Source organism: Anguilla rostrata, chromosome 6 (genome assembly GCF_018555375.3).
Source record: "Anguilla rostrata isolate EN2019 chromosome 6, ASM1855537v3, whole genome shotgun sequence".
In the NCBI taxonomy this organism is placed as follows: Eukaryota; Metazoa; Chordata; class Actinopteri; order Anguilliformes; family Anguillidae; genus Anguilla; species Anguilla rostrata.
In genome coordinates this window covers 12672015-12918275 of record NC_057938.1, presented here as the reverse complement: position 1 = coordinate 12918275, position 246261 = coordinate 12672015, and the positions used below count along the sequence as shown (strand labels likewise).

At 41.3% G+C, this 246261-nt stretch overlaps 13 protein-coding genes and 2 long non-coding RNA genes across 44 annotated transcripts; 2 read left to right on the top strand and 13 right to left on the bottom strand.

The window, feature by feature from the left end:
* Window positions 1-10541: 10541 nt before the first annotated feature.
* Window positions 10542-32832, bottom strand: LOC135256554 (leptin receptor-like). Of its 3 annotated transcripts, none has more exons than XM_064338435.1 (19): window positions 32691-32832; window positions 29544-29699; window positions 27952-28206; window positions 26989-27112; window positions 26333-26532; window positions 25358-25503; window positions 24203-24347; window positions 20423-20710; window positions 19986-20079; window positions 19415-19617; window positions 19064-19209; window positions 18425-18578; window positions 16958-17040; window positions 16577-16793; window positions 15417-15620; window positions 14455-14538; window positions 14214-14319; window positions 13238-13313; window positions 10542-12055 (listed from the first exon to the last, which is right to left on the bottom strand). In XM_064338435.1, exons 2-19 carry the CDS (start codon window positions 29623-29625, stop codon window positions 11360-11362), a joined length of 3303 nt encoding a protein of 1100 aa, XP_064194505.1. In that variant the 5' UTR covers window positions 29626-29699; window positions 32691-32832; the 3' UTR covers window positions 10542-11359. The 3 variants fall into 3 exon arrangements, with proteins under 3 accessions (XP_064194505.1, XP_064194506.1, XP_064194507.1); XM_064338436.1 differs by having other exon boundaries at window positions 14214-14316; XM_064338437.1 differs by having other exon boundaries at window positions 27964-28206.
* Window positions 32833-39923: 7091 nt separating this feature from the next.
* LOC135256553 (leptin receptor gene-related protein) lies at window positions 39924-44402 on the bottom strand. Its single transcript, XM_064338434.1, has 4 exons — window positions 44250-44402; window positions 42393-42468; window positions 42126-42312; window positions 39924-41673 (listed from the first exon to the last, which is right to left on the bottom strand). The coding sequence occupies exons 1-4, from the start codon at window positions 44263-44265 to the stop codon at window positions 41557-41559; spliced, it is 396 nt and encodes a 131-aa protein (XP_064194504.1). The 5' UTR covers window positions 44266-44402; the 3' UTR covers window positions 39924-41556.
* Window positions 44403-45498: 1096 nt separating this feature from the next.
* LOC135256552 (auxilin-like) lies at window positions 45499-69741 on the bottom strand. Of its 4 annotated transcripts, XM_064338431.1 has the most exons (19): window positions 69177-69741; window positions 65103-65238; window positions 61903-62038; window positions 59093-59142; window positions 58781-58929; window positions 57520-57642; window positions 57114-57250; window positions 56731-56925; window positions 56047-56164; window positions 55708-55787; window positions 54842-55035; window positions 54024-54407; window positions 53849-53911; window positions 53170-53265; window positions 52587-52706; window positions 51881-52159; window positions 51456-51604; window positions 50096-50272; window positions 45499-49454 (listed from the first exon to the last, which is right to left on the bottom strand). In XM_064338431.1, the coding sequence occupies exons 2-19, from the start codon at window positions 65113-65115 to the stop codon at window positions 49353-49355; spliced, it is 2565 nt and encodes an 854-aa protein (XP_064194501.1). In that variant the 5' UTR covers window positions 65116-65238; window positions 69177-69741; the 3' UTR covers window positions 45499-49352. The 4 variants fall into 4 exon arrangements, with proteins under 4 accessions (XP_064194501.1, XP_064194500.1, XP_064194502.1 ...); XM_064338430.1 differs by lacking the exon at window positions 69177-69741 and having other exon boundaries at window positions 65103-65451; XM_064338432.1 differs by lacking the exons at window positions 61903-62038; window positions 65103-65238; window positions 69177-69741 and adding an exon at window positions 60837-60965.
* A 4848-nt stretch (window positions 69742-74589) lies between these two features.
* LOC135256550 (uncharacterized) lies at window positions 74590-76962 on the top strand. The gene is made up of 3 exons (XR_010330453.1): window positions 74590-74961; window positions 75569-75775; window positions 76450-76962. It is a non-coding gene; the product is annotated as an uncharacterized LOC135256550 (long non-coding RNA).
* Window positions 76751-79549, bottom strand: LOC135256551 (uncharacterized). The gene is made up of 2 exons (XR_010330454.1): window positions 78961-79549; window positions 76751-77635 (listed from the first exon to the last, which is right to left on the bottom strand). It is a non-coding gene; the product is annotated as an uncharacterized LOC135256551 (long non-coding RNA).
* A 1398-nt stretch (window positions 79550-80947) lies between these two features.
* LOC135256558 (tyrosine-protein kinase JAK1-like) lies at window positions 80948-105471 on the top strand. 2 transcript variants are annotated; one of them, XM_064338445.1, is made up of 24 exons: window positions 80948-81156; window positions 89047-89252; window positions 89459-89582; window positions 90929-91076; window positions 91439-91602; window positions 91865-92204; window positions 92771-92950; window positions 94939-95096; window positions 95235-95349; window positions 96133-96331; window positions 97691-97797; window positions 97933-98079; window positions 98213-98300; window positions 98718-98845; window positions 98960-99095; window positions 99447-99598; window positions 99984-100134; window positions 100505-100599; window positions 100834-101026; window positions 101183-101307; window positions 101777-101949; window positions 102625-102742; window positions 103217-103327; window positions 103931-105471. In XM_064338445.1, the coding sequence occupies exons 1-24, from the start codon at window positions 81137-81139 to the stop codon at window positions 104033-104035; spliced, it is 3483 nt and encodes a 1160-aa protein (XP_064194515.1). In that variant the 5' UTR covers window positions 80948-81136; the 3' UTR covers window positions 104036-105471. The 2 variants fall into 2 exon arrangements, with proteins under 2 accessions (XP_064194515.1, XP_064194516.1); XM_064338446.1 differs by having other exon boundaries at window positions 80948-81160.
* Window positions 105302-129488, bottom strand: LOC135256564 (ribonucleoprotein PTB-binding 2-like). 10 transcript variants are annotated; one of them, XR_010330460.1, is made up of 17 exons: window positions 129002-129458; window positions 124482-124548; window positions 119396-119865; window positions 115380-115571; window positions 113655-113775; window positions 113023-113105; window positions 112406-112504; window positions 111655-111766; window positions 111202-111479; window positions 110659-110770; window positions 110098-110216; window positions 109870-109972; window positions 109497-109612; window positions 109193-109390; window positions 108010-108203; window positions 107396-107687; window positions 105302-107214 (listed from the first exon to the last, which is right to left on the bottom strand). XR_010330460.1 is itself a non-coding variant. In XM_064338460.1 (15 exons), the coding sequence occupies exons 1-15, from the start codon at window positions 129248-129250 to the stop codon at window positions 108075-108077; spliced, it is 2448 nt and encodes an 815-aa protein (XP_064194530.1). In that variant the 5' UTR covers window positions 129251-129460; the 3' UTR covers window positions 105302-108074. The 10 variants fall into 10 exon arrangements, 2 of the variants coding, with proteins under 2 accessions (XP_064194530.1, XP_064194532.1); XR_010330465.1 differs by adding an exon at window positions 125475-125542 and having other exon boundaries at window positions 105302-107687; window positions 129002-129123; XR_010330461.1 differs by having other exon boundaries at window positions 105302-107687; window positions 111658-111766; window positions 129002-129463.
* Window positions 129489-130355: 867 nt separating this feature from the next.
* LOC135256570 (cilia- and flagella-associated protein 57-like) lies at window positions 130356-135798 on the bottom strand. 2 transcript variants are annotated; one of them, XM_064338470.1, is made up of 7 exons: window positions 134276-135798; window positions 133760-134052; window positions 132735-132881; window positions 132522-132615; window positions 132255-132436; window positions 130913-131169; window positions 130356-130475 (listed from the first exon to the last, which is right to left on the bottom strand). In XM_064338470.1, the coding sequence occupies exons 1-7, from the start codon at window positions 134370-134372 to the stop codon at window positions 130448-130450; spliced, it is 1098 nt and encodes a 365-aa protein (XP_064194540.1). In that variant the 5' UTR covers window positions 134373-135798; the 3' UTR covers window positions 130356-130447. The 2 variants fall into 2 exon arrangements, with proteins under 2 accessions (XP_064194540.1, XP_064194541.1); XM_064338471.1 differs by having other exon boundaries at window positions 131103-131169.
* A 414-nt stretch (window positions 135799-136212) lies between these two features.
* Window positions 136213-196596, bottom strand: LOC135256561 (inactive tyrosine-protein kinase transmembrane receptor ROR1-like). Of its 8 annotated transcripts, XM_064338453.1 has the most exons (14): window positions 195773-196593; window positions 162358-162423; window positions 158787-159074; window positions 158509-158545; window positions 152510-152637; window positions 151803-152120; window positions 150704-150949; window positions 150114-150325; window positions 138536-138632; window positions 138240-138273; window positions 137615-137703; window positions 137169-137259; window positions 136843-136961; window positions 136220-136633 (listed from the first exon to the last, which is right to left on the bottom strand). In XM_064338453.1, exons 1-14 carry the CDS (start codon window positions 195870-195872, stop codon window positions 136467-136469), a joined length of 1992 nt encoding a protein of 663 aa, XP_064194523.1. In that variant the 5' UTR covers window positions 195873-196593; the 3' UTR covers window positions 136220-136466. The 8 variants fall into 8 exon arrangements, 7 of the variants coding, with proteins under 7 accessions (XP_064194525.1, XP_064194523.1, XP_064194520.1 ...); XM_064338455.1 differs by lacking the exon at window positions 136843-136961 and having other exon boundaries at window positions 136213-136633; window positions 195773-196594; XR_010330458.1 differs by lacking the exons at window positions 136220-136633; window positions 136843-136961 and having other exon boundaries at window positions 137199-137259; window positions 138164-138273; window positions 195773-196596.
* LOC135256562 (toll-like receptor 12) lies at window positions 146167-149169 on the bottom strand. The gene has a single exon (XM_064338457.1). The coding sequence runs from the start codon at window positions 149167-149169 to the stop codon at window positions 146368-146370; it is 2802 nt and encodes a 933-aa protein (XP_064194527.1). The 3' UTR covers window positions 146167-146367.
* A 1388-nt stretch (window positions 196597-197984) lies between the features above and the next one.
* LOC135256565 (phosphoglucomutase-1-like) lies at window positions 197985-222360 on the bottom strand. 4 transcript variants are annotated; one of them, XM_064338464.1, is made up of 12 exons: window positions 222256-222338; window positions 221939-222008; window positions 204257-204419; window positions 203941-204087; window positions 203577-203702; window positions 202102-202292; window positions 201544-201698; window positions 200540-200655; window positions 199764-199899; window positions 199303-199486; window positions 198537-198671; window positions 197985-198183 (listed from the first exon to the last, which is right to left on the bottom strand). In XM_064338464.1, exons 2-12 carry the CDS (start codon window positions 222002-222004, stop codon window positions 198094-198096), a joined length of 1509 nt encoding a protein of 502 aa, XP_064194534.1. In that variant the 5' UTR covers window positions 222005-222008; window positions 222256-222338; the 3' UTR covers window positions 197985-198093. The 4 variants fall into 4 exon arrangements, with proteins under 4 accessions (XP_064194534.1, XP_064194536.1, XP_064194535.1 ...); XM_064338466.1 differs by lacking the exon at window positions 221939-222008 and having other exon boundaries at window positions 222274-222360; XM_064338465.1 differs by lacking the exon at window positions 221939-222008 and having other exon boundaries at window positions 222256-222351.
* On the bottom strand, window positions 213424-214967 carry LOC135256572 (forkhead box protein D3-like). The gene has a single exon (XM_064338478.1). It carries the CDS (start codon window positions 214631-214633, stop codon window positions 213557-213559), a length of 1077 nt encoding a protein of 358 aa, XP_064194548.1. The 5' UTR covers window positions 214634-214967; the 3' UTR covers window positions 213424-213556.
* A 6367-nt stretch (window positions 222361-228727) lies between the features above and the next one.
* LOC135256574 (androgen-induced gene 1 protein) lies at window positions 228728-236066 on the bottom strand. Of its 4 annotated transcripts, none has more exons than XM_064338484.1 (8): window positions 235929-236066; window positions 235116-235178; window positions 232772-232843; window positions 231381-231512; window positions 230665-230766; window positions 230141-230256; window positions 229485-229636; window positions 228728-229022 (listed from the first exon to the last, which is right to left on the bottom strand). In XM_064338484.1, exons 3-8 carry the CDS (start codon window positions 232811-232813, stop codon window positions 228961-228963), a joined length of 606 nt encoding a protein of 201 aa, XP_064194554.1. In that variant the 5' UTR covers window positions 232814-232843; window positions 235116-235178; window positions 235929-236066; the 3' UTR covers window positions 228728-228960. The 4 variants fall into 4 exon arrangements, with proteins under 4 accessions (XP_064194554.1, XP_064194553.1, XP_064194551.1 ...); XM_064338483.1 differs by adding an exon at window positions 233130-233174 and having other exon boundaries at window positions 235116-235975; XM_064338481.1 differs by lacking the exons at window positions 235116-235178; window positions 235929-236066 and adding an exon at window positions 233130-233477.
* Window positions 236067-236117: 51 nt separating this feature from the next.
* Window positions 236118-241355, bottom strand: LOC135256566 (angiopoietin-related protein 3-like). Its single transcript, XM_064338467.1, has 7 exons — window positions 240772-241355; window positions 240289-240399; window positions 239974-240088; window positions 239207-239320; window positions 238648-238743; window positions 237711-237974; window positions 236118-237123 (listed from the first exon to the last, which is right to left on the bottom strand). Exons 1-7 carry the CDS (start codon window positions 241279-241281, stop codon window positions 236939-236941), a joined length of 1395 nt encoding a protein of 464 aa, XP_064194537.1. The 5' UTR covers window positions 241282-241355; the 3' UTR covers window positions 236118-236938.
* A 2247-nt stretch (window positions 241356-243602) lies between these two features.
* Window positions 243603-245806, bottom strand: LOC135256569 (zona pellucida sperm-binding protein 4-like). Its single transcript, XM_064338469.1, has 9 exons — window positions 245552-245806; window positions 245272-245459; window positions 245105-245202; window positions 244870-245027; window positions 244530-244719; window positions 244315-244462; window positions 244042-244117; window positions 243832-243954; window positions 243603-243747 (listed from the first exon to the last, which is right to left on the bottom strand). The coding sequence occupies exons 1-9, from the start codon at window positions 245784-245786 to the stop codon at window positions 243629-243631; spliced, it is 1335 nt and encodes a 444-aa protein (XP_064194539.1). The 5' UTR covers window positions 245787-245806; the 3' UTR covers window positions 243603-243628.
* Between the last annotated feature and the right edge of the window lie 455 nt (window positions 245807-246261).

Genomic DNA, 246261 nt, shown 5'->3' with positions numbered 1-246261 from the left:
ACTATGCCGTATGTCACACACGGCATGACGCAATCCTGGAAATGTGGCTCCTCCTCAAACCTAGCATGGTTGGGCTGTGTGAACTGTCCAATTGGGCGCTGGTATTCATTGGACGAAGTCAGTGAAGTGCCTCATGCTGAAGGGCCAGAGAGCCTCTACTAGGCAGGACAAACAGAAAGCTTTGCACATCGCTGCCAAGTCAGTAAACTGGGAGCAGTTTTCAAGCATGGACAGCTTTGAAGCTAGTCAGGTTTACAAAAACTTAAGGTGGTGAGTGGTAGGCACCACCCTCGCCTACACTGCCAGTCATAGTGCTATGCTTTTATATTCATATCAATTATTTAAACACCGGATGCATTTGGGACATGTTCTGACAGCAAATGCCATCACTGTCACCAGAGCAAAGTGTTCCGGGGAAAACTTATCTGCCAGACATATTAATTAACAAATCTCCTTGTGACAAGGATGTGACAGGTTGCAAGTTCCTTTTCAACATTGGCCTTTCCTGACATGTGATGCAATTATAGTCTGACTTGTTTACAGAGACCTGTTTCTGAGTACAGGGATGAGATATCTAGAAGTTACTTTCTGCAAGAAGGAGAACCAGAGATTAGGAACATGCTGTACTGTATGAGCATATGAGAAGGAAAAAGGGGGGGGAAACAGACATTAAATCTTAGGTTTTTTGTTAGAATTTTGTATTTGCAACTCTCTTGGGGGGAAGGAGTGAAGCAGTCACACTGTGAAATACATTGGCAAGGAGTTCACTGCATTTTTCCCAGAAGCCTCAGTATTTATTGATGGGCCCAGGCTGAATGATAGACACACTGCTAACAAGAGGCAGTTGGCTGTCCGGTTTTGTTATTAATTACAGTAACGGGGGCTAATCTGATCAATGAATGAACATAAAGAACATTTTGGAAGTTTCAGCTGACGATTCTGGCCATGGCAGCCACTTAACAGAAGAGGTAGCCCCAACTATGAACAAAACATGAAATAATTTTAAAAAGGGCTGTGTGTTATCTCTGTCTGTGTTCAACCATCGTTCCCTCAAGAAAACCTCCGAACTAAAAGGTCCTCTTGAGTGTCTTGGTGTTTTTCCCCACTGTTAAATAGGGTTTAGAAGTGACAATCTGTTTGAACAATCAAGGGTACAGTAATACAGGAGAATATGTGATACATGCAATATTCCCAGAAATCAATTGGAGAGCATATTGCTGATTGGATGGGAGTGCATTTAATTCCTCCAGTGTGTATCCAGTCATCTACCAAAATCAAAGTGAGTTCAAATGACAAAGATAGATACTAATAAACTGTTGATCTCAGTGGTGCCATATTCAAAATTACAAATGGCAAAAAGGGTCTAGGCATTTGCTGGGGGCTGCTGGCTATGGATTTCATTTAAAAATATTATGCTTATTGCTTTTTGAAAGAAGAGTACTATAGTCACCATTCAGAAACATTAATAACAACCAAAACTGAAAGATTCTAGAATGTTTTGAATGAAAATGATAGCTTGTGACAGCATTGAGATATTCACAACTAGGCCAAGCTATCATCTATTGGTGCTTTTTTAAAACTTCACTTTTAGTCTTTTGGAGAGTCAGGCCCAGGCTTTAATAATTTTGCTATTTTGCTGTTTGATAATTGTCCTGAAAAGTGTGTTTATACTTTGAAAATGCTACAAAAATAGAACTGAAGTGAAGATTAAGCTCATGAGTTATTTTCTTCCTAAAAATAAGATGGCATATAATAAATTTTTTTTTTTTTTTTTTTTTTTTACATGTGTGAAAGATATTTTGAACATCATTGCATAACAGGTTTTTGGAAACTGAAATAAAAAAAAACTAAGGCTAAAAGTAACCTCTCAACAGAAATGAAATTACAACATAACAGTGTTGTGTTACACTAACAGTCTGCAAACATGGACAAGCAACTGATTTACTGGAGTTAAACAGGTATACAGGTTTTCTTGCTTAATAGCAAAGCAATGACATATCAGGCTAATACAAATGCTGGACATTGGATTTTAACTCCCATCTTTAAATCACATTGAATTACCATATTCTGAATATACTACAATTTTGTGAATATGTTGTTCGCCAGTGTGTAGGTATATGGAACAGCTGAGTTTAAATTGATTCGGAAACAGGGTGTATGGGTTCATTTTTAAAGATTCTGGCTGCTCTTTATTATGTACATGTGGGGGCCTTGTACATTGGCTGAGAGCATCTTTAATTCTGGGCTGGAATTATTGTGCTGATCTTTATGCATAACAAATTACCTTCCGCAACAGTGAAGACACATTGATTTATGGTTTGTTTGGTTGGTTGATTGATTGATCAATATACCAGCAGACTTGGGTGGAGCTTACCAACCCATTTCTTAAAAGCAATATTCAAAGATGAATACTTTCAATTTAATTATTGATTTTAAATGATGGTTTGAATGGAATTTCCTCAAACAGACGGCAAAAATGAGCAACGTTGTCAGTTACTGTGTAATGTGAAGTGCTTTGCATGGGAACATTTTATCATTTCAGACAAGTCAGTAATTGGCAGAACGCAGGTGGCTCCATCCCATCAGGGACAGGGTGGGTTTAAGTGAGCTAGTGTTACTCAGGTAACTGCATTAGCTCCGCATACCGTGTGCCAGGTGCCAGGAGGCAACAAAGAATAAAAGAGACCTCTCTGATTGGTCCTCATTCACTCCTATTGGACTGTGTGGGCTGTAGGGGGTAGCAGTCACTGGCCTGCAGTTGAGCGCTTTGGGGGATGTGCTCGATTCAGTCAGCTCTGCATGCATGGTCTGCAGTTGGCACAATGGTGACTTGAAATGGAATGCGCAATTGGTGATTCCTAAAGAGGGAGAACTTTCTAAAACTGTACTTGTTAGCTTACTGTACCTTGTTTGAGCTGAAGACTGTAACTGGGTGCAGTTGAATTTTAATTCAATTGGTTGAACTAGCAACAATGAATGCACCTAAAAAAATTAAAATACACAAGTTCAAGTCAGCATCTACCATTTGGTACCACTTATCTATATAATATGTTCAATATAAGGTAAATTCTAAAACAACTTATGCAAAGGCATCATTCAGCCATACAAATGAATGAATGAATGAATGAATAGCGTTCAGTCTCCATCACTCTCAGTGACCATCAGCCTTTTTGACCCATAGGCCATTAATACTGTCCCCTACAACCGGCGTGAACTTGAGCGGTATCTCTATATTTCTTATTATTATAAGTTCATCCCATGCCAGTCTGATATTTTTATCATTTTTATTCCCTCTTTAACCTCTCTCCCACTGATCTAATTTCTTATCCCACTAATTGCCATCTCCCGGGGTGTCATTACCGAACCATTTCACCATCATAAATTGGGCATTCATATGTTGACGTCTGCTAAATGTGTATAATCCATCATCGCAGCCAGCTTTACTAAACTGTGGCCGGGTGTAATGGAATTTCTGAGAAGGCTTGTCCCGCACTTAGATACAATCAATCAACCGGCTTGTTGTTGCACAATTGCGGCCGGATTAATAGGATTGTGCCTGTCATGTGGATGCCACCTGTGACCTCTGTGTTATTTAAACAGGACGGAGGGGGTGGGCGATAATGCAATGTACACAAAAAGGCTCAGCGCTGTCTGTGCTGGGGTCACATGACTAGCACCTCTAAAGTGGCTGGGGCAGGGATGTGTAGGACCTTGCATTGGAGATCCGAGTCTTAATTGTTTTCCTGATTTAGCATGTGTGAACAAATATTGCAGTTACATTTACAGTGAATGGTTTGTGTGTACATGTGCATATGTGTGTATGAATGCATGTTTGCATGTGCATATGTACGTACATTTATGAACAAGCTTGTGTTTGTTTGCATGTGGGTGTATACCTGTGTGTGAGTGTGTGTCCGCGTGCATTCTCAGCTCAGTCTCCTCTCTCCTCTTTGTTTGCTGAAGAGTCTTTTTTTTTTGACAGCTTAACAACAATGAGAGCCAGGCAGTCTGCTCACATTTTAAAGTATGGTGGAGTGGCAGTGAAAATGAGAGCAGATCGATGGGCCATTTGAAAGGCTCCTAGAGTGGTCTTACTAAAATAAAAGCTGGGATGAGGCTTCAGATGGAAGCGTTCAGAAATGGGATCTGTAAAGCCATTTACCCAATGTGTGCTTCACACCTCCAATCAAACACATTCAACATAAAAGCTCTGAGGTAACTAATGAAATTGAGGTTCAATATGGTTCAACAGTTTCCACTGGCTTCCAAAAATCTGATAGTAAATTGGATAAGTGGGTTTACCTTTTTTGATGGGATAGAGTGAGGACAGGAAGGCTTCTGTAGTCGATCTCTCACTCTGGCATGTCCTGTACCTCAGGGGACATTCCATTTCAAGCTCTGTCTAAAAAAAAAAAAAAAAAAAACATTTAAAAAGGGCCATACCAACTCTGTATCCATGCTAATGTAATCTCTCTTCTTCCATAACATGTTCAGGCAACATAGCAAGGTGGTGTATGCATGATAGATTGTGCTCTGAGTGTGAAGGACATATAATGATACATATTTGAGCTTGGTTTAGGCCGTTTTTTCCTCTGCTGCTTTTGCTACTTTGTTGTTGTTTTTTTCTCATACTGGTAGCTGCAATCTGGCTGCATGTAGGATGATATAGAGTCAATGCTCCCTGGACTCTTTAGGTAATAAAGAGGGGGTTTAAAAGTCATGAATGAAATCAACATTTGACCTCAGCTTTTGACTTTACAAGCATGGTTTGGCTGATTGCTGAACTGTGAAGAAAAAACTCTGATTTAATTGTAAATGAAAGTAAAGAACAAATGTTGATGGAATCAGGCCAGAGCCTATTGCACATTTGCTTAGATCAGCTCTTCGCTGGCATTAGGGACCTTGGATAGCTGGCAAATGTATTCCTGTGAGAGGACCCTTATGGACAGAGGTAATTTTTTCTTAAAAAAAACTGTCCATTTAAAATGACTTAACACAATTTTGTAATTTGGAGTAACAGCAAGGTATAGTAGAAGTGCAAACGTGTGGCAGAAAAACTACCACTCATATTTGATTAATTTTTTTAACCCACTTCACTGAATAAATTTGCTCTCTTGCCACCATGATGCCCCTTACTACAAACAGGAAGAATTATGACCAGAGTGCATGCACATCACTGATGCTGTCACTAATGTTTTACTACAAATACCACACAACACACTACAGTAGGGCAAGTGAAGCACATACGGTAAAAACACACTGGTGATCTGACGGCATTTGGTTAGTAGCATGGGGGTGTCGATGTACTGGTAATCTCAACAGACTGCCCCAGCCTACCTGCCATGGTGTCTCAGTCACAGTTGGCTTATGACTCATGCAAACTCATACTGACCAAGCCTGCACACACAGCGAGTTCCTCTGCCAAACGAACTGCTCGAAACATTTCTCCTTGGAGCAAGTTCAGAGCTTAAAACTCTTTGGCATAAATATTCAGTTGTATAAACAGATGAGGTGTCAACAGTAAGTTATGATGTTAATTGGGACAAGGGTTTTTGCCCAACAAGGAATGGAATTATTTGTATGAACAATAAATCTGGCCTTTCCGTCTGTTAATATTGAATTGGAAAAGAAAATAGAGTAGGAAAACTAGCTCATGGGTGGTAAATGTCCACCTTATCAAATTTAATTTTGCATGACCATCTATCACAGATGAAATGCCTGAGAGCACATTGCAAAAGAGCAATAGCAAAAAAAAGGCCATTTATACCCTGACTGAATAATAAAGTATAAACAAGCTGCATGCAGGAGTTGAGCCAAGAATGAAGTAGAGAAACAGCCCACCAGGTGGCTGTCCCCTAAAATTTGCCCCTTGTGTGGGCTGACAGCATGGTTATTAGTGCATTGTTTCTTACAATCACATTCTGTTTCAGTTGTGAGTCATCGTTCCTGTTCCTCTGCTGCTCCCCATGCTTATCATGTGCAGTAATCGGTCACTCTGCATAAGAGCGTCTCCCAAATGAATAGGTGATAATGCAGAGTTTACAATAACGTGTAGAGTTTGCTTGAATAATACAATGACCCTCAAACTGCCTACAGACTAAAGGTCTCTGCATCCAAGACTGCGTGTGAATGCGATTTGAATTACTGAGGAATACAGCAAGTGACCTTTGAGGGGACATTTTCTAGTTTAATAAACAGGAACGGGCCCTTTCATGGTGACCTCTCCAGCTACATAGATACAGAAGTAATCTGCATAATCAGAGCTCAGTTCAAACAAGGACTGGAAAACCATTGTCCTGAAGAGTCACAAGGTGTGGTGGTTTTTTGGTGTTACCCAGCAACTCACCTACAGTATACTTGGTTTCACAAGTATAAATTGGTGGTTTAAAAGTGAAAATCAAAACCATTAGACTCTCCAGGACCAGGGCTGGTCACACCTATCTTAGACTCAATTCCTTTTTTGTACATCTCACACCCTTGTGCCCCACACAGACACTTTGATTTTCATCACTCACAACTTGTGAGATTTTAATTTCTTTTCCACAACAGAATCAGATATTACAAAATAACTTGCCTTCTGTCATACAGTAAATAATCAAATGGGCTTAAATAATTATACATAAAGCATTTCTTTTTTATTATTTGAATTGCCTTACACTGTGATAGCTTTATGAATCATACTGTACATCATATTTTATGTCACATATGAGAATATCATTTCTCAAAATGAGATATGCCATCCTTCATAAAACATTGCATTTGGTTATGAATGATTTATAAAGACAATATCTAATTTTAATGAAGGTATTCAACATGCTTCAAAGCTTTAAGAATATATGCTTTGTACAAAGTATGACTAATCATTACTCTTGAATTTGTTTAATTGATAAATCATTTTAAATAAACATGAAGCTTTCACTCAGCATAGTAGCTGACCTTCACCTCTCATGTAAGTTCAATTACAGGTTTTCAAATGCAACTGTATGAAAATATACGCCAAACTATTGATTTACCTGGATTGGCCACCTTGTCCCCCTGTGTTTCAATGATTCAAACTCCTTCAGTTAACTACAATGGGTTATGCCCTCATCCCATGATGGTGAAACATGTTTTGTACAAATGAAAACGCTTTCAAGCCTCCCAGGTCACAACACTAACCCTTCTTATATCAAATCCACAAAGAATTGATAATATTAAATAAACGGGTGCATTTGAAGGGAATGAATGAGATTTGCCCTGAGTGAGTGATGGCGCCCCCTGCTGAGGAGTTAATTTAACTGGTTCTGATGTTGTTTGCCAGCCCTGATTGGCACATTCAAGTTGTGACTCAGCATTTACTGTAATTTAGGCAATGCCATCAGGAGATTAAAAACAAAACAGGAAATTTTGTGTCTAGGTGAGATGATATGAGATCACAGTGCAGGCAAGGGGCACTGTTCCAATAATAATTCCTGATGCTCTTTTGTGACAGAATGAACCAACAAGAATCAAGATGTCCACTTTGTGACACATTTAGCTTTCCATCTATCACTTTAGAGGGTATGCACCATTGGGTTGCTGTTTGAAAAGAAGCAAGTCTCATGTACAGTGATATCATTTTGTGAGCCAAACAGTATAAACTTGAGTTCCCACCTGAATTGAAGCAGGATGTTGCAGTGGTGGGACAGGCCTAAGAATTTAAGTGGGTAACCCAAATTGTGGTTAGAAAAGAACATCAGTAGGTATATGAAATGTTTCCCAGGAACAGGTGATTTTAATGAAGGTACACTAAGTCAATGGCCCATGAGGCTGATTAATAAACTTAAACTGGCATGTACTTCATCATCCATCAGCTGTACTGAAGATACATTTTTTAATAAATAGATGGCATGTATTACGCGCATTGCTGCTGATGACAAAGCTACATCCCATTGACCTCCCCTGCAGACATTCCCTGATTTTGGAATAAGGGAACAATTCCCTGCTGTGCTTCTGACAGGAGAAGTGCACAGAAGAATGGCCCAATTTCCAAGAAATAAACCAGTTCAGTCAGAAATGTGTTCTAGTCCCAGTCAGCACGTTCCCATGACTCCCTCCCTCCATGAACACCAGACAGCCTCTGCACGAAAACAGTTTTTCCCTGTACTTGTGAGGACCATGCAGCCTGTGCCATGCAGCTGTCACCAACAGAGGCCACTGTTGTACAGTTTATGACTGCTGTGGTCCTGAGTTTGCCCAGAAGACACAAACTGCACATGTGCAAATTGCTTGTCACAGTCCCCCCTACTCATGACCACCCATGCCATTAAAAATTAAACCTTTTTTTTTTCCCGAACATTGCACAGCACTGTCTGACCTAACTGGGTAAATATGTACTCTGGACTACAACTGAAAGTCACTAGCCATTCAACTTCAAAGTTTCCTGAATCCAAGCAACCTCTGGTTTACTTTTGTTACAATGATCATTAGGAAAGAGATGCTGATACTGAGGGAGACACTTTATGTTAATATTATTTTATGGTAGAGAGGATGAGGTTAAAAAGAGTTACAATGTGCTGCAAAATACAACAGCGTGTTATGACTGTTATCAAGTTAATTTGGCACGTATTCAAACACTGTCAACTGTAAAAAAAAAATACAACTGAAGTACCACATCATATGCTGAATTCAAAAACATGCAGATAAAATAAAAACTATATATATATATATATATATATATATATATATATATATATGGGAAAAATATTTAAAACCTGTGTCAAATTGAACACATTCACAGATATCCACCAGGCAGCGGGAAACCTCTCAAAAAATAAACAAGGCACACAGCACCCTCTAGTGTTGCCATCCAGGTAGCCATACTCCCACCGGCAAAAAAAATAATAATAATAAAAAAAATTAAAAAAAAATAAAAAATATATATATAAATTAATATATTTTCCTAGTTTCTCCCAGTAATGACAAGAACAACTTGATATGCAATGACATTGAGATTTATAACCAGTTATATGCAGTTCTTTCAGCACCACTCAAAATATTTTTTTATTTCCTGTGTTGTTGGAATGTCTTTGTTTGTTTCTCCCACACAGGAGGTACAGGCCTCAAGCCTTTGTGCTCTCTCAAGGATACGCTTTTATAGTCATAATGTTGTGACACATAATGTTGTGACATTCATTTGCAGCTACCTAGCTCAAGTCTGTACAAGTCTGAAAGATCCATCATGGTTGTACGACAAGATTTACCTTTGATTTCGAAAATGGGGTCATGCACCGGTGGTGATTTTCTTTAAATAAATAAATAAATAAATAAATAAATCATTTCAAAGTCCTTTCTAAACTATTAATCCTTCTGATAACTTCATTTTCAGACAGAATAGTGGCCTTTGCCTAATGGGTCAGAACAGTGCAGTATTTGTTCTGGTTCTCCTACAGAGTTTCAATCTCCAAATTTCTTAAAATGAACTATGCTGTTGCTGGAGTACACCTACAACATATGAAGTGCTCAAAAATATCAGTTCACTTTACAAACCTTAATTGTTTTCACGCAATCCAAGAAACTACAAAAATACAACCTTCAAAGCAATGGTTCTGGAAACAAGTCCTGGGGAACCCTGTGTATGCTGGTGGTACCTGGGGGTACAAACCTAATCCAAATACCATCCATATCAATATTGCTGTGAATTGAATGCAAGGGTACATCTGCAAGAATTATTTTGAATATTGTCATTTTGATGTGTTCCTGTAGCACCACCTAGGGTTGTAGCAGTCTGAAATTTACATGACCTACATGGGTCCCTCTTCAATTTCAAATGTGAATAGAGATATTTAAAGGAGGTGTGATCAAACATCTTTTGCACAATTTATGCATATTCATATTTGATTTTATTTAAGAACCTTGGACTGAGGGGGACATGATTGTCAGGACTATTGTAGGGATGCTATCTGAGGATTTTTCATAAAGCAATACAAATTTCATGTCTGTGCCTGCTGATCCACAAAATGGGTTTCTATCATTCCTTGATGTATCACTGCCATCAACTTAAATTTGGGGCCATACCCATAATTTGGGCATGGTCAGCCAATTTGGTGAAATCTTTGCACATATCAAAATTTTACACAGGGACATTCTGTAGATCATGCATGCCAAATTTGGTGACACTTGGACATTAATTGTAGGACAAGTGCGCAAGGTTGTTTAAAAAAAATTCTAAATGTGGAAAATACAGTATGGTGGATTATACCGTTTCTATGAACAAATTTGTTCTTTAAGAGGAGGTACACTTGTGGAAGAAATTTCCTGCATGCAAGTGAAACGGGGTGGCTGTAAAATGTTAAGTTAATTACATTTTAGTAAAGGGAGGTCCACAAAAAATGTATTTGCTCGTGGGCATGGGAACCCCTGGCCTAAAGAATTGTAGTGCCACCTCTGTCTCATCTCTCCTCTTGAGCGGTTGCTGTCTATAAACACTGAAGAGTCACATCTCTGGATTCAATGGGTTTCAAAACTCTTGTTTAACAACACATTCAAACCTTAATGGACTTGTATTAATCAATCCACAAAAATGGCAATAAATATTTTATTTTAACCACAAAAATATACTCTTACAATGGATTCACTGGAGAATGGGCACAAACACCCAACACAAAATACATTTGATGTTTATCTGATAGTTAGAATTACAATTCTATTCGATTAGCCACTACGATCATTACAAAATGGCAGGCATGAAAAACAGATGGTACATTTTTAAATACAAAATTTCAGAGGCAACATCTATATCCCTGTAACAATGAACTTCACAGTTCAGAAATGACACTTAACTTGTTCACACCAGTCAGTTGATGTTCAACAAGAGTTTGCTATACAGACAAATTAAGTCATTGGTAAGATAAAGAAATGCAAGCACAGCTTTAAGCCTATAGTGCTTACTGAGGTATTGTAACATATGGGGATTAGGCTCAGTTCCAAGTGGTGTTTTTATCAATTCCAATTCAGTTCTGAATGATGTAGTAGAATTGGGATTTTATTTTCTAGCATTGTAGGTGTACAAAATATAAGGAAACATATTAAGAATTAATGTGCGTGTGCCAGTTCCAAAAAGATATTAAGGCAATTTCAGAATTGATCCAAGCCCTGGTAGCCTGTGTTGTTTGTTGAAATGAGCAGACACCTTTAAAGAGGGCGATTAACAGCTCAGGTTTTACAAGCAATTCATTTAAACAGACGGATATTTACCATCCTCCTGAGTACAACACTAGTGTGTTGCCCAGGACCCAGGAGTCCTGCAATCATCTTTTGCCACCAGTTATGATTCAGAACCAAGTTCTATCCACTGGTAAACATTCATTCAAAAGCACATTTCGGCTTCACGTAAGCAAGTTCACAGCCCTTTTGTGCTTTGACTTTCTGTGACCACTGTTTGGAACTGAGGCATGTAGAGTGGGACACCCTTCCCCGACCTCTCCTCCCCATGGGACCAGGGCTCCTGTTGACCGAGGAGGGGGCTGGACTCCAGACAGCGCCCCAGGGTGGACTCTCTGTGAAATGGTTTCCCTTCCTCCCCCTCTTCGCTCTGCGAGATCGTCCCCAGATAGTACAAGTCCTGCCTCGAGCCCGTCCCGTCCAGAGACTGGTCCTCCTGGTCGGAGTTCTCCGAGAACTCCTCGGTTGAGGCGCATGAGTGGCACGGGTGGCGCGGGTTCGACGGCATGCCCTCCGGCTCCCACAGCGCCCCCGGGTAGGACCCGGACATGTCCGAGGTGTCGGCAGAGAAGTTGCCCTCGTCGGAGCAGCTACTGAGGCTCTCCTGTGGCTTCCGGCGGGCGCGGCCCCCCTCCACGGAGGGCAGGACCGTGGCGTAGGCGACGCTGGACTGCGCCGAGCTGCCCGCTGAGGAGAAGGGGGTGACCGCGGCGCGCAGAGCCTTCTCCGCCCACGCCGCCCGGTCCTTCTCCGACGCAGCTTTCGGGTGGGCCTTCTCCACAATCACCGCCTCCGAGATGGTCTCCATTTCCAGAAGGAGGGGGCAGGAGGTCAGGCGCTCGGGGTGTCTGAACAGGTTCTCAACAGCCTCTGCCTAAAGACGGCCAGAGTAGACAAAGGACTGCTTCAATATTCTGCACACTCTTGTCCGAACAACTCTCAGTTTATGCACCAAACAAAGATTATGACTGTTTAGCGAAGCCACAGAGAAAGGATGGGAATGTCACCGCTGTATAAAGATGCTTAGTGCCAGGAAGCGAAAAATACCATCTTAGAATTGTGACATTTTTATTTGCGCTCAGTGCTCTCTGTCTTTCCTCTGGCACACGGTTTCTCATACATCACTGCCATTTCATTTTAATAGATTTGTTTTCATCCTGGATGACACCTGCTAGCATTAGAGCCCTGTGTGATTGTACCGCTAACAGGGACCCCTGGAGATTTCTGAACATGTACGGTCACCTTCTGGGATTAACATATTATCTGCAGCACTGTGGAACGTTCCACGTATTACAGCAATTTGCACATCTTTAGTCTAGTCAGGCTTGTGGAGAGTAAGCTGAAAATTGACTTATGAAAACTGAAGATCATTATCTGACATCCCACATATCCCATGGATTTGTTAATGTACCAATTTAATGTGATTTACAAAGTTTCATTTCAAAATTATCTTTCGGATCTATTACCACCTTACTTACTTGAGGAATGGTAAATGTAATCAAAATAGTAATTCACACATGAATGTATTGCCACATAATTATATGTGTAACTTCATATATCATTGTATTCATGAATATTTAATCATTGGTGGTATACCATTGGTGGTATATTTTATATTTTTTCAGTATGAGGGCACTATTTTCAATATCAGTGTTCTTCATACATAGCGTACAACAGGGTTCCCAAAGCAGGAACCAGGGACCCCGGGGGAGTGGGAGGGCTTTGAAGTGCTCCTTTTCCCCTTTCAAAAGTATTTTGTTTATGTTCACAAACTACACATTAAGAAGTTTCAGATAAATTGAAGTTTGGAAATATATTTACTGTACTAAATCGCAACATGATGCATAAATTGATGACATAACACAGATCAATCATAACAACATCAGACCAACATCACTGCGTGTTAAATAGCTATTGGTTTGCAGCTTGTAGTGACCAAGGTGTATAGGTGTCAGAAGTCTACCATCTTAATGAGGCAGAAGTCATAGAGTAGTCTTTTTTTTAGTGGTAGCAAGATTTAAAAGTTTGGGAACTCCTGGCATTAATAAGTGCTCACCTTCCTAAAGTCCACACCTTGGGCCCAAGAGCAGTTGTTGGGATTAGGAACATCCTTCCAAACAAGCTTCATCATCCTGTGAAATGGGAAGAATGCCATTACATAAGAGGATAGGGCTTCCCCCTCACTGCTGGTGAATGTAACAGCACAATTCACAACTTGGTGTGGTTTTGTGATCCCCTATAATGGGCGGTGCCAGAATGTGCTGTCAATTATTATCTTGTACAAACCAATCACAATCATTTTTCTTTCCACCATAAAACTCAACTGGGTGGGTGTCTTACAAGGCATGACGGAAACCACAATGAATGACTTATTCTCTCCGCAGCTTCTGTCTTTGAGTTACTGTGGGGAGGCAGGACTCATTCCCATCCGATCATTCAAAAAGCAGCAATACAGCTTCAGAAATGTTCAAGGTCCCTGGTGTCCACCTCCAGGTAAACACAGCCCTTATTTAAACCAGGCTGAGTGGATAAGCAGCATGTGCCACAGGTTTACTGGAATCCACATGAAAAGAGAGCACGGGCCTCAGCCCTGTCCCCAGGTCCTACACGCCCACCAGAAAGCTGTTCGTGGTGAGACTGTTTTCTCTGCACACAGATGGCAGCCACAAAAAAACAACAATGACATTTTTATTTACAATTCACTATATAAGATTAGGAATGATATACATGCACCACAAATATATGTAAAAATTCTTCTTCTTACAATGTAAATATACACTCAGAGACACAATGCATTTTATAACATTGTATGCTGTTGTTGTGATGTTTTCCAGTGAAGGTAGACCTAGGAATTTTCCCTCTTGTAAACCACCCTAATAGAGGTTCTCCTTAAAATATTTCTGCCATTACCTGAAAGACATTTGTCAGTCATCAATTTGTGGTGACACTGTGCCTAAGTGTCTAAGTGGTAACTGAGGGTGAAGTAGACAAATGCACATAAAGGTCAATGTAGAAAAGGGTGGATTACATACTGTCGCTGGGATGCAGCCAGAGTCAGAAACAGCACCACCGACATGAAGGCGATAATCAGCAGGAGGGCATAGGCAGCATGCTGGGCACTGGGGCGCCCCCTGTCTTCTGGAGGAGAAATAAACACAAAAGCAGCAATAAATCCCAGTGCTGCCTTTTACCAAGAAAAAAAGTATACCCAGAGCATAAAACAACAGATATGGGGGTTATATATTTGATATATAAATCAAACCAAGTTCTTGCCTTTATTGTAGAATGGCTCTCCCTCTCCATTAGCAAAGATTGGGTGCAAAGCAAACTGATATTCTTCAGACACATAGAATCTATCTGTAAACAAGTCAAGAAAACGACGAGTTAATCATGAAGAGTAAAAAAGGAATATTTATAGGTTCTGTACTGGTCATCTAACTATTTCTTATTCACAGTTATGACCCTTGACTACAGACTGTATCTAAGGCACATTTTCCAGAACGTACACCCTGGATGCCTTTTTCAATTTTCAATTTACAGGAATGCACAGGCATTTTTTCTGACTTACTCATCTCAATTAGAAGGGTTACAAAGGCAACACCTACATCAGGCAAGCTTCACCACCTACAAATAAAAACTCGCTTTCATCAGATCTTCATATCAAATATTAAATTGCTGAGTTGAGGTGATAATGACACTTTCACTACTTCTTGTTTGCTTCACAGTTTACCATAGTTTTAGCATTTTATTATTTATCATCATTTCATGTGTACAGTAAGGCACTACTCACATTTAGCCCGAATTATACATAGTCTTTTCATTTCAGGGGACAAAAATTGACAAATGATCAAATAGCATAATGTGAAATAAAGTCATTACATTTAGTACTCGGTTGCATTTGATGACTGCCTGAAGTTTGTGACCCATAGACATCACAAGATGCTGGGCATCTTCCCCAGTGATGCTCTGCATTGTTTTATCTCAAATCCAATACACAGGATTACAGAGCCAAAGCAAAAAAAAAAAGAATTGTGTCACTGTCCTAATACTTTTGCTTTTAACAGCATTATTTGGCATTGGGCATAAATTGGGAGCAAAGGCGGATAAGCAAAACAAACAAACAAACAAACAAATAATAATAGAATCACACATGTCCCTGAAGACACATGCTTTGACCGTACATAAACGAATCCATCAAGAAAAACTTAATAAAGTTTTTTTTTTTTTTAAAGTACCATGGAGATAAAGCGAGCGGCTGGGGGCAGAGACTCGAACCCATTTCACTCTGAGCCACGCGTCGCCCCGGCCCCTCCCCCGGCTCCGGCTGCTCCACTCCACCACGAACGACGCCGGGGCAGAGGAGTTGGGGAACAGGCTCCACACCAGCGCCACGCAGCTGTCGTTAATCATCACCGAGCTGAACGAGGAGACGGACCTCGCTGCCGACAGGAGGAGGAGGCGGGGGAAAGAAAGAGGGAAAAAGTCAAGTAGAGGTCGGTGGAATGGGGGAAAAAAATTCAGCATGTGACTAAAGAGCCCATGACCAAAATGGGACTCTATTAAGCTCAACAATGGGTTATTTTTTTCCCCTCAGAGCACTAAAAGGTTGGCCCTGCATTAGAACACCTTCAATCTGATCTATTAGTAATTAATGAAAGGCCGGATAATGGGGGACAGGAACTGAAAAGCCTCCACCGTAGCACGTCTGCACAGAGACGCAGAAGGGGGGAACAAACACTACTCGGAAAATCAGCCCATTTTACCAGAGCAATAATTACGCTTTTCCATCAGGGAAGAAGGTCATATTCTGTTGATTAACACTCAGGAGTGCATTAGCAAAAGAGATGAGTTCTGTTCTGTAATGTCTGCGTGGATATTATCTCATCTTCAGCACTTACCGTGTACCTGAAATCGTATTTCTACGGTAACCGTAATCACTTGACCACAGATCCCCATTTCAGGCGATTTCAGGGCATGCTCAGATTCCAATTTCTTCATTGAGTATACCGTTATATCACCCGGCTGTTTAGCTCAGTACCCCTGTGCAACCCGAGACAGCACAATCACATGTAGTGGGGCCAGCAAATCCTCTAGTCATTGAAACTTACTGTGAAACCTATTGTACCCAGGTTTTTGACCTCATTCTGGAGTTATTGTCTACCCAATCAAATATGTTATAATCTATGATTCCTTACATTGGTTCCAACTATGCTCCATTACACTTTGACCTATCCTTTGAAAACATCTGCCCTAGCAGATGTCAAAGGAATTTGAACGACCTGCAACTTCCTGGCTATGAAACACTTGGCTCAAGAGCTCACTGAATCCTGTGAAATAAATCCTATGTGTATTTCCAGAGGAAACCTATTATGGTATGCAGGTGCGGCTTGCTCACGTTTGCTGGCTTTTCTCATTAGCGTCATGTGGGCGTTCCTCGTTGAGGGCCCCAGGGAGTTGATGGCCATGACGGTGACGGTGTGGACCTCCTCTCTCCAGGGAAAGGTGTATGTGGATACGAGGCCAAGCTGTTCTATCCACACAGCGCCTCCTGTGGTCTGGTGCTGAACTACAATGCCCGTGACACAGCAGAGAGTCCCTTCTCCAGTCAGTGGCTGGAGTGGATAGAGAAAATTCATTCATTCATTCATTCATTCATACACTCATTCATTCATAAAAACCCAGGGTTCCACAATACAGCAGCACATGGGGTGATGTCATATTGTCATAATCCCACTCCACCCCACACTAAAGAGGGATCATCATTCGAGGTTCCTACCGCAAAGAGGAGGGTGACATTGGACTGATTCCGTTCTCGGTCATCTTTTAGAACCCTCCAGAAATCGGGTCCCTGTTCAGGAGCTGCAACCAAAGCCAATGACTTACCTCAGAAAAACCTTGTTCACCTCAGAAAAGCACACACCACAGTTGGAATTCATTTACATGTGAAATGAATTTCAAATATCAGTTCACCACTCACTGTTCACCACAGTTTCATGATCTGATACTGACTGATACATCAAACAAGTATCAAAATAAGAGATTCCTATCACTGTATCACATGGCAATGCATGCCCATTCAACACATTTTACAAATTTGCATTAGATAGGGTGCTATATCACTTACCGAAAAAAGTAAGCACCTCACTTTGTACATTACATTCATTTAGAAGACACCCATATCCAGAGTGCATTAACCTGAATAATCCCAGGAATAAAGCCAGACCTGGCCATCAACATTCTTACAACTATACCTGTCTATGCAGCACCTGGGTTTGCAGTACTTGGGATAACTTTGGGTTTTTTCCGGCATGGATCCATTGCGATAATTCCAATCGGTAATGATAATCATTTTGTCCCATCTTTCTTTGTGGAGCTTTGGTCACCCTGAGAACCACTCCACTCTGCTTTGCAATGCAGTCTAATGAGGCTGCGCAAATTAGCCTTGAAATGCTCATAAAATAACCTCCCTCAAAATTATAACCACATAGCCCGAAGAGGACATTCATTTATGTAATTTTCCATCAGTCCATTACCAGGCATTTGGTGTTTCAGTTGAGAGCTTTTTTTTAGCGAAAGCACAAAAAGAAGTTACTGTAACGAACAACTCTAACAACCCCCTCACTCACCTACAATAGACCTCAAGAGACCCAAATCTTTATGGCGCTCAATGCACCAAAAATCTACATTTGAAAAATTCAACAGAAAAGTCTCTTTCCAAATATAATGCCATGGTTACTCACAAAAATCCACAGAGCTTAATTTGTGCATGGTTTCATCAAGAACTACGTCTACCAAAGTATGTCAACTGTGTATATCCCACCAAGTGTCGTGCAGGTGACTATGAAACATGCGTGATGACATGACATAGGCAGAATGCAACCATTTGAGGGTTACAGTTTGTAGTCCTAATACCCAGAGAGGAGTTAGCATTTGAGCCATTTTTCAATGCTTTTTTTCCTCCCCACAGGGTTTTCAATTAATGCAGAAAATAAGGTCTGTATTTAACATAAGCCTAAGCGAGTTTCATGTTTTGTTCTACAACATAAATGACACCCATTAACATCTGAACCATGTATTTCAAAGCTGTTTATGTGCTCTAATAAAGTACATTGCTAACAAGGTGCCATATTGAAACCACAACCAATGGCTGCATTCCACCAACGTCACGTCACCAATTTCATTTTTGGGTGCACTGCTCCTTTGAAGTTCTAGTGTTTTACCATTGCAGACCTACAGGATTTACCTCTGGAGATCTGGACAGCAGAGTAATGGGGATCACTCCATTCACTCCAGAACCCTGACCCATGGAGGCGTTTGCAACGCACCATAATAGTGTAAACTGCACAAGGGTCCGACACAGGAAAAACAACCGTCAGATTTACTTCAGATTTGTAAACCTGTGAAAAAAGAAAATAAATAAAAAAATAAGTGCACAACTTTACAGCTACACACTATTAAAAAGCCCAAAAGCATCACTGGCACAGTTTATTACTTTTATTCATAATCTGCTTCGTCAGCAGCCTCATCCAGTGTCACTTACACAGCTTGCATTTATTACATGCCATTTATACAGCTTGATATTTATTGAGGCAACTTCAGTCAAGTGCCTTTTTTCAAGCTTAAAAAACTATGCCGACCTGGAATTTGAATCTGCAACCTCTCCATTAGAAGTCCACGCCGTTTCCTCAGTGGTTATACTACACTGCTGTCCCTTGTTCAGAGCTACAGCAATTGTCTTGAGCAGTTTTCTAAAAGCTCTCATCTTCACCGAATGACAAAATTGGTATATTCCATAGGGTATCAGTGCATCCCTCATCCATCTTCTTATAGCGAAATACACAGAGGAAAACCCCAAACCCCTGCCCCCCCCCGATGCTCCTACCCTCCACAGTGGGTCGGGCCCGTCCACCGCATAGCGCACTTCAAACAGGAGATCATAGGTGGGTAGTTCAGGCCGCTTCCATGTGGCTCTCAGGTACCCCTCAGGCACAGTGACAGCCTCCAGGTCAAATGGAGGGTATGGCTTAACTGAGGGAAGAGCAGAGTGGAACAAGACACTCACTACTGTACATATGTTGTTGTTGTCGGCTGAGGTACGTGTATCAGTCGAACAAACAATTTTCCCCTACATTGTCCTCGGTTTTGAATCACCAGCAGTACCTTGCGAGTGACTGCTGTGATTTAAAGTGAAGATAAAAGTGAAGTACATTGTGAATAAGATTTTCAGACTCACCCAAATCCATGGGCAAGGCATACACAGGCTGGGACTTAACTGTCCCCTCTTCAGTCCCAAACTCCAGCCACATCATGTAGTAAGAGAATGGGAGAAAGGGCTGGAAGGTGCAACTCTTTAAGCCCCGCCCCTCAGAAGGACACTCCTCTTCTTTAGACACCGCCATTTGCTCCTCTGCAATGTCAAAAGGCACATCACTGGTTCTAGGAAGACACAAAGATAACAGTAATCAAATTCTGCTGCTCTTGGAAAACAAATGATGGCAATAAAAACAGTGGGCTCGTATCACATATTCAGGAACCGAAAGGTTCACAGGAGGTTTACAATTATCACTAGTTTACAAATATTCACGAACAGAACATGTATTGATACCGGTGTTGTCTTTGGTCATGGCCTTACATAAGATACATTATATGTAAAACTTTCAACTGAAAATTGACAGAAACATGCACATGACATTGACTTGTCACCATGGAGTTCTATGGAATTTGTCATTCCTGCTGCTCCAGCAAAAAATGCCTAAGTTGATCGATTTGAAACAGTGGCCTGTGTTTAATACAGTCTTCAATACCTGTAATAGAACCTGACCCCCAGGCTAATGTTCCACCTGCAGGTCATGGCACTGAGGTCCCCATTGGTCTCACAGGATATGGCGACACTGACACCTGCAAAGCAAATGCACACTGTGACACCAGGCCAGTTCACAACACGAAGACGGGTGGCCAAAGCTCATGGCTTTGCGGGGAATAATTTTCTCTTCAGAATAATTTTCTCTTCACACAACAGCCCCTTGAGACAGGTTCAACGCCATTGCAGTGAAGCCCTCTGCAACCTGTCTTAATCAAATGGCAAGGCAAGCATTCATAACTTAATCTAAAGCCTAGCTGAATGTTCAGATTTTCATGTTTGAACTTGTAGTGACCCTCAACTCAAAACGGGGTGTAAGAGAAGCCACACAGTGGTGTAAATGCTAGTCATGCTCTGGTGAAGAGGCATCCCAGTCCTCACCGTCAGTGTAGAGAGAAGCATAGCGGTAGCTGCAGAGGGACGTCTCTCCGCTCCGCTGGCAGCACTGGAGGACGTTGTACTGCTGCCGTTTGAGCGGCCTCACGTTCGGCACGGTGACGCGGCTCACGCGGTCATTGACGATGGTGTACAGACTTTCTGGAACCTTCTCTTGGATATTCAGCCACCAAACCACATTCCTGGCACTGAGGCTCTGGTTATTGAATATGCAGTATACGGTCACATTGGCTCCCTCGCTGGTGAATACTGATTTGGGGAGATATGTGACTTCTGTAATTAAAACAAGCACAAAGAAGAGGCTTTAGTCTGTGAGTCCGTGGACAGGCGTGACGGTTTTAAAACGTTTTTCTACACCCTGGTGTACAATAATTCATATGAAATAAAAGAAAGTCATTAAAATTGTGAAGCCTTCAAAAGAGTAACAAGGTCTTTGTATAAGCACAGAAACCTGATTTTACATGATTGGTCAGAGAACTTATGGAATACATATATTATTATAACATCAGCACAGCTGTCCCCTGCTGTACTGATGCCTGATCTTTTTTGCTTCCAGGTTTCAGCTCTCTTTATGTGCCAATTATCTTACCAACCTCACAGCCAATGGTAGCGTTTAAGACCGAAAACTAACTACCAGTAAGAGTGTATGAACTGCTGTGTCCTTAGTTTGGTTTCTCTGGGTGGAGGTGAAAAACTGTTTCCACACTTTCCTCACGAAACATGAAAGCCCTCAAACCGCTGGAATCTTCCGGAAAGAACCAACCACTGGCTTCCCTCACTGCTCTCTGTAATTAGGGAGGGAACATGACACAAAGGAGAGAATCCTTATCATGCAGTCACATTAGGTTTTGAGAACCAGAACGTGAGCCAAACTGACAAATCAGAAACGCAGCATGGTGGTCACGAGCAACAATCAAAGCAGCGACAATCATGTTTTTTCGTCTGCTTTTGTCAGATAGCATGAGATTTCACTGACATGTTCGGCAGAGGATCATATTGATTTATCTCAACAGCGCACCCACTGCCCAGCAGCTTTACAATTAGTTGCTATGACAACTAGAAATAAGAACTTCAAGACACAGCAGCATCCAAGAGGGGGAAAGAATTGTCCAATTCTAATGTCATAAGATCCCCCCCCCCCCCCCATTCAGGAGAGTCGGCCAATTTCCAGAGGTCGTCAACACTGAATTTGAACATCAAATAAGATGTAATACTATTGCAGCCAAGGAAATCATACTGCTTCTGACATTTCAATAGAGCTTGTTGGGGCTGCACACAAGGGCAAACCTTAGGAAATAACAATTACTTTCAGCCGGTACAGCAAAGCCTTCTGCCTCGTAGCACAGAGAACAAAATAAAGACTATTACAAAAAGGAACAACTCATTTAACCTTTCATGAGAAAAGGTCATGTGAAGATTAAAATTTGATTTTCAAGTTTCAGGTCTGGCCAAGTAGGTTGTCAGCCATACAAGTTAGTTACTGCACCAAACAGACTATATTGACCAACAAGCACAATTATTATTCAAAACATGCTACGACTGACCACTCAAAACAGTCCATCATGATAAAGACACCAGATAAGTTCATAAGACATAAGAATTGTACCTGTATTAGGCATAAGAATTTTACATTGTATCTGTGCAGTGAACATTGCAGCTGAATCTTGCGCACACTGCTCACCCACAAGTGACTACCTTAAACCCTACAGGCCAAACAGTACTACAGCAGAGATTACATCAATCAGACCAGAGGCATGTAACTCAATGACAACAACTGCATGTGGATGGGTAGCATAATGTTGGTAGCCATTAACTTGAGGAACCTTGGCCAAATTAATCCCATGCTACCCCCTGCAGGATTAGGCTTATTGTATATCCCCTGCTGTGGACTCCCAGGACTCATTCCAATGGCTTATTTTCACTCCTTGCATCCTTTCCTCCCTCCTTAGCTCCTCCCAAGGGAGGATACAAGGAAATGACGTGAGGAGAAGGCGCAGCGATAGAGCAAACTAATATTAGGTGAATGGACCGTCTTTGCCCTTTCAAGCATCAGTTTGAAGACACGACAATTACATATGTGGCAGATGGGGAAAGGTGGATCCACAGGTCAATCATTTATACATCATGCGTTCCGAAAATAATACTTCTGCAAAGGATGCGCTTGTGTTTCCTTGCCCAAGCGTCCTTCAGGAGCCTCATGGCTTCTCGCTTCTAGCTCCTTCAATGAGCATTTAACGGGTTGGAATGTCATAAAAGACGGTGGACATTGATCGATTTCCAGGTCAGACGAGGACTGAGGGGACAAGGACGGTTAAACTAAGCAATTGGAATGAGCCTCCAGACATAGTAGGCCTCTAACTAGAGATAGCTAGCTTACTGGTATCAGTCTATGTTTGAGGCAACCACCATTACAGACTGAGGCCTTCTAAAGGACCTGCTAAATGAACAGATCAACGAGACTAAAGAGAACAAGAGTTTTAATGGAACTGTAGCAGTTCTCCATGCCCACGGAGCAGTGTGGGACTCACAATGAGCACACTGAGACTCACAAACAGCCTACTGACTCATCGCTCCTCTCAGAGAACAGGCCAGGAACCATTTCACAGGTATACTGTAACCATGGAGACCCGCTGAGCCTCTCAGTGCCAAAGCCAACCGCTACACCACAACATTATTAGCTGCCTTAGCGGGAAACGGCAGTGGTTTGTCAGCACTCCTCACTGTAGGCGCCACAGACCCATGGTATTCATTCCCTTTCATTCCTTTACAAGGATATGCCATCAAATGGCATGACTCAGGGTGTGAGCAATAGGCTGCAGTATTCTCCATGGCCCTGTTTGAGGGAGGGGAGGACCCTAGACGCCTTGTTGCACGTTATTAAGAAGTACATGACCCTCAATCCATGAGATGCTACCTCTTTTACGTTTTCTTTTTTATATAACAGATGTATTCTTTTTCTACTTCGTTCAGACCGGGGGAAAAGCACAGAGATGCAGACAGAGATGAGATCATAATACAGGTAGTCATAGCGAGGAATCGAACCCCTGCCCACAGAGATGAGATATTCAGATGTAGGCTTGCATTCAGCCTCCCTACAGACACACAGTCTTGGCTTTTTGGGTTTGTTTAATTATACAAATGAGGGGGGTCAATGAGATGTGACATGACTGGAAAAATTAGCAAATTGGGATGAGAGTAGAATAGGGCTTCCCTTTCAGCTCACAATTGAGAAGAGAGGCTTTCACCAGTTTGTTAACATCCAAACCATAAAAATTCAACACGCATTGAAGCGACCTCTTTTTTTTCATATATTGTAGGACAACAAATTAGCTATCTATGAAAAACAATGTCCCGACAAGAACAACTAACCTTCCGTATAGTCTCAGCAGCATCATCTACAAATGAACAACAGCCAGAGAAAGACTGCAGAGTCCTTTACGTGCTCAGTCTTTCCTCTCGGCTCTTCAGGGATAAAGCCTGCCCCACTTCATTTGACTTAGTAATTGAACTCAGTATTAAAATAACTAAGTGGCCCATTTGCTTTTCTTATTGGAAATAAACAGTGCTATGCTAATGGAATCCTTAATGAAATAAAAGCCTATTCAAAATGACCCCACCATACAACTTCTTTGCTTAACAATAACAAGAAAACAAGGAAAATTGGAAAATGGCAAATTGGCAAAAATGCCACCCTGACAGCATTTAAGAGGTCTCATTAATGTATAGTGCGACTGGGTTCAGTAACCCCATAAGCAGGTTCCTCACCATGCAGGTATATGAAGAGGGACTGGCTCCACTCGCTCCACAGGCCTGGCTTGCCCAGGATCTTACAGCGCACCTGAACGGTGTAGGTCACGCCTGCATTCATGCCCGTCAGAGTCACAGGCTGAGTTATCACCTTATTCACATGCTGGGGGAGTAAAAAGACATGGCTTTACTTAGCAAGCACACAGTACAAAATGAGGCAGGTACAATGGCTGCTTATCATGATTTGGCAAATCAAGGACATGCATAATACGCTCCTCTTTACAAATGCATGTGTCGGTTGTGATATTTAGAATATTTAGAACGACCATGTGTGGTGTTTAGAGTACCTTTCCTCATGAATGCTACCATCTGGGATTTAAACCAGTATCTCGTAACATTAAGCCCAGTTCCTTAAAGGAAAACTCCAACCTAAAAGACTTTGATGTTGTTATAATTTTTATACTGGAGATGTGAAACGCAACCCAGGTCCTATTTCGTGTAGCACATCAGTTTTATACAAGTTAAACATGAGTTCTACGATGTCACGTCACAAGGCAAGGTGATATTGCCACAGCAGGCACAATGGAGTTTAAGAGGAGAGCGTCTTCAACTTGCTATAGCACCAACTATCAGATATTCATTTTGGTCCACGGGGACAACAAGGCTGTGGTTTTTCCTTGAAATTCCATTAAATCGGCTCTCTGCAATACACCTGCTGAGAGAAATCAATCATTTGTCAAGAGGACATACCAATTTCTGGAGTGCTAGCAGCCTCAATAGTCCAGAATACAACAGCTTGGCCTTGCGGGGGATTGGAGGCATGGCCACGATCTCCGACTATGCTTTCAGCTTTATAGCTAATACTCTCACAAAGGAGGGGGTGCAAAAGTAGTTCTGAGTCACATTGGAAAATAACACACTGGAGCAGATCCGGAAGACGCCTGACAGGATAGCAAGGTGTAAATTAGAAATAGCAAAAAAAGTAAAATATATTACAAATATCAGATAAATAGACCCTGGAATGAATTTCACATCGCTGCTACACGTTACTAATGATATGTTTTAGTCTGGAGTTTTCCTGTAATCACTAAATTACACGGCTGCCCAACTGTTCCCAAACATTCTCTCAGTTCATCCGTTCTGCTGTGGGTCATCGGAGGAGCAGATATTTACCACCCAGCTGTTGAGGGAGGTGTTGGAGGAGTAACGAACATCGTAGGTCAGAGGGCCGGTGACGGGTTGCGGGGGAGTCCAGTGCAGCCTCAGCTCTCCCTCAGTGGTCATGTTGTACCACAGCTTTACCGGGGGGTCTGGTCTCACTGCACAACATAACACACAAGCCATTGACGGACAGGCCACACCACAGGCTTTCAGCATTCGGTCATTCAGCAGACGCTTTTAGGCTGAGGACTCACAAGAGTGCATTTCACATGGTAAACAAACGCCGTAACTCACTGCCCACTGGAGCCGTCTGATGCATGTGGTGGGCTATGATCAAAGGACACAGCCTAAAGTCTTCAATGCATGTTAGTTAACGTGTTAGCGGAATGTCATCAATTTAGCTCGATTTACAAGAACACCAAATTTGGGACGAATAAAATGACGTGTGTGCGCTTTAATTGTCTCACAATGACCGCTATTCAGACCACAGACAATATTCTATTCAGGCTATTCAGATAAACCCAGGAGAGTACAAGACTACCGATTCATGAAGCAATATGCCAGTAAAATTCTAATGATGTGGAGTTATCCATCAAGAAAACAAATTATATAGAAATGTGCAGCTGGTAGGCTTTTGGAGTGAATTCAAAATCTTTAACAAATGTTTCCCTTTGGTTTATTTGTCCAGTAACATAAGCTTATAAGCCACAACATGGGCGGAGCTATCATTTGTAGGCAATGACCCACTGATCTGAACCCATGACACTATTTTTATATATAAAAAACCAATCACACTTTTTTTCTTATAAGGAAAAAACTGTAATTGTCTATCCATGATGGACAAACAAGTGGGGGACCCACCAATTATGGGGATGGAATCTCCAATTACCACCCTACATTAAATGTTTTGCACTGTATTAATTTTGTGTTTTTTCTACTTCATTTGATTTGCATTGATCTTTTTAGATGTGAAATATGGGGACTTACCAAGCTTCTGCGGGACAAAGGAAATCTCTGGAGAGAGCGCTGAGCGGTTACCACGGGCGACATTCACCCTCAGGGTCACTGCGTCACGCATCGAGCCAGGAGGAAGAGCACACCAAAATACACCCACACCCTCTTCCTGGCAACTGTGTGTGACCCCGTCTGGCAGTGCAGAAGGTGTGGCCTGCATTTGCTGATCTGATCTACAGCAGACAGAATGAAAGAAGAAATCAGCTCTCAAAACATGGGGATTGGTCATGTGAGCAACTGACAAGGAATTCTCTCAGGCCATCAATCTAACTATCCATCTATCTATTTTGTTTGATCTAGCAATCCACTTGCTGGTTTAAACGTTGACCTCCTCAACCTAATGGCCATACGTTACCCCACTTTCCCCATTGGTCCTTCACCCTCATGACCTGCTCAGCTCAAAGTATTTCATGCTGCAAAAGGAGCTGAAACGCTGTATTGATGACATCTGCTATCATCCATGGGATCACAGAATAGCCCTCTCTACCTTCACCATCAACAGTGGATAGAAAATACAAAATGGGCATCCATGAAGTACGGTGTGCTGTTCTCATTGCGTAAGGCGCAGAGAGGAGGGGATGCAAAGCCATCTCGAGAATCACTGACCACTGGAGCAGCCGAATACTCACTGTAAACGCAGCAAGCTCAGGGTCACGACCCCGCCCACGGCCACATTCCCGCCGCGCAAATTTCGCTCGCAAACTAGGTGCCGCCTGTCCCCGGTAACCCAGCATAAGACATCCAGACACACAACTGGGGAGAGATTGATTTGGGGAAAAAAGGATAATTACATGCATGTACCAAGTCGTGGCAGGTAAAAGACAAAAAGGCATTAACATGAAATAAAGCAAAGAGTCTGGATACTACTTGCAGTGCAATAGTCTGTCCTGTGTGAATACGAGCACTATCATCAGTCAGAATTACAAAACCATTTTTTTCCTTCCGGAATTTTAGTTCTGTTCATTTGCAATAAAATGTGATGACCTAATTGCCTGATAGCAATGTGCTTCTTTTTTGTGTTCTCGATATGCCCTGACGAAGGTCTTGTACCGAAAGCTTGGTCATTAAAAAACACATTTTTTGCAATACCCTCAGTGTGCCCTCAGCCTTTTATTGCATTGTACGGTTCTGTGTTTGGTTGCACCTGAGCAGCTGTCGGATGTGCGGGCGATTCTTCTACTAGTTCTGTTCATTTGCCCACGTGAAACATCATTTCTAACCGAGATCACATCCCCTTTCACAGAGAGAGCCGAGAACGTGGCGAGGACAGGAGGTGCTATTGATTAGCATGTACAGCATCGTCTCCTAATCAATCGGGGGGGATGCAGCCCCGCCACCAGCAATCAGCACCGTCTGACCCACAGCAGGGGGTGTGTACAATACAAGGAATAATTCAGCAGACTGTGCGGCCGAATTAAAAGGTGGTGGCTCCATTTTTCATTCACATTTATTTCAAATTACATTTTTTCACCTACCGTGCACGGAATTGCGCTTTCATGATTAAGAAGAATTTATTCAATAAGGTACATCATTTTAGGCACATACGGCAGATCACAGTTAATTGCTTGATGATAGTTTTTAAGAAATCGCACCTCTAAGCTTACCGCTGTGGTTTTGGGAGGTCAGGGCTGACTGGCGGAAACGGGCGGGGGAGGAGACGCTGCACCGGCCTGGGGGTGTGTGCCCAAGGGACCCACCCCCCATACCATCCCGGCTGTTGTCTCCCTCACCGTTGCCCCCTCCGGTCTCCTCTGCCCATCCATCGCCTAGGTAACAGCACAGCCCCAGCTTTCCTGGGTATTCAAACTCAGGGGGAGGAGCAACGGCAGAGTGCACAGCCACCACACCTGAAAACAGACAGCCAGGTTGGAGGGGAGGGTCAGCAAACCAACCAATCACAATCATGTAATGTCCTGTGTAATCATATGCTGTTATTGGGCACCATACAGTGCATCTAACGGGCCAGCAGTGGATTTACACCAAAAATCATATTCCCACTGCATTCCAGGCAAAGATATTTGTTCACAGCAGCAGGTCCGAAGGCTGCCGTGTTTGCTGTGCAGCCTGGCAGGTACGGGCCTAACCACACATGCTTTTATTGGAGAGGAGGAGAAACAAAGCGAGTACATTTCCTGTACAATTGCTGCAGTTGTTTAATTTGGCCACAGGGAGAGCAAAGGTTAAACATTTGTAGATTACATAAGAATACACCTTAAACTCACCAAGGATGGAAATAGCAAAATCAAAAAAGGAAAATAAAAAATAAATAAATAAATCATGAATGAGAGATTTCACTTTACAGCATATCCTGTAGGCCGCTAACCCAACACAAAAGCAAACCTAGGATGACAGCAACAAAGAAAATCTCCCTAGTTGGCATAGAGGAAAAAAATTTGGGAGGGACTTGGTTCATACTGGTCACCATAGTCAAGTCAATTTTATATTCCATTAAAAGTATTCAAGTCAGAATTGTATTAATATCATTCATATAAAAAGTAATAGTAATAAAAAGTTATTTGCCTGGTCCAGTCATTATTGGACAGGGCACTGAATGGTTATAATATTGCCCCATCCTCAATGCTGGCTTTAATTCACAGTCAAATGGCACTTACAGACATCTCATTTCTTGACTGAGAGCTTAGAGTGGTGTTACAATAGTAAAGTGCTGATCCGTGTATTCTGAAAAGAACACTGTAAGACAAGGAGACTTATGTAGTTAAAAAGACCCTATCAAATGGGACTTACAGGCCTCTTGACAAAGGATTAGGTGTGAGTGGAGTTTCCTACAATAACAGCTATTCAGCTTTGATAAATAGATTCAAAAGACACATTTGTGGAAAAAATGAAAAAACACAAGTACTTATTGATCCTAATGTTGAAACAGTGCATTTTTAAATTTAGAGCACTTGTTTTCATAACCAGACAGCTTCATTTCAGGTGGGCTTTTATATATTAAAAGGGACAAGTGTTCCCCGAAATTGTCTGCAGCCAATTAAAAAGGAGCCATTTAAGCAGGGGCACTGAAAATTACAAGCAGATCCTCCTGATTACAGGTAATCAGAAGCAACATCTGAATGCTAGCATTCAAATGAGTTACACGGAAACTAAAACACACCAGTCACATCCCCACTGAAATCAGGTACAGTGTTCAGAGTTTAGTCACTGATGCATGAAGATAGCCTACCATGCAAAGTGAGGAGAAATGAGACTGCAAACATTCCTTTTGCAGAAAAGGGTCCAGAATAGAAGGAGTTAAGCAAGTGCATATACAGCTTCAGCCAGTGGGAGAACCGAAGCAGGTTTTACAGTGTGACAGGATTAACCTGCAGTTCCATCACATCTGTAGAAACAGAAAGAAAATATTCATTGCAAAAAACATGCCTTGTCCACATGCACAGGAATACTCAAAAGCAGCAGTAATTTAGGCCTATGACTTTTATAATATATGCCTGACATAAATATATAAAATATTATACTTCAACATATTTATTATACCTATGTAAAAGGAAAAGGTCAGTAATTTAGTGTGTGCTTTTCATATATGCCCAAGCATAACTTGAGAACCTTCTTTGCTATGCTATTTAGGAAATTTGAGAGCTGTGCTGTTATTATGTTGGAGCCATGCCCAGTGGTGCTACTAGCCAGGCCACAGGCACTGACACAGTGGGGGTTCCATATGGCACTGCGGAGAGGGGCAAATCATTCACCAGAACAGTGTCTAAGCAAGAACCACACAGCAAACCAATCAGGACCCATATAAGGAAAGCATTTGATTGGGATGTCAGGTTACATGTTACTGTGTGAAGCAGAGCTGACCTTGTAGAGACCAATGCAAATGCACAGACTAGAGTATCTGCCGGACATACACTTACATATTTAGGAGACACTCTTATCCACAACCATTTACAACACAGTGCACATCTTGTGCCAGTGGAATCTACCCCCTCCTCCTGATGAGCAGGAAACCAAACTAATTTCACTGAGCTACAAAACAGTGTTCAGGTAAGCTTTAAACATGCACCTCTAAACTGGCCAATGAGTCATTTCCTGCCCAGGAAATGCAATGGGAAATAACAATCAATTGGAAAATATATATATTTTCTGATTCAACTTCTTCTTGGCTCTGTTTTGTTCTCAATGGCTGTTTCGTAAAAAATAAAACATCATAGGACTGCGACTAGCAGAGCCGCGGTTCTATAAAGAACCTTTAATCATGCAGGCACAAACTCACTAAAACTAAACCATGAGTCTTATATCTTCCATTTTGTCAGCATTTAAAGAGAGCCATGGACTATGACATTTTCAAGGTACATATATGATAAATGTCTACCCAGATTTCTGTTTTATTAACTGAAACACTGATCCCGTTACATTACATGGTACTTCGACAGAATTGGATTCATCATTATTTATTGTTAATCACTATAACTGTTCCCATTGCCCTTGGGTCATATGGTAAGACAGATTTGAAAGTCACATATTCAAATGGAATCTCCACTATTACTATGACACCACCACTAATTTGCATTTTGAACCATATCCTCTAAAATTTCTTCATAAAACAATATGAATGAAAAAATGTGCCACAGTTAACCAATCAAGAAACTGAAATTTGAAATTGCTTTATAATCTGTCATGTATGCATTGCAGTGAAACGTTGGGAAGAGTGCAGACCAACTAGTATGTGAGGACAAGATGACTCCAGCAGGTGGAGTCATGACACCCTGCTTGTGGCAAGCCAAATTACACACACCTGCAAATGATTAAAGACAATCAAGAACACCGTTTAAAACCTGGTTGTGTTCAGCTTGTCATGTAGCTTTTAAGAATAAAAATAATGTGTTGGACTTTTGTGAGTTGGTGTGGGTTTTTTATTATTTTTACTTTTTGAATATTGCCTTGCTACTTTCCTGCTGCAATACACTGTACAGGGTTACAGACATTTATGTTTAATGATGCAGATGACTTGAATTGTGTTCTCACAGTAGGTCACTTTTTTATTTATTTATTATATTTTGCTTTTATTTCATAAACCTTTTCTGGTTTACACATCTGTGGTAATCACGTGAGCATCATAATTACTAAATATACTACATTACATTTCTACATGTCTAGTATAAAAGCACGATATTATGACATCACTATTTAATGTTTTAATGTTGTAATGCATTGAATATGTGCTCCATTGCAGGCAGTGGTGGGTGTTGGATAAACACGTAAACAAGTTTTTTTTCTGTATATATAAAGTTTTTGATGAACGCACGGTTCTTTAAATCCCAGTTTAAAAAAGACACTACAAGTCCCATCATACACCGTAGTACCATGGACAGCCGCCAGCCCTCGAGCCTTGGTGCACAATGCAACCCGCCGGTGTATTAAACATTAGTAGTATGTATGCAACATTAATTAAAAAGAACACGAAATGGCACTAGATCTGGATGCTCGTGTTAGCTAGATATCCCTGACATAAAATACTGCTAAACAACAATATGACTGTATGCTACCCAATGTTATAATGAAAGGTAATACCACAGAAATCAAACATTTATTAAGGTAATTGCATGGGTAAGTTAGCAAACTACCTCGTCATCTTTCGTAAATCTGTCATTATTGGCTCAGAGCACTTAGGCTACGTACAAAAGATAAACGTAAAGACAACAATATTAGCATTAAGAGGCTATATATTCATATAAAGGCTACAGCGTGGTTATCGCCTTAACTCTATAGCATTTATCGACACGTCAGAAATGAAATTAGGCTACAGCCCGACTGTGACCATTGTCAGGGACTGTGTTTGTGGGTGGGCAATCTTGGGAGGGGGCGCTACAGTGTATACAAGTTCACAACCCATACGCAAATCTCTAGGCGCCTAACCCAGAGAATTCGTGTGGTGTTAAACGCAGACTGTTTGAAAATAAATGTCTTATATAGCCTATCCTCCTACATGTTGGCAACAGGAATTCGGTGTCGGTAGGCTACAATGAATAATAACGTTAATTAAGTTATTCGTCACAAAACTTCTCTGAATTAGGCTAATTTTTTTGTGTACTTTCTTCATCAATACTTTAATCGGTCCCCCCAGTTTATCCCCGATATTTTGAACCGCTCATTAATAATTATGCACATTCTGTAGTCAAACACGAAAACCCACAAAACAAAGAACTCCTTTAAAACTTTTGGCCTCTTAAACATATCGCTTGGAATCTCGTACATCTAAAGTACGGCGAAGTCCCTCAGCTTAATTCACAATATATTGTATTCCCTCCTATTTTAAGTTTCGTTAGTCAGGGCTGGAGAAGCACAATAACAATTTACAAAATGTTATTCTTACCTGGGAAGTCCTCGTCCACGGGCACAGTTCCTTTCTCTGTTCTACCTCCAGCGTTTCTGAGTGGGGCGGGAGAAACGCAGACATCTCCACCGTGTGCATTTTCGCTACGGGGGGAGGGATTTGAACCAGTATCCTAGAGCCCAATTTGTGAGTCATCATCACAACAGTGCCGCCGTCCGTCACGTGGAGCGGGTTTCTTTGTAGCGCGGTGGTCACTTGGGGTGTATCGGTTTTCAAGCTTAGACAAAAGGTAATAGGCATTTTCTTATATAAGAGAAATAAAATGCACGCCTCCTAGGACACACAGACTGGAACATCTTTCTCTTTTTTTTTGTAAAAAAAAATGTTGGAGATGAACACCAGCATTTTATTATGACGTGAAGGGCTTTTTAATTTTTTTGGCTAAGGGCAATTAATACATGTACAATAACGTGATTTGGCAATTCAATTTTTGTAAAGTGTTTTCCTGTATTATATTGTGATATCGTTTGCTCGCTTTTACTATCAAATCCCAACAAGTTTTCTCTCGTCTCCAGAGATGGTCAGCCACACGTTTGTAACAGATGTTTAATTGGTCCATCCCCTATGCACAGGTACATATGACATGGACACAGTCAATATGAGAATACTTTAAAGAATTTCATAGAATGTCACCATTGGTAGAAAATGGCTTTTATAAGTTAGTTCTGTTCCTGTTCCTGTCTATGTTGTATAATTGTATAAATCACAAAAATGTCTGTATACTGTTTGGTACAAGATTTCTGTTTGTTGTATGCAATGACAAAACTGGAAGGACCACCGTTTGACCTCTGCAATATGTATTTGTCCCTATCATTAAATCAATGAAAGGTATAAATTAATTATTTAATGCACCCGGCCACGGTCAAACCGTGTAAAATGTACAAATTGATCAAAGTGTGCCAGTGGCTGCCAGTCCTGTGGACCAATGCATAATTGGTGAAACCGTCACCCTGGGAGGAGACATTTATCAGTCTTCACAGGGTCTTTCATGAGACAAATATCATGCATGACCTCTACAGGACTGCCAAAGGACTGTGGGCTGAAGTTAAAGAGACAGGTGGGAACAATCATTCCCATGAGCAAAGTAATTAATGTTCAGATGCTTCAGTAAATATCCAGTTGTGTAAATGCAGGCAGTTAAAACACAGCGCAAGTCTTTGGATAAAAGGAAGCAGTGGTGAAATAAAGTAGGGGTTGTAATGAACCAAGCACAAAAAAACCAACACTAGCAAGTTATACAGTGTCTGAAAGGGACAGCTTCATAGATATCACATATGTGCACAACCAATCTAGAATGTCCAGCTCTACTGCTTTTTGTTTTGGTCCTATGGTTTGAAACCAGGAGACCTGGCTCGGGGTCCCCCTTTGTGTCATTCCCCGCCCCATTGCCCCCCCCGTCTCCCCCACAGCCTCCCCCCCATCTACCCACTCCAGCAGGGCAGCCCATATAAATGTATCAGCTGCGATCAAGGGCTAAACAAAGCAGTCCTTCACTTGGGAGAGTGGGAGCAGTGGAGACATGAGGATGGTGTATAATACAATCAGCTGGGGGGAGTGGGTGTGTTCAGCGATGCGCTCAACGATGCGCTCAGCTCAAGGATGACATCATCCTTACACAAAACCATCACCACACTGGAGCACAGCGATGACATCACCCTCAGCCACAGCAGCCTGGTACTCAAGGGACAGGTCCCGTGACATGCTTATGAAATATTCATGAGGGCTTTTCCTTCTCCCTGCATCACGTCACCGGTATATTTGTATTGATGAGGGAAGCCATGATTCACATGCAAAGCAGCACTTCTGAGACCCCTATGATAACCTATACAAGGCTAAGATACGCTTTGGTTCTCTGGGGTTATACATCAGGGGCTGAGGTGAACTAAACTTACAGATCCTCTACAAGGACTGAAAGGACAGCTGCAATCCTTCAACCATCTCTACTACAAAATGTCATGTTGCGTTGTAGTTTAAATTGTGAACTTAACTGTGTAGTTTTAGGGAGCTAGGAAGCAGGTTACATGTTAGTGGTGGGCACCCCGGCAATACAGACAAAGTATTGCTCGAAGCTTTGGCATCATTTAGTAACCCTTGTCTTGCTGGGGCAATATAGCTCAGGAGGTAAGACCGATTGTCTGGCAGTCGGAGGGTTGCCGGTTCAAACCCTGCCCTGGGCATGTCGAAGTGTCCTTGAGCAAAACCCCTAACTGCTCTGGCGAATGAGAGGCATCAATTGGAAAGCGCTTTGGATAAAAGCGCTATATAAATGCAGCCCATTTACCATTTTGCTGGGTTTATGGTCTAAATAACTCTACATTCAAGCAAAATGCGCTGCATTCCAGAAATATTTTATATTGCCAGCTAAGAAATTTCTGCTGTTGCTGTTCTGTATTTGAGTCCCAGTTCTTGCCTGTATCAAAATATCATCTTTTGAACAATAATTTCAAGATTATTAAAATTTCACCACTCCCCCCAATGAAAGATCCAACTGAGGTTTAAAGAGATCTACCACACCATGACAAGGCCAGTGAAGTGACAACAAATAGTTGTCACGAATACCAGCCATCTCCTCTGGAACTGAGCTCTCCTTGCAGAGAGAGGGAGCTTGCTGAAAAAGAAAATATCCTCTTCTATCCTTTTCTCCCTCTTCTCCTTCCGATGCATCTCACAAAGCAGTGAAAAGGTCAAATTGCACATTTAACTTAAATTAACAAAATTAAGGGGTGTCATCCAGCAGGTTATTCAGCCATTATGTTCCTACATCTCCCCAACCCAGACTTCCCTGGTTGGTCCCACAGACACATTAGGTGAGGAAATTGACATGCTTCTAAATGATGAGGCAGAAAGAAGCTGAGCACGCACAGCTATTGGTGGACCGGTGTACTAGCACAACGGTCATAAAGGGGCACATGTTCATTCCTATTTTTTTGTTTCTCAGACTGGAGGTAGCAAACACAACTTGAGGGTTTTCTATTGTTTTTCTCCAGAAAATGTTGACCACAAATCGCGTTACATAACATATCTGCATTTTGGCATATAATTCTAGGAGACTGTCCAATCTTTAGACAGAACCGTTTGGCTCACCTAATAAAAGTAACAATAAAGGCATTAAATGTTGTGTATCAAAGATGATTTTTTTTCCTCCAATAGACAATAAGCACACTTGTCATGAGATGCAGACCTGCTGAAACTATAAAGCAGAAAAAAGTAGCACAATCTCCAAAAATATACATTTTTTCGTATTTCATTAATTACAAGGTGATGAAACAGAGTATGCCAAGAAATTCCTATGTCATGGCATAATTACTGAAGACACCACACCTCCAAACACAAAGGCCAATCTGCATAATGGAAAAAATGAAAGCCAAGCTGCACAAGGAAATTTCAGGCAGGGGAAAAAGCTGTTTTCAACGGGGAAAAAACCCACTTACTGGCATTTTAAGTCTGCCTGGCACCAAATTTTAATTACAGTGTGCATGATTAAATCGAGCTTCACTGTGAAACACTGGCCCATCCCCTCCCATGCAAAGCATATCTGTTCTATAAAAGCTTTGTATTCAAAATTATGTATTTATTGTTGCTGAGGCTGTATTGCATGATCAGTATGTAAAATCGTCGTTTTATAACTGGCAGTTGGGAGAACAGGAAATTTTGAGACCGATGTTATTTGGTCGACCCACATGACTATTACAATGGTAGTTAATTTCTCTTACGTAAAACAAGTACTTTAACAGTGTAGTGTACCAAGCTGAGGCACTTAATATAGTGATGTATCCTGGGGTCCGAATCAGTTCCTGGCTGCCAGCGGTGACTGGGCCTGGGATTCCTGCAGGCCATTACGTAAATGGCTGACAACACCATGCAAGGACGGAGAGATACATTTGGCAGGGCAGCCCCCTGCCTCATTGCTTAAAGGGACAGTTTTCTTTTTGGGGTTTCAGGACATTATTTCAGTTTTAGAGCACATGTAAGACAGTTTGCCTCTGTAATGAAAGATATTTTGGATACTGACTCATAGCATTGCAGCAGAAGCTGCTTTTAAATTACCTGAAGTCTATTCTCTTGCTTTAAACCACAAATCCAATGATGCCCCTAAAGCTGCTACCATGAAGCCAAGCAGTTAGTCAGAAACTTATGCAAGTATGTAAAGTATATACAGTACATATAATAAAAAAAACTGCACATAAAAAGTGATGGGGCCAATCGAAAACATACACACTGAAACCGAAATAAAATCACTCCAGAAAGTGAACTACCCTTTAGTGAATCCTCTGGTCCTCTGGCCTGCCAGTCCCAGCTGCGCATCATCCTCCAGCACTGTGGCTGCGCAGCTGAGCTGGTGGACTGTGGAGTGAAAGATTGCTGGATACTGTGACATTTACTCACAACCAAAAGAAACACTGCATGTGAAAACACCAGAAAACTGCAACGTCAGAGAGGGACATGATGACTTTAAGATCAATTTCCTCCTGGAACAGGATTCCTTGTGCACTGCTCTGTATTGATCAGATAAAAGGCCACTGAATTTGCACAGGCGATACCTTTTTCTCCAGGTATCAAGATCACATTTTTTCATTGTGCGTGTGAGTATGTGTATGTGTGTGTGTGTGTGTGTGTGTGTGAGCCAACACACACACACACACACGCATAAAAAAAGACAGGCAGGGTTTGTATAGCGACCGGCGATGGCCTCTGCGACCTGGCTATGTGTGTGCATGCCGCTGCAAGGAGCTTGCAGGAATGACTGTGAACACATTTAATTGAGCATTCCAAATCGGGAGAATTAATAAATAAATGAACAAGAAAGAGATAGAGTAATAAAGGAAATCCCAACACAGAGAAACAGCTCTGTACTCAATCTATGTTCTGTCATATTGCTCATATACATACAATGATTCCTGAAGTTTTTTCATTGCTATGGTATTGTGTGGGTTTAGGCAGAACATTTTCTTCACAGTGTGTTAAGGACAAAAATTCCCACCTAGCTTGAAAAATATGGTTTGGAAGTACTGTGTAGGCAGTTTTAAATTATAGCAATGAAACACAAGCCATTCAACATGACACTTAAGAATAATTCATTTAAAATTATACTAAAAATGGACAGAAGCAATTTTTTCCCTTTCCTTTGGCCTGGAACCCTTTCTGTTCTTGCTGGTGTATTTCGTGTGAATGCCTGCACCGTGTGGTTGTATTTTGAAATAACAGTAAAATGTAATTTTGGATGGAATGTATAAAGCACCTAATCTAAAGGTGCTTCACAGTAGGGAAGCTCAGCCCAAATATCACTATTTCAGAGCACCTACTACAGGCCAGAAAGTGAGATGCAGTGGTCCATGTCCTGGGTTAGGTAAAGGTAATTCTAAACCTGAGGCTGTTCATTTACTTGTATTTCTTAGGCCTGCACATACATACACGATGCATTGTTTTTATAGTAGGCCAAATCTGTGTGGTGGCTGTTTACAGCAGTAGATGAATAGTCCTCCTCTGAATGTTCCTGGGCCTTCTGAGTGCTTTTAAATATGCTTCCATGCATGACCAGACTGGAACTTTTAAAATATAATTCTGCTAAAAAAAAAATGAAACATTGATATGGACTCAGAAAGTGAGTGCCATTAACTGGAAAAAAGAATAAAATTCTGAGATAATGGCACAAACTGGAAATGACGGCTGTGCGTCTGTTCTTCATCTTGAATAGTCTCACTATACTTGTTCCTAACAAAAACAGAGGTCTGCCACAGCAGCAATGGGCTTTCATAAGTATTCCACTGCACACAGCCAAGGTGGAGCGTGAGGGACAGTTTATTCTAGGGAGTTTTTAATACCTCCAATATGCATCTAAAAAATTATTACAAATATATACCACCAATACCTCCTATACATCTTTATATTAATATCTCCAATTTTCTTCATTTCTGTAGCAATAAGAACAAACTGTGTTATACAGGAGATCTTGAAATGCTTTAGATGTCAGAGCAAAGCACTGTGACATTAGCAAGGCTATAATCTTCCATTGAAACAGTCAGGTGAGATTTATGACATTCTTGTGTTGGTTCCAAGGTTGTGAGTGAACAAAACTGCTCCTTCACATACAGCAGGAAAGGCCACAATCTCCAATCCCAACAGAAATTAGGCCCAAAACCACACGATTCCTACTCCTGATTTTTAAAAATGAGAAATCCTAAAGCAGTAAGGCACCTATTGAGATAACACGCTGTCATATTAAACAATAAAGCGGATATGTGATGAGCTGTAAGTTATGTATCTTTCTGAAAGAACAACAGCAGCTGCCCCACCTGGGATTCCTTTACAGCACAGAAGAAACAACCCCTGAAAACACTGCCAATGGTTACGACAAATGGAGGAAGTTCCAGTCCCAGAAATACCCATTTCTTTCTTAAGAGCCTCTGTACATAACCCTCTTCCTGCACCTAAATAAACAGGAAGGTATGATGCACTGTACTGGGCACCCTACTAGTCCACTCAGTGTTTTTCAGGTACTGAAATTACACTAATTTATATTTCACAACATATTCAGACACTTTCTCCCCAAATTATAAATCTAGACGTTTTCAGACATAAATTGGCAGTAAAAAGACAAAAGCATCTAGTTGTAGCACATACTCTATCCAGCATGCAACTTATATCAAACTAAATCATATTAAAATGTACTTTGAAAGAAATAAACTGAGCCATAAATACAGACGAGAAAAGAAGTAAAAGATGTAAACTGAGTTCCTGTGTTATTTTCCACTAAAACAACCTTTCCAAGTTACAACCTCCAAAGCAAATCTTCAAACGTATCTTATCTTCATCGAGTGAAAACTGTGATTCTTTAATTCATCTTCAAAAAAAAGTGATAATTTCAAGTTCGTTCACATTTTTTCTAAAGGAGCGCAGGACAATTCCCCCTACTTTCATATTTTTTGCTTTATTCAGACAGGGAGAAAACAGATAGAGAGAGTAGCAGATAGAGAAGAGACCACTGCTGAGAAGGTGCAATGGTGAATCGAACACCTGCCCATGCCAGGGAAGGGGGGGGATTCGCAAATGACTTGAGGACTGGCACTATGCACTATGCACTGTCACATGTCTCACCAAGCCACACATAATGCGACAGAAAGAGCTGCCCTCGATTCAAAATGTGAGCAGTGATCGTCAGATTTGATGTCATAACTGCCTCCAGAAAATTTTAAACAAGACTTCGCTTCAGCATTTTCTTCATTTTGTAACAGTGCTTTAATCAATGAAGGATACAGAGTGCAACAGATCAATGTTTAGTGTTAAATTCACCAATAAATTGTGTCTTTCTATAAAATGTTGACTTGCGTCAACTACAAAGACAAAGTAAAACTTTGGTCAGTATGGCATGTCAGGTGCAAAGCTTTCCCTAGCAGGATCATACAGATGGATGAGGAAAGGTGCACAGAGAAATGGTATATCAAAAGTTCAGTACTATATTCAAAAGTACCGACTGTAAAAACAAATTAACATCAGTTGTTTTCCAAAGAAAGCTTTCCCTCAGTGTCTGAATACGCACAACAGGATCAGAGATTAATGGCTAAATACAAAAAGCACTTCATTATCACCAATGTGTCACTGTACTTTACAAAGACAAAAAAGAAAAAAAACAACAAAAAAACAGAAACACAGAATATACATTCCTTTTATGTAAAACGCCATTCCACCAAACATTCCATCTATATTGGGGTTGATAATCCAAATGTAAACTCATAAAATAAAACCTAAGTTTAGAGGACCGAAAACAACACCATACCTTGTTTATAAATTTAAATTCCCCAAGCCGTCAAATAAATACAACCAGTAACTAATGAATATGAGTATGTAGGTTGGTAAGATTTTATGAAAAAGTAATATGCTATAATAAAGTCTAAAATATAAGAAATGTATATCTTACTGTAAAAGATACTATATATGCGTGGACCTATTATTGTCTCTTGCAAGTATGTATGTGAAATAATCTACATAAATACATATATATGTAAAATATGTAGCCAAATTAGATTCAGTAATATAAAATAATACACCATGCACAAATTAACTGTATATTACACTGACGTAGAATTCTATTTTCTTAAAGTTACTGGTGTTTTTACTATGCTTTTACATACATACAAAATATATCTACCTTTGTATTTTAGATTTGATATATTACTTCTTATAGACACATACTTTTTCATAGGGAGTTGGAGACTACATGTTCCATCGTGTTGAACTCTTAAATTCCTTCATGTTCTTTCTAATGTTTGGTACTTCTATAGTTTTAACGGGCACTACTTCCTTAACTTATTTCTTAATAACGACTGCCATACTCAACCATAAAGCACACCGCTAAAATTCTATGTACCTTCACAGGGAACCTCTGTATCTTCCAGCAGAAAAACTGGACTACAAAATAAAGAATAGTTTTTTTAAAGCAGTGGCATGGATAATATATTAAAAAGTCAGTACGTCTGACTGTCCCTCATATAGTCAAAACTGCAATTTTCAATCTGCATGGCAGAAACAGGGAATGGTGGGAGTGGGAGAATAAGAGACAAAGTGTGACTACTTTTGGTGATTCCGCGTCGTGTTCGGTAATGTCGCGCAGTGGGGCAGGGTTAAATAAGTGGGGAACAGAATAAGCGCGGACAGTCTGTTCCTGTCCTTTCTCTTTCCCTTTTCAGACACACCTCCACCCGCCTACCTAGCTCCTCACTGATCAATATTGACGTGGCCATGCTTTGGTTAGTAGTGAAATCGCGTTGAATGGCTTTGTGTTTCCGTGGAGCCGCGCTCCCTCCCACAGCCCTCCGGGGGGGTCCCCACCCCCCCACCCCCCACCCCGCTACCACTGTTCCCAGCTGAAGTCGTCTCCGCCGCCGAACACCAGGAAGAAGCCCAGGATGGTGAGGTAGATGACGGTGTTTCCCGCCATCACCAGGCCACAGGCCCCCCACTTGATCTGCCAGAACGAACAAAGCCAAGTCAGGGCCAGATCCAGGGCTCAAAACTCACCCGTCCCTCCCCACCTGAGACTCCCCCCACCCCCTCTGAATCTAGCTAGTCTGCCCGCACCATCTCTGAGACGAAGGCTTTTCTACTCCTCCAGAAAAACACATGTCTTTTGGTGCTCTGGAACATTCTAAACGACTGTATAACGCACAACAAGAAATTAGCATTTTGGTTGATTTAGCGACATGGTAAACATTAACCTCTAATGTTACGTTGCGCAGTGTGGTTAAGAACTATTTGCATTTGCTTACCAATATGTCATTTCTCAAAAGACCGAAAACATTCTCCCCAAACCACTTCCTGTGGGTTGCATTTACATCTGCAGAAGGCCTAAAGGTATCTCAATGTAAGGCTGCACAGGCCCCCGTTTGGCAAAGACGTAATTGGGGAGGCGTCACTCACCACAGAAGCGCGGGCAAGGACGATCGGCAGCCCGAACGTGGACACCACGATGCCCGTGGTGAAGAAGTACGCCAGCTCCCGACAGGCGTTGCTGGCCGCGTCCGTGTCATCGCTCAACCGTTTGGCAATGAAGTGGGGGATGGGGGACACGATGTAGAACATCAGGACAAAAAGCGGCCAGTAAATCCTGCAAAGAGGGGACGGACAGAGATTATCATCTGGGATTTTGGCGAGCCTTGGGATTAGACAGGAAGCAGGTGTACATACCCATACTGTTCCAGTGCACAGCCAAGTAAAAGGAAGGTCAGGCCAATGGCTCCGCTGAAGGACAGACCAACCAGAGCTGGAACAAAGAGCGCCATCATGAATACCCCAATGGCAAGCAGATAATCAATTCGACAAAAAACCAATAACACCCAATAAATTAATAACAGTACTAAAATCGGCAATAACATGCTTTGGAGTTCTGAACCAGAAAAGAAAAGGGAAAAGTATCCCAGTAGCAGAAACATTAGCCCCACTTGTTATACCAGTGGTAACCAAACCTGTTCCTGGAGATCGACCGTCCTATGGGTTTTCACTCTGACCCTAACAAAGGACAGCTCATACAAGAGCTAGAGATATTGTTTGAGTAGACTATTAATTATTCGAGTCAAGTGTGAAAAGGTAGGTTTGATATGAAAACCTTTGATATGAAGATCTACAAATCTCTAGGAACAGGGTGGGTTACCACAGTGTTAGACAGTTTACACGTGCTGAACAGTTGCTGCCCCCTAGTGGAGATAACTTATTTAACACAATGCTACAAGGAATGCCTGAGGTTTAAGGATGCAAATAATTTGGAGAAAAACAATAAACTTCACAGATCAGAGGATTTTACAATCTGCCTTCAAGGTGTTTAAGTTTCATAAATCATAAAAAGCAAATATTACATTACTTTAAAGTAGCATATGGTGCACATCACAAAACTTTTAAAATTTAAATTCAATTTCATTTTCTCACATTTAGATTCTATTTTGAGGATTTTATTTATTGCATTATTATTATTATTATTAGTAGTAGTAGTAGTAATAGTAGTTGTAGTAGTAGTATTTAAGGAATTTAAAAGGTTCACATACACCAGTTTCAGTGCTGGGGTTATTAAATTTCAGCAAAAATTATTACAATGATCATTACAATAATGATGGTTTTGCCTCAGACATCAAATCAACTTCGAAGCCTAGTGCCCGTAGTGACGTACAGCCTGAGCACACGGGGCAAACCGTCATTAATGAAGTTACGACTTTCCAGCACTAATTATACAGTTTGGTTGGGTGATTCCCTAACAGTTAAGTCAATCCAGTTTAACTAGTCTATGCTAAAAAGCCCTCCTGGGAGGATCTTCTCACCTGGTGGATTACGTAACTGTACAAAAACTTTGACCGACAGACAATGCCCTCGTTTCAACACTGATAATGAAGTAAGTAACTTACAGGCCTGAGATTTCCGTTTTACTGTACAGTCACGTTTTTAATTCTTCGTTCTTTCGCATGTTGACTTTACATCTGCTGCTGTGCTCAGACCTAGCTAGCCAAACAACCCAGTCAAGATATGTTTTCATGTGAAATGATTTTCATGCGAGTTGGCACTTTGCAACCGTCTGAAGACCGACGTAATACTAAACCGAGGCTTTCACCCTGGGATTGATTTCACATATGAGCATTGCCATTGATGTGGTAGATCCATTTTTACGAGTTTCAGTGAAGGTTTCCATCTTTGCCAACACCAAGAAAAGTGGTAAACGTTTGATAAAATCTACTTGAGTAAACTTTTCGATTTAAACCATTAATGTTACGTGAAATATACATTGTCTGTTTATACTGCTGATATGTGATCAGTGGGAAATCTTGAGACTTAAACTGAAAATTACGACACAATAAATTTCATATTTATCTCAGTAAACGAAGAGATTGGCTTGCTTGTAAAAAACAAAAACAAAGCGAATACATCCCGTGCTTTGTAGCCTAGCTACCACTGTAGCTATCAATAGCAAATATTTTCCAATCGCTCATTTTACTGTACACACTTCTAGACTTAAACACTTCTAACATCGACTGTTACAGACAGTGAAGTGAAAGTAACTACCTTTAATCCCCGCCATCTCCTTGAGATTTCAGTTGCTTGCAGTTTTTCTCCCTTTTGTTTTGAGACTTTTTTTTTTTTTTTTTTGACTCAGTTGCTTCCTACTTCCCTGTTGCTTGATCAGTGACGTTCTTAAAGGAACCGACGCCCTGGCTCACTCGAACTCATTGGCCTAGATCACCATAGCAGAGCCCCGATCTACAACCGCACACGAGTAATTTGTTTCTCCTGAATGTCACTCCATAGTCTGGATGCATTGAAACATATATTGGTTTCAAATAATAATAAATAAATAAAAAAACTTGAATTGTGCATAAAACAGGTTAATCAGAACATTGCATTTTCAATATATTTTTATAATGTAGGATATAATAGAAGCTGTCTGAAAAATAAAATCAAAATGTGCAGTTTGATTGCCAATTAGAACAAAGTTTATTACCTCGCCAAGGAGCTTATGTATTGACGCCAGTCCACGTCAGTCCGTCCATGAGGCATATCTGGAAAAGTACAAGCATTACTCCAGCATCACCATCAGGCCAAACTTTCAATTTGTGATTGACATATCTCCACAAGTTATGGCCAGATTGCCATTAAATTTGCCTTACACATTCATGGTCCGAAGAGGAAGAACCCTACTTATTTTGGTAACCCTATGACCTTTCCTCTAGTGCCTCCATCAGGCCAAACACATCTTGAAAAGTAATGACTGGATTGTAAAGACCAGGGCTGTCCAGCCCTGTTACTGGAGATATACCATCCTGGTTGGTTTTTATTTCGACCCCGGTGTGCTTTTTTACAGAATGCTAGATTTCCAGGAACAGGGTTGGGCAGCCCTGGTCTACCTTTTAAACTAAAAGATACAAGACAAGACAACTGCAGATGAAGGCTAGCTAAATGAGTATGACAACCAAGAAAGCAATTGTGAGGATGAAAGGAAAGAAACAATCAATTAGAGCTATTGCAGAATGTTTGTGTATTCCAAAGTTAACACTATGGCCCCCAAAAGAAGAAACTAACTACTTGAGGACTTAAGAAACACCAGTGATCAGGCCATCCAGGGAAGACATCAGAAAGTCATAACAGGATGAAAGTGCAGTGAAAAAAAATAGTCAGCTTCAGTAAATGCTAATGACCTCATTATATTGGGTGTGAATGAAGAGAGGGGCGGCTCTGGACCCTCAATATACTACTTCATCCGTCAAGCATGGTGGAAGCAGTGGGATGGCATTGGGCCTGTATAGCTGCATCTGGAACCGGTTGAGTGGTCTTTATTGATAAAGTAAACAGTAATGGCAGCAACAGAATGACAGAGATACATATTGTATACCAGAATTCAGAGAAATGACACCAAACTCATTGGACGGAAGTTTATCATGCAGCAAGACAACGACTCAAAACATACAGCAAACTTAATCAAGGAGCTTATCAGGAAGAAAAGGTGGAAGCTTTTGACGTGACACAGGTTTGAAACCCCTGCAAACACCTAGCAACTGAAAGAGACAGGGGTAAAAGCTTGGCAGAGCATCTCAAAGGATTGCATCATGAACCAGAATCAGAATGTCATGAAATAAATGTAGACATTCTGAATTTTGCCTCATAGTCATTGTTTGATTTGAAATACAAATATTATGAGCACGGAGGAAAACATGCCAATTTGCCACAACTGTCCTAATATATCAAATGCATATACATGTTATTATTTTTGTGTATATGCACCTGTGTAAAACTGATTATTTTATATATTATTTAAATTTGCCTTCACTGGAACTAAGGGGCAATGCCCAAACCAGGAAACACATCCCCGGACTAAGGGGTATCCACATATTTTTGGTCACATACACACACACACACTGATATATATATATATATATATATATATATATATATATATATATATATAGTTTTATACAGGTGCATATACACAAAAATGACAACATGTATATGCATTTGATGTACCTGCTTTGATGTATTCTGCCTTAATGCTAATAAAGCTTTGTACAAACATTCTTCTCAAATAATAAGAGGAAATGGAACACAGGCAGAAGAAAAAGCCCAGACATGAGTCATGGATGTTTACTGTTTTTCTCTCTTTGTCTCTCTTTTCCACACCTTAGCATGTCACACACTATATGCACTGTACAGACTGGACTGGGGTAAGGAGTCAACGAGCCACACACAAACATAATTCACATTTCAGTAATATAGCAGGCAAGCAAATTACATACAGTAAGTGGATCAAAAACTTTCCACCTTCTTACAAACATTTCAATGCCACACGCCACTGTGTTGAGGTTAATCTGAACATTGCCTCAAAATCCAAGTTTTAAAATGGAATATTTGGATTGGAGGGGATGGGGGATGTTCTTCATAGTTGCAAATGTATTGGTCACTAGAAACAATAGTGTGAATGATCTGCATAAATTCAAGTTTCAAATCACATAAAGATGCATTGGATTAATTTACGTCATTTTTATTTTAAGGAAAAGTTTCTTAAGTGCCTTCCTTTTTTGTGCTCTCACCAGATATGTTTTCGTTGTTTTAAGAAGACATATCTTTTAATGAGAAAAAGGCACATTATGTAATTTAAACACCCATGCTAGACAAATTTAAAATAAATTCAAAGAAAATGAATCTTGAAATATTCTACTCTAGTCTTGAGATGAGAAATACTTGTCAGAGTAAGCTGATGTGTGTAGCGTAAAAGCACACTGTACACTGTATTGTACACTGTATGCAAAGCAGAATAAGATTACTGATGCACCACAATACTGAACTGTGTCCTATTTTCCATGGACTTTTGTCCATGAACTATTTCACCGATAATAAGCAAATGGATAAAAATTAATTGAATGCAGTCACAGGTTATAATATAATATGTAAAGTCAGTGCTCCCAAGCACAAATCCATAATACCAACACAAACATATCAAGGGGTGCCTGCATTACAAACAGTAAATATGGAGTGATTACCCAATATACTCGTCCTCCTGATGTCGTGGTTTGATGTATCTAAGAGCTGAACATGTCAAATACTTTTACATTTTAATATCCATGGAAAATGTTAACTTGCAATTAGCCAATTCAGCTGAAAATGGATTGACCACACTGTTATTTATGACTTAAGTATAAAACATACATATCTATCATTTCTTATTTATCAATATCTATTCAGTCCTAGAATGGTACTTGTATAGTTTCATTTTATGTAAAAAATAAACATTTCTGTCATGGAAAGCCCTTTGAGGCTACATTATAATCACAGTTCTTACATTGTGACTGATGCATTGCCCAGGCAGCAAAGAAAGAGAGGGACACCACTATATGGTCGGTGACAGTAGCCAATCAAATCTTCATAAGGTACATGACATGAGCTCAGCACTCTCAAGTGTTAGATATCAGCAGTAATGTACTCTATTCAGGTTAGTTGGTAAGTACCAATTTTGAATTTACCTAAAAAAATGTTTTAAAAATGTTTACATTTCATGCGACAGCAAACTATGTTATTTGTTCAAATCAATACATATATCACAAACGACAAAATTGCAAACCCCAAAGATTTGGAGCAGCAACAAACAGAAGCACCAACTCTGAATCCCCAAAGAACATTTTCATGGTTCTGATCCAATTGTTCAAAACATTCAGAAAGACTCTTACCACATTGTTCAACTGTTCTGACAGTTTCGGATTAGGATTTTTAGTAAAGAAGTAAATGATGATTCCACTTCTGACATCATTGAGCCAATCATTTTTAAAAGCCTTCTCAGCTGGCAACTCCCCACTGGTGTGGTTCTTTCATTAATGGTCAATGGGCTAAGAACAGTTATGGAACTTCTCCATTCTCACATGCACTCCATATTCTCACATTCTGATGAGAAATTAACAATGATGTCAGAGAAGAGGTGTAAATTATACAACTGAAAACTTAAGACATTTCAGAAGTGAATATTCAGTCAGCATTTTTCAGGTAGATAATATGCAAAATTTGTACTTTCACTGGCCTGATATAGACAGCATAATGCAATAAAACCAATGGTGGGTTTCATTTATCAATTAATTATTTTTGGAATCAGTTTCTGTAAGGACTGATAAAAAAGACTTTTTTGCCACTTGTGTAAACAGTTTCATTCATTCATACTACAGTGCATGTACAGCATCAATATGTCTACAATAAGAATAGCTGAGTATTCTTTTATGGAACATATAAACTTGGAAAGCGCTTGCAGTCAAGCTCACGTCCTGCCTCCTGTGCTCTCGAGAGACTGTGCTTTTTCAGTGAGCATGCGACAAAAAACTATACTAAAACAGGAAGGATAATCCTATCAGGGAGAGAGAAGAGAGGCTATCCTTTAAATGAATAAAAGAAAAGTATCTGAGCTTCATTGCCTTATATGAGAGGACCAGCTATGGTTCATGTGTTGATTGTTGGGTCATGCTATCACATGATCATGTGATCACTTGTCCGTAAACCATACGGAAAGCTATATTATTTTGAAATGCTTACTTATACAAAAATGCTGGTAGGGCAAACTGATGAGAATGTTTTTTTTTTTTTTTAAGCCTTGCCAAACCTTTCTCTAAGAACTCAGATTCTTGTAGACCTAGATGAAGATTAATTTTACAATATCTATCGTATCACTTGATACTTCCCTACCAACCTCAAACCTCAAAGGCAAAAAACCAACGATATTTGTCAACATTTTTACCTGGAAGCACAGCTGTTCTATACAAATCTAAAACATTGGGTCAATTCAATCAAAACCATAGGAACATTCACCACAAGACCAATGTCTGAAAAAACACCCTGATTCACTTTATGTCCTTTCAGATCCCAAGAGAGCATTCAACACAGACTCTCCGAGTCAGGCCACAAGCCTCAGTTCAGCAGCTGAGTCTTAGGTTTACACATCTACATAGTTAAATCAGCACATTTCTATGGTATTTCTATGGTAACTATGGAAAGGGAAAGTGCTTTTCACAGCAACTGTTCTTTTTTTGTAAAGGAGAGGGAGTCACAGCACAGATGGGAGGTTTGTACACACAGGGATGGGGACGGGGGGACTGCGGGTTACGGAGAGAGACCCCCTGTTGGTAGGAACTTCCCCAAATTTCAGTACAATGGCTTTTGTCCTTGACTGTCAAACTCTGACCAGGCGTCATTTAGTTCCATGAAAATCATCTTGGCATACTGTTCATAGGGTTGTCCTGTGGCCTAGAACCAAGAAAAGAGAAAATACCTTATTACATATGCAGCTACCTTTATGAAAGAAAATATAGTTTATATTTTCAGCTCAATAATTATTATCACTCATGGGCTTAGCCATAAATCACAACATAAAAACTACAAAATATAGACACAGAACCTAAAAACATATAAAATATTAAAACATTAAAGTACATTTGCAACATTATCAATTCATATGTATATTATCAATTTATACTGTAAATTTACCAAGGAAAGTCATATTAACTACTACATGCTCAAGGGATACAACAATCAGAAATTAATCCAACAACCCTCTAGTTAAAACCCCCGTTGCCTAGCAACTTTTTTCAGTGAAGTTCCTTGCTTGTTCCGTTTTTTTTTTCTGAAATATTCCTCAGCAAAAAATTTTTTTTTTGCAAAAAAATGGTCTGCTTATAAAATAATTCATTTATCATTCATGTTTCTAGGCCCTGCATTTCTTTATCCTCATATGTCAGAGATCATGAATTTCAGTTGAATGTTTGCAGAAAACCAACACACTTCGAAAATGACCATAGGGAAAATGTCTAATTGGACAATCCAAGCACACAGCAAATGCCAAGTAAATGTAGTTTAGAAGACTGCTTTATAAAGTCCCTGAGACTCACCTTGTCTGGGTGAACCACCAGCACAGCCTTGCGATAGACCTTCTTGACCTGCTCCGGAGTGACCAGGTCAGCCATTCCCACAGGCTTCCACCGGGTCTCCCCCTCCCACAGCACCGTGTGCATGGTGGACAGCAGGGCGCGGATGTTCCTCTCTTTCCCCTCGATCCAGTCCAGGATCTGCAGGAACAGGCATCTTAACGTCTAAGGGCCACATTTGCAGGCGTTTTATAGATGCTAACAAGACGAATAGCATTTTCCCATATTTACTAAGGTGCCACACGGGGGTTTGCGCTGGTAAAATAAGAGAAATGCAGCATCCCTCAAATTTGAGTTTTTGGGTTAATGCATATGTAGAGCTTTTTGATGTTAGACTGCATAAATATTGGAGGTGAAAATGGAAATCTACATATGATCTGCTACAGCTGATTTATCATGGCTGGTGGCCGCTGTGGCAAAGGTAATTGCATCTCTTTTTATTAACATTGAAAAGCAGGTGTTAACTTCTTTTCAGCACAAGATCAACATGGCCATTCATAAGAGAAGACATCGTCAACTTGTTAGAGTAGAGGAGATTTGTCATGTATGTAACAGTTTCGGATATTGCTAATTTATTCCAAAAATATTTAGCCTAGAACTCTGAAATTTTAGCTTGGACAGCTTTGACATGTCAGTAGTCTAGTCATTAGCCGTTTCAATTGCATTTATAACTTAAATCGAGTCGGTATCAGAGGTTTGGAACAGTAAATGAAAATGCCCAATAATTTGCATGCTTAGGTATGTTTCTGCACATACTAAATTTAATCATGGAAACACAACGGCACCATTATCAAGTTTTTTTTATTCATGAGACGTGTTAACATTTAAAGGTGACAGCGCCTATCCATTGCACTCATGGATCCTGACACCTGTCCAAAACCTGACCAGAGATGGACTGATACAACAATGCGCAAGACGCATCTTAAATACTGGCAGTGCATTTAAATGAACTAGCAGCGGCTGTGATCTTTACATAACCAGTCTTAGTAAATACCCCACTAAACTGAAAACAAAATGTTGCGGCACAGAGGGTAATTTTTAGCATGCTTAGCAAATATAGCCCTGAATGCACTATCCTCCTTCTCTGTAACCTACTATTCAGCTCAATTGCCTGTCTGTAGGGAGTAATTTTACAGGTTTTTCCTCATTGGCCCAAGAGGGCTTTTTTTCTGCTTCCCTCTGGAAAATTTCCAGAGTGAAATGTGTAAAAACTGTAAATGGTGAGAAAGTAGATCAACTGACTCAGGCTGAGTAGACAATGTGGAGTGTGGCGTCAAATACACAAGCCCCCCCACTACCTCCCCATTAACCCCCTATGACTCACCTTTATCTTCTCAGGGTCCATCTCCTTTGCCATCTCCTCCTTCCTCATCTCTGCTATTGTCCGCGGTCCCTTCTTCTCTTTGCCACCAGAGAAGCCTTGTCCAGACAGCAGGTCATCAAAGCTGGCCTCTGCCACCTTAGGTTTGGTCCCTACAGGAGAACCCGAAGAACCACATTATGTACATTATAACAGCTCACCAGAGAAGTCAGAAGAAAAGGTTCCATAACTGTTGGCAGTTATTTCTTGAAGTATTTCACAATGTGTTTGGAAGAGATAAAAGTAGTATAAGGCATTAGTTAGAGACGATTGTAGAAGGTGTATATAGCAGACACAGTAGAAGGTGGATGTTTGCCGGTGATGGAGGTGTTTGTAGGTGATGTTTGTATGAGATGAGATGGTGTTTGCTGCAAGTTTTTCAGACTTACCCCCACCAGGTTTAGTGCTGGCGTTGGCAGCCCCCCCCATGGTGGAGAAGCCGATGTTGTAGTTGGGGCGATGTTGTGGGGAGGAGGGTGGGGGGCCCCCTTTACCCTGCTGCTGCTGGGGCTGCCACTGCACCCCCCCACCCTGCTGCCAGGAGGGGAAGCCCCCGCCTGTCTGCCATGCCCCTCCCCCCATATGCTGGGGGGACCTCTGTGGAGAGGGAGGGATGGCGCCCCCAGAACCCGTGGGGGTGGTTGGCTTGCTGGAGAACCCCGAGCCTCCTACGAAAGAAAAATACACAGAAGCAAATCAAAAATTAAAAGAAAGAAGTAGTTTTAGCCTGAGTAGAATCACAAACAAAACTTAGGACACCCCTAGGACAGCCAGGGTAGGCTTTGCGGCTTGATGTAAACTATTATGGACAATAAAATACTGAAAACTAACTGCATTGTATAATTTAGCACTCAACTACGCAAATTTTTTCCAGTAGTAAAAATAGGTTTGTGTGTCTGTATAGTATACTGTGATGTTCCATGTCAACAGGACATTTTTCAGTTCCATGTGGACTTGTGAACTTGACCCTCTTTTAATGTTTAACAAATTCCTGGAAAGTCAGTGAAGATACTCCATCTTGTGATATGCTCTTCCACACCATGGCCCTGTAATTCACTTTGGACAACAACAATGAAATGAATGAATGAGGCAGACCTCCCAAATTCCCGAGGTCCGCAAAGGGGTCCAGGGTGCTCGGTTTGGCCTGGTGCGTGGGAGTGTTATGGGCCGATCCCGTGGGGCTGGTGGCGGCCGATCTACTCCCTCCCCATCCACCTGTACACACACACACACACACATCTCATTATGTTGCTGCCTTTAAAACCAAAAGGGATACAGATGGCACTCATTCATTACAGTAAAACCAACTAAAATTAAAGGAAAAATTTAACAGGCCCAAAACAAATTGGTTTTGTTTTTTTATAATACAAAAGTATTGTTCCTTACGAATACTGGCATTAATGTCAACAGTCAGAGACTGACGCAAGATACCTAAAATGAGTGTAGCAATCACATGCTCACTGATATGAACCAATCCCTGTTTTGCTGTGAGGAGAAACTTGATTCATTTGAACATGTCAATTATTGATAGCTCACTGTAGCTCCACCCATTATGGGGTTAATGAGACCTCACTCTTCCAACATTAGACATACAGTAGGTCCCCCCTAACAGAGGGACATTGAGATGGCAGTTGGTGGTCTCTAAGAGACAGGAGAGGGTGGTGTTGTGGGGGGTTACCTGCAGCTGGCGGATTATTGGATTCCCACCCTCCCATCAGGTTCTGCTGCTGAATGTTGACGGTGGGGGTGGCGGAGGGCACCGGAGAAGCCCCACCTGTCGGAAAATCCAAGTCAGATACAGGCCTCACTGGAAAACCTTATAGGTACATTATTTGTAATATGGTGGGGGGGGGGGGGGGTATGTACAGATTTAAAATAATCCCATGGACTATATGTCATGTAAATGTCTAATGCCTGACCAACAAAAAAAGTTCATTCAGCGTAACTAGACCATAATGTTGTAGTGGTAGATGGGGAAATTTTTTTGTATTATCAAACATGAGGCCACTGACAATTGACTACATACTACTACATACACCAAAACCCAGGTAGGCATTCCCAGACTCTACATCGGAACATACCCATTTGCCAGTCATCAGCAGAGCATGCACACACTTTACCCATAGCACACACCAATAGTGAGCTTACTTGTCCTTAGCCACACCTCCACACTAACAGGGTGTTAGTGAGGGGCATAGCCTTACCCACAGTCCCCGCTAATTGGATGATAGCAAGAGAGGGGCGGCCAAGAAATTACATGCCTTACCCATGTGCACAAAGTCAGGGACTAAGACCGCACTGCATGCTGGAGCGGGTCTGTCAGCCCAATGTTACCGGGTCATGCCCTCGCCACATACCTGGCCCCAAGAACGAGCCTGCTGACTCCTGCTGTTTGGGACCAGAGCCAAAGGGATCAAAATCTGTTGATGAATGAATTAGCCAGTATCACCTCACAGCTTGTTCGCATTGTTCAGTATTCATAAGGAAGTGTATTCCCCAACTAAACGGGCTGGAAATATGCAGGAAACTCACCATCTGCAGGGAGAGTGGAGACACAGGGAGAGTGGGGTGGGGCAAATTTTTGGGGGGTAGACTGAGCAGAAGCAGGGCTGCTGCCAGGGTGGGGGGTGGAGCCAAACAGGTCTCCCAGCAGGTCGGTGTTGAAGGGGGGGGGCTGGGGCGCGGAGGAGGTCTGGCGACCAGCCTCCCCATCCAAGCCCAGGAGGTCCACTTCTTCAGCTGGGGGTGGTTCCACAGTGGGTGGGGCCTCTGACTTCTTGTCATCAGGGGGCGTGGCCTGGGGCCCACCAGGCTTCTCAGCACTGCTGCCACCCTGCTGCCCGTCATCCAAAGACTCGCCCTCATGGGGGCCTGGGGTTGGCTGTTGTTCTGGCCCACCAGGGGTCCTGCCAGAATCTGAGGAACAAGACAGGCCAGGTGACCTCAACTTTAAAAACAAGCTGGCGACCCACAGAGAGGAATTTGTGACAGATTTGGCCAGTCTGCTATGCTTGTTGCTGTTTTTTGTGTGTTAAATCGGACCATTATTGCTAGGTAAACCCAGATTAATTTTTTCTGACAGTTATCCTACATATCTTATCCACCTACGAACATCTCCATCACTACAAAATATATTTTGGGAATTTTTAATACCTAGCAGTTCCTATAAAACACAGTAAAATACTGTATACTCGTGTACCTGCCTACTCCAAACCGATCTCAACATTTGGATGCCTAATCGGGATGAGGAACAATGAATAAATGGATCATCTTTAGACTCTTCAACCCAACAGCTTCTTATAGTTTTGAAGTGTGCCTGAGGCATCATCACCAGCCCCCCTCTTCCTCACCGGCAATGGCAAGTGCACTCTGGTGTTCTTCGTGGCAGGAAAAGAGGATGCTGGGATTGATGTCCTTGCTGGGGAACTGCTCCCAGGGTGGGGTTAAGTCCTTCTGTCTGTCTGCTGCCTCCACCTCAATGTCCAGCTGCACATGGAATAGCTGAGGGTATTTCTCTGGGGAGTCACAGGCATCCAACTCCGGCCTACACATACAAACACACACACAGATGCACACATATACACAATCACTATTCAACTGATAAGAACGGGCAATTGTCGAATGAATAGACGAATGAATTAATTTACATCACAGGGACAAACATTATTCTCCTATTTTGATTTCAACTAGCAAACTCCTAACCCAGCACACTGGATAAGAACAATGTCATTCACTTTATAACACAGCCAATCAGAGGAAGCAAAGTGCTGTATTTCAAAAATCAATTATCTAGAAATATTATTTTACTACCCTTTTTCCCCAATTTGAGTTTACGCACTGTCGCCTGTGCAAGGAGCACTGCAGCCAAAGCACATTCACTCCAGTGATGTACTGCACTGCAAGCCAGTGACTATTTTACACCCTACTATTACTACATACACGACAGAAGGAATCTGGAACTGATTGTAGCAGATGTACAGCATATCCTATACTATTAACAACTGGTAGCTTTTGTGAGCCTGGCATGAAGCTGGAAGTTTAGCAGTAACTCGAGGAGCTTGGGACAAATTAAGCCTACCTGAAGGCATAGTTGAAGTTGAGGCTCAAGCCAGTCACAAAAGCACCTAGCCAACATTCATAGTGCGTTCCTTTACAGGCTGAGCCTGTCAGAGCCCTAAACTTGACTTTTAATGAACAAAAGAAAGGAGGGACTTACTTCACGAACTTTAAGACTGTGGTCCCGGGAGAAATGAACCCAGTGTGAAACTGAATCTGGAATATTTGCATGTTGGAGGTCTGCAATCAGAAAAAAAAAACTTCTGCATTATATAATGTTGTGCATTACATCACTTTCAGTATTCAGTCCATAAATTATGTAGTCCAGCAGCCTGTGACATAATCACAACACTGACGCATCTTTGAAATTTGTTGAATGCATCTCAGTGTCATGGCCTAGCAAGTTGTTATGCATGACAGTGTATGCCAGATAAAATATGAATAATCAAACTCATTCTCTGGAGACAGCATTGGTTAGAGGGTTATTTTGTTCCCCTACCTTTGCCTGCAGCCGGCCTCCGATGGTTGACCTCATGTGGTAGACAGAGACCACCACATCCCCGTGAGCGCTCACACCCAGAGGGAACACTACCTTCCCCTCCTGGACCCGATGCTCCCTAGAGGAAGAGACATGAGAGCCCGCCCCAAAACAAACTATTTACTGCATCAGTGAGTCACCATCAACTGCGGTATTACTGAGTGTCTCAAGGAACTGGATCAAAGGTTTGTAAGCAAAGACTTGTGTGCTGAAAGCAGGTGGTAAACTTACTTCTGGAGGCTCTTGGCAGTATGTTGGTGAATACCTTGAAATTTCATTGGCTTTTATTTTTTATTTCAATATTTTCCTACAGTATGTGCTCTTAACATGCCCCAACTATAATCCTAATGACAAAAAAATTGACAAAAATCAATCAAACAAAAATAATTTTTTGTAATACTGGATAATATTTAAATACTTTCCAAAAAAAGTTCAAAATCAGTTTTCTCTTGAAACCTTAGGCACTTGCGGTCTACTCTCTGTGCAGGTTGGCTGACAGCAAATTGACCATGCATATAAATGGTTTGGGCTTTATTGATTTTATTCCTCCTTGGTTTCCCTATAACATTCTGGTGATGAGGGAACTGAATGGAGGCTTATTGGGACAGTTTGCCTGTGGCGGTCTGTTCCTGCAGCGTAAGCTACCTCATCCTCTCATACTCCTGCGCTGTAGAGAAGATCTTCGTCTCTCCAATGAGGACATCGCAGAAGGGTCGACAGCCAGTGCGCTGCTTGTTGAAGATGGGCACAGGGCTCACAGTGACCGCCTTGATGACCAGGGGCTTGGTGTGGGGCAGGGTGGGCTTCTCTGACACCATGCTGCACATGTAGCCAACGTACCTGAGTGCGGGAAATAGCATTCTCAAACACAGCCTCCAGGCCTGGAAGTACACTGACATTCATACTGCCAACATTATATCGCTCTTCAGCTGGTTTTGAATCTTTATTTCCAAATATAATTGCACAATACTTCAGGACCAAGACGGTGTCTCAGTGGAAGGCTGGTCGCAGGGCACTAGCTGGTCTACCTCCTGTGTGAGGGCCACAAGCCTAACCCGGGCCTCTTGGCGCTGAGCAGTTGGATGGCTGGGACTGGATTACAGAACAGGTGACAGAAGCAGAACATGGCACAAACCAGGACACCTGCAGGGGCTCTGCCATCTTGCTGCAAAAACAAAACCAAGGAGAGAATGAAAGAGAAAGTGAGAAAGACAAAATGAGAGACAGAGAGAGAGACAGGATGTAAGACAAAGTGAGATACAGAGAGAGAGAGACAGAGTCAAAATACTGTATTGGCAATGATACAATATATGTAATTATATTATATATAATGCTTATTTCTTCTGTAATGTGTGGCCCCCAGTTGTAACCTTTGCCCAGACTGTCCATCAACTTTGACACCACAGGCACACCTGAGTTATATAGAACTCTTACCATGCAAGTGATCACACAGACATTCTTGGGGTTCTGTTGGAGCCAGTTGTGCATGTTCTTGCAGACAGCAAACAGGTTGTGGAGGCTGGGGGCTTGTCGGGCTGGCCAGTTGCACTCTGACACCTGGGGGGTGGGGTCATGGGTGTGAATGACAATCAAAACGTGATCAGAAAATCATTGTGCATAAACTATACGGGAACCATACCCAAACTGCTGTGTTACTAATAGGTCCATGAGGAGTCATGTCTCTGCATGGATTCACTGGATCATCTAATAATAAGGTAGAGTATACAATAAGTCTGAGCAAGAGGTGGTACCCCCATCTGAAATAATGCAGTTTAATCTGAACATCATAAAATTAAACTGAAAAGTTAGTTGAATCTCCTGGAAGTTTACTATGAGGCAAATCACTTAAAGATGTAAGACTTCAAAAGCAAAGATATTCAATATCTAACTCTAATGCATCTGTGGGGCTGGAAACGGTTGTGGGGCAGTGCTTCTGTCTTGCTCTTACTTTCTCCTAATAACTGAATGACCAGTGTGACCACAACATTACCAGAGTGTGACCACTACAGCCAGCCTCTATGACAGCTACAAAAGCAACTTTATCCTGAAGTACTCCAAAGGCGTAATGGCTGATTTACTGAAAATACTGGAGGACAAAACTTCTCCATTGAAACATGTATTTATCATCACACGTAATGTGTAAGACAGAGTAGAACACAGCACAAACAATATGGTAAAGATTAGAAGAACAGAAATCAGAAGTGTAATTCAAAAGGCAGTGGCAGACTGGAACAGCAAAGAGGGGAAACCCAGCCTCAACAATATGCTCCCTCCTAGAGCCTAAGACTCAAGCGTGGCACTAAACATGGTTAATAAATCAATATTTATATCATAGGACTCAAATAATTATCATTTGCAGTAATGATAAGTGCTGATATTTCCTTGGCCAGGTATTCAAAAGATTTGGTTCAGGGGTACCTGGGGTTAGCAGCAAAAACATTTTTACGGTGTTTTTTTTACAGTTTGCAGATTACATAAACGGAATCTGCAAACATAGACTTAACAAAAGGCTGGTTGCTCCTATCCTTTTTACCCATGAAAACAATGAATTTAAAATTATATCCACAGATTAGACCGTGGTACACTGTTTGACTCAGTGGGGTGCCAACCGTTATTGTGGGAGATGTTTTTTGTGCTTGTACTCGCTCCTGTGAAACATTTGCAGATTTTTTGAGAGACCCCGAGCAGGTCTCACCCTGTTGGAGAATTTGGCGCCGCGATAGTTCCTCTGGGACAAATTGAAGACGGTGTAGTGGTCCATGTGGCGGGAGTCCAGAAAGGAGCGCACGTCCTCCACGTGATTCCTGTAGCCCAGTTCAATGGCCTCGGCGGGGTATGACATCACTGACAAGGGGAAGAGAACAGGGGGCTGATGGAAGGTGGAGTTTGCCAAACATAGTTCAAAATGAGTTTGCCAAACAAATTTCAAAAACCTCAGGCTCTGGACTACAAATCCCAAAAACAATGCCCTGCCTTTCACTTGTCTTTATCCATAATTTTTACTTACCTATAATTCGTGAGGTGATGTAGGAAATGTCCAGCTCTCCTTTTGTGTAACTGTAACATAAAAGCAGTCCATATTAGCCAATAAATGTGAACATGTTAAGGTTGGGCTACTGTTGTGGATTTATTGAATGTGTGACATTTAGATAATAATAAATCATCTATCCGTCTCTTTACAATGCAGTACCCACAAGTAGATGGTAGCCTCTCACTTCCTCATTTTTGGTGGTATTTTCATCTATGAAATCTGTTAAATTCAGCACATAAAAAGTCATTCCATCCATCCATCCCTTATTTATACCCGCTTATTCCTGGGCAGGGTCACAGAAGGTGATGGAGCCTATCCCAGCATGCATTGGGCAAGAGGCAGGAATACACCCTGGCCAATTTAAAAAAAGTAAGTGTGCATTTTTTTGAGAAATATGTCATGTTTAAGTTTGTCTCCTGCAGAGGTTGTGTTAACTCCTTCTCACTTAGAAAATCAACAAAACATGCAATGTTACCAGGGATGCCCAAACGTTTGCAAACCATAGTAATTTTGGAGGGCACCGTGTGTAATTGTTTGTGTGTAGTTGTTATGTGCCACCACTGCTTTGGCAACAAATGTAATGTTGTGCCAACAAAGCACCTTGAAAGTAAAATTGAAATACAGCAGGCCGATGGTCCCAACCAGCTACAACACAATAGAAAATATTACTATGGTTGGCAGCTGACAACAGGAAATACTGGAAATATAGCTCTGTTTGAGAAATACTGACCACCATTTCCAAACTTCCCTGAAAGGAGACTGGTATTGCATCAGGGGTTCTTACTAATTCCAGTTCCCTTCTGTCAGTGACTAAATTCAGCATATTTTCCTTATTCATTTACCAAGGGCATGCCTACAGAAGCTCTTTGCTAGTAAAGCTCATCTGTCCAGCAACACACACGCATCCACAAACATGTATTCACACACACACACACACACACATGCACACACACACGCTTGTTTGCATGGACACACATTCTCATGGACACACGCATCCACACAGTCTATCTTGCATCTGCCTGCCAGGTGACAGCAGACAAGTGAAGCAGTGGGTTGCAAATTAACATCAATAATTCATGTCTTATCAAACTCATATACACCACAGTGGTACAGCACTGTGTCTCCCTCCTGTTTATAATCTGTCTGCCTGCCCACCTCCTGTCAATCTATCTACCTATTTTCTCACAAGGCATAATCTTCTGCCGTAAAGCCAGTCTTACACTCTTCCCTGTGTATGCTAATAAATACTGTTTCCTCTCTTCAGCTCACCTTCAGGCAGAACAGAATTTGGTGCCATCTCCTATTACCTTTCATTGTTTCCCACAGATGGCTTTAAACAATGTGTCTGCCTGTCCCCCTTCTTACTCCTCCTGTTTGTTCTATTATGGTTCTACCTTGCCACCACACCATCCTTTTTCTGTTATTCACACCTTGTTTTAATGCCTCTAATTTCCTTCAATTGGCTGTCTGTCGAAAAACAGTTTTTCTGCAATAAATCATAAGTTATTACTTACGTCCCCCTGATGGATACTGCCCATCAGTTTATCCACTTCCATGCCTTATAGAATTGTAGTCATTACAGTCCTTGCTTTTCATTTTCATTTCATTCCTTTCTGTAATACATGTTATGTGCTACTGATCTACTAGTTGGAATGGTTTTTCGGTTCAAGATAGTTTGATATTATATTTTCTGTGTTGTAATTGTTACGGTATGAATTACCCTTTGTGTCCTGGAGGAAATGCTTGAGTAGGCCTGAGCTACGATGCATGCATTCCAGCAAACAGGCCTGTGTGTTTCAGGAAGCCTGTGATTCACAGGGTGTTTTCACACCTCAGTGGGGGACCCTCATATGACTGTAGCTGGCTGCTGGTTTCAGTGCTAGATTTTGTGCTTCTGCAGAGCAGTGGCGAGGGGCAGTTGCCTAAACAAAATAAAACTAGTCACAGCTCAGAGCAGAAACGGTTCACAGCAAACTGCCACACAGTCGTCCTCTCCGAGATTGACCAATACACCTACAGTCGCTGGTCTGCAATTCGGGTCTGCATATCTTACATTTTTTGCCACAAAGAAGTTACACCACACCGGCATGGCACCACACTGCATTACATCTGATAAGCTCAACATGTAAGGCCTTATAAGGCCTCTGTTTGCTCAGCCTTATGGGTAATGAAATGAGCCCTTTGTATGGAGTCGGGTAGGTATTCAGCAATGTCACCGGAGAGATGGGCGGCATGAATAATTGAGGGGTGTGGCGACAGCGGGTTTCTCCTCCGCGTGTCTCCATGTGGTGACACGCTGAAGCTGTCCTTCTCTGGCCCTGTGGAACATGCTGAGCCCCCAGGCCCCCACTCAATTTCTCCCATCCAGAATGCTGTGATGGAGACAGGACCTCTTTGAGTGGCCTAAGCAGATGCCTGTTAGCATTTTTGTTGGTATTTAAATAATTTTTGCTTTTGAGTTTGTACTACTAGTTGTATTATTCCCCTCAATATGTAAGTCCTCGATATATAAGGCCTTCTAAGGCCTCTGGTTGTTGTTTCTTGGTAGCCCTCCTCACACCTTCAAGTTTTGGAAACACATGTAATTGTTGTCACAGAGTAAAATCTTTGTGACTGTTTAAACTTTTTTTCATGTATTTTTTATCATTTGCATGGAATTCACATTACTTTGTAACACTATTCAAACTCTCACCACACTCCCCATTCTTCCTCAGGACAGGCTGAAGACGGCTCTGTACATTACCATACACAATGCAACGACAGACATAAAGCTGAAGAGGACTCACGTTGCGACTTGGTTCATGACTTTAGTGGAGGTGTCCTTCAGTGTGTCTTTGAGATTGTCTTTGAAGCTGGTGAACAGCTTTCCAGCTCCACCCTTCACCATATCCAGGAGACCCCCGCCGTAGTTGGCATCCATATCTAGAGATGAAGTGGGTGGTCAGATTTTATATTTCTTATTAAAACACACAGACACACACACACACACACACACACACAATTATGGAACACATATTGGTTCAACACTCCTAAATGCTTCATAAAGTGAGAAGTTGGGTTGTCAGTCCTGCAAGTGAGTGCAAAATAAGTGACAACTGAGCCCATGTAGCTGAAAAACCCAAAGCTGGCAGTGGAGGCCAGACACAGGCTGCTAATGACTCATGTTGCTGCAGTACAGCATGCACAGATGGGTTAGTGTGCGTAAGTGTAGCTCGCCAGTCCCCACTCATTTCTACAGAGAGACTGCTTTCATTCCCATAGGGGCAGAGCCCAGCTACTGGACCTGGTCCAGTGGCTCCAGAGTTTTTGGGAAGAGTGTGGCGTGCCTAGAACACTGACTCACCACTCTCACGCTCAGCTCAACTCATTTCACTCCACCTTGAGACAAAAGAACTTCTCTCCCCAAAATCTGCACCTTGCCAGTCCATTGGCTTGACTGCCCCTCATCAGCCTGTATCTCTCTCTTCCTCACACCACCTCTCTGCTCTTAACATACAAACTGCCTCAACTGTCAATAACTTCACATTAACTATGGGGTTGAAAATACAACTGGCATTTTTCTGCCCAAAATGATATTAATGAAAATAAGTGCTACAATAGATTGACTCATTCCCAACCAGATATAGCCATATATGTCACAACATGTTTCTTGGCTTCTTTGTCAGAGTGATAGGTTAAATTATTTGAGGTCCAGGTAGAGAGGCCCAAGTAGTCTCTTAAAATTGTTGTCAGCTCTATACTGCAATTAATCAGGAAAAAAACAAGATACCAGCACCCTTCAGTAAACCTGACAGAGTAGTAAACCTGTGATAGTACAAAAATAAGTCTGTTGAATGCCTGCGTTTTGATGACATTATGACAGGGTGTCCCTCATTTCCGTAACAGAAAATAACTTTAAGTTCACCATCAAATGGCGGGGCGGATAAGAGGAGGCCGGAGCCCAAGGTTTGTTCCTGTTTAGAAGCATCTGACTATGATCTGAAAGGGGAAGATCACAGCTCTCTGCTGACTAACATTGCCATTAAGAGACGCCCACTGCTCAGGAACACAGGAAATCAAAGCTTGCATGGTGGTCTTTTTGGCTGAGATGACACTGAGGGAGAGCAGTATGCATGGGGGAGAGCTGTACACTGAGGGAGAGCAGTATGCACAGGGGGAGAGAAGTATGGACAGGGAGAGATCAGTATGCTCAGACAGCAGTATGAGACCCCTGAGCAGAGAGCTTCAAAGCCTCCAGCATGTGCACCTGGTGTGTCCTCATTTCTCTGTCCCGTTGTCTGAGAGCCCTTTTCATCCTCATGGCAGACACACATTACAGTGTTTACACTGTGGCAGCACTCCACATCAGAGCAGCTCAGCTGGCATTTCACATCATCCGAGCAGTACATGGTTTGGCTTTGTGGGCTCGTATCATTATATTCCTTGACCCTAAAGCAATAATGACAGTATATTTCATCCGAGCACTGCATGGGTGGGCTACTGGGCTTTATGGATAAAACTGTCATATAATTGTAGACCCCAAGCAGACTAATGATAATACATAAGATATTTTTATCTTTTAAGCTTGTCATGTGTGATGACAGAAAGAGATGACAGACATAAAATATAACATTATATTACAAGCATTTATAGAAAGACCTCTTCCGTGTGTTGTATCACAATATACGAGATATTTAACAATATACCCTCAAAACCTTATCTTAAGTAATATCAACTAGTGTAGTGGACATGGACAATATATTTCCCATCCATGTCTCTGGCTGACATCTGGAAATCATCTAAGTGCATTTTCACGACCCCTGATTGACTACACTGCCCTACATTAATTTAGCAGATGCTTTTATCCTGAGAAACGTTCGTAGTGAAGTACATAAGTAAATTCAATAGGATTACAAGAGCAGCAGTAATCAGCCAAGTAGTACATAAAAAGACAATCATACTGTTAGCACAAGCAACTGTCCTCACAACCATACTGTATGAATTTTGATTGCGATTGCAGACGAAGACAGGGGAACCTTCAATTTTTGGGTGTACCAATCAAAAACTGGGAGTGCCTAGAACACCCCGGACAGCGCACCGCTGCCAGTGGTTAGTACATTAAACAAAGTACAAAGTAAGATTTTGAGAATTCAGAGCTGCTGGGACACTCGCCCTGTTATGATGCTACCGGAATGCGTATATGAGGCCCACAGTTTTAAATCCAGAGCCACACAGGGCAGCACATCCTGGGAGGCATGGATTTCAGTCAATGGGATGTCCATTCCGCACTGTGTACCCACAGTTTACCTTTTTGACATAGCACAGAAATTCAGGTTTGTTCTGAACACAATACCTCTCCACTACAACACTGAATGGTACTGCTTTATTGAATAGTATCCTTATAAACCATGAATTATGCAGTCCTAGGGTACTGGTATGTTGAAGCATCTTATAGGTGGCACCATTAGTAAATGACTTCATTCTGTCCATTATGAAATACAAAATTGAGTTCACTTGTGCTCCAAGATACTTTTGTGCACAGATAAGGCATATGATGTTTTGGGGTTTTTTTTGCGATCTGGCACCATATGTATTTAATAACCAGAGTAACTGAAACACCTTTAAGCCAATATGCTTCAGCAATCTGTGTGCATAATATGGCAACGACATGCCATATACCCCATTGATTTACTAATATCATAGATCATAAAATGATATCAAGACATCTGAATGAATCACTACATATACTTATAAGCACGGTGCTTTCACGAGAATAATTTTAAACACGGTCCAGACAAAAAGGTAAGCCAAGTAGGCCTGCGCAACGTAGCTAATCAGCGTGATTGTTTCCAAAGCAAAAATAAACGCATTGATGTGTTATATTAAACCGTTAGCCTATTCAGCAGTAATCCAATAGCAGTCGTGTATTCAATACACAGGTCAGAAGTCTACATGCGTACATGGACCACACTGTAATCGTGGTTCTCTTGTCATAGCCCGGCTTTACCTGAGCTGTCCATGGTTCTGTAGTCCTCCGGTCTCCCCGGGCCTGCCTCCGTCGCTAGGTCTGCCGCTGTTGCGCTGGCTCCGTGCGTGTTGCCGCCTCTCCCCCCGTTATTGAAGTCACCGCTACTGTCGACCAGCTGCAAGGATTCATATCCATCGTAAGCGGTCTTTTTCTTGCATCCACCAAGCAGGCTCATGAGCACACCGCAGATATTTATGAATTACATGTACAAAAATATATCCTTGAGGCAATGGTATGGCGATAAAGTTCCGCTCGGGTTTTTTCCTCCGATATTGCGTCCGTTCTGGCTACGCTGAGCAGCTCGGCTTCCGTCTGCCCGCGCACGGCTGTCCTCACAGCCGCATTTAACTACAGAAGGCGAGCCAGTATCCCTGCAGAATTAATGGGTCCTTTCCCAGCTCGCCGCTGGCTACAGACAAATCCAAGCAACTGCTTATGCACAGCACACAGTGGCTTTGGGGGATTCAGTTCATTCATGCTTATTTGCGATATATTTTATTTTTCATTTTATAAATGAACAATGAGCGCAGTTGTTATGCCGTTATGTACTTTCGCTCGTTTGTACGATCTATCTTTTGAACTAAATACAATAACAACTATTATTTCAAAGACAGGGTTAAAGAAACAAAACCAACAGTTTATTGGAATAGGCAACTTAGTAAATGACATTCCGCATTAGCTGTTCAGTAGAATTACATCTGACAGGGCGAGTCAGACCTCCTGCTACATGATTTTAAACGCAGTTAGGGTAGCCTACCTCACAGATAAAGCACACAAGAGGACAGGCCTAGGATTCCGACTAGGCATTCCATTGAGGAGAAAAATGGGAGCAGATCAATCCATTCATGAATTCATGTATATGCTCGCTTTGTGCCCATGCCTGTATCTCAGAATTTAAATTACAGTCCCTGTACTTTCTGAAAAGAGAAAGCACCCAGGTCTGGTAATCAGCCCTATGAATAAAGAATATTTACGGCATAAGACTCACTCCATCTGCACCCCATCTTCTTCTATGATTTAATTTCCTGCCAACAGAGCATCTGCTAATGAACAAATTAGTTGGGCAAATTCCTTCCAAACACTATAGCCAGCCCCAATTAGTTATTTGCTTCTTTTGAATGGAGAAGGAAATTGGATATAAAATCAAAATTAACAAGGAATGCCAAAAATCTGTTTTGTATGGTCTGTCTTACCCACCGAACAATTAGAGTGACCATGTGTCAACGCGAAATATTTCACCTGTATCTGCAAAATACCATTTGAGTGATGATGTCTTTAGGATACAACTCCTCTTCTTATTATTTATGTGAATTCAGTTGTCTTTCAAATTGGAGAATACTGTCTAATGCTGGCAAATATAGTTTTACCTGTATTTCAGAAGTCATAATCATTATATTTAAAACAAAAGTGAATGTTTGGAGTCTTATTTTAGTCTCATCTGAACTGTAGCCTTAATTTCTATTAATCCATTCTCTACAATGGTGGTAAGGAGAGGTGTTACACAAGAGTGACATCATTATTTTGGGTGCGGCTCAGCACATTGCATTTATCGTGGGCTAAAGTATACAAGTGACACATTAAACACATGCTCTCTCCTTTTGTGCTAATTGAGGTTATGGTTCTTTTATGGTCTTGGTTGGTTATATTGTTTATGGTTTTATGTTTCTCATCTCAGGGCTTGTTATGGATCCAATCTGTATGTATTTAGAATGTGTACTTTGATTCTCGGTTAGCATAGCTAACTAGCACTAGGACTTTAGTAATGGTATATCTTAACTCATTGGCAAAGATACTACTGACTCTATTGCATTTAAGCCAAGAGAACTACTGTTTCTCCTATACTGCAAGTCAGTCTGGATAAGTACTGTAATCTGTACAAGTTCGATCTGTACATGTGATGTAATTAGACAGACAAATTAATTTAAGGTGAGAAACACATATTGACACTTTTTTAACGGAAGTCCTTTTTAAAGTACAACAAACGATTCTCTTTAGCCTGTAGCAAAACATCCAGTCCTGCTATTTTTTCATTTATTGTTGTTATTTTGTTTTGGGCAAGACTTGCTCATTGCTCAAATTTGAGTTCAGCTGTTGCAGAAATATCAAGAGTAATATCTAAGAAATTGGAAAAAATATTCTAAAATTTAACTGTGAAGTTTAGATTGAGGATATACTCCGGATGCCAATTAAGCAAAGTAGTTAGTTCTACTAGTGGAAAGGACATGGCACATTCACTGAAACCAATAACATACAGTACATTCCAGTAATGGAGGAACTGCCATTCTTTGAAATTATAAAACGTGTTCGGTAGTATGTGTTTAAAGACAACAGAAACAGATTGCTGAGGGTTTGACCAGGGTTTGACACACTAAAATGCTAAATTTGCAGTGTACAGTTGGACGACCAAGATTTCCATTTAGGAGAACAACGTGAGGATAGTGGAGAACTGTTCAAGCAAATGTGAAATAACATTCTATCCGCAGTGGTACAAGAGTTATGCTATTCTTTAAATGCCCTTTCAAACAGCCATAAGTATGTTCTTGAAAATCTGAGGATGCAAATGGATTAATCACTCACCAGAATGCTCAATAAAGCTTTAACTAGAGGTCTCAGTTAGAGAAGGGTCATTTAAACATGCTGATCTGGGTGTAACAGTAGCACTCATGCTGTACTTTGAAGCTGTTGTAAACTCTTATTCACTGTAACGGCAAACCTACAGAGCCAAGGCTCAAGTTTTTTCTTTTAACATTTTCGGTATGCATGTCAACCTACGGATCTTATTAACTAATCAAATGATTTTTTTTTTTTTACAACCAGCGGTGGCTGATTTCCATCGTTAGGCCAACAAAAATACAAGAACATATAGGCTAAATCAGTTTGAAGATATAAATGAATCTAAGGATGTCGAGTTTTTGTTTTGAAAACCTGTGAGAACAAATAGGCTATTTATCCAACTGATGCACGTGTATCAATCGTCACATGGCATCGATTAAAAGAACCAATATTTTTCCAAAACAAAATGTTTATTGGGCTGATACACACAATATCAAAACGGCGGATCTGATCATTAGAAAGAACGAATTATTTGCCGAGTAGGCCTACTCATCCACTTTATGTAATATGGCATAAGGCTGGAAGACGTAATGGCCTTTCCTCGTGTTAAACGACAGTTCAAACACTGCTTGGCCGGTAGCCTGTGTAGGCAAATCTTAAAACATCAGTGTCCGTCACAGCGCAACAGACAGCTCTATTGCCGTTGAAACAGCAACGCTAGCCAGTGCTGGTGTTTGGCACCGCTGTTATAACCCAGCAGATCATTTGTCATATTTATTGCTTTCTTTAAAATATTTAGTTACACGGATCGTTATATTGTCAAAATTTGCTACTGCTGTCACATTATGCATAGCCTATGTATGCATTTAAGTAAATCTCATAGAAATTCATCACATAGTCCTGTCAAGTAAGCTAGGGCATGTCGTTCGTTTATATTCCAACGCTAATTTTTACGCGGAATAAGCCTAGTGTTTTCAGAGTTATAAAATATTATCTTTCATCGACTCGTAGGTAGCCTAAAACAGGAAACTGTCCAGAATACCAGATTACGCAGATGAACGGAAACCCAAAGCATTAACGCATACACATAGAAGCACAAAACAGGCCTGTTTGTCATCAAGTACCAGCATCCCGGTCGTAGGTAAATAGCCTATGACAAATCATTCGCCGAGGCTACAGATCGGCTACACCGTGATTCCCCCTAATCAAATCAAGCCGTGGGTCGCAGAGCGAGAACACCCAGGACGCCTCCAGCAACGTAAACCCTCGTGAGGGTGGTCGGTATGTTAATTTTTTGCTTTTTATTTTAGTTTCTTCCGTAGCCTATGTGCATAGCAAATGATGACGAACAAACGTTGTAGGCTACGTTATGTAATAGGTCGTCGAGATGCGCTTAGTAATCATCCTGAGCGTACAAAAGTGCGATGTTGAATTTCACCAATAGCTTTCGCATTCACTCAAATGAAACGTTTCCTATAAGGGATTTCCTTCTATACATACCTCTTTGGACGCTTTCTTTCATTATCCTTGAGCCCGAGGTCTTCAGTTGCGTGACAGCAGCGAGTCCCACTGATTTCTGAAACAGTGATCTTTGATTTGCCGTTTGCAGCTAGTCAAAGGTCAAATAGGTAGTCCCCCGTCTTCCATCGGTCCCGTGAGCAAGGACATAAAACGTGAACCGTCGTGTACGGCACTGCTGAATGACGGACTCCTGTATAGCGTCACACTATAAAATAAATAAATAAATAAAATCACGACTGGCAAAAATATTATGAAAAAAGCGGACTGAAATTTTAAACTGGGTCCCAAGGCTACATCATGTTCAGCAAAGAAAATGTTTCTATTTTATTTTAATTTTTTTAATGGCAGGGGGGAGCTTCTTCTGGTCGCGGTTGACTTTAGCAACATCTCAGAGGGTGGGACAGATGATGCTTCTGCGATCCTCGAAATGCAGACTTCACCATCTGCATCCCATTCGATTGTCATGCTAGTGCATGCTTCTGACAACACCATGTGCGACCGACATAACTGGGGAAATGACGTCATACCTGTCCACCTGGGGATTGCACGTAATTAGTTATATGTTTTCAAGCGTTTATTATACGTTGTATTCTATACAGTAACCGCCAAATTTATCACAATTAAGAGTAACCTAGGCTATGTATTGGACTGTTAAAACTTGTTATTTAAAATGTAATATCTGTGATCCTGTGTGAAACTGTGTAATATATTTTGTTGAGTACCATTCCACAATGAGAATATTTATGATTATTTTTGTTCAGTTTAGTTTCCATGTCTGATAAACTGAATGAACTAATAAAACTTTTTACTTTTTTTTTTTTAACTCAATGTCATTTGTCTTTATTTCCTTTATGGAAATAGAAGCTTTGAGTTTTGACTAGAACTGGGTGTTCAGGCTATATGATTCCAAAATGGATCTTGTTGGCCATGCACAAAATATGATGTTGGACCTCTTAGGTTAAACAGTTGTCTTGCATTTTGAATGCCCAGTGATTGTAGTTGTCCATTGCAAGTTGCAACATCCACCAGTTCAATAAAGAGTAAAGAATAAAAGCAAAAGCATGGCCAATCAACTGAGCAGGCAAATTGCAAATTATGAAAGTGCAATAGTCCTGAATACTGCAATGCATGACTTGAGATGAAATATGATCTCACTGTAGCTCGTTAAAATGCACGAATGGACACCATTCCTTATTTTTTTATATTTTACATTGTTTATTTATATTAATTTTTAATTTTAATTAAACTTTATTTTAACTGGGAAGTCATTTTGGTACCAAGATCTTATTTTCTAGGCAACCATGTAATACATACAGCAGTAAAGCAATTATTAGAAAATAAGTAATCACAGCAAGGAACATCAGAATACACATAAAAAAGTAAACATAATTGAATTGTATAATTAAAGGAAATATGGTCAATCCTCTAGGCCCAGGTCTTTTATCAAGAACCTAAAAGAGCATGTAGGTGACTTGGAGTTCATTGCATTTCTGCAGCAGAAGAAACGGTTTGCAGCACAGTGAAATCAGTTTTGCCTAGGTCAGAAGAGATTTAAGGAATGTATTGGACTAGCCTTGTCTGAGTGTGAATATGGTATTTAGTTAGTACAAATGTTAATGTGGTATTTAGTTAGTACAAATGAGGAGGGATGAGAAATAGACAGGTAGCTTTTGAAAAAGGGCTTTATTAATTAATAGAAGCCAATGCTGAATTCTCCCAGCAGTCAGCGATGACCATCCCACCCTTAATAAAATAGTATAGGTCACAGTGATGTGTCTAAGATCTATTAACATAGCCAAGTATTTATACATTTTAATTCAGTAGGTTTGGTTGTCATTAAAAAAGCAAGGAGGGTACGCCACTATGGTGTCAGGGAATTCAGGCAATATCTCAAGAATCCTCAAGGTGGCATCAAACAACCCATGACTCCCGCTACAGAGTACTTCCACAGTACCTACATTATTCATAGTTTAAGTGATAGCCTGTACTGTCTCATTAATAATACTAAATATTTCTAGATAATTAGAATTATTTCTATCATCACAATTTCCAGTGTTATTACCCTGAGCACTCAATTTCACAGAACAAACCAATTTCTAAATCATGCAGCACAGTTTTTCTCAGGTCTGATGCTGGAGCATCCTGTGTATGCTGGTTTTTGTTCCAAATACAACTGCAACCCTTGAATTGAAACTGTTCTGAATTCAACAATTTTACTGTCTGTTAAAAGATGGTTTACCAGTAACTTGACCACAATGCACCACTTTATGTCAGATAAAACCGCATGCCATGCAGAATATGCTTCCCAGATTCACCTCCCAGGACAGTCAGATCAACGAATGCTTTCTTTTTCTGTTATTATGTAAAACATTACTTTGGAAAGATGTTATATTTTAATTCATTATTAGCTGATGGGTCAAATTTGTAGGGTCCCAATTGCTGGAAGTGTGAAAACTTGGTCACTGAAGCTAAACCATTTGTGGAAAATTAGGAGTTCAAATTTATGGAATTATGGGCTTGATCATGCTCTGTGATGGACTGACGAACTGTCCAGGGTGTATTCCTGCCTTTTGCCCAATGCATGCTAGGATTGGCTCCAGTACCTCCCATGACCCTGACCAGGAATAGGCAAGTATATACACTCACCGGCCACTTTATTATGTACACCTTGCTAGTACCAGGTTGACTTCTGCTGCTGTAGCCCATCTGCTTCAAGGTTCGACATGTTGTGCATTCAGAGATGCTCTTCTGCATACCTCGGTTGTAATGAGTGGTTATTTGAGTTACTGTTGCCTTTCTATCAGCTTGAAGCAGACCGTGTCTCTTTTTCAGACCACTCTCTGTAAACTCTAGAGATGATTGTGCGTGAAAATCCCAGTAGATCAGCAGTTTATGAAATACTCAAACCAGCCCGTCTGGCACCAACAACCATGCCACGTTCAAAGTCACTTAAATCACCTTTCTTCTCCATTCTGATGCTTGGTTTGAACTTCAGCAGATCGTCTTGACCTTGTCTACATGCCTAAATCCATTGAGTTACTGCCACGTGATTGGCTGATTAGATATTTGAATTAACTTGCAGTTGAACAGGTGTACCTAATAAAGTGGCACCCACTATACACCCCCCCCCCACACCCCCACGATAGAGAACCCCTGGTATCGAGGGATTTTCAGTTATGAATGTTGCTTGCCATTTTGTTTATTTTCATGATCATTGTAATCTGTTGTAGCACAGAAGCCATATATTCAAGAGTTAAAATTTGATACGATCACTATTTTAGTTTTGAATGGAAATTCTATCCAAACTTTAAAATATAATGTTGCTACTTAGAGCATGGGGATACATTTTGATTTCTCACAGCACTAATACACAGTAGCATCCCACTTATGTAGGGATCAATGTTGGGAAATTTACAAAAAAATTCCACCCTGACTAATGATGAATGAAGCCATTGGCAATGAGGTCTTGACTCACTGTGGTCACTGAAATTCCAGTGGTGCGTCTCACAAAAAGCAGAGGGGTTCCCCATAGTGCCCTAGCTAAAATTCTCAAAATAGCTCTCATAATCTGGCCACAGAATCAGTCCCTAGTAGTTTCCCTGTTTTAAGAAACCCTTCTCCACCTGTTACTGTATAAATACATCAATTTAAGCATTTTTTTATATCCATATGCACCCTTTCATGCATAGTTCCCCCATTTTAGAGCCTATTGTTTGAAGATATAAAAGTCAAAGGAGAAAAAGGACTTGCAGTTGCAGATGAGGTATTATATTGTGTATTACATTACAAACTTGTCACACACACTTTTTGAGGAATTTAATGTAGGTTTTAAGGTACCCATTTTAGGGTGGAATTATGCATGGTCTGGCAGTAATTCCTACAAGGTTCACCCAATATGGATGTAAACACACTCAAATTAAATTTGACAGACTGCATTTTCACATGCACCTCATATTCACCATTTCATTTCTAATCCAAATGTGCTGGAATACAGAGCCAAAATAACAAAGATTGAGTTACTGTCCAAATACTTATGAACTGCACTATATACACATACACACAATCTGGAAATCTAGATTATAAACAATAAAGATCATTGTTTTACATTGTGGTAATATTAAACAAGTGTTTTTGGATATTCAATACATATGATTCCAGGGTAAAATTCCTATAATTCATGAGAGGTGGGAAAGTATAGGTGTTTATTGTGAGAAATAAAATGGCCATTTCTTATCTTAGTGACCAAATCAGGCAAAAACATACTTATTTTTGTGACTTGCTGAGGGCCTTGAAACATTAATGTTTCATATAGAAGAAATAATATAAAATAATCTGTTTTTCTCATTTATTGCTATATACTGATAGGTCATATGGTAGTAAATATTAAGGTTAACATTGTGGACTGGAAGTCCTTATGACATACTCATTGGAGAGTTCCCTTTGCCAAATATAATCTGTAGTTGTTTACAGCTGACAAGCCTCTCATGAGTTTGGGTTTCACTTGCAAGGTGCTGACCCTTCCCATCCATTATTCTTGGAGTACAAACCACAACCATCTGGATGCAGATATCAAATGTGCCAAACAAGCGCAAAGAGAACACTTACCTCTTTTATACCTGGGCTTCCAACTCAACAACAGATATATTGATTGATGAATAGTTGATTATTCTAAACATTATTATTGATTGATTATAGAATATGTATCTTATTGTAAGCTAAAGTTTGTTTAATGTTTCTCTTGTTGACAGTCAGGTTATTGTGCAAAACAAATTAATGGAAAAAACAAAGGTTTAATTTAATCATTTAGCTGTGACATTGCTGAGTGGTCATTATTTTAAAAAGTGATTTATGAACAAACCAATTAACCCTAGGATTTGATCACTATTTAAGACACTACCTACAGACTTTGATCCAAAATCTGGGGTACAGAGCTGGGTGAGTAACTTTTATAGTCGCACATGTGGTCAACAACAATTTGACCTGCATACACACTGGATGCACAGTTTCTTTAATTTGAAGCCCATAATACATATTTTTATATTTGTTGAAGAACTGCCATTCAGGGTATTTTCATCTCCAGGATGTGTGGGTTGAGAAGATATAATGTTCTGAAGTTAGGCTGAAAAGCAAATGATCTGAAATACCACACCTAAAGGAAAGGGAATTTATATTTATAAAGACATTTCTGCAAACTTGAGAATAATCCCATAACCAATTTAAAACGCAACTGTGCATTTTTATTGTAATCAAAATAGATTTAAAACTAAATTGCTATTACCCATAACCTGTAGAACTCTAAACATGTTTATGAGCAGGCTACAAAAAGACAGCGCTCTGTTTAATTAGTGGCTGCACTGTATCCAATGGTATCATCAGACTTGACAACGCAATGGCCACGCACGCGGCTCACATACTGTAGCTTGCTATCTGAAACATTCTCGAACATTACCATTAGACACTGAGTCCACCAGACTCTTTGCGAAGTAGCAGTCTTCTACGATGCGACAGCGGCAGTTTCTTAAACTGCGGTGCAGAGTCAACTCAACCAGTCATAACTTTTAAAGGCTAGAACATAATATCTGAAAACATACATTACAAGAAGAGTCTTCAGTCTCTGCACCCGGAAGCTTGATTTTTATTTTGTCACATGGCTAGCAAGAGATTTCAATAACAAAAAATGGCGACAATCACGTTGTTCAATGTGGTCTTGCTGCGTCATTAAAGATATTTATGTAAACACGGGGAAGAAAAAGGAAATTTGCGGGTAAGTGTCACTCTGATATATCAAATAAAACAGCTGATAAAATATAAATATGTGCTGCTTAAGAATATTGCTTCATAAACCCTAGTGCTGTAAAGGAGGTTTGTTTTTGCTTTCAAAGGGGTGTGTACTGTGCTGGGCGTTAGCTGCTCGCAGCATAAAAATAAAACGTCGCTTACAAATCCATTGCAATATAGCTGGCTGTATAGACCATAGACAGATATAATATAGCTAGTTCGTTCGTCATGGTAGTCACAAACAATCCCCAGTTCAGTATACTTAATAGCAAGTTAGCTGATCGTTGAATGCACGTGATTTTATGTGAATTTATTTTTCCCCAGGTACGTGAGGACATAACGAATACAGATTTAATTTCTCGTTTCAAGTGTTTCCAGCCACAACTTCTATAATTTAACATTTTCCAGTGTTTAAAATATTTATTTTTCGATATGCGTTCGTTGTTATTTATATTTCAAGGCTTTGGATTTTTTTTCATAGGCTACTCAGACGATTCCATGACTCGTTTAACATGTGACTGGTAAACGGGGATGGGCGTTTGTGATATTTCCTCTGCTCTTACTGTGTACGCATGTTATATTTCAATATTTAGGCTGGGACAACGCTGCCTCTACGACACTGATGCCAAACGCGACAAACTGAGTTGTTTACATGAAGGGGTCAGCACGGAGGGCGGGGCGCCAGGAGGAGGAGGCTGTTTCAACAGGCGACGCGACTGGACTACTGGAGAGTAACCAAGAGAGGAGGGCGGAGTCACCAGCAAACCATAACAAGTCTGACGTCAGCATTGTGTGGTGTGGTATGTAGAAATTAGGCATGCGCTGTGCTGCGGCGGTACGTGTTGATTTGTGCAAAAGTACGTTTTTGCGAGATTCTTGCATGACATAGTATTTTTGTAGACAATTTTTAAAAATTGTGGTATATTTTACTATGGGAACCATATTCACATATCCGAAACACCTTTCCGTAAGAATATTTATCATAATTACTTTGATTTTATCGTTTAAGGGGAAAATATGGTTATACGATAATTTAAACAAATAAAAATGCATGAAAATAACATGATTAAATTACTAACATCATGTGAAATGACAATATTAAAACCAAAACGAAAATGAAAGACAAGCATGCTTCCACTTAGTGGCGTCAAAGTAAACTACAATGTTATTTTACCTAATTTTTGAATATGCTATTTTGCAGGCAGCATTAAACATGCTAGTTTCCGTGAGTGGTAACAGTTCCCAAACATGTAGTAGTTGCCTTCTGTGTCTTCTTTGACTTTACCTTTTCACTAAATACAAAATGATATTGAAATATATTATTTAAGTTTTATTTTGTTGCAGAATGCTAAGAAATGCAGAACTGCAAATGCTGCTAATAAATAAACATACATGCATTAGGATATCATCTTACACCAACTAATTTAATACCTTGGTGCTTGTGTGAAACTGTGGATGTTGGTTCTTCTTACAGCCCTGTGATGACTCTCCCCAGTTATGAAGGTGGCTGGCTGACACAAGGAACTTCCACAGCAACAGCACTGCTAGATGTGACGGGCTGCCCTGGTTCAGTTCTCACAGTGCTGATGCTGTCCATTTCAAAGGTACAGTACTGTGATAACTGAAGGATGGCAGCCATCTTGGCTCCACTTGCCCAGTGTGCAACGCTAGCGACACTAACCCCATTATAGCAGTGTACATAGTTTTCCTGTTAAAGCCAATTCTGAGGTATGCTTATTAGCCATTCGTGGATCAAATGTCATGAAATTATGTAATTTCTGTCTACGGTGTGTTTCATGGACACTTTTTTTGATGAAGATCCACTGGCTGTTTTTAACTTCTAATTTAACAAAAGAAAAATGGACAAGACAAAAAAATATATAATCTTTTGCCACTTGTACTAATGATCATGGGCTATTTTTGTGTTCAGTATTTTGAAACAAATGCATGTTAGATTATGTGCTTAATAAAGATCATTGCTTTGAAACTGTTAATTGTTTTCTATAAAATAAGTGTGGTTGGGGCCATTAAAGTCCAGTACTGGAATTCTGCGTGCACATGGTGTGGAATGGATGTTTCGACTGCGATTATTCACTGCCTTTATGTATCTGAAATACACAACTATGTATTTCACCATGTATCCATTTCAGAATCCACATGTATGCAATTAAGGCAGTTATGGTTTATATTAGACCTCCCTGTATACCAATAACCTTATGACAGGTCACTAATTTTTCTAGTTTATATAAAATTTTGACTTTAAGAGTAGAAACCGGCAATGGAAATTCCATTCTGAAAACTACTATAATGTCAATAACAGAAGAAAAAAAAACAGGGAAATTCAAAGGAGCACCACAGCACTCTCACTCTTACCTACTATACCACAGCAGCACTTTTCAATGCACTGTTTATAAAGATGGTACTGTACAGAATGTTCAGTTTGAGCTGGGTTTGGGATTTGAACTGTTCTGTCAAAATAGCCTAAAAATTTAACTAAATTGTAGTGAAAAGAGTGTTATAAATGTGGAATACTTTTTCATATAGACACAACATAACCTTTCCCAAAAAAATGAAAAAAGGTCCCCATACACTATCATTTTTACCATGAAGTACATAGGCTGCATCTGAAAACTTCTTAGCTCCATCCTTCCTTCCTTCATCTGATCCACAGAGGTGACAATATGGAAGAAATAGCAGAAATATCAGTGAAATGATGAAGTGAGGAGGGGGAATTCTACTTAAGATGTTCAGGTCTAGCCATGATCTATACAGGAAAGAAAAAGGACTGCCATCCTGATTCCAAATTGACGGTTATCAGTTAAAACACTATATAGGCCTATTGTATATACTAGACTACTTCTCAGATTAAAGGAACACTGCCAAGGAACATACATTTTATTATAAGGAACAGTTTATTAAAGCCCATTGTTCATTTAAATAATACTATTTAAAATAATTGCAATTGAAGTAAAATTTTAAACAAAAATGCTAAAAATGACTGGTTAGAATGTAACAGAACTGCACTACTTGCTGAAAGAGGGCGTGGTGAAGTTGCTTGATTGTCAGATTTTATACTGTGACTGAACATACAATTCACACATCACAGATCACAGTCTCAGATTTGTCACACCGTCTTTGTGTGAACATCTAATAATGTAAACATATAGAGGGAAAGAGAATTGGCTTGTGGAATGTCCTCAGTGACAATGCAGTAAGTATATTTTCCTTGTGCATACAATTAACTAGCATGTTTTTGTGGAATATAATCAATACAGTATGACCTTGAAGAGACAGAACATTCTTATGTTTCTCTTTACAGTTGATTTTTCATTGTAACACCAATAACACACTCAACCCATTTCAAGAGGATGATTGAACCAAGTTTGAATGACTGAAAGTTTTGTGTGTCTGAAACTAGTTAATGACGGAAACCTTTGCATTTTAACCACAGACAAATGAAATCATTCAGTTCATGTGGACTGGATAAGTAAAATGCTAACACCACAAAGAGAAAGAGAAAGCAATTTACTATACAAAAGAAGCAGGCAATGTTGTGCAATTAGAGGAGGTGCTAAATGGTAGCTATGCCACAAATGTACAGTATTTAAAGAAGATTGCAATGTTAATAGCTTCAGGCTCATGCACAGAAAGCAGAGAATCCCCTTTAAAGGATTTGAAAGAGGATGGCAGCCTTTGGAAAAACCAAAATACATCTGTTGCCTCAAATTCAAATTAACCAGCACAGCACATCTGCAAGATCATATTCTGCTGTCTTCAGTCAAACCATTTTATATATTAATTCACAGGTTTATAATTTACAATTAAAGATGTGTATTAATTTGTATTAATTTACAGGTTTATCATTTGCAATGAAACATGTCAAATGTTTGTTCACGGTAGCCTATAGCTGAACAGTAGTTTATGATCCAGTTAGACGTCTATAAAAATTGAACGATCAGAAATGTACAGTAAATCTTGTACTCACTCCAGATGGATGAACGTAGGAAATTAATGACCTGAGAAATGAAACTGTCCTGTAATTACTGCTTAGAAAAATGCTATGGTAAACCATTGGGCAAGTTACAAATAGATTACTTTCGGTCCGTTTACTCGTGACTGAAACTACCATTTACAGTAGGCTGAGTGAATACCAAAATGTCGAGATCAAGATTAATTTAGTTCGGATCAATTGAAGTATGGATAGGCTTGCCTGAGTGAGCTTTACTTACACACGTACAATTTAGCACCACCCACACCGCAGTTTTCACGGGAAATTACAGCCCACTGTTTCTGGCAGTGTCGTATTGGTGACGTATCAAATGTACAGCACGGGAAGTCCCTCCTATCTCCCGACTGCATACAGCAGGAACGGCGGGTCCAGTCATCCAAATGGCGCTTGGTTTTGTGACAACAATCACGTAGATATTCATCGTTGAAGTAAGATGGCAATGCATCACATGCGTTTTTGAAAAATTTCAAAAACTGACACAGTAGTTATATTGTTGGAGATCACTGGTGCAGCCTAATGTAATTAAAGGAAACTCTTCAAATGGATTAACTCGGGAGTGGGTGAAATTTCGAGTAGCCTAATTTGATAATGATTTTTTACAGTCTCTGGATTGAACACACCCTTTAAGGACAAATAGCCTACTAGGCTACATGTAGGACACCTTTTCACAAAGCATATACGTACATTGCCCAAGGCATTGCTTTTATATTATTAAGTCCTACAACGTCGACAGTTATTATTTAAAATTAGACAACGTCTAATTATAAGCCTAAGCATCATCAGTAGCTAGCCTATAGGTCGTTGCTCAAGAGCCCGAAGGTAGCCCGCTACAATTAATAAAACCGGTAGTGTAAGGTAATGACAGCCTACTGTGAGTTACTGTTCAAATATAGACCTAAAAAAAACAACAAAACAAAAACATTTTTTTAAACGTGGCCGTGATGACGTGCGCTCGCTGCATAGAATGAATTATTTTCTGATTAAAACAAGCATCGCACGAATTGTTCTAAAACGGAGAACTAGATTTAGCAAATACAATGGTCATTGGCAAAGCCTACATCAACAAAGTGCAATCGAGTCTGCCCCTTATAGTGACCCCTGATGATTTGAAGAAGCATGAGAATCACTGGACTAGCTAAATGATTATCATTATTGTTGTCTTAATTTTTAGTAGACATGTTGTAATTCCGACAATGTAGGCTATATTTGTGTGTTTCCAGGCGAGTCTTTAGTAAAGACTATTATAATGACTATTATGGCCTAATAGGCCTTCCTTTATAGTGGCAGATTTTTTGTCTAGGCCTACTTGTAACGTGATTTAACACTGGAGAGTGGAACCTCAGTACTAATACTACTACTACTAATAGCCTATAATAATAAGAAAATATGATATTTGACATATATTGAAGACTATATTGAATACGTCATATCTGTATGACACATTTAAAATTTAGGCTCTCTAGCCATCTTGTTTATTTTTATTTAATTTTTGCTTTTTGTTCTTAACACAATTTTCTAATGTATTCGTTTAGTAAAATAATGTATAACAGCATATACTGTTACAAATCTGGATAACTGTAGGCTATACAGTACTAGCCTACTATTAGCATATACATATTCATAAAAATAAGATTAAACAAAGTAAGAGACTTCATACAGGCTATTTATGAATGTTATTATGTACTGCCGCACACTTCATCGCAAAGGGCAATTGCAACTTTGAAACCTTAATTCTTAAAGTGGCACCAAGGGTAGCCCATACCTCTGCGTTCCGAAACGTAAATACGTTGTAAACACACCAGAGATTCTGTGGTATTCTGTCATGAGGGAGATGTACTACGTTGGCATCAAAGGCTTGTGAAAATATTTTTAAGGGTTAATAGAATCTGGTACTTAGACTGAAAGATCCAATGACCAATCAGCGTCGCCCGAACGCCGCCTTGCAGACACAGTTTTCGGGAATCGAGACGTGCATTGACAGGAAGGGTCGGCGGACTACGGGGTATGCAGTGAGAACCTTGTGCTGTAGCTGAAAAGAGACGCGATAACACATTCGTTTTTTCTCCCTGGGATAAAAAGTTATGCGATCTTAATCATATCTGCTCGCCACTGAAAACACCGAACGGTTCTGCGGGATTTATGAAAAGTTTTTATGGATGTAAAGATACGGAAGTAGGTAAGTTAGCTACATTACTTAGCTACAGCTATTAATTAGCCAGCTAGCTATCCAACGTTAGCATAATTTTTTTTTACTGTCTTTATGATTGATAGTGTCATTTAATATGCTACAGCCAATACCCGCGATATTTAGTCTGATTCGACGGGAAAACAGCCAAAGAAAGTGTATTTAAATAAGCCAGTGAAGGAAAAACATGTAACGTTATATTCAGTTATAGTCTCGTTCAACGCAGCAGAAAATGCCAGCTCTTCAGGCTGTAATAGGAAGTGGTGCGTACACTGTAAAAATTCTATTAGCTAGCTATCTAACGTTAGGTAAAGGGAGTGTATATTGTATGCTGCTTCAATTCTTAAAGCAGTTAGCCTTCAATTCAATTGGAAGTCAAATTAATATGTTTAATTAACACTTTTAAAATTTCAGTGTGTACGTAATGGTTAATGTTATGTTGGTTAACGAGGAAGTAGGCTAAGTAAATGTATCAGCAAGACTTCGTAGTCGCTTACAGTAGGTATATTATTGAAGTTTGTCCTTAACAATTCGGTTCCTGTGGTTCATGATTACACTTTTGGTGGATTCCCTATAATAATAATAATAATAATAATAATAATAATAATAATAATAATAATAATAATAATAATAAATTACAACAACAATGAAGTGATCAAGGAAAATCCTACTTCCAACAGTCACCCTTTATGCAGCTGAAGCTGGCTGTATGTTTAAAAAAAAAAAAAACTTTAGCGTATTAGAATGCAGGATGAAGAAGTAACAAAATGTTCATGTAATAATAATAATAATAATAATAATAAAGAACAATAGTAGTAATAACACGTATTATTATTAGTATTATTATTAGTTTCTTCAATGACTGCTTGCTGTTGAACTCAATAATTACAGTGTCATTAGCTACTACCATTCCAGTTTCATAATTGAATTATAATACCATATTTCACTTAATTAGGCTACTTGAGTAAAATTGAAAATACCTCTTAGAGTGTATCAAATGGGCAAATTCACACAGAAATCTCTTTTGTTTTATCCTATTTTGTCTGTCTGAGCTGTTGTCAAAAAGGACATGCACTTGGTGCCCTCCCTGCACAGAATTACAGTTCTACATGTTGTTGGTATACTTCCTTGTCTCATTTTTGTTATTGTAAGATGATTAATTTGAAGTATGAATGTTTTATAGAGTGCCCTGTTATAGCCTAGTAGCCATTAAGTGGAGCGAATTGCATTAAGTGCTTTATCTCTGTGCACTGCATAATGTGGATGTGTGCAAGTGTTTAATGTTTTGGAAAGGGCCCAAAGTCATTGCTTGCAAGAGAGAAAAAAAGCATTTTCTGAGGATGTGGTAAGGTTTTAGGCAATAGATGTAAAATGTTCCCCACTGTTTAAATAGAAGGACTTGAGTTTTTATCCAGTGAACCTCCACTATAGTGCTGAGCATTTTAAGGGTGTGAGTGAGAAGTATGCTGTCAAAAATAAATCTGGAGGAGGTTCTAGGTACTCATATAGGACAGGAAAGCAGTAAATAAAACACAGATAACCTAACTGAAATGTGGGATTGTGCAAATTATCAGAACGCTACACAAACCTCTGTTAGGAAATTAAAACATAAGAATGAGAGTGGCTCACCAAAAGTACCAGACCAGACTGCCTACAACCTGAGGAACAGTCCAGGAAATTAGGAACACAATAATAAATAGTCACATTTAGCATAAATTATTTAAATGAATTCATTTTTATATTGTCATTGTCAATAGACCACAATTGGGTAAAGTGGCTGAAAAATTAGAAACTCTTGAAGTAGGGACTATGTGTTTTACTGTTAACAGTGGAGGACGGAGTGTAGCACAGTGGGTAAGGAACTAGACTTGTAACCGAAAGGTCGTAGGTTCGATTCCCGGGTAAGGACACTGCCTTGAGCAAGGTACTTAACCTGCATTGCTTCAGTATATATCCAGCTGTATAAATGGATACAATGTAAAAAATGCTATGTAAAATAGTTGTGTAAGTCGCTCTGGATAAGAGCGTCTGCTAAATGCCTGTAATGTAATGTAATGTAACATGAAATTAACCAATGCCATATTAACGTGAAATTAGTGCAGTTGTGCTCTCAGTTGATATCTAATTCTGCATCTGTGACAAAATGCTCACATTGTAGTTCTAAATGTTGAAGTGATCAATGCAGACTCATTCAAATTGTGATTAGGATCTATTCTTGAAAAATCAACGCAGCAAAGTGATTCACTGCTGGGCACACTGATTATAAACAACTGTTTCCTACGTGCATACATGAGAAAACCTATGCATTTAGCAAAGAGGCTCTCTGAATTGCATGTATTACCATATTACCATCATATTTGTTGCTCTTGAGCCATTATGTCTCATAGACAATACTGTAGTGGCTTCAATTGAAGAAAACGTATGGGCAGGTCCGAGTAGTATTGTAGTTAGGGAAGTTGAATTGTGATTTTTAGATTACGCATGGGTTATTACTGTTGTTTTTGTTATTGTTTTGACGACAAATGAACTACAAAGCTACAAACTACAGAAAGCTGTGCTGCAGGCAAATATTAGCTGGACACTTGTTAAAGGAAAAACCATAAATGAAATGGAAGATTAATGAATAAAATATGGAAGTAAATGTAATTAAATCAATAAGTATCAGCAACCTCCTTCAGTCAGTTGAGGTTGATCATCATAATCATGATCAGTTGCCCCCAGTTTTTTCCCCATTTTTGAAAAGTCCAATTGCAACTGTACACCAGCGATGTCCTTCATCAGTTCTGGAGGATGCACACTTGTATGTGTATTCTCAAAAATGTGTGCCTCCTGGCAGAGTTCCTCCCCCCCTCCCTCCCTGGGCAGTACGATGGCCATTCATATGTCACCCTGCACCCTGCAGGACTTCTGGGTACAGTCAGCAGTGACATTGTCAGGATTCAAACTCGTGCATTAATGTAGATTACTGCACTAAAGGTTTTTCTACGCAATGCAGAAAAATCCATTGTGGAATTCAGATCTCGCAGAACATGCCACAATGAATCGTTTACAGTATAGTGTGAAGAGACTGTGAATGAGCATCTGAATACCTCTTCACACCAGGTTTTCAGGTGGCATATCATGGATCTGGATACTCTGATCAAAGTGTAAAAATGCAGCTTGCCTGGAATATGTCTTCTAGTCATGTCATGAGTAATTGGTTGCATTACATTTCATTTACTTTTATCCAAACTGTTAATAAATGCATACCGAAGGTCATTGGAACAACTACAAAACACAGGTCTGATAAGGTACAATACTCATTATGTAACAATTATTCATAGCATGAAAACACTCCAGTTCACACAGTAAGAATAGGCTAGGTCAAAACGTAATGTTAAGTCAAACTAGGAGGCATGACAATGAGATACAACATCATGATAATGATAGAAGTGCAATGTAAGTGGTGGGTGGAGGTACATGTGATACATAAATGTGCTACAGGAGCAAAGTAGAAGGGTACAAGTGATAAGTGATCCTAGATTGGGAGTGCCCTGCAGAGTAATGATAGTTAGTCCAGGGACAATCTGAAGAGATGTGTCTTCAGACTACAGCGGAAGTGACTGAGTGGTTTGTAGAGGAACAGGGAGTTCATTCCACCGCTTGGGAACTAGGGTGAGGAAGCTTTGTGGTAGGGATGAGCGAGAACCATTCAACCCCCGGATGGTAGGGAGAGGTTTAGAGGTCAATAGTTTTTCTGAACTTAATAGTCTGCAATCTGTCACTGTGAACTTGTGGATATTTATATCTTGAACAGTAACTTAATGAATTTGGTCAAAATGGCTATTGATGATCGCTGCCAGATGTGGAGCTCAAAACAGACAAGGAGAATGGAAATGACTTGAGTTACAGAAGAAAAAGACCTGTACTAGCAGTTATTGTTGGGGAGTCAGAAGATGTGGAAGCAGGTCCAAACTGAAAATAAAATGCAGATCCAATGATGAATTTCAATGAGTGTGTAAAGACACCCAAAGAGTAAGTGTAGTAGCTCATTGGGATTCCCCTTTCGGGAGCCCCCTTATCTTTGTCATTTTTATTTTTGGTTTGCTTTAGCCCAGGAGATGGTGCTGAGGGCACCCCAGCACAGCTGGTCTAAAGCAAATGGAAGCGGATCCACACAAAATGAGGGACCTGAAATGTCACCATTCTCTTTGTCATGTTTAGGTTAATGATCTGCAGGAAAGAAATGCTGTAACGCGGGGTGAAGGTAACTGATACTAGAAATGGGCAATATGCCCTAAAAAATCATATCACATTTATTTTTTGTTACCATATTGTTAATATGCAAAGCAAGATAACATGATTAATAAGCAAAGGCCTTTACTACTTGACACATATTTGATACCATATTTTAAGTTTCTCAGAATGTATTGACAATATCTTAGCTTTAATGTAACTCGTTGATACTGTGAAACTAGTAACAGCAAATGTTTCAGGACCACTTTTGTACCATCATAAAAATATGGGAAAAATCATTATGCAGTTTTACTGCAACATAGTGATTAAATCCCTTACCATTGGATAAAATAGCATTAGCCTACAGTTAATCAAGGTTTTTCAAATAAAGCAACACTGGTTAGCAAGTAAGCTGATTAGCAATCAAACCTACAGTAGCTTTTCATAAAGGTTTGCGATTTGCTTGAAAAGGCGTATCATGGCTGAAATTGTACTGGTGATGACATAAAATGGTCATATATACCACCCCTAGCAGATACTGATAATTCATTGCTATTATGAATGACTCTGATCTTGCCGTTTAAGGGAATGTGTTCAACCAAACCACACCAGGAAAATGTCGGCCTGAGTAAAGGTGACTGCCTGGCAGGTACACAGCTGACGAGCACTGACAGGGGGTTTCCCAAATTTTTGAGTGGTGAGCCGGGTGAGAGCAATAGCCAGCTAGTGGTGTTGATGGCAGGGAGACCAGTAAGTTGTTCCAATGGCATCATTTTTACTAAATTAATTACTTCAATGCATTTCTAAAAGTAGCCGGCCAAACCGAGGTCTGTAGTCGGCCATTTGGTGGACAGCTGGCACTTGGGGAACTGCTTGCACTGAAATGCTTTGCACAGGAAGTAGCAGTGAATTGAGAACAATATATCCTCTACATGAAATCTCTGGTATTAAGGAAGTAAAAGCCTGAATAATTCTATCCTATTATTTATCGCTCTGTCTTGCTTTCTCTCAGTATCTCTTCCCCCCTTTCTCCCCATCCCCCTTTCTTTGCTTTAGCCTGGGAGATGGTTCTGACTGCATGTAGGAGCTAGGCTCATGTTTGCAATATTGATGAGAAACTTCTGAACTCAGCTGCTAACAATGTTGAGTCATACATTTTACAACTGCTTTGTAAAACCAGGTCTCAGCCCCCATTTATAGATCTTTGATCATAAGCAACTGATTCCTTTGGATGAATAGATAGACAAACCGGGACAAAGATTGGATTTTGCGACTAGAGAATGGGTTCGTGTTTGTCAGTGTTATCTAAGAAAATGGGAAGTTGAGTATTGTTGAGAATAGGTAAAATGGTTAAAGATTTTTAAATTATGTACAAATTCTTTTTTTTTTGAAGCGGAGGGCCCAGCACATTTGAAAACCAACTGCTCCTTTTGCCAAAGGAATGTGCTGAAGCGTTGGTCTTCTCTCTTTACAGGATCCCAACATAAGTTCCGTGTGCTGTAGATGAAGATTAATTAATTTTTTACCTCAAAAAAATGTTGAAGCATAACATGTCCTACCCCTGTTGTCATGTGTGATTCCTAGGTGAGGGACTGCCATTTAACCCTTGAGCAAATCAGGATGAACAAATTTCACACTTAGTGATTATAAATGGGCTTTCTGTGCCTTCTTGTTGATATTGCACTTTTGTATTTATATGACCATTATGAGACCATTTTTTCGAGACAATACTTGTCTGTAACTGAGTGAGCGACTCACCAACTCACTTTCTGACCTCAGCCCCATTGTCAAAACATGGCTAGCACACTCTGGTCCAATGGGAGGCAGAATGCACCTGTGCTTCTGTGTGAGCCACTATTAAACGCAAGAAGTGTAGTTATTGTGTTCAAGAATATTTCAGCGTGTTCAAAGGCACAGGAGATCAAAATGGAAAATTTGGATGACAGATTTCTCCAATAAAGCTGTGGGCAAGTTAATGTTCAATAGGCAGAGATTTGATAGCTAAAATTTCTGGATATTAGCTACAACATCTTTAAGCTGTGAACAAAGTTAACATCCTTGAACATCACATCTTTTAAAGGCTTATTTCATTACATGTGTTTTTATCTAGCTAGCTAATGTTGGCAACACTATTGCAATTACAAACCAAAAAATGGTAACAAGTTGCAGTGCTGCCATGACACATTTAGTCTACCAGTTGTCCCGAGTTCTGATATCTCTTGTATGGTGTTCATTCGGCTATTACGGTGACACTGCACATCAAAAAGGGTAATTTGGGTATTCATTCATCCAAAAGGATGTCATTATGGGCTAGTTGAAAACTAGACTAGCTATCTGCTCATTGAAAATGCTGGACTAGGTTAAAAAAAGGACATTCCATCTGCTGGACACGGGTGTTTGGGCCAACACAAGCTGCATTGTTTAAATCAGCACAAGCGCAGACATTTGGCATAATAGAAGCTAGATTTGAGGCCATGACGACTTTTTAAAAAAATCATATTTGACAGAATCGGTTGCACAGTTTAGGTCCAGGCCTGTGGGAAGACAAGGGTATCGTACCATTTATGGCCAGAAGATTGTACGATTCGATTGTTACACTTTATGGGAAGTCCCTGGCAAAACGTGACAGTGAGCACTCCTTATAAAATAGTATTATGATGTGATCCACGTCCAATGGCCGTATTTTCACATGAAAAATTCAGTAAATCAACTGGCTGCCAGACCTAACCCTGCCAAAAAAAAAGAAAAAAGTAGGCCTAAGCAACATACTATAAGTAGCTCTTCCAATTCCAGGCCTTTTTTAGCTATTGAAATTGAGAATGTGAAAATTCAGTTGTTTGAAAAAAAAGTGGCAGTTCTGGCAAAAAGTATTTTGTTGCTATGTTTAAACTATTATCTGTAATTTCTATCTTGTTAGAAATTAATGTTTTATTCCAGGCCCACAACATGTAATTTGAGCAGTTTGTGTTGCCTATGTCACTTGCAGACACACCATCATTTGCTACTCTAAATGTCCTGATTACTGTGAGATTTTTGTCATTGGGAGGGATAAAATGAGAAGGACGTTTGTTGAACCAATGAGCTACATATTTCTGCAGCAAATCGCCTACTATGAGGTATATTATGAATATACCTAATGTCTACTGACTTTTTAACCTGTAGTTCTGTCATTCAAAAACAAGAGGTAATTTAATAAGAAATCAACAAATTGCAGTATCTTAATGATCTCAGTGAATCACTAAGTTACCATAAAGGTATTCAGTCTTTCCCAAGTAGGGCCAACATGGATGGAACTTTTTGTTCTAGCCCAGCACAACATCACCAAATTCAACAAAGTATCAAGACCTTGATTTGTTGAATGACTAACTTGTTTTTGTGCTGGACTATTACAAAAAACATATTTCTGAGCTCTTAAGCACTTGACCACATTGAAAAAATATCTACAAAGGGAATTTTGGGGGGTGAAGTCCAGAGTTCATTGTCAGGGAGCAGGCTTAAAAAGCTGGGAACTTATCTTCCTCACTGTGCCTGTGGCAAATGTTGCACCGGGCACACAGGACACATCCCTACTGTGGAAGCATTTCTGTTTCAGCAACGTAGAAGTTTTATTAAATTTGGTGCACACATACTAATTGTCCTGTTCTCCTTCGCTCGCCCTCAAGAGCCTTCATGCCACGACTAACTGCGATGGAACTGAGCCGGCAGCTGTGCATTAAGATGCGGAAGCCGAAGAGGAGTGAGACCGCCCTGCCTGTTGCCAGATGGGGCTTGGAGATCCACTTCTATCTGCCTGTGGCCAACCCTCTGGAGTACCTGATGGGCTGCTACTCGGCTGAGGACCTGTGCAGCGAGGCTGCCAAGAAGTGCGGTAAGCGCACCCATTTCATTTTTACTCTTTAAACAAAAGAACTTTTCACAGTTATTTTATTATGTTATCGCTATTTATGTTATAGCTACCTTTGCATTTATTTATTTATTTGCATTATTTGTTTTCTGTCTAATTTGCTAATTAGGATTTTAAAAATACAGAAAATATAACAGCCATCTCCCCTATGGTCTCTTTCTCTCTCTTAGGTATTTCTCCTCTCTGTCACAATTTATTTGCTCTCTACGACGAGAGCAGGTGCATCTGGTACCCGCCCAATCACGCTTTCAAAATCGACGACAGCACCAGCATCAAGCTGTACTACCGCATGAGGCAAGTCCGAGCGCCAGGTGTGGCTGAATGCAGCCCTTCACTTTTTATAGAAAGGATGTTGGGTCACGACTCAGGAAGTGTGTAATGCTACCCTGGGCTGCCCAGGTTTCACAGAGCAGGACAGCAGTATTTGCACGCTGCGATTAGTTATTGGTTTGGAACTGGCCACGAAGAAACGAGAATCTAGTTTTTTTTTTTTTTTTTTTTTTTTTTTTTTAATAAAAAAAAAAAAGCTTTTCACCGATGCCTCTAGTTAGACTACTAATATAGAGTAATAAGAGGTAATGTTTTATGATGAATTAATTATTGAAATAATAATGAACTATTATTATGAGTAGGATCCATGTGTTCAGCTAACCAGGGATATATTTGCACGGTTCTGAATATGAGCAACAACACGAAAATCGAACTGTATTGTCTGGGGTGCACCTCCATGGGCAGAACGGATTCACTTTTCCATGCTAGACAGGCACCAGACTGACAATACACCAGTAGTGTATTGCAGTCACCTGTAAGCATCTAACTTTAAGCTTAAAAGGAATGTTAACACAAAGTGTAAACAGAAAGAAAATGTTTACCGTGCATTGTCTTGTGATCCACCCCCGACCCCCAGCGCGACCCAATTTAGGAACTACTGCTGTAGAAGTACAGACGAGAAGTGCATGTTTAACAAATACAGATTCACTGGCATTAATTATAAACTACGGCTGAAGAAGCAACAGGAGGAACGTTCGAGGCTTTTAAATGCATGCCAGAGCTATTCCTGCTTTCAGGAAGCTGAAACCGAAAAAATTGTTCTGCCCCGTATTTGCATATGAAATCGTTGTGTCAGCGAACAAGCCTCTGTTAAGCCAGCGCTCACACACTTTCTGGTGTTGCGAAGGAAGCTTGTTCTTGAATTCGGAACTTCCTGTTTACCGTCGCTCTGCGCTGTAGCAACAGCAGTGATAGAGAGAGGGACAGAGAGGGGAAAACCAGTTCGGTTCACACTGCCTCGCCCATGCATGTATGTGTGTTTGCGTGAGAGAGTGTGTGTGTGTCGGTTTGTATGTATGTATGTACATAGTATGTATGCATGCATGCAAGTATGTGTGTGTGTGTTTGTGTGCACATATATATCATGTTGCTTATAATGGAAAAAAAAAATGTATATATATATTTTCCATTATAAGCAACATGATATATATTTTTTATTATTACTGAGTCATAGTGCTTGATTGCCAAATGAAATGGATAAGGCACAGTCAGTCGTCTTTGTAGTTGGTGCTGGAACTCATGGCTCCCCTTGTAGTTCACCCTTCAGTGCCTATCCTTGTTCTCACCCAGCACACGCATCTTTTGGACAGGTATTACTTCACCAACTGGCATGGTACGAACGCAGATGAGTCCCCAGTGTGGCGGCACTGCCTGAACAAGCAGAAGACCTGCCCCACAAAGGCCCCAGAGGGCACCCCACTCCTGGACGCTGCCTCGCTCGAGTACCTATTTGCACAGGTATGTACGCTGGGGACGACACTTACCCATCAGGACAACAGCCGGGCACAGTTCTGAGACACATGGCTCAGATCAAGTGAGGACCATCTTGATTTGGTGAATCACTATGGAACAAGTCTTTCTTTCCTTTAGAGGGCTGGTTGACTGCAAGTCGAATGCATCAGTCGCACAGCAACACAACAACACAAAATTCATAATAGCTTATCTTCAGCTACTGGCAAAATACTGTAGATATTTAGGCTTTTTTGAAGTAGGCGGGGCCTGTTGAAGTGGGCGAGGCTGAGGAAACCCATGGAGGGCAGAGGTGACGGGTGGTGCCGGAGAGAGAGACTGGTTTATGTGCTTTTCCCTGTGCGTCCCAGGGGCAGTACGATTTCCTGAGGGGCCTGGCTCCCGTGCGGAATGCAGTAAGCGAGTCAGAGATCCACGACATTGAGAACGAATGCCTGGGCATGGCCGTGCTCGCTATTTCCCACTACGCTATCAGCAGAAAACTGTCCCTGCCCGCTGTTGCTAGGGAGATCAGGTAACCCTGTTCACATGATCCACTTTTTCCCCCCCAAAGAGAGTTAACGGTAAAAATAATAGTAATAGCAATAATAGTAATTTTGCTGCATTTGGTTAAAATTGTTGTGCTTAAAGTGTACAGTGAACATTTAGAATGATTATCTCCAAAAGTTTAATTTACATACTTTGATATGATGACATTTATCTGAGGTGAGTACTATTTTTTGTACAAATTGATGACAATTTGCTTTTCTTCCATACCATTGCCCCCCCCCCCCCAGCTACAAAAAATTTATTCCAGAGAGTCTGAACAGAACCATCAAGCAGCGCAACTTCCTCACCCGCATCCGCATCAACAACGTCTTCAGGAACTTTGTCAATGAATTTGACAGCAAAACCATCCGTGATAGCAACGTATCCACGCATGATCTGAAGGTGAAGTACCTGTCCACGCTGGAGACCCTAACCAGGAACTTTGGCAGTGAGGTGTACGAGACAAACATGCTGAAGATCTCTCAGGAGAGCGAGAGGCCATCGGTCTTCGACTGTGTCGACCCCTGCGTTTACGAGGTGCAGGCCTCGGGGACTGGCGGTATCAAATGGCGGAAGAAGCCACCCAATGTAAGTCGAGATGTCATATTTGAGCACGTAGTGAGTGGGGTTACTAATAGGGTAGGTCAAGTAGTAGGACTGCATTGTGCCAGGAAGTGTGCCAAGATAAACCTTGATCTCTTATTGGATGATAGTCAATCAGAGGGTGAGTTGCAAGCTAAGATATCTCATTGGACTACAATGGATCCAGAGGATGAAGCTAATAATTGGAAAGTGAGACGTGTTGGAAATTTTCACTTCAAGTATTATTTTATTTGTTTACTGTGTTCTAACCAGCTATTGTATATGTCAATTTTAATCAGATTTTCCTTTATTTATTAAAAATGGACTGCATATAATGAGAAGATTCCACTAGGTTTGTTATTGTGCTCTTACATATGGAAGGCTGGTTTTTCAAAAGGCAGAAACATTGGAAATTTTTAAAGGCATTTTAACTTAATTTGAATGGGATTACTTGGTATTTTTTGTGCTAATCAACAAATTGCATCAGCCCTTCACACAAGCATTTTTCTAAATCGCCTTAGCATGCCGTTTCATTTGGTGTCTTTTTTTGTTTCTTTTTAAAATTTTAACAGAATGTATTGCTGCCCAAAGAGAAGACCAAATCCAGAAAGAACAAGGTGGATGGAAAGAGAAAGAATGAGAAAAAGGAAGTCACGGACAGCTGGACGCGATTTTCCGATTTCCATGAAATCACCCACGTTGTCATCAAGGAGTCCACAGTCACCATTTACAAACAAGACAACAAGAAGATGGTACGTATGAGATTTGCTCTGTGGTTAGGATGTTTGCATCACAGGCTTGTTCCATGACTGTTGAGCTAAATTTGAACCTTTTCTAGTTTTTAGTGTCGCTTTCCCCATATACCAAGGAAAACAGTCTTACCATTGCATCTTCTGTGTTGGTTTCATTGCTTGTTCCTGGTATTTTGAATGTGATGCCAGTTACCCTCCTAAAGGTGGGGAAAAGGGGTTCTCCTTCTCTGACCATTAAGGACACCCACAAATTGCTGCATATGACATCAAAGCTGAGCATCAGGTTTGAATCTGAAGTGAAATGTTCACATAGTTCAACAATGCGACAAGGATACACAACAGTTTTTTGCACAATGCATATTAAATGGAACATCCACAGGGGGAGAAAAAAACATGCAAACAAGTTAAAATGCAGAGAATGGTAATCTCATTTGGCTCCAGTTTCAACTTTTTTTGTTGTTCCCTTTTTTAAAAGGCAGTTTCTGTTGCTTAAACACAACAGAGCAGTGCACCATGGGAGTTCTGCCTTTCTGGACTCAAAAATCTCCCCGTTTGAAGGGATGTTGGCTGTTTTTATTTCCTGTGGTGCAACCCAAAGTGTATTGCTTCATTATATTGAAAGAAATGCCCAAAAAGCAAGCAGTTTTGAAACAGGACCCAAATGAGATACTCTCAATTTGCCATTTGCTGCATCTTTTTCTTGTTTTCTGAGTGTTATTGTACAATTAACATACTCTGGGCCTAACACAATTTATTCTCCCTAAAGTTGTGCATGGATACGATTAAAGGGGTGCACATCTATTCTCTGCATGTAATATTTACCCGCACTGGAGAGAAAACCTGCCACTCACGAGTGCTCATCTGTCATTTGTACATTTAAAATGAAGAAACTATGCATTATGTCATGTCTGTTAACAGAAACAGGTAATATTGTCTAGTAAAACAAAAATTAAGAGTATGTCAGCAGTGTACCTCTAAGTCGGAATGCTTGCTGTTCTGTTACAGCAGGATGAAGAGTGCCGTGGTTTGTCAAGGTTTACACTTTAGCTAAACACAAACAACTTCTGTTTAATCAGTTAGGTCAGTTTAGAACAAGTACTCAGTGATAACTTGATGGTAAACAATGAATCATGGAAAATAAACAGTAGTTCAGACAACCTGAACAAGACAAAACACTAAGGGGCAGACAGATCAGAGGTTAAATCGAGGGCAAGAATAAGATAAGGAAGATTCAACACACAGTTAATTAAGAGAAGTTACTGTGCACCAGCCATACAGTTTGAAACATTTACAGGCTTATCAGTTAAAACTCTACCTTTCCCAAACATTGAGTACTTTTTTTCAACATGGTAACCTAAAGAAAAATGAGCATACTTTTAACAGCATAGCTTACAACATAGCCTGCAATAAATGTACTCTTTCTGTTTAAAAACTAGGATTTAAGTGCATCTTGAATTTATATTTTTAGTGCAGAACGGAACTGTTTTCACGTGGCACTGGATAGCAATTCAGTAAATAAATTGCTCCTTACAGGATGGCTTTTGGCTCTTTACCGCATGCCAGACTGCATGCGGTAGAGTCTGCTTATCAGTGGAGCTCCAGTCCAAAGTTTGAAAAGTGCCCTACTGTCAGAAGGACTGATCATACTATCTGTCTGCGTTAATGTGTCAGGGTCTGTGATATGGTCTCTCTGTGTTAGTGTTCCAGGGTCTGTGCTGTGGTCTATCTGCGTTAATGTGTCAGGGTCTGTGATATGGTCTCTCTGCGTTAATAGGGTCTGTGATATAGTCTCTTTGTGTTAGTGTGCCAGGGTTGGTGCTATGCTCTCTCTGTGTTAGTGTGCCAGGGTCTGTGCTGTGGTCTCTCTGTGTTAGTGTGTCAGGGCCTACGCGTGATATGGTCTCTCCGTAGGTTAACGTGTCACAGGCGTGTCTCACCTCCTGCTCTGTGTGGTAACCATATGTGGCTCTCTGCCATTCTTCCCCCAGGAGCTGCAGCTGGACTTCCCGGCCGAGGCGCTGTCCTTTGCCTCTCTGGTGGACGGGTACTTCCGGCTGACAGTGGACGCCCACCACTACCTGTGCAGCGAGGTGGCACCATCCTCAGTGGTGCAGAACCTGCAGAACGGCTGCCATGGTCCCATATGGTATGTACCCGCCCTGCCCCGCCCCACCGCACCCCACCCCACCCCACCCCGCCCTGCCCCCAGCCTACCCCCCCTCAGCTACCCCTCCTCCCACCTCCCTCAACCAGGTAGCTCACTGTCCCCTTTCTCTCTCCCCAGCACGGATTACGCCATCCACAAACTGCGTCAGGGGGGTAACGAGGAGGGCATGTATGTGCTGCGCTGGAGCTGCACCGACTACAACCACATCCTCATGACTGTGGCCTGTAACGAGGTACGAGGGCCTGCTGCACTTTCCAGCAACTGTCGGCACATTGGCTCACTGCTTAATCAATTACATGTTGGGTAACAATGAAAGCCAACAGATTCTACTTACGAGAGCAGGGTTGCAGACCCCCTGCAGTACAGCATGAGCATAGTAATGCCTTGGAGCGAAACGGACTGAATTACTCACTAATTACTTTATTTAGCACTATCAAATGTTTTTGAAATGGATGGAGAGTCTGATGCTGGATCAGCCTATTTTTCCGAACATAATGCTTGGAGTTGCAATTAGGATTGGGTAATTGAGCCTGAGGCCGGAAGGGTTTTGATCCACCTCTCCGCATCTGCCATGTCTGTAATTGACGTGGCTTCAAACTGACGCTTGAAAGAGCAAGGACTTTCCATTTGCCTAATACACATTTCCTTGATTCCTGTCCTCGTGTCCTTTCCTTTCCTTGTGTCCTCCTATGGGTGGAGCTAGGAGCTAGGAAAGGACGCAAGGAAAGGAAGCAATGAGGTAAAAAAAAAGCGACTGGAATGCACCCCAGGTTTTGGCTGCTTGGAATGCACAGGCAGAAGTAGGAAGTATCTAAGTCTGTGGTTCTGAAACTCATTCAGGCAGACTATAGCCTATAGCGTAATCTCTCTTAAACTATTAAAAAAACCAGAATGGCACGCTATGCACACTGTGGCCGACCTCATAACGATAACCTAATGTATGATAACATTTTAAATGACAGGGCTTGAACCACCCACTTGCGGCTATATTTTTATTTTTTATTTCCTCTTCCAGCTGGACCTGAGCGAGTCCAAGCAGAGCCGGCAGTACAAGAACTTCCAGATTGAGGTGGATGCACGGGGCTACAAGCTCTGCGGGACAGAGTCCTACTGGCTGTCTCTAAAGGATCTGATGGAGCACCTGTCCGGACAATGCCTGCGCACGGACAACGTCAGCTTCTACCTCAAGAGGTGCTGCCCACCTGAACCGCGAGGTACGGGCCCCAGGCCACACCCTAGTGACCCATCCACTATCAACACCAATTCACGAGTCATGACCATGTGACCTTAATTACTTTCTAAAAAACTAGTCTTACTGTCTCTCAGTTTCTAGTATTTCAAAACGATTATTATTGTTTGACATAATACTGAGTAAGTAAACTGTAAACATCTTGTTGACTGCATTCCTTCAAAGAATTATTCATTCGGTACATAAGATGGATCTCAGTAGTATTCAGAAGAATAGTATTAAACCATAGATAAAAATCTTCAGGGAATTTCTAAGAACACTTAAATGACTTATCTAAATAAGTAGAATGGTACTTATTACAGCTTATATACTCAGATTTATCACAGCATGGTTTACTGGTTTCCCAGAATGCCTTCTGTTAGATCAAAAGGGTGTCGGATGGGCGTAACACAAACAAGACTGGCTTCATCATTAAAATCAGGGGTCTCAAACTCCAGGCCACATCATCTGCATGAGTTTGTGATTTTTTTATCATCAGCCAATTTAGGCCTTGGAAACAATGTGTGTTTGATCTTTGAAATGACACCCTGGAAGCCATTAGATACTGTGGTCCTCCACAGTTTGTGACCCATGATTATTCACCACAGGGAGTGTTTATTCACCACAGATTTTCTCAAGGCAGGTTCCTCTTTCTACGGGTCGTGCAGTAGCTTGCTAGCCTGTGCTACGAGCCTCAGCTCCTGTGTTGTTTACATTCTGCTCCAAATCGTGCTGTTCGTGTCAGGAAGGAAGAGAGTTGTAAATGCGGTTTTCCTGAGACGAGCGCCTCGCGTGTTTGCTTCAGAAGTCACTGCGAAAGGTTGTGAAATATTTCACCCGCTTTTGAGCTCTGAGCCAGGAAATCGAAACAACGCTTTTTAAAAAAATATGTTGCACACTCTTGCCACTTTTTTTTGTTTAGGTCAGCCTGTTTTTCTCCTCGAGACAGTGTGCATGCGTGGGGGCTTGTGAGGCACGTGATGAAACGTGCTGCTTGTCTGGCAGCCAGGGGTTGACGCGCACGCTTTTTCTCTGACCCAGTGTGTTTGGCCCCAGAAGCCCCAACGATATTTATGAAAGCAACCGCATTGTTCCGATCCCCCACCCCCTACACCTACACAGAACAGAGCACAGGACATGGGCAAAGCAAAATGCCCACATGCTGTGATACACTGTTGTTTGAGAAAGACAGGTTTCTGGGTTATTTTGAGAAGCACTGACGTACACGTACACCGCAACATCATAATATGAGGGTGGTTTAATCTGGAAGAAGTAAGTCTGCATTCATACATGGTGTTACTCTGGGATGGCTTTCAGCCAATCACAAGCCTGCTTTTTATTTCAGAAATCTCCAACCTCCTGGTAGTGACCAATAACAGAGTGGTGGAATCACCCCCTGCAGATATCGGTCAGCTGAGCTTCCACAGGATTCTCAAAGAAGACATAGTCGAGGTACCGCCCCGTGCGTGTTTGTGTGAGCGTGTGCCAGTTTTTTTGTATGCGTGGTTGTGCGTGTTTGAGCGCATATGTGTGAGAGCGTGCCTCCGCCATGCTGTTAACCAACCTGTGACCGCCCCCGTCTCTCAGGCGGAGCACCTCGGCCGTGGAACCAGGACCAACATCTACGCAGGCGTGCTGAAGGTGAAGAGTGAGGAGGACGACGGGTACAGCGCCTGCCAGGACGTGAAGGTGGTCCTGAAGGTGCTGGGTTCCAGTCACAGAGACATCTCCCTGGTGAGACCCTCCCTCCCCTCCCCTCCCCCTGAACAGAGTCAGGGCAAACCCCTCTGACCCCCTCTCCTCTGACCACACTCCTGCGCTGACCACGCCCCTCCCCCCCCCCCTTTCTCTCTCTCTCTCTCCGCAGGCATTCTTTGAGACGGCCAGTATGATGCGGCAGATCTCCCACAAGCACATCGCCTTGCTGTATGGAGTCTGCGTCCGCGAGCTGGAGAGTGAGTCCGAGCCTCAGGGCCGGGCCGTGCCGTATTCCAACCGCAGTACTCTAGTTACACTACACAACCCACGCTGCATTGCTCGACACCTACGCTCACCGTTAACGTTTCGATGGATTATTCCGTTATACACCGAATTAGATTACATACAGTCAGTATTGAATTATGCTACATTGCACCATTTCATTATGCTGTGAACACAGGGAAATGTGATAAGTGTTGCTTCAGAAGTCAGCTACTGCTGTTTCTATGTAACCAACTGACTGACGATGTAGGAAAGAGGTTTTGTGGGGCACGTGGCCAATTATGAGAATCCTGAAGCTAGTACTGCGAGCATGCGGCCTAAGTTAAATGTTAACCTGGGGGTGGGGTGACGCGTGTTGGTAACGAGCCTGCTGTCTGCTTTGTCCCGCTCAGACATCATGGTGGAGGAGTTCGTGCAGCTGGGCCCGCTGGACATCTTCATGCGCGGGCAGCGCTACTTCCTCACCACGGCCTGGAAGTTCCAGGTGGCCAAGCAGCTGGCCGGCGCCCTGAGCTACCTGGTAAGACGTGCGCTCGTGCTCGCTCGCGCCGACCAGCGGGGGGCAGCGCGGTCCTGTCCGACGTGCGTCTCACCCCCGTCTGCTTTTTTTTTTTACGCTCCCCCCGCCCCTCAGGAGGATAAGAAGCTGGTCCACGGGTACGTGTGCACCAAGAACATCCTGCTGGCTCGGGCCGGCCTGGACGACGACAGCGGCCCCTTCATCAAGCTGAGCGACCCGGGCATCCCCATCACCGTGCTGACCCGCGAGGGTACGTACGCACGCACACGCCTGCTGTCCCGTTTCAAACGCTGTAGCCTTGGGGACACACTTTAGGCTCACTGTATCGCTCATTAATGTTATGTTACCAGACAAACTGACTACACATTTCATAGGCTTACCAATATCTGATTTAAGTACTCAGGAGGGGCTCAACTGGTAAAGCCACTCATCACAAGAACATGCCACGCCTTATAGTCGCAGGTTCGAGGCTGAAAACATTCGTTTCTCCCAACAACATTTCAAGTGCCCAGTCTGCCATAGGGGAGTAAATGGAAGATATTGCTGGCGTTACATGACGATGCGATTGGCTCGCTCACTGACGGCCGTGTGCGTTCCGCAGAGTGCGTTTCGAGGATCCCGTGGATCGCCCCGGAGTGCGTCAGGAACACCAAGGACCTGAGCGTGGCGGCCGACAAGTGGAGCTTCGGAACCACGCTGTGGGAGATCTGCTATGACGGGGAGGTCCCCCTCAAGGACAAGAAGCTCGCCGAGGTAGCCGCCAGTCCCCGCTAGCACTCGCTGTCCACATGCCCCACAGGGACGATCCTACAGTGATCTCACCGAGGACGTCCCAGTAAAGAGTCACACTCTTCTCACCTGTTTAGTCAATTCCAAGTGACTACTGGAAGCTGAAAGAGCCAGTAATGTTGGCCAGCCAAACGACTTGCATTGAAGCCAGATTAATTCAAATGAGTTTTCAAAAAAAAAAAAAAGTTGCTCGGGGTTTGGAATCTTTGAGGATGGACAAACATGTGCAGGCTAGTTTAACGAGATGGCAAACAACTGTTCTGCTGCTGTGGAAGGGCTGTGCTGCTGTTGGTGATGCTAACGGTTCTGATCAGGTACTCTCTGTTCTGTGCCGTTTCTCTCTGAGCAGAAGGAGATGTTCTACGCTAAAGAGTGTGAGCTGGCCACCCCAGACTGCAAAGAGCTGGCAGATCTCATGAGCCAGTGCATGAACTATGACTGCCGAAAGAGGCCCTTCTTCAGAGCCATAGTGAGGGACCTCAACAAGCTGGAGGAACAGAGTAAGACTGCTACGACGCATTGCTAACTTTCGCTTTATAATTAGCTGTGGGTGTTGGGTTTATTTACAGTGAAACTACTGAAAAATACTGGCCCCAGTCCTAGTGTTGGGCTTAATTAGAGGAAGATAGCTGGTAAAAAAAAAACAGGTTCCTTCTTATGCATCAGCCTATAGGGTAATTAGAGAATGACTACTGCATTCTCTGTACTGTACTACTGCCTATCCCTTTGAGGTAGACAGTTGGTCTGTTTACAGTCAAATGAGTGACTGCAATGAGTCTTGTAAGACAGTCAAACATCGTACGCCGTACCACCTGGAAAGGTTCATTTCACCGACTGTAGAGTAACCGCATGGATGTTTTCCATATACAGACCCCTCCATCGTCTCTGGCATGATGCCACCTCAGGAAGTGGACCCCACCGTGTTTGAGAAAAGGTTCCTGAAGAAGATTCGAGATCTGGGAGAGGTACAGGCCACTCGAATGAGATGTTATAATTTTATTACTGTCGCATTTTTATAATCAAACGGGTTATATTATTTTGATGTTCAATTAATGTGTGTGTGGCTGGCAGTGTTTACATATTATAAATCTACTATGTACAGTATCATATTCAAATATGCATGCGTCTTAATGAGGGAGGTTGAATATGCGGTTGTGAGAGTGGTCATTCAGAACGCGTTCTGGGTGCGCCCTATGCAGGGTCACTTTGGCAAGGTGGAGCTGTGCCGGTATGACCCGCGGGGCGACCGTACCGGCGAGTTCGTGGCCGTCAAGTCCCTGAAGCCGGAGAACAAGGAGGACCAGAGCAGCAACCTGTGGCGCGAGATCGACATCCTGAGGGGGCTGTACCACGACAACATCGTCAAGTACATGGGCATCTGCAGCGAGGAGGGTGAGCTGCCTCCACCGATCCCCCACTACACCCCCCGTGCCTCTCCCATCTCCTGCCCCACACGATGAAGAGACAGCCGAACAGCCCCACGCATCTGTGTTTTTGTGTGTAATTTCCTGTTGGAACAGTATTTGGAACATGTCATTTTGCGTTTAGGTGGAACCTCGATTAAGCTGATCATGGAGTACCTGCCTGCTGGTAGTCTGAAGGAGTACCTGCCCCGGTACAAGGCCCAGACGGACCTGAAGAGGCTCCTGAGTTACGGAGTCCAGATATGCCAGGTAAGCCTCGCAGGTTTACTGCAGTCAGTTACTGAACCTCAGGCCTGTCTGACTCTGAGACGCAGAGGATGTACAAGTCGTATCCGGACTGAGAGTTGACTGGGGCGACACACTGTCCCGAGAGGAAGCCCTTATGGAAATGAAATACAAAAATTATATATTGAAATGAAATGTATCATCTAATTATTGCAACACTTTATGGGCAAAAGATACACAGTGTAGCTTGCAGATATGGGAATAGTTTTTTTAGAATACATTGCTATGAATTTATAAATTATAGAAAATTAATAAATAATACATTTTGGAAATTATATTTATATTTTACTGTGTGTTCGTAATGTGCATGCTAGTGTACGGGCTCTCCTGAACTAAAAAAGGACATTGGAAATTTTTTTTGTTTTAATGTGCATGAATGGCCACACGAGGGAAATGAAATGGTGTGTGTGTGTGAATGCTTTGCTCCCACCAGGGTATGGATTACCTTGGGTCGCAGAACTATATCCACCGGGACTTGGCAGCCCGGAACGTGCTTGTGGAGAACGAGAACACGGTAAAGATCGGTGACTTTGGGCTGACCAAGAGCATCAAGGACAACGAGGGCTATTACACCGTGAAAGATGACCTGGACAGCCCTGTCTTCTGGTGAGGGTTTGATCACCAGTCTTTACTGGCCTGTTTCAAACAGCTAAAAGGATCAAGTTTAATTATTTTATGGGGAGACTGATCAGAATATGAGGGTTCACAGAAGAAAAGCATGCATCCTCCTGCCTTGTGAACTAAAGTGTTTGGTATCGACTGTATGTGATCCTCTTGGACAACACAACCGACAGGTCTGTGTTCTATCAGTGTAACAATAATAATAGAATATTACAATAGCAAAATTATGTTGTATTTAGTGTAATAAAATATGTCATAATATTCTCTACAGTGAGTAAATATGATCACGGTTTTCTGTACCGATCTCCTTTGATTGCTGTTGAACCCAGTACGTAGAACAGCTCTCCAGAAAGCTGCATGAAACGCAAGGGCCAGTTTTATTGACATTACCATGAGTTTTGTCACTTTTGAATACCTGTTCACAATTTTATGCGATATGCGAACAGAAACAAGGATTGCGTGCGTGAAAATGAAAGATGGTCAACTTCATGGAAATGAGATATGAGTGTATGAGTAAATATATGGCAGAGGAACAGGCCTGAATGTCCACTGTAAATGTAAACAGCACAAATCTCCTGTGGAAATCTAGCAGTTGGCTAAAAGAGACAAAATTGTAGGACGCCCCCTACATGTGGACTGACCTTCTCTGCTCCTGTCCAGGTATGCCCCAGAGTGCCTCGTCCACTGCAAGTTCTACCGTGCATCTGACGTGTGGTCCTTCGGTGTCACCATGTACGAGCTGCTGACCTACTGTGAGACAGAGTGCAGCCCAATGGCGGTAAGCCCCTTCCTGTCAATCATTTTACTAGCTCCTGCCACTCCTCTTACTCTCTACCGTTTACCCAGCTCCTGCCATTCCCCTTACCATCTACTGTTTGCCCAGCTCCTGCCATTCCCCTTACCATCTACTGTTTGCCCAGCTCCTGCCATTCCCCTTACCATCTACTATTCATACCATTAACGCTGCTTTTACCATTACCTCTGTTCATACTATTCGCCCTACTCCTACCATTCCCCTTACCATCTACTGTTTGCCCAGCTCCTACCATTCACCTTACCATCTACTATTCATACCCTTACCCTGCTTTTACCATTACCCTTACCTCTATTCATACTATTCGCCCTACTCCGACCATTCCCCTTACCCTCTATTTACCCATCTGCTGTCACTCTCCTTACCCTTTACAATTCCTGTCATTCAAATCCCTCTTCAATGCATTTGATTTGGACCTACCTTGGTATGCTCCTTTAGGTGTTCTTGAAGATGATTGGTCGAACCCACGGGCAGATGACAGTGACCAGATTGGTGAAAGTGCTGGAGGAGGGGCAGAGGCTGCCCCGTCCAGCCAACTGCCCAGAAATGGTATGGACCTGTCCTTTTGCTTTGCTCAAATTCAACCATTTTAAAATGTGTTAAAGCTTTTTCCCCTGTATGGCCATCTTTGAAAGACTTCTGTAACATGTTTACTTAACAGGAGCACTAACTTAAAATGTGTCACAGCTAATTGCAACAAATTGCATAAGGAAAATAAATGGTAGTCAGCCAAGTGGGTCTGTTCTTTAAATGATTACTTTTTATAGAAGCTTGTAGAACCAAAGTGAGAGTGCATTGAGACAAGATTGCACAACCTAAAACCTTTTCATCTAAAGTCCCTTAAAATAACCTTCCTCTGGAGAGTTATTTATATTTCTATCATTTGAGACCTTTATCCAATGAACCACTACAGGCTGCAAATACAGTATAGTATTTCATACACGAGTGCAGGGGGGCATATCTAATATAGGGCATCGTACACAATCAGACATGTATACAAATTAGTAACATTTGTGACTAAAGGTATGTTGTAAATTGCATCATAGACTTTTCTGTTGTAAAAGAGGCTCAGGCTCATCAAATCTCAAAGTCTGTAATATGTAAATTGTTATACGTAAACTTACGCATCAAATATTGTCTTGCCGGCTGCAGGTTTACACCCAGATGCAGAAATGCTGGGAGAATGCTCCGGAGAAGAGGATCGACTTCAAAAGCCTGATCAGGATATTCCAGCAGCTGATGGCCGAGAAACCGTGACCCTGAGGGAGAGAGACAGCCACGACCACGACAGACCATACGAGAGCCCCGCCCTTTCAGAGAGACTTTGAGCAGAGGGCATGCTGGCCAGGGAAGAAGAAAAAAAAACAGATCTATATATTACTTGGCCTACTTCTGGGACACTTTTTTCTCCCCTTCGCCACTAGTACTCTGCCAGTATACTTTACCCGACACCGCAGTTTCGATTATGTTAAAATCGTATCATAGCGAATATTTAGAAGTACCAGAACCGTAGTGTAAATAGGTCCAAGGAACCTTTTAAACTTATTTTAGCTTTCAGTATTCCATTTTTTTAAAAGCTTTTTTTCCACACAAGTTTGTGATTTAATTTCCTGTGCAATCTGTAACCATTGGCATTAAGTTTTTATTTTGCTTCCATGAATTAGCCCTCCTTTGCATGGTTATTATTCTCAATAAAAGCAGGGGAATTAAAAAATTCAGAAAAAGACATAGCTCCTTTCCCGAAGCACTTGTAGGATTATTACGTATGGATTGACGAGGTTCTATTGAACTACGCCCACTTGTTACAAATACATGAAAACGTGTCTACGGATGATCCCCGTTCCGTCACACGTCCACAGCACTGCCTAAATGCACACTTGTGGTGAAGTTGCAGTGTAATCACGATTTCTGGGCCTCAACAAAAGGGGCCCCACAAGACATCAGTCGCACATCTCCCATAATCGCTGTAAAGAGAGAACGCGCCAGAGGCCTGGCTCGTAAAACTGAAATAAACTGTTTGCTCCTAACACGCACGCAAATCTCCAGCTCAAAATGTAGGAGGTGGAAAACGGTTGTTTCCCACTTCAGACACTAGAGGACAGCGTTTCCTGCCAGTATCCACCTGTTAGCCTAGAAAATAATGCACCGTGTTATGCAGAATTCTTTCAATGCTTGCCTTCCAAATGAAACTATTTTAAGTGAGTTATTAAATGTTATTACTTGTATTACATGGAAGCCTAGGAGATATAGGGCAGAAGTAATCTGAATGGAGAGAGGATTCATAAGAAAGACTTCATGCTGTGGGCTTAAGAACAGACAAAAATCTGGGGCAGAACTTCATGCCTTTACTCCTCGATCATGACCTACTCAGTAATGGGTAATGGAGGAGATGGCAAGAGGAGGTGAATGTGCTTCCGGGTTTATTCCCGAATGTATTGCAAACATTTGGCCTGTTGCAGAAGGCTTACCATTACCAATAGACTTTGAGCCACATAGTGACAGAAGATGGAACAGATAACAGAGTGGGGTAAATGTGCTTGTGAGTTTATTCCCGAATGCATTACAGACACACATTTTCATTGGTACATGAAGCACTGTCATTGTAACTTGGGAGAAGGAAAACAGGAATGTCTAGGAAAGTAAATGTTCATAAATATATAAATTCAAATAAACTTTTTTTTAAAATCAAAAAATGTGTAATCAGTCAATTTCTTCTGAAATATCTAAAGCTATAAATGCACCGGATTACAAAAAAATTAGGCCCAAGAATCAAAGATGACCATTTTGAAAAGCTTGCTAATGGAATCAGTAAACGAGACATGGACGCTTGCCATGTGAAGGAGATTCAGCAAAGCCTGTGAAGTTGTCTCCATGAGCAATTAAAACAGATATAGAGGGTATGCACATGACGTCACAGTAAGTGGAAGTCAGTACGGTTACACTCACTGAGTGGCAGAAAGACTGCTGAGTGGCAGCGTTAGCGTTCAGCTTGAATGCCGTGAAAACACAAAAAACACATCTAAAATGGGAAAGAGCTGTTGTGCGATTGACTGTACAAATAGATTCAACAAGAAATTGGATCTTTTTACAGACTGCGGGAAGCTAAAGAAAAGAGAAGCAAATGGATCGCTGCAATTCGCAGAAACAACTGGAATCCAGGCACCGAAACGTGGATTTTCTGTTGTCATTTTGTGTCAGGTATGTTGGATTTTTGGGTAAAATCATGCCTTATGTACTGTATTGACTACTCATCAATTAAATATTTATTAAATATTTAGCATCGTTCATTTATATTCTGTGTAACTGTAAAGTTTTTGTCAGCATTTAAAAACATCCATGATGATGATCCTTGTGTTCTACAAACAAAGAAGGAATGGTTAAATAGTGTTAGCTAGCCAAGCATATCAATTATGGTATGATTTTACCCAAAAATCCAATCCAACATACCTGACACAAAATAACTGCAAATCCATGTTTCGGTGCCTGGATTCCAGTAGTTTCTGTGAATTGCAGCGATCCATTTGCTTCTCTTTTCTTTAGCTTTCGGCAGTCTGTAAAAGATAGCTCCGATTTCTTGTTGAATGTCCATGGACCACTGGTACTTTGGTAAGTTGTACGGATCACTGCCGAGTCCAACTGCCTTTAATTTAAGCAGATAATCGTTTGTTTTACTCCCGGTCTTGCAGTTTCCTCTACTAAAGGCAGCCATGTCGCAGCATGTTTTCCCACTCAGTCGAGATTGAGGGGGCGTATTCTGGTGGGAAAGTGACGTCAATGCATACCCTCTATAGTGCATTCCTCTCTCATCTGTGAAGAGTCATGGGTAATCCAGATGTTTAAATGCCTCTCTGCCCCCCCCCCTTTTTTTTTCCTGTTTTTGGAAAGGCCAATTCCACTATGAGTCATTGCTATACCACCTGTATCCATGCAGGATTTCTTATCAACAACTTGCAGCTTGTAAAGTCTAGTTAGTAGTTAGGGGGTGTATATGCATCAGTAACCTAAGGAGCATCAGCTTACCCAAAAGCCCATGGGATAAAAGCATAGGTGGGCGACTGCTGCAGACTCGTGGTCATAGCTGATCTATACTGCATGGCCTTTTGGGCATAGAAGGCCAAGACTGTATTGCCTCTTGGTCATAGTATAGACAGCCAATAGAATATTCCCATTTTAAAGCTATTTATACGTAAATAGGATAATCTCTCAAAAGATGAGCCATTTGAAGAGGCCAAGGTTTCATTTGACCACCGAGTCCAATGTGTCCAATGTTTTTGCTCTTTCTCGGTTACCTGATAGAAGTGATGTCATAGGTCTCTGATCTCTCACGCTAGTGACAGAAGGTCACCCAGCCATTTCTCCGCAGGCCCAAGAGACTGAGTGTCGTGTCAGAGCAGAGACATCACGCACTGCCGGCGTTGCTTTGTGACTGATGCTCCCTGGTTGTAGGGAATATTAATATCGAGCAGTGAGTCATTGCGATGATGGAATACTGCATCAGCTTTATAACTCGTGAGCCAAATTATAGAAGAAATCACAAACCATCAAAAAACATTCAACAAAAATCACCATTTACATATAAACATTATCTTCCACCCGTTACTTAATTGTGCTTTTTACCAGGGCTTGGCTGAAGTCAGCGTTCCAGAGATCACATCCAGCTGGTGTAGGCAAGGTGGCACTCGCAGCCAAAAGGCCCGGTTGCCCTTACAGTAGGGGGTACAGGAGACTCACAGGAGACTATGCTGCCGTACTTTATTAGATTTGGCCACAGTGCAGATGGGAGTCTTTGGGGTCGCTGGAGGCTTCGTTTTGGGAGAAACCCCTACAAGGTTCCTTGTGCATCCAACCTCAAAAAATGTCACTTAATGGCTTCACCTTCCTACGTTGTCACTGTATTGGCTCCACTGTCCTGTGTAGACAGAATGAGTGAAATTTAAGTTCCAAAAGAAGTATTGGGGGTATTAATGTTTTAAACCAGGAAGCAGAAGTAAAAAATAAAGGTGTAGGAAAAAGTAGGAAATATTGTAAATTCTCTCCTTCAATACAATGAAAAGAAAGACAACATTTTTCATTTTTACAATAATTTTTTTTCATTTTAAACAAATTGAAACTAAGAGCTGAAGTTCTGATAGATACAAAATGGTACTTCATGTTGTAGAAATTGATGTTATCAATCAGCAAAATCATGCTGAAGTGTGAGGAAATTTGGGAAGTTAAGGCAACATCATCACCTATGGGAGGAGGGTAACCAGGAAGTACTGTACTGAAATAAACATTGCGACTGGCATGGCTTTCTCTACAGCCTCCTCTTTTTGGAGTAGTCTTGGTGCTGGTTCTGGGAGTGCTGGCCCACGTAGGCTCGGTCCGACACCAAGTCTGGTACTGGCAGCTGAGAGTAATCGCGTTTCTGTCCGCGTGTCTGGTTCTGGAGGTGGGGGGAGGTAGAGAGAGGAGGAGAGGAGAAAGAGGGAGTGGGGGATGGTGAAGAGAGGTAAAACAACAAAGAGAGGTTGAAAAAAAACCTCGGACACTTCCAAGGTTTCTTCATGCAGATACGTTTGCAGAGTGTATGTGGATCTGGTAAGATCAGACCATTCTGCTGACTTTGGCTTGTCAGTTTCCCTACAGCCCAGAGACTATCCAGCAATATACACTACATGACCAAAAGTATGTGGACACCTGACATACAACATCTCATCCAAAATGATTATATTATGTTATATAATTATATATATTATTATATTAACATTGGTCCACCCATTGCTGCTAAAACAACCTCCACTCTTCTGTGAAGGCTTTATACTAGATACTGCAGAGTTGCTGCAGAGATTTGCTTCCATTCAGTCAGAAGAGCATTTGTGAGGTCACCCGATTGGGCGATTAGGCCTGGCTCGCAGTTGGCTTTCCAACTGATCCCAAAGGTGTTGGATGGGGTTGAGGTCAGGGCTCTGTGCAGGCCAGCTCAAGTTGTTCCAGACCGTACTCAACAAAACCATTTCTATATGGACCTCGCTGAGTGTCCGGGGGCATTGTCATGCTGAAACAGGAAAGGGCTTTCTCTAAACTGTTGGGGAATCACAGAATCGTCTAGAACGTGAGTGTATGCTGCAGCATTAAAATTTGCCTTCATTGCCACTAAGGGGCCTAGCCTAAACCATGACATACAGCCCCAAACCAAGGAGTGTCCAGATACTTTGGGCCATATAGTGCATCAAACCTGATCTTGAACATATCAAGTCTCTATCTCTATGTAGCATGACCTGATTCCACATATTGACAACTTTCTGCATCATATTATTGGATATAAATTTGGAATCCACTCTTAGCAAATTTCCACCTACTGGTTTCCACCTACTCCCATGTTCCGCAGAAAGAACTCAAGACTGAGTTAGTCTCTCCCCTCACAGTGCTTACACAGAAAAACTGGCTCCAGTCTGGAGGGGTCTGTCCAGTCTCGGGGCGCACTGCAGAAGCAGGGGCGGAGTTATGCGGCGTGACATACGCTGGCGTGGCAGGTAAACAGCCGTACGTGGGCAGCGAGTCGCCAGGGTGGCTGCCATTACCGACAGAGTGAGGTACTCCACTTTGGGCCATCTTTAACAAGTCGCCTTCCTGCCAAGCAGAGTGCAGCGGTAAGGCTCCGATCAGTCACTCAGTCACTCATTAACTCAATCACACTCAGTCACACACACACACACACACACAGTGAGAGATGTACCTTGCTTGCGTCCCTGTGGTAGGCGTGAGCTTCAGCAGGTGTGAGCTGTGGCTGAGAGTAGTACTGACTGGCAGTCTGCGCGTAGGTACCGTAATCCACACAGGACATGCCGCCTGCTGCCTGTTAACGTAGAAGAAACCCTTTAAATCGAGACATTTCAGTGCATAATTCACTCATCAAAAATGGCCACACGCCACATATCATTTTATTAGCAAACATATGCAAATAAGTATGATATTAAGGTATGGCGTTGCTCTGCTAAGCGCTGTGTTGTCATGTAAAGTGTAATGTTGCCCTGTAAGATGTGGTGTAACCCTTTTAAGAGACAGTGCTGCCCTATGCAAGCTGTGGTGTGTGTGTGGACTTGTGGAACTCGCCTGATTACGCTCTTTGCCATATTCGCTGGCCCCGCCCTCCAGTGCAGTCCTGGCATAGCCCTGCGCTTGGTAGTGCTGGTACCACGACTGCATGGCTTCCTACAGCAGTCAGAGAAAGAGAAACTAACGCTAAATAGGCTACCGTCTTCACCCAGGAAGGAAAAGAAGCTGCATGTCATCCCCAGAGTGATGCTGCTACGTTCAGCGTTGGAGGAGTGGCTTACCGGTGAGTACTGCGGGCTGTACTGCTGGGGGTACTCCGCGGTGATGTCGGCGCTGTACTGGCTAGCGTCGTGAACGCCGGCCCGCGGCCGCATGCTCTGTGCTTTACCGCTGCCAGCGCCTGAGAGAACACAGAGCCTCACGTCACTCAGCTCCAACTGAACACGCACAGCGAGGGAACAGAAGCTACACCCTGGAGGGAGCCGTTATTAAAGTGTGGAAACTCTGCGTGGTGTCACACAGGGGGGAGCCGGCTGGCTGCCTTGCCCACCGAGCGGATTCTGCCCACATCCCCGGGATTAAAATAACTGTTTCTTGTTTCGATTTTGATTAAAAGATGATCGGCTGGGCTGCTGGGTGGCTCACCTCTTTCAGTGGTATCAGTCCAAACCGTGCCGCATGGGGCAGAGCGTACCAGGGCAAAGCATCACCAGGGTTTCACCCAATCACAGAGCTGCTCTCTTGTAATAAATAAGTAAATAAATAAAGGCATTGGTGTGCATGGTGTAGATGAGCTGGGGTGATAAATGGGACACAGCACACTGGTGTGCAGGGTAGGGCACCTTGTAGAACTGCACCAGGAAGCACGCTGGCCATGTTCAGATACGGGTTTGAGGGAAGCTTCAAATCCTTGGGAGGCTCCCCCAGCAAGGATGTCTGTCCACCAGTCGGACTCTGCAGAGAGGGAAAATCTTCAGTCCCATTTCCTACTAATTATGTAACGTAAATGAACGTACAGGAAATTCTCCCCTTCAACCGAACAAGCCCTTATGGGATGAAGAATCTGGCATATTCAGCTTTCTGGGGTCTGAATCAAGAAGCTCCATTTTAATTAGGCTGATTGCATCAACAGTAAATTCTCACAGGCAGCATGTGTAAGTACTGAAATAACATGTAGAAGTCTGGAGTCCCTTAAGTAGAGGCTGTGGAGGCACAGCTTGAACATTTTTGTAAACAGATTTTTAATTTTTTGCAGGATGGCTATGGAATACCTCAATTAAAATCCACAGTTTACACTCCAATGGTGCTCATGCTCAAGTGAAGTTAAATCTTTATCCACTGTTAGTGGGGAGAGGCTGGGAGGACAATAAGGGGGCTGTCTTTACCGCCGTGCAGGTGCTGTTCTCCCTGGCACTGTGCAGGCCACGGTGCAGATTTGGGGTACATGTGAGGGGCCTGCTGATGCCCTGCGTGAGGCTCTGTGTGGGGAAGTGGTTGACTGGCGATGGCCCAGGTGGCGTGGGGTGGATTTCAGTCACGGAGGCCCCACTCTGCTCACTGCTCGGTGGGACCAGGGGTTGGCTGACTGAGGGGCACGGCACAGCCCCCACCGCCGCCGCCACTGGGCCTAGGCCACACACCCGCACTGCATCATGGGACATTTCTGTCAGAGAGAGAACACACGGCAGCGTCGAATCATAATTTTCTCAGTCGCGCCGTAGATGATACGATTCACCAGTTTCTGTGATTTGGACGGCCTAGCCAGGTAAATCGTGCTGGATGAGGGCCTTTGAGACAAGCAGACTGAATCATCTCGCCACCTGAAGCTCTTCACTCACCACTGGGGGTGCCTCCAGGCAAGGCCTGGCCCATGACTGGGGGAGCTGGGGCCTGCAGGCCCAAAGCCTTCTGAAGCAGCAGTCTGGAGGGGTCACCAAGCAGACTGGGCGTCTGGAGGGGGAGGGGGGGGTAAATACATTTGTATTTACCATTATTTTAATACAAACAGTAGTAGTCTGGAAATAACTGCTAAACCAGCATAATAAAACAGTCGTCATGCAAGGCTGTTAACGCTTATTTAAATGAAATCTGTGAATCCATTTTACACACTTAAAAGGACAGGTGTGCATGTTAAATACAGCAGCCCATGGACCTGACAGCCTGTAATGCTGACATTCTTGGCAGCTAACCATAAGACTTTCCTCTGAAATGAAACAGCCAGAGAGCCATACAAGGGGAATGGGATTCAAAGGAAACTCACACAAAGCAGGGTACTCACAGGGTACTCATACTGAGAGCAGGGTACTCACAGGACACCCACACTACAGCATGGTACTCAAGGTGAGAGCAGGATACTCACTGGTTACTCACATTAAGAGCAGAGTACTAACAGGACTCTCACAGTACAGTACTCAAGGTGAGAGCGGAATACTCACTGGATAGCACTCACACTAAGAGCAGAGTACTCATAGGACTCTCACAGTATGGTATGGTATGGTACTCAAGGCGAGAGCGGGATACTCAGAGTACTCGAAGTGAGCAGTGCACAGGACTCTCTCAGTAAGAGCAGGGTACTAATAGGATACTCACAGCACAGACCTGTTTGTCTTTGATGCAAAGGAGCTGTTGCTGTGCCAGCTGCATCCGCAGGAGAGTCTGCAGAACCAGGCCGTTTCCTAATAAGGCGTTCTGCAAGGAGAGCGTTCACAGGCAGGGTCACACTGACAGCCTCCCCAAATTCCGGCCCCTGCATTACAACCCTCCACCCGCCCCTAGCCTTACACACCTACATACTGGCTCCCTAAACTTACTAGAGCTTGGAATTAACCGCTCACTTGCACTGTAGCGTGCTTAAGTTTAGGACTGCCTTAAAGACGACTGACAAAGCAGTGCAATGCACTGCTCAGGGCAGTGGATACTCAAATCTGGCCCTTGAGGCAAGCAGTACTGCCGGTTTTCGTTTGTACTAGATGCGTACCAGTTTTCGTTTGTACCAGATGCGTACCAGACGATTCATTGATGAGTGTTCATTTCACTGATTGGTCAGATATTCCTCTCACCTGGTGTCCCAGTGTCCAGCAGCACTACTGGCCTTGAGGCCCAGATGTGTGTAGGCCTGACGTAGGCCACAGGTGCCACAGCTTATCACTCCCCTCTCACATCCCTACCGCCCAACACTTCCCCAGCTTGCTTGAGTGCCCCCTTACCTGCTGTAACTTGCCAAGACGGAAGAAGGCTGTGGACATGGGGTGGCACAGAAATGGTGCCCCCTGGTGCTGGCCAAATTTCCCTGGGGCAGGAAAGAATATACAGAATACATGCTGAGGAGTAGAGCCCATTCAGACCATACAGGTTTACCATGGGGGTGCCTGCTGCCTTATTTGCCTAATGTTTCTGGAATTTTTCTACTACATCGTCCTTTATCTTATCCCATAAAGCATTCTGTGTACTGGAAGCGCTTGCAGGGCTATTAGTAACCTCATCTCTGGCAGAGCTCTCAATAAAACTGTTCAGCGTATCAGCAATATACTTAATATTACTCTGAACACTCAAGTTTCCATTTTCAACTGCCATATCCTGATCCATTTGCATTTTCCCCAAATAGATTTTTGCTGCACTTATTTATTTTTTTAAACTTTAGCAGGAATATTACCGTATCCTAACTTTTTTTCTCCCTGCATTGTCTTTTTATATACAGTTATCATCTTTTCCTTTTCTTCAAACTGCCCCATAAAGGTTCATTCATCCACTGTGGAGAGTTTTTTCAGAGCATTTCTGCATTTGCTTATTAAAACTTCAGACGTGTGTGTGTGAGTGCGAGCGCATGCGTGAGACTCACCTCTGTACTTACTGTTCTGATAGGGCATCCCCAGCACCTGCAGGGTGGCTGGGTTACTCATGCTGCTCAGCAGCTGGGCCAGACTGGGCTCTGGAAGCAGACCTTTCCTACTGCTCCATGCCTGCAGGAAGCACACACACCATCAACCATGAACACGAGGCACATCCTGTACACACACACACACACAATCATGGATATACACAATCATATACAGACAAAATCAATCACCTACTGCTCCACGCCTGCAGGAAGCACACACACCATCAACCATGAACACGAGGCACATCCTGTACACACACACACACACACAATCATGGATATACACAATCATATACAGACAAAATCAATCACGCACATTACCATGGACAAACTCGATCATAATACACATTAACACAGTACACACATGCACACACACACATCGTTTCAGTGAATTTATGTATCAATCTGAACACAAACCAGATTTTAATACCTGATGCCGACAGAACGAGCGCATTCAAGTGACTTTTGTAACACTGTTCACTGCTCAGAAATTCTGTTCGGTACCGTCCTTTTAAGAGCAGAATTTCATAGCAATTTCAGTATAAAGAATCCAGGATAATCGCTCACTGATCTGTCAGCTGACAACATTAGATGAAAGGACGCCTGTTTGATTTCCTCTTAACTGACAGACAGCAGCTGCTCGTGGGCAGCCAGTCACAGTCAATCAATCACTGTGCCAGGAATGGTGCAGCGCTTAGGGATGGAGGATTGGAGGAGAGGATGCGCACAGACCACCCCAGCGGCTGATGATATGGGATCTACCGCTGATATGGAGACCTCATTCTGTCCTGAAAGCACGAGACTGGGGAGAAATGAGGACTCTCTTCTGTTTCATCTGTGTGCGTGTGCGTGTGTGTGTGTGTGTCTGTGTGTGGGTGTGCGTGCTTGCATGTATGTGCGCACGCGTTTATATCTGATTGGTCTTGTGAGAAACATTTTGCTCAGTTGGTGAGGGTGATTTGTAGCAAGTTCATTTCCTGCAGATGTGGCCCTCTTCCACCCTATAAAAGGCAAGATACCTCTGATATCTGGCGCTGCTGTTGTAGCAGCAATCAAAGCCAAAACAACGTGGAATACTCCGGCGCATAAGAAGCTGCTCCTTGCTGAGGCTCACTGAAAAGGCCAAATGAGCTCGACAGCAGCTGCTGATTAAGCGCATAAGAGCCCCCGTGCGCACTGGCAGAGGAAGTCCAATGAGTTTCTCCCACTTGTTTGCCTTTGAAATTTTAATGCTTCCCTCCCGACCTGCCGCTAAAGTTGTTGTCCAATTTGAGAAATTTCCTACGGTGAGCTGACGGACCGACGTCCCCACTTCCTGGCATCTCAGCTCAAACTGGCTGCGGTACAGCCGGTCCTGGGGGGATACATTAGGAGAGTGCCGATAGCTGCTTTTAGCTGGTGTCCCTGTGAGAAATGGCAGTGCCGTTTTTCTGCAGGCAAGCATCAGCGTGAAAACTGTAATTAAGGAGGCATAGCTCTCGGTCCAGCTCCATCTCATGGTGTGTGTACGTCTGTGTACGGGTATGTGTGTGTCCCTGTCTGTCTGCCCGTCTGTCCCAGTGTCTGTGTGTAAGCGTGTGTGTATGCATGCACGCATGTGTGTGTGTGTATGTATGTATGCATTTGAGTGTATGCGTGTGAGCGTGCGTGCCTGTGCAAACAGCATGTCTGCAGAGGGAAACTCACCATCCCCTGCGCAGCGATCAGGGCCGCCAGTGTGCTCCTTCCAGAGGCTCCTGGGGTGCAGAGGGACACGTGGACCTCCTGGCCCCTGACCGTCTGTCTGTCCATGTCCGTCAGTACAGCCTCCGCCTGCTCGGCCATCTCGTACTCCAGCACTGCAAAGCCCCGGGCGTGGCTGTCCTCGTCCTGCGCCAACTGTGGGGGGCAGGAGGGCATGGTGGGTTATGGCACAGTGATCCACTCTGTACACACACAAACACACAAACACACACACACAACCACAAACAACCACACACACAGACAGACAGGCACACACACACACACACAAACACATGCACACTGGCTTCTCATAGGCTCAGATATTGACCATTGGCGGACCTACTAAAATGAGTCCAATTCAGCAGTTTCCCAAGTGAAAATCACCACTCCGAGGTGGCTGGCTAAATGAATGAGCACCAGCATGGCTCACATGCAACTCCACCTGCATGAGCCCCCAAGAAGATGCACGACCACACACAGCCGTCACATTACAGCAAAAGCAGAGAGGGATGTTAGATAAGCGCATTAGTAAAGCAGAGAAAGTACCGAAAAGCAAAGCTGGACTACTACTGTATGTGTCCACGGTAACTGAAAAAGCTAGCAAGCTTCTTAAACCAAAAAATATCCTAGCACAACAGCAGACATATTCAGTTACTGTCAGTCTCTTCTGGAAGACACACAATATACTGTACATAACCCAATTTCTTCATCTCAGATACCTCTGATCTATACATAGCACAGAAAAAGTGATTCATCATTAAACTGGGTTCCAGGGAGTGAAGAAAAATGGGATCGTTGAGAAGTTATTGCTGCCAGAAAAAAAACAATAATTCTCAGCAGAAATACAGATGAACCAACTCAAAATGTCCCAATTCCTAATACTAGGGTATTAGACTGAGAACCATTAGCCATACTCCATTGACTTCTATGCACAACCATTCACCTCTTCTATGTGCTCAGGCTACATTCACACATCAAGTTACAGAGTGAAATTAATTCTTGTATGTAATCCTGAAAAGCCATATGGTAGTGTAGTAGTTGCAGTAGGGGTGGTGGGGTATGTAATTGTAGGCACATGCTTGCATGGGCATGTAACGAACAAAAAGTGAAAACACCTACATTAAGTTCCCTATTTCTGCTGAAAACTGCTCACGAAACCTTCTCATAATTAAGACCCTCTACCTAGCAGAGGCTAGGGATTCCCACGCGATCAGCACTAAGTAGCTAAAGAGGTAGCAAGGAGAACACAAGCCCAAGTCTGCCAGAATTAGACACAAACCTCCGCAGAATGTTCTTCAGAGTCTGTTTAAAGCATAGGCCAGAGACATCAGTCAGAAACCAAAAAGGGATGTGCTTTCACTCAACACTCAAAAGATAATTAGAAGATGTTATGACTCAAGACGTGTCTGAGGAAACGGGACAGAAAAAGCCTCGACCGAAAGGGTTTAAAAGCTCTTTTTGGAAAGCCCGCTCAGTAGCGTAACGGTCAGCAAATCCACTGGTGATGTGCCTGACAGTTATACCTTCAGAATCACAAGCCCTCTGGCTGTCTGGGGTCCTAAATCACCAATGGGCAGAAGACACACAGGCCCTCCAAAGGAGCCTCTGTGACCACAGATATGCTTTCAAACAGCGTATCGATAACACACAGCGGAATTAGCGTTTGCGCGGCGCTGGCTGCAGACCCTGGTTTCCGGTCATTTGGAGCTCTAGTTTTACGTCTCCATTTCATTTCTGACCGCTAAAACCTCCCGGAAAAGCTCAAAACGTTTCTGCGAGGGCTGAGTGCCTAGTCCAGGAAAGGCTTTGTCCCGGTTCCAGCTCTTCCTCCCTTGTATTCTCCAGCGAGATGCTTTTCTCCTGCATTTACTCTCTGCCTGACAGAAAAGGCAACTTCCCACTTAAGTTCTACTTTCCAAGGGCTGTAAAAAAAAAACATCTTTCCCGCCTCACCTTTAATCAAACGGCAAAAAAACATGTTTATTTCTCAATAAAATAAGCATGAATTCACAAGAACGCTATTCATCTGAACACATGCCATGGCCCCTTTTGAAGTAGGCTGCAAATACCACCATGGACCAATGCACCTAAACAGTTACTGGTTTACCATCATTTATGAAAGGAAATTGAGAAAGCGTCCTCTAGCCTTTCATAATGTACATAGGACTCGAGAGTAAATTATAATAGTGAATTGCACGTCTTTTCAATCAAGAATGGCATCTGTCACGAAGCATGTGACTAATTTGTAAGAATGTTATCAGCCTTGAAAGAAAAATCTGTCCCTAAAAAAAAAACTAATGGCCTAATAGTAAGACAGATGAAGAAACATAAAAGTAATAGAAATACCGCCATGTGAATAATTCTTAGATGACTGAATAGTGGTGGGGTGGAGGAGGGGAGGTATTTGGTCACAAACCTCACAATTTGCACAAATCAGCAATGTATGACTGAAGATGTTATTCAGCAGCCACTGGTTACCTGGCTGCTCAAACAAAATAGTTTTATGTTTCAATTTTCCAGCCCGTTGAGTCTAATATTCTGATACAGAGATTTAGGCTGCTCATGCTTCAGCAAGAGTTATATTTAGAATACTTTGCATTATATTTTCTCAAGCATTACAGATGGGAGTAAGGGAATCTAATACATATGCATTTCTTACTGTCTGCAAAACAAACAAACAAACCAAAAAAAACAATCAAAGCTATTGACCTGAACACTGGGCCTACAAGTTGTAGCTATATGAAGGACAGAGGTAACAAGGCTATACAATGGATAACAAAAGGAGTCTCAAACACAAAATAAAGAGGGGTATAAATAAGAGGCTCCTTGAGGAAAATTATTCTGAATCTACTCAAGAACAGGTGTTCTGCAATTATGAGTACTGGGTTTCTGCAATGACAAGTGCTGGTGTTGAGTGATTAACACAAGTACTGGTGTTCATAGGTTATGCTAAACTTAAAAAAAACAATGACAAATCTGACATCAATATGTGAAACATTAGAATGAGAGGGCCAAACTGGGAAGTACTTTGATTCTGAACAGCTTGAAGTCTTGTTGTTTAGTATATGGATAGCCATAGAAAAAGGATTTTTTTCATAAAATGCACAACCCAGCACAGAACCAAGCACCTTTAATCAAGTACTCTCCACCTTCGCAGCTCTTTCACGACCTTTTCACTCAAACCAAGAACATTCTGGAGTCTGGAGTCACACAACACAGATCTACTGTACATACCAAAGAGCCAATCGGTGATGATATCACCCCAAACAACACCGCGTGGAAAAGAGAGACCTCAAAACAGCTCTGCGGCACGTCGGGTCGCTGACATCGCCACTGTCTGGCGCTGCTGCTATTGACCCACACACTACGCGCTCGTGGCCAGCAGAGGAGGGGATGCATACACCCTACACATGCGGGAAGGGAGAAGAGATAATGCACCAAAAGCTAATAACTTACCCCTAGGGACACTCCAGCACTTAAGGAAGTACATGGGTTTTACGGTCAGCTAGATATGAAAGTGCGTGTGTGTGCGTGTGTGTGTGTTCTGTATGTTTGTGAGAGAGTGTGTGTTTGATTATGTGCACGAGCATGTGTGTGTGTGTAGATGTATTTAAAAAACAGGCCAGCGATTTGCAATGATTTGAAGTGCTTTGACTCTTCATACACTAGTAAAATTTCTGTACAACACTGACATGTATAAAATCAATATTAATTTTCATCAATTTTTACATCAACTTTTCATGATTTTACTTTTTTTTCTCCATGTTTGACTAAATAATTTTCAGGCATCTGTACAAACATTTTCAGAATTTACCAGCATCTAAAGGGTTAAAGTATTGCAAATACTCATTTGATCCAGGTGTGATGGAACAAAAAAACACATATGTAAAAGCAATTAGAGTAAAAACAAGACACTGTACAAAAATATTAAAGGATAAAAAAAACCACAGGAAAAGGGGTGGGGGGGGGGCAATTCTGACCTGGCAGAATATCGGCTTGTGCCGGCTGCCAAAAGCCCGGGACAGCTCCTCGCTGGCGCCGAGGTCACCGGGCAGCCCGTCCACGCGGAGGCACCTGGAGTGGAGGAGGTCGGCGGTCAGCCGGCTGGCGTCCACCCACTGCGCCGCGAGGGCGCGGCCTCCGCGCCGAAGGCCCGACAGCTCGCAGCGCGCCCGGGAGGCGGAGTCCTTCTTCATGTACTCCGCGAAACCGTAGCCCTTGGAGTGGCCCGTCCGGTGGCTGTACACTAGGAAACAGCGCTCCAGGTTGCCGTGGAGACGCGCCAGCTCCTGGAACTGGGCAGCGGTGAGGGTGTGGGGCAGGTTGGTGACGCAGAGCAGCGCGTCGGCGGACTGCAGCTGCACCGTTATCTCCCTGCCGCGGACGGGGGTCTGATGGAGGGACCGCATTGCATCCTGGGCCTGGTCTCCATTCAGCAGGGTCACAAAGGCTGGGAAGAAATTCATCAATGATAATTATAACAATAATAATTACAATAACACTTATTTCTTACAATATATTAGCTACAATAATAGACATTGACAACTTCATAGGGTATGTGGTTAAGAGGTCACCGTTCCACTCGATGATCAAACAGCGTAATATCAATAATCTGCTAATAATAATCTCATAAATGGAACTGAGCTGAAAGTGGTTTGACAGGTTTAATACGTTCAACCGAACAATATAGCCATGAATCAGCTGGTCTGAGTTACAAGAATTCCTTCAAAACAACGTCCAGGTCATACCACATCTTACTGCATGAATATTTAATGAAAGCGTATTAAAAAGTGAGCACTAAGCAACTTAAGTGCTTGCTTTAAATAATTTACGGGGAACAAACTGGAAAATGGAAGGAATTCTCTTAATCGAGGATCAGTTCATTTAGACAAGATATTACACAGGCCATTTTCCTATTTCAGCCAGTTTTTAATTCTTTACATTTTTCTTCCAATTTGGAATGCCCAATTGTACTTGTAAGCCTGTCTCAAGGCTGCAACATCCTTCGTAAATTCGGGAGAACCGCCAGCAAATTGCACCCCACGGTCTGTGAGCTAAACTGCGGTCATGATGAAGCAGAAAGCACTATTGCAGTGGAAGCTGAGTACAGCACATCATCAAGAGCAACAGTAAAGACTAAACAGTGTACTAATGTACACAGCTTAAACTGTGCTTATGTGCATTTAAATAATTCTGTATATTTAATATTATTAACATAGGTCACCAAATCAATTTTAAAAATGGAGTTAGTTTAAGCCCAGATATTTAGGAAAGTCGTGGAAGGAGGAGGTTATAGCATTTATGCAATTGTAAGCAGTAAAATAAGATGTTGATATTAATTTACATCAAGTAAAAGAAAAGAGAAAGACTAATTTTAAAGCTCCTCAAAATATTCTCCTTCTGAAATAGATATAAATAAATATCCCAGCTGATAAAACTATTTGGAACATATGCAGCAGTTGCAAAACACTGAGTGGGTATTGTATTGTAGCTGCAGTGGACAATGAGAGCTCCCTAGAGTGCTCACTAATCCCATTTGGAAATTTACTTCAAACAGTTGTAATCAACCAGTTCAAAACCTACTCTTTATCAAATTTAAAATATATGAGAAACAAAAACATATATTACACACTCACTATTGAATGGGGCTGAGTACTTACAATGAACAAAAAAGAAGATACTAACTTGAAATTACAAGCAAAGGTGGACAGACTAGTAAGCCAAACCTTGCAAGACAGCTTGAGTCCAAAGGACCCAAAAGAAAATGAGGTAGAAAGCTATGATGGAACAAACACAACCATATAACCACCACAAAACAAAAGAAAAGAAATACTCCTTCTGTTCTCCAAAACAAAACAAAAAAAAGTCAAAAACTAAAATGCAAAAATAACAATCCCCTCAGCAGTCATGAATACTTCATGCAGCAGGGATAGAAGATGTGAGCCCTGACTGGAGGACTCAAGGCACTCAAGGTGCGTGTACACACACATGTACAAATGCGAAGCCAGCACGCACACAAATGCACACTGATGAATGCAGACACATGCATGACTATTCACAAGAGGAGACATACATACACGCAAGCTAACTGGCCACCTAGCGCCTGGTTTCCCAAAGCAGGATTACCGAGGATGCTGGATAACTGCACTGAGTAAAACCCGAAAGCTTGCCAAATATGAAACAAGTAATACACACCCCCCCAACCCCTTCCACCCGGCCTGGCCCACGCAAGCAGCACACTCTGGATGCTGAGTAGATGAGGAGCCCATCTCCATCTACTCAGCCCCCCTCTCCACCGTTCCAATGCCATCACAGGTGAATTTATTCCTGGAGGACAAACTCTAGCCTTCCAGGACAGAGGCGACAAAACCCGTTGCCCCGTCTGGCCTGGCTAAATGTAAAAGGAAATTAGGGATGAAATTTTTAAGGAAACATTAATGAACAGTCACCGATTAATCGTTAACAAAACATTGAGGTAATGACTAAAGTTGTCAAAACAAACAGTTTTGAGGTGGTCCACCATGGTGCACAATCCGTAATACTAATTATAACAGTCACATTTTTTACTCAATCAGACTACACGAAAATACACATATTTTCTAGATGTTATGGGATGACGCCATTTCCATGGAAACCAAGAGGGAGTGGAAAAATGCATCTTCCTCTTCCAAACCTCCACATTCTGTATTTCATTTTCACACATATATCATCAAAGATACCAGCACATACAATGCTTCCTTCAAACCTGCAATGTGATTCTGGATCCATTACCATTGTGTGTACATTATGGGTAAGTACTAATGTGACCATCTTCCAGAAATATTCATGAGTCACTCATTTAATTGTCACATGCACAGTGACCCCACAGGGAAGTATTTCCTCCCAGAATCATCAATAAATTCCAACGGATCAGGTGGAGAAATAGGTCTACTGTTTATATTTTTTATATATTAACTTAATTAAAAACTCTGAGCCAGAAGTGATATCCAAAATCTGATTTGGCCTTGGGTGGAAATAAAGTAATAAACCAAAAATTATTGGTCATGCCAAATTATGGAATGCTGGATCTTTGGAATGCAGGATATTTCAAAATCTGTTTTACACAAATTCACCTGCGTTCTGATAAAAAAAAAAAAAAAAAAACTATTAAAATTTTTATTACAGTATATACCAACTCACAATAATAACACAATAAATGTATCTCATTCATAACTATCATGACACTTTTAACAGAAGGGTAATCATTTTTTTGTTGTTCAAGTATGGGTCATCACCCGTTGCAATCTTTTGCAGATATTCCAACCTTGGAATATCTGCATTTATAGAACACAGTGTATTTATCCACCTGCATTTTGTATTTTTTTCAGCATAAAACAACGCAGAATCCTGCGTTACCACTCCCATGAAAATGCAGGTCAACTATGAATCGTAATTTATTTCCCAGGCTGTAACCTAAAGGCTATAACCTCATTCAGGACCACACAGGCAAAGAAAATAAATAAAATAACCTCAAAATAAAATCACGTTAGGCCATAAATGTTGTTAAACGGCTTGCATGCTGCCAAAAATGGCTCCCTTATGGCTAGTTTTAACAACTGCAGTTCAAACCTATCCCATGCAAGCCACTTCCACTACCCCACCGGAAATCCATGGTCTATGTGAGTGCAGATGGCCTAAATGGCTGACTGCAGTGCTGCAACACTGTAAGGTTTGCACTTCAGGAACAAAAAATGAAAATAAAAAAATAAAAACAGAAATATATAAAACTTTTGTCCTGACATCACACCCTTGTTTTCGATGACAGCATAAGTCTAGCGCAAAGCCTACAGCCAGGAGATGGACCTAATTACAGCCTGAGCCCCTGCCAAAGTTAGTCCTTGCACTGTGGACTTGACACACACCATTAATGGTTATGTGGCTCTCCCCAGATGTCAATACTTACATCAACAGACTTTTTACAATACAAGGAGACACACAATTGGTCCCACACTATTGCTCCCTCCCTCCTTTCAAGTTGATATGACAAGGCTGGTTCTTAAATTAACAGAAGATCCTTTTAAAGCTTCTGGAGTTATATTTTGCCATCATCGTCATGTGGGTAAGAGACACCATGGTCTTTCAGTGTCAAAAAAACAACAAATGAAAATGTGACTCCTTTTCTAATGCAGGAGCCTAGACTTCCAGCTCAAACTATGGCAGCTGAGTCTACACTATCCTGCTCCACTCCTTGACAGCTTTAATCTTGGTTCTTCTCCAGTTTCCCAGACAACAGGAGAGCATCAGCAGGAGGCTGTCGTGTGTCGAGGAGAGTGTAATGGCTCCAGCATACAGCAGCCCTGGACTAATTCACACAGTACAGGAACAAGCAATTCCAGCAAGTTCATCCAACACTTGAATTCTGCAGTAACTTTGATGCAACTGATTGTTAACTGTGAATTTCAGCTTTTCTACATATTATCTCAGTAACCAAAAAAATATTTCCTGCAAGACTCCTTCAGCAGATGAAACTTCTGCACAATCAGTTGTATTAATTTTCAAACCAGTGTCCGTTTTTAAAAAAAGTCCATTTCAAAGTTTGTCTGCTTTTGACAATCACAGCGAACAGAAATAGTTACTACTTGTTTTCTGCTCGGCTGAAAAAACAATTTTCCCCAAAACTACAGAAGAATGGTGGACATTTTATATTATTGACTTTACAATGGTAGATTTTAACAGGCATTCATTAAAAGTGCATTGATTACTAATGTGCAGAATGTTCTTCTTGGGTAATCAAGTTAGCCAGAAATGCTATTCTTGTAAAAGGAATGTAAAGCCGGTTATTACTGTCATCCTTAAAAGTACTGTCCAGTTTTCCCTTTACATTTCTGTTTGGAATCTAAATATGCAATTTCTATCTGTATCCCACCATTCAGAAGTTAATAACTTCTGGATAATGGTTTAATATTTGACAGCAGCTGCACTGAGGTATGCTGTAGGATTCAGCTCTAGGTACTCAACACATGTTGGGGAAATGTAGTATTAAGTAGCCTCTAAAAGCACTACGTGAATAACTAAATATATAATTACCTGTTCCTTTGTTCCTGTCCACATAACAGTACTTCAGCTCATACTTGCACAAAATGCTGCGGACCTCCTGCCATTAAGAAAAAACTTGTTTAGAGCAGAAACTTCCGTCCTATAAACAAATGGGGACATTCACACTGTCTTCATGCAGGGACATTCATAAGGAAGAAACTAATTGACCATACATGTAATACTGCTTTTCAAAATTTAAATACAATAAATACATAAAATCTACTCAAATTCTGAACTGAGGTCCCCTGCTTAGATTGTATTATTATAGGCATAATTCTTCTCTGATGCCTGTTTGGATAATGAGATAGCAAAAGTCAGGTTAATAATGGAATCAAATATTACGGTTAATAATATCAACATAATTTTCATTTAAAAAAACATTTTGAGGAATACATTATCTGCACGGAACATCAAACTTCTGATTCCACACAGCAAAGAAGGGGGAGAAAGAATATAGTTAGCATCCTTGGGCACTACAATCGGGTGCTGAGCAGCCTAATTAAATTAACCACAGCATTTACTGCGCATGACTTATATTACCTGCATTTATATAGATCTGAATATCAGAGTGCAAAAATAGCATCCACCCCCCCCCCCCCCATTTTTCTTAAAAGGGGAAGAAATAATTTCAGGACAGGACAGAGATTGGAACGTGTTTATGTTTTAAGTGAACGCAATCCAGACCTGGTAGCACAGGAGAAAGAGAGCAGCTGGCACCAGTTCTCCTTCTCCTGTTCGTTTTCTCTGTCCCCATCTCTCAGCACCAGCAGCAGAAAAGCCACAGTGCTGGGTGGAAGGCCGTTTCTTTAATCTGCACACCCGTGCCAAGCTATTATTGTCCTGTATGGTATCTTATACAACCCACACATAGCTTTCTAATTCTTGTTCAAGAGGAATGCACAATACTTTCAGTTAGCTTCATCTTGACTAGGCCACATCTGTAAACAAGATGGTGGCATTAAAGAAGATTTTATATAATCTTACCATCTTTCTTGTGCAGCATCTTTCGGGAACAATAATGGGGTTTAAATGATGGGAAAGCCATGCGGACACTAAAACAGCATACAGATTAAAATGTCACATTCATTCCATTGGTTTATGAGCATCCTGTTGTCCATTTTTTATCAGCCCAAGAGGGAAAAAACTAAATCTTCAGAAGACAACAGCTGGAACTACTTAGGGGCACAAGGAAAAGTCAATTCTGCATTTTCACAAAAGTACTCTATCACATTCATCCATTACAAAAGCCCTATTGTTACAGTGACTGCTCCTTCTTCCACTCTACACACTAATAGGACTAAGGAGAGCTCAGCACTGTGATTGGTCAATAACCAGGATCTTGGGCATGTGACCACTCAAGAAAGAGCGTTTGCATTTCATGTGTGTAGCCCTGCTGCTGTTCCATGTGAACCAGCCCATCGCAAACAGATGCAGATGGAGCAAGCAGTCAAACACCTTGCAGGATAAGGTGACAAAAGTTTAATTTTTAAATATGGTTAGGAGGGATAGCTCAGGTCAGCTTTGAAGACCTGGTTCAGATGCTGGTAATATTTGAAAACACTTTTCCAGGTTTCTGACAGTTTTCAACAAAACAGGTTATGAAACAAAATTTACAATCGTATGAACCAGGGCTTTTTTCGAAATATCGTTGGCAATACTGGTGTAAACTACACCCACGCTCATGTTCACTTCCATGGCAAAACACTGACTCGTACAAATGCTATTTCAGCAACAGCAACTGCCACCTGTTTGTGGGAGATATAACATTGGTTACTGTCCACACACAGGCTGGGGGGCTGGGACAGTCCCACCAGATAAGCTTGGCAATACCGGGGGCCACAAACGCCACCCTTATCTCCTCTTCACTGGCCTGTAATGAAAGTGACCTGCTGTCCAGGGAGCCCTCCGTAACTGAACATCCAAAATGGATAGCCGGGCTGGGGGGCCTTCATGCTTACTCTGCCAAAGCATTAATCACCGATAGAACCAGGTTCTTCAGCCATTCCCCCCTTCACCAGGAAAATACAGGGTGGCCACTAGCTATTAGTCAGTCTGTTGTGAAAGAGCAACAATTTATGCATTTGGTAACTGCGGAGACAGAGAGGTATAGTAGATAGGTCATAAGAGGGACAGAGGTCTCAGACATGGGTTTTAATAAGACACAAGCTGCAAGGCACATCATGGCACACAAAATATCCACTGCAATAGCTTTCCTGAACTCCAGGAAATAAATATAATTTATTTTTTACTAGTATTATAGGGAAACAAATGACTCCATTTTGTTAAATGTAGGCTACATGTTATACAAAATGTCCATTTACATAAGCCCCCAGTATTTTTTTGATAATCCAAAAATTTATATAATTTCATAGTGCATCACAGAATGTTTGCACAAAAGAAAACTTTGTAACAGGGGTCTAGATGAATCGGGGGATCTCATTGAAAATGTGAAAGGAATCAGTGAAGATGTGCCAACACATGAATTCAAGTCTTCATCGAGTCATCATTCTGCATACCATTTATGGAGTGTATTTAACAGCACAGCTCTGGAGTTTCCTCTTTGTACAGGAACCATAAAATATCCTGAACAATCATTTGTTATTGCTTTACTATTACACTGTAAAACAAAAAAGGTTTATTTCAGGAAACCAATGGCCACGAACCATTTGAATTATACTTATGTTTTCCTTTTTGACGGCGAGATGACTCACTCTAGTAAAACTGCATTTACAGTGTATTACTGCTATTACTAAAGTACATGTTGGCATTCCTGCAAGGATCATTGCTTTAACTATTAAAGAAGTGATATTAATTTCCTGGATTCCTATGGGAACAGCACAATGGTGCATGAAGTCTGTTCTTGGAGGCTGCCATGCTAGACTATGGGGATTTTGGTACCAGATGTGCAAGCAAGGTAAATTAATAGTTATGAATTGACTTAAATGAGGACATTTGCTATTTGGCACCAAGGGCTTACTACATTGCATAACCTCCAGTAACCACTGGAGTTTGTGCGCTTCAGGGGGAATGTCAATCCCTGGTCCCCTGCATGCTGGTATAGTGTTTATTTGGACACGACTTGTGAGTTTAGGAACGACACTAATCCATTCAGCTACCACGTGAGCTCACAATTACGGAGTTATTGTTGCGCAGTGTTTGTTCGGAAGAATGTAGGCGTTAGTGAAAGGATGTCTTAAAATCTGATTGGCTGGAGAAGACTAAAAAAAACCTATTTCTTGATACATTTGCATATCTTGTTATGAGGAATGTCTCAAAAAGCCACAAAGAAATGCAAACGACGTGTCAAGTGATGCGTACATGCATGTTGAGTCACCATCAAATGAATGTCCATATATTGGTAACACCCCTCCCCCCCCCCCCCCCCCCAAAAAAAAAGCGTGTCAAGAAATTTAAATAATAATTGCATTTGTTTGAGAGTGCAAAAACATATTTCAGAAATAATTTTCTTTCTTGTAAAATACTAAAAATATTTTATTTGTGTAGGCCATATTTATTTAACGATTTATGAGACAATATCACACACAATCGACCTCAACCAAAACAAAAACACTGTCTAACCTGGAAAGAAAACTATACAATAACCAATACATTTCATTCAAAATTTAAATCTAAGAAGAAGTTTGACATTCGTCAGTTTTGTAATACATGGCGAAAACTATGGCGATAGTTGCACGAACAGTTTTAAGGTAGTCAGCCTAATTAATGCATATTAGGCGAGACTAAGGCTTGTTTTAATATTAATCTGAGGCAGCGAATTTATCATTCTAAATTTAAATAAATGATGTTACGCAACATTTCGTCACAGGAGTAATGTGATTAAAACACGAATAGGCTTATAACAGAACGCTGGGCAAATACACAAGGTTTATAAAATTACGAAAACCCCAAAATCCCGATATCCTCCTACCTAAAACATGCTGGAGGAAGAGTTCACATCACAACGTCAAACTAAGGAACTACAGAGGCCAAAGACGAGAATTTGTAAGTAGCCGAGGTCGGCCAAAGGGAAAGTTGGTCCAATGGTTGAAAAAAAGCATTACAAATCTTGACATAGGTAACATTAACTAGCCAAACACGTAAGCAGCACGACGCCGTGCCTTTAATCACCGCATTACTTTAAAGAAAATATGAATTAATTATACGGCATCAAAAGAATAAACTAGGCTACTTAGCAATTATAGTTACAGGATTCTTATTTTGCCTACACACGATCAGCATCGCAGCTGCACCCTTGATATGTTGGCTAATTAGCAATAACAAAAGTGACAGAAAATAGTCGCCGATTCTGGGAGTTCACGGGCAATTTATTTTATTAATGTTCAGCGTTTTGATTCAAAATTAGCTTTACATTAGAACTTTAAAATAGTATCTCATACTAGATGATATGCTCCCAAAGTTTTATGTTTTAAGACCTTGATAACGGTTTGATAACACGCGTTTGCAATTTTCTACAATAAAAACTTCCAGCGACACTTCTGCAACTATTTTACCTGGCTGGTAATATCCTGAGGCAGGTGCTTAATGATGATTTTCCTCCTGTTGCTCAGCTCCCTGCGAGTTTCTTCGAGCCTTCTCTTGATTTCACCTGGTTCCAAATCAGGTAAATCTCGCATGCAGAGTCTCTCACCCGCAGACTCCTCGTCCTGTCGCACTTCTGAGCTGTCAGAGCCCGGTAAATGTGAATTCTCCTGGATTCCTGAGACCACGGTAGGTGCTTGTACCGAGAACGCAGCAGCCATTTTGAAACGCTCTGTGAAAGTAAGAGCAGGACTTGTAGGCTGTCATCTCATTTCGCATCCCTCCACTTGCGCTCACAGACGAGAAGGTAGGCTACCAGCGGGTTGAACATTAAGCGGAAAAATTGGCCAAAATTGAGTTGGCTGGACATTTGGCGACCCCCCGCGTTTTGAGCAGGGATGACACGCCAGGTGAAAATGCAGTTTGAATGGTTTTATCGTCATCTAGCGGCCACCAAAAAATATCTTGTTCTGGGCAGATGTGCGTTTTAATGACGAGTTATAGCTTTTTTTGACTGGTTATCATAGAAAAGAAAGTTTGCATATTTTACTTATGTTTTTTAAAATATTTTTATTATTATTTATTTTTACCATTTTCATGAGGCAATGTATTGATATAGAAAAAGTGAGCAAGCAGTTCCATCTTGTTTTGGGACTAGGTTTTTTGGACCTTCAATAAACTATGTGACCATCTTACAACCACAGTAATTTGATTATTCTGTTGTCACCGGACATAAGTATTTAAGTGCTTTATTTGGAAAAAAATGGCAACATTTACTAGTTGCTAAATCCGGCCAATTTCCTGATCAGTTCAGTAAGTTAATGTACTAGCTAGCTCATTTTTGAGTGAGTTCATAGCGTTGAACAATATCTTTCCACCAGTGAACTGTGCTCATTTAACAATAAAACTTGCCAAGGCTAAAGAGTGGCCCATAAGCGGAATGTGAATAAAATAAAATCAGGCAAGGCAGTGTATACATTATTCATTTTATAATTTCAAAGATAATACCAATTCACATACAGCCTGAATGCACACATGTTCTGGCTGTTTACAGATAGCAGACAAACATATTTTTTGGATTTGGATGAATTTTGATTTTCCTACAGGATACACAAATAATACCTGCACTATATCCTAATAAAACAACACCTGTTTTCCAGAGGGAATCAAAACAATTTGGGAAAAACCGTTAAATTATTCCCTGACCCCAGCAAGGCGGTCAAGCTAAGCTCCTTCGAAACTGGCAGATGCAGACACGCAACGCTGGACTACGACACTGAGAAGGCACAGATCACAGCAACACACATCGCAGGAACCAACGTTAGGCCCGATGGTAAGCTCATCACACAGGAATCCACAACACTTTAGGAAGGATGCACACTTGAAATGAGGACTCACCACTACCATGGAAATACCTGTCATGTCTGTAGATGCTGCAGGCTGAGGCTGGAAGACACAATGAAACACATATTCATGAACAGGGTAGAGGTTGCAAGTAAGTGCATTTATCTTTTATTAGCAGAGGACAAGAGATGTTTATTGTTTAAATGAAAAGAATTCAGAAACCATTAATGAAAATGTTTAGTAAATTAATGCTGTTTACACATTAACTGGTTAACAACCCTAACCTGTACCTATGAACATCTTACAGTATTTTCCAAATTGGAGATGGGATGATTATGCCTTATGAACATCCATTTTTCAGAGGGAATGAAAACCCTATTTAAGCCAAGATGGGATAAAGTGGACAATCACCCCCGACCCCTCAATAGTCAACTGATGATTTTCCAGTTTCCAGGCAATTTAGATTTTTCTCCTGGGAAAAATTGGGAAACACTCTTATTGTTTGCTCATAGGTTCCATGCTTATTTGTTAGTTCTTACTATTCTTGACCAGTTGGGGCTGTCTGATCTTGGGACGTGGCACGGTGTTTGATCCTGGTCCGATGCCTGGCTATAGACCGGTTCCTGAATCGGTTCCTGGGCGCGTTTTGTCGGACCATCCCAGTGCATTCTGCCGACAGTGCCTTCCTCCGCAGACACACATTCTCCTCCTGCAGTGACTGGATCTCACCTGTTAACTGCTGCAGAGTGTCCACCTGGATGCTCAGGGTCTTAGCAGTTTCCTCCAGTTTGTGTACCTGTAGGGAAAAGGACCGGCAGAAATATGGCAGTTTTTAGTGTTGTATAATATTATTGTATAATGTTACTGTAGCAGTCTGAGCAATTTCTGTTGGTAGAAAGTTTCCAGATCCCTTGATTTATGAAGCTAGTTTTGTGGAGGGAAACCACGTAGCAGACAATACACATAACAGGACTGCAACCATCTACCTCATTCCTCCAAATGTTGTTCTCTTCCTCCAGGAATAGGTAGGTGTCTGTCTCTTCAGTCAGCCGTATCTCGTAGTACATTTTAATGTCTACATTTTCCCTGCTCACTGCCTGCAACATTTCTTTCAGTAGTTCTGTCCTGCTGTCGTACTGAAGAGATTGCTTCTTGCGTATGTTCACGCACTGACACAGAACAGGACACAACGAGTGCTCTGGTTATGCTTAACTCCTTACAGCGTTCTTATCTGTGATGTAGCCATACCTGCACTTGCCCCCCAAAAAGGTGCTTGCAGGCAAAAATATTGTACATTAATATAATGACATGACCAAAAATATTTTTCAATTTGAGCTACAACGTTATAGAAAATATATCCTTGAAAACACTGCAGCCATTCTCTTATATTACAAGATTCTTTTTTCTCCTGAAATGCCTGGCTATATTTGTAAGCCAACATGTATTTGCAAACTAGCCTCACGCCTCTCCTCCTTCCAATTTGGGAGAATGCAGACAAATCTGCTTCTCTTTAGATACTTGCATGTCTATCAACAAGCACTTAATTCCTGTGCTGAAAGCTGTGCTGCTCATTGTGTCAGAAGAGCACATTTTATGTCTAAGCTGGCACAGGCAAGGTGCAATTAGCCAGTAGACCAGATGGGAGTCACCGAGCAGTTAGTGCACAGTAGTTATACTGAATGGCTCCTTCCCTCTTGGTGATTGCTACAGCCAATTATGCGCTGCCAGCTACACTTGGCACTTGCATGATCTGGTTTTGATACCAAGACTGCGAGGCACATCCACAATTGGAAGTTCAGCCAAAGATTTTTAGCTTTTGAAAGACCATACTGAGATCCTCTCACTTCCTGTTACATGAAACTTACTTCTTGTGCCCATTACCTCTGCAAGCTGGTGTAGAGTCTCCTGTAGGCGTTCCTCATATCTGCTAGTGACATCCTGGACTTCTTGCCTTCTGCTTTCTTCAAAAGCAAGCAACTGCTGTCTATAGCTTTCCTTCATCTTCTCCAGAGCATGGGACCTCTCAAACACCACCTTCAGCCTCTCAATCCTGATAACCTCGGCTGAGAACAGAAGAGACCTCTGTATCGAGTGCCCTCTGTTCACCTGATGAGATGATTGATCATATTTGACCCATGCAGCTCATACTTAATTTGCCTTTTTCTTGGGCATGCTTCTCCTTCAGCTCTGACACAGATTTCTTGTGCTCCAGCTGCAGCTTCTCCTTCTCCGCAGCAAGAACCTGCATGGCAAGACAAGATTGTCGACTAAGTCACAAGGTGACACATGCCGTTTGTAAACATGGTTCATATACCGAATCTGGGATAGATGTGGTCGTCTGGTTAAACAGTTTTATTTCACCTGGTTCTCTCTTGCCAGGAAAGCCAACTCCTTATCGAATTCCTCCTGCTGCTCTTGGAGTTTCTGCTCACATTCAAGCTGAACCTGTTGATCCCTTTCTGCAATGAGGTCCTCTATCCTCTCACTCAGCTCTAAGATGGTTTTACACTGGAAAATTTGGCAGTAATTTTGAGAAACGCACTTGCAGCCCCAGCATACCTTCACAAGATATTCAAACCCTACATGCCAGCCAGATCCCTCCGTTCTGCTACCTCAGGACGCCTAGCACCTCCCCCTCTTCGCACCTGCACTTCCAGAACACGTCTCCTGTCTGTTCTGGCCCCACGATGGTGGAATGACCTCCCTGTGGAGGTCAGAACAGCTGAGACTGTGAACAATTTCAAACGACGACTGAAGACCCACCTCTTCAGACTGCACCTCTCCCCATCCCTCCCTTCCCCCCTGTAAATGACTAAACTTAGGGTTGTAACTAGGCAGCTGTTTCATAGGTTACTTAGTTGATGCGCCTGTCTTAACGACTACTTGTATTTTTATTTATTTTTATTTTTCCATAGATTGCGTTGTTGCCGTTCTCGTTGTTAGTGTTAATCAGTTTAACCATCAGGGTCCAAGTTGAACTATGCGGTTGTTCCCTGTACTTGGACCGGTACTTCTCTCTAGGGGTTTCGTCATACTTATTCCTGGTTATGGTTATAAACTTTGTTGTACGTCGCTCTGGATAAGAGCGTCTGCCAAATGCCTGTAATGTAATGTAGAAGCACTTCAGATAATAAAGTTATAATCAGGCAAATCAGAAATATCATGAAAAAGCAGTTTACTACCCTAAATGAACATCATACAGTATAAATGCAAATAACCACCTTCTGGTAATGTAAACATATTACACTTTTTATACCAAATTAAAACCATTGTCTCGTATGTTGAGAGCCTAACAATAATATTAAAACTGACATTTAATCAGTATTAACACAGGTTTCAGTTATATGCATAATTTTTTAAATGAAATAACATTTTACAATTTTTACCATAGCCGTGCAACAAGTTTCCTCCATTTGAGTGGCAGTATCCATGAAGGAGATGAGGGTCCCATCCACCTGGGTAAAATTATCCCTAGTCGGAATGAGGGCGTTATCCACCTGGGTGGAACAATACCGAGTGGGAACAAGGTCTGTGTCCACCTGGGTTGAATTGTTCTTAGTGGGGATAAGGTTCTCATCCACCTGTGTGGAACTGTCCTTTATTGGAATGAGGGTCTCGTCCACCTGGTTGGAATTGTCTGTAGCTGGAACCCCGAGGGTACTGTCCACCTGAGTGGCGACTGAAATGGAAGATGGCACCAAAATGAACCAAAAATTAATGACCAGTTTTTACCCTACATGTAGTAATTATATTGCCACAATATTTAATAATATGCTATCCTCATCCAATGGGGTAAACATACAAAAAATATTTGACTCATAAACATTCTTTGACAACCAATATAGAAATAAAATGTGAACCAGCACAGGCAGCAGGAAATGCCAGACATGTGGATTTCTTACCTGTGGAAGACACATCATCATAATTGTTGCACTGAATGCAACACAGACATGACAGGCATTTCCATATGCCCTTCTTGTTGCTCCTCTGCCTTGGCATTTTTCTGAAATCTACTGACAGGCCACCTCAAAACAGGTCGAGTCAAATGCAGTTACGCACTGAAACAGTAAATTTCACAGAACAAACGGGGTTCCAGTATTCATAATAATGTATATCATCGGAAAGAAGTGCATTTTATAGCGATCTCAGCGATATGACGTAACAAAGCCATCGTTTCCTGCCCGACAAATGGAATTTATCGACACCTCTGTGTTGTTATGACGTCATAGAAGCCCCACATTGCACCCGTGGCAGCAGGCATTCCCTTCATTCACATTTAGCCTAGGTGTGTCCTATTTGATGGATTATATTTGAACGCGTGCTTTGAAAATTAGCAATACTCGTTATTGGGCTTTACTTATTAACAAACAGGCTTAAACCTATCAAATGTCATCAGTGAAAAGATCAGTCTTCTTTAGCGTTTCTGAGGACCGATCTCAGAGAACAATATTAGCCCACACTTAAGGCCAATTCATGGTCCAGACGTAGCATTCACCGACCGGACTCCGCTGGGGTCCGCGCAGACAAAATGACGAAATAGCGGACCTCAGCGTACGTCCGCATTGGCATGTCCGCGCGAAGCTCAATTTTTGTCACCGCGCGTACCTAGCGTACGCGTACCGGTGTCACACAAATCATGGCTCGGTATGAAACTGTTTCACATCGACATGCATTTCATGTGGCACCGGAAACACGTGGTGATGCGGAGTACACAAAACAGACATGGAGTCGACATCTGAAGAAAGACTGGCTGAAGAGGTGAGAAGGTACAGGCACCTGTGCGATTCATCCCAACGGGATTATAAAGATTTTCAGAAGAACAACAATTCATGAAGAGAAATAAGCACAACGATGGGGAAGGACGAGGCCATGTTGTTTAGAGTCTGTAACTTCCGGCAGAAAGAGAAAACGACGCGCAAAGATTGTGGGAAATGTAGGGCTTGGATATGCGGGTGGTACGAGTGGACGATGAAAGAGCAAACGACCGCGGACTGTCGGTCCGCACAGCTTATGTGCCCTGTACTTATAAACTATGTAAAAGCCTTAACGCACTTAACCATCTTATACTTGTTCTGACGCTGCAAGAGAACATGTAGCCTACATTTGGTGTAGTTATTTGAGCAATCAAATATATCAGAGAGATACTCCGTTTACAGTTGTTATAGTCCCAAAAACCGTTAGCCTAAGTACCACACGATCAATCGCTGAGCCTCATAGCCAACACGCGAGCAACCAAACTATTATTCTTTTTAGACTTATCAAGAGGTCTGGCTTTTGTTGGGTGGATGAGGTTGGTCTAGCAGGGGCTGAAAGTATCAGGAGACTGATTCCAAATGCTTCCTCGGATGTGTTGGACGGCCCTCTCCGATTTCTGTAAACATCGCTGATTTCATCTAGGTTACTTCCACGAGTCATTACATTCATTTGGCAGACGCTTTTATCCAAAGCGACGTACAAAAGAGTCCTCATGTTCAGTTGTATAGTTATCCTGCAGATGATGAAGTCGCAGTTGTTAAATTCTTATATTGCGCAGACTAAACGGCAGTGCGATTAGCAGCGAGCGATGAGAACCAGGGGAATAGTTTATGGCTACATTTACAAGGTGGTACATAAATTTAAAAAGGAGGTCGCTTGAATTTGTTACACGGCGTGACATTATCTGTAGGCCTACTTATAGCGTAGATTTATGAATACCATACCAGATATTTAATGATTGTGGTTTCCGTTATTTTTAAATCAAAACCTAGCACCATGGAATGGATTGTGAAGTGAAAATGAATGCAATAGGACTAATCATTTTCAATAGAGTTTTTTTTATTGAAAATTCATTTTTTTGTTAACTTTTTTCATTAAATAAATGAAATTTTTTTAAAAAAAAATGTGTTTGTGTTTACTCAGTGTCCCTTCGTCTAATACTATATTTTGTCTAAGGATCTGAAAACATTCAGTGTGATAAATGTGCATTACCAGAGGAAATCAGGAAGGGGGCACTCTAAATATCAAAACATATTCTTGTAAAAAAATGTCTGAGCCATTTGAAGACTTGCGAAAATTCAAAGAACATCAAAACTCTCCAGAAAGTGCACAACTCATTTAAGCAACTGCTTCTTGAGGTAATTCCTCCTCCATTTCCTTGACTGACAGGGTGTGTGTCCAGGCTACAAGGGTGTTGACCTCAGTCTCCCAGTGCTCCTGTGTGTCAGGGCCAGCAGGGCAATCCCTACTGGCTGGGAGTTCCCTCCACGCTGATGCTTGTTGGTCTGCAGACACACACACACACACACACACATAGACACACACATCTAAATCCATGTTTACAGGCGATAGGTACGTTCTAAACAATTTTAACCCTTTGATATTTGCCCATTGTTTTTGGGGATCTAATACATGTACAATTATTTTTTTATGAAAAACTATTGTTGGAGAGCAGTGTCATTTTTATCTGTAGGAGAGTCACAGTGATGCTCACCTGGAGCTCTATACAGCAGGTAAATTCTTTTCATTCGGTTAAGTCTCTCAAGTTTACGGTCTTTTTTGGTGCAGGTTTTCTTCAGTTTGTCTGGCTGCTTGTGCAAGCTGCCTTCAGTGCTGAGAAAAGCAGAACTCACGACTCATAGGAATCAAACACTGTACTCTCTGTATGCGCTGCAGTATAATTATTACTCATGCTCTTTTATGCCGGCCACAAGATGGCCAACTGAAGGTAAGGCATGTTATGGATCGTTCCCTCACGTACAAGTGCATTTCAACTTTATAGATACAATACAGTAATATCAGAATACTGTAAAATGGAACCTGGATTGGTGCAGAGTCCTCTCTAAAGACATGTTTTGTGTCCCACTATGCATGGCAAATGCCTCCTCATACTTGATTAGCTCCTCCAAAGCTGAAACAAGAGGAGAACAGAAGTCACTAGTGCTGCTTTGCTAAAAAGTTTAGTAAATTTGACGAACATTGGCTGTACGTTATACCACAAGTTGCAGTTCTTTAATATGGATTTTTTGTGACCATTGCTTTGTTAGTTATTTTAAAATGTCCAGTGGGGTTTGGGTGTATGAAAGTAAGCAATCTCCCAGCTAATGTCTTCAATGTTTAATAAACTGAGTAATAAAACTCCTCAATGTGAATTGCATTTAGTTTATTAAACACATACATTGCAGCTGTATTTAGAGATGCTATTAGGAAAAATGATGCTATAAAAACATCTGTAATCATTGGGCAGTTCTAGTGCTCAGACGCACTCAGATTCCTCATGCGCATTCTTCTCCCTGTTGTAGCCAGCTTCATCCATGCTTCCAAGTATTCCTCAAAGTATATTCTCCTAACAGCCCTGAAACCAATGGCAAAGAAATATCTTTATGCTTGCCTTGTTTTTACAAATAAAATAAACTGGCCCTGCAAGGAATTTCAACATGGAGAATGTAGCTCAAATGCACTATAAAATGGTAAAAACTGAAATATGTGCTTGCTGACATTAAAGCTTGACTGCACGATTTGAGTTAGTTTTGGTTATTTTTGAAAAAATTGTGAAAGACATTTCAAGAATGTAAGAAAACAAGTTCATTGTAAGCCTAGTTCGAAATGCATTCTTTTTGAACTTCCATTGTTACCCACATGCATTTTATCATGTTCTTTTGTTGTACTTTTACTCTTTTTAGATTGGTATTTTTAGATTTTTATCAACCTCAACAGTTTGCATTCAGGCAAAGATAGATCTTTCAGATCAGGCAGCCCCCTGCAGAGGCTGGCACACTTAAAACGTTATGTGAAATAGCCAATGCATCTAGTACCTCTGAGGAGAGGGGCAATTGGTGAAAGGTAAATCTTGACACAAAATCCAGGCAGTTCAGATAATGCTGCACTGACCTGTCACACCGCAAGTTCTCTCCTGGTCTAGCTCCTACAGTGGGAAAAGGGGTAAACTTAGGTCCTAAATCTAGATTCAGGGACAAGGAGTCCAGGTCCCAGGTGGCGTGTTTACTTCACAGCGGACAATAATACACTGACTGAAGGCCAGCATATCAGCTCCCACAGCCATTGCTAACAAAAGCCCAATGCGGTGGAGTTCAAGAGATGTGAATTATGTGTAAGAATTCAAGCAGTAATGTATGAATCTCTCTCTTCGCCCTCTACCTCACCGGCCTGGTATCACAGATTCTCACTTTTGTCAAGGCCACCATTCGGCGTCGCTTGTGGAAGGGCAGACAGGTTCTCACCCAGCAGTTCACCTGCACCCTCCACGACCGGGTTTGACATGGTCTGAGAACGCAAAAGAGAGGGACACGGCACACACACACAAAAAAGAGAAAAACATCCGTTTCTCAGATTATCATTAGGCTATTTTCAGAACAAGAGCTGTGCAACAGTAAACTGCCTTGTGTATTCTGCAGCATTGGATAATACAAATAGAGTGGAGACAATCCATTCTGTGATTGTCTTTTTCAGGTTTTTTTAACCTCGTCTTCTGTAATCCTTATTGTCAGTCCGCAACCATGTGCTGCTGCCTGCCTTGGCCGGGACAGTCGTGAAAAAAAGATTTTTAATCTCAATGAGGTTTTCCTGGTTAAATAAAGTTTAATAATATGCCACAATATTTACTACAAAACAGAACTCTTGCACAGGATCCAAGTTTACATCAACCTCGACTTTGATTGTAAACCTATACACTCAGGAAAAAAAAGACTTCATATGGGAAACCTTTTTCTTACTAGAACTCTATGGTTGGTTTGAAAAGTGTGAAAACTCCAATATTTAACCATTTTGCCCAAAAATGAACCACTGAACTAGATAGGGTTCCTCTATGGAGACTCAGGGAAGCCTTTTGGAGCGCTAATGAGATTGTAGTTATGAACTGGATTTAATTAAAGTATTTATAAGTCACTTACCTTTTGATGAAAATTCAGCAGCAACAAGTTTAAACATTTACTGCCATCTTGTGGAGCGTACCTATCATTACTAGCCTACAGCCAAAAACAAATAATTTTCCAAGAATAAAAGATTAGGTACAGTGAATGCAAAGTGCCAATCTAAAAAAAAGAAGAGAAACAATAGGCTTAGTGTTGTCAAATTTCTTGTCACCACGAAGAATCCATGACTTGTTTACATTCTGGCCAGGTGTGTAAAAAATCTGTCTGTAAAAAAATCTGTTTTCGTCGCAGCGCTTTCGACGCAAGCAATATCGGAAGCACTGTCATAATATTTTTTCTTACTGTGAAAAGTGCCTGACCTGCAGGAGTAGGTAATGTGTTACTATGGCGACACAATTGTATCGAAAAATTCCAAAATGGAAATAAGGCTATATGCTGTCACTGCATTTAGATAAAACCTACCATGCATCAAAAAAAGAAAGAAAAAAAAGCCTTACACATTTAGTTTAAATATAGATCCACTAGTCTGCCATTGAGAAACTGGCTTACTTGTAGTTCATAAAACTCAAATGTAACAAACATCCATTGTGCACTAGTGGCTTACTACTATGACAGCTCAAAAGTGAACCAAGTACACTTTTGTCAAAGTTCCCTTCTGCCTAAATCTGGTTATTCAAGTAGTAGGCCTATCATATATCGTGAAAGACACCCCAGCACCACCTCATAATGAAATTCAGGGGAGTATCTGTAAATAGTACATTAAAAAGTGTGCCTCAGGCAGGTTTTTGGATTAATTAAATTCACTGCACAGACAAAGATGTCATTATTAAGAAATCATTGAAAAGGCATAATAATAGGACAACACCGATTGTATATTTCAGAAATATATGAAAATACAATGCAAAAACGAGTCTGAAATGTATGGCTCCTGTCATTTGACAAAAACCTTGGTTGAAACTATAACTTTGATTTAAAACTCTCTACCAATCTCTGTTAATTTATATGAAGCAGAGTGATCTGAAGCAACAAAAATACCCGACTCAATTATCTATTTTTGTACAAAGCAAAAACAGGACCACTTGACATTTCATTTGTAAACACATGAAAATGTTCCAACTCATTTTTAATTAAACAAGAGGTGAGTACATTCGCTAAAAATAGAAAACGAATCAAACTAAGATTGACCCTTCGGTATAAAGTTTCTCTGGTCTTTACAGGGAACTACCATAAAGAAAAGAACATAAGAGACCATTCTGAAATAAGAAAATCTGTAGCAAAGTCACAAGGCAGCAACAACTGCCAACATATTACATAAACTGTACAGTATATCATAGCCTGCTCATCCTGCTTTGCATGACTTAAAGAATTCGCTAAAAGATAATACACATTAACAGGCTGCTTCTACTCAATATAAAGTGAAGGAACTGACTGGTCTGGCAGAAGATTATACTTCACCAGCAAGTAATGTAGTTTGATCTTTGCCGTTGGCAACAAAAGTACAAGCTCTCAAAGTTCCTCGCAGTATTTTTTTTAACAGCTTCCACATCTACAAATTGGATCTAATGCTTTTAAGTATGATGGTCTTTGCTCCTTTCTACAAAAAATAAAACTTATAGTGAGTAGAAATGTGCTGCCTCTAAATGGCTGGCTAGCAACAGTTTCTGTGGCAAAATAGGAAACTGACACACGATAGCATCGGAAGCAAACTAGTACAGTTGCAGTACAACGCAGTCTAATAGTTTTTTTTAAATACATTTTTTTGTACATTTTAATTATAAAAAAACTTATAAATCTGTGAATGCCATTCAAGGCTTTCATATGTACAGCCCCAATAACCCCCCACCCCTCCTAAAAAAGTTAAATAATTATTTGTAAAAAATAAAATAAAAAAAAAGGAAATGTACAAAAATACTGGGCTACAAGTGGGCAGTTATGCTGGATTCATCAAAGCTGTGCCGGCTAGGGTCAGTGAGGTGCAGAGTGGCGTGTGTGGGGCTGGCCTGTAGGGCCTTTTGACTCTGCAGAGCCTTTTGGTGTGTGACTGCGGGTCGGGGAAAGCAATGGGGCACCAGCGGCACGGCAGTGTCATGGCTGGAGCAGATGGAGGGCGCACTGGTCCCGGTTGGGCCCGTGCTGGCAGAGCTGCTGGCGGAGCTGGGGGAGCGGCTTTTGGGGGGCGGGCAGTGCGCAGGGGAGCGGGTGGGACCCGGCGGCAGGAGGTCGGCCGTAGGGAAAGGGGCGTAGCCGGGGGATACCACATAGCCATTGACGGGGACAAATCTCTGGCTTAGGGGCAAAGGAGCCGCCACGAAGCCTGCGATATGGGGTGGGGGCAGGGCTTGGCCGTGCGCCGGGTAGGTGTAGCCGGCGTAGCGGGGGCTCCCAGTGCTGCTGATGGGACTGGCGCTCAGGGAGGTGGTTTGGGTGGTGGCGTTGCCCCCTGAGGGCGTGGTCGAGCTGGTGTGGGACGAGAGTGCTCCCCAGGCCCTCAGGCGCGAGTGGATGTCCCTGAAGCGAGGCCGCTGGGCGGGGCCCTCCCGCCAGCACTCCACCATCAGGCCGTACAGGCAGGCCGGGCAGGACGGCGGGCAGGCCAGCAGCTGCCGCTGGTGTACCACGTCCACCACCTCCTGGCTGCTGAAGCCGCAGTAGGGCTGCAGGCCGAAGCTGAAGATCTCCCACAGCACCACGCCGAACGCCCAGATGTCAGAGTCGGTGGTGAAGGTGCCGCAGGCGATGGCTTCCGGGGACATCCAGCGGACCGGCAGCGGGCGCCTGTTGGGGGCGTAGAGGTAGTCGGAGGTGTAGGCGTCCCGGGACAGGCCCAGGTCCGAGATCTTGAGGTGCATGCGCTCGCCCACCAGGACGTTGCGGGCGGCCAGGTCCTTGTGCACGAACGAGCGGCCGGACAGGTACTCCATGCCGGCCGCCACCTGCGCGGACAGGCGCAGGAGGTCGCTGTGGTCCAGGCCGGAGTGCGCCGTGCCGTCCTCCTCGCTGCTGCTGGCCCCGCCCACGTCCGAGTGCGGCGAGCGCGAGATGAGGAACTGCCGCAGGTCGCCTTGGCTCAGGAACTCCAGCAGCATGCAGACGGGCATGTCCTGCGTGACCACGCCCAGCAGGGACGCCACATTGTGGTGGTGCAGCTCAGCCAGCAGCGACACCTCCTGCTGGAACTCACCCCACATTTGCGGGCTGGAGGGGTTCTTCAGGGTCTTGATGGCTACCAGCTGGGCCTGCTCCATCCCTGGCAGGTACAGGTGGCCTCTGTACACCCTGCCAAAGGTGCACTCACCCAGCTCCTCCATGAAGCGCACAGCCGACAGCGGAAGCTCCTTAGCTTTGCTCTGGGAGAAAGAGAGCAATCAACCAGGGATTTAAAAAAGTCAACATGTATTTTAACATGATAAAATTAACACATTTTTAAATGATACATTTTTTCATTCCACCATTCAGTTTTGGCAGGGCACACACTAAGGTTAGCCAGCCTCAGCTCATCTTCACTCTGCAATGCTGCAGCTGAACTGTGCAGCTTCTTCCTTTGATGTTGTCTGGACTGACACAGGCAGACTGTAGGTGCTTGATCAATCAGAAGAGTTGCTGTTGAGTGCTGATGCGGAGCATATCCTGCTGACCGGCTTCAGCTGGCGATTTGAGGGCAGGGTTATGACTGAGCACCTTCACATCACTTCCCATGTGAACTTCCACGCCCCTTTCACAACTAGTGCCTCTCAGAAAGCTAAAATAATGTATAAATCCATACCAACATAACTGAGCAGTCTCTGAACATATATTACTGGTAGATATTTACTGCTCGCTTTAGCATAAAGATGGACATCAGTCACCCTCATTTTTGGCAGCCCATCCAGGCATCGAGTACAAGAGCCATAGAGAGCAGTAGCTACAGGCTAACTAAACTAGCTGACTAGGAAGGTAGCTAAAAGGCACTGGAGATAAAATACGAACTACAGTTATACAGTAACAGTAGCCTGTTCTCCACCTACTACGCAATTAAAAAAAATACTTCCTGGATGGGTGAAGTTGGTGTGTCCAACTCATTTGCAAGATGAATTTGTGCAGCGTTGCTGTTCACGAAGAGACAAAATTACTATATATTAATTACATTGCTCATTATTGAATTGCTTATTTATTCATTTCATTATCAACGTATTTAATTTTGTCACATTTGGTATCGAGGGAGCACCACTACTGTGCACTGCGATGGCCAGAACATCATCCAAGATCGTTAGACCACCATACTTTCAGCACTATATAGGCTAGATTATTGCAAATCTGTTGACGGTATATACCTGACACATATGTTAAACTGACTGCAAAGGTGTTACGTGCCAGGTTTGTTTTTTTCTTCTGGTCTCATTATTCCGTCAAGTCTGCTACGGGTCACTCCGCAATTGGTGAAGAAGAGGAAGAGTGCGTTGTTTTCCCCCCAATCCTCTTCTGCGGACTTGCCTGGCGGCCAATGAGGAACAGACCCACACCTATATATAGCGAATATTGTCAGTTGCACCTCAGTGACTTGGATTTGAATGTTAGTTCACTCCTGTATTGCTATTGTGACTTTGTGCTATTTTGACTTCTGTGTATCGATCGTAATTTCTGAAAAGACTTCTAGTCTGGGTATGCGTCTCTGGTTTGGTTGCTGGTTTTGTGTTGGGTTAGGAGTGGGAATTAAGTAGGTGTTTGTTTTCTTAACTGTCACTGTTAGTTTCACTTGTGTATATATATATATATATATATATAGATACGGGCGTGTACCACCCTTGTATGTTTTCGTTCAGTTTAGAATAGTCAGGTTCGGAAGATTTTCGGGTTTCAGTTAGTTAGTTTCTTTCATTTCTAGAATTGTTAGTAGCTTATATATTTCTGTTTTGGTTATCTTCTTTTGTTTGGTACAGCCCCGTGTTTCCCCTCCTGTTTGTTCATTGTATAGTAAATTAATTGTGTAAATAAAATTTAATCTTTAATGATCATTCATTTTGTCACTCTCCTGTACCCCTAGACCACAATGGGGACGTAACAAAAGGTAAATCCTTACATGGCTTCAGACTACATTATATGGGGTCATTGCACTACTCCAGTTTAGAATCACATTGCAGCTCTGTCTGCGTCTTAATAGCGGTAAGAGAAATACATTAACACGTGTATGTATAGCATGGGTGGTTTCAGTTCCTCAATCACCCATGTGAAAAGGTGTGAAAACAACATAGTGTTGTGTATGCAGATTTTAAACATGGGGCATCTTTCACTTCCTCCTCCTGAAGTCCCCCTTTTAAGAAGTGATGGGCTCTTTGTATTCATGCAGTTAGCCAAAAGACTCAAGTTAATATATATATGTAGACAAAGCTGATCCTGCAGCACACATACAAAAAAGTGTGGAAATTTTTTTTCTTTCAGTGCCATTCAATGTCTTCTTGCTATGAACTGAAAAGAGCATTTTAGCATTGCAGCTATTAAAAAACACAAATCAAGATATGAATCACCGTCTCAGGCTTGAGATGAACTTTCCAGTCATTTCAGTTTAATAACTTCACTTCTGTCCTAAGACCATTTAAGTTAAGACAGGCTTAATACATAATCTTGATTTAAAATGTTCTTTCAAGCGAGGATGTCGGTACCATGGACTACAAAAGACACTCCACAAAACTACAAAGCCCATATGTCTACCTCAAAGTCCCCCTAGTAGAGCAAATTTTAGTCAGTGGTTTATTGCAGCAGTGGCAGGACATATTTCATGAAATGTCACATTCCATAACAATACTGAATATAGGAGTAAATGCGCACAGCATTTTCATTTTGCTGTAATAATACCACTAAATATTGGTTCATACTCTTGGGGAGAAAAAGTTAACCCCACCCTATAAGTAGCACAGACGATGATGCGCATTCGTCCGACAAGAGAATGATTATCGCAGGGGACCTGTTACTCGAGGTATTGTAGTTTAGGAAGCCTCTGGTGCCAAAAAGCTATTTTCCTGATTGACGTCCATTCAAAACTATGAATTTACCCTGGTAAAATGAAATGATTTTGGACAGTACTTTTAAACTTCTAAACTAAATTATTTTGACACTGAATCAATTACTCTCCAATTACTCTCCATATTCTCCACGAATGAGTATGAGGCTGTGATTTATATTTAATGACACTCATGGGCAATTTCTCTTGAATGAATTGAAAATTTTACTGTGAAATTATTTCAGACAGATATCCTAAGTGAAACTAACATGGGATGATATTACAGACTGTGGTCAAACCTGAAAATAGTTACTGGGACATACTAAATGATCAGTGGTATCAATACATATTTTGTTGAATGAACTTGTGATGGCGAAAGTGACCTGGCTCGCACATTGTGGAATGTTTATGTAATAGCAGACATATACAACAGAAACTTTAATATACCGTATGTCTGTTTTGAGAACTTTATGGTAACCCCTGACATAGTTTGGACTTTGGACCGGTAAACATTATATATTAATCTATAATATAATGTACTGTGAAATGTATTATATACACTGTATTACTATTGGTGACAACTTGTTTATGTTCACTGTACTTATAACTCTGTATGGAAAATTAAAAAAAATAAAGTTTAAAAAAAAAAAAAAATAAGTTCTGTAGTCTACCCACAAAGATAAATGAATAACCATTTATGAACGTAAATTTGACTGATAATAAATTTAGAAAGCACCAATAAGTAAGAAAAAAGAAATCTTTGGACCACAAAAAGACTAGTTTACCGCATAGTACTAAGGCCGCAATTCTTAAACAGCCTGTTTGAATAAACTATTACTGTTCCAAATTTCCACTTACTGTATAACACGATCTCAGCCAATCAGCATTCAGGATCGAGACAACCCTTTTTATACATATGTATTTATTCCCAGAAAAGAACAAATTTACAAAATTATGAGTGTATTAAGCCATTTATTTTCTTTTTCTCTTGATTATGTTGAGAAATTAACAGGAGTACATCCTATGTTCGTAGAAAAAATACCAGAGTGAAAGTAGTAAATGTTATGTACAATGCTGATGAATAATAATAAAAATAGTTCCAGGATAAGACTGCAATTTGACCTCACTTTTCCAGATTATGTAAATTGAAATCTCATGCTCCTCCACTAGTAGGTACAAGTTTAGCCCTTAGCCTGTCCCAGAAAACTGCTCGCTGATTTGGGTCCTGTGGCCAGTCTAGGTAGGTCCTGGTCTTCACCAGTCTGGCCAGCCTGTGGTGGGCTGACAGCTGGAAAGGGGATATTTTTTCCAGGAAGATGAGGATCAGAACATCCTTGCGTTCAACCAGCAGGCGATGTGTGGCCAGTTTCAGCTCCAGGGAGCACCAGTTGCTGTGGAGATAGTTTTGGCTGACCAGGCAGAGGGTCCTGCGGCTGCTGTACAGGCTGTCTGTGATATTGTCCACGATGTCTTTCCCCAGCTGAAAGTCTCGATTGTGCAGGCAGAGGCGCAGGAAAGGGGGGCCTCGCTCCTCAAGGTTGGGCAGCAGCTCCTCAAATACCCAACGCTCATCCTTCCCACAGTAAGACACAAAAGCATCAAAGCGATAGTGTCTCCCAGCTCTAGGATGGAGAGCCTCATCCAGCCAACCATGGGCAATGTGGAAGAGAGCAATGAGGTAATCACTAGCCAGGCTGTGAACCATGACAACCAGAATGAAAAAGACCAACCCTAAGGCCGTTGACAGAAACAGCACAAACTCCACCTCTGTAGTGCAGTTATCCTCCACATATTTCACAAAGTTCAAGTTGCTATGTTCTCCTTCACAACTCATGTTCTCCTTTGAAGGACCCATTATGACTTCAGTTTGCCTCTGTTGTTTTGCCCATAGAATGAGCCAAGCATTGTCACAATGGCAGTAAAGTTTGGATCGATAAATGTATAGATACTTTAGATGCTTTGAGTGTTCAGTAAAACTTTCCATTATACTGAAAGTATTACTAATTTTTAAAAATACCACTGTCAACGATCTGAGGTCTCTGGTCAGGCCTCCCTCCAAGGAATCAATTCGGCAGTCAAACAAAGTTAATATTTCTAGCTTACTTAGGTTGTGAAACATGACATCAAGGTTATGTTGAAGATTAAAGTCTACGTTGCAAATGACCAATCTCCTTAAATGGACTAGGCTATTCAGTTCAGTTAAATCAAGAAAATTAGCTGTTAAGCTGGAAACATATTCAAAGTCTTCAACAAATGGAAAGTACTTTCCCATGAATTGAGAACCACAGAGTAACTGGTCTGTCTCGGCATAAACATTTATGATGGATTCAAAAAATGGTCTCTTGCAGTCATCAAAGGAAACTATCTTCCCAGTTATATGGAATCCAAGCCTTGCTTTAGGTTTGCTGTTACTGCCAATAATTACATGTATAGGCCATCTCCCAGAACTAATGGTTAAATTTGTTAATCCCCTTGGAATGTTGTTAAATATATAAGTCATGTTCAGTTTTACTGTTGACTCAGAATCTTGAGGTTGAAGGTTTCCTATAGAAAGCAACTGAAGAGAGGCTAGATTTCTGAAAGTGTTCTCCTCAATGTGTTTCAAAGGATTTTGTTCGAGTATGAGGGATTTTAAATTGTGCAAATCAGAAAAAACGCGTGTTGCAATATATGAAATCTTATTTTTTTTAAGCATTAAAAATTGCAATTGAACCAATCCTTGAAAAGCATAATTTGCAATCCTGTCAATTAAGTTACTTGACAAATCAAAATATTCTAAACTCACCAAGCAAAAGAACTGTCTCGCAGGAATAAAGTTTATTTTACTATTTGTTAATAATAGGGTAGTTAACCATGTGACTTGGCCCGGCAGTTTACAAATTAACCATAATTTTGAAGTATTGAAGGCATTATTTGAAACTGCTAATTTGGTGAGATTTTTCCATTCGTGAATAAAGTTTAAATCCAAACTGACAACTGATGTATGGTCTGATAAACCAAATAATGACATTCCTTTCAGTCCTTGACAGGGTTTAAATGTAGAGTCTGTGTAGTTACTGATATTGTAATACGTCAAAAACAGACTTTTAACTGAGAACATAGACACTGTTTTACAAATGCTTTCAAAATCAACTTCTGCAGGAAAGTTGTAAGAAAAGTCATCGACATTCTTCATACCAGACAATGGAAGCTGACTTAACAATTTGCTTTCAGTTAAAGCAAGGGATGATACATCTCTGAAGTATTTAAGTGCATCTTTCTCTATATAGCTTATATTACGAAAATTTAAATAAACACTGTGAAAAGTAGGTAGCTTACCAACTGTCATGTTCATTGATGAACAGTTTTGGTATTTTAGGGTTTGTATGTTCTTCTCTGCAATATAAAGCTTCCTCAGTGATGTGACATTGATTACTCTACAGATTACATCTGTTATTTCCTGGATACAACAATGATCTATTCCAAGAGATTTCAGTTGTGGAATTTCACTGAAGACTTCAGGCATTATTTCAGAAATTCTATATCCAGTTAGTTGCAATGATTCCAGTTTGGGCAGGTCAGAAAATGTACCTGACTTGATAGATGTTTTGAAACAATCTTGGCCTGTACATGACTTTAAGGTCAGCATCTGCAGGTTCCTGAGCCCTTGAAATGCTGCTGGAAGAATCTGAGTGAGGCATCCAGAAATAGAGAGACGCTCCAAATTGTGAAATGCAGAAAATGTGTTGGGTAAGAGCAGACTGACACCTGTTGTTCCGTATGTAATTTGGAGAGACAATAGATCCGTTGGAAGCCCAGCCAAATCCTTCTTCAAATCTGTGACACCATCACATTTTGCCTCGTTCCTTGTTATATTAGGAATTCTTTCTATGATAGCACATTTCTCAGTACTCCAAACGCTGGAACAAAGGCTCCACAGAAGCACGACTTCAAACCAAGAGCTGATGAACCCCATCTTTCCTGAGTGAACTTCCGCATACGTTTAGATGTTATCACTGGTTTGTGCAGAATGTCTTTGAGCTTGCTTTTAAGACAGGAAATTGCTGTGCTTTCAAAGGATGTGGTTTATTCTTAAAATAAATAACAGAAAGCCAGTGAGGGTGCCGGACAGGGTGAACCGTGGCAGCTGTGAGAGACTACCTGGCTCCCTAAACCACCAGTGTCCTGTTGGGGAAGTGAGGATGAAGTAAAATGTGTTTAATTTTCTGTATCCAGCAGTTTCATTAAAATTATTCTCTGATGCTTTCAATAGACTTCCCTCTGAATTGAAATCATGAGCATCAGAGAATAATTTTAAGTTATCATTAAAAAGATGGCTGTTAAATGTATAATTCTGTGTTAAATGTATAATTAGATGTTAGATGTATAATTCCAGTCCTGTCTTTGTTCATTTTTAAAAACATATTAGTGTACATATTTTCAATCACTGACACGTTTTATTTCAAGGCTGGCAAAATGCATCCATCCTTGGTTTTGAAATTGTTGAATAGAGTAATTTTCTACTCTCAGAAGTTATCAGAACAAACCATATCATATTTTTGAAAAATGTCTCTCCTGGGGGACCATTCCCCCAAACCCTCTAGAGTTTCTTTCTCTCTCCACCCCCTTGAGACCAACAAACACCATCCCCCTTTTTTTACTCTGAACTAAAGAGCACTTCTTTAGAATTCACTTGCTGCTGCTTTAGAACACATCTCCAGAACACAACTGTCCCTGCTGTAGGAAATGTGTTTGGAATAATACCCGATCCTGATTTTCACATATTTACAACATAACTGTGTTTTGTGTTGAATGCGCTCCATGTGGGTCCAGGTTCACATACTAAATAGACAGACTGTTCTCATCTCATCGCATCCAATTCTGAAACATTAGGCATGTGTGTCTGTCTGCTGCCGTTACCTTGGGCTTGCAAGCACTGAGCATGGACATCTCCACATTCTGGCCCCTGACAGGTTTGGGCTGGCGTGGGACAGGCGACCGTTGGGCCTTCTGGGCGTTGCGGCAGGTGCAGATGAAGAAGAACAGCAGGGCGATGGCCAGGGGAAGGATCACGCAGGGGACCAGAATGGACAGCGTCTCCACACCGCTGCGACCGGGCTGCTTCTGGGTGTCTGTGCAACAGGAAGACACCGCACTCTGTCTGGCCACCACACATACTGTACGCACACACACGGCACATAGGCTCTATATGTTCATCACACAAGTCACAGCACACTGTGTCTGTTCATCACACAAACCACATGGTACTGCGCAACAGGACGGAGTAATGTATGTACTGTGTCAGTAGTGTGTATCAGTAGACAGTAGTCAGTAGTATACATACTGTGTCAGTAATGCGTATCAGTAGACAGTAGTCAGCAGCATATATACTCTGTCAGTAGTGCGTATCAGTAGTATACATCAGCAGACTAGACTAGTGTCAGTAATGCTGTGTCAGTAGATAGTCGTGGATGTGAATAGGAAGTAGAGCATCTGCGACGTTTTCTCACCACACAGAGCAATGTGACACAGCTCCATGCGTACAGCCTCATTCAGCGTCAGGCACCAGGGCGCCTGCTGCTGGTTCCCTGGGTTACGGCAGTAGGAGTGGCCTCCACTGAGTTCTGGGTACCGCAGTGCCAGGTAGTCGTGACTGTGGGGGTACTGTGAGTTCCAGGGCTGGCACTGTAATCCTGACCTGGTCACGCTGACTGTGCCTCGGTAGTCCACCCCACTGCCGTTGTAACAGTGACGATCTGTGAACAGAGAGAACAAGAGAGGAACTGATTATTATATGCTAAACTTGCAAGATAGCCATTACCCTACAGGCACGTGAGTGACATAATCAGCCACCTGCTTAGCTTCAATCAAATTGCCTGAAATGCCAATATTATTTTATTCAAAAAAAGTTTAGCAAATTAGTGACAATGTTTGAAGAAAAAAAAAAAATGTAAGTAAAATTAAGAACAAAGAACTTATATATATATTAAATCCAGACCATTTAATGACTGCAGACAGACAGAACAGTGGGCTCTAGGACTTGTTATTGGCCTACTAATGACTCCTAATAATACAGTTGAAGATAAGACAGAGACAGACATGCAGGAAGCACCTGGTAATGTTGATAGGTCCACCAACTGGATGTTAGGCTAGATAGAGAAATAGACAGCTGGTCAGTATTGCAGGGTGTTCTAGTTCTTGTTAAGGGGTTTAGCCAAAGGATATTAATATGAGACACGTTAAGACAGAAAGACTGGAGAGTTGTACTCTTAACTGAGCTTGAACATAGATCGTTAGCAATTATGAATCCATGGAAAGACACTTCAGGGACAGAACTAGCTTTACAGACAAACAGTTCAGGCAATGTTTGCATGTGGCATCACTGAACAGTAGAGTGAGGAGAAAAACTGGGAAACAATTTGGTCCCTGAATATGGGTATTTCTAAAGCAGGTACTTATGTGGGATTTTCACTCGTGGGAAAAAAAAGTCTCAGCTTGTTTAGGGAAAGTCGAAAAATTCCTGTTCTCAATTTCATTTTAGTCCTCAATGGGCATGGCCAGGTGAAAGTACTCTAGTTGATGAGCGTGCCAAGGAAGACGCACCCTTACCCTTGTCAATGTGTGTGGCCAGGGGGATGCCAATCCTCATGCAGGTGGAGGCTTCAGGAGTGTGGGCTGCTGCCAGCTGGTGGCAGTTGGGCAGTTTCAGGCGTTTTAGGATGGCGGGGTTCGAGCGGGCAATGATGTACTCGGTCCGGCACAGGTCGTTCTCCAGAACCTCGCACTCGTCCCGGCACAGGTCCCGCGGCCGCTCGCTGCCCGAGCTCTGGTCACACCCCGGGAAGGCAAAGTGACAGAGTGACGGGATGGCAAACTGTGAGCATCGGTCTGACAGCTGGGCCGACGTGCCGATCATGGTGAAGGCCGCTGAAAGAAGGCAGTTACACCTCAAGCACAAACCTGACACAGACTCAACACAAGCTTAACATAATATCTACAGAAGACTCAACGCTGCAGGTCAGAAATATCATTTCTGATAAACAATAACACCTGTTATCTGGGTCTTTGCAGAAAGCTGGAGGTGTCAATACCTGTAATGTGGGTCCAGAGCAGGATTACCGAGTTAGCTGGATAACTGCATGAATAAAAGCCAGAACAGATCTTTTTACTCCAGTCCATGTTCCAGATTTGGGAGAGTTCTGAGTTTTACTCAGAGCAGTTATCCAGCTAACTCAGTAATGCTGCTTTGTGAAATACCCCCCTGGTGTGAATGTACCTGTGACCTGGGTCTTAAGAGAAAGCCGGTGTGAAAATACCTGTAATCTGGGTCTCTATCTCGCCCTGCATCTGCAGGGAGTCCACAAAGATGGTCCGGTTGCCAATGAAGCGGGCGCAGGCGATGCCTCTGTAAGGCTGGCAGAAGCCCTCCTCCTCGTACACATCCCTGCGACAGGGGAGAGCGCATGCACGGTAGTTCTCAGGGTGTTCACTGCGGGGCAGCGTGGGGAGCTGTGTCAGGTGCACATGAACTCCCTTCCCTGCACAGACGTCTGGTTACGAGTCATTTCATACCAGCGGTTCTCCCTCTGTGGCCCAGTGTGCACAACCGTGAGGCCCGATTTGCAGACAAAATAACCAAAATGTAGTACAAGAACAATGATCTCACTTTAACATAAGCATTATCTACACCCCATACCGAAAAACACCCTTCCTTTGGGGTATTGACCCTGAATGAAGGGCACTGCACACAAACTGAGCCACCCTCACTCTGACACTTCTCCTGCACACAGACATAAGCACCCAGTCCATTTTATTCAGGTACACACACACGCTCACATTATGCCGTAAGCCCATGACCTCATTAAGGAGCACCAACTCTACTCCCATAGTCATTAAGTGGACATCTTTCAGTCTTGTTTAGACAAGAGTTGAGGTAGGCTACCACTAAGAAAAATATTTACCTGTAAAAATATGTATATCTATGGTTAGTCAATGTTTCTGTAGAGCGCCAGTGACATGTACATTTCAAGAGCACAGACGTTAGCACTGAACTCAAGACTGCAGAAAGAGGAGGACAAGTGATAATAAGTTACAGAGAGTGAAGACCAGCAGGAAAGCTCACCCGCTGGAGGAATTCCTGTCGGTTAGACAGCCTGCGGTCTCTCTGTAGGAAAATAGCACCATCGCTTCAAGCCTTCATCTCACACAACAGTGCCACAGACCCCAGCCAGGAATTGTGTAATTATTTCACCGTAGTCACCAATTACAGGATCATTTTTTTAATTTAGAAGCTTAATTTAGCTGCATCACATTTTTTACATTTGGCTAGTGCTCTGCTGAGAATTATGTTAAATGCTTAATAATCATAACCACCTTCTGTGAAGGATTTTAGAGGGAAAAGTACGGAATGTTCTGGAACTGGAATAAGACATGTATAATACATACATACAGTGCACACATGCGCACACACACACACACACACATACACACAGTACAAACACAGATGCATAGATTATATACACACACATACACATAACACATCCAGTATACACATCCTGTGGTCTGGGCTATTTTTCATGGTTTGGGCTAGGCCTCTTAGTTCCAGTGTAGGAAAATCTTAATTCAATGACATTCTAGACAATTCTGTGCTTCCAACTTTGTGGCAACAGTTGTGGCAAGGGAAGGCCGTTTCCTGTTTCAGCATGACAATGCACCCAGCCACACAGCGAGGTCCATACAGAAATGGTTTTGCTGGGATTGGTGTGGAAGAACTTATACCTTTGGGATCAATAGAAAAGCCAAACTGTGAGACAGGCCTAATCGCCCAATTGGTGCCCGACCTCAGTAAAGCTCTTCTAGCTGAATGGAAACAAATTCATGCAGCAATTCCCCAACAACTAGTATAAAGCCTTCCCAGAGGAGCAAAGGTTGTTATAACAGCAACGGCTGGACCAACTCCATATTAGTGCCCATAATTTTGGATGAGATGTTGGATGTCAGGTGTCACCATACTTTCGGCCATGCAGTGTGTTTGTGTGCACGTGCGTGTACATGTGTGCGTGTGTAAATGTGTATTGGGGGTAAACTTGTGATTATTTCTGCAAATCAAACATACCACAGCCATCGAAAATAACCATCATATAAACCAGTGGTTTCCAGCAATGTTGATTCGATGTAACAGTGTCTGCCACACAACTGTCCGCAGATACTTATTAGAGCGTTTGTGAGGTTTGAATCTTTGATTGCTGCCATACTAAGGCCATTACGGAAGACATAACCTGCTGTTGCACTGCTAACTGTTCAGATGGCAGTCATCATTTAACTGTTTCCATTTTCAATGAAACATGAAGCTTGGGCACTGACACTGAACACACACACACACACACTGATGCATGATGAAGTAGGCATGACCAGAATATGTTTTCTGCTTTCAGCTTTCTTGCTGTTTAGAAATAAAAAACAAAATTTCCTAAAACTGTACATAAGCATAGGCAAAAATGTCTAATTCTGTTCATCATTGCAGATCATGAACATCACGCTTATATTAGTCCAGAGCTCAACATGTTTGCATTACTTTCCTTTCACCTCAGACTGGCCATGCTATTTACACAAAGGTCAACTGCAGTATATCCTTGTATGACCTGTGGAATTAGGAAATTGCTATTTTAATTATTTGAAACACATTTTAAAACTTTTCTTATGGAGTAACATACACATTTATGTTGTGCAAATAATTAAAATGTAATACTCAATACAATTTTCTAGTTGAACTCATTTTAATGTGGTGGGGGTAAACAAGGCTTTCAATGTGTGAGGTGATCCCCATCAACCTGAAACTCCTGAACAGACCACGATGTTCTTCCACCAAAAAAATTAGGTGGAGGCCTTAAAGGCTCCCCATTTTTTATGGTGGATGAGGAGGCATCGACCCCTTCTTAACCAGCCTGACCTCCCCTGACCCTGACATCGTCTCCTGGTGGACTCTGGCTTGGGAGGTTTCTATGAAGCAGCTGTGAGCACTTAAAACCCAGCAGGCTTTAATGTACTGAGGATATTTATGGACGTTGGCAATTTATTAGCCATTCATTTTTTTTTTGGAAGTTTTCATTCATGTGTATTATGCCTGCTTGAATAAAGTACAAAATATATATGAGAGGGTCAGCTGTCCCAATCTCCTTTAAAAAACTAAAAACAAAACATAACAAAAACGGTCTGCTGGGCGGCTGATCCTCACCCCGCATTTCTACATTCATCATCTTGTTTAAAGTTTTGGGAAGCAGTCCGCTCATGGAAAAAACCCTTAGGATAGAGAAGCAAACAATAGCAGGAGCATGTGCGTTCTGTGAGAGGAAGGGATGCTCTCCATTCTCTGCTTTGAGTGATAAACATGGACAACTGACTCACTGCAGAACGCTGGGAGTGACATCGCCCTGGCGTTCTACCTCTTCGCCCACTCGGCTCTTAGTGTCTCTGCCATTTCTTATAGGACCGACATGTGGCGAGTCACCCTGCCTGCTTTCTACACCAGCACTCTCCTTCACACAAAGGCCAGAACAAACTTTTGACCTAGACTCTCACTAAAAGCTCACCAACAGGCACGGATGATCACATGGCCAAACTTCTCAGTAAAACTGCTGATTTGTGGTGATGTGTTTATGGCCTCTGAGCCCACACACATATAAAAGCCTCAAGCTCAGCCTCTGTCAGTTCTCTGGTTTCTACATAATGTGTCACCTGTGTAAATTACACTTCTGGTCTGTGCAGGACAAAGTACGTTAGATGCACTGCAGAACTGTGTCCCTTTTGGGCACTGCTGTGCCATTTCACTTCCTGCTTTCTCGTATCTAATTTCCTGCCATGTTTCAGGAAGGGGAGTGGGGGGGTTTTGGTTGGGGAATCAGGAAGTGAAACATAAAAGGTTGAAGTTACATCTGCAGTAAGAATGGGCCACCATAATCTCTTGGAAATGCACTTCATCTGCAGAGGGCATTTCGGTGTGAATATGAGCAAACACTGTTGTGTTTTTGGTGAAAACAGAACCGCTTTCGTGGACACTGTGGGTGCAACCAAAGTATTAAAATAGTGTCAGCATGAAAAATAACACCTGAAAACTACAATGTGATCTACCACCCGATGGCTGATAGAATCATCTCCTCATCACTCAAAAGTTAGGCAAGCTGCCACTGCGAATGTATAAAATAACAGACATTATTTGCTTTCCAGATGCGTTTTCCCAGAGTCTTACACAGCTGGATACAGATGTAAATCTCAGACAGCTGGGTATTTACTGAAGGAATTCATGTGCATTTATTAAGGATATGCCAGCATTGTCCCACATATAAAAAGTATACTTGAGCCATACTATTTTTTTTACTTTATCACACATTAAGTATAATAAGTTTATAATTATACTTTGTGTGCTCAAGTGTACTATTTTTCCTCATGGGATCCCCATATGAGTAAGAACTGACAACTATAGGGTTACAAACACTGCACTCACTGCTAGCCCTGGATTAAAAGGCAAAAAAATATTCTTCCCTTTTGAGCATATGATTACTTCCATAATTCATGGATGACTCATTTTAGACTTTCAGAATATATAAACCGTGATATTTTTACACGTTCATGAGAATTTTGTAACAATTAGTAACTGTTTTGTGACAGATTCTTTTATTATTTTCTTTAATTATCTTATATTTTCTATACATGGGTTTGGTCTTTCTCAGTCTTCTACAAAGGCCATCAGAGCTCACAGATATACTTGGTGACTCGGGTGTATGGTGCATGGGGACAGCTGTCATCAGTGATTCCATAGCTAGAGCCTGGTCTTCTTTAACCACAAGTGTCCTGCTGGAATGCTTAGAGCAGGGATGTGGAACGAGTACAAATATTTTTGTAATTGCCCTTTGTCCGCTGAACGAAGTTTGTTTTTTAAGAAAGTCATGGGAAAATTAAACAGCTTTGACAGGGCAACTACAATAATATTAATCTTTTCTCCAATTGGGAAAAAAAAAAAAAAAAAAAAAAATCACACTACTGGAAAAAATAGTGTTGATTCTCTAAATTAGGACTAACTGCACTGTTAGATTTTCTCTGGCAAACTTTTGCATTCATAGTACATTATATCAAGTTTTTGTTTGTGGAAATATGTGGACAATCCCTAGGTAGGAAATACCTGACATTTCACACTTAATTACTAAGTTAATTATGACTTGAGATCATTTGACATATCTGAATGCTGAAGTGATTTAATACATATTGTTTTTATGGTGCTTCTGGCACAGGGCTGTTCTGCAAATCAAGGCCCTTCTGTTGCAAACACAAACCAGGGTCAGAACACAAACATATAGAGATGAATACACAGAGCAAGGTAACACGTTGGCTATAATATCACAGCCTTCAAATCGCCCTCTGCTGTACATGCCTCACACTCTGAGAATCCCTAATTTACAGCAAAAGGATATGGTCCTGTAATGGTATCCTCCCCTTCAGCAGATTTATTCAATTACTTCTGGCTTTTTTTTCTGGCAGTTCAAAGTGCTATTTTTGAAACATTTTAACCATGTGAAAGTTTGTTCTGACAAGTGAAACTCCTTTACCCCACAGCGTAAGTAACAGGGGTGTATGTTCAACGCAGAAAGAAGTGTTAGCCAAAGTGCTCCATCCTTGGGAATAACAGACTGACATCTTGCTCTGATGAGCAGCACTGTTCCACTTGACGTACTACAACTGCTTCTACACTCAGCGCTCCTAAAATAAAGTTTAACTAAACACACAGCTCGGCCACTACGGTTACCAAATATCCAAAAGAAAATGAATCATAACGTGGTGAAAATGTTTACATACAAAGCAGTCATTGTAGAAATAAAACCCAGAAGATCCCAAGAGACCTTTTTTGAATTGATCAGTCTTAATTCTCTCTTCTTTCACTTCCAAATATTTTCCCTCCTTCTCCTTCCCTCACGCTTTTTGCTTCTCAATCACTCTAGCTGGGCAGATGTCCCAGGTCTTCTTGGCACAATAAACCACACAGGCCCTAGATCTGATTGGACTTGATGTTCATCGTGCATCTGGCTAGACTAACAGTCGGTAGCATAAAAATTGAGACTAAATATAAGTACCAAAGTACCGTCAGATTCCATTATTTTGTCCCTCTATTTTTGGAAAGTTTCACAAACTAATTCCACATATCACTAGACTACCTAGACAACTTAATGCAACCAGATAACACAACCCCGATTTACTCATAGATTTCAGGGTTATTTTTTTAAGTAAATAAGTAAATAAATTCATGAATTAAAAAAGGGGAACTTACGGTGAAGGCCTTCCTGCCATGGGGGTGGGCTGAGGATCTAAAAAAAGAAAGGCAGTTTAAAGGCAGGGGCTGACCACTCACAATCTGAGCACATTTTGGTTAGATTGAATCCAGAGTTTAGCTGTTGTTTAACATGACAAAACACTGCACTAAGGTGGGACTATGCAAAAACTAGCATATGAAAGTCGCTATTGCCATTATGCACAATATGTAAGAAGCAAATGGAGGTGTGATGATCTCATATGGAAGGGGTGCTAGATAACTCAAGCGGGGCTCACCGAACTTGACGAAAAGGATGCCGGTGGTGGACACAGTGCTGAAGCCATTGGTGGCCACGCACTGGAAGTACCCGGTGTCTGTGGTGTCCAGGTCACGGATGCGCAGCCGCGAGCCGTAGACGGTGGGCCGGTAGGACACGCGGCGAGGCTCCTGCACCACGGGCGCGTCGTTCTTCAGCCAGCGCACGGTGGGGGCCGGGTTCCCCGACACCCGGCAGTGCAGCTCCGCCACCTGGCCCAGGGATGTGGTGATGTTATTCATTGGTGCCTCCAGCTTCAGGAAGTAGCCTAGGCGAGACAACAGACATGGCTGATAGGACTAACTAGCGTATAATCAGTGTACAACTAGTGATCTGTGCAACTGTGTAACGCATTAATTTTCTCCTACCTCCCACTTTCTCTCATTCAGTAATGTACTGCAAGTAATAAGCGTTAAATCTGTTTATCCAATCACAGCTGTACAATGTGAAGAAGTGGTCCTGTCCTAAGGGCTGAATGAGCCAGCTGCAGTATAGACTGTGTCCCACTGAACTCTGAAGTGCTTGTGGCTGAATTTTGAGACGGGTCCTAATAAATAACTCAGGTGTTGAATGGCAAAGCTGCGAGGTTGCCATGGAACAAGGCTAATTCCATGCAGGTCTTTTGATATTACATAAATTATATATTTTGCATTCACTGATATTGAGACTATTAAAATAGATTATGGGAAAGGGGACCCCCCTGCTCGCCCAATTAAGCTGCTCATCTCTGAGACTTCAATCCTCCCAAAACATTGACCCACAACATTAAAACAACAAACAAAAAAGCTATTCAAATTAGAAAGGAAGAAGAGCGGAAATTTTAATTTGCCGAACATTCAAGCCGTTAGACAGATAATAAACTGGATTTCCCTCTCAAAATAAGGAAATGGTGACCTTTCACCTTGCCTTCCAAATGTTTATTTAAGGGCTGGGTGGAATGGGATGATGTGTAACAATAACCTGATTCCATTTTTCCCTCGCAAAGTCACATGATAAACCACCATTGCATATGACAGTCAAGTTGGATTACTGGGGTGTAAAGAGGAATGCTTCATGAAACCACTGCTGTCTCATAAAAGGGAAAGGCTGTGAAACTACAATGGACTATCCATGATGGATGTCATAGCGACATAAAAATGAACTGTAACTTTTTCAACCACTTTTTGGTGAGGTCCAGGTGTCAGAAGCATAAATCACTGCTGGAAGGCACTGTTGGTCCCGCTCTTATAATTCCCAACCGGGCTACAAAAATGTGTGGAATTGACCTCCGCGTCTAGACTCCCTTAAGCTGGGTTGGAGGGCAAGGCAAGTCTCTCATAAACAAACTCTGCCTTCATCTCCAAATATGAACTTGATTTATGTCAGGTCACAAATAGGTCATTTTCTTTAACAAATACAGAACAACTGCTTTCCTCACACACAATAAAATACACAATTATCAATGCAGTTGTTCCGGTAGTTACATTCAGTGAAAGGATTTAAAAAATACATTAAAAAATGTCCTTTAAGCCCAAAACTATATACACACATGGCAAGCTTAAAAAAACTAAACTTTTCTGGTTCATTAAATGGGGCTATTAACACATGCAACAGCTGTCAGCAACAGTTTGATGCAACAGTTTTATTTGCATCGGCTTACAGCTAGCATTTTTTGTACAATTTTAGATAGCAATATTCTAGTAGCAATGTGATGGTTTTTAATTCAATTATGCTTTATGGCCTTAGTAAAAATGATGATACTTAAATGCACTTTGCTGTGAAAATAAATAATGGAAGATTTCTAATGGATTTGTACTATTGTACTCAAGCGTTTTCTGGTCACTGCCATTAGCAACTTAAACAGAGCCTTGAGAACCTGTGCTGTGGCTGCTCTTTTGGTTGAAAGCCAGATTGAAAAATCAAAGCTGAAGTAAAAATCATCTGTCAGCAAAAAAGGCAAAACTATAGCATTACATAGACTACAAAAAGGAAAAGGGAAAGACAAATATGGATATTTCTGCTCAGGAATGAGTCCATGGTGGATTTAACTGAGCGCATGGCTATATTGTTTTTGTATAGTATTGATTTATAGGGTGGTGAAATTTAAGACCAAAAAATAAAAAATATTCGTCCTACCTTTGCGTATTTTCTGACAACAAAGGTAGGCAAGAAAGATTTGGAGTGAGAGTGTACAGAGCCTAAGAGAGAGCAGAGTTAAAAACATAAATACTGAGAAATTAATTATTCTTCCTTTCATAAAAAATTTTTATTGCCACAAAAAAAATGTTAAATTTACTGATGTAGGGCCAAAGGCATAAATTAAACAAGAGTGCACTCTTGTGGAAGCCAGATTTGCTTTTAACAGCAACTTCCTTCACACTCCAGATATGGTCTCCCGCAGTCCCTATATTCTTCAGCTTGAAGCCAAAAAAAGTGTTGCAATAAGAATACAACAGTAACTGCATTGATGCATGCACAGTTCATACCACTTGCTTGTTGAGCAAATAAGTATCTTACCAAATGCAGTGATGATAGTAATACTAGCTATAATTTACATTCGTAATATTTGTTCATCCTTAAAATTTTTACCACGGAAAAGGGTATGCAGACAGAAAAGAGGATATAAACACACACAATATTCTGGCTGACAAACACTTCATGTGTTGATGTAATCCATCAAACCTAAACAAATGTATGTGCTTCAGAATTCACACCTGTATTACATGTGAAACAGCTGGGATAAGCAGTCACCTAATAAATTATGCGGCCTTCAAAACCTCATGACAAGGCAAGGGAAACCGATATCACTTTCACAGTCAATAAAAGAAAAGGAGAACACTCCTGGTGCCTTGCTGGAGTCTGCACAGGAAAAGCTAAAACTGTGGATTTCAACTCTTAACAACCCTCAAAAAAGTACATGATGTGTGCACGTGTGTGTGCACGAGTGTGTGTGTGCATTTGTACTCATATTGTAGAAATACACTATAATAAAAAATATCTTACACCACGCTTGAGTTCTTTCAGGTCCCTCTTCTCCCTCTGTAGTTTTATATTGACAGTCTGAATCTCTCAATTATTTATGCCACTTAATACACTGCTTGTATCTTTTTGTAGCTATTTTTTGGATGTCCAATATTATTTGGATCCAATTCAATCACAGAAGAGCCATCTGCCAATTCAGGAGAGTGCAGACAAGTATGTATGGCAACGTGACAGTCGCTAGTTTGTTTAATTCCAGCTGAGTTGTGCAGTTTTGGCCTTGGAGGAATGAACTCCAAATGCAGCTGGCACAGGTAGACTGCAGGCACCTTGTCCAGTCAGAGGAGGTTGATCCAGGTGTGCCAGTGCAAAATGGAGACAATCTGCTGACCGTCTAACTCTCCCTCCCACTCTAAACCATATTAAAATAAAATAAACCATACACTGAGGAACACTTCTTTAGCTGGACACTTAATTTGGCACCATACCTGATAAAAATGCAAATGCATCCAATAGATTACATTGCAGAATATAAGGACCACTGTTTAACTACATGGAAATAAACAAAACAAGAGAGGAGTGTAAACTCTCACCTTCTTCTGTTCCTCTGGAGACATTCCACAAAGCGGTGGTCACTGCACTAGGATCAGAGTGGGGTTCTGGCCCAAAGACAAAGACACAGAGGAAATCAGTGCATCTTTTCATTCTGCTCAGCAAATAAATTTTCAGAAACCTATTAGATTATGAGATATAATCATTGAAAATATGTTCAGGATCTTTTATTACCATCTGTTCACATTTAGAGCAACCTCCCCAATGGAATGACACCAGAGGAAAATCACTTAAAATGGTGTCTTGAACCTTAAGCCAAAAGCAATATCACATCAATAGATGGTAAATAGTGAGCAGGCTCCTGGAAGCCTTCGGTTTCAAAGTGAGTTAAATATTTGTCAGACTGTACCTGGCAGCGGGTCTGTGCTGAGAACATGGGGATGTTGTTGATAGTGACATCACAGCTGACACAATGTGATGTTTAAACTTTGGCTGACACAAAGCCTGCCTTTTTAATCTGTTCCCTGCTGTCTCTCCCTCTCCCATGCAATCCGCGTGCAGAAGTTCCAGCAGCGATTCATCACCCTGATTCACGGCAGGATCACCTCGCTGAGAGTACAAATTGTGGCTGAGCTGAGGGCGCCTACAGTTTTTCTGGCACGGGGTGTGCGCGCGCGGCTGCTCGCCTGCTAGCTGCTGCCGCCAGCTTTAGACATCTGTGAAGGAACGAGTCGCGTGCAATCCCAGGAGCAATCGCGTGCGCCAGTGATTTGACTAACATTAATGCCTGTTGCTAAAGGCCGCCAAATCAGACAAACAGGCTTTTTAGGAATAATTAAAAGAAAATCACAAATTTAGGCATTTTAACAGATGCCATTATCCAGACCAACTTAGCTCAGCATACATTCTTTTACATACTATACACTTACACAGCTGGATATTTACTGAGTCAATTATAGTCAAGTCCTTGCTGAAAAGAAGGCTACAATGGAATTGTTCCACCGGGGAATCGAAGTTACCTAGTGGCAGACGTTGTCAAAAATGTTAATTCCTGGGTGTTTTATCTCTCCATCGTAAATTGCTCCAACGTCACTTCGCACAAAATAATGAAATATTAAAATATCAGAGAGCTTTCAAAAAACAAATACGTTTTAATATGATTATCTGATTTTTTAATAGTGGCTGTAAGTAAAACATTATACACCAAACTAAATGTTCCAGGGCTGCTATGATAGTTGCGCACAAATGGAACGGTAGACATAGCCAGATGATGAATATAACAAGTGTACTTATTTTCAATTTAATTAATAATGTAATGCATTTTGTCATCCAGATTTCAAACATATTTTACATTACCAAACCACGCAACATGACAATGACATCATCATCATAATAACAACACAACAAATCAGGACCCATATTATATGATGATGATAATAATAACAAAAATTAGGACATGGGACATGGAAGCACTACTGTGCATGACCGTGTCTGGTGGGGATAATCAAATGTTACAAGGATCACTAGGCTTTACCCCTTCCCTACGGGATATTACTCTCATCTTTCACACAGTTTAGGAAGTGGAGCCAGACCTGATGGAATTTCCCTTGATAATAATTCCTTCTTGCAACCAGCCATTCAAAAGAGGCAGTATACATCATTAGCTTTAACCATTCAGAGAATTCAGGTTTGACCTGACTTTTACAGTGGTGGAGGGTAATCCTAGCAGTAATGATAAATGCAGCCAATGCTAGTCCATATTCTGTTTTGGATATACGTGGTGTAGAAGAGACCTATCTCCCAGTAGACAGAGTTGTTGAGATTCTGGAAAAGACGTTTCCAACCATTCCTCAATAGATTTAATGATGTGCTTCCAAAAAGGAAAGGCATAGGGACATTCCCATATTACATGAAGGAAGGTGCCTACCTCATCCTTACACTTCCAGCATTTATCATTATCCACTAGCCCCATTTTGTGGAGCTTAACTGGGGTGTAATAAGATCTGTGAATTTTTTTTAGTGCATAAGTTTACTTAATGCATCCCTCGCTGACCACCCAGCATTAGCCACAATACTTTCCCATCTATCCTCCCCAATGTCCGAGTCCAGATTTTTTCCCCATGTTCGCCTTAGATTATTACATTTGCCATACAAATTATTTGCCATCATTTTATAAAGGACTGAGGCTGACAGGCTAAGATAGGCTAGTACCTTATTCTCATCCCCCTTCGTTGGGACTCCCAGGGCATCTATACAGCACTTCAACCGCAAATATTTCCAGAAGACTCACTTATCTGCTAAATTAAAGTGCTCCCTAAGGTCTTGAAATGAATAGCACATGCTCTCTTTATACAAATCAATGACTGTTAATATCCATATCTAACTATGATTCCCAGAGAAAGGACTTTTTCCCCATTCTAATGGAGGGATTATCCCATTAGAGGATTATCCCTGTTTACTGGGAAATATGCAATAATTTACACAGTTTAGCCCATACTGGTTTAGAATGCTGTAGGACTGGATTTGTGTCTCCTTTTGTTTAACATAATGAATTTTGGTACCCCGGCACGAGCTTGGACTTCCTTACACTACAATGTCATGGCGAATTCAGATAATCATTCCACACACAAGAGGCAGTGGGATGGGATGGAAACACGCCTCAAATTGCAGAGAAAAAAAAAGGGAAAAATTCTTCCCCTCATCTATCGTACATGTGCAACCCAACCTGCTATTACACAATCAAGAAATATCTGGGAAATTGCGGGCCAATTTAGAGATCAGCATTCTAATGTTTCCCAGCTACAAAGGTCTGCTTTACGAATCTGAATAGTTAATGACGGCATGAGAAACAGGACATCTACTGTGGCAGCCCATGGACTTCCAGGGATGGGGCAAAAGGAAGTCACTGATTTGGGCTTGAGGGAGGAGATACATTTTGTGATCACTGTGCTACAGAAAAGATTACATTTACTTATGAATGACAAGGACCAGTGCTGAGAGAATCCAGCTCATTAGCCTTTTCTAATAACTTGCAGTAGGGGTTCATAACACAGTCTAAATTAATTTAAATTACCAAGAATATCTACTTATCTGCCCAGGACTGGAACATCAACCATGTCTCTGCTGTGTGTTGCCAGAAAATGATGAGGCTTAAAGCGAGGGCAGAGCAAAAATAGTCTTTTTAAGTGCTTGGGGTTAACAGGAGACACAAATGAGGGTTTGGTGTTCTTGATCAAAAAAGCCTCCTGCTCCAGGAAAGGGAAATTGCATTCAGCAGCTTCCAGCTTACTATAGGAGCTGCCTTCATGAATTAGTGTAACAACACTGTACCCTCAGATGCAAGTGGAAAATGAGCTCTCAACCAAGGGAAAGTGTTTTTTCAGAGTAAAGCATTTTCTGATGAAGTTGATCTTAAAGCACCTCTCTCCATTTCAGTATCTTTTTCTTTTGCTCACTCTTGCTCTCTCTCTCCCTCTGCCCTAGATAGCCTACCAAAAAATACACGTATGGAAAATTCTCGCAATGTTTTCTGGATATTATAAATTTGTTTTCCAGGACATCAACAAGATAAGTTATAGCTTATGCACAGGAAAAAGCCTGTAGCCCAGCAAAACAGCACTTTTTGGACGTATCCTGGGAGTGACATCACAGAAAAAAGGATTACAGTATTTTTCAGAAACAGAGCGGTCTCACTGAGGGATCTCACTTCAAGATCACTTTTAAACTGTCAGATTTTGGTCATAAAAATAATGAAAATGTAATGTGGAAAAATGGACAAAGGCTATTACTGCAAGAGGAATCGGCCATTTTCCAGGCTGTACTACATGGGGTGAGGGGTGTGAGAGAAACACAAACATGCTCCGGGAACCATTTTAGTCCCTGTTGGGGATAATTTCTGCCTGCTTTTAGTTCCTACAACCTGGTGTGAAAGGGGCTATAGTGGACACAGTCAGAATTCCATCCAAATGCCCCGCAGACAGCAGGTATTCTGCTCTGTCAATAAGCATACAGGTAGGATGACTGTATTGAAAGTGCAGCATGTGAATGGGAAAGCAAATTCTAGAACTATACTGACATTTGTGAACATTAACATAAGTAGATACAAAATCTTTTCTCTGAGCTATGGGTTTGATTTAAACTTCTCATTAGGTGAAGCAGAATCTCACTGAGACCTGATGTCCCCCATGGCTATTACAGTTAACACATTTGAAAGCAGTGACAGAGGGAGAGCTTATGTTCCATTGAGTCTCAGATGGTCCACATTCTCAGTTTCTGGTATGTACCTCACTCACCCAATCCAATGTATTCACCCAAGTCTGGTTACAGCACCTCATTGCTGGCTTGGGATCAGCTCGTCAGTATGTCACATACATGAACAAACAGCTGATTGGAAAATGCTGGACGAAGATCAGCAATCAAATATAAAACAGACCAGATCTCACTGATCTTGGGCCAGTGCTCATGCAGCATGTCTTGTACATTGCTGATCTGGGGACCAGTAGTAGGTAAGAGAGGAAGCAGTGAAGCTGATCCAAGTCTACAGAGCTGGATCAAAGTATTCCACTGGTGACAAATAATTATTAGACGTGAATCCAGATTCACTTGTTCAGCTTTATTCACTCAAGATACAAGATTGGTTCCAAATCTGTTCAGCTGTCTACAATTGTTCCCAATTATATTTCCAAATGCAAAAAATGAGCTACATAAAACAAAGCTTGCTATTTAAGCTTTCAATGGAAGAAGCATACCAACCTCCACGTCCACACAAGAAGCACATGGGAATCATCCTAGATCTGAACTGGGAGCTCCAGCTCTGTGATTGGGTCTAATTATAGCCTCTGCAGTCCCACTCTGGGGGGGCTCCTGCTTTAGCAACAGAGCTGCACATCTGCCTCTCACAGGGACCCCAACTGTTGCTTGTGCACCCCGCCCCCCCCTCACCATATTGGAAACAGTTTCTCTCTTCACAGCAAAGTTTTGGCGAGATGGCTGTTGAAAACATCACAGAGTCCCTCACTTCCCTCTCATGAAGAGAGCACAGGCGGGCATCGGAGCATTGTAGGCTGGGAAAAGCAGCGCGGGCCCTAATTTCATCAACAGCCACCTCATCTCGTTTCTGAGGAGAAAAAAGAATGACCGGAGAAAAACTGAGATTCTTCAGTTTGGCTTCACAATGCATTTTTTTTTTTTGCGCCATTTTCTCCCCAATTTAGTCATTATACCAATTCCCAGTGTGTATCACACAGTCCTGGTCGATGTGCTATCCTTCTGTTGATCTGGGGAGGGTGTAGACTACGACATGCCTCCTCCGATACATGTGGAGTCGCCAGCCGCTTCTTTTCACCTGACAGCGAGGAGTTACACTGGGAGAGCATAACGTGCGCAGAGGTTCATGCTATCTCCCCCGGATCCCCTCCCCTCTGGACAGGCACCTCGACCAACCAGTAGGAGTCGCTAATGTAACAATCAGGACCATACCCGCACCGGCTTCCCACCCGCGATCACTGCCAATTGTGTTCGTAGGAACGTCTGACCAAGCAGGAAGTACCGCTGCCGGGGATTGAACCCGGCAGCAGATGAGGTAGGCGAGTGCTTATACCTCTACACTACCCAGACGGCCCACAATGCATTTTTTAATTGTTGCAGAATTGCGTTTTCAAACGGGTCCAAATGGGTACTTGAGTTTGACGGCTAACCATGTTTGAAGGCTATATTTTAATTTTGTGACAAAGATTAATCATTTATATGGTGGTGCATTATTATTGCCAGGCAAGCCAAGTCAACCCGTACTCTGAGAATCTTAGGATGTCGCTGTGTTCCAGAAGGGTGGGAAGTTTGGATTCAGCCAAGGACTGGAATTTTTGTTATTAAGCCAAAATTAATGCACTGTAATATCAGTGGGTTTTACGTAAGTGCCTTTTAGAACTAGCACTGATGTACTGTCCAATAACCAAACTCTGAATACAAGTTTTCAGCTAAAAAAAAAAAGTTTATTTTTCCACTGAAGTTCCTTTCGAAGGCATTAGATTAAAAATTGCTTCAGTGGAATTTGTTTAATCTATATGGGGGGTAAGGGAGATGGGGAGGGGTACGTCAGAAACCAGGAATCTTCAACATAAAAATAAAGACAGCATATTTTTAATCCTGCTGAGATTTTTTCGTACACTTTATTTGTCCATATGGCAGACTACCATTCTCCTTGGGAACTTGCTAAACTCTCCCCTGTCCATCACACAGATTAATTTCTGTCTTTTGAACTGACTGCTGGGTAGAAGAACAACATCTGGGCCGAGGTCATTTCTGGGCCATAATGAATTAGATGGTAGAAGGTTCTACAGAAACCATGGGAAGGACCAGGCCCAGTAAAAATAACTCAAAATAACTAATCTAAAAGAAATATTTTGGAGATGCATGACACAGCAGTTTGATTTATGTACTGTATTGAAAATGACAATATTACATAAACTTGGACAACAGCGCACTATTCTTCTCAAAAACTACAAGATTGCCACATCAATGCAGGTCTTTAAAATGGCGAACACAGTAGGGTAGAAAATTTAGAGAAAATTGCTCTTGCACAACATTAGCTGCAGTAAACATGAAAACCATGTGTTTGTAAAACAAAACAACAAAAAAAAAGGAAGATAAAAACGTTACTTTGATCAAGAACTTGGTTTCCTTGAGTAATGGGAACAATTCATACATGAATTTTACATTGGATACGAGTGAACACATTTACATTGTATTCATACTGAGCCTTGGAATACCATACGCTAAGAAACATCTCCTTCAATTATTCTTTTTCACTGTGAAATATTATACATTTCTGAACTCATATGAGATGTGAGAGGCTGGTAAATGCCTAAATGGTAAATGTAATTTAAGTAAGGGTGTCTTGTCCAGAAGATACCCTCACCCAGAGTGACTTACAGAGTAAGATTTTTTTGATTATACAGCTGAATATTTAGTGGCACAAACTCAGTTAATTTTCTTGGGCAAAATGGCCCTGCCTCATCTGGGAATTGAACCTGCAACCCCTCAGTTACTTGTGCTGCAAGAACAGAACATTGTGCAGCTAGACCAAGTTGCAAATCAGCTTCAAATTTATGAAAACCATCTGGCCTGACAGGCCTAATTACCTGGGAAGCAATCATTTAGCACAGTGGACTTTTTTAGCCTTTCCAGGAAAATGATACACAGGTACTGAGTGTTCACAGAGTTTACATTGTACCGCAGTACAGGAGACCGTGAAAAGCAGGTGAGTCACATTACAGGGAGGGTCTCAAAATGGCTCACCAGTGGGCTTCAACTGAGGGTGGGAGCTGTCTGGTTTATAGTCTGCATTAAAGATGTAGAGGCCTGCAAGGGGATGCTATATGGCCTTTACTCAATAGGTCAGTTCAGTCTTTATCCATCACATAATTTAAGGTTCCTGCACATATTGTCACATAGTCAGATCATATCTAAAATGTGGGCAGCACATTAATAATGTCCACTGTGACAAACACGCCTGCCACAGGCCACCGAAGTGGCTTTCTTTGGGGCCCTCCAGCACAGAGACACAGGGAGATGATGTTAAAACAGTCCACATTTATTCCATGAGGGTTTGGCAAGATGTTACAGCCAAGTGAGCAGATCTCAAACACTGTCATGACAGAGAAGCTCCTGATGTGGGTGGGGATGGCAGATTTAACCTGTGCGCAGTGATTACCTCACTACGCACAGGTGCAGCCACTCCTGTTCCTGGGTCCAATTAGCCTGGCCAATTATCTAATTATTAACCAATTATCCAATTGGCCAGGTCTAATTAGCTTGACCCAGGGCAGGTGTGGCTGCTTAAACCAGCCATCCCCACACCACATACCCCCAACGCCAAACTGAGGCCAGGGAGAATCCCTGGCCGAAGCCTACTCCCCCCACCCCCCACCCCCACACTCCCAACAAAGCCAAAGACAACAAACAAAAAAACACTCCAAACACGCTAAAAAATTTAAAAAAGTCAGGGTGGGTGGCCCCGGAACAGTCCAGTACATGCGGTGACCCTCCTTCGTACGACAAGGCAGCCCTTCTTCCTCCTCCCTCCTGGAGCACGGGAAGTCCTGGGCTGCTCTGCTGGCTGGTGGGGGCGTCACCGGCTTGGGCTGTTCCAGGGGCTGTGGTGGGGTGGCTGGGCTGGTGGGCTGGTGGACTGGCCTTGTGGTGCTGGGGCCCAGGAACCCTCGTGGCTGTGGTGGCCGCCAGTCGGCTCTGCTGGCAGGCGGCTGCAGGCTTATCCCCTCATGGGCTCCGGGCAAACCAACCAGGCCAAAACAAAGAACGAAAAACAACCAAACGGACGAGAAAGGAAGCAAAACGGCGCGGCCACCGCTCGTGCGCCGCCCGTGGCTGACCCGCCTTCCCGGCCAAGTCCAGCTCACGGCGCGACCACCTCTCGTGCACCGCCCGTCGCTGACCTGCCTCCTCGGCCAGGTGCAGCTCCTCAGCGTCCCAGCTGAGGATTGCCTCCTTCCCCTCCCTGGTCATCTTCCGCTCCCCATTCTTGGCCTGGAGGATCCGCCCGAAGCCCTGTCGGGAACACCTCAGCCGCCCCTCGTCCAGTGTGCTTCCTGGCTGGCCCTCCTGTGCCTCTTTGCTGTGCCGGAGGAGCCCCACGTTGGGCACCACTGTGACAAACACGCCTGCCACAAGCCACCGAAGTGGCTTTTTTGGGGCCCTCCAGCACAGAGACACAGGGAGATGATGTTAAAACAGTCCACATTTATTCCATGAGGGTTTGGCAAGATGTTACAGCCAAGTGAGCAGATCTCAAACACTGTCATGACAGAGAAGCTCCTGATGTGGGTGGGGATGGCAGATTTAACCTGTGCGCAGTGATTACCTCACTACGCACAGGTGCAGCCACTCCTGTTCCTGGGTCCAATTAGCCTGGCCAATTATCTAATTATTAACCAATTATCCAATTGGCCAGGTCTAATTAGCTTGACCCAGGGCAGGTGTGGCTGCTTAAACCAGCCATCCCCACACCACATCCACTATTACCCATGTATTTGATCCATTTTGCTTGGCTCAGCTGTTCTTACAATTGGTGTGCTGTTGTGCAGCTCACAGTAAAGACAGCACCAATAGGGTCTGAATGACTCACATTGGCACACACTAAACAAAATTGAATATAATTAAATAGTAATATCATGACACATATCCTTATTCACACTAAAGCTCTTGAAATGTATGCCTTTTACGCCATATCAATAAAATGCTGTGAGTCACGTGCTGTGAGTGCAGCCAATTAGCTGACGGCCTCATTACTGATCGAGTAGAAGGCAGAAGTATAACACACTAAAGGAATGGAGGGCGTGGGGGTTCTTTGGTAATGGATACTCAGCCAAGTCCATGCATATCTTCGGTAATGGATAATAACCCAAGGCTATGCATATTTTTGGTCTCAGATATTTGGCCAAGCTTGTGCATATCTTCAGTAAAGGATATTCAGCCAAAGCGTTGCATACACTGAGAGTGAAATGAGTGCAGGACCACAATGTCTTGGATTTCACGGTTTGGGATGGAAAAAATTTTTATGAAGAAAGACGGCAGGCCGTGCTTCTCCCACATTGCTCAGTGACAGATCCTGACTACACCCTAAATGTTTCAGCATCACTGCATGCCCATCATCATCTGCCAGATGGGAGGATTCTTTATACATGATCATGGGCTACGTTAGCATGCTCCCACTGAATGACACCAATACTCTTTAAATGCACTGCATCTCGCGTCCTTCCCAGACAAGAAGGAGAACCAAAGACAGAGAACAAGAGAGTGGAGACAGAGAGAGAGAGAGAGAGAGCATGCATAGTTCTTCCACTGTATTATTGAATTTCCCATTAGGGCTCCAAGCAAAATCTCTCAGCTCGTGATATCAAACACCATTCCACACGCAATATTACGCAGGCGAGCAGCAACACACATGTTGTTCCCATTTTGAAGTCTTCACCAGTACACCGAGGCTTGGGTAATTCTAGGTGGCGGTGTTTTGATTGGTTTGTGACATGCAGGTAACCAGTGCTTGAGTCTGGTGAGAGGAAACAGACTGGGCTGGAAATCTGGGGCTGATTAAGGGGCACAGCCCCATCCATGGGCCGGCAGCGCGCCCCTAAACCTGCGCCGTTTCACTGGGCTGCCCCGCAATGACATCTGGGTAATTAGGGACAGATGTTGTGGGTGCACATTTACCCTCTCATGGCCCAGAACGGAGGGAGAGGGAGAAGGGGGCATCAGAGGATTACGATTCTAAAAACTGTTTGGACATCCTAGTACTGTCACCATTGTAAATTATTGTAAATTGCAACATATCTTATATAGATATGTGCGCATCCCCTAGTGTTTAACGATCAATGCATTTAAGCCAGTAGCAAGCCATGCTGTATATAAAGCTGCTTAATATTAACCATTTTACTGATATGGGGGGTGGATATTTTGGAGACCCTTCCACACAAAAGTTTGGGAACCCCTGAAAAGGAAGACGTATGGTATTACTCTAACTGTATTAAACTGCACCAGTACAGTCAATTAACCTGAGTTTACCCACTGTACTTCTTTAGCAACTACATTAGTACTCAGGTCATATTTATTTTATTTGACTTATGTTTTTGGATCGGGATTGTGCCAGGGCAATAACAAAAATATAACTGACTTTCTCAGTTTTTCTCCACATTCCAGTGTACACAACACTACTGTTAAGAGCACACTCAATGTGTTCAGCCTTCATTGCTTAACATGCATTATGTATTTCTGACAATTAATGATCTTCAGTGATCTTTGTTAACAGATGGGCCTTCAGCAATATATTTTCAAATGTTCACAAATGTTCATAGCCAAAATCAGAACTTTGAGCAAGCTTTAAAACAACAGAAAGATAATACTGACATAGAGCTATACTGTACACATTCAGCACTCAGTATGGATTATTTAGTGTCTCCTCTTAAGCCCAGACCAGCTTCACTAGAAGCAAATACAAATCCAATGTCTTTGGCAGAATGCTGTTGCTCTGTAGCTTCACACAGCGCACACACAAGGCCCATAACTTTGCTGAAGTGTAATAAATTTAATTCTGTGTCCTCACATTCAGCACTGCAGTTATGACTACAGTACCTGCAAACATCTTGAAGGTGGCAGTCACTCCTTTCTCTTGTCCAATCACATGGAACTCTCCCTTCTCTCCTGTCCAATGACACCTGTATTTCTCAATTAAACATTCCTCCCTCTCCTGTCCAGTCATGTCTTCCCTCCTCCTTCCTTTCCAATCACACCACCCTTTATCTTGTTTGTAGTGTGACAACGGCATTGCACAACAACTATGCCATTGACACATACTCTACATTACATTTTTGCTTTACGTCCCTGGCATAATACCCCAGCACCCAGACTCTCATGCATACTGCTACAGAATGTCCTTTGAACTTGTATGTTCTTTGCAGGAAAAAAAATCAGCATGCCTGACCACTTGTAATATTGGCAGTTACAATCTGTTTCAAAAAGAACAAAAAAGTAATACCAGACCTCGAAGGTACTTAGATATGTAATGTAACATGTGGTCTGGCTCCAAGGCATCCTGCCTTTTTACTGCTTTGGAACAATGTCTAGATTAAAAAAATACTTAGGTCAACAGCTAAACCCGGGTCTTTTCATATGACACACACACACACACACAGTCTAATTTAGCACAGCTCATAAAATACTCCTGCCTCACGTTGTTATTCTCCACATGCAAAACTTTAAATTTGGCAATGCCAGTTTTAATTTACCAGGTGTCTGACCAGTTCTGGAATCCATATGTTTATTTATTCTACATTTAAGCTGTCCTCTCTATGCACATTTTAAGCTATGCATATAGAATGCTTGGTTGTCACTCCTTCATTGTGTCCATCCAGCTTGGGTATTCCTAATTTTGGTTGGAGACAGGAGGTTCAAGGACTTTCTATATTGAAACATTATAAATTCAGTCTTCAACCACACCCCTTCATGAAAATTCATGAAGCCTAGAAGAACAGAGCACTTCTAGTTTCAACAACAGCAGAGAGTGAACTTTTGGAATGACGATGCTTAGGAATTTGGATCTGACCATCTGGTTGACATACAGACATGTGGCAGACCTCATGCAGCCAGGCTTTTCTGTTTTCCCATCAGGGTAGACGTCTTTAATCACACTGTACTCTTAACATTGCTCATTCACTGTCGCCTTCATCTAAAATAGCTGGGTGGTGACAGAGCCCAGGTCCCGGGGCTGGAAAGTGTAGATGCCCTCCTCCAAAAAATACCCGCGAGAGGGGGAGCGACGGGGATGTCCAGGAAGAATGGAGTGCTGGCTGGCATGGGTAAAATGATCCAAGCTGGCCCCCGGGCTCCATGCCTGGAGTTTGTTCAGAGTTTGATCAATCAGGGCAGAGATGTCAGCACTGCAGGAAAAGCTAACGACCTGGAGGGGCCGGCTAAGCAGACAGCCCAGCCACAGTCTGATGGGCTGCACAGGAACTCTCACCGTGGTCATGCTGCGCAGCCAGTGTCTGTGCCATAAAGGCACATAAAACGATTGTCCATAAAGAGCACTGTGCTATTAAAGCCATTCAAATCCATTCTCTTCCTGACGCTCAGCCAAGACTGTCTGGATTTCTCATGTCTGTGATGCAGGTGACTCCTCTGCAAATGCCCAGATTATTTACAAAACCTTTGATCAAACGTAGCACGGCTCGGCAGAACAGTTTATTTTTCCCTTCGCTACCTCGGGGGGGGGGGGACATAAACTAACAGCATGGAGTGAAATAACCAGAACGACAGCATGGCAGAACGCCAGCAGGCCTAGTGGGAAGGCTGTGGATGAGTCTGAAAACAAAGTAAGCGGATGGTTAAAGTTTAGTATGATCAAGGGGATTGCAGGAGTGGAAATCCAAACGCACATAATTGCATGCAGAACAGATTCTAGTATGACTTGAATATGCCGTAAATCTAATAGAAACAATACCATCACATTTCTTACCTTCACGGTCAAGGAATGCAAAAGTAACGCTGAATATTGTGCCCATGCTAGAAGAATAAAGGTCAGGTGAGTTTCTCAGTTATGTGGGTGGAGTCTTCCGTTAGGACACCAGACAAAGACACTGGAGAAGACTGTAGCTAGCCTTCATTACAGCATGGGAGAGTCATCTTGCAGTGCAAATTTTGTTGGTTGTAGAGATAACAGGAAGGTCTGAGATACAGTTCGGAGCCTTTGCCTGGCATCCTGCAATAAAATAAAAACTGGAACCCTCCATGCAGAGAGCAGAGAGTATAACCAGAATCGCTTGTAATGAGAACACAGCTCTCACCTACAGCCTTTCACTAAAGGGCATGGTGCTCTTTCCATGTGCAAAACAGCGAAATCAACATGCCACAAAGGTTCATTTTATTCCATCTGCAGCAAATTCTCTAATATCTCAGAAGTGCTTAATTGAATCTTCAGACCAGCCAGCAGCCATGACTGTGGAATGTGAACACAGGTTGTTATGCAATAAAACACACCTCCCCACCCCCCTGACGCACACACACGCAAACACAAAAAACCCCAGCAGGGACTATAAATGATAGTCACCAAACCTTGCTGATGATTGCACCGGGTGTCACCTCCTCTTAAATCTGTCCACACTTTAAGCCCTGGCTGTTGCGGGCCGAGTGCGCACAAGTAGACGAAAAGCCAACTCAACCCAAGCTGCCGGACTAATCCCATCACAGCACTGACCACCCCCGGATTTCGCATAATGGGTCCTGCAGAGGTCCCTAAACCACTCATAGCCATATACTGTACCCTACTCTGCTGGGACACTAAACACATGATAATTGCATTCTCTTTTTCTGTGCTTCAGGGAATGTGTCAGTGTGCACATGGTGTACTGACTGACTGTGGCGTTCTTTGAGGTGCACAGTAAAACCTGTGTGGTTCATTAAAGGCAGAGTGAAAATGTGAAATTCTTTGAAGAGCACAGTGCAATGGAGGCTTGTTGTGGGACACAGTAAAACTGTGCTAATATTTCAGGGGCAAAGTAAAAGCTTGCAAATCTGCTGAAAACATGATGGAGAACTTCATGCCAGACCAGGAGTGGAAGAGGAAGGTTGGGGGGAGGACAGCATCATTTTTCAAGACTGAGTCTGAGATCTTTCCAGACATGCTCAGTAACTGATTTGACACACCACATCCACCACACAAACCAACCTGCTAATAAGAACTGGCTGCCAGGTATTGGGTTGCAGCACTGAAGTGTGCCCAGTAAAGTGTACCTGAAGTGTCACCATAAGCAAAAGGGATTCAGGTTCCTTTAAATGAGATAGGATAAGAAATCACGGAAATTAGCACCATACATACAGAAAACACAATCACGCTCCCTACACATTCTAAAGTTTATAGCCTTTATATTGCCCATCGGTTGTTAATTCAGATGTTCTTGAAAATATTTTAAACATTTTACTGCATTCTATGGGTACAATACTACAAAAACATGGTTTTCAGTTCCAAATTTGGAAGAAAATTTAAGACTGACAGCTTACTCAACATTCAGAATCTGTAAATAATGCTCTAAGCCCCAGTAATATGAAAACCCTCCAATAGCATTTCGTAGTGCACTACAAAATAGAGGGTTGCAAACCTGTAAAGCCAGCGCTCAAAATGAATACTATTTTATCTGTCTCTGTCCTCTACCTTTGTGATCTACTCTGACAATGCCATCCTAATGACAACAATCGTCGGTCCCCTTTGACTCCAACTAAAAATTTCAGTACCCTCCCTCCTTTGTCCTCTCTGTGAGAGCTCAGCCGTCTCCATCTACCACCTCTACAGCCTCAGATGTGCTCCAATTCCTCAGCTTAACCCCTGACAGCAGCCTCAAAAGAACAAGCAAATCCGTGCATGTTTTACAACTGAACCGCCCAGGTAGTTACATGCTTGAAGCCAATAAAGAACTCATTTTTACGTGGGTGTCTTATGAAGTGAAACGCAGGTGATTTTATAAACCATCTGTTAACACAATGGTGTATACTCCCTGTATCATGAAGTGAAAGGAAAGAGTTATGCCTGATTATATCAGACACCTTACTGGCGTAATGAATCATGAAGTTTAGCAACAATAGGTTAGCCTATTACTAGACTTCATGACTCATTGAACCAGTAATCAGCACTTCACATTTCTGATCAGCACTTTTTTCATAGTTAAAGCAGAACCTCAAGCCCCACAGTATCTCAACCAGCAAAGAAACCATCCCATCTTTCTGTAAAAGGCTGTCTTCACTTCAGTTCAGGCTAAAATGCTGACATATATGTTTTATGTCTCTTGCATAAATGTAACTTAATTATTTTTACAATTCTAAACTAGCTAAACAATCATGTAATCACAAGCCATTGCTAGTGGACTACCTAAAAAAGAGCAACTTTTTGCCTCAAATTTATATCCAACAAAATGGTGCCATGCGCTAAGCAACAAAATCTGCATGATTCCATGTTGAATTTAAGTATTTAGAAGGAATGGATACCAGACCATGTAATGCTAAAAACCAACATATCAATTAATTCAACAAACAGAAAAAGGTTTTTGACTGACCAACAGCCACAATTTATACATTATTTTCCCCAATGCCTACCTCACCTACTCTCATACTGTATCAAACAGCTTTGAACTGCTCACAGCACTGAACTGAGGAACTAGAGATTCTGAGTTTGAGTTGCAGGTGGGAGACTGACCTTGAACAACAGCACTGGACCTCCATTGTATGAATTTAGATCAATCAATGCATCAAGCTATAAACAAACTGACCTATCAACCAGCATTTAGTGTCACTTACCATTATATCATCATACCTTTTGATACTTTTTGATGGAACAAAAACTCCTGAAAAATAGCAAGAAAAGCTAACCAAAAATGGACAGCATGTAATGACATGGGATCTAAACAAACAGGAAAAAAGAAACCGCAATTTAAGATGGAGAAAGAAAGCAAGCAGACTCATACAGGTGTAGCTTCTGGTAGACTGCTGTCAGTACGACCTGACCTCTTCTTTATCATCTTCTTTAGTTATCCTTTTTTTAAGAACAACGCTCATGCTATTTAGGAAAGCAAACTGATTTACAGGTTGACTCTAAAATTTACAAAACACGGACTCCTGAGAAACTACACTGTAGGTAAGGCATCTGGTGAGCAGACATATCTGGTCAGAATCTACTTGTCTGAATACCTCATGTCCTGACCAGCTGCAGATACTGGATTTTCAGGAGTCATGCGGAGATGTTTGGTAACACATAACAGTAACTAATTTCTTAACCTCCAAAACTCAACATTTAGAAGAGTCTCTTCATCACTGTATAGGTATGGTGTACCCCAGTCAACCTGTAATTTGGCAGATGCCACACCTACCATCTTGATACATGAACATGATCATAGTGGTGACCTAATAGCATCACTATATGTCTGTTGGACAACAACATCTCTGAAGCAGCAAATGCATGTGTAATTAAAACATTCTTAAACATTTAAAGAATACAAACTTACAATATTTCTACAAACCTTTGGTACCCTATTCAGATAATCAGATGAAGGACAAGAAAGAAGAAATAAAGAAGTTTATTTGTCCCCCAGTTTGACCCTGTATTTTAAAACATTACGTAACCTCTTATCTCCCTACAAATAAACTGACACAACAGTAAGGCAACGTGATAGTTTATGGTCAAGGGTAAGACAAAATTGTGAAGACTTAAGCATGAGGACCATTACACTTTGAATGGCAGGAGATTGGATTGTCATAAAAATACCACACTTACTCAGGCAGTGCTACAAGTGTGCAGGGTGAGGCTGAGAAAAAGCAGAGCAACTTACAATTCCCCTCACTGCACAGAGCAGGTTGTCTCATTTCCTGCAATACCTCCACCCTGAGTGTTTGTACATGTGAGAGGGTCTGATTTGGACTGCGTATACATGGCCTGTGTACTGCTGGAACATATCTGTGTGTGTGTGTGTGTGTGTGTGTGCGCGCGCGCATGTGCATGTGTGCGCGCGTGTGAGAGATATTCCTTATCATAGAGGCTGGATTTATGGTAACTGGTCCATAATAGTTTGTACATAATACAAATGTCAGGATTTAGTTCTGCCTTCATTTATAATCACAGTTCTCAGAGGTTGGGTCCTGTTCAAATTAGAATCAACCTGTTATGGTTTTGGCTCAGGGGACAGAAGTTTCCTGTGCTGTTCTCATCAGCCCCATCTACACGTAGTCTGTTAACACGTAATGCACGATGTAGCATAGCCTACATCTCCCTCTCAGGGCAAGATTATTGACTTTGGGCCAGAGCCAGAGCATGTAAAAGCAGGCCGTGCTTAGAGAATCTCGCCATGAAGGGAAAAGACAGCATAGATGAGTTCAACTGAAAATCACTCTGCTCAGCCTGGCCTGTTTCCAGTGGTTTTAATTGTGCTTAAAGACAAAGACAAAGACAGGAAAGTGACCATGTATACTGACAAATAAATGAACTTCAGTTAGTTTACATGTACTCACAGAGTTTCAACTCAAGGCATGACAGCTTACATCATCTTCACATGGGGCCTTGTGTGTTTTGCACTTGTAGTTTTGTGCTGTATGTTCTACACTCAAAGAGTATGTACACTAGTGCATAATTCAGTCATTTATTAAAGGGTTTATTTATTTATAGATTCAAGCCTGATGTTTTGCATTATTTTTATGCTTCCTATGGGTCAGAGGTCAGGACCCTTGCCAGTTTGAGCTGCTATCCACCAACAACACTTCTGTGGGCTTCAGTGTCCCCCTTCTCATCTTTCCCTCACAGACAAGACTCTCCTTCTGGAGTCCCAACCCCCATAAATCTCTGATGCTGACAGAGATGATGCAGCTAGCTAGCTGGGTTGGAAAAGTGCCCATGCATCCGGTATCCCACTGGTCCAAAGTGCATCACAGCATCTCTAAACTACATCTAAATTGACTTGTATTAATCAGTTATTTAAGAGTGTATGTCCTAATGTTTTAATATGTTTTAATAAGATGATTCCACCCCAAACAATTTGGGTTCAACATCTCTGAGCCTGATGGACTGACAAATGCAAATCACTTTTCCCAAAATACGAGAGACTGAATTCAATTATTACGTGATTTCAGACACAGACGCTGGGCCCAGTTCATCACCATATAATGTACCTTTCGGTCTTCACTCAAGTTTAAAAAAAGAGGAATGCATTGATTGTATTATGTTAAGTTAGGATTTAGAGCTATACTATTGTTTAACTCCAGCATCTCTAACTACTCAGTAACACCAATTCATCATTATTACTAAAATGTGTACTTCCCAAGTAAACGCCCTTATGCAGCTTGAAAGGTCATTCGTTTTATATTACATTAGCTCACTGCCATTGGTTCTTATTCGCTATTATTTTTTTCAGTGAACTAATCGACTCCGTACACCAGCAGAGTTTACTCTCAGTCAGTTTCCACACCCCATTACTCTGCTGAGAGGGTGCACTCCAATTCTCACACATCCATGAACACTCTTTAGGCCCCAAGCCAAATTTACAGGGATTGTTGACAATTCACAAAGGATTAGTCACTGCTAATTTTCCCAACATCCACAGGTTTTCATTCTCTCCACATTGCTATGTTAGAAACTGTACAGACATTCTATGGAGCTTCAGCAATAGCAGAAACAAGTTTCAATCCTGAAAATACAGAGCTGGCCATCTGGTTTGTATATAGACACCCGATGAGGACACCAAAATTCCATTTAGCCTTAGAATCTCCTGTTTCTAGGCACAACACGGAAACAATACAATAACAAATCAATTCAACGAGTGCTTCAAAATTAATCTCTTGGAAGACCAGGGCTGTAAAGCTCTCTCCTGTCTCCATACCTTTATTACTGCTTGGACTGATGCAGACTGATGAATCTTTTCCAGGTATTGTCCTGGCCAGAAGGCCACTCAAAATCTGGGTAAACCTTCAAACTTTCTGCAAACACAGCTTTTCTCTGATACATTTAAAATAGGCTAATTTGACTCTGCAATGTCTTTGACTTGAAGAAAGATTTAGAAGACAGAAGTGTTAGACTGAGGAGGTAAATTTTGACACTGCACAGCAAACACAGGAAGGAGAAAATAAGGGTGTGAGGAAGGTTTTGTCTTTTTGAATAAAATTCAATTATAAATTAGGTCATCCATTTAAAAGGCACAGGCCTGCAAAATGTTGTATACACAGTAATAAATGCAGACGGGACATTTCCTGGACTGCGCTGGATCGAATGACGAATGAAAGCTCACTGGAGTTATACCATATCAAATATACCCTGGCAGTTCACTCACTGCCTTCTAGCACTATGGCAGTACCAGAGACAAGAAAGGAAGCAGGGCAGACAAGAAGAAAGGATGTGGATGGGGGGAGGGGGTCAAAGAGACGAAAGCTTAACATGCATCAGTCCCTGGTAATTAACACCGATAATGTCATGCAAGATTGGGTACACAAAAGCATAAGTTTGAAATACTATGCAGCACCAAAAAAGTATACTATAACCAATGAAAGTGCCTGGCCATGGATCTCCAGGGTGGCACATCCTGCTAAAGCCTAAGTCCTTCAAGCATTGATCTGTCCCATAGTGTGGAATGGAATACTAACCACACCAATGCCAACTGACTTAAGTTCATGCGTTTATTCACATAATGAAACCAAAAGATCTCCCCTGCAGGAGACTGCAGTTTGCACAAAGGGCCGTTTTAATCATGGGAAATCTAGGTGCCCTAAGCTGCAGGTTTCAGCTTCAATGTAAACAGAGTACAAACTTGGATTACAGGCTTTCCAATGCCCACAGTCATGGCCATGGTAATTGAGAGCAAACTCTGAACTCTTTACCTTCTGTCTTTTCCTGTCCTCACTAACCCTGTTCACACAAATATAAAACTTGGCTTATTACAGATGCAGTCGAAATGCTATGGAACACTTCACTTTACCTCAGTGAAACATCTATACCTTGCCAAGAAACACATTACCAGTTTTTGGATGCAGCTTGCAAGTTGTGGATGGGGGGGGGGGCTGCAAATGATTCTATGAATTTTCTATGAATAGCTTTAGTCTAAAAAGCACCATGGTCAAGGAAATATTTATTCTAAACAGTTTTACATTTCTTACTTAAAAAGACTTACTACACTTGTTACCCCACATGGTTCACAGGTTTCAGTCTGGATCAGCCAGATTATTCTTATTTTACTAAATTAATAATAATAATATATCTCAGAAAATCAACTCTTTTTCCTGCCAGCATAAATATTAACATTTACATATGAAATAAGAACTGCAAATTAGTGAAATATGGGATTTATGGTAAATGAACTAGCGATCATGCAAAACATAGCCTAAATCATTGCAAGTACAGTAAAAGCCAAAGCATTTGAACCAGAGCAATTCTAGCTCACAGTCCCTCCACCCCCTTCCCCCATTTTTCTTTGGTATATGATTCCATGACCACCATATGGTAGCATGCACTTTTGGGAAACCTTTAAAAACAACTATTTTTCCATCATAAAATCACCCAACAGCACACACTGGGCACGTAAAGGTTATGAAGTAAAATCTATGACAGCAAAATTAAATATTCCACATTTGAAGAATTGAACACGGGGCTAGATGATTTCCTGTGCTCCTGAACACTTTGGAAAAACAGTATCATGGTATCATATTTAACCAAATTAAGTGGTTTCACAACATTAACAACACATCAGCAGGGATTTGAATGAGTTGACTCTTATCTGGGCAAACAAGCTGCAGGAGCAAAAAATTTTCAAATTGAATCTTGTTTTGTTTACAGTTTACTGGGTTTTTGTTTTGACTGCCATTTTAATGTTTATGTGAGCAAAAGGTCATTGACAGTAAAGAATACATACAAGAAAAGCTTTCAGTATTGTTAAGTCTGACTTTCTCTTATAAACACCTCTTTCTAAAGCTTTGGTCCATGGACATCAATGAAAACACTGTCAATCAATGACACTTTGTTCTGCAGCTTAATGCAGATAAATTTAAATTAATACAGGATTTATGAAAATACTCAGCTAAGGCTATTTATGGCCATTGTCAGGGCAGAATTTTACTGCTACCTGTGGGAGAATGCTCTGACTCTTTTAGTCAGCCTGAAATACGATGGAATGGAAACATATTTCATCCAAGTATATGGTCCAGCACAAGGTCGAGGTGTTTACAAGGCTGTTTTTCAGATTTCCAAAATCCTTTCAGACCTAAATCATTTCAGATTTAAACAGGAGGCCAATTTCCATTTCCCCAAATTTTTCACAATATTTTCCAATTATTTTTGCAGAATTTGTGTCATCTATTCCATAGCCCAAATTTAGGTTCATGCAGAACATTTTGTAGTGTTTATAAGTCATGCTTATGCTAAATTTAAAAGCATATCCTCCCAACCCAATTTCTTCCCAATATTAGTTCCTCCATTTTTCTCTGGCACCTAGGTTAATGTTGTAAGATTATGTATTGACTACTACTATCGGTTGTGATCCTGACGACTTGGCATTAACGTGGTATGCTGGCTAGACCTGTATGTATGCACTTATGTAAGCTGTACTGGATGAGAGGTTCTGCTAAATGCTTAGATGTAAAAGTAACCCTGTACCAAAATATTAATGGGTGTTGCTTGGTGTTTTTCCATTTTTATTTTTTTCATTAAAAAAAAAAATTTCCTAAAAAATATATGGTCTGAATTATGATGATCTAGTTAATTTTATTTTAAAAATAAAATTTGGCTAACAGAACTGGCTAGCACATTACACATGGAAGACATTTAGAACTGTATCTGTGGGATCAATCAATGGGCTCTGGTGCTGGGATGGGGTTAATGGCCAACCCTTAAAATGTGAAAATATTCACATTTTAAGCAACTAGTTTACTGTTAGAGCACAAACCTAACTTCATAATTTTAGAAGTAGCTCAGTAATGGGTGAGGTGAATTCCCACTCATCACTGTAAAGCACTTTGAGCGTTCGGAAAAGTGCTAAATGCAATAATTAATTAGTTAATTCATTCATTCAATCTTAAATTTAATCTTTTTCATCTAATAGTTCTTTCAGTGCCCAATTGGCTTGGTGCCTGTCTTTTTTGCTTTTATTTTCATTCCTGCTTTCATTCATGCGTTTCAAATGGGTCATTTTCTGCTGTATACGAAAAGCTCTCAGGCAGAGGCTGACATACATTTCAGATGGACACATCAATTGTCTCCTCCCAATGCTCCCCCTACACTCATGGCTGCACACAAGTACAGAATAATAGTACATGCTGTTGTGTAACAAACAGCATTCATTAAATCATGTTACATTTTGTCTGGCAGATGCTTTCATCCTAAGTGATGTACAATAACTGCATACTGAAGGTCATTGGAACAGCTACAGAACACAGGTCCAGGTACAATTCTCTAAGTATCAGTTATCCATCCCCATAAACATCAAGTCTAGTTCACACAGTAAGCCTAGTACAGTTATGGGAAGTCAAACTAGAAGTGAGGCATGATTACAGGAGATATGATGAAGTACTAGATGAAGATACAAGTGTAACATGAAAGCTCTATAAGATCCAGGTACAAGTGATACAAGAGAGTGATACTAGATTGAAAGTAACTCTGCGGAGTAGTGGTGTAGGGTTAGTCAAGGTACAGTCTGTAGAGATGCATCTTCAGACCGCAGCGGAAAATGGGCAGTGACTGAGTTGTTTGTAGAGGAAGTTTGTTATACCACTGGGAAGCTAGGTTGGAGAAGCTCCAAGGATGGGACGAGTGAGAACCATTCACTCGGATGGTAGGAAGTGCCATTAGTCAGGCTCTCTGTCTTTTCAACAAAAAAAAAAAGAAAAAGAAGACCTTTGAGTTGATACTGACTGAAGCCAGAGAACAAAATGGACACTGCTACACAATATGCAAACATGTAGAGTGTGGAGATGGGAAGGCCAGAAAACTGGCATGGAATGCAGCGCACCATCATTTAACCATGTGTGACCAGTAGCATGTGCACTGGGTCTGGGTTTTTTTTCACTGGGTGTTATTTAAACCTTGTGATACCAGCTTACGTGTGCGCTGAAGAGGGGTAGCTGGGACAGAGAGCAATAAACTTATGTACATGCATGATTGTGCATATACTGGGAGGAAAAAAATGAAGACAGTGATAAAAATTGTACACCCTGGTCTCCTGTGTTTCACAGAACTACAGATGCATCCAAACAGTACACAGGGGAGCCTCAATCTAGCGTATTACTGCCAGAGGGGTAATCAAAGTTTTTTTCACTCTTCAGAGCAGGCTGTCTTATCTGCACATCTGAATGAGTGTCTTATGAAGCAGGAGCTCAGACGGGGAAAAGGACACGTCTGCACCTGGAGACACTGCCCACTCTACACGGAGAACCACACATTTTTCCTATTGTGCTGAGCACAAAAACGTGTTGGAAGTTACCAAAGGAAAAGCAGTCCGGCTGTTTTTCACATGAAAAAACATTGCCGTTAGAGAGGTTGTGAGGGCCCCTCTAAAGGCCCTCTGCACATTTGCTAAATTGAAGGCACTGCTGTTTACCTATGTTTGAAGAAGGTGAGGGGAGTTATACCCACGCCGGCGTCGGGCCCCCACTGCACGGCATCCTCAGTGTTATTTCACATGCTGCCACGCTCTGTGAAACCACAGCTAATTACTTTCACATTACAAAGCACTGAGGCAGGCTCTCATCTTGGTCGATCGCCAAGACCACCTTCAAGACAAGATTTTCTGATTTGGTGGCCACGAATGCCATTCCCTCCTTTTTCAAAATAGGATTTTTACTTCTTTTCATATTATGCACATAAGAGAAGCCATAGAACACAGAGTCGTTAAATCACTGCACATTCAAACAGCAGGAACCATTCAGCTGTGGAGTGAGTGAAGCTAATGAGAAGCCATTTTCTCATGGATTGTCCTACACATAGGCTACATGTAGTGTAGGACACTGATCACCTTCCATTCATTCATTAATAAAGTCTGATTGGACAGCTGCTTATTTTTGCATACATACACTAATACACGTCTGGAATTTCTCAACAGTACTGTTAAACTGCACGTACAAGGCCATTATTTCTCATTTGAAAAGTACTACTCAGTTTTAATTGGTTGTTAACAAAATTATATTATTATACGAGGAAAAATATGAAAAAAAGAAAAACCTGAGTGGGAGACACTAGGAATGTATCCGAATCCGAATACTGTATTCAGGAAAGCACAAATAATGCGATGGAAATATATTTCTTCTACCCGAAGTTGCTCGTTATTATTCGGATTCGGGGGAAAAAAAGTCAGCTCCATGTCGAGTTCTCATAGCCTCTATCTAACGTTACACGGGCAGAGAGAAAGAGTAGCTATCTGGAACTCCGGCACACAGCAGCTGCCTCGTGACGGCGAACCTATCATAAAGCAAGCTGGCATTCAAAACCCGTTTCAGAGGGTCTTAGAAAGACGTTATGTCTATACCGCGCGACCACACCATTCAAAAAGCAAGACAGTGCTAGGGAGACGAATTTGATTGACTTATGGACTTTATGCATGTTTTATTAAATAATGGAATTACAAAAAATGTATGGTACATGGTATAAACTAATTGTATGGTATAAAATGAGAATGTGATTCAACGTTGCCATCAATTGTGATATTGGATATTGAAAAGAGGAGGGGATGTAACAACAATTCAAAAGCGAAAGAATAATGTTGCCGTTTAAACTGCTTTAGAATACTGGATTTTGTAGCGCATTGATTTTAGAACTGTTAAAAGGCCGAGGTGTCCCTTTACTGAGAAATAATGCCCACCCTTGTACCAATCAGAATCGAGTATTCAGCCAAGCCATTGTATAATTTCCAATAACGGGACAGCCCGTCGTGTTTATTCCTTACATAACACCGGTAACAAAACGACGTTAACAAATCAATGCAAGCAATGACATTCCGTTTTTATCAACATTAGACATTACAAAAGGGCGCATGCCACTGCACCGTCCAAAATGTAGAGCCAGGGTAAGATGAATTACCAGAGTTGCACGAAAAGGTAGCCTGTGTGTAACTGTTGTGAATGTCAAACGTTGCGAGGTAATGCAAAAGCACTGCGAGGGAAAGCAAAAGTAGCTCAAAATAAATAAATAAATAAATAAATAAATAAATAAAAAATAAAAAATCCCCACCATGACGCTTAGGGGGCTTCGTATTTTTTTCATCCAGTCTAGGTTTTTTTTCTTCCAGTCCAGGTTTTTTTCTTCTTCCAGTCCTTAATTTTACCAAGTTTAGTGAGTCAGTATATAAGCCACAGATGGTTTATAACTGCACACAAAGATTAGTCTAAATTAAGTCGGCTGGAACTTATAAACTAATGGGGACTCTCCAAGCACATCTCCCAAGTGCCCTATAATACAGAATAAAGCCTGACTACTGGCGTTTGTGTTTTTAAAACACTGATCCATTAAAAGTCAGCCCTTAAAAACAAAACCATAAAATAAAGTCCACTTTATTTGCAATCTACTTTGGGGTATAACATTCAAAGTTTTTTCTAAATGAAACTCACTCAGCTCAATTTAGCAATTCATCCAGTTCAATCGTCCTGCCATCTAAAAGTGCTTTTGTTGGTTGAACAGGAACAGATACAGATAATTACGTCTCTGCACACCCCTAGGAGACACCCAGTCTTCACAATTGACAAGAAAATGAGCCAAGGCCTCACCATGACCCTTGAAATCAAACTGAGACACGATAATGATCACGGCTTTAAAGCTCTAAAGGCCCATAATCCCTCTGTCCTGCCAATACTAAGCTATACTGTCTGGATGACAGCTGTAGTCTGGATGTGATCCCTATCAGCAAGCTTCCCCTCTTTCATGTCAAAGGCCGGCAATCCAGCTCCTGATCCCAGCACCGACGCTCAGGGTCAACGTTCTGCCGTGAAAGCAGGAATTACCCGTTTAACGCCGCTGAAGAGATGTTTTAACAACAAGCCGTTTCCCCCAATTGCCTTGTAATTAGTTTGAGGAGGAAATCTACTTTAGGGGGTGTTATACATTTTTCAGCACAGCAGGGGGCAGTCATGCAGAGTTTTTAAGCTCTCTTCTGTGTCCCTGACAGAGCTCCTGATTGGACAAGCCCCAAACCCTGCCATGTCAGTCATCTCTGACCAGGAGACCTCACCTGCAGGACACAACTAGCCTCATCAAACTAGTGTGGCCAGGTTACATAAATCTTCTCAGTATCAGAAGCAATTTTAGCATTTATAGCAGCAAAAAATCATTCGGTAAACAGCATACAATAATGTGCAACACTTATGTATATGCCCTTCTGTGTTAACTTGAACACATAACTTTTATAGCATTTATAACTATTAGTTTTATCTGTAATAACTGAATGCTACTGCACATACAGTATATCACACATTTATGAGAATGCTGTCCAGAAACACTTCCCAACAGTGTAATACACCCACCCTAAAAGAACTAAACAGGATAAAAAAACAGAGAGGAAACCTTTTAAAAAGCAACATTTTTCTTACAACCATATGCAAGCAAAAATAATCCTGATACAATCTGTAAAAAAGTTGGAATCCAGGCAAAGAAAGGTAGCAGTAAGTATAAAATAAACAGCTGGCTCTACACATTATTGGAATGTGCAGATTACACATGGCACGCAATAAGAGGAAAGAAAAAATGGTTTCCTACATTAGGGTCAACTTTTAAGCTTGCCTTAAAACAGCAATGAATCATATTGACATGTTCCTTATGAGGGCAACAATTTCAAATCTCTGTGAAACGGTGCATGGTGGAAAAAATCATGCAAAATGACCATAATAGGCATAATTCTCTGGCAATACAGCTGTGCTTCAGGCCAAAATATATAGATAACATACTGGTCTGTGTATCAGAACATATTTACACTGCATGCAGTGCATTGCCTATATTACACATTATTAGATTCTGCAATATCTGTGGGTCTCAGTCACACCAAGTCTATTTTAGCCATTATAAACCAGTAAAAACAGGGTGACACTTTTTTCATACTTTATCTTTTTGCCATGTGGAAAACAAAATCCTACAACTGTGCTCAATTGTCATCCATATGTTTATGTATGGCTGTAAGCTGTGCAGAGTCCAGTATGATGGGGTTCATGTTCCATGCTTTCTTTAGGTTTCTTTTAGTAACCTAAACCCCCAAACCCAGTGAAAGAGCATATAATTAAAATCAGCTTATGAATTGTAAAGTATGGATAAATGGGGTGGGAGGTCTGTAGTAACGTATGGTGGAGCAGAATTTTTTCAATATTTTAGATGTTCATACAAATAAATGTGCCTGGTTTACATATCCTTGCTAATATTAAGATCATTGTTTATTGCACATGTATAGTGCAGTAATATCTACACATCTTGTAGAGATTTATGATTTATGACATTATTCAGACATGTTTCCATGTAGCATGATACAAATCTTAAATAGCCACTGTAACAAGTATTCTATACAGGTGCAAATGTTAACTTTTTATTTAGGTGGGGGTCCTTAGCCACAGGGAGGTCAGTTGAAGGGCTGTGGTAGGGCAATGAGAGATGGTGTGCGGTATAGATGAGTGTCGTATAGATGCAGTGCGTTATAGAAGGTGTAGGTTAGAGTATAGACAGATGAAGACTGAGGGGCAGCAGAGGGATGACAAGGGAGGTGAGGGGTATAGACAGAATGTGGGAAGTGTGGGATATGGAGAGGGAATTGTGGGCTTGAGGCAAGGTTGCGGTCCTACCAATGAGGAATAACCAAAAACCAAAATAAATCATGCATGCAGCTACCTCATGCGATCAAAACTGGCTGGCCTCACTTATCTAAAAGAACACAAATAGGCAAGTTTTGGTAGTTCACATATGCACCTCAAACTCTAGATTTGATGTGTGAGGCCATGCTTTCAAAAACCTTTATAATAAACTAGTGAAGCAGAAAATTATGTTTCTGATGTACATAGGTACTTCAAAAACAGAAGGTTCCCCCAAAGGGCAATGGCATATCACTAGAAAATGTATGCAATATAAAAAATGACTGCACATAAGATATGTGCAATTCTGCAGCCGGTTCAGCCAATGCACTCATTTTTCCAAGCAGAGATGGTATCCACAGGCTGAGAGGAACCAAACTTATGATACATAGTAAAGACTCATAAATCAAGGCTGTGCTGCAGTAGCATGTGTTGTTTGAACATTCGTACAGGACAGAGGTTTAAAATTAGTTTTGCCAAAAGATGCCGCCAAAGTTACAGAGGTGCCTCTCTCACCATTTCTCCCTCTGTAAATCCCTCTTTTCCTTACATTCTTTATTCCTCATCCATTACTCCCTCAACCACTCCCTCTCCTTCCCTGTCTCACCCTTCCTTCTGCCCTTTCTCCCTTGCCCACGCTGCAGTTTTCAGAGAGGAAATTGTGGATCTGGCACAGAGTGGTTTCAGCATGCTTCCCCCCCCCAGTACTGGCTGCTGCTTGCTGGTGTTTGGCCAACAGTCACAAAAAGCATTGGGGAAATGCCACTTGAACTCCAATGCAAATCTGGAATTCCAAGGTCAGTGTGGCCCGAATAGACTACAGAGCCAGGCTGAGCTAGCAATTGAGTTATTAATTTTTTACCAAGTTTAGTGAGTCAGTATATAAGCCACAGATGGTTTATAACTGCACACAAATATTTGTCTAAATTAAGTCGGCTGGAACTTATAAACTAATGGGGATTCTCCGAGCACATCTCCCAAGTGCCCTATAATACAGAATAAAGCCTGACTACTGGTGTTTGTGTTTTTAAAACACTGATCCATTAAAAGTCAGCCCTTAAAAACAAAACCATAAAATAAAGTCCACTTTATTTGCAATATACTTTGGGGTATAACATTCAAAGTTTTTTCTAAATGAAACTCACTCAGCTCAATTTAGCAATTCATTAGTGTCCAGTTCAATCGTCCTGCCATCTAAAAGTGCTTAGGATAGTTTATAAACCAAACGTTAATGTAAGAGCAGTTTACCTCATTAATAATTGAACCCTGAAAGAGTTGGTGCAAATGTCATAACTTTGTGCGCACTCTAACACATTCAAGCTCCAAGAAGAGACCAGCACGCTTTGATTTAGAAAAAATCTGAACTTTAGCACAAACTACAGGAGGCACCCATGTCAGACAGGAGAGTGAAATGGGGCTGCCCAATCTAGGGTTTGTGAGGGGTCCAAAGCAGAAGGCAAAATATATTTTTCCTCTCAAATATCTTTATTTTCACATTTCTCATAACACACATTGTAGACCTGTGGTAAAATAAACCTCTGGATTACACATCCTGAATCAGGCACTATTTCTACTGCAATTATTAAATATTTATATTTAAACAAATGAATACCTGCCTTAGATTGATCCATGATGTAATGACATCATGACTTAAACTTCTTCCACATGTCAATGTGTTAACCACTGACTTGTAGCCTGTAGTTGATGTTGGAGAACAGTGCTTCATAGTAGTGGTGGTGGTCCTCAGCCAGGGGGTGGCCAGCTTTTTGGGTTTTGAGATTAAGGTTTGGGAACCCCTGGACTAATCACACACATACAACACGTGCATGCTAATGTTTAGGGTTTGGATTCCCCACTCTGGTCTCCATTTATCTTAAATCTACCAAAATAATAGGAAAACACCACACTCCCGCCCAAAGCTGCAACCAATATTGTCCCCTTCTTCCAATTCCGCTTTCCCTGTCCCAACAATAAGCCAATCCAATATTTAGCTATATTATAAACAAATCATTAGACAACATAAAAAATACCTGCAATTTAAATGACTTTGCTTTTGTGCCAGGTTAATGAGAAATTAGGGACAATGAATGGAGAATGTTTATGATTTCATCTGGAGAAGAGCTTGTTCATGTATGCATCCACAGCAACTTAACCTTCCCAAAGAGTATAATCAAAAGTGTGCTGTGATATAGTTTATTGCATTTTTAATGGTCAACACCTCTCACACTTCCCAAACTCCATTTCCCGGCATGAAAAGATATGTGCAATTCCCAATGCTGCAGCCGGTTCAGCCAAAGCACTCATTTTTCCAAGCAGAGATGGCATCCACAGGCTGAACCAAACTAGGCAAAACCCCCATCTGTAATTGCTACCCCCAAACCCTCCTCCTAATGTACTTCCACAAACTTTATATTCTCTCTACATGCATGCAGGGGAGTGGCTATTTCACCCAAGGCCAAAGCCAAGGCTCTGTCATGTAGGCTTATGCTTTTACGTTTAAATATAGACCTTCTGATAAATTATAAGGACATACAGTACCATATGTATAGCCACACAATATGGACAAAAGTATGTGGACACCTGACATCCAACATCTCATCCAAAATTATGGGGATTAATTGGTTTATGTAATTGGGATTAATGGAGTTGGTCCACCCATTGCTACTATAACAACCTTCACGTGTCTAGAAAGGTTTTTATAATAAATGTTGGGGCATTGCTGCAGGGATTTGCTTCCATTCAGCCAGAAGAGCATTAGTGAGGTCAGGCACCGATTGGGCAATCAGGCCTGGCTCGCAGTTGGCCTTCCAATTCATCCAAAAGGTGTTGGATGGGGTTGAGGAGAGGGCTCTGTGCAGGCCAGTCAAGATCTTCCACGTTATTCTTGACCTTTTCTATATGGACCTTGCTGTGCGCCTGGGGACTTTGTCATGCTGAAACAGGAAAGGGCTTTCCCCAAACTGATGAAATGCAGAATTGTCTAGAATGGGACTGAATACTGTAACATTAATATTCACCCTCACTGGAGCCAAGGGGCCTAAGCCCAAACCATGAAAAACAGCCCCAGACCAAGGGGTGTCCAGATACTTTTGGTCAAGTAGTGCATGCACTCACAATCACCAGCCAATCAGAGTAAGATTGCTAAGATTTAAGAGAAATATGAAGACAATCACAGTGATTCTTCAAATTATCAAGGAAGGCGATCCAAAGTATTCTCTTATTGTTCATGAAGCTGTACCTTGTCATAGAACCATTACCTTAGCTGGCTGTGGCTGCATACATAAACTGCACACAGCTAAATCAACATTCCAAATGACATCAGAAAAGGTATGCGTAATGTGTAATAAGTGTGAACAGGTTAAACCCAGAGAACCTGGATCAAATTATGCAGTACTTTCACCAGATCAGTGCCTACACGAGACACACAACAAACATGTGCAAGCACATGCACTCATTCAAACTCATGAGCACATGCATGCCAAAACAGATACATGCATGTGTATAATACTGTATGTGCAAACACACACATGCGCGCGCGCACACACACGCAACAGCAAGCAGAAACGCACACTCATGCACAAATACCTTAAAGTCTACATAAATGTACTTTCAAGTTGCCTTATCACCATGAACAAAAAACATGATTCATCTTGGCTGAACACTCTTGATGCCTGGTATTTATTAACTCCCATGAAGCGTGGCATTCAATAAAAATGAAAAGGCTACGTAATTGCATCCTGTGAAGGATTTGCAATAAAGTTTTTATTTTTTATGTCTAATATAAATCCAAACCCCCTTTAAAGATTTGGAATGACATGTTTATTGAGGAATGTTTTTGTAATGTGGAAAGTGTAGATGTAGAAATGATTTAATTAAGCATCTTAAAATATCTTTTTGATGTAGTTGATGGGGTGTTTTAAAATGTCAGTTCCAATAAATCACAAATGAACATCACTTTCTTAAATGAACTCAAAACAACCTAGAGTCTGTAACAATGCGTGCTTAGTATAGCTGCCTATTACACCCCACAACTCATTATTCAGTGGAAAAAACCACACTGTTAACAAGTTTATTCAGTGTAATGAAACTTGTCTCAGAAAGAGAAAAAACTCAACTGTACACATGAAACTACTTCATACTGAAATTTAATTCAATAATTAACATCATATTTACATCCAGTTGTCTAACTACGCAGATAATCTACATCGAGGTGTAGTGTATTTTATAGCACAAATTAAATTAATCAGAAGTGAATGGTGGGAATATGTGAAAACTATTTTTGTAAAATACTACTTTCATACAGTATCTCCCTGCTATTGATTCCCGTACTGGCTTCTCTTGATTGAGGTAATTACAGGAAGAGCCGTGATGCAAGGCTTCTAGTAATGGAGAACATTTGTAAAACCTTTGTGAAGCAAGGCTTAACTGGGATGTGTATGGCTTTTTATCTTTACTTAACCCTAGTCCTTTACCAACGGAAGTTCTGTAAAGTCCTCCAAGAGGTAAAACTCACAAGACATAATTTATTTAAACCTGAAATTGGTGCAAGAGAAAGGGTGCTCTTAAAGTTTAAATTTCCATTATGATTTCAATTTGTGAAATAATTTTAATATATCAGGTGAATGTTGTTATAGCTTAAACTCCCTGAAACAGATGACATTAATCTGATGTGATCATTGTTAAAGAAAAGATATGGCAAACTAATTGGGGGCAGACATTCAGTGAAATTGTGCAGATTTTACTGGTATGACCACTTCTTGACAAATGGACTCATTATGATATTTGAATGTTAGAAAAACTTTTCATTTCATTACCCATTTTTAGGAATTTGTTGCATTTTTTGGTTCTTTTTCTTGTGATCTTTTTGTTCGCTCACATTTTATATTCATGCGCATTTCATACCTGGGTTTGTGAAGTAGGATGCAATAACTTGAAACACAAAGATAAAGTGAAAATTGATTCCTGCACACACACTCAAGCACCTTTGGTATGGAGTGAAATCTGCCAATTAACATTCATGTGAAAGGCCAATTCTTAGAACTCAAAAATATGTAAAATATTGCATTTGAAGGCTTATCGCATGACATTTCCCTCTAGTGGCAGTCATGAGTTCTGCAACAACCAACCCCATCCTCAGCGGTTTCCAAGAGGTGACGCAGCAAGCATCTACATCGTTTATTTCAAGGTGTCGCGCTGTCAGTTAAGTGACTCTAGTTCCGTACTAGGCCACTTAAACTCTATATGCTTAAGATACGACCCAATGTGCTTAATGGGGCAAACCAAAAATCTTTCTGTAATTAGAATAGATTTCGAAGGGCCATAACAATATAAAGAACCAGTTTGCACAGGCTATCGTAGATACGTTAATCTAACTAAACCTAGATTCATCGTAGGGATCACTTTCCACACAGTTCCAGCATTAGGCAATTTAATAAATATAGTAGCATATGCAAAAACATGTATACAAAGTGTACTTACAATGGAAAGTTTAAACATAAATTATTCTAATCAGTAATATTCAATCAAGGTTGATTCAACCATCTTTACGCTTTAAGTTTCTTTAAAAACTTAACAGGTCAAAACATGTTGGCCGAATACTAATGAGATAAACAACTTTCTTACCAGTAGTAACACACATCCCGAAGCCAACGTGCAGAACCAGGATACCACGAAGAAAATCGAGCTGATACCTCCAATTTGCAGTCCGTCGCATTTGATACATTCCTCCGTAGCTGTAAAGCAAGCGTAAGAAAGTAGCCTATTTCTTCATCCACTATGCCGTTTGCTCACGTGCATTAGTAGAGAACTGCACACGCTCGCGGATTTGCTTCTGTTCCCCTAACCACTTTGCTGTCTGTTCCTTTCGAAAGAGCGCGCTCCACTGACTGCCGTGTAAGCTACGGTCTCCTCTTCCCGTGTATCCCTCCTCGAAGTGGTGCTGCTGTGCTTTCCACCCTTTAGGATACTCTTCGAAAAACCATCAACCAGGCAAGCATTCGTACAAGATTGTGTTCACGTGGCGCCACTTGGTGGTCAAATATTCCAGTTTCTGTTAGAATAAACGAGTGCGAATTATTTCTTTCACTGTTCATTCCGAAGTTTAAATAAAGACAATCTCATTGGGAGCAAAGGAATGGCGACGACCTTTCTAGTGCAATAACAATTAACTAACGGCACAGATACGGAAGAGAGATGTTCTGCAATGGTTTCCCCTCACTCTCTCGCGCGCCATAGCTGCCTTGTAAAACGACTTCGGGCTTATTTTTTCTGAAGTCGATTTAAAAAACCATCAAGTCGTTGGTTGCTGTTTTTGGAGTTATTTTTAATAGCCACTTATTTGCTATCCCCCCGACTTGCCTCTCAATCGCTCTGACTACGAGTAGTTCATTTATTTTGTGAAATCTGGCAACACTGGCGCGCGCACTCGCACGCGCGTCCATTCCCCAGAATTGCCTTTCCCAATTTTCCAAATCCACCACAGCTGCGGTCATTTCGGAGATGTTCGCTGTACTCTTCCAATTTGTTTCTTCTTTGTGGCAAAAATAAATACCAAATATGACTTGAGGCATTGATCCGACCATGTATATTAAAGCTGGCTGATAAACTGCACAAGAAGTTTACCAAAAATAGAAACCCTAAAAAGACAGGCTTACATCTCTTCGTTGCCTTCTTTCACATTCTTGTGTCATTACAGCAGGGGTGCACAACTCCGGTCCTGAAGGGCCAGTCTGCGTACTGGTTTTTGTTCCAAACGATTACCTTATTTTTTTAGTTTTCTGACAGTTTAATAACCTATGCTGGTTCACTCACTTCATCACAGTAAAAAATGTTATGGTACACTCGCAGTCTGCATCTGTAGTTGCCGCTTACACAAATGTCAGAACAAGATATGATTGAGCTAATTAAATAATTAAGATCAGAGTTTTGCACAAATTTTTGAATCAGATCAGCCATTGTTGCCCCAGAATTAGAGAGTCTTCTGGCAGGGCTTAAGTTAGTGAAATTGATTCGGTTAATATGGCTGCAATATTTACCACCTCATTGGGTGGTTCAGGAAGGGGCACAGCCATAAAAAGCATTCTATCCCTATTCAAAATATATAAAATTATCATATGTTTTGCTGGAATCCCTAGTATTCTCACTCATTAACAATGTAGAAATATAATAAATGTCAAAAAAAACAAAAACATTATAAACATTCCTTGCAGTTGTGTCAGATTGTGGCCATATGGTGGATCTGTGTGCTTAGCAGGAGTTACAGCTGTGCAGCCCTAAACGCTCCATTCTGTACAGCAGGCAAGTATGACTTCCACACCTAGTGATCATATTTGTATTTGGCTATAATCTGCACCAAAATTATCCTCTCTCAAAGACGTGGTTATCGAGGGTAAGTCTGAGACTGTCTACGATGGGGATTATGGTTGAAACCCTTAATATGTGCTCTTTGCTTATCTCTTTAGTTCTTGAGTTTACATAGCTCAGCTTTGCATGTCTGGAGTCCCCTTTTTATGCTGTGACTGGCATGAACCCCTCATTTTCTTTTAACCTTGTTTTTTTTTCTCTCTCTCAATTTAGAATGTCGAGTTGTGTATTTATAGACCTGTCTCATTGCAGCAACCTCATCAGTCAAGCGAATGCAGACAAGCACACACTCGATCATGAAGTGTGTGCTACCGGCCACCAGTTATGAAATACTCTACAAAACAACCAATAGGCAATTTTTACCACAATATGGTATTGTTTTACCACAAAGTGGATAACATTTTCTCATTGACCACCCCCGTAATATTCAATCACATGTATGCACTTCACAAACAACAGTGGGGGAAAAGACTTATGAATGTAGGGTTTAATGGATCATGTCTTGGGTTGAACATTATTGTACAGATTTGAGTAGTGTAATTTGGTGAGTTTTAGTGGGGCTGTGCAACAGAATGGGGGCATCACGTGATCACTGTGGGGCCGTTTAGACCAGTCCTCTTGTGAATCTGCGAGATCTTCAGAGCGATAGTCACCAGGGGAGCCAGCATGGCCTGCTCCAGACATAGTACAGGAAAGAACCCGTTAGTTTTTTAGAGAATGTTTCCATCTTTGCCAACACTAAAGCCAAGATAATTTCTGAACATGCATGATGTCTTGAAGTATGTATGAATAAATATTTTTTAAAAAACTTTTAACTGAACTTTGTCATGGTTTTGCACAATACTTGCCTTGCTATGTTGAAAACCAATCTAACTTAGAACTTCTCTGAATGTTCTGCAGATCTTTAAACCATGCTGGTCAGAAAAGCTCCATTCATTATCAATTGCTCAGTCAGAAGCAATATTGGGTTTCAATTCAGAAGGGCACAAGTCAAGTGATTTAATAATGATTTGCCTCTACTGACCTGTGGGTCTTCATATATCATCTGAGGGTCTCTCTCATAGCTGTCGATGTAGAGCCTGATTGTGGCCCCAGCACTGCCTGTCCCACTGAGGCGGAAAATGATGCGAGAACCATCTGAGAAAATGATCCTAAGACCCTGAAAACAAAGACACAAAAGTGAGACCCATGATTTAAAATGTCAGTGATAAAATAAATATTACCAGTTCCAGTTAATCAACATTTATTCAAGTGTTCAAACAACCAAATTTGCATATAATCACTATTCATTCTAGTATGGTGCCCCAATGTTACAACACAAGTTTAAAAACCGATGTAGACAATATGAGAAAGCATCGAGAGTGAAAAAAACTTGCATGTGTATATAATGATGATGCAATTAAACTGTTTACCATTTATATTGTTCACAAACTGCATAATATATCTTTATAAAACATGAAAAGATTATAATTGTTCCACATTTTTGCCACTTTAAATGGACCGCTTCCCTTATCTAAGTGACTTAACTGGTAGAATTAATTTAAGTTAAGTTACTTATCTCTAGTCCACAGAATGTCTTGTTGACAGGTTTTGGTACTGTGAGATACTACAGAGAATTTTAATGTTTATGGGTAGAAATGCAATGTGTTCCTAAGGGTGGATATTTGTACATGAGAAATTGCTGGTGGTCAAAGAGGGGAAGTATAGTGGATGAACCATATTTAAAGTTTGAAACAAAATGAACTCACTTACTCAAACACTATATCACATACTTTAGTGTAGACACTAACCTGATTCCTTGAGATACTTCCATCCACAGGGTCACTATACTCAAAGTTGTCAGCTTTCTCCACTTCATAAATCTTGTCTCCAGCTGAGAACTTCTGCCCAATGAATACCTTGTCGAGAATCAGTGCCTCCAGGTCCTTGATCATCTCATTGGCAGCATCTGAGTCCACTTCCTCATAGTCGTACCTGTCAAAGGTGCACAGACGAATTGTGCTGGGCAGTCCTATACCAGAACAATGTCTGTCTGTCCCTGTCATGGAAAAGCACAATTCCCAACTAAATGTCCAGGTTTCTAAGTTCAGTAAGCAATGTAACAAAATAATTCTTGAAAACATCAAAGTCAGTGCTGACAGTAAGCTATTAGATGCCAAGTTTATTTGCATAGTTGAGAGATGTGAAAAATAAACACCAAGCTTATTTCAGAATTTTTTTAGTTCAACCACTAGAGGACAGTAGTAGTCACCTTGTGAAGAAATTTCTGCCAAATTTCTGCCAGTGGTCCTTCATGATGTCCTCCACACTCTGCTTCCTCACAGCAATGATTGACAGCCAGGCCAGCACCGCCCACAACCCATCTTTCTCACGAATGTGGTCAGAGCCTGCCAGAAGAAGGCAATGTGGTGAGGTACCTGACACGTCTAATAAGAACATCAACCAACATGTGCCTTGGAAAGTAGTACTCCTCTTGGATTTAGGTCTCAGTATGCAAAAATGCAGCTGACAAGTATACGAAAGAATTTAACATACAACAGTGGTCGGTTAGAAAACATAAGCACCCCTAAATAATTTCACTCGCTCTCTGTGACAGTAATAATATATTTTATATTATATAAATAGATTTAATATATTTATTATTATTATTATTATTATTATAAATATATGTATGAGATTTATAATGCTAGGGACAAAGACACTTTTTTATTTCTTGATTTGGCTCTGGAAACCACAATTTTACATTTGTAATCAAACAATTCACAAGTGGTCAAAATGCAGATTCTCACCTTTTATTAAAATATTAAATGATATCTATACCCTTGGTTTTTACCATGTAGAAATTACAGCAGGTTTTATACACAGCCCTCCTCCCTCATTTTTCTCTCAATTTAAAATGCAGAGTGGAGTACAGAACTAAATTTAAAAAAGAAAGAAATTCTTTCTCCCAAACAATATGAAGCTCACTCTATGTCTCTCTAACCATGCAGTTATTTTATTCCCTCTTACTAACTTTCTTTCTCTCACCTGTGCCAAAGCTCTCCTCCCCACACAGGGACAGCTTCCCTGCATCCATCAGGTTCCCAAAGAACTTCCATCCTGTGGGTGTCTCAAACAGCTGGATCTGGGTGGCTTTAGCTACACTGAGCCAAAATAAAGAAAGCAGTTAATGAACCATAATGGTTACAGAACCCTGTAAAAAATATAATAATAATAGTAATAATAATCATCATCATCTTTATCCTCTGAATTTCCTCTGAAGTGCAGTAGAAAGGGTTCAACATCATTCCTTTTTCAACTTCGTCTTTCATAACTAAATTCATGCGTACCTGTGCTAATCAGTTTAGCATTATTATCCTTTTTTTATCTCAGTTATACTTCACACTCTCATATAGAGGTCAGTGATGGCACATGGCACATTTTAGCCCTCTGCGGGGGATGGGAGGTAGGGTGGGGGTAGGGGTGGAGGCACTCTCGGTCTGGACACTCACCCCCTTGTCAACCACTTTTCCTAATGGGCACCCCATGCTGAGAAAGTTCACTTGTAAAATGCCACATGCTCAAGTATGCACACATTATATCACTTTACATTCACAGAGCAGATGCTCTAATCCACAAAGACTTTGGGCATTCCAAGATAGCTGAACTGTGCGCATGTGTCATGAACAGATCTGCTGCACCGAAGCATGTTGTGGCTGACATTTGTTTGAGATCGCATGACACATATTAAAAATGTTAAAAAGAAAAAAACAAGAACAGAACACATGATTGGATGAGAACAATCCACTCAGTCCATCGAGACTTGTCAATTTGCATATTTTGTCAAGAGGGCATGCAAACACACACACACACAATGTTAAAATTGAACATTTCTGACCTGAGTCTCAGCTATTGTTCACAGAAGCCTTTCAAGATCAAATGCGTAATGTTTCATGACCCAACAGCAATATGAGATCAAATGAATCAGGCAAGTCAGGCAGATCAGGCAGTCTGGCAGGGTGGACCGGGAACAACCAGCTTGGTGGACTTACTTGTCGAGAGCGGCGCTGGTGGGCATGCTCCGGGCCAGACCTCTGATCCCCGTGTGCTGGAAGTAAGGGATGCTGAAGAGGTTGGCGGCAATGACTGCCACTGAGTCTGAGGGGTTCACGAAGAAACCCTGCCTCCCCAGCACCATGTTGCGATCCTAAGGACATGAGGCCAGGAATAAGGCTTGTGTGCATGAAAAACACACAAGCTTCACCTGATTTAGGACTTTTACACCAAACTGAATTCCATGAATATAGTACATTACAAGGCTTAGATGTGCAAACTTAAAATGGACATTTCACTGGAAGAAAGAAATCTGCAATCAAAACTGCAATTTAAAAAAAAACTTCTAAATGGAACCGAGTAAATAGAGCTGACATAGAAATGCAGGAATAAATTCCCAACCCAGAATGCCTTGCCCTGATTTTCTCTGGTCACCTTTGTTCATAATGAAAGCTTTTTTGATTACGTGTGCAAAGCCACCACTGCATTATGTAATTCTGTTTAATAGATGATAACTCTAAACTACTGAATTAGGAATTTAGTGACGCCAAACATACACCATCACCATCAAAGGCGGCTCCAAAATCATACTCCCCGCCCTTCATGGTCTCCACCAGGTCTGCAGCGTAGGTGAGGTTGGGATCAGGGTGGTGGCCCCCAAAGTCCTCCTTGGGGGTGCAGTTGATGGCAGAGTTGGCAGGAGAGCCCAGCTCCTCACAGATGATCCTCTTCACATATGGTCCTACCACTGTCAGGACACACAGAGGGACACGGAAAGAGACGGAGAGAGGAAGAGTGACTCAGGAAATGCCAATCTGCAATGCATCCAAACCCTACATAATGGAGCATCTTTAAAGAACTCTATCTAATCCAACTTCTGTCAGTCCCATGCACTCAACTACCAAAATACACCATCTTTATATAGAAGCAAGCATAATTCATTTGTTTGCTGAAAAATTGTTTACTGATTAAATGATTGCACACAAAGTGCAAAGACAAGAGTGCAGTTGTCAGGACTTTCTCTAAAGATAAAATGTCAGATTTTAATTTCTCACATGACACCAACAAAACTCAAAGCATTCAAAGCATTTGGAGGCTTTCGAATGGAGGGGGGATGAGAGCCTAGTAAACACGCCCAACAGTCACAGATTGCCAGCAATGTGGGGACAGCCCGTTCCTCCTCCAAACAAACCCTGCGTTTGGTTTTGGTTTTTGGTTTCAGTGTTGTCCCAAGGTGGTCCTCTTAGCAGCCAGGCCAGTAGCCCCTGAAGGAAACCCAACCCCAAGCAGGTGCATCATTACAGCAGGCCTCCCAATCCCTGAACGACAGCACCATGTGATCACCACAGCTACCGGCTGCTGGTTTGACTGCATGGAAATCTCCACAGAAAGCACATAATGCGCACATTCAGTGCCATGGGGCTCTCAAAGAAACAGTGCGGTGAACACACAGCTCTTCAGCATTACTACACTGACTTTTCTTTCAATTCTAAGATTCCAGACAAACCTTGAAACAATGTACGGTGTACCTGCTGTTTGGTAATATGAATTTGAAATGACTTGAAGCATGAAGTATACTTTAATGAATTACAGTTGCTTCCTTCTGGCTAACAGCACACTAATATTAATATAACTAAATGCAACCAAACAAAACTTGAATTAGTCCTTAAAGCTATGGCAGCAGTAAACACGGAAGAGCTACTTCACCATACAATATCTTATCAGTGACTCAATATATTATTCCTATGGCAGTTTTCTGGGGATAATGGTACTATTTACTTTTTAAATGAATTAATACATTATTTATTATTCATGTCATAAACTGTAGCTATTGAAAAATATTACATTTTAAAACATATAAAGTTACGGCACATTTAGAGATCCTTGAGAAGATGACTCAAGATTTATATTGAATAGGTTTTCACAAAATTGCATTGCAGTGAGACAGTGACAATTCAAGTGTTCTGAGGGGGTAGAAACCGAAATTTGGGATGAGTAAAGGCCAAAAGGAGAATGTATTCCCACCCCTTACCCCCATGCATGGCATCCAGCCGTATGCGGAGGTGGTTCTCTCCAGACAGCAGCTCCTTCAGGGCAGCAAAGTCAAAGATGTTCCTCAGCATGTTGGCATAAGACTCCACTGAGTCCACAATCTCCACTGTGAGCAATAATAATGGGCCTTGGTTATTATTAATAAAGGATGGAAGTTCACCCTATTTAATTAAAGGTGTTTCTGTGAAGTAGTCTAGGTATAGATCCTTCTTAACTCAACTTCAGAATATCAATATTTAATGCACTTGTTCAAAATCTTCGAAAATACAGAATATTCTCTGGTGGAAATAGTCATTGACAGACTGAACCCCCCACTTCACCTCACCCCCAGGCTTCTAGCTGACCTTTGAATGGCTTAAACTTGTTCTCCAGGTCGAAGGTCTGCTTGCCGATGGTTGACAGGTCAACTTGGAGGTCTGGGCAGATGGCGTACTCTTCAATGGTCTTACTGATCTGGAAGATTTTGTCTGTGACGGCTTCAGGTGCTGGGCCTGCAGCAGGTCACATGACAGAGGGCTCACGTGTCAGAGACTCATCACACAACAACGGCTCATTTCAGCTTGGGGAAAAACAGGCCTTAACGAGGACTGGGAATGGGATATTTGGCATAGAGTAGCTGCTGTGATTATTAAACCTTCCCTGCTGTTGCCCCCAGCTCACCTCCATTGGAAGTATTGAACTTGATGCCAAAGTCCCCTTTAGGTCCTCCAGGATTGTGGCTTGCAGTAAGGATGATGCCCCCGATGGCTTTGATCTTCCGGATCATGCAAGACACCGCCGGTGTGGACATGATCCCATTCTGGCCAATCACCAACCGCCCGAACTACAGCAAAACACACAGGGAGGCAGGTCAATCAAATGCTTCTGTGTCAGAAATGCATTTTTATTCAACCATATTCAAACAAAGCACTGAAGAGTATTTAGTGGGACAAACATCCAGCCAGCTCTGTTGATGGAATACCGCTGGTATTGGCATATTTACAGCTACCACAATTAAACGTGTCTACTGTTGTTCTGAATAAACATTTACACCCCATTCACATTGGAACGCAGAACAATGCTGGTATTCAGGGAAGTATAGTACAGTCCTGTGGGGAGAAGTTGCTGGATAAAATCCCAGGTGGGAAACTGCCATCGTATTTAACCTGCCTTAATTCAGTAGAAAATATTCAGTGGTATTAATGGATAATATGTACAAAATATAAGCTGGGCAAGGGTGAATGCTGAGAATAATGCACATTATACTGACAGTTGCTGTATTGACTAACTTCTCCAGGACTCCTCTGAAGTGTGTCAACCGCTCATTTGAATTACCTGGTTGCTTTTATTCCCTAAGCACATAATTAAGAGCCCGCCAATAACAATATTGAGCCTTTGCTGTGTCTTTGCAGCCTCCGATATCCAATAAAAACCTTCAAAAATCCATTTCAAATTTTAAAAAATGTAAAAGTAAACACACAGATAGTCACAGAAAGGCTTAATTATTGCATTCCTAATGAGGAAAAACATAAATATTTCATGCATTTAGAATAACATTGAAAAAAATAAGGTATTTACTTTTCAACATCACAAACAAGGTTATTAGAAATTATCTTTTAAGTAGCTTTTGCTTCCATGAATTGTTAGTTGAAGAACACACGCCTTCAATAAAGCAACAGAAAAGCTACACAAGGCAGGCCTTCAGACATAAAACATAGGAACCGCAAAGTACTGTACACACATTCAGACTAGTAGACACTCACATGGGTTAGACATTCACTCAGACCAGTAACAAGGTTTGCACAGTCAGCACTGACCCCGTTGGCTGCAGCCATTTTCACTATGACTCCAATGGCACTTTTATTAAAATAGCGGCCATCTCCTCCTACAACCAGGGTGGATCCCTGACGGTCTCGCAGGTCGATGGAGAAAAATATGCTCTGGACAAAGTTCTGGAGGTAGTCCCGACTGGTCTCAAAAACAGACACCCTCTTCCTCAGGCCACTGGTTCCTGGTTTCTGGTCAGGGTAGGGAACTGTCGGCAGGGTAACAAGCTGGAGGGGACTGTCGTCCATTGTGGTACAAGAATCCCAAATGACGGGAGTGTTTGAAAGCCTCCAGTTTGGGGGGAGGGTGGGGGGGATGGAGAAGAGGACAGTGTGTGTGTGTGTGTGTGTGTGTGTGTGTTTGGGGTGGGTGGGTGGGGGGGGTGACAGCCCCAGAAATAACCCCAGGATCTCACCTCACAGCAGCAGGCTGTAACTGAAGACGCTCTCCTGCACATGTCTGGGGTGATCACTGTCAGGGCTGAGGCGCCCTCCAGAAGCTGAAGGGTGGGCGGGGGTTGCCCTTGCTCCTCTACACCCCTGCAATCACCCTGTCCTATCAGTGTGGATACTTTTTTGAAAACCTTCGGAGGTTTCCGGAGTTTCCCCTCGTCTGATCTCTGACATAAGGAATACCCTGCCCAAGAATAGCCCAGCCCTACCCTCACAGCACAGGCTGACACTGACTTCCAGACAAATGGTAGGACGGCAACACTATCTGTAGCACACTACACCAGGCACCACCCCCTGCCTGCCAAAACTGCCTAGCAACCAGTTGCCAACACTGCCTCACAATCAGTTGCCAACAACAACCTGCCACTTAGTGGAGACCATCTACTTCCTACACAGTTCACACTGACAGAAAGAAGGTCTGGCTGTAGCAATGAACCTGACTTTTCTGGGCTGGTGAATTATCCAGTTGGGAGTTTTTTAAATCCCCTGTAGATTGAAACAGTTACACTAGTAACATTCAAAAATAAATAAATGAATAAAGGGAACAAAAAAATCACTTAAATGCTTTTTAGAAGTGATGCTAGCTCTAGCATTCTTTAGTCTAGTCAATAAAGAAAGACCAGATAAAATAACATTATTTTTACAATTCTCATTACTGGTGAAAAGGAACCCTGAACATTAACAGTATGGAATGAAGCAATTAACATATTACAACAAAGATATACAAAACACAATTACTACAATAATGACTTTCTTGTAAATCAAGTCACTAGCTACACAGAGGCAACCAGAGATTCATACAGAGGTGTCCAATTTTTTCAAAGAAAGGTCCGAGCAGATGCAGGCATTGATCAAGTCCAGCATTAAAATGCTTGATTTATTCAATAAATTAAGGCGTTGTTTGACACAGTGGCAGACATGAACAGTGAATCATCAGGAAAACTACGGTACTTGTCGTGGTCTGGCCGCTGCAGGAGGTCCAGGTATGTAGCCTATCTTGTAGGCTACGTTAGAGTAAAATGAATAGCCTACGTTTACCCCATTTGCAGGAGTAATTTGAATGATCAACTGTATTGCATCCTTAATGAAATATCTTCAGTCGCCACCAACTACAATCGTGCCGTCCTGTCTTTTATAGTTAGTTGCAAGTATGCTTTGGATGACATTTTCAACGTAGTACTGTTTGTTTTGACAGTTATTATTTTCGTCATCTTCAGGTCACACAATAGCATCTGACGCTAACCAAGTCAACTGATTTTCCAGACGGTGACTCCCACTTCAACATTTAAAGGCGCAGAGGAGTTGGTTCCTTCAACGTAAAGGAATTCTTGCTATCATAATTACTCGCTGTTTTGCTTTGTAAATACCTATAGCCCATTGTCAGATAAGGTTCGTATTATTCTATATGAATTGCATAGGCTGCACATCATCTGATGTGGTATGTCCCTGACTCACCTTTTCATATCCATAGCTAAAAGAAAAGAAAAAAAAAAACAGATCGCTGCAACCTATACCAAAAATATTTAAGTTAGTATACTTGCGTATTATAATTTTAGTTATATTGATTTGATATAAAAGTTGGTTTTATGTAGACTAGAATGTCCGTGTAGTGGTTGCTTTCTGAGGTGGTACACACAGCCAATTTGAAGCACCAATCAAAAACCAATGGAAACTAAAATGAAATTATAAAAAATGCAAGCACCAAATAGCTAAGCAAAAATACGAAACCGATTTTTTTTGTTTTACTCGTCGTCATTGCGTGATTGTGTTTTGCAACCGCGGGCTACTAGGCTAAATTTGCCGCATTTCAGAGAATTGAAATACACTTGGTGTTCCACGAGGGGGTAGCACACTGTTGCAAGTTGGGTGACAGCACTGCCGATGTGTGACTTAATGAGTTATAATGCGTCAAGTGCGATCTGTATGAAGTAGATCAGTGATACCTAGCTAAATAATAAAGAGAGACGGGTCCGTAGGGAAAAGAAGGATTCTTGGCTTAAGTCCTTCGAATTTTTTATCTGTAAATTATTATTACTGGGAAGCTGGCTATGGTCCAAATACTTGGTTATTAATCCTGGCTTTCTAGCCAGTAGCTAGTTCCAGGGTCTGTAATGCTGCTAAGTCTTGTTGGAGTGGCAGTCCTATCAATACACATAGTGTTCAAATATAATGTGGGTGACTGGTTCCTATAAGAGTGCTTTTGTACAGCAGCGTCAGTGCTGTGTAATAGCAATATTTCTGAACATATTATTTCACATTGAGAGGACTCATCTGTTCACGGTATGCTCAATAATCAGTGTCTGAATGTTGGTCTATGGCTACCTTTTCCCCACAGAATTTGAAACATGAAACCAGGGAGTTGCAGGTTTTAGGGGAGGAAGTGAACTTGAGGCTAAGTTAATGTCCCATACTAGGAAACCTTTTCAAAACGGCACAATAACAATCACAAGACAAGTAAATGCATTTCAGATGCTTATATAATCAAAGCTTTTTAAAAGGGAAAATGATAAAATTACTTAAATAAGATACTTAAATGAGAGGAAACATACAACCTGAACTAAAATTAAGATATTAATGATGCTTGTGGATGTTTTCTAATGAATATTGTTGAATTCACCGTTTCTTTTGGTGCACAGGTTAAATCACAGCACGGGGATAAAGTCACCAGGCCACAACATACTTTGGTCCCTGAAACCTACATTTGTGCTTTATTGTCTGTCATGGGAAATCATACAAACACTGTGCCTTGAAAAGACTTGAAAAATACAAATTGTAGAGTACCTATGAGTGCAGCAAGGATTGCTCTTCCTTTACAATCTTATAAAGCCTAAATGAGTATGCTGTGGATTTATATGTGTCGATAACCCACAGGAATCATAATCAACTAATCACCTAGTCAATTTTCACAAATATTAATGTAGAATGTGGTTTGTTGAAGAGCTGATGCTTCAAGACTATGGATACACATAGTGAGCCTTGAAATGACCACTTATAATAAAATAGCAAAGAAACAATATTGTTTAATTTTATACTAGCACTGCAAAGAAGGAAATTATGCTATGTGCTTATTCTGTGCTTTGGATCTAACCTTCAGCCAGGTTATTTTTGTATACAGTTCACTCATGGCATGTCACCGCTATGAACTCATAAGAAGTGAAATGGGGTTAATTTGTAATAAAGAGAAGACTTGTTTTATTGTGTTTTTGGTTTACTTCCTTAAAGCGAAAGAAAGAAAACATTTAGTTAAAGTTTTAGTCACATTGGTTGACAGAGTGTTACAGTACATGCAGTGGCCACAGGGATTCTGGAGACAGTGATACTTTTGTGTGTGCAGCGTGTGAGCATATGTTTTGGATTTGTGTTTCTGCAAACAAATCATCCCCTTAAGAAAAAACAACATTTAGTTTTCTCTGTATTAGAGACCCTCTGTACTACTTGCTGGGGAAAATGAATTACTATAATCATTGCATGCACACATTCTGCCTTTAGCAAAACTATTCATGTGATTCAGCTGAAGTCTTGAGATGTGTATGAGGTGAATAGACCAATTGTTCAGCTGAAAACATTTTTTCATAAGGTCAGGTAAGGTTGTCTTTAGGTCACCAAAAAGTGTCTTCATTTGTCACAGTAAGCAACTGTAAAATATACATTTGTGGCTTGCCCCAGACAGCATATCACATTGCTCTCACATGGCAGCATGTTAAATTTATTTCACATGAATCAGTTTCTTCAAAAAGTCCAGAACATTTTCAAGTACATAGTTTGGATTATTAACAGATCTGTTTATCATTTTTTCATAGTACATGGAGGCAGAATGTGGTAATCGCTGCTTTGTGAATATGATTTAAAGTAAACAAGCTGTTATTTAAGGCCATGTAAGTGTTCCAAGACAGTCAATTTGTGGTTAAAGTCATGAAATTGGACATGTAATCTAAATCCAGATCGGTCATGTTAGACACAGATTTGCTCACACAGCAAAAACGGTTGATTGCAGCCATACTGGAAGCAGGAACCTCATTTGTTAAATCAATGAGAAGTATAAGAATTATGAAAATAACAATCAACAGGCTTGTCATTTTTCATGAAGGAGGTTGGTAATTTAATCTTAACCAGTAATTTTTTGTGAGTACTCATTCTGAAGTCAAGGTATCTAAACATTGAGCTTCCTCGCGTATTTTCTAAGGAGCATAACATAAATAATTGAAACAGTTATGCTTTTCACTTGAACACTTTATGTTCTTTGAAACATTTAGTCATGAGTTGTCACTGGCTCCTTCGATTCTGCATAGAAGCAGCACATTTTATTGAAATCTTTTCAAGAAAAAAGTCCATTATAATGCGAGTTTATATAATAAATCAAGCAAATTTGATTGGTTTATAGTATGTTTGTGTATCTCAGCCTCCTGAAGTTGTAAACCAACTTTGATGCAAATAGGTTTTTAAAAATTATTATTATTGGTCCTAAGAGAAAAAACAGTCCTGCATATAAAGCAAAATGCTTGTAAATCAAGATGGCACACATTGGTAGTTCAAGGGCAAAACTGTAGATCTGAAATGTGCTCCCAACTCTAATAATAATATAACTGATTTTGCTGCGGATTCCACTGGTCAAACAAACATACTCTACAAATGATACTTCCAATATGATTCTGTTTTTCATTCAGACTAGATTGGACTGGACAGCTAATCCACTACTGAGGCGAGTTGTTTTGGCCTGGATTGATTACCTTCACAGTAGTGAGTTGTCACTAGCCACTTGAAAACTATAAGTGCAGTAGAATTCTTAGCAATACCTCATGGCTTAATGAAGCTGTGATCACTTTTGGCCCTGTGTTAAGTTATTGTATATATGACTGTACATTTCTATTGATTTAACCAGCTCCATCTGGCTGTACTTTCTCTAAATGTACATAGAAAAAAATGTGATGTGGTCAGTCACACAAAACAATCACATGCATGCATAATTTGTTCTTCACATTTTTTGGTGGTTCAGGTCTTTTCTTATTTAAAGTTTTTCAGTTGATATAACTACATAGTGAGCACATATTTTTCCAACAAAGCTCTTTTTGGTTTTCTGGTTAAGAAAGGGTGTCACAAGCTCAGGTATGACTCTCACAGGCAGCATGTGGGAGGGCAACAGACACCATCCTTTGAAATGGCTGGTGCCATGCTATCCCACGCTCCTCATTAATTTAAACACTATCTGAGCACCAAACTGTGTTTTTGAAGAGACAAACGAACACTTGCACTTACTTGGAAGTCAAAATTAAGGACATATGTTTGATTGAATCTAGGCCATTATAGCATATACTGCAGTATTTCACATGTACAGTACATTGTTTTAGGACTAAAAAGGTTTCTTTTAATGTCAGTGGAATTTTTTAAAAGGAACATTTTTGGTCTCTTCAACCAAAAGTTGATGGTTAGTAGATGGTTAAGGTTTATGTTCTCTGTGACCTTTCAAATCATGTCCCGTCAAGTGCCACATCAATTTTACAGTAACTATGCTGAAAGCATGGAGAAAATGCACCATAAACACAGCATTACCACGACTATTTAGAAGCAACATGTGCAGCGTTCATTGCCAGCAAAACACGATTCTCTTCACTTTGCCATGTTATTTTAGCCTCAAGGGGAAATAATTTTCCAACCATGACTGGATAATAATGGCTGTAATGTATAATATTGCACTGCATTGCATGAGATCCAAACCAGTATTAATTTCAACTGTGTCAGACCTAAAAAAAAAAAGCGGAGAACAAAGCTGGGGAGAAAATGCCATACTGGTCCCCAGGCCTCAGTTTGTTAAAATGCTGACGTTGGGTAAATTAGTGCACTGAAGACACTTCATATCACATTGAACAGGGGCTATGTATTTTTAAATGTTTAAATGAACCCCATTTATGGTCTGAGGGAGCAGGCTACTGTCTGCAATAAAGTATCTTCCTAGAGACCGTGGGAACAGGCAGCTCTCTCAGTCCCACCCCACCTGTGCCCTGCCATAGAACAGGTGGCATAGTAAAGGTCACCGCCTGGTGCAACACACTTGTAGTGCAGCAGGGCCACCAGTTAAGACCTTTCTTGACTGTTTATATTGGCTTGACTATTACCAAATGGTTCAGACACATAGACTGTTTATATGAAGTAGTTAATGATTAGTTTATCGATTAAGAGAGATTATAAGTAGGGGAGACCGGGGATGGTTGGCACACTTTTCTCTCTTTTCTGTATTTCTCTGGCATAATTTATGTCAGAATATTCTAACCAGTAACAAATGAAATCTTAAGGTCTCAGCTATAAATAAATATATTTTAATGTCCACAAATGTTTTCCACGATTAAGTGATTGATGATTAAAAAGTCATATGTTGTGCACTTGGCCCCTCTGCTACCCAACCCCGTCTCCCCTGCTTTCATTTGAATAATCGCATGTATATGTCTATTAGGATTACGAAGAGTCAATTACGCGTATGGAAAGGCTTTAAACTTTTTTTGTTTGTTTGTTTAATTTCAACCTGTATACCTGCCGGTGACGTTAAACGAAGACACAACATCAGTGCCCTTACTTGTAGGCTTCCCAGTGAAACATTTGGGCCCACCGTCACTTTGAAGCACAGCAGTTTCAATACACTGAAAGTGAATTTAAAAGACGTGTCCTCTCCCTTTTCCGAAGAGTATCACATATAGTCCGTGACCCCTGTCTGTCACACACTGTCTCTAGGGATACCAATTGTCGTTTATGTGTGGGTGGGCATATTTGCACGTGTAACTGACTTGTTAGAAGCAAGAAACTAAAATATGCTGCATGTCACAGTGAAACCGTAGAAAATAAATTACTTCGGCTTAACGCTGGCAGCTTATAAGACTACAAACTGTTCTATTCGATGTGCAATTGGTTCATTACCTTATACAACCTATTGTACTGTGTTCGCAAAAATAAATGTGCTATGTTTTGCCAGAGAACACGTTGATTCTCAGCGGCATACTTAAGTTAAGTGAAACCAGGCGGACATAATTATTAATTATAATTTAAGCACAACTACGGAAGCAGATCAGCAATGAAGCCATTAAACTTATTTTGTCGGGTAGGCTTTTGATTACTTATCTGTGCTGTGTTGTAATTATTGCTTCTGGAAGTTGTCACCCTTAGACAACAAGCGCATAAGTATAGAGAAGAATTCATCTTTCCTCATGAAACTTAGTTTGCTCTTTCAGCCTGACCACTGTATCTTCACTGGTGTTAAGTTAAAATTAAAATGTATGTATGTCTATGGCCTGTCTTGGTCAACCAATGAGACATAGTCAACCAAAATCTCGACAGTCCTAAACGTTCAAATAAAAACAGAAATATGTACGAAATATGTACGATAGAAACATATATTTAAAAGTATGTTTCAAATAATTGAATCTACTTGTATGTATGTTTAGAACAATGTAATCTACTGATATGATTTTAATAAAAAACTAAACGAAAGCTAATTTAAAAACATTACACACATTACATGTATTTGGCAGACGCTTTTACCAAAGCGACGTAGAATAAGTGCATGAATGAAAAACACAAAGTGAATCGGTTTCATCATACAAATATATTTAGGTTACATATTTTACCTGTACAGTAGTTGGTTCCTATTGCTATTGGCAGTGCATACAGATTTAAAAGTCCAGTGCTGGGTAGCCTATCATGCTGTACAAGATTGGTTTTAAGAAGCAGAAGAATATTTTGACATAGTCATAGCGGGAAGAAACTGTGCGGAGATGACATGCGCTGACGCGCTGAGGATAGGCAACATTGCGGTATGTGCCCGAGGCTGCATGGTCTGTACAGCTGACCGGACTGTCACAGGTGACTGTCGAAATGTCTGTATGCTGGGTGACGTGCTGGTTAACCCAATAATATTTTCTATACTAAAAGAAGGTTTGTTTGCAGCTTCAGACTTTACCGCGGATGCGGGGTATCGACTGCTGAGCTGCATTTGAAGATTAGGGCAAAGTTGGGAATTGAAAGACTTCCTGTTCAGTTCAGCCGTAGCCAGGAGTGGCACGGCTGCGGGAAGCACCGGACCCAGTGGAGGGCCGTAAGGGTGCAAAACCGCCGGATGGGGGTACGCTGAGGGGTGAATTCCAAAGTGACGGCTGTAAGGATTCCCAATGCCAAATGTTCCAAAAGTCTGCATAATGAGGGCGGTCTGGTCCCTGAGAATATCTGGCTGGTGCCTCTTGAATCTTTTCCGTCTCCGGAGAAAGCTGCCGTTGTCAAACATGCCCTCCGATTGCGGGTCCAGCGTCCAGTAGTTTCCCTTTCCAGGATTTCCAGGTTCACGTGGGATTTTGACGAAGCAGTCGTTCAGAGAAAGATTGTGTCTGATAGAATTTTGCCAAGCGGGGAACTTCTCTCTGTAGTACGGGAAGCGGCTGCTGATGAACTCGCAGATGCCGCTAAGGGTTAATTTCTTCTGTGGACTCTGGAGAATAGACATCGTGATGAGTGCTATGTATGAGTACGGTGGCTTTATTTGGCTGCTCTTCGACGAATTATCTTCCCCGTCCCCCTTGGTCACTCCGCTGCATTGGATAGCCGAATTTTCCAAGGGAATCCCTGCCTGTTCCCTAGTCCTGGTCGCACCCGTCTCCTGGCGGGGTGCCTGTCTATCGCAGTCGCTGTCCCGTTCCAGCTCCTCGTCATCACTTTCTCCAACCACGTCGATGTCAATGTCTTCAGCTGCGAGGACAGTCTGCCCATACATGTCGTTATCACTACTGGCCCCAGACAGGGTCATCACCACTTTATTCTATAGAATAAACCAAATGTAGGTTGCGTTGACCACTGCGTTGACCCTCGATTTGCTGCAAATAATGACAATATGCCTATAATATAGGCTATATGGAAGTGTTTAGGTAGGTCAAATCTGTATGTTAAATTTAGGGAGTATATTTGTTCAACTTTAGACTATATAAGTTTTAATTTAGGTCTATAAACCTGTTAAACTTTAGCCTCTTTATAAGTTAGTAAACATTTTAACCTGTCTGCTATGCCTCACGTCTATTCGTCACAGTTCCCTCAAAGCACAGCTGGATAGTCAAGATAACGTGCCGCACGCCCAGTTTAAGCGCTGCTTTATTTTCGGCTCAAAATATACTATCAGTACAGTCACGTGGCGCAATGACGTCCTCTGGTCTACAGTACTAATTGCGGTATTGGGGTAGCCTTCTGCTTGCTACTACCACAACAGCAACTACAACAACAACAACTATTACTACTACTACTAATCTTAATTTTATAGAGCGCAAAATGAAGATCTTATAATCTAAAGCGCTCCACAATAAAGGGTGGGTAGGGAAAAACAAACATTGAGCCTACATAAAACAGAAATGTACAATCACCCAGTCGCGTGCACATGTCTCATCTTCAGGTGTGTTTTAACTCTTCTGCTTAAATTGTATACTTGTGGATAAATAAAAAGCGAGGGCAGTTGCAAATGCAATTTATGAAACAATTTTCACACTGTATCTGAAATTGCAGGCACTATAACGTGTACGGGAAAGTATTGACAACTTTGAAGGTAAAGGGGTAATATAATTTTGTTTATTAAGATGAATTATATGCACAATGAAAATGTCTTGGTTGTAGTCTGTTTTACCAGTTATTGGAGGAAGAATACACACACACACACACACACACATAAATAATCAACGAAATAAATGATCTCCCAATTTGAAAACAGATTATCTAAAAATCTATTAAATCACCTAAGAGTTATGAAGGGCAGCACAAAATAAAAATATATGGTTCTGTATTGTGTATTTTTTGTGATTATTATTTGGAATACAATTTCCGAATTCAATTCATCAATACTATTGAAGACCTCTGGAACCCCTGATGATAAATAATAAATTATCAGTAATAATACAGGCAGGCGATTTTTTACACATTGAAATGGGTCTGCATTCATAACAGAATTCAGTGATCATTTAAAAACCCAAATATCGCATCATTCGTTGATTTTGCAGATTCTGTGAGGGGGAACGCCAGCACATCCTGGGGAATTAACAAACCAATAAACCTCTTGAGATACTCCGGTAGGATCATTTAAAAAACCGCGAATGTAGCATCATTCTTTTGAACCTCTAATTCAAATAAGAATGATAATACTATTTAATAATGAAACATTAATGTGATTATTATTTATGTGTAGTAGTTAAAGTCGCCTATTATTTCTATTAGTATAATTCACTTTTAATTTAACAATAGCATCCAGGTATTCGCTTCGTCCGAAATGTCTCTAACTTTTTTTTTCAAGAGAACGCAATTCCTTTGTGTTTTTGGGAAACAGACAGAATATGCAATAAAAAGAAAAAGCTTTCCCTGTTCGTTTCCCCTCTCACAAATATCACAAATCCCGTGCACTGTTTGTAGGCTACTGAACGTTGACAAATAAATTAAACGTCAGCATAAACTAGATTTAATTAGAATGTTATGATTCACAATTAAATCGTTTTACTTTAAGCACTGTTTACGTCCAGCTCTCACTCAAAGCAACTAAAATAATTATAAAAATGTGTCATTCTAATTCAAATTTTATGAAGTACATTTTTTATTTTTTTATTTTTGTTACAATACAGTCTGTCTCAGAAGATGCTTAATTATCAAATTACGATATAAAAATCAAGAAATAAGTTTAGCCTATTAATATCAATAAAATAGCGTAAGGCGGAATAAAATACCATAGGATATAATGTAGCCTACCATATTCCATCAATTAATTATGCTAGGGGAAACGAAATTGTTTGTTTGGTCAGACTGTGGACTGGTACGAAAAATATATGTAAGACATGCTCGCTTTCAGTTGCTTTAAATGGCCTATAAGATTATGACTCCAATATCAAGTTGTACATAACATCTTGATTCAATTTGGTAACAATATTTCCATGTGACTAATTTTGAAATAGCTGCTGAAAAGGCGACACCTTGGTCAATTAAGCATCGTTCTTATGCGCAAGTACGCATAGTCAGTTTTTTTATTTGCCGAAATTAACTAGGCATATTACAAATATTCACACATTAAACAGAAGGAAAACTGGAGGAACATACAGTAGAAAAGGTATCCATAAAATAGAAATTAACCAGGAACGCAAGCTGACTGCTGTTAGCCTATTTTTTTAGTTTTAGTTTTTTTCTCCCATTTTTTGCATGATCAGTTCTTTGAAGTTGTCTAAAATATCCGATGGTAGCACCAAAAATATTATTTTACAGATTCTTTAAAGGGGGAGGGGGAAAACCCCAGAGCGTCATGAGGAATTAACAAACCAATAAACCTTGAGATACCCTTGTAAAGAGGGAATGGATGTGTTTTACTCTTAGATCACTTGTAGGCATATACAGTATGTCTTTGGTTTGGTCTATGCCATTGACGAAAACTTCTCCCCAGTACATTTCAGACTATTTCAGCGTCCTCTTCTTTTACAAATGGCGCCTGGCTGTAAATAGCCTACTAATGACATCTCGCCACTTAATTAGGTTTTGCTGGTACACTCATTCATGGTGTCTGAAATTTCCCACGAGGCAAACCAATCGAAGGATTATAAGTCCTTACGGAAATGGGGTACAGTACATACATACATACATACATACCTTTTATGCAGTCTATGATACATACAGTACGTACAATGTTTTTAGATGAATAGTACTAGCTGATATCTCTCCATACGATGTACAGTGAAAATCAGTCATTTCCATTAGCCAATTCAAACAGAGCTTTGACTGCGCATTTCCATAACCAACAGTGTTACTTTATAATTATATACATATCATATTTATCATAATATGGGAAACATTTTTGTTATTCATATTACTTTAAAATTAAATAAACGAAAATGTCTGGTAGTTTGCAAAATAGCATCTTATAAAGTAATTATTCAATTCAGCTCAGGTCATTAGAAAACGGTAGGCTATAAACTACTGCTGGCTCCAGAAAATCTGAAGGATAGCCAAGTTAAGAATTCTAATGGTAATCCTATTTAAGCAATGCGGTACGAGAGGCAGTGCTGATCGCAGCAGAGACGGAGGTCGGTTTGCACGACGTCATTTATATCTGCCACCTGCTGGTAAAAAGAGGCCACGATAATGGTTGCTTTAAAAATCATGGTATAATAACCGATCACTCTCCGGAATGAATTGCTGATTTTCATAGATTACTCATGAAAAGACATATACTTGCATTCTGTGTTCTTTACCACTAAGGCATAGACCTCACTGAGAACAAGCCCGTTTGTCGTGTTTGAACACGTAACATCATCTTGCTGCAGAATTAACAGCATAAACTACCTCATGTAATTCACCTAAAGGCAAACCAAAAAACTCTAAGCAGATAAATATTTGGGCCATGTGACCCAACTTGAGAGCTCACAGACAAATTAAATTAACATCTTAGATATCCTGCGCGAAAACAATCTACACCAAAGATTAAGATCATTCCTGTCAGTTGACTCGCATTACAATAATATCATTTAAAGTCCTTAAGTCCTTCTTTGAAAGTTTGTAAATATTTTGAAAGTGTTTAATGTGCCAAATGTAATTAGCAATTCTGCTGGTGATTGTGTGCCATTGCTGGCATCAGGACCCAGGTGACACAGACGTTCATTCTGCAGGCTCATTTTACTGAGGGTCAACCAAAGGATCTGAATACCAGGGAACTGTATGCAGGCCTCGAGTACCTCAGTTGCTGAGTGCTGCTTGTCACCATCACAGCAGTGGAATCTGTAACTTTTTACGCCTATGCATCATTATATGTTGAGAAATGTGGCAGTGTGCAAATGCATAACAGTGTAGCATAACAGATAGAGGAGTGGTCTTATACGTTAGCGGTTGCTGGATCAACTTTTTGTAATGACTCTGCTAAATGCCAGTAATGTAATTTAATGCAGAAGATGGTAAGTTAAGTATTTTAGCCATCAGTGGGTACTGTGATCACATATAAAACACACGTGCCCAGCAGTGCCAAGTCACATATACAAGCAAAACAGGGCTTCTGGACTTTCTGCTCAGACAAAACATGAAACAGTCACAGAATGCACAATCTATAAACAGCATGGTTATGTGTTCTGGCAGGACTCAGGAGGATAATTCAGCAGAGGCAAAAATAAAGTATTTGCTGAAAATGTGAATATATATATTTTGAAACACAGAATTCTCTTGAATGGGAATAGTTGAGGACTATGGTACTCAACTTTATTTTGTAGGTTTATATATTTTTTACTATGATTTGTTTTGACACTGATGACTAGGCACCAGTTTGGCTTCTTGCATAACCCTGTGTGCATGCACTTTAGAAAGTCCCCCTGGATAACAGCATCTGCCAAATGTGTAATTACATAATGTAGATGGACAGCTTGCATGCATGCACACACAGAATTTACTATCTAGGACAACATTTTGTTCTGTGTAGCACGTTTAGGTGTTTACGTGAACTCTACATGAGGGTACTCCAATATTCCAGAGGTTCACGAGCCACTCAGTTCAGTTCCTGTTATATGGTAGCAGAATATATGAACTGTCAGCAAAACCTCTTGTTCAATATTTGCGCTGCAATCACCAACTGCTTTTTCAAAAATACTCTGACTAACCAAAATATTGAATCACTGGGGGGTGAACATTATGTTCTGAAACAGCAGTTTAAATGCTTTCAGCTTTGATAAAACTTTCTTTTGTTCCTTGTATGTTTTTCCTCTGTTCTCAGAGCTGAAGATAAAGAAACAATTTGAAATGTAGACATAAATCATTCATATTGCACAACCAAGGCTGAACTTCTGATATTCTTTGGGCTTCCCTTGCAACTCAAATGTCATGTGACTCTGAAATCGAAAGAATGAAATAATATTTATGCTGGTGGCATTTTAATTTACAAATCAAATATGCTGGGTATGTGTTTCTCCCCCTCCCCAAACTGTTTCTAATTATAAAATGGTATTGTGAAAAGGCACAACTAGTTCCTGTATATACACTGCAGGCTCTTGCTGTAAACATTTACATCCAAGATTATACAGGTTATACAACTGATTTAGCAATTCAATTCCACTCCAATTCACCCATGTGCTTGATGACAGTCAGCCACCCTGCTGCAAAGCATATTTCATATCCATTTCAGAAACAAGGAAGATAAAAATCAATACAAATGACTAGTAAAATCAAGTTTTAAAAAGTATTAACACAAACATGATTTTTTCATTTGGCTATAGTTATTGATCCATAGATCCAATGCACATTTAATGGAAATCGTCTTGAACTGTAATTGAAGCCTGATTTTCTAAAAAGTATGATCATCCAAATCCTAAACTTTTAAAGTTTTTGCGTGCTGACAAGCTAATGATGTGAATTGCTGATGTGACCTCAGTGCTAAAGTGGGCAGGGGAAAGTAGGAAGTGTACAGTGTGGTTTTATAGACTGCCTAAAAGTGAAGGGGGAGATTTATATGGGTATGAGTTCTTCCCAGCAAACAGGTGACTAATTTTTAACATTATACAACTGGCTCTTGATCATTTATTTTTATTTCCTCCTCAAATATAGAACACTTCCAGGCTCAGCACTGTGGGTGGCACTCAGAAGAGAAAATGTATTTTCAAAAGACAACTCGACAATAAAACTGGCACCGCATCACATGACTCTGTCACTCCTCCTTTGATATTCTCGCTGGCTCACTCCAGGATACTACCCACCCCTTTAATAAAAAAGGGAAAGGAGCATGAAGGTTCTCTTCAAATGAAAAGTTTGCCCCTCCTGGCAAAACATGTACAGTGCTGGCTATAAGAACAACATCAATGGCACCATTCTTTTAGAAATGAGCAAGCGTTTGGCAGAGGAACCACTATGGTGGCCAGTTCCTCCCTCAACGGGGTGCTGCATAGAGGTCGTTGAGACAGAGGGGACATCAAATGCTGTCCTGTTTGACCCTTGACCCCTCCACCCACCACCGGCAGCTAAATTGGTGGATGAAGAAGACTAATTTGCACAAACTCAGTGTGGTCAAATAGGAAGTTCATAACCTCGCAGGCCTGCTGCCCATGGTAACAGTGGTGATGTAGCATGCTCCAGAAACAGAATAGATAAGGAGTGATTGTGGAGACACAGCAGAGTAACTGTGCCAGTCAGTGAACAATTTGGGAGGAAAGCAGTTTGGCAAGGGGCTTCTGACATCAAAGGGCTGTATTAATGACCCAATATCAGCCCTGTGGAGCTGATAACGGTCCAGCCTATTTTGGTTCTGTACTTTAGGCCAAACTTTCCAAAAGACTAAATTTGTTTGCTGTCCCACATTTCCCTCAGATATAATTTTAAGTCACAGAAGACTGAGGGGAAGGTCTCATTCCAAATGTTAATTATTTCAGTTCAAAATAATTATGTAATTATTAAAGAATGCATGGTCTTTCAATTTTAGCAGGAAAATCTGTTTTTCCACAGCCAAATAATTCTAATGTGACCAGCAAATGTATGACCTGTTGAATGTTTGACTGAACCTTTTAAACAATGCATTCTGTTCATCCAAGAAGTGCAGACTTGATTCTCAAAATACCCTACTGAATATTGAGCAATATTACCATGCTCAGATTTCAGGGACAATCAAACATGAACAGGAAATCAAACCAACAGAATTGCCATTTTCAGCATTTTCAAAAGGCTCCAACACTAACAACCAAATCAGGATTGATCATTCTGGAATGTTTGAGAAAGGTTTCATGGGAACCAACATAGGACAGGGAGTGTGCTGAGATTGTGGCATTTTTGGAACAGTCATTTAAATTCTTAACTTAGGCTGCACATCACACCTCAAATTCATCTAAAAATCAAAGCAGTCAAGCTACATACTCCATCCAGTCACATGACCTGTGCAACATGACATGTTCTATAAGACACTCAAAATCTTCAAATTAAATGCCAGCCACAGCTTAGATCATATGTGGCTCTGAAGTCAAGCACATTTCTCAGTCTCTGAATAACAGACCTGACATAGGGACATACAAGAGCCAGGTTTCAAAGTCAAGTAATATCAATGCTGTGAAGACTTAACCTGTCACATATAATACTTTCCTACCCAAAGTAAAGGGACTGAAATGACTCTGCAATCTCTCCTCAATCGGAAGGCAGAAATGTCCCCCATCTGCCTGCAAACAACAAACTAAAGCAAACATGCAAAAACACTTTACAACTACATCATCAATGTGATGTGGACAACAGCTAACTTAAGGTGAGATGAGATGAATATATAGACTCTCAACAGCTAACTTCAGGTGAGATGGGACGAATATATAGACTCTCAACAGCCAAGTGAGGGTGCACATGTGCAGACATTTCCCAATTAGTGCAGATGTTGATGGTTCCTAACCAGCATAGAAAGACGAAAGCACTTACCCATATCCATTCCCATACCTGGACTTGAACACGATTACCACTGCAATGAAAGAGTATTCAGGTTCTTCTAGAGCAGCGAATCCCAAACTACTCCTTACAGAACATATCCCTTAGCTAGATCCTGGCATGTGGTCATTCTTAATCACCTCTGATGCTAGTCAAGGGAGTAATTAGTTGTATCAGGTGTGCTTGAGGTGGGATATATCAAATACCTGGATCTGGCAGGAGTTACCCAAGGAGAGGTGTGGGAATGTTCACATTGTGCTTATTCTGCTTTATCGAAAACAATTACATAAAAAGAAGTAACAACTTTTTAACTGATCCAGTTAAGACAAAATCAATTGCCTCTTAATTAGCTTGTGGAACATGTGTTTAAGTTTTTTCATAATTTCCCCCCTTAAACTGATTAACATAATGCAGATTTGGCTCGTTATCATTTGCTATGTCTTTGAGTAGTGGCCAGGTGTCCATGCTTTCACCAATTAGGGGCCTACTGATTCACCTCATCTTAAATTTGATCAGTTAAATAAAATACCTCTTTTTATGTCATTTTTGGAGTATAGTACAATGAATATACCATTTTTATTCTTCATGGCATGCATATCTATTTTGACATGATGTGGTTTAAGAGGGTAAATAATTGCTGAAAACATGGAATTAAGAAAAGCGAACATCTTTTTTAAAATTATGGGATTACAATTGTTGTTGGAACAAAAACCAACATGCACAGGGGGATGGGTGACACAGTGGTGCAGTGGGTAGCACTGTTGCCTCACAGCAAGAAGGTCCTTGGTTCAAACTCCTTTCTGAGTGGAGTTGGAGTGAATCTTCTCTCTATGTTTGTGTGGGTTTCCTCTGGGTACTCTGGTTTCCTTCCACAGTCCAAAGACACGCAAGTTAGGTTAAGATTCTAAATTGACCTAGGTATGAGTATGAGAGTGAATGGTGTGTGTGCCCTGCAATGGACTGGCGACCTTTCCAGGGTGTATTCCTGCCTCTAGCCCAATGCATGCTGGGATATGCTTCAGCACCTCTCGCAACCCTAATGAGGAATAAGCAGGTGTAGATAATGGGTGGACACAGGGGGACCCTGTTTGGGAACCATTGTTCTAGAGGTACTGTCCGGATGCCCAATGTTATCTGAAAAGGGCTGATGTGGGTGCATGTTTTTGCTTTAGCCCAACACTTTCTTGGACACTGATTACACCATCAGTAGTGTTGATTACAGCCTGACTGTGGTTTTTAGGGCTTTGAATGCACTACGCATTCCTCTAGTCATTTCACTTTAAAAATAAATGTGAAATATAATTAAAACTAAGAGGTGGAGCCATGGCAGAAGATGTCACTGCTATTGAATCTTACTGGTCCCTGTGTTTGCACCAAACCAAGTGGTGGACTGCAGTCAATCCGAGACATTTATATGAAAACCAAGAGCATGATTTTCCTATAAAACCACCCTTTATCCCATTATATCATGTCTCACACAAAAGGCTTTGCATTTCAAAGGTTCTGCAGTCTTGTAGATGGTTTGGTCTCTTGTAGGCAGGATATGTAAACATGCAACAGGAACAAGTTTGGGTCTTTCAACAAGACATGCACTGTGGTTTTAATTCATCTGTTGGTCTTTATGTGAAATGGGCTCTGTCTTTCAAATCACACAGCCAGAATCTTTAAAAGATGGCCTTTTAATAATGGCATACAGTAGAATAGGTCCGTGTTACCACAGCGCTGTCTGTGCTGGGGAAAAGGGAAAAACCCCATTCCATAGTTCTTTCAGCGCAAAAGCCATTCATTCTTCGATGACCTCAAACCAAAAGTTTGCCGTTAGATTGAATTAAAATGGATAAACAACAAAGCTGATGATTTACAGGCCTCAGGGAGAACCTTCAGACATGACTCAGATATTAGAAATTCCCATTAGTATTTTCAAAAAGCTCTTTGTCAAGGCCCCCCAAAAACACATTTTAGCACCATTTTCCAATGGCTCTATCCCTCCCGCTTGCAAGTCTAATATAATTACTGGATCAATGATGTTCATTCTTTGTCATTGCGGTTCAAGCCGGATGTGACCCAAACGAGCCCAAAACTGGCCAAATAAGACAGAGTATATGTCAAAAGCACAAAGAAAGGGACACTTCTGTTTTGGAGGGGTTAATGTATGCACGCCTACTCAGTTTTTGGGAATGCCACAATAGGCCCAGTGTGTGCTAGACAGCTGTGCTCAGTATGGGAATGTGGAACCCTCTCTAGATGGAAATAATTTTTTCAAACATTTCTTACCATACTTTCCAGTATCCATAGAAAGAGATTTAGGGTTCTGTAATAAGGTTGGTGACATACATGGTTATGAATCAGGAATATGTTGAACATCCTGCTTATTTAAGGCATGTACAGTGAAGTAGGGATAGTCACAAAATCTATGGAAACTGAAAACAATTACAATCTGTGAACAATGAATGTCAATATTGTTGTATGCCTTCCTGCACATAGTTTCCCATTCATATTTCCCAAAAAAATCCTGTAGGAGGGTTCAAATGCAAACCAAAAAAAGAGAGGTTCTGTGTTTCAGATAACCATCGATGTCTACACCAAATCGGCAGTGGGGTTTGAGCATTCCAAATTGGGCTGGGAATTCCCAGTCCCACACTGGGCAATAAATGTATTTAAACATTTTTTTTTTAAGATTCTGAACTGATTCTAAAAGCAATATATTATAAGCAATACAAGGAAACAGAAGGAAAAAGTGCATTGTTTATAGATGGAATCCTCATCTTGTAGTGTTTCATGAAATGAGACCTTGCATTACTTAAAAGAACACATCCAGTGGCATGCAAAGTTCTAAATTTAATGGTCAACAGTATCAACCTGGTTTGTCTTTTGCATTGCCTGACTGATGTCTGACCATAGTTAGGATGAGAACAAAAGAGATGTCTGAAGGTGTGCAATGTTCCGGTCTGTCACGTGGTTGTCCAGCGCTGCTGAGTTTAGTCTTGTCTGTACCCTCTGGTCCCACAGCAGAAGTGCCTCTGTGAAAACTTGAGTCTTGCAAATGGAAAGCTGTGACCTTTGGCCTCTCTGACCGGAAGGTCTGAGCTCTCTATTTCCTTTTAGGGGGACCAGCATGCTTTACCCTGAGGAAGCACTTGAGGCCTTCAATTTGTGTGTGTGTGTGTATCAGCCAATACACAATGCAGGCAGTGTCAACTCGCTTCTTACAGGCAGGGATCAAAGGGAATAGGACAGAACAGCTGGTGACTCCTGATGAAAACAGTGTACACAATATGCCCAGGGACTCAAAAAAGGCTTTGTTAGGACTCTCATGTTTTACACAATCTTTTAGTTTACCCAGGAATTTCTCAATTAAAGATTAACAGCACACAGCAGTCTTGTTTATATTTGTAGCAACAGTGCTTATTGCATATAACAACTGGAAAATACATTACATATTCTCTTTGGCTGTTTTCATTCTGTGTGCAGGGCCGCAAACACGTTAGCCAAACCATTTACCTCTGAGCCACACCAAGGTTAAAACAACAGCATGCTTCATAGTGGAATCACACCAGGGTGACATATCTGACTACCAAACCTGATTTCTCAAACTATGTTCTATCACATGTTATGCACTTGGCTTTAACAATGTGGCTTCAAGGGGTCTATTACATTTCTGCATGGCTGATGTGGGTGTTTGAACAAATCACTTTGAACTTTTTAAACAAATCAAATTCCCTTTGTCTAATATTACATTTTGTCTAAAAATCTGAAACCATTCAGTGAGACCAACATGCAATAAAAGAGGTTGGGGGAAAATATATACATAAGGATGCGCGTCTGCATGTGTGTCAGTGAAACATCATTAAACCATGCAACATTTCTCGATAATAAATGTCACCACTACCCATTTTCAAGTTGCATCCCACAGTTCTTACATCTGCTAAAATGTATACATTGCATTCACACTACAATAAGAGAACAATATGTTCACAACTCAAATTTAGAATGCGTAACATTTTCATTTAATTCTACCGATGTTGTCTTATTTGAACACACAGAAACACATAAAGTAAATGTAGTTTACAAATAAAAGAAACAAAAGGATTTAAACACAAGAGACTTGAATAAATCTAGCTGCTTTTCATAATGCTAATAGTATATTAACAGAGAAAGAGGTTGCTTGGTCTCTCTCAGATGAAAGGTCAAAGGGCATGGCAGTTATGGATGAAGAGAAAGCCACTGATTCCTGGTGTATGTTGGGCCTTGAGGGCAGATCCCCCTGGAGCTCAAACACAGCACAATATGGACAGTGTGCTTGGTGTGTTAAGAGTGCATTGAACATCTGACCAGGAGCTGATGGGTGAGAGTCCTCGTGGAAGCCATATCAGTCACCAACTGACGTGACCCAGCTGAGCAAAAAGAGTCCCAATCAATCATGAAAACAGAAAATTCTCACATCACTGAAAAAAGTGGTGCTAAGCTTTGTGATTATACAATAACATTGTATTTATTATTCAAATCAGACTGATCTCCTCTGTCCTTTGGATGAGATGCTAAATCAAGGTCCTGACTCACCGTGATCAATAACATGAGCCCATGAGCCTTTTAAGAAAGAGTAGGGGTGTTAACCCCAGTATCCTGGCCAAATTCCCACAAAAACAGGCTCTCTACATCTGGCCACTTCATCATTCTCTACATCTGATAGATTACATAGTGCTTTGCATTCCCTTCCCTCACTGATTCCCCAGGTCATCACTGTAAAAAAGAACTGATTTTTCTGAAAGAGAGGTAGGTCCGGTTCAAACCATTAACACTGACAAAAAATGTTCTTGATTTAAACTTAAATGTAATCTTAAAATAATTTCCAAAGTTGTGCTTATGCTTAATTTATAAAAATAAAAAAGAGTCTGAAGAACTTTCTTAAATTGGATTAAAGTAGCGTGTCTGCGTCTAATGCACCTGTTATTTATAAATCTCAAATTAACTTTAATTTGAACTCATGTGTATGTGCTTTACTCTCTCCATGCGAGTCCGCCGATCCTATGCTGCCATATAGCGCCCCCTAGAGGTGAGTTGTTGCAATGGAAAATAATGCTGTAAATACACAGAACAAGATAAAATATACCAAGCTGATTATGGGAAAAGTCCACATTTCTGTGAAAACAATGAAAGATGAAATCAGAAAAATTAATTAAAAAAAAAAAAAGATTACTGTACACCACTCTTTCAGTCAATACTTTTTAGTTGATCAGGCCACATGTTCTCATCGACATGGGATATTTTCCCCAGCACTGCAATCAGGAATAAATCTCCTGCAGTGGTGCATACACCCTTGACAATCATCAGCCCTGACTCACAGACACCCAGCATTCATTTAATCAAGGTGGGACATCTGGTCATGTGGACAGTGGTCATATATCAATAGGATTGTGAAATGGAAAGTATGGGAGGAAGAAATTGCTCTATCACATGTAGGTGGGTTGCAAACCATTCATTGACTTGACAGGGGTGATGGAATGTGAGATTTGTCCCACAGGACTGGGTGATAACAGTCTTACCTGATTTCTCCTGGTGCCACAATGCTCTGGTACACGTATCAAGGAACTACATTAGACAAAGTGCACGGCCCTACTGTGGAAATGTGGGCAAGAGCACCCTCGTGTGGTTGGTCCCCATTTTTGGCCTGGTGCATTTACAGTTGGCCTTTTATCAGCCTTCATTTCACATCTCTGCTCTGCCCCAGCGCATCTGGACCCCCTTCCTGTAGGGACCTCTCTTCCTCTCATGTACTTTCCACATTCATGCAAACATAAATTCAGAGAAGATGTCTGTTATGCATGTATGATCATAATTAGTCATGATCCTTACTAATCGGACCAGTTTCCTTCAAAATGACTTGGCAATCAGGTCCCCAAACAATACACCTGAAGGAATAAACCATATTATGTAAAAATGTTATGTAAGATGATGGTTTACACGTGCTAGAGTATCATTTATACAAAGATAAGGGGTGGAAATTGATCCATAATGTACTTTTTGAAAAGTGATAATGAGTTTAAAATGTTATTTGATATCATTAAGGTTACAATTAAACTGGCTAGATTAGGTAAACAAGTTCTGTTTTCAAGAATACTTCGCAACATTTGATGCAATTCCTACAGGTATTATTATCATTATTATTTTTGTATGGGGATATATACCATGGATTGGATGGAACTTTTACATTTGATATTATTTGAAATTATCAGGCTTATGCTTAGATTTTTTAAATGTGATACAGCACAATGAGTATGCAAATTGATGGTCAATGGAATTAACCTGCATTATTGATTCATTTACAGATCATTAAATACGTTACAGTTCATGGATGATGCTAAATATACCAAGATAATTTACCTTGAGTAAATTAATTAGTGGTGATGATGGTCAACATATTATTGACATAAAAGTTAAGAAATCAGCCACAGGTCTAAAGGAAGTACAAGCCTCAAAACAGTTGAAACTTTATTCAGTCCTGACAGAGAATGTCATAATGCAGTAACATGAAAAGGACCACTTTAGTACAGTAATCCCTGATAGAATGATATAGGTACTATACAGTACCATCATACTTCTCTCTGATAGCTATTTCCAATTGACACTGTGTTGTGTCCGAGCATATTGAAGCCTGATAGACCAGTCCCGTCTTACGTGTTCAGACTGATGGGTCCATTATCAGTCTGCCACTCTGGTTTTCCTTTTTCCACTGGATGAGGTAGAATTCACTGCCCTATATCCTACAGAAAAGACAAGGGTATTCTGTACATTTCACACAAGGCTCAATATTTGGGAAGGACTTATGCAGATCACTCTCTTGCAGTCAAAGTGAAATGGCTGACCTGGATAATATAATCAAGTTAAAAATAAAAGATTGTGAAACATTTCTCTTATGTAGGCCTTTTCCCTTAAAAATATTTCAAAAATATTTTTTTCCTCTCAAATTTAGGATCAACATTTGTGCCATGCATAATTCCATGGGTCATGGAATGCCAGCATGAAAATATAAAGAATTATCACTGTATCACTGTATAAACTCCAAACACACTATTTACACTCCAAACATATTACACTTGCTCCAAACATGCTGTACACACTGCAGACATACTGCAAGCTATATCCTATACATACTCAGAATGTCAAAATGTAGAATGTATGGCTGTACATAATTTAAATAGGATTGACTCAAAGAGGTGACTCACCCCAGACCTGCTCGTTCAGAGTCTGTCCCAGCAGGTAGAGGAGGGTGACAATGGTCATGTTGCAGAAGAAGAGCCCCGCAATTCCTGGGGTGCTGAAGAGGCCAAGCAGAGGGTACACCCAGATTCCAACAGCCAGGTAAATCCAAACTACCCTGCAGGGGTGCATCCAGAAACCTGACCTTAGGTACTTTACTGTAAGTGACTTGGGGAAGCCTTGAATTTGTAATGACACGCTACTAAGGAAAATTGTTGAAACAGAATTCACATTTGTGTGAAAGACAGTCATAGATGGCTACATGGTTAACAAAAAATAGATTATGTTCTGTTGTTCAGGTTCAGATGATGATATAGCAGACCACAGTTTCACTCATATAGTGTGGACAATAGTAAAATGGTAAATATTATTTAATTTTAAAAAAAGGAAATTTCTGTGTCCTTTTCTTGAAGAGAGCACAGTAAAATGTTACATCTAAAATGCTGATCTTACAGAGTAAGACCATATGCACTCTGTTGGAGTTAAATGGTTAAATTAACATTTCACCTTTCACTGTGAAGTGTTTTTCTTCCCAAGTTCAGTTGACAGGTGTTCATAGTCCCTAGTATAATTTTCATTAACAGATAAGCCCCTTTTAGAACATGACCCAACCAGCTCTCACCAGCTCAAATAAGCAATTCCCACAATGCCCAGAGCAGCCAGGCCATTCTTGGTTTTGGGATACTTGTGTGGCTGAATCAGAATCTCACCCAATAAGAAAGGCAGGACCAAGGTGTGCTAGAACAGACACAAATGCAGGATAGACACATTCCCTAAGATGATAGGCAGGATAGATGGAGTGAAAGACAAGCCTACCACAGGTGCTAGAGGATATGCGATGATGAGGAAATGTATTTATAAATGCAACAGAATTTAACAGGTAAAATAATGTTAATTGTGCCTCCCAGGAAGCACTATCCAGTCTGGGCAACACTAAAGCAACAATGCAGGCAGCAAGCTAAGCTCAGTTCAAGTGCAATATTAAGACATGGCAGTTATAATCATGGTTTCACTTCCCGTTCCAATGTGAGAGCTCTGCGAATGTGACTTCTTTCACCATATTTGTCCTTTTAAAAGACTATATATGAAAACCTTACTTTAGCAAAGACAATCCAACAGAGAAGGGTAACATATTCATGTACTGACCATTGCATGATTCATCCAAGGAGGAAAGAAGTCATCCATTGAGACAGGGTAGACCAGCTCCCGGTCATAAGTAAAGATCACCCAGAAAAGCAGCACCACGAACTGCAAATGAAAAATAAAATGAAGCATATTTCCTGGAGCTGATATCAAACTAAACATACTAACTTCCAATTACAATGACCATGTTTTAAAAGCAGTTTGTGTATTAGAAACTGAAAAAGACAGTTTCAATATTCCAAGCCTTTTTGAGAGGTATGAAATGTAGCCTATACCACAATGACTGCCAATGAATTGTGAGAATCATAACTTCTGAAACTCAAAGGAAGTTGAAATTATCTTCCACATAACTTACTGTATTGTAGAAGCAGAAACTGTATATCCTCTGCATTTTAACACAGGTTCATTGCAGTGACATTATTGAAATATACAATTAGCAAGCACAATGTCATAATGTCTATCCTGAAAAATAAATGATCTGTCCTAAGCTTGCACACTTCAATACACTAAGAACTGCAACTATAAATTCTTTAACCCAATTGTGCAACAACACTATTTGACATTTCCATGAAAATGTGGCTCTATCCTGTCTGCCTTAGACCATAGAAGAGAAAATATTATTTATTTATTTATTTATTTTTACCATGCTTTCCTCCAGTTAACATCAATAGAGTTTAGGCACATGCTCACTGTGGCTACAGGGTAGAGCAGGTCCTTACCATTCCCACTGGGAAAGCAAAGACTGAGAAGAGCAGGTCCTTGCACAGGTTCCGCTGTTTGGCCATGCCTTTCCCCAAAGAGGACTGAAAGTCACATGCTGCTGCCAGCCCGAAAAACACCATCTGCAGCACCTGAAATATCATTGGTCAAAAAGACCATGCTGTCTGTTCCGATAACATGAACCAAATCAGCTCAAATACCTACATGCATTGTGGAGGAGTCATTATTACCCTTTATTTGAATATCATGCATTTTCATTATCCTTTTAGAACATGTAGGTGCTTCTAAAACAATAATAAAAAATAAACCAATACAGAAAAGTGCTTATATTCTATGTTCAAAATCAGTTACAATTACCTAAACAATGACAACATGTCCAAAATATGGTTATATTTATTCACCAAAATGCACCAATGCATTTTGCGGACATCTAGATTCAGACCTGGACACAGTTTTTATGCATGCTAGATGTATAATTTTGTTTGTTTCTCAGCAAACAAGGTGCTGGTATCTAGACCACTAGGCTCCTAAAAGGATAACTCTATTGTACATTATACAAGCATATCATGAAATGAACTTTCGAGGTAATTTTTGCACATAAATAAGCACACAGAGCCCCACTGTTTTAGAAGAATGCTAGGATTTATATTAGGACTTCTTAGTGTACTGCTCAAGTAATGATTTCTAACATTCAATGGTACCTTTGTGCTTATTGTTGTCCAGGAATCATGTAACAGTGGTATGGGTCACATAAGCGGATAAATTCAGTTACAAGTACGAAAGTACTCACACAACCACCCTCAGGCCCCCAAACACACACACGCACGCACACACACACACACACACTTAAGGAGCTTAATAGCATATTTGACCTTTCAATGCTGGAAACACTTAATGGCTTGAATTACGATAGAAATGTTTTCATATTTCATAAACATTTTCAAATATTTTCATTCATACAAATTTAGAATCCTATTGTATTATCTGTACTCCAAAAAAGGCAACAACAATTCAAAATGCTGAATTTTGCATCTAGTTCAAAGATAGACCTGTTTTTGTCCCTTAATTACTGCTGATAAGGAGCTCGGTAATGTAATGTTCCAGATCAAACTTAAACCTTGAGAAGTATGGGAACTTCTGAAACTGCCAAGTGACAGTGAGTCTAGGTCGAATATAATCAATTCTATACGTGTGACCCATTTATGGAATAAGAATTGACAATTTGTCTTGCCAATATGATGATTTTCTATGCTGCCAATCAAATCCTGTGTTTGATAAAAATTAAAAAAACTATTACCAAAGGCTGCCTTTAAATCCTTTTAGAAACAGGATCCCTGTCCGTATGCGTTACTCCTTAGTGATATAAGGAATGAATAGGAAATAACCTTACCAGATTCAGGAAAGTGAGGTATTTCCAGGGTCCGCCGTACATAAAGATCCCAGGCGGTAGTGGCTCACCATCCTTAGCAGCCATTGAAAGGATGACAAAGGCATACAAAACAAAAGCCAAAATGTGAAAGATTTTCATTTGAGTGTCAGTCATACTTCTTCCATGAACTCCCAGTTGGTTTTGTGACAGAATAGAGCCCCTGAACACAAATACAATTTTGACAAAGCACTATGCATGTATGGATACTGTACAATAGGTGTACATACTACAGACTGAGCCCTAGAACTGAAAAGAAAGGACTTTAAACATTAAGCAAGCAAACTGAAAATCTAATCTCAAGTTATGAAAGCTCACTCACACAAGGGTTTATGATGACGTAAGTGAGGTATTTTTCTTCCATAATCTGTTTTATCGGGATGAGACAAGGAAAAGGCAGGGTAAACCTCTTCATCTGGTGTGTATTAATTTGTTCCAGAGAGTAGATATTGTAAGCACCAATATCATTTTGGAACAAAATATTTTGACTTAAGTGACTCAAGGATACAACCACCTGTAAAGAGACTGCAGCAGTAACAAACTTACTGCTGATCTTATTTTAGTTATTTACACTTTACAGGTAGGTATCGATAACTTCGATCTGTTAGAAACTGACACAGCATGGACCATACTGTCGTTAAAGGTCCAGGTATCTGTGAAATCTTTGCTAATGTATCAATATTTTTTTGCATTCACAAACGGCCAAGAAAAAAAATATGAAAGCCTGTGCCATAAGACATGGGGTCATAAGACAAGCTAAATTGAAATGTCTAATGCCTTCTTTGGATGTGGAGAAAGCCATACGTTTTTTTCTTTTCACAAATATGAAGAGACCTACAATAAATGGTGTTTATTTCGCCAGGCCACTGGCACTGTCATATTCAAATAATCCGTACGGTTATTATTTACAGTGCCCATTTTCGCAGAACACGGTGGATCGGTAAGTAGGGCTACCGTTGGCTATCAGTAATTAAATAGCTGTGAAGCGTAGACATGTGGAATCAATGAGTTTGAGACTGCTATAGAGTCAAATTTTAGTGTACAGATGCTCAGTGTTACAACGCTATTCCATATTGAATGATCATCTGGTTTAACTAACTCGGTAAAGCCTAGTTCATGCTGTTTTCTTTCGTTATGTCTGGTCGTGTAATGTTAGTGCTCTAACCGGCTCTAACCAAGCTAGCGATGAGGAATTAATTACATATGACGTGCCTTACGAATGTTAATGAGCGCACGATTCACGCCTACCCTGTCCTCGTCTGCTGAACAGGTCACAATAATCTAATAGTGTTTTTACAATTTAATTCTAAGTGGGTTAAAAACTTGAAAGAACTATTAAGAAGAGAATCAGTTGTCACTTCTGGGGAATATAACCACAATTTGAATCCAGTTGCCGGGACCTTTAAAGTTTAAAGTTAAGGTCAGTAGTTCGCAGAAGATTACACTGTCTCCATTAGTAATAACTGTACTGCAATAACGAACATTATATTTAAACGAACAGTGCTGCACATTATGTTAGGGTAGAAAAATGGATATGCTTCATTATTATGTCTCTAGCAGCACACATCTATGGAGAGCACTGAAACCGGAATATTACAACAGCAAACACGACACACCAGCACAGCCACTGCTACACGTCAGACTACAATGCACAAGGCCGAATGCGTAACAGCAGATAGATGAGTGTGCAGTAAGGTGGGAAGGTGTGATGACTATTCTGAAACCGCAAGTTTCCGCAAGTGCTTCATAAACAAATGGCTGGAACTATTTAAAATGGGTAGCGCATGCCACTTCACAGAAACCCCCTCCCCAATGCAGCTGCATTAAGTAACAATGGGAGCTTTTTCCATTCTGACTGTGCAGAGGAAGCAGTGAGCAACAATGGGATCTTTTTTCATTTTGACCAAGCAGTGGGAGGGAGCAGTTGCTATTCTGAAACCAGTTGGGGGGGGTTTGTGAAATCGGTTGTGAAATCCCCCACACATATTTTTCATTCACTTTGAAATGTGGGGAAATCTTCCTATTAGCCCTTAATTGATTGAAGCAGTTCAATCTGGTTTTGATTGATTGCTGGGTTTCACCTTAAAACAAAAACCTGCATACCTTCTAAGCTTCCAGGACCAAGCATCAGACCACTGGCTTAGTAGCAGTCATGGCAGTGAATAGCACATTGTTAAGGCACTTATAGATACAAACCTAATTACTGTATTTTCAAGATGGAAAAACCATTAGTGTGCCTGCACGCACTGCTGCATGGGAGCCTCTGGAACTGTATACACCACTTATGTGCACATTTATGGGAATGTACCTTCAGAGCACCTTCATAATCTGCTTTCCACTTTCCTGCACTTTATACTGCACTGCACTGCACCTGCACAAACAAAAGAGAGAGTGGCAGATATTTCTATGTCTCCAACCTATATATATGCAGCAACAGCCGTAGTAGTTTACATAATCACCAGAGCCATATTCCCAGATATGTCTGTGATGATTACATAATAGAAGTATACTCCATTACAACCACCCCCTAGCATGACTGGTATAACTACCACATGTGAAATGATGCATGCACCCCACTGAAAATTAGTCACAGTCAACACTTGCTAATGTGAACTTACCATGACCCTGTTATATGGTATGAAACTATAGAATGCAGTATGTGATAACACCACTGGCTAAAGACACACACTACAAATACTACAGGGCCTAACATTATTTTATATGAGATTTCATCACTTTTTAAGCATGAAATTAAATAACTAAAATACTGAGAGGCTGGTTTAAGTGGGGTTATAGTAAGGAGAAGCTTGCGAAAACTATACAAATTAAGCACATAGTAGTTTTTTCGGAGTACTCTGGAGTGGTAAAGTTTGGACCGTGACTGAATGGCCGGCTGTTATCATTGGCAGCACACAGCCTGCAGTGACCCAATCCGACAGTTTGCCCTGAAGTTTTTTGGTCAAGTTTAAACAGCAGCTGTTACCCGATGGACATATTGACATATTGACAAACATCCTCTCAGGCCATGTTTGTTGACATTGAAAGGACTTTCCTGTGCCTCAGCCCTGATACAGCTCTAATATATCTATATTCATCCACTTTCCCATTAATCATTAATTACCTCCCCTGTGTCACAAAATGGCATCCAGGAGTCAGTTGATCTGGAAACTGGAGACAATATTTCACATATAAGCAGGTAATGTGCTAAACTTGAACTGCACATGGAGGTATCTGTCTATGCATCCATTCGCCTCAGGAATAAAGGTGTACTCTGAATGAACAAACAATGTCTAAATGGCTGGAGAAGGGAGGGGTTTCAAAAACAATAGGATTTATTCTTGGGATTTGTAAACATGGATGTAACAGTTTTGGAACAAAATATGTACAGTACAGATGTGTAGCCAGATACTGGTGCAGAGAGTCAATGTGACTCAGTAAAGCAGGAAATGTGGTAATGATCATATCGAAACCTCTACATGTTAATGACCATACAGAGAACTCTATATACCATGGGTTTTCAATCAGTTTAATTCAGGGACCCTTATCTCATGCTCAAAAGCATCCCGATGGCCCCCATCATAATGTAAAAAGGACTGTATTTAATACAAGAGGTTTCATACTGATTGCAGAGGGGGTGGTTTAGAGAGAATGATCGCAGACCCCTACTAACTACCTGTTGAAAACCCAGGCTGTATGCTAATGTCAATAAAGAGAACTTTATGTGCTAATGCCCATACAGAGAACACTGTATGTTAATGCCCAAATAGAGAACCCCAACAACCATAGAGAGAACCTTCAATGTTGTTTGAATGTCCTCATCAAACTTCCCTTTTCCACAGCATGTAACTATATAAAAACATGTACAACCTCAGGTTATCAATGCACCAGAAAAACCATAAGCCATATCAAAAGGGCCTTTTGCACAAGTACTATAAAAAATGATAGTGTACAAGCATAACACAAACATGCATGCAGCATAGCCAGTATAGTTCAGCATGACTATCAATTCTGGTGATATTTCATATTTGGCTCTTAATTTTAAAGTATGCAATAATTGTTATTTTTCTAAGCCTATTTCCCTTTCTGTAGAGGTCACTGTGTTATTGATCTGGGCAAATATGAGTGAGGCAGTTAGAGGAAGCTGCCATCGTTGGACAGAGAACGAATCAAGATCTTGGAAGATTTGAGGGAGAAGGTGTTCCCTCCACCGGGTCTCCAGTAAATTCCCCTTCTCCGCTCGGTGCGCCCCCTCGGCCGGATGTGGGAGTACCTCCCATTCAGATTTGTGCCTTCGCAGGCATTGAACCACCAGCCACCTGCAGGTGAGCGCACAACATGGTTACACAACATACGAGAATTTAAGTTACAGTTCTACTTCATCTTCAGATGAAGTCTGCCTTATTGGGGACCAAGAACCATGGGGCACTAAGAAATAAACTAATCTTAAATGAAACTTTACAAATAAGGTAGAGAAGGAAGCGCACAGTGTCTGGCCAGCTATTTAAACCATCACCTCTGACATTTAATCATTTGGCAGATGCACCATCCAAAGTGACTTGCAAAGAGCATTGTGCTTGGCAAACATAGCAGTTGACCTCTCCAAAATGAATATATCATGAAAATAAAGAACTCAAGCTGATTTGAGAAGAACAGCAGGTTCTACCCAGAACTTCATGATTATACTTTTTAGAAGAAACCCAGCCTGCCAATGAAGGAGGCAACAATTATGCCTGAAGTGGACAACAATGGTTAGATTGTAATTCTTACCTAACCTTTATTTTTGTTAAATGATAACTTACTCTGAGCTTGGAACAGTTTTGTAGTTCAACCAATTTTGAGCAGTATGTTTCTGCTTTGTGACTAGTTCCCATGGGATTGCAAATTTGTTGGCAAGCAGCTGTACCTGTGTAATTGTGGGCACAGCTGGAGTCCTCCTTGTTATTGCGGTCCTTGGTGGAGAAGCTGGCAGTGTAGTTGGCCATGGCATCGGGCAGGTCTCCTGACACCTGAGTTAGGTGGAGGGCATAGTGGGAGTCGGGTCCCTCCAGGGTGAAATTGTACTCAAATGAATGCCTTCCCTGCTTCCAGTCCTCCAGCTCAATCTGCAGAATGGAGCTGCCTTGCCTGGCAATGGCGTATATCTTCTTCAGGCCAAGCCAGAACTCTTCTACAAACACACACACACACAGCCAGAATTCTTATAAAAAAACACTGAATTACACCAGAAATTTTAAAATGTTTATATAGTCTAAATGCATATTAATTTAAAATGGAAAAACTTTACAAAGTGGCTGCATTGAAGAAATTGTCTTGTGTGTAGAATTAATTACCTTGCAGCTGATTGCAACACTTTGGGCTCATGTGTTACCACTGTTCTAGTTGTTGGGGACAATCCATTCTAGCAGCAATGTAGTCACCAAGACCTTATAGTCACACATGCAGAAGTGATGAAGATCACAAAGGTTCGATTGTCCACTATGAGATTTGGGTTGGGCGTAGTAGTATTTTTAGGCTAGGTGTAGTTGGATAAAAAAATGCACCAGTGCTCAGAGTGGCTGTCAATACAGATTTAACTTTTAAAACAGGGAAAGCCTGCAGGTTCAATCATAGGAGCTTCCTCCCTGTGGCTGGGTGAGCCAGATTGCTCATGTGTTTACACTGATCACAGTGGAACACAGAGAAGAAGCCCATCTTAAAGCATCCCTTGAACTTCTGGCACTTCACTTGCTGCCTGGTGACTCTCAAACTGGTTCAGCATATTTAACAAATTCAACTATTCAGCATATTTAGATTTTGTCAAATTGTGCATTGCCATCCTTTCCTGTTGCCTGAATACTTACTCTCAAGGTTGCCAAATCCGTTTTCATACTTTGCCCACATTTGGTCAAAATCCACAGAGCCATCCTGTCTGCTCTGGATAACGGTGGATCCTCCATCTGCAGTGGGGAGTAGTTAGGAAATTGTTTGACCAGGTTATGACTGCAAACTCAGTCTTCATGAAAGCTGCCATTGCTTCCGATGGCAAATAAAGAAGGATTGGCTCCTGTGTGTGATATCATTTAGCTTGCTTTCAGTGCTCGTTCAAAAAATAATAACACAGGCTCCTTGATTGCCACTGTTTTAGTTAGCTGATACATTCTGATTACATGATTATGTGTTCACTGACATCTGTTGCCTTTTCTGTTTCCATTTATTATAATATTTATTGTAATGCGTGGATCTCCTAATTCATATTAAAATATCTAAGCAAAAGCCAAATTTCTGTTTAAGGTTGCGTTTTATAATTTGACATCTTTATCATACAATTTATATATATATATATATATATATGGGATATATATATATATGGGCTTTTAATTTAATCTTAAGTGAGTTAGTGAGTGTATCGGTACTTCTCACCTGCAGTCATCTGGCAGTACACATAGAAAGGCTCTGACTGATTGGGTTTGATAGGGTATATGCCACTGTTCCTCTCTCCCCTGTTGAAAGCATGGCTACAATCCACAGGAAGATCTGTAATGCAGTCAGGCATGGTTATGATCAGTTGATCTGTAATACTGACTATGGGCGTAATCTGTCAGGTTACTCTATTGCCAGCTTGGCCAAAGCAGCATCAGAATACCAAGGGTCAATGGATAGCTCCCTCACATTTGCCCTGATGCAATGTGTAACAGGAATGCACTGAAAAGGGATTATTTTAAAGCAAATGATGTCAAGCCGTGCATTGTTAAGATAAATACTAGAAGTGGAGCAAAGCACGAGCCACAGGGCACCACTTCCTCTCCGACCAACACAGTTCCCTTTCAACATTGTTAGCTGCCCATTAGCACCACTCATTCACAGGTCATTCAGGTCCCCTGATGGGATTAGAGAGACCAGAAAAGGTCCCTCCATGTAGGTCCTCCCCTGTCCGCAGCGATGATATGATTTGTCAGTAGGACATGTAGTGGAGGCAGAAACACTGGGGATATTCAAGGCCCGGCTTGATACAGTGTTAGATACTATCTAGCTTTTAGGGAAACTAAGCATTAAGTACAGTTTAGTGGTGTGGAAAAGACAAGCAGTGTTGGGCTGAATGGCCTGTTCTCGTCTTATGTCAGCAGCAATACAATAGTTGCTTCATTTGTGAGGTGCCATGGCTTTTTTATACATCTGAATGCACTCACCGTTTATGTCTATGCTGCTGTTGGTTGAGTTATTTGCTATATATTCAAGGCCTGGAGCCTCAGGAGTAGAGTTAGATATTTTATCCACTGTCTCTTGGAAAGTTTCTGAGTTGAGCTGAAAATGTAAAAAATGCCATCATGCATTGGGCGACAGGACAATTCTCAGTCAAATGTACTGGTATATAAACATTTAATTAGTGAATTATTCAGTTGAAAAAAGCCTTGTTTTCCATCTCCAATTATGCTTTGGAGGTACTTAAACCTGCCCCCCCCCCACCTCCTGGCCCAGACTGTAGTGAGAATCAGATGCCATACCCGCTCTTCCAGAAGTTTGATCTTGTTCCTTTGGAAGTTGAGCTGCTCGTGCTGGCCCTTCACCTCCTTCACCAAAGCTGTTATACTCTTTTCTTGGGTAGAAATCACTTCCTAAAACACACAATCTTCTTTTAAGCATACTCCTCATCCAGTACTGCTGTACATTTGACTCAGCAAAACTGAAGTTATGACAATATAAAGCAGCACCAATTTACAAATCCCAGGAGAAATAGGCATATACGACGGAAATTATTGAAACAAATCTGATGGCCTGAGCTTTTTGGTGAAATATTAATATGAGCATTTTTTACACTAATGCAACCAACCCCACCCTTCACCATCCCTCCACAAAACCACAACTGTGTAGCAGTCATACAGTAGGTGCCAGAAATGCAGGCTTGTGGCTTTGAGTGTGCTACAGGTGTCCAGTAGAGCTATTGTAGCTGTGCAGAAGGTGTGCTGTAGGAATGCCACAGGCTTTACCTTAAGCTGTGCAATGTCTCCCAGCTGCTGGGCATTGGGGAGACTCTCTGTCAGGCCACTGAGCTTCTCCTCCAGGCTGCCCACCTTGCTCTGCAGCTGGGTGCGCTCCTGCAGGATGTTGTTCATCTTAGAGCTGATCTCCAGAGACAGGCTCTTGATCTCCTGGTTGTTGGCCTTCAGAAAGGTGGTGGTTTTCTTCAGCTCCTCCTCCTTTTCCCGGATCTCACTGGTGACCTCGGACAGCTGGCTGAAGGACCTGTCAAAGATGCTGAGCTTCTGGAAGATGTCCTTGATCTGGCCCTTGGTCTTGTGCACAAAGTCCCGCAGGCTGTGCCCCAGCTGCAGCAGCCCGTTGGCCAGAAGCCGCACGTCATCCAGCATGGCGAAGCGAGACCTGTTTTGGGCGGGCAGCTCCGTCACCGTCTGGGCATCCAGGTCCTCTGGCGTACCATCCTTGGCGGGGAATGCTGAAGCCAGCGCCAGGAGGACAAAGAGGAGAGCGAGTTTCATCTTTTTCTGCAGGGCAAGGGCAGCGACCGTCTGCAGGATCCTTTGCCTGTGTCTGTAGAAAGGACAGCGAAGCAGCAACAAAGCCTCCTATATATACCGTCTCCCTAATCCCTCCCCCCTTATTCCGCCCCCTGCACTGCTGCCCCCCCCCACACACCCACCCCCCAGGGGTTGATCATTAAGCCGGCTTTGTCCGATCCGACGTAACCCCCTTACGTCTCCTGGGAGTCACTGGCAGAACAAACAAATCACAGAAGTGTACACATACCACTCCCCCCCGAGTCCCCTTTACTGCTCTTAGATGGCCCATGGGGGCAGCTAAGTAATGCTTTAAAATGTGTGAGTGAGGTCACCACCCTCCTGAGTCTTCACAGCTATTAATAATACAGCAAGCAATTTAGGCGTCTAACTTTGATTCACTGGCCTGTTCTGTCAAGCACGCCTGTGCAAAGAAAATATGTATTTTTCTTTTTAAGTTTGTCTAAGGAAATAAAGCTTTTCACAAGAGAAATCTTAAATTCAGCTGTACTGAAAATGACTTTTGAAATCATTTTACAATGGGTAGTACTTTTGCCTCACAGCAAGGAGGTCCTGGGCCTGGGCCTTTGTGTGTGGAATTTGCATGTTCTCCCCATGTCCATGTGGGTTTCCTCCAGATACTCCGGTTTTCTCCCACAGTCTAAAGGCATGCAGGCATGCTAATTGGAGACTAAATTGCCCATAGGTTTGAGTGTGTAAGTGAATGGTGTGTGTGCCCTGCGATGGATTGGCGACCTGTCCAAGAAGTATTCCTGCCTCTTGCCCAATGCACGCTGGGATAGGCTCCTGCACCCGCCCCCCCGAGCCTGACCAGGAATATAGATAATGGATGGATGATGGATTACTTCTCTTTTCAAAAGTAGTTCCATTTTTTAAACTAAAATTGAACTTCAGAAATGCCACTGTACTAGATAATGTAGCACCTTGTAGAAAGATGTTTTAGCTTAAACAGCACAATTGTTTTCAGCTGTGCTTACTGTAATGGGAGTGCTTTTTCTAGTACCAAATTAGCACATTAGCTTTAAAAGTGATGAGGGAACAGTGTGCCATCAGTACACTGAAGTACTGGCTGCTGAAAATGCAACTAATATGTAAAGATAAAATTAAAAAAAAAAAAAAGTTTTCAAACCGTAATTAATTTGTAATATTGTCAATGTCTTCACTGCATTAAAAAAAAAAAGTCGATTTAATGTACCTTGGAGAAAGTATCAATTTTTCAAAAATATAAAAATTACTCAGGCATTCCAAACTTAAATAGTAGCGTGCAGACAAGTCGCAAACTTCCATTGTAATAGCTTATATCACACATATCCAGGCTACTTGACTGCTAGGCTCATGGTTTCCATGATAATGTTTTAATGGACTCAATAGCTGGCTTGTGAAATTCAGAGTTATAGATTTGGGTTAAAAACAAATGTTGACTGAAGAAAAGCCATGGACTAATCCCCCTTGTGTGAGCCTAGGAGTGGTCATAGGAGGGTAGAGCAACTTGCCTGCAGTGCACAGGGTCACTCTGACCTTTTCACCTACCCCCTTTGCCAGAACTCACTTCCTGTTGATGCACACACCTTTTCCTGCAAGAGTGTCTGATAAACAAAAGGTTGTTCCAGAGGAAGCAACATCTGAAGTGTTTGGCTGAAAGCACTGGGTCAAATATGGTGTGCTTAGCTGCTGTTTAAACTACAAAATCTAAATTTGTGAAATATGGAGTCACTTCTAGTTGTAATGCACGTGTGGTGTAGAGGTTTAAGCTCCAAATAAGCAGGCTGCAGTTAACCAACCCTGTATAAAAACCATTTGCTGCCCCTTGTATACTTGGAACATTCAAAACACTTTCCTGGTTTTACTATATGTATGTACATACTGTTGTAGTGCAACAGAGATTGTTAGGTTGGCAAGCAAAGTTCAGCTTTAACCCTGGGTTTCTTTCTTCCCCCCAAAGCAGGCATCAGGGTATATTACCATGGTAACCTGTACTGCCCAGATCACCCAGTCTGGGTTGATTGTAGACTGACAATTTCAATCTGCTGTCAGAGGATAAGTTCTAATAGGAGGGGAGGGAGTACATACACAAGCTTGAATTTGTGTTCAAATAAGTTCATTCATGAAGTCAAGAATGTGTGATTGCGTCAAGATCAACTAAGCTGCAGCAAGTTTAAATTTAGATAATGTGCAGTTTATAAAAAATAAAAAAAAAAATTTAAAAAAAGTTCAGAACACTATTAATCCTACAATTCTGCTGCACGATGCAGATTATGGCAAAAATCAATCAGCACACTGAATTTCCAGAAACAGTTTTATTTTGAGCTCACAGCTTTGTAGCCACTCGATAACTGGACCGCCACACCACAGCAAGTACCAAGGCAAAGACAGCAAGCACAACTGCAGCAGCCACTCCCAGCAGACCAAAGGCAAGGGACTGGGGCACTAGGGTAAGGAAGAGAAGAGACATTAGCAAAGTCCTTTGAATGGTTGCACTGCAGAGAAACCAAAAAGGATTTAGTTCCTCACCTTCATGATCGCCATCTGATGTCGTCCTGGCCAGATTTGCGAACCGTGGCTCAAAGATCACAGCTTCACTGGAAACAATGCCAGCCTCTTCCCTGGACTGGACCATTTTAGCAGCACGTCTCCCTGAAGAGGGGAATGTCAGTACCTATATACCCAGGCAAGGAATTCAATCCTGCACCCCCCTCAACTAAACCACGTTTCCCCACTCACTCTGCCTGCCACATCCATGTTCACAGGTATTACCAGCAGAGGGATAGCACACAGCAGTACTACAGTGGATGAACACCTGCAACAACAAAGACCCAAATGCACTGGGAGTAGAACCATAGACAAATCTATGCATAAACAATTCTAGACACAAGGTCCCAGAAATAAGCAGTCATTTTGACTTAAAGCAGATCAAAGCCAAACTGAGTCTTTGCATGCTGAATGAACAATTTACTGCATTGATAGAGAAAGTTCCAATCTATACACCAAACATACCGTTTCCTTCAGGGGCACCAGAGTAGCAGAATCAACGAAGGTGAACATCTTGACCACAAATCGTTTGTAGTGGGTGGGGTTTGGGAGCCCAGAAGCATGATCCACAGGGACCAAGGTGGTGAGGTACCGGTCATCATGGAAGGGGCACCTGCAGAGACCCAAAGTTAGGAAAGGGAGGGAAGAAACCCTGGGGGCCAACTAATACCAGGACATACCCATCAACCAGCAGATTCCACTGGGGCATGCTGAGGGGGCTGGAGGTGGAAGTGGCCCAGCAGTGCTCCAATGTCAGGACAATGTTGGGATCGGACCGGTCCAGGATCCGAACTTCCACATACACAGGATCTCGCAGCACCTTAGTGACGGGGTAGTCCGAGTCTCCATAGTAAGAGCTGTACACATTAGCTGTAGACCAGAGACCAGGTTAATATAAATCACATGGCTAGCACAGACTTGCAGGGCTGCTGTTGAAGCCAGGGAAAATCAAACTACACTGGATTGAACCACCACACCTTAAGGACTACCCTCCCAAAAAAATTAAATGCAACGCTTTACCATCTGAGCATCCTTTTTCTTCACACTGGCCATTGGCTAGTCTGAGCTCCACACGCAAAGGGCCTTGGGCAGCCACTGGAAGGGGAGGTGGAACGGTGTTCACCTCAGCCACCAGGGCGACCACCTCACTGCCAAAATATCTACACAGGAAGGACAACCTGCAAATAGAGGGGACGTCAGTGCAGCTAGGAATACACAGGACATGGATGACGAGGACGACCATGCCTTCGCTTACTCATGGACACTGTCCCTGGTTATGGAGCCAAGGGGTCCAGTCGCCACTTCATACGAAGAGGACAGCTTGTTCTCATAGACCACATAACCATTTTCCTCCTGCAAAAAAAATCCAGCATTTAGAAGCAGCCACACTACAAAGCTAGTCCTCCAGCACAAATAACCCACCGTCACGGTTGTGCCACAGGTGCTGACTGGGAACTGGAAAACGACAAAGGACACCGAGGTTGCAACAGGGCCACAGTGTGCCTCGTTTCCTTCCAGCAGACTCACGGACTCCAGGATCAGCCGAGGTACTGTGGTGTCCCGAGACACTACTACCCTGAACTGACCATCTCGAAGACACTGGACAGTCACTGCGACGAAAACATAAAAATAAAGTGAGCAAAGCATGCTAATAATTTGTAGCTAGAACCATAAATCAGTTACTTCAGTATTAACCACCCACCTTCCCTGGCATAGAAGCATTGTGCTTGGTCAAAGCAGCAGTTGATGGCTTCACAGCCAGTGCTATCAATATCAGGGTCTCCACACGGCACCCTGTCAAAGTCACTGACCTGGCATCTATGAAAAGGAATATCTTTGATTTGGCCTTTAAAATTATCATCTTGGTGCTGTGCCAAAGCAGCAACCAACATGCCAAGCCAAACCAAAACCTGCACACTACACTGAAGGTGGTCCATGGTGAAACAACACAATGTGGAGAAATGTTTCCTCGAAGCTTATATAGGACATGCTTTGATTATCTTAGCTGGGTAATTGGATAATGAGAATTCCACATGGGGATCAGTTTCAGCAGTTGTGTGCAATGATTAGTGCTTGCTCAATTTAATTAGGTTTTTAAAAAATTATTTAAATAGTTTTCAGTCAAGGTTCTTGAGGTAGTGCACTAGTAACCTGTTCATTAAGAACAGGCTCTGACATGTAAATAAAATTCAACATTTTCTGCATATTCAGTATTATTTGTTATACCCATTTTAAACGGGTAATAATGGTAATGTTATTTATATTGTAACCATTATGTGGCAGGTACAAATAAAGTGACATCTGAGGTTAAATTTTCCTCAAGGTTACCTTGCTCACCACACTCAAAATCTAAACCAAAAACTGAACCTAAATTACTTTTGATGCTATTTGCTAGTGGTTCCCAAACTTGGT

Coding starts and splice junctions, on each gene's coding strand:
- LOC135256554 (XM_064338435.1), bottom strand. CDS start 29,625: ATGCACTTGCTTAACTCCTTCTATTCTGGACCCTTTTCTGCAAAAGGA. Junction 27,113..27,951: donor CCACAGCGGTAAGCTTAGAG/GTGCGATTTCTT, acceptor ATCTCTCCCCAG/TTGTGTGTCTGGATGTCTTA. Junction 15,621..16,576: donor AATGAGAAAAGCCAGCAAAC/GTGAGCAAGCCG, acceptor TCCTGTCGGCAG/CGAGGTCCGTCTCCTCGTTC.
- LOC135256553 (XM_064338434.1), bottom strand. Junction 42,313..42,392: donor TGTGCACTGGAACAGTATGG/GTATGTACACCT, acceptor CCCTCTTTGCAG/GATTTACTGGCCGCTTTTTG. Junction 41,674..42,125: donor TCCTTGCCCGCGCTTCTGTG/GTGAGTGACGCC, acceptor TCGTTCTGGCAG/ATCAAGTGGGGGGCCTGTGG.
- LOC135256552 (XM_064338430.1), bottom strand. CDS start 65,298: ATGAGCCTGCTTGGTGGATGCAAGAAAAAGACCGCTTACGATGGATAT. Junction 58,930..59,092: donor CATCACCTCACGAATTATAG/GTAAGTAAAAAT, acceptor TCCCCTTGTCAG/TGATGTCATACCCCGCCGAG. Junction 49,455..50,095: donor TGGTGGTTCACCCAGACAAG/GTGAGTCTCAGG, acceptor TCTTGGTTCTAG/GCCACAGGACAACCCTATGA.
- LOC135256558 (XM_064338445.1), top strand. CDS start 81,137: ATGGATGTAAAGATACGGAA. Junction 98,080..98,212: donor GTCACAGAGACATCTCCCTG/GTGAGACCCTCC, acceptor CTCTCTCCGCAG/GCATTCTTTGAGACGGCCAG. Junction 103,328..103,930: donor CAGCCAACTGCCCAGAAATG/GTATGGACCTGT, acceptor TGCCGGCTGCAG/GTTTACACCCAGATGCAGAA.
- LOC135256564 (XM_064338460.1), bottom strand. CDS start 129,250: ATGGCTGCTGCGTTCTCGGTACAAGCACCTACCGTGGTCTCAGGAATC. Junction 109,613..109,869: donor CAAAGAGCGTAATCAGGCGA/GTTCCACAAGTC, acceptor GTTAACAGGCAG/CAGGCGGCATGTCCTGTGTG. Junction 108,204..109,192: donor ACTGGAGCCAGTTTTTCTGT/GTAAGCACTGTG, acceptor CCCCACCTCCAG/AACCAGACACGCGGACAGAA.
- LOC135256570 (XM_064338470.1), bottom strand. CDS start 134,372: ATGCCAAGGCAGAGGAGCAACAAGAAGGGCATATGGAAATGCCTGTCA. Junction 132,882..133,759: donor AAACTTGTTGCACGGCTATG/GTAAAAATTGTA, acceptor CAAATTTTCCAG/TGTAAAACCATCTTAGAGCT. Junction 132,437..132,521: donor CCAAGAAAAAGGCAAATTAA/GTATGAGCTGCA, acceptor TTCTGTTCTCAG/CCGAGGTTATCAGGATTGAG.
- LOC135256562 (XM_064338457.1), bottom strand. CDS start 149,169: ATGGGGTTCATCAGCTCTTGGTTTGAAGTCGTGCTTCTGTGGAGCCTT.
- LOC135256561 (XM_064338449.1), bottom strand. CDS start 195,872: ATGTATCAAATGCGACGGACTGCAAATTGGAGGTATCAGCTCGATTTT. Junction 159,075..162,357: donor CTCCAGAGGAACAGAAGAAG/GTGAGAGTTTAC, acceptor TGTCTCGCCTAG/GCTACTTCCTGAAGCTGGAG. Junction 152,638..158,508: donor ATGGCAGGAAGGCCTTCACC/GTAAGTTCCCCT, acceptor CCCCTGTCGCAG/GGATGTGTACGAGGAGGAGG.
- LOC135256565 (XM_064338463.1), bottom strand. CDS start 205,650: ATGGACGACAGTCCCCTCCAGCTTGTTACCCTGCCGACAGTTCCCTAC. Junction 201,699..202,101: donor CCGCCTTTGATGGTGATGGT/GTATGTTTGGCG, acceptor TCATGTCCTTAG/GATCGCAACATGGTGCTGGG. Junction 199,900..200,539: donor GGAGGAGAGCTTTGGCACAG/GTGAGAGAAAGA, acceptor TTCTTCTGGCAG/GCTCTGACCACATTCGTGAG.
- LOC135256572 (XM_064338478.1), bottom strand. CDS start 214,633: ATGACCCTGTCTGGGGCCAGTAGTGATAACGACATGTATGGGCAGACT.
- LOC135256574 (XM_064338481.1), bottom strand. CDS start 233,222: ATGAAGAGGTTTACCCTGCCTTTTCCTTGTCTCATCCCGATAAAACAG. Junction 232,844..233,129: donor ACGTCATCATAAACCCTTGT/GTGAGTGAGCTT, acceptor ATGGCTGCTAAG/GATGGTGAGCCACTACCGCC. Junction 230,257..230,664: donor CTTGGATGAATCATGCAATG/GTCAGTACATGA, acceptor TGTCTGTTCTAG/CACACCTTGGTCCTGCCTTT.
- LOC135256566 (XM_064338467.1), bottom strand. CDS start 241,281: ATGAAACTCGCTCTCCTCTTTGTCCTCCTGGCGCTGGCTTCAGCATTC. Junction 239,321..239,973: donor CAGCAGCATAGACATAAACG/GTGAGTGCATTC, acceptor ACTGCATTACAG/ATCTTCCTGTGGATTGTAGC. Junction 238,744..239,206: donor GTACTGCCAGATGACTGCAG/GTGAGAAGTACC, acceptor TCCCCACTGCAG/ATGGAGGATCCACCGTTATC.
- LOC135256569 (XM_064338469.1), bottom strand. CDS start 245,786: ATGGACCACCTTCAGTGTAGTGTGCAGGTTTTGGTTTGGCTTGGCATG. Junction 244,118..244,314: donor TGGTGCCCCTGAAGGAAACG/GTATGTTTGGTG, acceptor TTGTTGTTGCAG/GTGTTCATCCACTGTAGTAC. Junction 243,955..244,041: donor ACATGGATGTGGCAGGCAGA/GTGAGTGGGGAA, acceptor TCCCCTCTTCAG/GGAGACGTGCTGCTAAAATG.